Source organism: Eptesicus fuscus, chromosome 4, assembly GCF_027574615.1.
Source record: "Eptesicus fuscus isolate TK198812 chromosome 4, DD_ASM_mEF_20220401, whole genome shotgun sequence".
Taxonomy (NCBI): Eukaryota; Metazoa; Chordata; class Mammalia; order Chiroptera; family Vespertilionidae; genus Eptesicus; species Eptesicus fuscus.
In genome coordinates this window covers 67,374,451-67,662,808 of record NC_072476.1, presented here as the reverse complement: position 1 = coordinate 67,662,808, position 288,358 = coordinate 67,374,451, and the positions used below count along the sequence as shown (strand labels likewise).

Sequence of the window (288,358 nt, the reverse complement as noted above, 5' to 3'; positions counted from 1 at the left end):
CACAGACCAATGACCCTTGGAGCTCAGAGGATCAGTGTTGTAAAACATGGATACTTCCTGACAGCCTGCACATGGGCTCTGTTGTTCTGCAGGAAATCCGTATATATTGACTCAACATTTAAACTATATGCAGAGATAACATTCATAACAATTTAGGAGTGAGCTCACATTCTAAGGTATTGTAAATGAATATTTATCCTAACAGTCATTATATAGGTATATAGGAGTTGTGTGGCCACTAAACATTTTCTTTTCTGTTGAAATAAAATCCTAAAAGGAGAGAATAAAACTAAACTTTATTGGCACAATTGTTACTAATAAAAGGCAGCCATAGACATCTCTCTGAAAGACATTTGACTGAACATGTATAATTATCACTTATCCCACCACAAGGATAATACAGCAAAGCCGCAGCAGCAGCAGAGTTTATATTTGAACATCTCAGAGTACCCGTTTTTGTATTTTCCACTACTTCAGGATGGACAGTACCATATGGCTTCCACATAAGTGGACCTGTTACTAATAAACGAGGACTGATGTGTAATTACGTTTTCAGTGATTCATCTGTGAAACACCCTGGGTTATTTTACATGGAAGCATCTGGTTCACATGTGTACAGTGGTTATTCTGTGGTGATTGACAACTGTATTCCTCTAATAAAGTCCCAATTGCACAGATGTGAGCTCTTGCCTTCTTATACAGACAAAATCTGCATTTGAAAAATCCTTACCTCGATCCCATATATGAACATCTCAATTCCTACACATGCGCACACACACAACACTTTCACTATAATATAAGCATTTCATGCAGTGTATTTCAATTGTTGAACAGATGTATGTCGGCGTCTTTATCTCTTTTTATGTTTGTTTATACCATGACATCTGTTTTAGATTGTAAGCTCAAAGAGGGCAGTGACCATGTCAATTTAATATTATGCAGACAGTGTCCAGTGGAGCATAATTCACTTTCAAATGCTTGCTAAGTATTGTCAGTCAAGGTGGTGATGTTAATGACTTCAAGGAAAAATAGAGCTTATAATCTAACTTTAAGCACATTTTTCACTTTAAGAAACATTTGCTGTAAATGGCCCTGCTTTCAATTTCACACGTTATAATTACCCAGGGAACACATCAAGCTGTGTTGTTTTGAACAGAATTAGTTTTCTTTAAGTTAGAATAATTCTCTAATGATGTGTGGTGTGAGATCTCCAAGAGGCAGAGTTCAGGCCCTGGCCAGATATCTCCATTTGTTAGAGTGTCTTCCCATACACCACGGTTGTGGATTTGATCCCCTGTCAGGGCACATACAAGAATTAACCAATGAATGCATAATTAAATGAAACAACAAATCAATCTCTCTCTCTCTCTCTCTCTTCCCTCCCCCCCCCCAAATCAAGTTTTAAATAAAGAGGCAGAATTCAAGGCAAATTTCATGAGGGATGTAGCATTTTAGCTGAGCCTTCAAATGTAGGTAGGTTTGGGGCAGGTAATAATGAAGGGAAAGACATTTGAGGCAAAGGAGAAATGGGAAAGTAGCCATGCCTTGGCCATTTATAAATTGTGAGACCTCAGGTGAGTGAGTCATTCAGATATCTAAAGTTTTGGTTTCTCATCTGGAAAATAGAGACCGTAACAGGACATAGGATTATTGTGACAATTACATGAATAAGGAGCTTAACACAGTACTTGGAGTAAGGAGAACATTCAATAATGTTTCTATTGCTCTGAGTGATAGATTAGCAACTTTGAATAGACTTTCAACAGAATTTTGATTGAATTAAAAAAAAACCATATACTAAAATATCAACAGGTGAATGGACAGGATAATTTTTATTTTACTTTTTCTGTTGTTATAAAGTTTTTGAATTTTTTGTAATATGCATATACTACTTCATATACCAAAAAGCAAATGATTTTGTTATTCCTTGCATTCACTAGGATTGATATAGGATTTAGAATTTCTGTATTTGAAACCTAGTCTTCTTCTTAAGAAGCAAGTATGGAAATTCATTATTTCTTTTAACCAAATGTTTATCTTAAGTAGTAACTATTTCATCCTAAGGAACATTTCAACACCCAAAGTAAGTTAAGAAGAGGAGATAATAACAGAACATGTAGTTTCATAACTTTGGATGAAACCTAAAAGTTTAACTGTTCTCTTCTATTCTGAAAACACTAGAATTTTGGACCTAGAAGGGCCATTCCAATGTGGAAATAGCCTTTTAACCACACCCCACCTAAATGTTGGATGCAGTATTTTGGATTGGATTTATCTGGGCATCTAATAGGGTCTATCATTATTTTAATAAAATTCCCATGAATATAAATAAATATTCCCTTAATATTATCTTCTGATACAGCAATAAATTTCATTTTCTTTATGAAAAAAGTTGCTTAAGGAACAAAAACAATTATTATTAAGGGTAAGAATTACTTTTATTTATTTACTTTTAAGAATTTCTTTTTCTATAAGTCCTTTTCATTTATTGTTTTAATTTATCTTTTATTGTCTAAAGTATTACAGATTGACCCCCTCCAACCCAGACCTGCTCCCCTCCCTTCGCCACACCACTGTCTTGTGTCCTTGGGTTATGCATATATGCGTAGAAATCGGTTGGTTAATCACTTCCCACCCCATCCCACCCCCTCTCAATCTTTCCTCTGAGATTCATCAGTCACTTTTTAATTGTTAATAGCTAAGTGTCTCTTCAAGATTATGGGAACTTACCCTGAAAACATCAAGTAGGATTTGGGGTAGACTGATATTCAGCAAATCAAAAGGGGAGGCGATAGGAAGTCTACAACACAGATGATACTGATGACAAGTTTGCTGCTTTGTGAGCAGAGGTGAACACTAAGAATAAAGTCCACTAGCAAGGACTAAATTATTGGAAAAATCTGTAAATTGAAGTAGAAACAGTTCTCTTACTATAAAGCAAAAGATAGTAAAACTTTAAAAAGAAAAAAGGAGGGGAGGGAGAAGAAGCCTAATAAAGCAGAGTATTCATTTGTTAGGAAAATACATTATTATTTATTTATTTTCAGGCAAAAAAAAACAAAAATTACCAGTGGAAAAAATTCACCAAATATTTCCCTGAAGAGAAAAAAGTAGGTGTTTTTTAAGTGCTAGAAAAGTTAACTTGTGGTTATGCTAATTAAGGATCAAAACTAGATTCTGAATAGGACAGAATGAGTCCATACACCCATACATACAATTGGTGTGTTGTTGTTTTGAAGTTACATTTATTGGTCCATAATAAGTCTGAGCACTTGGTTAGGTTCAGTTTGTGTCTGGTGTACCAAAGTCACTCAAAGTGACCAGGATTTACAGGTCAGGACAGACTACAATAATCTACAGGTCCTGTGCAAAATGAAAACTTGTAACATTTTTGTTCAAAATCCTTAAGCCTTTCAAAATAGGGATAGCAGAACATTAAACCAGGGATAAGACCCTTCTAAGCGTGTGGCTCTGTGTGACTGACGGCATGGGTCACGTGCCCATGAAGTGGCCTTGTCTGTGGTTCTTTAACAGCCTTTTTCTTTGGAACTACCATAGTGAAACCAACACTCTGTCACTCTGTTTTGGTATCTCTAAGACCAGGGCTGCTAGAAGTATATATCAGCATATCAGCAGTTCAGTGTTATTTTTGCCTTGGATTATTTGTTTGCTCACCTTTGTATTCCAAGCATCCAGCACAGTCTCTGACCATGGGAAGCTCTTGATGAATAGTGGGTGGCATAGGGGTGGGGGGGAGTGATGGATAACAGTGGTTGCCAGCTGTCTTCCCCACTGGTGATTCTGATTCAGTTCGCATCTAAATAAGAAGACCTGTGTTGGTTCCTTTGAGCTGCAGCTTATATTGCACAGACCTTGCACATGTCTCCTCCAGCCACTGTGAGGGTTTCTTTTAGTGAAGGCCTTCCATATCCCTGGTTTTGCTCAGTGTTTTTCTCTATTCAGTTATACTGAAAGGTATTTAAACTGATAGATTAGAATGACAATTGAGCCCTTACCAAGTTAAGGCTGGAGTGGTAGGCAGAATGATGCCTCCTTCCCAAAGATGTCCACATCCTAATTCTTGGAAACTGAGACTATAGTAGATCCCATGGCAAAGGGAAGTTAAGGACGCAGATGGATTAAGGTTGCTAATCAGCTCACCTTAAAAGTAGGTAAATATCCTGGATATTCAGGTGGATCCAATGTATCACAAAGGCCCTTAAGTGGAAGAGAGAGGCAGAGAAAGATATGCGAGGAAGGAAGCAAGGTCGAAGTGATGATATGAGGAGTCCACCTGCCATTGCTGGCTCTGCAGATGGAGGAAGAGGCCTCTGGAAGCTGGAAAAAGCCAGTGAGATCTGGGTCACACTGCCAACCTCCAGGTCTGTAAGATAATGGATTTGTGTTGTTGTAAGCCACTCTATTACGATAATTTGTTACACCAGCAGCAAGAAACTAAACAGCTGCTTCCACACTGGTGAAACTATCACTCCAGGTCGCCACTTCCTTAGCAATCTCAAACCTCCATCACTGGATATTATTTTCTGGCCATCTTTTCCCTTCTTTTCTTGATAGCCAGAAGTAGAGTTCTGCCTTCTTTCTTTGTGTGTTCTTATTTTCCTTAATTGTACCACTAGGTTGTGTTTTTAGTGTTGGTTTTTTTTCCAGGCTAGTAAATATTATATTCATGGGAAAACATGCTGGCAGAGCAGGATGATGAACTTTTCAGAATTTATAAAAAGTCTGAAAATAAATATTTATTATTTATAAAAAATGATTAAGCTTCTATTTTGGTTGTGAGAAGAACTCTAAATTTACTCTGTTGACTTACCAGGGATATAAAAACTGTAGAAAAATTATCTCTATTCATTGAATGCAGTTTATTGAACACCTGTTATGTACTAGGTACTAAGAACAAAAGGGTCTAAATCTATTTAAGCTCCTCTTAACTTCAGAAGAAGATGGGAATCATAAATGGAGCACCAGGAATCTATTTCCTTCAGACTTGTCACTTCAGAGGGGTCCTTTTGTCTTATGCTAATTTTTTTTAAATTAAAAGGATCTCTGTGTTCTGGTTGTGCAGTGTCTACAGACTGCAAACAAAATTATACAGGGTTTTTCCAGGTCTGACTTTTTAATTGAAATACTTCAATTCTCTGATTTACTAAGGAGAGAAATCAACTCGAGACATTTATGGCCAGAGAAAAATGTTTAATGTGTTTTGAGTTGACATTAAAAACTTATGCATGTATTAATTATACTTTTATTCTGTATTGTATCATTTTATTCTCCTGTGGACTATATTTTTAAATATTCAATTGCATGTCACAATAATTGTGTCCCTCTTTATGGTTATTTTAACATTGGCACTCCCAGAGGGTAGCAGTTGTCATACTCTTAGAATTCCAGTGAAGGTGATGTTGTCTGAACTTGGCTTGCTCAAGATAAGACAGAACACGCCCCAGGTCTAGTGGCAGCCAACCATGGTTAATTAATTGTATGCAGTCATGATTTATTTTTATTAACCTGTGCAGCTAAGTATGGGTGCAGGCTTTTTGAAATACTCATAATCTCAAAAGCATCATCAATGTTTGGGGATTTTAAATTGGTTATTCTTTTAAATTAAAGAAGCTATTAGCAGGAGCTCTTTTGTAGTTTACATAATATTAGCAGCTAATATTAATAGTTTCCAAATGTTTTGTGAGAAGTTATAAGCATGTTCATGTTCAACACTTCGTTTAAGCTTTAGACTACCTCTGAGGCAGATATTATTATATCAGTTTTCCAGGAGAGAGAACATAAATCCAGTTAGGTTAAATGACTTGCCTAAGGTCACATAGCTATTAAGAAATAGACCGGGGTTCAAATCTATGTGTCCTGACTTCAAGCCCTTCTCTTTCAGCCACACCAAGCGGGGTGGCTCCTCTGCCTTTGAAGTTAGAAATATTACTCAGTATTGCTGGGTTGACTTGACCTAGTCTTAATTGCCCCCAAAGGCACATTAATTGTGAATATTAACATATTTTATTTAGGTTCCATGGAGGACCACTGACAAGGTTTATACAAGTGTATAAGCTGTTCCTAAGCTGCCCTTCTGATTGAGCTGTTTACCCTGCAGCTTGTTAAGTTTTTTTTAAACTGGTTTTTAAGACCAGTTAACAGTCAGTGACTATGCCTTTCATCCTAGGACTCAAAAAGAATATTTACATAAATAGAGAGGTCAGTTGATTGAGGTAGTAACTGCAGTACTGAAACTGAATAAAATGTAGTTACTAAATGAAGATATGTAGATTATAAGTGTAGATATGAAGATATGTGGATCAACAACTGCTAAAATGTGAAATCATTGTTAGCTATATACACACACTTATAATCAAATGACCACTAAAGGGAATTCCTGGGATTGGAACTTTCTACTATTGAGATTAAAACACATGTTAATAGGTAGAATTTAAGGGAGGCAAAGGGAAATGAAAATTGGGATAGAATAATGAAAGAAATTGCTTGAGAAACCATCCTGATCTTGGCATAAACATACTGAGAGAACAGAGCTTATTGTGTGTTTTTACCTTAATCATGAGTATTGTTGTTGTAGGACCTTGAATTTTTGTGACCCAGAATAGCAACAGATTAATTCTAAAACAGTTAAAGTAATTAAATTCCCTTCATCTTTCCTTATGTTCTAAAACCAATTCTGAAACAGGAATTAACTTTTATTTTACTTATGTATCTCTTAATTTTATTTTATTCTATGTGGAATATTTTAAAAATAAAATTATCATGATTTTCTTTTTCTCTAGGCTTGATCCTCCACTACCAGAGACTTTGAAAAAGGAGCTCAGCTCAACTGACAACATGTCGTTAGAGACTCTGAAAAACAGTAGTTCCGGAGACCTCTTTGATGAGATTTAACTGTCCCAGAAAAGTGCTTTGATGTTCACTAGACTATGTTTTCTATTCATTTCTTTAAACCGAAAAAAGTGAAATTTCAACTCAGCAGCAGCTATTACTTCATCTTACGATTTAATTACATACACACTGAGCTGAAACCATTGTGCAAAATGGATTACATGTGTATATGAAGATATGATTTGATGACAGTGGTACATTATTCTAAACTATTCATTCAGCATGCCTATAATTATATAAAATCTCACTTTTTGTTGCAAAGGACACATTTATCTTATTCAGTTCACACGTATTACATGTGGGAGCTGTCTAATATCCTGTCTAGGAAGATTTTGGAAATACGACAAATAAAATGTCTACAGGTTTGTGTGTTTTTTTAACTACTGTATTCAGAACAATTATGTTTGAACGTTTTAATTTGTGGAATGATGTATAAAACCTATTTTTAGTTTGTACACAAACTACCTTAAAATCTGATGATACAATTTCTGATGCATTGAATATTTCATATTCTTAATAAAATATGTTATTTAGCTTAACTTTTTCCTTTACTATACTAACAGGTCTTCATAAAGTGGTTACTGATACAAATGTACCCCTCTTTTTATTTTTTTAAAAAGCATGGAAATTATTGATAAAACATTAGTTTTACATGTATGGAACCTTCTTTGGTGACAAGGATCTTGTATTCACATTTCATATTCACCTCAATGACATCTGTAACAACTTTTTAAAAAATTCAGTTTCTACTTCCTAATCTCTCATTTCATCTTCCTTCTCTCCAGTTGGATTTCCATTTCCTCCATGCTACTTAAAGTTAAGAGTGACCCCCATGTTGATAAATCTAAAAATTGGGCCATTCTCATATTACTAATCCTTTCAGCAACATTTGATAGTCAAACACTTCTCCTCAGTAAACATTCTCTTCATTTGACTTTTGCAATAATATATGCTATTTGTGTTCCTTCTTCTTCCTGGCCACTCATTTTTTTTTAGGCTTCTTGGCTGAGTTTTTTTTTTTTTTTTTTGCCTAAAAATCTTTAGCCTTCTTGTTTTATTACTTACATTATCTCCCTAGGTTATCGGTGGTTTTAAATATCATTTATATGCTGATATTTCCAAAATTAGAGTATTAAACTATAGTCACATATATTTATACAGGGTGAGGCAAAAGTAGGTTTAAGGTTGTTTGTGTGGAAAATAATACAATAATGGGATTGCGTTTCTGAAGGTTTTTTTCAGCTTAAAATTTATAATTCTTGGCCCTGGCATCCGATAGTATGGCTCAGGCTTCATTAGGGAAATTCATGAAAGAAAAGTCACATCTCCAGAAGAGATATATTATGTAATATTAAAAGGTCAAGAAACTACTTTAGAAAAGTTTTTCTTTTTTTAATGGTCTATCAGTCAAACTTATAAAACACTCCATCCTATCTGGCCAGTGTTGCTCAGTGATTGAACGTCAACCTATGGACGTTCAGGGCCTTTGCCCAGGTTGCGGGCTTAATCCCCAATTGGGGGCGTGCAGGAGGCAGCCATTCAATGATTCTCTCTCATCATTGATGTTTCTATCCATCTTTCCCTCTCCCTCTCTCTGAACTCAATAAAAAACATATTTTAAAATAAAGTAAAATACTTGACCCTGTTGGAGCTGAGCAGCTCTTTGTTGATTCAGTTTGATTCAACAAATGTTTATAAAGGATCAGGTAGGCACAAAACACAGAACTGGGCCATGCAAAGAATTGAAGGATGAATCCATCCATTCACTAAATATTTGTTAAGCATTTGTGGCAGCCCCTGTTCTGGGCACTAGATGTGGCAGTGACTAATATGAGCGTTCTGTTGCCATGGAGCTTATGTTCTAGTAAATGAAATTTGCTCTCAAAGAGTGGAGTATTAGGAGTGGGCTTAGGCCCAAAATCACTGGGTAATGAACTGTAATATCAAGAAGTGGTAAGATAAGTGCATAAAGGGAATAATAAGTGGAAAGTTATGGGTGAGGACCCAACAGAAGATAAAAGATCCAATTAAAAGGCTAAGAGAACTTGGAGTAGGTTGAAGAGAGTGTGTTGGCCAGGGGTGTTTAGGAGTGTGATATTAATTTATGTAATAAGGACATGACAATAATTGAGCTCCACCGTTCTGAATGGCACTTCCTTGGGAAGTTATGGACTCCCAGAAAACTTCAGGTCATAGGCCTGTCTTGGACAGCTGGGAATGGACAGTAAGCCTAGTCAAGGGCCCCTGGGTAGATACTGCCCAGAAGAACCAGCTCACCCTCGTCCTTTTGTGTCTCATTCTTTCACTCAGCACTATTTGCAGAATTCATTTTTAATAAAATGAAGCTAACATCTAAGATCATGTAAGGCCTCATGAATTTACCTATAAATCAGGAAATAAAAAAATAGTTACTTTTTGTAAGAGTGATAGAACCACAAAAGAACTATTCATGCATCCATTTGTAGCTACAGTCTGAATTTAAAATTTTCACTGCTGATCTGACAGCTTCTAATATTTCCAAGTAGTTTAGTGGAAACCTGAATGATTTTCTCTGCATTTTAATAACTGGAAAAGGATATCTTGAAATTTACATGACAACAAGCATTTTGTGGTTGCTTCATAACTGACCACCCACCATCTCCTATTCTGACTCCCAACTCTGACCAACTCAAATTAAAACACTCTCCAGCCATCATTCTACTCATTTTTCCCTTTCAAATACCCACATGTCCTCCCTTTTACCAACCTTTGTCCTCATTTTCCGATTTTTCTCCCCTCTATTTGAATAATGTTCAACATGAAATTTATTGTTTACGTTGATTTTTCTTCCCTTATCCTAAACTTTGATCTCATAGTGCCACAGAGAACCATACTTTCTGAGTGAGGGTCTCTGTCCCTAAAGGCTCTTGGTTCTCTAGGAAAGGAGAGATTAGAGCTCTGCGCCCATCTTGATAGTAGCTATTCCTATTAAGTGCAGGAGCAATTTTGGTGGCCACTGTTTCAGTAAACAGAATATAGACTGGTCCTGAACCACCTACTTTTGATTTAGAGACAGTCTCCAACTTAATTACTATCTGGAAAACAACACAGCCAGTCAAATAAATTATAGGTAGATTAGACAATATTTATGGAACTTGCTCATACAAGACACTCCTAGGAATTGGTCTTGCTCTGCATTTCTCCAGCAGCCGAGCCTGAGCCAAGGGTTTGCATACAGTCAATTTATTTGGGAGTGTGACGCAGGCAGTGGGAGTGCTGGACAGAAACCATAAAAGGAAAGGAGGAAAAGCCAGTGTAGGGAGGCCTTATCAAGGCAGCCAGCCCTACGGATGGTGCATGCTCCACCCCACCAGGATCTTCTGAAAGATATCTTGAACCATACACCCCAGAGCGAAAGAGAAGCATTTATCCGTTCTATTAGCAGGACTGATGGGTGATTCTGAGTGGGCACATGGGCACCCATTTCCTGCAGAATGCTGCTCATAGGCACCTTTGGAGGAATTACTGTCGCTGTCCTCATTTGCACTGTCCTTGTGCCTCTTTCTGGAGGCTGTAGGTGCAACTGTTGTGTTGGAAGCAGAATGTACATTTCTTCCCTAAAGCTTCAGCACTTGGTGCAGAGGTACCAGCTCTGGTTCCCAACCTTGGGAAGACAGGGAGGGAGTGCAGGTCACTACACTGGTGCCATTCAATAGATGTTAATAATGTAAAGCATTGTGAAAGAGGGGCTTAAGCCCTGAATGGATACATTTGTGGACTAACCTTTATTCCTTGGGATTTTGATCCTAGGACAGTAAGAGTGATAGATTATTGCCCCCACCCCAAATATAAAGTGGCAGAAATATCACTTTTTTAAAAATCAAATATTTTTTTTGTATTTCAACAGAAAACTTGAGACAATATTTCTTACAGTCTTTGTAGTAGACACATATTTGCCACAATTTCTGCACAGATTTCAGTGGGCAAGTGCACGAGGAGGCATTTTTCCCACTTCACTGATGATCTTTGCAGTAACTGAACTTTATAAGAATATTTAAAAATCTTCATGAGTCGGTTCCAGTACACTAGATAATAATTGGTTTCTCTATCACTTCTCTTCATCTCCTTATGAGAGAGGCATGTGCCACCAGGCCTTCTGTGGACCTGGCTAAATCATAACATAGAGTCACTGACAATGTCTCAAATATTACTAGTAAAGCCAACTACCAGTGTCCCTGGGGCCCTGACGGGAGAGCCAGTATTCCTCCTCAGGATCACCCACCAGCCCTGCTAATGGAGTAACACAGCAGCCTCTCGCTATAAAGAAATGTAAGCTTTATATTTTATTCCATTTAATTAAAGAACAGCTGAAAATCCTGTCTTGCATTTTCAACACATGGTTCCAATTAGTGCAGCAGAACAGGACCCCAAACTTGATAAAAGCACTGGCGTGTACCTTTGGTGGCTGTACAATGTACTCTTTCATTTTACAAGGTGGCTGAAGTGCAGTTTTAAATATCTTTTTTAAATGTTAACAAAAACCCAGAGGTGAAAGCTTAGGAAAAGGTGAAGAGAGGCTAACACAGTATTTTTTCAAATTGCTGGCCACAGTCCTTTAGAACCCTTTATGCAGAAAGAGCCTTATTTGGTAAAATCTGCACTGGATATTTACAAATTTGTGTGCAAGAAGCATTATGGTTCATGAGACTTGCGCTCAGCGGCCATTAGATGGGAGATCCATCACCTCAGGAAATACCACTTATCCTATATAATGAAGTAATATGCAAATTGCCCACCATGCCCTCACAAGATGGCTGCCTACGACCAGGTCGGCAGGGGGGTTAGTGAGGGACGACCAAACGACTGAACAAGCAGGCTGCGTGGGGTGACCAGGCCAGCAGGGGGGTTAGTGAGGGGCAACCAGGCCAGCAAGGGGGGCAGTAGGGGGCAACCAGGCCAGCAGGGGGGGGGCATTTGGGGGCAACCAGGCTGGCAGGAGGGGCAGTAAGAGGCAACCAGGCTGACCAGGGGGAGGGCAGTGAGGAGTGACCAGGTTGGTGGGGAGGGTTCAATTGGGGGCAACTAGGCCGGCAGGGGGGGCAGTTGGTGGCGATTAGGCCAGCAGGGGGGGCAGTGAGGGGTGACTAGGCCAGCAGTTGGGGGCAACCAGGCTGGCAGAGGGGGGCAGTTGGGGGCAACCTGGCCAGCAGCAGGGAGCAGTTAGGAGCAACCAGGCTGGTAAGGAGGGAGTAGTTAGGGGCGATCAGGCCAGCACAGAGAGGCAGTGAAGGGCAATCAGGCCAGCGGGGGCAGTTAGGGGTGACCAGGCAGGCAGGCAGGCAGATGAGCGATTAGGAGCCAGTGGTCCAGGATTGTGAGAGGGATGTTCCAGATTGGAGAGGGTGCAGGCTGGGCTGAGGGACCCCCCGCCTCCATGCACGAATTTCGTGCACTGGGCCTCTAGTTGTTTATAAATGTGCTTCCTGTGACCAACCTGCTCAAAAGGCAATGGGATTCCCAGTCAAATAAAGGGTTATGAGGATGTGGAGAAAAGCAAACCCTTGTGCACTGTTGGTTGGAATGTAAATTTCTTCAGACATCATGTAAAATGGTGGAGGTTCTTCAAAACATTACAAATAAAACTACCATGTGATCCAGCAATCCTGCTTCTGAGTATATATCCAAAGGAAAAGAAATCACTATCTTGAAAAGATATTTGTATCCCCATGTTCAGATTAACTTAAAATATCTGAAGTAAAGACCTAAGCCTTCACCCTCTGTGACTATTGGGTTCTTCTCCCTCCATGTCCATCCTAGTCATTGTTTGTAATTTCAGCCCATCATCTGGCTCAGACCTTAGGTCTCTGCTCCTTCTGTGGGTCACTGCGCACTTCTTTATCTCTCTAGAAGGGGTTTCCTTAAGCTTCTGCTGCCCCATTATGCTGCTTCATCCCAAAGGGGGCATCAAGCCTTCTTTGACTTCCCATAGCACAGCAGAGACCAGACTGTTACTTTAAATAAGTTTCATCAAGCTCTCCATTGACCTCCATCTTGCTAAATTAGATGGTCATTCCACAGTCTTCTTATTCACACTGCAACCCTGATTGCATAAAAACCCGAAAGATTAGGAGTAATGAGAGGGAAATGTGCCACACTGACTAATTTCATTGACAGCAGGTAGACCTACAAGGAGTCAACAGTGTCGTGTGGCCATGTTGTCAGAACCAGCTTATCAACACATACCTCCCAGCACACACGTAAGCATAGCCCTCAATGCCCAAGCATCATGAGGCTCCAAGGGAAAAAGAAAATTATCTTCTCATCTAAAAGCCAGCTTCCTGGGCCATGGTTAATATCCCAGGATCTGCCTCTTCCCAGGTCAATTGTACTCATCCTTCAAGGGAAGTCCCACACCCTGCCTCAGTGTGAGCATTAACTAGACTTCAGCAGGCAAATGGTTCAATATCATGTATCAAGCTGAGGCTATTAAATTACTTATTACACCAAGTATGGGGCATCTGCTGTTCAGTGTAAGCTGTTCTAAGCCCAGAGAAGACCTTTTAGAAATTATCAGGCTCAGACATACCCAACTTTCCTGCAGTTTTCGGATTCTCTGATGCTAAGATCTTGGCATATGAGAAAAGAACACATAAACAAACACAAATGCTTATGTACACACACACACACACACACACACACACACACACACACACACACCCCACAGGTTTATATGCTCTGAGAGGGTCTCCCTTACAATAAACAATAATATGCTCATGTAAGGCAGCATAAATACGTATAAAGAAAAAGGAATGTTTCCTGCCTTGGACTGTGTGTCTACAGAGAAAGAGAACTCTGCTATATCATATCCAATGTATGTGTCAAAATGGAAGACCCATACACTGGATTTGCAGTGTCTGAATCAAGGTTATTATTTCTGCCCTCCAAATAGAGAATATGTACTTTATTTTTCAGAACTGAAAGGCATATTGGGTTGGTTTTCCCAGAATAAAAAAGCTGTCTGCTCTAGGTCTGGCTTCTTGGAATACAAAAAATTACTTGCAGCCTCAAAATGGAAGATTTCTCAGCTTCTGCCTTTAGTGTCCAAAAGTTTGCCATACAGTCTCATGCAGAAAACCGTATTGCATCTGATTTGCTGAGTGTGGTTTATGCACATTACTTCTCCATAATCTGGGTTTCCTTTATCTATTAGATAATAGTAATGCTTCAAATCCAAAAGGTTTTGTGCCATATTAATAAAATAAACTCTCAAATATTGTTTATGAATTGTGAAATGGTAGCTGTCTCTAGGATGAAGACTAATGTACTTCTAACTGTAGAACTGTCTTTAGGAAACAACATGAAGAGACTCACTATGAGTTTCCCAGAGTGACCTATAAGAAATTAAATCTGATTAGCTGCCCTTCAAATACACTCTGCAATGAGTCATAACCTTCTCATTAAAAAAAAGAAAAAATGTCTGCTATATGGGACTAGTCCATTATGGGGAGAAAATTATTTTTCTTCCTCTGTCCCACTTTATCTCTTCAGTGGCTCTCTACTATTGTAATTGTTTCTAGCCTTACTACTAGCAAAATATACCTGTTCATGGTTCTTGTTTTGGGACATCCTATATATTAAAGAGGGAATATGCAAATTGACCATCACTCGGCCACAAAGATAGCGGCGCCCACAGCTGAGGCTGAGTTCCTGTAATGAGCTTTAATGAGCAATCAGCAGGGACCTGAGTCTGTGCCCTCCCCCCCCCCGCCCCCATGGGGCTTGACAGGGGACCTCAGGCCATGCACCCCACCTGGCAGGGCTTGACGGGGGACCTCAGGCCACACCCTCTACCCCGGTGGGGCTTGACAAGGGTGGGACTGGCTGGGTCTGGATCTAGCCCAATGGGGGGGAGGGGGCGGGCCGGGTCTGGGTCTTGTGCGATTTTGAGGTGCACGTGGGTGGGCAGGGACTTGATTCTGGGTCCCGTGGTGCACCCCAGACTCTGACAGGAAGAAGATTTTCATATACATTTTACTAATTTTCTTTCATCTCTGACACTTCTATTATAGAGAAAGGGCAAATAGCAATATTGAAATATTTCCTCTAATTAATCCCCTTTTAATGTGCACAAATTTCGTGCACTGGGCCACTAGTTTTTTAATAACAAGATAGCTAATAATTGAGGCCAAAGACACATGCAAGTTAACTTGTTCTGTGTTACCCTTTGTCTTGTCAGGTGATCAGTTTAACAGGCCTTCATTGATCTAGCCCCAGAGTAACTGACATAAGATTATACACTTCATAGCCAACCAGTGGAGTTGTTATTTTTTAAAAAATATATTTTTATTGATTTCAGAGAGGAAGGAAGAGGGAGAGAGAGATAGAAACATCAATGATGAGAGAGAACCATTGATTGGCTGCCTCCTGCACACCCCCCACTGGGGATCGAGCCCACAACCATGGCATGTGCCCTTGACTGGAATTGAACCTGGGACCATTCGGTCAGCAGGCTGATGCTCCACCCACTGAGCAAAACCAGCTAGGGCAGGAGCTGTTCTTTTAGACAGTTGTCTGTGGCCCCAGAGTGCACAGTGCAGCAGTTCTGGGTTCCATGGATAGATCTCGGGCTGGCTCACAGGCTGCACAGAGACAACACAGCCAATGCAGGAGCTTCACTGCTTTTAAAACGTGGCTGTGAACCCTTATTTCCCTGAGCTCTACACCGAAACTCTCTTATATAAAACAACACGAGAAGAGTTGCTATGGTTGGGGTAGGATCCTGGAGTTCTGCCTCCTCATCCTTGGGGAACAAAATTTGCAAGCCATCGGTCTAGTGATTAAGAAACAGATTGAAGAGTCAAAGAGTTGAGTTCAAACCCCAGTTCTGGGTGACCTTTGGGAAATTCTTCCTCTCCCTGAACTTGAGTTTTGTAATTTCTAAAATGCAGCCAATAATCCCACATCACAGGTGGTTCTGAGGATTAAATGAGATCATGTAAAACAAGGTTTAACACGGTGCCTGGTGCGCAAGAAGAGCTGCATTATGGGTGTGAGATTATTAGTGTTAATATATTGCCAATGCCAGTTTAGCCAAAGCTGTTACACAGGAAAGGATGGGTGCAGTATGATGAAGAAGGCATGGTGACTAACTAAACACTCCCACGAGGGTAGCACTACAATTGCATTTTTTGTAAACTGAGTTAAATCACTCCCTGGTGTGGCTAACAATGACTAATAGAGCAGAAGGGAGTTGGCCACCCTTGTGAAGGGTTTGTTGAGAAGTGGACCGTGTCCACTTACAGAAATTCAGGTCACTGATGAGCTCCAATCCTGTAGCTCCTGCCATAGTTCTTAGAATAAGTTTACTCATTTACAGAAAAAATGTCACCTCTAAAGATATACTCAATGTAGTTTTCTAGGAACTCTCTAACAGACTGCCCGCAGTGAAATATACTTCATTAATAGTGTATTAGCCTTTGATGAGGCAGATTGTATTATTATATAAAGAAATAGTATGGAGAGAGACATAGGACATAGGACTTGATGATGATAATGGGAAAATAAACTGAAAAACTCATGTTGAAAACAAATAAAAAATGGCCCCCTTAGACTACAATATTTGAATTCTTTCATTTTTGTCCAGCAAACAGCACAGAGAAGTAAAAATATTTCAACTGGCGTTGTTAGAAATATACAGGCATTGCCCTGGCCAGTGTGGCTCAGTTGCTTGGAGTGTCGTCCCAAAGACTGCAAGGTCACAGGTTTGATTCCCATTCAGGGCACATGCTAGGTTTTGGGTTCGATCTCTGGTCAGGGTATGTGTGAGAAGCAAACGATCTCTCTTTCTCTCTCTCTCCCTCCCTCCAATTCTCTCTCTAAAATCAATTTTAAAAAATAAAGAACTATATTGGCATTAAGCAAATATCTAGTCATGTGAATGTCTTTTTAGAAATGACAGAAGAATAGTTCCTCATTTGTTAGGATCTTTTTTCTATATTACTCCAGGTTGAATTGCAAAAGCAATGATTTTGCAAGAAATGAGGCCTCCACTGCAAATGGTATGCACCACTAAAAAACAAAAGAAAATGTACAACCTGACAAAGCTAAGAGGAAAAGAACTACTATTTTCTTCCTTATATTTCATCTGTTTATGCTCATTTCAATTTGGTCTGATTTGCTGACCCCAAACCTGAGTAGGTATATTGCCAATATGTTGCCAGGATCCTGAGAAAGTACAAGTGCCCCCAGCTCAGGTTTTATCTATTTCAGGCTACCCCTACCTCCCCTAAACTCCTAAACCCTGTGACCACGGAGTCCCCTTTAAGCATATTGCTGAGAAGTTGGTGATGAAGTCATGTGATCTTTCACACTAAGTGTCTAATTCTTGTTGCAGATGCCCTGGCAGCCCAATTCTCAGAGCCATGGATCTTGAGCTGGGTCTTCTGTCTGACGTGGGACGTGTCTTCCTGCTCAGAAGAAAGGCAGATTCCGCCCCTAGAAGCCTGTCACTCCCACTCTGCACATCTTGTATTATGGGTCACTCACACATGCTCCCTGAGAAGGCTCCTGGAACGGAGAAATTGTCAGTATTTCTTCATTCCTTTACTTATCTCTGAGAGAGAAAAGGAGAGCCAGTACCTTTCAGAGGCCCACTGCCTGTCCACACATATCTCTGCTTTTGAAGAGCCTCAGCAAACTCCCACTGAATTTACAATCTCCCTCCACTTTTAGCTACATGTTGTTCTCTCTCGGGCACTGTTCACATTGGTGAGAGGCAGCACCGTATACTTCATCATGGATCTTGTAATTGACTCTTCCATCTCCCTCAGCAGGATTGTCCCCCCTCCTGGCTCTCAACCAATCACTAAATTTTGTTGGTTCTTTCTCTGTAATGGCCAGTTCCCTCTATCCTCACTAACACTACCGCCATTGCTGTCTAAATCAATATCACAGACTCCCAACAAATCTTTCTTCTTCTAACCTTGACCCATCCCAATCCTGTCTCCCACTTCAGTCATTTTAAGGTTCCATGTTCATCATTGGCTCCTCACTGCCTTCAATACGAGTCCAATTTTCTTAAATGTCTTACAAGGCCTGTCATGATATGATGCCTCCTCACTCCACTTGCCATTTTTATTCTTTTCTCCCCCTGAAACCCACTAAACTACTCCAGCTCTCCATGCTCTGGCTCTACTTCCAAGCCCTTGCAGCTACTCTTCCCTTTTCTTAGGTACTCTTTCTCACTTCCTCCATTCTCTGGCTAACTCCTATTCACCTTTCTAGTTTGGATTAAATGTCACTTTCTCAGGAATTTTCCCCTGACCTTCTACATCCTGATTAGGCTTTTCTTATAGGTCCTTTCTTAACACTGTATTTTCTCCATCGTAACATTCAACACACTCTATTGTCATTGCATATTGCTTCTCTGTCTCTCCCAGACTGTTATTCAGAGACAGGAACACAGCCTCCCTGTTTCACTGTTCCATTCTTTCTACCCAGAACCAGTCTTCCTCAATGAATACATAAAAGATTATAAGAAAATAGACTTAAGAAACTATTTAAAGAGAGGGAGTGTCAACATGTCAGATGCATCTGAGAGAGCACGTTAGCTGAGAACAAAAAAGTGACCATTGGGTCCATATGAAAGTGGTTTGTGACTGTGACAAGAGCAGGCTTTCAGCTGAGTTAGGGGACAGAAGCCAGAGTGGAGTTGGTTGAAACTGGCTAGGACATGAGTATATGTGGGCAGCAAATGTAGACAAGATTATTGGAAAGTTGTGCCCTGATAAAAGGAAGTCATAATAGATGCAGGAGGGAGAGGAGATGACAACAGGAACATATATACATGAAATATTGAAAGAACCGTTTGTAAGAAAGTCAGAACTGTCCTTAAGATCACACAAAGGCAAACCCCCCCCAAAAGGACAGTACAATTGGGCAAAGTCCACATTTTGAAGCACAAACTCATAAAATTTGCTAAGACAAACGAATTAAAATTCCAAAAAGCACTCAGAAAGTAAGTTTACAATGTTACTTAGCTATGCTTTGTACAGCAAGTAACTTTATTGGTGGATTTTGTTGGCTAGTTGGATAACAACATAAAGGGAAACAGCGAGACTGGGATGCAAGAAATCATTTTGCTTTCATTTTTTTTAAATTAAATACATATGTCACAAAGGTAGAAAGAGCCATGCAGCAAATGCTTAAGGAATAAATAATTGTTGGAGGCAATAGAAGAGCTGGTGGTGCATCTTGAGTTGAAAATGACTTTTCTCCCACTTGTGCAAGTTTCCATTCAAAGTGCTGTTCACGTTTTAGCCTGAAAAATGTTTCCACTGTGGGAAGTCATAACCAACTTGTTGAAGTTTATACAGAAAACATTTTCAGTAAACAAAGCAGAGTGCAGAGTTTCAGAAAGAAAGTGCTGAGGGTCGGGACGATAAAAGCAATGGAAGACCAGCAGATGTGCCCCAGGCCCAACGCATTGTCATCAATCATAAGCCTGTCCTGTTCCTTGGTTCCCAACCAGTAGGTCTTGGACCCCCCGGGGCAGCAGAATTTATTGGAAGGGTCTGTAAATCCATATGCACATTCAGTATGAATAGACTAAATAAATAATATGTCAAATGCACACACAGTACTCTTTTTTGAAATGTCTATAGATGAGGTGATGAATAAAATACAAATTCACTTGCTTCACTGAATTAATAGCAGCCTTTGATCGTAATGTATTTTCTCAATCTGTTGACCTCGAAAGTATAATGTATTGCATGACAGAGTCCTCTTACTCAAAAAAAAGTTGGGCTATTGCTATTGTTATTTGCTAGAAAACATGTATAAAGCCATTGGATGATGATTTAAACAGAAGGCAAAACATTTCCCTTAACATTTTAATAATTATGTGCATTAAAAATATCTGTTTTTTTTTTTAAACATTCACAATGTTTCAACAACAACAAAAAATGTGTTTAATTTACTCTTTGACACTAAAAATAATCAGCATGACACCCACTGTCAGATCTTGGAAAATGGGGCCAGTTCTCTAGGAGTCTGAGTAGGGTTTCTCTCCCTCCTTTGAACATTGATAGACTTCATGGGGTGGCAAAGTCAGGGTAGAAATCCAGCCTTCCTTCTGCTTGCTTTCTGCTTGCCATGCCCTGAGCCCAACAAGGCAGGAGGGGTGAGCTGCTTCCATTCAGATGTGGCTCCTGTTTCTAACTTGCCTGCCTCTAGGGGGCAACCTTTTGTGCTTTATTCCTGCAAAGGAGCCCAAACCTAGGTACTTAGTATGCTCCCTTAATTGAGAGTTGATTTGCTTTTGTGGTTATTTGCTTCAAATGTATTTCTCTTTTCTCGCCAATAAGAGAATAAGCTACTTGAAATATCTGCATCCATAGTTCATATTAAGTGTTGAACGGAATTGACTGTGGAGAAAAAGCAACATCTACCCTTATCTCAAGTTCTCTTTCTCATAGTCTAACTGAGCAATAGGAATGCTGATTTGAATTTCAGCATGTTTCCCAAAAATTCTTCACCAAAATATATCCCAAAGTGAGACAGCACTGAGATGGCACATTAACCCAGCGTCATTACTTTGAGTCCCCTAATAAAAAATTGATTTCTTTGTCAATATTCTTTCTGATCACACAAAGGAGAAAATCTTAATTTAGTGTTGGCATATATTTAACACCCCAACAGTGTCCCTTGACCTTCTTCCATTATTTTTTAACAGTGTCTAGTCCTCACATTCAGAGTCTTTAGAATAAGGTAATAATATTTACCTAAACTTTAAAGCATATTTTTTTTGTATTCATGGTATATATATTTTATAGCTACCATGTATATAAGGCAAATAATATACCCTTCATCCATTGACAATAGTGATATGATCTTTTAAAATAATAAAAAAAAAGTGAATCAGTTTAAAGGAAAATATTATACAGAGATTGATGGTTTCATAGTATAACAAAAATCATGTGCTATATTTAAGAATGAAGTTTGTGAGGTCCTGCCCTATCTTGAGACAAATAGATTACTGGGAGACTGAATATAAGCCTGTGAGCATGGAACTGTTTATCACCCAGAATCCTGAATAGGAGGGCCCAGAAGAGGTTAATTTGATGGCCAGAAGGAGATGAGCAGGCATGTGTGAGTCAGAGTTCTGACTTGACCCTTCCCACCACGTAGCATATGAAGTTGCCAATAGCATTGCCCCAGCATCTTAAATGAGAAGCAGAGTAAAAGCAATCTAAATGTTGTTATGTTTTAAACCTGGTAGTGTACCATTTTTTTCCCATGCCATGGTGCTCACAGGATCTATTAACATAAGGGGTTAAATATTATATTCTGAGTGGCTGGCAAGACAGTTCTCAAGCTGGTTACTTAGCTCAAGTCAGACGTCACAAGGGGGACTGGCTAGTCTTTGGGTGTAAAACTGGCTGTTCCTTTCTCTTTGTCTATGAGATCATTCTGGCTCGCCCTTTCCCTCCAGGATATGACTGCCAAAAAGAATTAGTCCCATACCTGCCTCATTCACGATGAACTCTGAAACAGAAGTGAATGTTTCTCGCTGGTACCCAGACACATTCCCCCAGATGACTGTAAATAGCACAAATGTCTGCCCATTGATGGGTAATTCCAGCAACACTTTTTTCCGGCCGAGTGGAGATAACGTCACAGCAGGATAAAGGGGATCTCCCAAGCCCAGGTCTCTTCTCTCCAGCCAGCCACTTAACCTCTTTTGGGAAGTCAGCTTCCTCCCAATGAGCCCTGCTCACAGGTACTTCTTATCTAAGCACCAGATAAGGCAGATACTGCCGAGAGGCAGTGCCACAGCCTAATCCACAGTGTAAAAGTGCTTCCCCGAAGCCCCTGGGGCCCCAGGATTTCTTAAATGACACAACTTCACATAATCCCCACCCATGTTGACGGCTTCAGCCAGACAGAAGCCCTTCCTTGTCCTGAAGCCCCGCCCTTTGGTGGTTGAGGGCTCCTTAGTCATGGACCTTGATATACTTGTTGGAAGACTGGACTTGCTTTTCTTTATATCTCTCTGTTGGTAGATATTATCTAAATAGAACATTTTCAACCTTTTCTTTTTGCATTTTGGGGTTTTGCTCGTATTTTTGCTTTGAGACTGGATTCTCAGATACCACAAACATTTTAAAAAATGCCACCTACTTCCCAGAGAAATAGTTTTTATAAAACGGAAGTGCCACCTGTTATCTACCAACATATGTTGCCTTTCGGCATCACCTGGAATATAGAGAAGACATACTCATATAGCTACTTGGGCTGAGAACAGAGCAAAATTTTATCTTGGAAATATATAAAAATGGTGCTGCTAACTTTTGGATGAGTTGGAATAGGTATTTGCTGAGCAGTGAGGAAGGCAGAGAGAAGAACAGATTCCATTTATCAGTGGCAAGATAGAAGTGGTATCTTGTATGGACAAATGTGTGTGCTTGAGCCAAATAGCACAGAACCCTACACCATACATTGTTGACTCCCGCGCAGACTGAAAAGCAAATTGACCTCCAAAAGTTAACCTACGTTTAAATAAAAGCACACAAAATAAGTTAGTCACACTAAATGCTTACATGTCTCCTCTATAACTAGGAACTAACTGGATTACAATTAAATCCCTCAGATATAAAGTAAAACATAGATTTAGTGCAGTTTTACAACTTTGTGACTATATAAAGTGATAAATGGTTATTTTTAAAAATAATTTGTGAATCTTACCTTCATTCTAAGGGTCCAAAAGATTGGGCTGTGACTGACAAGACTGATAAGAAACCAAGCAAGACTGATAAGAAACCATGCGTGTGGTAGATTGTGGTCAAGTGAAATAAAAGAAGTCCTGGGGACATTTGTTTTGCCTGATTTGGCCCAATCTGTGGACTACTTTGGCTCTTTATCCATGTCAATAGAAATCATTCTCAACAAAGATATACCTGGTACATTAGGCAAATTACAAATGGTGTCTTAATGTGTTTGATGTGGTTTTTCATTTTTCTTTCTCTGAAGCTTTGAAAACAATTTCTGGTGATTATTATAACTGAAGTCCACTTGCACCATGGATTTCCTTTATTTCTCTTTAACTGTGATTTGGGGCTGGATCTCCACAAAGGGAAGTAGCACTGGCACTAATCCTAACTTGGCAGAATTATTGGGTTCCACCCCAGCAGTCACCAAAACATTTGGGTTTAGTCAGAACACCAATTCGTCATTTCACAAAACTACATCTCTTCTCCATCCCACAAAAACCTGTTCATAGACCATAGGGAGAGTGAGAGATGTGAGCAGACTCACTGAATAACAGAGCCCGGCCCAGACCTCTTAGAAATCAAGAGAAATCTGAGACCCTTCCATTTTTTTCTCTTGGAATATAAAAAAAAAAGAAGACATGCTAGAACAGGTTAGCAAAAATTGTAACACGTTAAAAAACTTAAATCATGCTTTAAGCATAAAACTAAATGAAAATAACCTTTTTGGAAGGCGAGATCAAAGGGCCGAGTTCGAGGCCCTCTGTGAATATAAGGCCCTAGCTACCTGGCTTCCCTGAGGCACCTACTTCTCAGCCATCATATTTCCTGCTCAGCACTGGGTGGAAGTTTCAGGATCAGTTGCCTCACTTGAAAGATAAGAAAACTGAGGCCAAAGAGTGTAAATTATGTGCTTTAGAGCACAGGTGATGAAAACGCAATGCCCTCTCTGTGCAGGTAGGAAGCACAAGGAAGGTGCAGAGGAGGGTCTCTCGTGGGTGGGTGCAGTGGATAAGGTGATGAATTTTGAGAGCATTGTAGCAGGGAAAATAAATGTCAAGCAAAGCCATCATAAAACCCACTGAGTCATGGCCAGATGTGGCTAATCAAGACTCCAGACTGATGTTTCCACACAATTTCAGTGAGGGCTGCCATTATGAAGTGCGCCATAAGGTGAAATGGGAGGTTCCTTATTTTCAATACTCTTGTTTGGTGTTTAGTCCCCCAGCTGGTAATCTATGTGAGATCTCAGGGATCCCAGGGATCCCAGGTGGCAACTTTTTACAATGAATTTCTAATCTATGAAGCAGGACATTAGGAGTTGATTTTGACTCAGTCTTTGTTTGAGACACTCTCTGTTCTCTGAGTCATGCTTTAACAATTTGGATCTCAGAAATGATTTTTATTTATTTTGGAGCATTTTACTTTTCTAGAGAGCCAGCATAATTCCTTCCTTTGGATATCAGGAGCAGACACTGAAGAGTGGCTTTGTGTATTGTTCTCATGCTATTGGGATCCTGGGCTCCTTGGTGACTTGGCCAGCCATCTTGAATCAAATGTTAGGCCAGGACTATTGTCTCTGTCTCCTCATAGATCATTTTTAGCTGTTAGCACAACATAAATATGAGGTCTCCTAAGCCAAGAAAATTTGAAGTTTCACTGGATTCTAGTACAAAGATTGGATGCAATGATTAAAAAGAAGAATCAATCCCCTGTGTTTTGAGGGTGTCAGGATATGGACACTATAACACTGTCAGTGGAAATGCAGTTCGATTCCAGTGGCCAATGGGCGATCTGAGTCAAAAATCTCAAAATGCATAGATTTTTCTAACTCAAGATGGCAGACTGAATACAAATACATACATTGGCTTTCTATTTCTTCCAAGACCTCATTGAATTAAAAGTATAGAAATATAGAATAGGATACCTCCCACCCCCACGTCTGTATCTCTAAGAGTTCAGCTAGGAAAATGGAGTGAAATAGTTCAAATGGAAAGAACTCAATATAGGGAACTATTTTAGAATTTTTTTTAAAAAAATTGATTTGAGAGAGAGAAACATCGATTTTTTGTTCCTCTTATTTATGCTTTCATTGTATGTGCCCTGAGGGGGAATCAAACCTGCAACCTTGGCATATCAGCATGATGCACTAACCAACTGAGCTGGCCAGGGCTGGGGAGCTATTTTTGAAGATGTGGGAACACCTAAAAAGCCAGATACATCAGCAACCTCAGGGCTACTACAACCACTAAGGCTAGAGGGACCAAAGAAGGTATTCTTGCCTGAAGCCAGGAGCCAAGACCATATGACAGGAGCTGGGACCACAGCCAAAGGGGTTGTTTGGGGTCAGGAGGTGCTTCATGAGGTGGACGAAATGCAGCCACTTCTAGAGATGCTGCCCAAGGCAGAAAGAGAAGGGGGACACATCCTGCCTTCTCCCTCAATCCTCTCTCCAACATCCACCAGTGCTTCCACCAGCATGGGAAGCACTTCCCTTCCTAGATGGGAGCCACTTAGCACAGAAGTGTCCTTCTCAGGGGTCCCTTCCCTCTGAGAGATAGCAGAATAGGGAAGGGTGAGTCATGGCCAATCGCCAAGAGGCCCCTGCCTGGCACAGCAGGCAACAGCGAATGGGGATGTGTGTGTGTGTCACCAAAGGGTGAGATATTGAATACATTTCTGGAATACAGAAAGTGGACAGGAGCCTTTAGAAGAAAAGGGAGAGGAATCATCGTCAGCCTATGATAGACTGACAGGTCTGCAGAGAAAGAAATCGAATCTGCCCCGGGACTCCCAGAGATGCCTCAGGTGTAGTCAGTAGACACAGCAGTGGGAAGAGTGAAAGATGGAGCTAAAATCAGGGCGATTACTTAAAGGTCTGAATATGTTCAGATTTCTTCCAGTCAGCGCCCTATACACAGTGAGCGGGCAGCTGGAATGTTACCTCCAGGCAAAACATAGGATGACTCCTCTCTAAAGAAATGGAACAAACTGGGAAAAGATAACATTTCTAAATATGTCGGTGCCTCGGAAGGAAGCATTTTGCAGGCACTCATCCCGACAGCCGGCTCCCCCTCCATGGATCCTTAATCAGAGTTTACCAGTCAACACTGCTTAGCCTGTCCCAGGAAGAAATTCCAGAAGGGGAGTGAGCCACTAGGAAAACTGTTATTTACCCCAAAGCAGAGCCATCTACTCTGTTTCCCCAGGCCTCCTTAACAAAAGAGAGACTACATTAGAATGCCCAGAGGACTAGCAATGTAAAAAGAGCAATACCAAAGTCTAAAAAACAAACAAACAAACAAACAAAAAACCCAGAAAAATATCTTTGGAGGAGACTGAAATGATTTTAGGGAACAAAAAAGAACTTTTAAAAATACATGCTTATAAATATTCTCAGAAAGATTCAAAGAGATGTATATCTACAAATAAAGAAGCAGAACAACAGAACGAGAAAGGTCTTAGAGATGTAAAATGTAATTGCCAAAATAAGAAAGTTAGTGGACAAACTAGAAAAATTAAATCAAAGAAATCTTCCAAAATGTTAAACGAAGAGCAAATGATGGAACATGGAAGAAACTGAGAGGGCCTACACTGAACTAGTCCACGCCTCAGAAAGAGACAAAGAGGAGTCGGGATTATTCTATCAAATAGTGAAAAGACAGTCACTAGCGCCAGAGGAGGACAAGAATCTTCCGTTTGACATGTGTATCCAACCCAACGAATGGGGAAGACCCCCACCTGGCCCCATTTTGGTGAAACTTCAGAACAATATAATCACAAGGAGTCTAAAAGCTAAGAAGAAAAAAGTCACAAGTCACAAAGGAGACTCACACCGATATTTTTAAAGTTCTGAAGTAAGATTATCTTTTACCTGGAATTCTCTATAAATATATGTTCCGAGTTACGAGCACTAAGTGCATGTGTCACCTTCGTGTCACCTGTCGCGCTACCCGAGTGTGCTTCAGCAGAAAAGATAGGAGCCTGGGAGGCGGAAGCTGAGATGGGGATCCCATGCCGCAGAGGAGGACCCGGATGTCCCAGGGCAGCAGGCCTAGGAAACAGCCAGTTCTGAGGGGGATGGGACAGTACGCCCCAGGGGATAAGGCTTTAGACATAGCTAGGTACTGTACTAGAAAATCTGGATCAAAATAGGAAGCAAATGAAATGCTTATGGTTTTAAGGAATCCACGGGCCTTCATGCCAGGAACAGTATTGCTTGGGTGACCCAGACTCCCTTAGGAAGGCCCATGGAGAAGGCACGGTGTATATTTGTTTTTGCGTTCAAGCATAACACTGGCAAATCAATTTGTTGGTTTTCTCGTTTAAGAGACAACCTAAGGACATAACATGGTAGATTTATCTCTGGTTGCAGGAGAGAACAGAAACATTAACTACTTGGATTATTTACATGTCAAAGCAAAGCTAACAAAAGAGGGAACAAAAATTTTCTGAGAGGAAAGATGGAAAAAAAAATAGAGTACTAACTTCATTTTTAAAGGGGGGGTCACGTATTAAAAAAATGCTGCCAACATGTGAGAAAGAAACAGGAAGTTAGCTAGCTAAAGTTACTTCTAATTCTCTAAAGTTACCAAATAACCAAAAGGCAAAACTACCAACAACAACCTAACAAACACTGGGAAGAGAAGGTGGGAGGGACTGTGAAAACCAGCGAATTCCCTCTTTCTGCCTCAGGGGCCCTGTATATTGTCTGCAGCAGTTAAAGAGGTGGGTGGAAGAGCACTTGTTATCTGGAAAGCGTGGTCTGCGAACCAGGAGTGTTGGCATCACCTGTGAGAGGAGCCGCATCTCAGCCCCACCGCAGACCTCCCGGGATGGAAGAGGCGTTTCCACAAGATCCACCAGGGTTCCATATGCATGTTAACGTTTGAGTGGCGCTCTTTTTAAAAAGTGATTCTCAAATTTGACTATGCATTATTAAAAACCTGGGGAGCTTTAAAACTATCCTAATATATATAAAGAGCTGGGTGGTGTCATGACCGAATGGGTGACCGGTCACCATGAAGTGCATGGAGCACCTCTCGGTCCCCCCTCTCCCCCAGCCCCTGGCCACTCACCATGGGGGGGGGGGGGGTGCCTGGCGGCAGGGCGGGACTGGGGACTGTTGAGTGGTGGTGGCGGGCTGATTCACGGGGTGCTATGAGCTTAGCGGAGCAGTCACCCAGGTGGCAGTGAGTTTCACGGAGCAGTCGCGGGGTTGGGGTAGCCTCACGGAGCAGTGGGGGGTGGGGTGGGGTGGGGGAGTTTCACAGAGCATCCAGGCCAGCGGCGAGCTTCGTGGGGCAGCAGCAAGCTTCCTGGAGCAGTCGAGGGGCCTCTAGTTATGTAAAAAGGGACAAAGCCCCCAAGCCCCGCGTTAAGAGATTATGCTTTAAATGGTTTGGAATGGAGTGAAAAAATATATCTATGTATTTTTAAAATATGTTTTTATTGATTTCAGAGTGGAAGGGAGAGGGAGGGAGAGATAAAAACATCAATGATGAGAGAGAGAGAATCATTGATCTGTTGCCCCCTGCACGCCCCCCACCCCCCCACCCCCCACCGGGAATGGAGCCCACAACCCAGGCATGTACCCTGCCCGGGAATCAAACTGTGACCTCCTGGTTCATAGGCTGATGTTGATATTTTAGCTTTGTTATAACTCTCTTATCTTGACCTTGCCTGGGTACCCTGAGTCACAGACAGTAACCACTCCAGCTGGGCAAAAATCTATATTTTTTTAACAGCTTCTGACATAGTTCGAATGTGTAGTCATGGTTAAGAACTGGTGTTCTGAATAACTGTGGTAGGAGAGCAAGAGAAGGAAAACAGAAACAATTTCAAAAATTTGCTTCTGGACCTATCTGGGCAATGAGCTGAGGATGGGGAAGCATGAGAGGAAGACTGGCTCCAATCATAAGAAATCTTGTCATGTTTGATCTTCTCCATGTGTATTACTTTGAATTATAGGTTTGTTTTTCATGATACACTCTTGGACTCGGTAATTTTACTTCTAGGAACTTTCATAAGAAAATAATTCATCAACCATGTTCCAATATTTATGTTCATGGAAGTTCATTATAATGTTGTCCATAAAGTTAAGAACTGTAAGCAATATAAACGCCCGTTGAGTGAAACAGCACTCATGTCTGCACAGAACTATGCATGACAGCCAAGCGCCGAGTACACCCAATTGATGGATGAGTGGATCAACATAATGTGATACACACATACAATTGAATATTATTCAGCCTTATAAAGGACATCCCTTCACATGCTATATGACTCCACCTATATAAGGTATTTAAAATCGTCAAAGTCCCAGAACTAGAGAGTAGAATGGTAGTTACCAGGTCTGGCGGGAGAGCTGCTGCTTCGTGGGTGTAGCATTTCAGTTCTACAAGATGAAAGGTCCTGGAGATTTGTTTCAGAGCAACGTGAATAAACTTAACACTGCTGAACTGTACGCTTACAATGGCTAAGTGGGCACATTTTATGTCCTTTATATCACAAAAAAAAAATTATATATTTGAATGCCTATTCAAAGTCATAGGATAGTATGCAACCAAATGGTTCTACCAGCTAGCAAAACTGCAGCTGAGACCTCTTCTTACCTTTCTAGGTTCTCTGGTATGTAGAATAAGAACAAAATATTGCTATAATTATGAGGGGGAAAAAAGAACAAAGCTGTTCCCACTTTGAAAAATATAAAACAAAACTTCCTTTGGGGCTTACTAGGAATGAATGATTCATACATTGCAAACCCAGGTTTGCAAAGGAGCAATTACATTCTGCTGAGAAATTCAGGGCTTCACAGCCCTAGGAGATTGTGTGTAGTGCCTGGACCTTCGGGTATTTTGCATTTTCGATCTAGTCTTAGGAAGAAGAAGCAAATTCTAGGCAGCCCTTTTGCACATGAAGTAGAAACACTAGTTATCATGAGAGAATACATTTTGTTTCATAAATTTTTTTAGCTTCAAGGAACCTCGAAGCAGAGGTAGACATTGGGGAAAATGAGAGAAGGAGAGGAGGCTTGGGGTGGGGATTAATTGCTTTGGACAGATTGCCTGACCCAAGAGTATGTTGATATTTTAGCTTTGTTATAACTCTTTTATCTTGACCTTGCCTGGGTACCCTGAGTCACAGACAGTAACAAACAAGTGGGTCAGTGCATCACAGTTGTTTTATGACTATTTGTGTTTGCCCTTCTTGGCACTTGGTGCTGTGGTCTATTGCCACATATATTATGCTGAAAGTGGATCCTTAGCCACTTCTTTTTTTATTTTATTTTAAAAGACTGGCCAGATGAAGTGTTTATAAAAGTGCAAGAAAGAGTTAAACTAGATCTTCAAGATGATTAAAACCAAATGTTCAGAAAAAGGAGTTTTACTGTAAATGTCAAAATCTCTCTGTGGGAAAGCCTTTTTTGTTTTTTTACCAGATATTAAAAGTCCATCACTTAGCTAATGTACATTGTGATCAGCAAGTCCACGAGTTATACTTGTATGAGACTTCTTTTGTGGTGTTTAACCATCCTAATACGAATGGCTCCATACATCAACATTGAATGATTTTTTAATCTCACAAAAATTCAATGATATTATAGTAAACCTGGCAATCAGAAGTTATTTTTTAAAAAACAAACAAACATAAAAATCAACAAGGTATCATAGAATGAATACAACAGTTAGTTATACTTCCATCAAATAATTCAATTTATCTTACTTCACTCTAGTGATAGCATTGGGATTGTAGTCCATTTCATCTTATTGGGCCTCAATGTACAGTTGTGGTTTGTCATCATTTTTTTCTCACTTGGAGGTCTTCTCTATTTTTAAGGAATAACCGTGAAATATAACATTTCTAGTTTCTCTTTTTCCCTCTGTAATCCATTATTCAGTTTAGACTATACCTTCAATCTTATGAAGATAAGGAATATAGTTGCTAAAGATAAAATAATTTCAGTAATTCAGTAATAGTTTTTTTTTTACTCTAAGTGATCCAAGTTTTAATATACTTACATAATCCTTTATTATGTTGGTTGTTAATATTTTAGAGTCATGAAAAAGTAAGGAGAAGGTTGGAGAGATAAAAAGCAAATGAGAGAACAGTAGGAAAGAAAGGAGGGAAATACTAAGAAAGGAGGAAAGAATAGGAAGGAAAGGAGAGAGGGAGGGGGGAGAGAGAGAGGGAGGCAAACAATTACAGAGCTAATTTTTAAGACAAGTGCTTCTTCCAATATTGGCAATAGTCCAGACAAATCAATTGAATTTCTATCCCAAATCCAATCTGAACAGAAATTCAGATCTGTAGAATAAATATGAAACACATATTAAATAGCCTCAGGTTGTTTTATTGAATCTAAGAGGATGTTTTCCCTAAATCACAGAAGTAAAAATGTCGCTACAGTGTTTTCAAAACAACATTATAATTTTTAAATAATACCATGCAAAGGGAAAATAAATACATTTTCTTTGCCTTCAGGATAATGTTTTGAGTGGATTTGTGCTGACTTAGAAAACATTCTCTATATCTGAGTCTTTCAAAATTGTGCTAAGCTTGCAAGCCCATAGCAGATGAAGAATAAGAACTGTCTTAGGGCGTTTGTTGGTTTTTCTTTAGTTTATATGTAGCCAGCTGGTTTCTGACCTCTTTGTGCAAATATCCAGCTTTTCACATAATCAGATTCCATATTACCTTGTTATGTTATTATTCTGGGCAGACTTTGATCCCTTACTAACTTTTCCAAATCATATACGTAGGCTTAAATAACAATAAGAACATTGCTACTTGTCCACTAAATACTACTGCTGGTGTTGTTAAAAAGGATGTGTATATGTATATGTATATGTGTGCATATGTGTGTGTATACATATCTATATGTATATGTGTGTACTTATACACATACACATGAGATAATAATGCATAGATCCATAGAAGGGTTAGAAATATACTAAAAATAAAGGTATATTTGATTTGATACTAAATGATTGAATTTTCAAAAATGTTTGTATATCTCTAGTGAAATATGCATTTAAGTTTCTTCTTTTTGCAGTGTTATCAGTTGATATTTTTGTGCAACTGACATTTTAAAAGCAGGTGAATGGAAATGTAGGATTTAGATACCCTGTTACATATTATTTTTCTACATGGATAGATGAGAATAAAGGTTAAGCTGTATTCTTTAGTGATCTGAATGCCAGGGTAAAAAAGACACGATCTTGTAAATTACAAAAAAAATGGCTTATTTAGTGTCTGATCAAGATAAATGACACCAAGCAGCTGTAAAAAGAATTCCCACTAGCCACTGACCCATAAACAGTGGTGTCATTTTTCATTTTTAGAAATAGTATCAAAATCAGTTTAAAATAACACCCAAATTCTTTAGAGCTGTAATTAAATGTCCTAAATTCTGCTTAAAGGATATTATTTTAATTAATAATATTTTAAGTTACAATACATTAAAACATTCTCATATTGACAGAACTTTGATGTCTGTATAGGAATCATTTTTCTATGAGTCCTTATATCCACAACACCCAGAACAGTGCCTGGTATGCAGTAGGTGATCAATAAATATTGTTAAATGAATGAGTGAATGAATGAATGAAATATTAGTATATTAACTCATTTGGAGATTTGGATACTAAAAGTGATATCACACACACAAAAGACAAATAGTCTTATAGACACATAAAAGAAAGGAATATCTACTGACCAGTTTTTATGAGTCAGGCATTATGCTAAGTACTTCACATACATTCTCTTATATAATCAGCAAAATAGCCCTATAGAAAGTAGTGGTTAAGCTATCTCTCATGAGAAACTATGGCTTTGAATATAGTAATAATGAGGACAAAGTGCAGCAAAGTAAGTAAGAATTTATTGGCGGCAGCAAAAATATACTTAGGACAGTGAAACAATGAAGGGCATAGAAACTACAGAAGAGCCTAGGCTGGCTGCTCTGCCTCACTGGGAGATCAGAAAAAGGGGGCCTTGGGGACAGGGTCAGGGGGTTAGCCTGGGAGGAGCTGCCACTGCCCACTGCTCCCCTGGTTGCAGTGGGGCCCCTCTGAGTTTAGGGAATACATGCCTGTGAGGGCAGGAGACTGGAAAAGGAATGGCAGGGGGCTGCTCCCCTGAGGGAGAGTGAGAACTGGGTCCTTTGTGTTGAGGGTATTTATCTCTCTCTCACAGGTGGGGAGCTTAGGGGAGGGTCTCAATAGAATATTAATCAATTTTCCAGGTGTGCTATTTCAGGGTCCTGGTCTCCACTGATGGATTGGGCCAGGGCAGGGGGTCATTAGGCACTGCAGCTGGTCCTAAGGCAGCCACAGCATCACTTATCTGGTTTTACTGCCCTTCTGGGCCTGGCACTGAAATAAAACTGAGGCTTAGATGTTATCTTTAGGGAGGAAAATGTCCAGGATCTAAACCACGGGAACAAACAATATGCTAGGGGAGGAAAGGTTACTCTGGGGTGAGGTTCTTTTTTTCCCAGTTTTGTCCCTTGCTAGGCACCTAGAGCTGGTGACCTTCTGGTCCTGGCCCATCAATCATCCTTGGTCTGCTCGTGTCTGTCTAACTGCCTATACTAGTAACAGTTTGAGAACCTAATTTGCTTCCTTCTTCAACACAAGATTGTCTGGTGTTATCCAGCAGAATGACAAAAAGAGAGAGAATAGAGGATCCCAAAAGAGGTTCTTGGAGAGCAGTTACATTGCTTCTACCCACGTTTCATTGGTCAGAATGTCAAGAGGCTAGGAAATGTGTTTAGTGTTGGTCCCAGGTAGAGGAGGAAAGTCATGTGCATCTAAGGGCATTGGCCTCCTCTGCAACAAAAATCCTAACCAATTTCATCCACTGTATGTGGCAGGGCTTAGAGGCGTTAACTAATGTGAGAGATAATCTGAGAACCAGAGGAGGAAAGTCTTATTACAAATTAGCTTGTAGGACTCTGCAATGCACACCTATATTCTGGACAACCCTCTTTGTTATGTTCTCTTGCTTCCTCAGGGGATCAGCTGTGAAGCTGGCTTCTGGCCTTTAAGCTCTGGTGTTAATCCCTTAAACTCTATCAATGAAATGTCCCACCACAGCTTTTCATGGTTATACTTGAGAATGTATTTCTTTAATCTCTCAACATTGTTTTAGAAGAGTGTACTGTTATTAAATTTACACATATTTTTTAGTTTGATTTTATTACAAACTAGAGGCCCGATGCATGAAGATTCGTGCAAGAATGGGCCTTCCTTCCCCTGGCTGCCGGCACCGCCTTCGCTCCAGCCTGGAACCCCCTTTCTGCATCCGCTCTGGCCCGGAGCCGCCTTTCTGCCTTCCCATGCTGCCCAGATGCTCGGAGCTGCTGGGGCATCCTGACCCGCCCCCAGGCCGCTTGGTGCCTGTGTATGCAAATTAAACCACCATCTTCGTTGGGCTAATTTGCATACTCACTCTTGATTGGCTGGTGGGTGTCACAAAGGTATACAGTCAATTTGCATCTTTCTCTTTTATTAGTGTAGATAAAATCATGACTAACTTCTTAAAAAGGTATGTTTTATTACTAACCTTATAAAATACTGTGACATGAAAATATGGGATATCCTGAAATTATAATCTTCAATATTTATGTTACGTGATACAGGATATATCTAAACCCTCAGAAAAATGCACTTGAGCTAAGAAACCAGGTGTATGTTAGGAGAAGTAAATGGCTTATATGGATGGCTCACTCCACCAAAGAATTTAGCATTTCTTATTGAGTTTGCTTTGGAAGCAATCAACCTTGGTTTAGTAATAAAAGAAGAATTTAGCTGAGCTCTAGTGATTACAGTAGGAGTAAAGATCAAGCAACACCTTAGGCTCTAAGACAGACTTCTTGGGTTTTATTAGCTGTGTGTCCTTGGACAAGTCACTTAACATTTCTGTGCCTCAGTTCTTCTCCACTATAAAACAGAGATATATATATAGTACCTACCCTATAAGGTTGACAAAAGAATTAACTGAACTTAATTCTCATAAAAACCTTATGGTATGGCTACTATTATTTTGATACATGTAAACACACTTAGAATAATGCTTGGCACATATTAAGTAATTATTAATAAATATTAGCCACTATTATTATTATTCTGCCCTCCTTGCAATCAAAAAAGAATTTTTTTGCATTTTCAGATAAAAACTGGTTTTTGTTGTTGTTGTTTTGAGATAGTTGAAAAACATAGACTGTGGTTCAGAAAGAAATGCAATGAGGATTGATTGTCAATACATACAATAGTCAAAAGTCAGCAGGCTTGTGCCCTCTTTCTCAAACACAATTCATTCATGCATTCATTCATTCATGCATTCAATCAATGCTTATTGTATGCCTACTATGTGCCAGTATTGTAGTTCTGCTACTTATTAGCTCTGTGCATTAGGACAACTTTCTTTATCTCTCTGAGTTTGATTTTCTTTATCTGAGAAGTAGAATATCTACTTTCATCCTCGTTGTGGGAGTAAATTAAGTTATAAATATTGTGAAGCAATGGCACAGCGCTAGGGCTATAATAAGAATTTAATAGTTAAATATTATTCTTATAAAAATTAACATGAAAAGGTCTTTATCTTGATATATGGTTCTTTCATACAGTTTTTCAAACTGTAAATCTTAATTCATTAGTAAATGGTAAAATCAAATTTTAAAATAGAATCAACATTTTAAAAAACCCATATTAAAAAAAGAATAGACCACAATAGAATAGTATACACTAAATGAAGAGATTAAAATTTGTCCACTACAGATAAGAGTGCATCACAATTACTGAAACACTAATTTCACCTATATAAACACCTACACAGATATGGGTATTGATTGTGTGTAAACAGATTTCTTATGAAGGTTAAAATCACAAAAGTTTGAAAGCTTTTTTTTTTTATTTTGTTAGTCCTTACCTGAGGATATTTTTCCATTGATTTTTAGAGAGAGTGTAAGGGAAGGGAAGAGACAGAGAGAAACAAACACCGACGTGAGATACGTCTATCAGTTGCCTCCCACACGTGCCCTGACCAGGGCTGGGGATTGAGCCTGCAACCGAGGTACATGCCATTTACTGGAATCGAACCTCTCTATCCACTAAGTCAAACCAGCCAGGGCTAAAAGCCTTTTAATGAGTGCTGTATTGGCACCTTTCATTGCGCAGAAGTCAGAACATCGTGTTTGTTATGAATCTAGTTCAATGAAATATCTTTACCAGCATGTTGCAGAAAGAGCACATACAAGATTTTTTAATCAATCAAAACCAAGCTTGCTTGGCGGTTTGGTAGAAAGGGTTAAAGCCATTACCTAAAAATGAAATATCAGTATAATTGACAGGCTGCATTTTTCTCTCTACTTCTGCTCCCTGTCATTCTGTAAAATGAAAAGGTCATTTACGATGGAGATGAGTCATGTGGATGTACGGTACCTGTGAAACAGTCTGCATTGAACCTGCCTCCACACAGGTGAGGGGCAGCCCAGGACCCTCTGTAGTTTCTAGTGTATGTTCCGACGTAGACTAGAGGAAGAGAGCTGTCACCGACCGCCTGGAAAACTAGGGGAAGAATTGCCATCTTCTCAGGAGAGTCCTTTGCTCTAAAAGCCTTCAGTTTCAGATCTGTTTTTAGAGTTTCTCGGGCACATAGGCCTCCTGTCTCTTTTTCCAAATTAAGGGCACTCAGAGCTGCCACCCTGGGCACTAATGAATTCTCGGAGACTAATCTGCACAGGAATGAGAACTGGAATCTGTCACTCACTCTCCCAGGAGGTAACAGTTCACACGCCGTTACATCACCCTATTAAAATAACTTATTAGCTGTGTGCTTGTCTGCTACTGTTCATTAAGAAGGTGTGACCAAAGAGACATGGATTTGAACAAATGATGAAATTTAATTTGAATTGTTCTCCATTTTGTTTTATGGCAGAATGCACACATGCCTTAAATGAATGTAAGCATTTTATACAGATCATAGCTACTTTGGGGAAGTATCAACACAGTTATGACTTTTCACTAGTGAGATGAGAATCTGCATCCCCTTCAAAATGTGTGAGGAACTTGTATGTCCCATTCCCCACATTTTTGTTTCCGAGGAAATAATTGTTTTTGCAAGAGGCTTTCATTATAGGCATAATGTACAGGGTGGGTGAAAGGAAGTTTAGAGTTGTGAGTAGGCAAAACCATTTATTCTTGTATTATTATTTATTAATTATTGTGTTATTTTCCATATGAACAACTATAAACCCACTTTATCCCCACCCTGTATTATGCCATGAAACCATTAAGTCATTCTTATTAAATCGTGGTACATAAATTTCGATGGAGTAATAGGGAGTTGGGTGCAATTTTAATCACAAATCCTCCACATTATGTAAACATTGCTTGGCTGTTTTTGCCAGTATAATATCTCAGTAAGAGCACGGGCTTTCACCTTATGTGGAGGTTACATAAGTCCTAACTTTTCCTTTTGGCATTTGTGTGATCTTAAAGGAAAATATTTAGCCTTTTTATCCTCACTTACTTCATCTGTAGAATGAGAGGAAGCTATATCCACCTCATACTTGAGGTTGCTGAGAGGATTAAATATGCTTGCCCCATGGTAGGTACTCAATAATACCTATTATTTTTATCACAATCTCCATTGTTAGCCAGCCCTCTTCCAAGAAAAAAAAGTCAGGAGATTTTTTATTTTACCTTCCCCCTCTCCCCCCGTGGCTTTTGATGCAGCTGTCTGGGTTTTGATGCAGCTATAGAGTGTAGCTCAAAAAATACTGGCCAGCAACATAAACGCTTGAGTAAGCTCAGGGTCCAATCAGGCCTGCAGGCACATCCTCAGCAATCTTCCTCAAAGAAGAGCATTTCTTACGTGCAGAGCTAGGGCACTGCCCGTGATTAACTCTGTGATTGTGAGCAAGCTTCTTTAACTCTCCAAGGTTCCTGTTCTTCGTCTTTGGAAAGAGGCTAGTAATACCTCCTTCATTGTGCTGTTGTAAAGATTAAAGAAAATAAAATATGGTTAGTAAAATATAACCATATAAATAACCATATAACTACTCAATAAACTGCAATTGTCATGATTATCATTACTCATAATGCCACTGACCCCCATCTGTAAGGCCGAGCTCTGGATTACTTACAGTTGCACAGAGGCAGGCTGTATCCTCTGCACCCTCGCTTAGTCTCTCCCATGTCCTCAAAAGCCCACATTCCCAGGGTGGGGGCATGGGGGGGGTGAGGTGCCTGGAAGTTCACTGGTTATAGAACAGAGCTTTCAAACTAGACCGTGTCATACTTAAATAGAATCTGTAACTTTGGCCTCATTTGCTCAGCCTTCTAAGCAAACTATACCAAGGAGCCTATGTTTATGTCCTAGTTATTGTATTATTAGATCTTTAATTGGATTAAGTACTATTTTAACAACCTTTAAAATAACATTTGGATTCATAGTATTGGTGAACAACATAAACCACTTACAAAACTATGGATGATTCCCAAAATAGCAATCATCTGAGGACAGTTATTCTATCATAGGTTGAAGAAGAGATTCCAGATAATTATTTTATTTTTCGAAGTCAAGTTAAGTTTATGAACAACTGACAATTAAAATTACACCCAATTGCTATTTAAAACACACTGGATTCTTTCTTACGCTTTGGGCGTTACAGGAGCAGGGCCTGAGGAGTTTTACAGCCTCGGGGTACACGCAAAAATGAAGTCTTGAGCTTCCATCATTTTGCATTAAATATGTCTCTCCAGGTTTGTGTTTTCCACAAATCTTATCACTTATCTAAATGTTGTATACTTTGGTTAAAAGCAAATTCTTAATAACAATCTTGAAAAGACATTGATATCTCCACATCTATTTTTCTTGTCTACCCTGAAACAGCCTCAGTAGACAGCTCACTGCTTTGGAATAGAAGAAAAAAATAGTTACAGTAACATGATAATAATAGCAAATACTTCTATTTTATTTTCACATGCCTGTCATGTACTAAAACTTTTACACATATTAAATCATTTAATTCTCATGTCAATCCCACGAGGTAGGTGCTATTTTCCCCTCCATTTCACATTGCACGAAAGTGAGCTGCAGAGCAGTGAAGTAGCAAGATGAAAGTTGCAAAGGTAGGAAGTGGAAGAACCAAGACTCAAACATCAGGTTTCTACCTTAAAATACCATCAGATAAAATTGTTACATGGCCAAAGCTTTTTCTATTTATCAACATCAAACTTATGGCACATCAGTTGGTGATGTAGACCCTGTCTTGAAATACAGTACTGGAATATACTGTAATCCCTAAATAGGAAAAAAAAATTCCTTCTTTCCTATAACTTGGTTTCTCTCAAACTAAGCTGAATTTCTTTCCTGATTACATGGTCTGGGCCAACTGCATGACAAGTAGTAAGAGGAAATAATTTTTATAATCACATTTTAAATTCCTGATTCAAAATTGAGTGTCTTTTGAAGGTGAAGTGTTGACTGCTAGGAGACTAATTAAAACAATTTGTATGTGCCTTCTAGAAAAAGCTGGTTATGGAGCTAGTATGGGTGACCCTGAAAAAACATCCACCATGTGATTTAGGAGGTGACCCTAATTCCAGGAATAGATACTGACATGACTAAGCTAAGACCACAATCCCATCTTCCTTGCCAGAATTGTTTGAGGAATCAGTGCTTACCCCATCCAAACACAACATCCCCACGGCTGTCATTCGCTCAGGAATGCGTGACTTAAACTGGCCCAATAAGACTCAGTGGAGGCATCCCATGGTCGAAAGGTGCTACCTCCACTCCCACTGGATGAAGTTAACACCGTGGACAGCAGAGGAGAAAGGGGAAGGACCTGGGTATTTCATGACATTCTCGAGTTGCTGAAGCAGCCAGCCCTGAAAACTCCATTTTATCATAGTTTAAGCTAGTTTGAGTCTGGCTTTTGGTTAATTTGCAGCCCAAACACAGCTAGGAAACACATTTTCACCCCCTCAGAACCTGCCCTATAGTCCTCGTTTTAAAGGGGTAATTAAGATATGTGCATTTTGAATCACTGACAATTTGGTTCAGACACACTAATTGACCCAGATTCATAGCCACATTTATTAAGCACATAATATAACACATGTCATCCACAATGTAGGAGCTTTCATATAGATGATCTGTAAGTACCTTCTCAACAAGTTCAAGGAGAGGGATATCATTATCCACACTTTCTAGGTGAGTAAGTAAAAGTTCAGTGTGGTTAAGTAACTTATCTCATGTCACACTTGCTAGAAAATTCTTACTTGAGCTGAGGTCTTTGGACCCATTTCCAGTGCTGTTACCCTGGCACTTTGATTTGGGTGATTCAAGGCAAAAGGGATGGAGATGCATGAAGAACTCCACATCATTTCAGTTGGAGGCAATTTTCATTCAAGGGATAGACATTATTTACCACCTTAAACATGATATTCTATCACTTGTTTCTTCCTTTTGTATCTTATGGAACATCACCAAAATCATCATATTTTATATCATATTCTATAATTCTATGTGGTTTGAAGTAGAAATACCTATTCTGGCCCAACTAATATACTTCTCAAGTTTTTTCCAGTCACATCATAAAAGTATGTGTAGATATATATGGAAACATTTATAATATAATAATATAAATATATAGAGATACACTGCATATCTAAAGCATATTTAATTTATATTCAATTTTTTTTATTGTCTCACTAGAGGCCCGGTGCACGAAATTCATGCACTCAGGTGGGGGGAAAGGGGGCCCCTCAGCCCGGCCTGTGCCCTCTCACAGTCCAGGAGCCCCGCAATGGATCGCCCCACCCGTCACAGCCTGCAGGTCAGTGGCCTGAGCCTCCTTTTGCTGGACGATCATGGGGTGATGGCCGGGGCCCCGACCAATCACATCGCACCTGCCTTGGCTGGCCTGGCACCAGTGGGTGTCATAGCGTGGTTATCCAGATGGTTGTTCCGCTATTTGGCCGGTCAATTTGAATATTACACTTTTATTATTATAGATAAGTCCCCCTTCTTGGGTTTGCTAACTTAAAGCATTCTAATGTAGTTCTAAATGGGAAACATTCTTACATACTGAATTAGGTTTGGATAACATAGCAAATAAAGATGATTAGCATGCATGAGAGTGAAGTAATCTAATGCATGTACCATATTCTCAATCACACATGACAAGGTCTCTATAGAGCTCTATCTGTTGCTTCTAAAAGTCGGAAGTTCTCAGAGAGTGCTACAGCAAATTCTTTTGATCTTATAAAATAATTAGTCTAGAAAGGTTAAAAACTCAAATAACCAAAAATCTTTCCTCTGCCATCCAATGCGTTCTTCTGAGTTTTTTTCTTTTAAAACTAAGATAACTGGCATTTGTTGCATTTTCAGACCTTGGCAAGAAATTAATTTTTACCATCGCCAGTAACTGGTGTTCAAGCCCAACCATGCCATGCAAATTGTCCACAGATGCCATAAAACTAGAGCTGGATCATAGGGTTGGGCAAATGCAGAACTTAGGGAAGGAAGGGAAGTTTAGACTTTGATCAGTTAAGCTAGCAATGACGACTTCAAAGACCACAGTACCAAGTAAGAGGCAATACAAGGCTGCCCAGAGTGTGTTGGATGGATAGAAATTCCACTGGACATTGATAAATATTGTTAAAAAGTATTCCATGGATACAAGATGTGCAATTGTGTGAGCGTGTGTGTGTGCGCGGGGGGGGGGGGGGGGGGGGGGGGGACATCTTAGAGAAGCAATACTCTAGAAAGTACCCCTTGGGAAATGTTGGGTGTGACAGGGAAGAGCTTCATTTGAAATAGGTTATCTATATGAAAAGAGAATATGATGGGAGAAAACATTTTAACAATTATTGTTTGGAAGTATTACTTTGAACCATTACTTAAGTTGAAATAATTTAAGTTGCATAGCATATAACAAAATTTTTTCTAAATAATTTTATCTCCATTTCTTCTTTTTCCTGTCTGGGAAACTCTGGTAGAATAGTCAGGGCAGTTGGATTCTATTTCACAGTTAAAGAAAGTGATGCAGAGAGAAGATAACTTTAATGCACAGCATAGGCTAGGTCCGGGCAATGGAAAACTGAGGCCCACGGGCTAAATCTGGTCTGCACTTGTTTTTGTACAGTCTGGAAGCTAAGAAATTTGTTTTTAAAGTTTTGTTAAAATATAAAAGAACAGAGAAACTTGCCATCTGGACTTAAAAAGAATTATAATAATCCCTGGACTAGGTTATGCTGTGGTAACAATGCTCATGTCTCGGTGGTCCTATCCAGCCACGGTATACTTCCTGCTGACACTTCAAGCCCAAGCAGCTGTCAGGAGTCTCTGCTTATCCAGGCCACTCAGGGCCCAGACTGCCAGAGACTTCCTGTCACTATGTACTTTCATGGTCGCCACAGCAACGGAGAGGTAATGTGATGAGATAAACAGTGGCTCTCAAGATCTCTACCTGGGTGTGGAGCACCCCACTTCTGCTCACATTTCACTGGCCAGGCAGGTCAATGGCCTCATCTCACTTCAAAGAGGCAGGAAAAGGCTCTCCTACCTTGTATGTGGAAGAAGGAAATAAAATATTTTGTGAACAAAATAACAGTAATATAGGGTGCACCATACTTTCTTACACACATATGTGTATAGAAAGGGAGTTTAAGAATAAATAAATTAGAATCCTTATCCTGTGAAACTTTATTAACTTCCTCTCTCATGTATATGTTATCTACATGAAAAGAAAGAGAATATATTGAGACCATATACTGTATATTGAGAGAGAGAGAGAGAGAGAGAGAGAGAGAGAGAGAGAGAGAGAGAGAGAATTCCTATCCTATATTGAATTCCATATATATCAACATATAATACAGATCTATCTACCTACCTATCTATCTATGGACACACTTTAGCATGACAAGGAAACCTACAGTTAATTCTAAGGAAACTTATAAAGACAGGAGGGGTTGATGGTGATAGATCCAAAGTGTAAGACTCTTATAAACTGTTAGTTTCTGGATACTCGCTCAACCATGTACTTCTTCCTTACATTAAACTTTTTTTCTAAGTAAAAGCCTTATATAATTTTGAAATCCTGCTAGGTAGATTCTTATATGATCTCATGTTGGAAATAGTTGCTCTGTGTGATAAAGTCTATCCTCCCTCAACTGTCCCCTCCCCCCCTCACAGTTAAGAATAAGCTTCTTGCTTTTCCAGAGGCAATGTGAATTTTCAGTGTCCTTACTACATGCCTGCAGACTCAAGCTGAACTGTAACCTGAAATAATTCCACACCTGAGAGCACACTGCCCACCCCTTCTTGGCTCCTTGGCAAAGCAAGGACTCTGTGGATCATAAAGAATGGGAGGGGCCATTTTCTTCCTCTGCATGCAGGCTTCCTTCCTTCACTCAGAGATGCTTGGTGGGTTTGCTCTTCCTCTCTTTCCATCTTTGACCCTTTCTATTTACTTAGGAGATGCCAAATGAGGGACACACGAATTGTGTACGCTTGGCCGTTTCCCTCTGTGTATACTTTGTCACTGGAGACTGTTACTGCCAAAATGCTAAGGTTCAGAAACAACCAATTCCTGGTAAGGGGAAAAACACAAAAGGGACAGTTTCTTTTCAGAAGAGTAAATCACAATATTTAAAGAGAAGAGATCTTGTGGAAAAGCCGTCCGTGGAAAGCCCAAGCCTGTTTTTAGCCTGTGTTTGGGGAAAGTTTAACAGTGATGTGTGGGAAGTCAAACAAAAATGGAGAGCGGAGATTTTCTTTGCTTTAAACAACAACAACAAAAAAGGATGTTTGTTTAAGGAGAGTATTGTAGGGGCAGGAAGTGGGGAACAGCAGCTCCTGTGAAAGAAAGGAGACACCACGTGAAACAAATGCCAGTAGTTCAAAGGCCTTTTGTGCATGCAAGATAGTAAATGAACTACTAGTAAAGAGACACTCTTCCTTAAAAATATTTGCCCAGCCATAGAGGAAAGACAGTGAAATTGTAAGGCTGCCTTTGAATAATTAAATCCATCAGTCAAGGCTGGATTCTTGAGCATCGCTGATATCCATCTCAATCTTCTTTTGGGTTTTTCCATTTTCTCTCAAAACGTCTTTATATTTCCATTGAATTTCTTCTGGAATTAACCAGTACCACCGAGAAAGGTGATTAAAATGCTTTAAAAGGCCCCTAATTTTCATCTTGAAAGAGAAAATATAAATGCAAAGAGAGCGCCATAACTACCAGCTCAATTTCCAAGGTACCCGGGTGTCAGCAAGTTAGAGAACGAATCGAGCAGGTGTTTTGTCAGACAGCATGCAAGTGAGGGAGACATCCCAGAGACAATGGGGTCTTCCTTCTTTAAGGAGCACGAACGTCCGTCAGGAAAGCTACATTTTGGGTAAAGATTGTGTCTACTGGAATCATAAGAGATGGAAGAATCATTTTATATGGCTTTGTTGGCTCATGGATATAAACAGCTTAAAAATATTGTAACTACTTAACGGAAAAATAACCAGTAATACTTTTAGTATTTAATTATCCTCAAAGAGAATCAAGTTTAAGATTCTCACCTTTTTCACATAGGCTGCCTGATTCTCTGAGAAGTTATGATAATGGCAAAGGAACTTAGATAAAATCTTATCCCCACATATTTAAAACTTCCTTATTTGTGTAAATTCAAGTCAATATATGAATATAAAAGCATACCCCATATATGGAGTGACATTTAACTTATTTCAAAGAAAATATTTAAATACAGTGTCTCATTCAATTTCAGAAAATAAAAAGTTTTCAAGCTTTACATATTGCAAGCTTTATATATTTGTGAGTCACATTTAATCACTGAAGGGTTAATATTCTATGCATACTTAAATTAAAAATACACATCTCTAAGCCACATCATATGTGCCAGATGAGGCAAATATTTCACTTCTGTAGAAATAATTTATAATTTCAAAGTACTGTTTGAGCCTTCCATCAAGGAATTCTGTGATGTTTGTTCATTTGTCTAAGATATTGTTTTCAGACTTATGAATATTTATGAACCACAGGGTTCATTTGAGTATTGTAAGACATGAGAGGTAGTGCCTTCCAGATGTAAAGGGTGCTTTTAATTCTATTGCTTCTCCAGATACCCAGTGGCATCTTGACATGCTTGAATGAGCCATTCAAAATAGAGCTGCTATGTAATCGAAGTACCTGAAGTGCAAAGACAAGAGGAGAATTTAATGAAGCAGAAATTGTTGGTTCAGTGGGAGATACAGACCCCTTTTCTGTAGAAAAATTAAATAAAGCATAGTGGGGGCTTCTATTAATCAACCCCAATTGCCTTCTGTTTTACAGACAGGAAACCAATGAAATCAATTATTGTCCTTATTGTGAAATGTGTTACATGGACAGTAAATGTATTTGTGTGTGTGTGTGTGTGTGTGTGTGTGTTTATAAACAAGATTCTACCATGTATAAGACACTGTTTAGGACTGATGGGAACACTAAGATTGATCAAAATGGTCCCACTACCAGTAGGAAACAATAGCCCTTATTAGGTATCAACAAACTGGCTATTTTTAACAAAAAAGTATTATGCAGCTCTCCAGGATAGAAGCAGTGAAAAGCCCACCAGGAACTGGGATTTTGAGGAATGGCAACTAGAGTGGTTTAATGGAAAAAACACCAGGCAGTTATTTTGAGGATAATGCACTTTCTCCTGGTTTTGAACTATATTGAATTTCTCTAACTTATGGGTGTGTCCATGGAGAGACTGTGGGCATGAAAGTCAATGGCTTTGCCATTATGGGCGAAGCAGGAGGCAATGAGAGGAATAGCAACAGGCAAGTACGCACTCTCCCCATTTATAATTCTACTAGAGGCCTGGTGCACGAAATTTGTGCACGGGGGGTGGGGGGGTTGTCCCTCAGCCCAGCCTGCACTCTCTCCAATCTGGGACCCTTTGAGGGATGTCCCTCTCACAATTCAGGACTGCTGGCTCCCAACCGCTTGCTGGCCTGCCTTCCTGATTGCCCCTAACTGCTTCTGCCTGCCAGCCTGATCACCCCTAACCACTCCCCTGCCAGCCTGATTGATGCCTAACTGCTCTCCTGCCAGTCTGTTTGCCCCTAACTCCCCTCCCCTGCAGGCCTGGTCATCCCTAACTGCCCTCCCCTTCAGGCCTGGTCACCCCCAACTGCCCTCCCCTGCAAGCCTGGGTCCCCCCAACTGCCCTTCCCTGCAGGCCCGGTCACCCCCAACTTCCCTCCTCTGCCAGCCTGGTGACCCCTAACTGCCCTCCCCTGCAGGCTTGATCGCCCCCAACTGCCCTCCCCTGCTGGCCATCTTGTGGTGGCCATCTTGTGTCCACAAGGGGGCAGGATCTTTGACCACATGGGGGCAGCCATCTTGTATGTTGGAGTGATGGTCAATCTGCATATTATTCTTTTATTAGATAGGATAGAGGCCTGGTGCATGGGTGGAGGCCAGCTGGTTTGCCCTGAAGGGTGTCCCGGATGAGGGTGGGGGTTCCCTTGGGGCGTGGAGCAGCCTGGGTGAGGGGGCCTGTGGTAGTTTGCAGGCTGGCCACGCCCCCCGGTGACCCAAGCGCAGGCCCTGGTATCTGGGATTTATTTATCTTCTACAATTGAAACTTTGTAGCCTGGAGTGGAGCCAAGCCTTCTGCTCACCCTGTGGCGGCAGACATTTCTGTTGGGATTTATTTATCTTCTATAATTGAAACTTTCTAGCCTTAAGTGGAGGCTAAGGCAGGCCAGGGCTGCAGAAGCTTGGATTCCTCCATCGCTGGGGGCAACCCTAGCCTCCTGCTCTCTCCAGCTCCGTGGCTGCCGCCATTTTTGTTGGGATTTATTTATCTTCTATAATTGAAACTATGTAGCCTGGAGTGGAGCCCTGGGCTGGCCAAGGCAGGAGGAAAGCTTGGCTTCCTCCATCACTGGGGAAACCCAAGCCTCCCTCCTGCTCTCTCCGTGGTTGCAGCCATTTTGGTCGTGTTGATTTGCATACTTGCTCCTGATTGGCTGGTGGGCGTGGCTGGTGGGTGTAATGGAGTGATGGTTAATTTGCATATTACTCTTTTATTAGATAGGATAGGATCCTAGAAGCTCAGGAAATGGAAATGGCAACTGGCTGAGGACCAAGTTCAAAAAATTAGAATAACAAACAAATAGATCTAAGAATCCACCGATTATACACTATTCATTCATATATTCCTTATGTTGGAAAATATTTCCTGAATGCCTATATATGTAAGGCATTTGGATGCTGGGTATGAGGAAGGAGACACCTTGTACTTGGAGGCTCTTCAAGCATGGCCATAATTGTGTTTCTCTCTCTCTTTTTACTCTGTACTCTCCTGGCCCCAACCGTTTTTATCTATATACTTTAGATACTATACACTCTCTCTAAGCTCCAGACTTACAAATACAATTGCTTATTTGACACCTCCAATTAGATTTTGCAAAGGCACTGGTACTTAAGTTATCCAAGATTAAATTCATGATCTTCTGCTAAGAACTCATCCTTATGTAGTGTTTACCACTTTATCGGGTGTTATCATCCAGTCAGTTATGCAAGACAAATTCTGAAATTGATCCTTGATGTTTCCTTCTTCCTTACCTCCCCCAATTCAAATTTATCAAGTCCTGTCAATTTTACCTCTGAAATATCTCAAATGATAGTTTATTTCTCTCATTCTAGCTGACAACATTTTGGTACAGAGACTTTTCCTCTCACCAAGTCTATTTGGCAAAATCTACTGGCCAATCACTCTGCATGTCCGGTCCCTTCCAACTCTCCCCATATTGAAAATAGGGTGACATTTTCAAAATTCTATTCTCCTTAAGCCACTCTCCACCTGCCTTCCCCCAAAGTTCATTCCCCAAACCCCCACTTATTGCTTCCTGTTGCTCTTAGGATGAAGACGAGAGCACTTTAAACCATTTAAAACTCTGGATGGCCAGACCTCTGCATGCCATCAGCGCCCTTGAGTTCTTCCTCTCAGCTGCACTAGTCTTAAGTCCCTAAAGAAACCCTGGACACATGGCCTTTTTATAAGCTGTTCAGTTTGTCTGAACCAAACCTCTTCACTCACTTAGTTAACCCCATTCATCCTTTAGATTTTAGATTCAGGAAACCTTTTCTAACTATCTCAGTCTAGGTCAGGTTCTTGTGTTCTATTCTTTTATAGAACACACTAGGGGCCCGGTGCACAAAATTCGTACACGGGGGTTGGGTCCCTCAGTCCGACCTACACCCTCTCCAATCTGGGAGCCCTCAGGGGATGTCCTACTGATGGCTTAGGCCTGCTTCCTGTGGTTCTCTGTTCTCTGCAGACCTGCCTGCTTGACGCCATCGTAGGCCCTGGTGTCTGCTCTCCGTGGGGGCCTGCTTGCCCTTCACCACCGGGGCCAGGGGCAAGCAGGGTCCTGCTGTCTGCTCTCTGTGGGGGCCCTGCAGGGGACTTTTTGCCCCTCGCTGCCACAGCCAGGGGCAAGCAGGGCCCTGCTGTCTACTTGCTCACTGTGGGGGATGTTCCTACCCTGCCCCTGGCCGCTCAGCACCTGCGCACATAGGCCCGGAGTGGCCAGGGGTCATTCCAGGACCCCAGCTGCTCCGGGCCTATGCGCAGGCCTACAGGCTCAGAGCGGCCTGGCTCCCGAGGACCGGCCACTCGGCGCCTGCGTATGCAAATTAACCCACCTTCTTTGGTAGGTTAATTTGCATACTCACTCCTGATTGGCTGGTGGGTGTCACGAAGTGATGGTAAATTTGCATCTTTCTCTTTTATTAGTGTAGATCCTTTATAAGAAGAGCACTTTTCTCCTCCTCTTACTTCACATCATTTATTGTGATTATTGAAACAATGTCTATCTTCCAAGATGAGTGTAAGCACCACAAGGGCAAGGACTGGATTTAATTTTGCTCATTTTTCTATCTTAGCACAAATAGCACCTAGCATAGCACCTAGCTATTACTTTCGCTTTAAATATTTGTCTTTGAACATATTAAAAATGAGAAAAAAATGTGTTGTATATCCACTGTTTCTGACAGTCTGCATTCCTTTCTACGGGTCCAAATTTTCTTTCTGTCTAAAGAACTCCCTTTAGTTTTTCAGATAATAAATGATTTATTTGTCTGAAAACAGACTTTAATGTTACCTTTGTTTCTTAAAATACTTTTCTGTTCCCTTTTCTCCCCTTCTTCTGAGACTATAATTCTATACAGTATGTGTCAGACCTGTCGATATTATCCCACAGCTTAGAGAGATTCTGATGATTAGTTTTAGTTTTCTTCTCTCTCTCTCTCTCTCTCTCTCTCTCTCTCTCATTCATTTAGGACAGTTTCAATGGCTATCACTTCAAGTTTGCTGTTATTTTCTTGTGCAGCATCTAATCAGCTATTAATCCCATCCATGCTATTTCTTATTTCAGATACTTGAGTTTTCAGCTCTAGGAATGCTATATGGGTAATTTTTATATCTTTCTTTTCTCTCATCCTCGTGTCCATGTTTCCTCCACCTTGTTGGATTTGGGAGCATATTGATAATGGCTGTTCTAATATCCTTGTATAAGGGATAATTTCATCATCTCTGTTACATGTGTTTGTTTCCATAATTAATTCTCGTAGTTGTTGATCATAGTTATTGCTTCTTTTTATGGTTAGAAAATGTTTACTAGATAATAGATGGTATGAGTTTCACATTATTGTTTACTAGGTTTTATTGTTTTTCTTTGAAGAATATTTTTCTGGCATTCAGGTAAGATACTAGAAATGGGCTGAGCCCTTTTTAATTTGCTTTTAATCAAGTTTTTGTTCAGTCTGTCTGAACCAAACCTCTTCACTCACTTAGTTAACAAAACCCTTTCTCTTAAGGTTTTGTAGGGCGGGTGTAGAACAACCTTTAGTCTAGAGCAAATTTAGCCCCATGAATAAGGCAATACCCTTCAGAGGACTCTACTCGAGGCACTGTGTACTGTGATCTTTCTACTCTAACTGGTTAAAACAAGAAATATCCCCAGCCTTGTGAGAGCTCTGGCAATTGTTTAGCATGCTGCTTTCTAGTGGTTCCTTCCCTGGTTCTGATTATTTTCCTTTTATGGCTGTGGGGAGCAGTACTCAGCCCAAGACTCAAGGGGACCCCTTGAGACTTAGATATCTGAAGTGTGTTCTTGTTCTCTCTCTTCCTCTCCTGCTCCCTTTCCCTTTCTCTTCCTCTCTACATATTTTCCTCTGACACTCTGTCCCACGAATTCTAACTTCCTTGGCTTTCCTAAACCCTGGTCTCTATCTCCTCAACTCAGTGAAACAGATGTGCTTTGTACATTGCACATTGCTCTGTGCTATGGCCTATGAACTGCCTCCAGGCAATAGGCTATCCTCTTTGTGGCCCTTCTTTGGAATAATGGCCCTATAATTCCTGCTGTCCAATGTTATAAAATTATTGTTTCCTTTATTTTATCATGTTTTCTAGTTGTTTAAGATGAAAGGATGTATCTGGTCTTTGCTACCCCATCATGGCCAGAAGCAGAAGTCTATCATCCTCTTCTCAATTAAAACTACATGTGAAAATTTTAGTGAGTGGGCAGCTGCTAGGTGCAGAGAATGACTAGAGTTTCCTCTTTCAGCCATGCTTGGCTGGAACTTAGAGCTTGGTCCTGATCAATGGCTCAGAGCTATGCCTCCACCTCACCACCACATTCTAGACTCGACCTGTCCAAGGGTCCCATCACTGCAACACCATGCAGCAGCCACCTCTTCTTAGCTGCCTGACATGATGACCACATCCTACTTGCAGGTGCCCTGAAAGAACAACATGACTGCAGAACCCAAAAGGTGGACAAATTTGCCTCAGGATATCAACAAGGCCAACCCCAATGACAGGAAAGCGGGCTGATCACAATGCAGTGTGCATAGCACCTAGATGACATGTGGATCTCTTATTGCTAGAAGTGAAAAACTAGCTACACACAAAAATGACTTCTATTTGTTTGACTTCCTTGAGACTTATTATCTAAATAAGCAGGCAAAATCCATTTTAAAAATGGGTGATCATGTAAACACTGGTAAATGTGTGCCGGAGAGGGGTTCTGACATCCACCATCACAGTTCATATCTTGGACAAGCACTTCCTGGGAGACAGTGACAATGGGAGTGAAGCTCCAGGCTGGCTTCCCCACGGCCTCTGGGGACAACTTCCCTTGGTGCATAATGCAGAACATTTACATTTGTGTCACCTTCACAACTTCTATCAGCTTTACCAAAACGTGCACCTCTCCTTTCTTCCTGCATTTGCACCAGTCTTTTCAATAAAGTATTTTGGTACCAAAAGACAGAAGGCACTAACTTATTATGAAAAAAAACTAAACGAATTAGTGGCAAAGGTTTCATGTAGTTATTTATTGTTGGCAAAGGAGATTTTGATTTCCAGCCTGAGCTTTCATTTTTAATAAACTAAATAAAAGTTATTTCATTGAGTTTCATGACAATAAGACACTTTAGAAGTCAGTTTCAGGGACTCGATTTTTCTCTTTGGTATTTTAAATACATAAATTATAAGCTATGTTGAATGTTTTAGACTTCTGTTAAATACAAATGATTTTATCAAGAACATCTTCTTTGTGTGTTTTTAAAAATATATATTTTATTGATTTTAAAAAAATATATTTTATTGATTTTTTACAGAGAGGAAGGAAGAGGGATAGAGAGTTAGAAACATCGATGAGAGAGAAACATCTATCAGCTGCCTTCTGCACACCCCCTACTGGGGATGTGCCCGCAACCAAGGTACATGCCCCTTGACCGGAATCGAACCTAGGACCCTTCAGTCCGCAGGCCGACGCTCTATCCACTGAGCCAAACCGGTTTCGGCTATTTTATTGATTTTTTTACAGAGAGGAAGGGAGAGGCATAGAGAGTTAGAAACATCAATGAGAGAGAAACATTGATCAGCTGCCTCCTGCACACCCGCTACTGAGGATGGGCCCACAACCAAGGTACATGCCCTTGACCGGAATCGAACCTGGGACCTTTCAGTCCACAGGCCGAGACTCTATCCACTGAGCCAAACCAGTTAGGGCTGTGTTTTTTTTATTTGATCCTTTCAGACTTTATTTTGTTATCATAAATGTTTACCCTGCTAAATTCATTCACAAAATGATAATTTCCTTTCTAAGAATTATTAGATGGGCAAGAAGTCTTTGAGCCTAATAATAGTTCATTCTTAGAAACAAGAAGCAAATCTTTGCCAAGATGAAACATGCCCAAACACTGAAGGTTCAGGATCAGTTTGAAACAGAAACCACAAATTTTGATTGTATCTAAACTTGGCAGTGCTAGACTCACATGAACTGTTTCTAGTGTTATATGGAGGAAATATATAGGCACTGTCTAACAAAGGCTGACAGAAGACTAGTTTAAACTAGCAGAACATTCAGGAAAGGATTAAAAACACAGGTCTGTTGTAGTGAACATGAATCTGGAGCCCCTGAGTCTCATGTTCTGTCACTAACACACCTGGAGTAGGTTAACAGAAGGACAAATGTTTTTGGAGGTCAGGTAACTTTTCTGAGGTGAATGAATGGCATACAGCACTATGCCAAGTACACATTCCTCCTCAGAGAGAAAGCCCAAAACCAAGACGTGTGAGTCCCAAAGATAGAGTTTACACATGAAACAATTGCTTTCAGAATTCTCATTTTCTTAAGTTCTTCCATGTGGTTAACTGGGCCAACACCCCCTCACCTGGAGGTATCAGGAGTGAAAGCAAAAAGGTATTTGTCAAGTGTTTTCAAGTCACTAAAAAGACAGTGGAAGAATGCACTATAAAATAAATTATTATCACAGAGCTGGAAACTAGTTTTTCATTGTCAGTGGATCTCATGGAACACCGATATACTAGTCTCCCCTTCTCTGCAGGGGATACATGCCAAGACCCCCAGTGGATGCCTGAAACCACAAAAGTAACAAACCCTGTATATATTATGTTTTTCCTTTACATACATACATACATACCTATGATAAAGTTTAATTTATAAATTAGGCACAGAAGGAGATTAACAAAAATAACTACTAATAGAACAATTATAACAATATACTGTTACAGTGTGTCTCTCTCTCTCTCTCTCTCTCCCTCTCTCTCTTAACTGACCAGATAACCGAGATGGCTACTAAGTAACGAACGGGAAGGTAGCACATACAGCATGGAGACAAAGGGATGATTCACATCCTGGGTGGGACAAAGCGGGACAGCACTAGATTTCAGCATGCTACTCAGAACAGCACGCAACTTAAAACTTATGAATTGTTTATTTCTGGAATTTTCCATTTAATATTTTCAGACTGCAGAAAGCGAAGCCATAGATAAGGGGGAATATTGTATTGAGTTTGCTAGCATTTCACCGTGTTTCTTGAAGGGCCTCACAAATTCAAAAAACATAGACATGAAGAAAAGTATAAAACATAACGTAAATGATTACAGAGCGAAATACCATGGAACCATCACATAGGCCAAGAAATAGAACAATGCCGGCAACCCACAAGCCCTCCCCAAGGTCCATGGCATATTGAATTGTTTATTAAAACAATCCCATAATGGTTTTAGGACAAAAACATTGTAAATCATATCTTCAGAAATTTATGTCCCAGATAAGTGGCATATTCGAGGCTCATTTGAACAATTTTGACACATTTAAACCAACAATAAGCCAAGATTTATATTTGGTTTGAATGAAACATTTCAAGACAGGAGTTAGAGATAATGGCATACAGTCAGCATCCAACAGAGAACTCAGCTTTGCCCTAGTGGCTGCCTTGCGTCACAGCGATATTACACCATAAGGATCGGAGGCCCACATAGGGGCTTTCTCTGTGCTCCGAAAAGCCCATTTCCTGTCAGAATAAAAAGGCAAATAGTGTAAGGTCTGGAGGCAAAATCTGTGTAGGAGTGGATTAATAATAGCATTCACTTTCCAGAATAAAGGAAGAACTTGTCTTCCTCGCAGGCCATTTACTTTGTGTGTTTGCTTCCCCCTTTCCCAGGACCCAGTGCTTCCTCTCAATTAAAAACTATTCCTGGCAGCACAGACGCGGAGGTCACACACAGAGATTCTTCACAAACGGCTCCCAAGACAACTTCTTCTCACCAGCGCCACGTACCTACTGCAATGCCTCTTCTCGCCCTCCCCTTCACCAGATCTTCTTCAATGTGTTTTCAGATGAGCATGGATTTTCGAAATTTTGCAACCTGAATTTGTTCAACTTTTGATAAAGATAACACCATAGCTAGATGCAATTGTCAGGTGGGCAAACTCAATCTCGACATACCTTGATCAAGAAAAACAAAAAGAAAGAACGAATGAATTGAGCTCTACTTGCATGGGCTTGCCAGCAGCTTCCAGGTTGCTCAGATCTTTCAAGGATTTCTTGTTCCAGCAGAAAGCACATTAGATGCTTCCTGACTAGGGCACGACGGGCGTGCACTCCAGCTTCTTGTGTCCTTACTCAGTTACCTGATCAAGGGCCGCTCAGCTCCCCTGTCAAGGTTTTCTGTTCATTGCCTTGTCTGGTCCTCTGGCTTCCCTTGTGATTGACTCAAGGGGAACTCCTGGTCCCTGCCCGCGTGCCCCGGTTTTTGCTGTGAGCCGCAAAATGACTCCAAGTGGGTGCTGGGGCTCGCCTGGTACGGCACAGCTTCACTGTTACCTCTGGCGCTATGTGTTCTAATGTAATCAAAACCTGGCTCCTAAACCTGGCCTTTGCCTTTGTTTGAGTCCCTGGTCAGCTTCTGAACTCGCCTCCTCTCCCAGACACTTAACTTCACCTCACTTCTCTTAGAGCCTGCCCGGGCTATGTCACATGACATATGCTGCCCTAAGCACTGGACAGATGTGGCTGGTCACTATGTAATGCATTCTCTGTATTGCTGTAGCCTGTTAGATTATTTGTCTCTCCAACTATACCATAAGGGCTGATTTAAGACATGCTGTTTCTGCATCTTCAGCATCTAGCTTTGTGTCTAGGACTTAACCTGCATATAAGCACCTTTATCGATGAAAGCTTTTCACTTAGATCAGGATCACTCAAGTGACATGGAATCTAATCCTGGTCCTCTCACTGTCTAATAGTATAATCTGAGACAACTGATTTGATATCCTTGGTTCTCTGTATTTCATCCGCTAAACAAGGATGATCACTGGAATCATAGCTAACATTACTTTCAGGCTCAACTCTGCTTAATACCCAGAACCTTGATTATGAAATCTTCTGAAATGATAGTAATCAATTTTCACCCTAGAATAGTGATCTGGATTGTTCTCACCACTATTCACAACTGTGGTTTTTCAGAGAAAAGTGATTTTAAAAGCAAACGATCCATATTTATCTTTCTTACGCCCATCATGATGCTTAGCAGATAGATTCTCCAACGATGGGACTAATGTAGGAGATGAATCGCCACCTAGTGGACACGTTCCTGGGCAGTGCCTTCCCCACCAGAACAAGAGGGAGCTTTGTTCTCTGTGGCTGATGGATCCTACCCCTAGTTTCTCCTTTCTCCACCAGACATACATCTCAACCTTGTCATTGCTTTTGCTTTCCAGAAAATCTCAGAGCTATTCATTGTGGGAAGAGGAAATGTCTTTTTGACCATGTTTGATTTAATGTTTACCTATTTCTTTTCCACATTCACAGAGTGGCAGGCATTTTAAGAAAAGAAGATAAGGTCCAGAAGACTCAGACTGGGTCTCTTTAGTCTCTTATCAATTTGGTTTGAAAACAATCCTTGAGCATTCAGAGACGCCTTGGCTAGACAGACAGAAAAGGGATAGTAGAGTTCACACGTCTCCTAAGTAGAACTGTCCATAGAAACCAACCTTTCATCCAGTTCCTCACCACATGCTCAAAGTTTTACAATTTTCCTTGTTTAAAGGAAAACCATTGAGAGGCTAATATAGGGCTTTGGATTAATAGAGTTATTTCAGTGTGAAGTGAAATCTTTGCCTGGATGTTTTCACTGAACTTAATGGAATCTAACTGACCTCTACTTAAAATGAATGGAAGGATATGATTAAACTAGGTTTTCTTTCTCCACCAAAAAAAGGAAAAGAAAAAAAAAGAGAGAGAAAATCCATGAGTTCTGTTGATGGAGGCTTAAAGGAGCCTAAGAGAAAGTGGTCTTAGTTAATTGATGAGATATCAAGAGGATTGCTACAAACTTCAGCCCAGCTTTAGGTGCCTCGAAGGTACCTTATTATTTGAGCAGCTGAAACATTCATGACTCCTTCCAGCAGCCTCAGATTGACCAGATATTCATGTTGAGCAGCTCTGAGCTTTACTTCTCCAGTCTGCTCCACAAACATATTTTCTCTTTTCATTACTTTTCCTCTGCTACTAAGTGCCTGCAGCAAGCTCATGACAATTCTATTTCTGCAACTACCAATTCAGTGCAAGAGTTCTTTACTTTTCTAAAGACTTTGTTTAATTTCTCTTTCTCTGACATCTCTTAGTATGTCTCAAAAAATTTTGGAAATAACTCTTCTATTGATTCTAATATATATTCAAACTAAAGATCTCTCTCTCCCTCCCTCCTTTCTATCTCCTTGTCTTCCTTTCTACTTCCTTATCTTCCTTCCTTCTTTCCTCCCCTCTTTTCTCCCTCCCTCCCTCCCTTCTTTCCTTCCTTCCTTCCTTCCTTCCTTCCTTCCTTCCTTCCTTCCTTCCTTCCTTCCTTCTTTTCTTCCTTCTTTCCAAGAAAATCTTTCAACACAGTTCTAACTAAGGTGCTAATATGATCTCCGTGAGTTCCATAGACATTTCCCAGAGGCAATTCTGTAGAGCCTCCCTGCTAACTAAATCACTCAAAGGATTCTGTCAAGATTCCTAAGCCATGCTCTAGTACCTCTGTTCTTGTACAGACCACAGGCTTACTCTTCTTACCTATATTTTCTAGAAGCAGATATGTAGGTAAATTCCATCAGCCAAGGACTTGGTTGGGGGAAATAATTAATAACATACAAGCAAGAGCTAGCCTTCCACCCTCTGTTCCCGAAGGAAAATGTATTGTAGTACAAAAGCTGCTCTTGCTCCTATAATACATTCATAATCTTAACAAAATCTCTTCAGAGACCATGGATGAAGACTAATTTAAAAATGAATGTACTAATCAATAAGCACACAATAAATATCTTTCTAAATGTATTAGGCTATTTTAAGTATTGAGTAGAAAACATAAGTAAATATAAGTCACAGTTCTTGGATTTTTCAGAGCTTATAATATTATTTAAATGGCAAAACTAATATTTAAATATTCATGGAAAACAGATAAGCAAGCATGTAATAAATCACACTTAAATTTTTCATAGAAATAATGGCAGAATTAAGGCAATAATTTGATGTTAAACCCTTTATAGAATTAATCGTGAGTACTACAGTACATTGAATTTAGTGTAAATAGTACATCTGTATGGTATAAACATTTCTACCAGGTGTATCAAGAGCTCAAACAGTAAAACATGGCATAGTCTCTCTACTGGTGGACCCTCCCCAAAGAAAAATATGTCCACATCTTACAGAACCTATGAATGTGATCCTATTTGGGAAAAAAGGATCTTTGCATAGGTAATTAATTTAGGGATCTTAAAATGAGATTATCCTGGTAGACCTTAAATCCTATGACAAGTATCCTTAATGTAGAAATTAAAGGCATAGCCACATTGGATTAATGATAATTCAATAGTTTTTAAAAAGAGTGTGATGGCATCTGTAATGAGATGTCTGATAATGATGTGATTTAGAGATACTTACCTATGTGTATCTGCTTTGCTCTCACCTTGTTCTTCATTTAAAGTTCTGGGTACCACATAAAGGAATTAGGTAATAAGCTTTGGCTTATCTGTTTACCTTCAAACCAAAGTTTTTCTGGCTTCTTAAGGCAAACCTAATTAAAGAATTGTATTGTTTTTTTGTGTCTTAACAGAGTTGAGAATATATCAGAAATCTTTAAAATATTCAAATCAACCCTTTTGAGCATTTTGATCTACTATAGTGTTACTTCATCATTTGGAATCCCTAAAGCTATGCTTAGATTTGATAACTAAATCATTATTTAAATTTGATCCCAAATTGTGTATTATTAAAAGTGTTTGTATCTTAGTCATAAGACTAACTCTTTACTGGATATTATCTGTAATCAATTTTCATTTTAGGGAAAATCTAAGCTATAACTTTGAAGTAATGAGATTGATTCCTAAACAATAGCAGGTACATAGTAGGAACTCAATAAATTTTTTTTTTTCAATGAAAGAATTTATTCAGCTAAAAAGGAGTTTGGCTTCAGGCAGCCCTCCAATAAGATGTGCATATTGAAATAAATCCATTAAAGCTAAAGATAGCTACAGAAGGGCAGGGATCGCTGTAAAATAAGGCTGATCTTATTTCTTCATGCTGAAAAAACAGCCACAAATCCCGGAAGGGCTGGAAGAGTGCAGCTACCTGGAATTAAATGAGAGAAGGTTGGGACTGAAGTACCCTAGAGGGCACACATTCTACCTGCAGGGAGCAGCCATTACTCAGCTGGAGCCAATTGTCACCAAGCAGAAATTTGAGCCTAATTTGCCCTTCGTTTCATATTTTCAAGAGAAGCCAGAAATATAGATGAGAACACTTGCCATTTTAAAAGTTGGCAGTGAATTTACTTTTTACAAAAAAAAAAAAAAAAAAAATGCTCTGTGATGGCCAAACAAAACACATCTGCTGGCCAGATAGGCCTCCAGTCCTCCAGGCCTCCAGTCTGGGTCTCTACGTCTTAGCATCTTTTCCTTTCTCTACTTCTCTCCTATTTTCTTTTCTGTTTCATCTTTCTTTCTCTCTCTCCCTTCTTCCTCATGAATCACTAATTGTCTAGACACTAGTGTCTGGGATAAAAGTTGTGTGGGATAGAAAGGCTGGAGAACTGGTTGGCTTCTGAATGTCAGAAGAAGGCTTACCTTGAGCAATTCGGAAAACAGACTGGGAAGCAAGAAAATGGGCTTTGCATGCTGGGCGTTAGCCCATAATCTAATGAATATCTAATCATTTGGACATTGCTTAACTTATTTGTTTCTTAGTTCCTCCATCTATAAAATGGGGATAATTTCACTAATATCCACCACCCCACTGTGCAACCAAATGATATAATAGTTTTAAATGAACCTTAGCAATATAAAGGGGTACAGTTATTAATCATACAACAAGAATAATTGAGAGGCTTATTTGCACACTGCATGCATGTTATAATTCACAGAACACTAAATATGTACATAGCCAGAAGTCAAATACTCATAAATCAAACATACTGTAGTGAATTCTTTAAGGCACTATATAATTCAGCGCTAAATTTTGTGGTGGAGACTAAACGTGCTATAACATTTCAGAGGAGGAGATTGATGACAACTAGAATAGGAAGAGAAGGAGTCATAGAAGGAGTGAGGCTTACACTGGATTTTGAAGGCTGCAAAGGATACTCATGTTATTGGGTTGTTTCAGGTGTCGATACAAGTTTCATTTGTAATTAAATTTTTATGATTATGTCCTAAGTCAGTGGTTGGCAAACCGCGGCTCGTGAGCCACATGCGGCTCTTTGGCCCCTTGAGTGTGGCTCTTCCACAAAATACCATGTGCGGGCGCGCACGTACGGTGCGATTGAAACTTCGTGGCCCATGCGCAGAAGTCGGTTTTCGGCCTGAGCGAGTCTATTTTGAAGAAGTGGCGTTAGAACACTCAAGGGGCCAAAGGGCTGCATGTGGCTCGCGAGCCGCGGTTTGCCGACCACTGTCCTAAGTGGAGCACCAAACAGATTTAATTGGTTCCCAAACTTCATTTATTCATTCATCCAGCTGATACTTATTGACATCTACGCGTGATAAGTACCTTGGTAAGTGCTAGGGATACGATGTCCATAACCTCAGGGAACTTTCCATAAAGAAGTTATTAAAAGATCTGAAAAACCTTTAGTTAAACAATATGCATGTGTGTTTAACTGAAGGCTTTTCAAGTATTTTAATATCCTTGAGTCAGGAAATATAGAGAAAATAGTGTATTAAGAGTTCTTTTACAGATGATTAATTGGACCCATTGTTTAAATTTAGAGATACTGCATCTAAAAAGTTGTCCAGGGGTTTAAGAAAAAGTATTATTGTGCATATTATATTGAAACATAATCTTTACACTCTTTAAACATAGATTTACCTTATGTTTCCTGACTTGTCAGACACTGAGTATAATAATTGTAGCCAATTTTCGGATTACAAAGATATTTAAAGGTATCCATGAACTCATCTAGTCTCACTCATTTCAACTACATGGGCTCTTTTTAATAAAAAAATTCCAAGCATCTATTCATTTTTGAGGGATTAAATGAGGAAGCAATTAAATGAAATGTTTTTAGAGTAGAAAAGTAAGATAGGTTTAAGAAAAATAGTCCCCCAGGAAAAAGAAAAAATACAGGTATAAAACATAAGAAGCCTGAACTAGATTCTTAAGAAAAATTGCTTTCCAAAAAATAACTTTCAAAGCTTTCCAAAAGGCATCTAGATTTCCCGAAGATGAATTATGCATGATAACATTTAAGGTGATATTCAGCTGCTTTTATACATTCATCTTCATGCATTAACAAACATATTAATTAAGCTTAGATTACTAAACTATTTTCTAATATTTTACTGTTTCTTCAGTAACTTTAGCTACTTTCAAGCATAAGTAGTATGCTCTAGAAATTCCTTTAAGAAGCTATTGTGCTTGAAAGCAGAATGCAGGGATACAGTCACTTTTTGTCTCTGCTTTTTGCTATAGCTGTAAGCTCTTTGCTCTAGCTTTCTTCATATCAATGACTTATGTTTCCAGAATGTAACAATCCCCACTTAACAAATGCTAGTAGTAATGATGTTATGGCAAATACATCTAAAAAACCCAACAAATCAGACCAAACCCAAACAAGGACAATAACAAATAAAGCTCTGAGCCTGAAGATAGAGTGGGAGACTAGTAAGCAAATGAATGCTCATTAGAAGGAGAATAAACACTATTGTGTAGACTAAAAATAATATCCCAACTGCTGTTTCTGAGGGCTCAGAGAGTGCGCTAGGTGAGTAAACTTCTGGAGGGAAATGCGAAGTGTGCACACCTTTGCTACCTTGCTTCCAACATGTCCACCCCAGCTTTGTGCCAGCAGACCTCAGCTGGAACTACCCAAATAACCAGTAGTAGAGGACTAGATTAATAAGTCATTGTACACCCAGACAGAAACTTAAATTAAAAAAAAAATGTTCTGTGAAATAGGTATTTCATGAAAAATAAGTTATTTTATTTAGTATTGCTATATTGTTATAGTAATAGCATTAGTGTTCAGTGTTCTAATAATTTTACTCAGTAAACACTGAGTAAAACATACAGGAATACTTAGAAAAGTTACTATGCTAAAGTATGTTATGAATTTTCAAAGAAGGGTTAGTATTTAATGTTTATAGAATCAGGGAATTCTTTTTGTAAGACATAGTTAATGGAGTTAGCTCTCTGAGAAACAAATTTGGATTCTCTGCTTTCTACCATATAACCTCCCCTTTTAATTCTGTGTTCCTCAGTTATGAAATGATATTTTTTGAAGCTAAAAAATGATCATAAAACATTGCATGTGGTGTAGTATTTTTGTTATTTTATGCATTTGTAAGTGTATGAAAATATTAAAATATGTGTATATACACATTAATGGGAAAATATGTAAACAAAAATGCCTAGGAAGCTACATATCAAAATTTTTCAGTGGTTATCTCTGAAGAGTGGCATAACTAGTAATATTTTTTCATTATTATATTAATTTCCCTGTGAAGTATATGCATTGAAGCAAGAATTTCATATTTATAATGTTTTTTAAAGGATCATTTTCAAGAGGATAGTATATAAAGATTAGAAAGTTGGGAAGTATGGGCTTAAACCTGGGATGTAGAGCCTGGCAATAGAAGAGGCCCATAAGAAACAAGGCCAGGATTAAGGAAACTTGGGGGCATTAGGAGAGCAGGCATCTTTAGATGAGGATGTCAGAGGGGAAGCTGTATCTCTTACAGAAAATTTACAACCGTTTCACATTGGAACAGTAGTTCAGGTGTACCCTTTGGTGAACCGGACCTGGCTTGTATCATCCAGCACAGGGCCAAGTGTGTGTGCCTCTTGCCAAGTACACATCCAGTGACATTACATTAGTAACTTGAAATTGACCATGGAAATTGGGAAACTATAAATCAGGGATCCCACACCTCCAATCCAGAGATCCAAGAGTTAAACACCATCAGTACTGGCCATGCACCCCAAATAATGCTTTTTTATTTAAATCTGAGAGAGAGAGAGAGAGAGAGAGAGAGAGAGAGAGAGAGAGACATTATGTGAGACACACTGATTGGTTGCCTCCCACATGCACCCTGACCAAGGCAGGGAACAAACCAGAACCCAGGTACGTGCTCTTGATCGGGAATCAAATCTGCGAACCTTTGGTATCCGGGCTGATGCTCTAACTATTGAGTACACTGACCAGGCAAGAATGCTTTTCTTATTGTTATCCAATACATACCTCCCTCCAATGGTAATCCACATCTGCTTGCACTAGTTATAGTCTTTAAGGGAAATGATTAGGTTAACTTAGTGATTTCAAGTTGACAAAGCAGTTTTAAGAAAAAAAATTTGAGGCATCTTATATCTGCTGAATGTAGAGATATTTTTGATCCATCTCCACTCCTGCCAGCCAGCCAGCCAGCCAGCCAGCCAGCATTATAACCCTGGGACGTGAAAGAGTGAGGAGTTATTCAGCACAGACTAATCACCTTGTATATTTCAACCTGGAATACCTAAGGGAGCTAATAGGGTTTTGTTTTTGTTTTTGTTTTTTTCAGTTGGCTTCAATTCACAACCTGTGAATTGACTCTAATTTTATATTCAAGTTATTTCCATGACCAGAGCTATTCATGTTATTTCTAATTTGGTGTTAAAATTGGTTTTTAAACTACTAAAAAATAATCTGAAAACATTTTAAGAAAACAATTCGATTTACAATAGCACCAAAAAGAATAAAATACTTAGGAATTAATTTAACTGAGGAGATGAAGGACTTGGACATTGAAAAATCAAAGACATTACTGAAAATAAATTAAAGTAAGTAGATAAATGGGAAGACATTTTGTGTTTATGAAACCAGAAAAGTCGGCGTTCCTGCTGCCTGTCACTCCCAGAACCAATAAGGAGAGACAGGATTGAATCATTTTTTATTATATATATATATAACTTGATTTCAGAGACGAAGGAAGAGGGAGAGAGAGATAAAAACATCAATGATGAGAGACAATCATTGATCAGCTGTCTCCTGCATGCCCTCCACTGAGGATGGAGCCCACAACCCAGGCATGTGCCCTTGACTGGAATCAAACCCGGGACCCTTCAGTCCGCAGGCTCAAGCTCTATCCACTGAGCCAAACCAGCCAGAGCACGGATTGAATCTTTATGGCGCTTTATTCAGATGGCCTGCGGTCTGAGAAGAGGGAGGGTTATGCAACCTAAAAAGGACATCTGACATCTCATCTCAAGCCGACCCTTTTCATAAGGAGAAGAAAAGTGTAGGTAACGGGTTTGGAACTCAGGGAGAAGGCTAATCAGATAAAAGCTGCAGTCTGTAGATGTTTCTAGCATCCCTTCATCTGCTGACTGGTGATTCTTTATCTGCACCGGCGTTGTGGATGTTCTCTCCCTGGAGCTACCTTCGTCACCTGCAGTCCTCCTGGGGCACGAAAGTCAATTGCTTCCCGGCTGCTGAAGTCTGGGCTGGTCCAGTCATGCCTTCCAGCCCCTGGAACAAGAGCTTTCTTTATGCATTAATCACCAAGCCTGTTGGTAGCTATATATCTAAAACTAAAAAAGTTTAATTTCTTGAGTTCCCCATCAGACTTAATATTATTAAGATGTTGATTCTATCCAAAGCAAGCTACAGATTTAAGGCAATCCCTATCAAAATTCCAATGACATTTTTTACAGAAATGGAGACGCCTATGCTAAAATTGGTTGGAATCTCAAGGAATCCCAAATAGCCAACAACAACAACAACAAATCCTGAAAATGAAGAACAAAGCTGGAAGACTCATAATTTCTGATTTTAAAACTTACTACAGCCCAGCTGGCATGGCTCAGTGGTTGAGCGTCGACCTATGAACCAGAAGGTCACAGTTCGATTCCCAGTCAGTGCACATGCCCAGGTTGCAGGCTTGATCCCCAGTGTGGAGCGTGCAGGAGGCATCCGATCAATGATTCTCTCTCATCATTGATATTTCTAGCTCCTTTTCCCTCTCCCTTCCTCTCTGAAATCAATAAAAGCAAACAAACAAAACAAAAAAAACCTACAAAGCCACAGTAATCAAAACAGTACGGTACTGGCATAAAGCTAAACTTTTCAATTATCTGAGGTGTGTAGAATACTCAAAATCATAAGGACAGAAGGTAGAATGGTGGCAGCCAGGGGCTAGGACAGAGGAATGAGGAGTTATGGTTAATGCTTAAAGAATTTCAGTTTTGCAAGATGAAAAGAGTTCCAGAGATGGATGGTGGTTATGGTTGCACAATAATATGAATGTACTTAATACCACCAAATCATATTTAAAATGATAAATGTTATGATATGTGTATTTTACCACAATAAAAAAGTGGAAAAATACTAAATACTGATTTTCCAATAATTATAAAACATTGAGTTGATAGTTTTTAAAGTCTTTGGCCTACACAACTTAAGCCTTGTCTCCTTTTTCACTCTTCACTATTATTTTTGTTTTGCCTTACTTAGGGCTGTAGGCATCAAAAACTTTAATGTTTAAAGCTCTTGAGAAGTGGGCACATTTCTCTTCCGGTCTAGTACATAGTGAGGGTATTTCACTTCCCCAGTTTCATCCCCGTCTGAACCGGCATTGGAGGAATTTACTGTAAATGAGCACCTTGTAGTCGGACCTCCTCTTTGCCTTGGGACACTCCCCACCTGGGCGAGGCTCCCCCAGAGACTGCTCAAGCTTCTGGGACCCATTCACTTCCACTTCCCTCCTCCACCGCCTCCGATGTGTGTACATCGGTTGTTTCACCCCCAGGCTAGAATAATTTTTTTTTTTTCCTCTGAATTGGCTTTTGAAATGATGTAGAGGTGGATAACATAAAGGAAATGGGTATTTAAAATGTGCACTAATTAGAACACTCAGATCCCCTCTGACTTCCCAAGCACTGATAACCAGTGGCCCAGATAAGAATGTGTCAGGGGCTGACCTTCCTTTGGGGTTGTGGGAAGACTGCATTAAGCTTGCACAAAGCCAGGAAATACTCTCTTAACAAATGAAGCACCAGAAAAGATGCAAAGCATAAGGTGGTATCTCTTAATCAGCCAGCAGAGTTCCTAAGGCAAGCAGGTTCTCTAAAAATCCAATTTAATGAGAGAGTTGCTTGATGAACCTCACCAGAGGCAAAGTAGTGTAAAGTGAAAATTCCTTAGAAGTAGCTTTCGCAATTCAGCTTAGGTGTAATTGGGTTTCTAAGTTACCCAGACCGAATCAACAAGCATCTTCATTTGTTAAGTCCTTTCAATTGACTGGGTGCAGCACTACGCAACTCTCTACTCCACTGTCCTCTCTGGTGCTCATGTGCAAGTAGTATGAAATCAGCAAACTGGCCATGCAAAAGGGATGCATGTCCCTTGCTTCTCTTCTCCCCAAACCAATAGGTAAGAAATTGCATCTTCTGATGTTCAGTGTACTTTGTAATAGAGATCCAACATCCACATGTAACACAATATAAATAGTAGACTAATCATTTGGTGTCCATTGGAAACCGAACTATTAGAAGGCATGAAATATGACTGAGATTTCACTTAACAATCACAACTTTCTTGGTCTACTTGGCCAATTGAACTGTTCACACCATACGAATGAAGGAGTGCAAAACTTCACACTTGTGGCCAAGATGGGATAGAAGGGCCTAGATCTCTCCTCCTCCAGAAGCACTGGAAAACTGGACAAAATATATGACACAGTAGCTTTCAAGTGACTGGACATCGGGCAGGAAAGAATAGTGATACCTGATGGACAGGAAATAAACAAGGGAAGCCTTACTGTGGGTCCAGTTCACTGCCTTGAGAGCATTTCCAAGCCATGGGGCCAACTGCCCAGGCCACGGAGGACCTGACACTCAGGCACTGCCGGGGGTCGTATAAAACGCTCAGTGACTTTGGGAAACAATGCAGCAGTTTCTTAGAAAAGTTAAACATATACCTACCATCGGATCCAGCCATTCCACTCCTAGTTATTTACCCAAGAGAATGAAAACATATGTCCTTAGAAAGATCTGGATGCAACTATTCATAGCATCTTTATTTGTAATGGCTAAAACTCTGGAAACAACCCAAATGTCCATCAAGAGATGAGTGGATAAACACACTGTGATATAATACATACAATGGAATACGCCTCGGCAATAAAAAGGAATGATCTGTTGATACTCACAACAGCGTGGATAAATCTCCAAGAAAGGAGCCAGACAAAATAAAGTACATATTGACTCCATTTATGTAAAATTCTAGAAAATACACATTAATCCATAGCGACAGAAAGATTAGTGGTTGACTTGGGGTGGGGATGGAGGAAGGGCAGGATTACACAGTGACACAATGAATATTTTGGAGATAATAAATATGTTCATTGTTTTTACTATGGTAATGGTGTCATGGGTGTATACATACACCAAAAATTGTCAAAATATATTGTAAACTTTTAATATGTGAAGCTTATTGTATGTCACTTAAAATATTTTTTAAATGTACAAAATTATGGTAAAATAGCATAAAATGTTGAACTATACAGTTCAGTGACATAAAGTACATTCATATCATTATGCAACTATTGCCAGAATATTTTTCATCTTGCAACTCTGTACCCATCAATATATTTGTCAGTCATATCTCAATAAAACTGTAAAATAAAGGGGAGGGGGAGGGGAAAGGGGAGAGGAAGAGAAGGACCAGGACAAGAAGGAGGAGGAGAGAAAACCACTACAAAATGAGGATTTTCCCTCAGCTTTTTGAAAGGAGAATAGATTGCTGGTCATTTACAAGAGCTGCTCCCATTTGCTAGGGCCTAGGCCTTGGGCTAAGTCCCCCTTAGGTAAGTAGTGTTATAATCTCCCTAGTTTACAGATCAGTAGATTGAGGACTTCTTTTGGGGAAGAGAGTAGAATTAAATCACGTTTTCAGATTATTTAGCTAGTAAAGTGGTGAAGCCATGTTTCAAACCTAGGCAGTCTATTGCTATTTCAACCTTTATATGTCCATGGATAAATTTTTATTTAATCTTTATTGTTGAAAATATTACACAAGTCTCCTTTTCTCTCCCATTGACCCCTTCTAGTCCATATCTGCACCCTCCCCCCCCCCCCGCCCAACCAGGCCTTCACCACGCTATTGTCTGTGCCTGAGGGTTATGATATATTCATACAAGTTCTTTGGTTGATCTCTTCCCACCCACCCACCTATCCACTCACCTCCCCTTCCCTCTGAGATTCCACAGACTGCCCCATGCTTCTGTGTCTCTGGATCTATTTTGTTCATCAGTTTATCATGTTCTTTAGATTCCACATATGAGTGAGATCATGTGATACTTGTCTTTCTCTGACTGGCTTATTGTGCTTAGCATAATCATGAATGATTTTTTAATGATAGAATATGTGCACTAATGATTTTACTTCATTTTGAGAAGGAAACAAAAATATCTTTGAAATAGAAACTAGGTGTGTTCTTTCTCATCATTCGTTTTTATTTTTCACCAAGTAGTTTTTTAGGATATTTAGGTACCAAGCACTGTTCCAAAGTTTTGAGATACAAGCACAGGGGAAAACAAACAAACAAACAAACAAACAAACAAAGTAATGGTCCTTGCTTTTAAAGTCTCATGCAATTATGTAATCCACGAACTGTAGCATTGCTGGGATAAATGTAATAATGGAAGTACGTGTAATTTACGGTAGCTACCTCTTTTGAGAGGCAGCAGAGGAGGTGAGGTTGGGGTACATCAGGGAGGTCACTTTAGAAAAACTCCATGGAGTACCAAAGCTTAATCCAGGTCTTGAAATTTGGGTCACTTTTTTCGCCCAGATAACCAAAGGTGGGAGCAGGGAAAGAAGTTTACAGGTTATGAAACAACCTACCTGAAGGCAAGCAGGATGCTATAAAAGAGCAGATGTTTTCAAAGGTAGAAGCCACAGGGAAATTAACTTCTAAGTCAATTTATTATAAGAAAAATCATTGATTTGGAGATTTCTGGAACATGAAAAGTGTTCATTAGGAGTGCATTAGGCTATTGTAATTTCTAGAAGTAACAAAACATAAACCCCATCGTGCTTTGTGGACTAGAAGTAACAAAAATAGATGAACTTGAGGAGGTTAGCAGCGATATACATGTCAGGGCACAGTGTGTGTGACCTAGGGTTGCTAAGTGCCTGGTATCTCTAAGTGGTGTATCAGTAAAATGAAAATAATTGGGGTCTGGACTAAACTTCTCCTGGTAAGCTAAGTGTTACATGGCAACAAGACCACCTCAAATGAACTGATGTTTATTAAACATGCTTTATAAGCTTTACACTTCATGAAAATGTAATAAACTACTTTTCTAAATCCCACTTTCTCTTCATGTAAGAACATTTGAAATGCAAACATTTTAATGTTCATGTTTCCTATAAGGAGTCCTATTCTAATGAAATCACTGTCTTACTTTTGTTGGAAATTTTTCTCTATAATTTTTAGTACTGTATAAACAGAGATTTCTTAGCTATCTTTTAAAATAATCCCTGGTTTTATTTTTATAGATTATTGACCCAATTTGTAAACATTGCATTGGCTTTGGAGAAACCTCCAAAGACAGTTTTTTTTTTTTTTTCTTTTCTTAAAGGCCAGAATTTCCTGAAGATTCTGAAGCTTCAGATCATGTTTGTTTTGACTACCTCTGGGACTGATAGGAGTCTGAGAACATGGGCAAAGTTATTACAAAAAGTCCTACTGAGCCGATTTCAAGAACATTTCTATCTGTGAGGGCTCAAACCCAAGGCTGATGCTATCGAGTTGTGTTACTTTGAAGCATGGTTGGGTGGTGGTGGTGGGGAGGGGCGGGGGGAGAGGAAGGTAAAAAGAAGCTTTTAATTGAACAAGCAATGGAACAAAACAGCAATTGATTCTTCTGTGTTCATTAGTAAAACTGCATGAGGTATAAGACAAATTATCAAAATCAAAATAAAATGTCCCCAGAACAGTGTTTATCAGAACGTCCAGGATGGTAAGGATTTGCAGAGCACTTAACTAAGTCAGAGGCCACTTAAGTGTGATAAGTAGTTTTGCCACACACTCCCCCCCACCCCCCCGCACCCCCTTATTTTGTTTTTAAGAGAGTGGAGGCTGGGCAGTCCATGTTCTGTTCAGCTTCAGCTTAGTAAAGAGAGAGGGGGGAAAAGTGGCCCCTTCCCCAAATAGCAACAACACCCTGGGAAGTTACAGTGTATCTATTCTTTGGAAATTCAGAAGCAATCTTTTCCTTGAAGGGTGATTGATACTCAGCCTCAATAATTTTTTAAACATTCAATATCTGACTATTTAGTCAGGGACACTGGCTTCTTTTCCCTTTGATTGCCAAATAAAGAAATGACAACAGCCAACACAATTGCTGTCTGGTGTGAATGCATCAAAATGATACCCATTCTTTTCTTCAGATCGACAAAATATATTATTTTTTGGTATGCCACAGAAGTTTAGTAATCAGTTTATGTGTGCCATAAGAAAAAATGGTTGAAAATCGCTGTCCTAGAGTACATTATGCTTTGTACCAGATGGTATCTCAGGTCTGACAATAAGAAAAACATTCATCACACTAAATCCACACCGTTATGCTCTCATAAGACATATCTGAGCTTGCGTGCTGTAATCTGGCTCTCGTTCTCTGTGCCTCAGCCCCTTTCTCTCACCTCTTCCAAAACACGTGGCAATAGATGACTGTACAAGACTAATACGGTACAGTGTACAGGGAAGGAGCCGTGGGAATCGATCATATCCTGGTCAACAGTTGGTGGCTATTATTTCTATTATTTTCATTATGTTTATGCTTTCATAATCATATTGGGCGAAGGAAAGAGAAGTTTAAAACAAGCACCTTTGAGACTGTAGCATCTTTTGTATCTTTTGGATGAATGCTTCCTGGAAAGCAAAATGTTTTGATCTCCATAACAGAGAGATCATTTCATGATTAGATTTGTCTCCAAAATAGAAGTTAGAAATCAATGGCCCGCCTTGTGCATTTACTTTGTCAAATGAGAACATCCTTTAAAAAAACCTAATGGTGGTTGTCCTATTCAATTTAAAAACGACTGCTGGCTGCGAACTTTTTGAATGTAACTTTACCCAGCATTTTAACTTGAAATTGTTCCAAAATCATTATTTCAAGAGCGCCACAGCACTGCCCCATGTCAGCCACCAGCAGCCATGGGGGTCCAGCACCCCCAGGAGTCTTCACAGGCCACAGGGGGAGTCACGTCTAGCTCTCAGAGGGGGATGGAGGCCATCTCTGCCTTCCAAATGCAAAGCGAATTTTTAAGCAATAAGGGAGCAGTTTTAAGCAATAAGCCCTCTACTAATTACAACTTGTGGTATAGTAGATAGAGCAGTTTATGTTTATGGTAATACAGCACTAGTTATGGGTAGGACAACATCTGAATCAATAAAGAATACTTGCTGTTAAGACTATTCCATTTCCTATGGAACATACTTGCACAATGGGGAAAAAATGACTTTTCAAGGAAGGGAAAAACTGATGTGAATTAAACTATGAATCCCAGGGCGTTTTAAAAAAGAATCTGTTAGTTCTGTGGAGGTACAATTCAATTTTGCAATGGTTAGTATTATGCACGTGTGTTTTAGAACAACTAGCAGATAATAATAGAATGTTGTTATGGTTTACTTAAATACAAAATTTTGACACGATTTTTATTAAGGCTGCAGAGTTGATATGAGATATCCTCCTGATAAAAATGATACTTTGTACTTGTTTCCTTATTGAAAATTAATTATTTCAATTATCACTCAACTGCATCTCCCAGCAATTTTAAGTGCAGAAAATCAAATTGGACCCTTAAAATAAAATGAATTCCCAAATACCAAATGTTTTAAATAAACTAAATTTGAATCCTATATCTAATCTTTCTTTTATAAAAAAAGTCTCGCCATTGAGGTCAAAATTGGACCTCCCAAATGGAGTTACTGTATACCTATTTCCATCCTCAAACCACACATTTGATTCACAAATCAAGTAATTATGAGTACAAAGGGATCTTGGGAAGTGCAATCACTTCACTGGGACATGTAAGGAAAATATGGATGCTCAATTTCCATCTTAATGCATGCAAATGATAGACCCACACACAGGCTTCATAACTGCCCCTGTGCAGGGCCTGGCACTTGGCTATTGGATTTAAGGAGTAACTATATCCTGTTCCTTTGTATCCAATTCCCTTTTTCTTTAAATTTATTACTTTTAAGTAAGTAAATATTCCAGTATTAACATATTTTTACCTTTGCCTAAGAAGGTTGATGTGCTACTGTAGTTCATAGTATACTGAAACTGGCAAATTATCCGTTTTCCACTCTATAATCCTTATAGGGCTTTGGATCTAGGATATACTAAAGGTATGGCCAAACCTCCTTGAGAGTTCTTGTCCGCATCTAGGAAATGGGACTGTTTTCAGGGCTGCCATGTACAGTACAGAGGTTGTGCTGTACAAGGCAGAGGATGTGTGCACTGTAAAATGTGAAAGATGCTTGCATAATTGTACACAGCAACTCAATGGTATGGGTTACCCCCAAACTCCAATAAAGGTTCTGGGTCAGGCTCTGCTTTCATACCTCTTCTGGCCCCTGACTGTCCCTGGCCCTTCTGCATATGGCCCTACGTGGCATGCTGTGCATCTATTTCTAGGGATCTGTGAATCCCTAGATGATGATCATTTCCGTGTCTGCTGTCTTACCAAGCCTGATTAAAACAAATCCTGGGTATATTTTTAACATAGGGAGCAACTGGAAGTCTCTGCCAGAGGGCCTATTAATATTTTCCACATAGACTACACAGGGACAGTTCAAGGATTAAGTAAACTAGGGATTACTAATTTTGTGACTTCATAAACATTAACTTTGAAAATACTAATGTTCTACCCAAATGTAAAGACAGTTATGCAATCCGAGAGTAGACCTTTAATATGATAATTTCAAACCTTAATGTTCCTTGTGTCCTATAGTTGGAATTAACATCCCTCACCACAAACTTTTATTCTGATTTAGGAAACTGTAAAAGAAATGGCTGGGGTTGAGGTGTGGAAGGTGAAATCTGATCCCAATGGTTGGTGGATTTTCCAACTTTTAGATACTTGCCAGGGAGTCTTCCTTTCTTCATTTTGAGTGTTGGTGGGGAAGACAATGATCAAAATTTCTATCACAGATTATTGAAATTTTACTTGGGTCCCTTTAGGAAATAATTCCTAATGATTATCAAATTCCTGGCTGTTCCTCAGGTGTGAGTACTGTGAAATCTGCTCCCCACTTCTTTCCCCTCCAAAATGCAATAGTCTTGGCCACCATAGGTATTCTTTTCTATCTTATTTACAGCCTCATGTGGCAGTTTCACATTGTTCTTTTAGATTCAGAATGCATTGTCTCAAGATACCAAATTCTGTGGAGCCTACTGATGGAGGATGTGCAGGGTCAACAGAGCGGTTGTTCCAGACCCCTTAGGCAAATGCCACCACTGTTGCCACTGGGATGCTGGAGATGTGGATCCCTCCACCACAAGGGGAAAGTTGACTTTCTTGGCCCCTGTAACGGGGGCTCCAGTGGAGTCAGGGCTGCTGGCGGCATGTGGTGAGGTCAGATGGCTCAAGGGAGGGAGCTGGGCAGGAAGGGGGCTTCTTGCCTGTCTGCCACCTTTTGGTCTCAGTCTTCCTTGTTTCTTCAGAAATTCTCATGTACCAGTCCCCTTCATTTCTTGAACTCTTCCTGTCATTGCTTCTTCCCCTCCCTAAGCCTCTGGGAGAACACATTGGCCTCTTGAGGATTCATAAGGGTGTTTACTGATAGGAAATAAAAGAAGAAAAAGAAAAGGAAAGAGTAGATAGAGGGGATAAACTTTTGCTTGCTTGCCATCAGCCTTCCCTTTGAACATTTAAACGTGTGGGGACAATCTTAGGATCCTTCCGGTGGAATTCAGCCCCAAGACCATGTTTGTTTGGCCTATTTAATGTTTTAAGCGTTGGAAGCACTGAACCAACAGTCCCACCTCACCAGTGGCTGGAACTAAGTAGCAGTGGGCTCTCTTGCTTACCACACTCCTCACCATTCTCTATTGTTAATTCTTTGCCTGTGTCACTCTTTTATGGTATCCGCATGACCTTGGTAATGCAGTTGAATTTGCCACATTTTTTGAAGCAGAGGGTATGTTTTATTCCTATTTCTACCTCTATTCTCTATTGATATTCTCAGGACATAGAAAGAGGCATTCCATGTCTGTTCAACACATACTTTAGCACTTAGCCTGGACCAGGCATGGGCTAAGGAACCGCATGTATCATCACGGAGCTTCCACCGTGACCACAAGTCTGAAGTAAGATGACTTTGCATTAGATACATTTATAGCCTTTCTGTTCTTTAATTTCCATAAATGTAAGGTTCATTTATGATTCTCAGGACAAGAGTTTTCAAGCCTCATTTGGCTGGTTCTTCCTAGGAGTGGAGGTATATGTGAGGGAGCTAAACCAGATCTGTGTGGGAGAAGAGGCACTGAGATTCAGGCTGAGGATCCTGCTGAAGGGGCAGTCCTGGGTGCGGGGCTGGGAAGATGCCCTGGGAAGGGGGGAGGAGCCGCTGAACAGGTTCACACTCCTCCCTGATATGCTAGGATTTGCCACCTCATCTTCTCTCTAAGGTAGGAATCCTGTTGTAGTCAGTCCCACAATCCTAGTCAGCCTTGGTGGTGACTACAAGATTGGGAATTATGGCATACGTGATGATGCCCCACTTGTATTTTCTTCAGTTTCTTTCTATGGTGTCTATCAGTTCTCAGTGCATAGATCTTTCACTTTCTTGGTTAAATTTATCCCTAAGTATTGTATTGTTTCACTGCTACTGTAAATGGGATTGCCTTCTTTAGTTCTTTTTTAGATAGTTGTTATTGTATAGAAATGCAAATGATTTTTGTATATTGATTTTGTAGCCTGAACCAATACTCAATTTTTTTTGTCAAGTCTTTAGGATTTTCTTTGTATAAGATCATGTCATCAGCAAACAAAGACAATTTTTCTTTCTTTCTGATTTGAATGTCTTTTATTTCCTTTTTCTTCCCTAATTGCTCTGGCCAGGACTTCTAATATTATCAAGAGTGGGCACCTTTGTCTTGTTTCTGATCTTTGTGGGTAATCCTTCAACCTTTCACCATTGAGTATGATTTTTAGCTCTGGGCTTGTCATATATGGCCTTTTTATTGTGTTCAGAGTAGAATGGTGATTGCCAGGGGCTGAAGATGTGGGGGAAATAGGGAGATGTCGATCAAAGGGTACAAACTTTCAGTTATAAGGTGAGTGAGCTCCAGAGATCTAAGGTACAGCGTGGTGACTATGGTTAACAATACCGTATTATATACTTGAAAGCAGCTCTGAGAGTAGAGCTTTAATGTTCTCACCAAAACAACAACAAAAAGGTAATTGTGTGAGGCAAAGGATGTCGTAAACAACTTATATTGTGGTAAACATTTCACAATATATACATGTATTAAATTATCACGTTTACACTGTAAACTTACACAATGTCATATGTTAATTATATCTCAATAAAAATGGGGGGGGGGGATAGATATGGGAGGGAGGAGGCAGCTACCACCAAAGAGAAAAAAAAGACAAAAAGGCCTCAAAGGTGTCACAGAAACAGGGCATAGGAAGGGCCACTATACATTGACAACTGCAGTTTTGAGAGGAGTCAGTAAATTCAATACCATGTTTTAATCAATTTGTCTCAGCTTTATGATGACTAAGAATAATAACAATTTTCAGCACGTTCTTCTTTCCTCTTGTTTCCTCATGGGCACATCTGATCCTCGTGACCAGCAGACAGAGACCCTGGTGTCCTGGGAATGATCAGTGTCTCTGACCTTTCCTTGTTGGGATGAAATTTAATGCTCTCCTCCCACCATTCAACTTTGGTTTGATTTATCAATTCTGGAAGACTTCTGGAAACTTAAGGTGAACCCTGAGTACGTCATCTAAGCAAAACTTTTTTTTAAATATATTTTTTGTGTATTTTACAGAGAGAAAGGGAGAGGGATAGAGAGTTAGAAACACCGATGAGAGAGAAACATCGATCAGCTGCCTCCTGCACACCTCCTACTGGGAATGTGCCTGCAACCAAGGCACATGCCCCTGACCGGAATCGAACCTGGGACCTTTCAGTCGTCAGGCTGACGCTCTATCCACTGAGCCAAACCGGTCGGGGCTAAGCAAAAATTTTTATTAGGGGAAAATAAGAAACCCAATTTCATCATATACAACACGACTAGTGCTTGGGATTCAATGTTGGTAGGATATGTACGTGAAAGAGATTTCCCAGTAAAGAAAGATTTGTGGAGCGACCGTTCTCCCTAATCCATTTGTAGTCAGTGGCATGTTTGTAAAAGATGGTTGACTAGACCAGCCAATGGACTCATACACAAAATCCTTTTTCCCTCTAAGTTCATTAGTTGCTATGTAGATAAATCATAACCTTGGTTATTCTAATAAGTTAATTTTTCTATAGAGATTATAAACTCCTTTAGGACAGGAGTATTTTACCTATTGAATAATGCCTTAATGCCTAAGGTCTAAACAGGGCATGTAGAAGGTGCTCAATAAATATTGAATTGAACAAAGAAAATATAAATAAAATTGAGTGCAGTCTGTTTGTGGTATTTGTTGAGTCTTACATTCTTCTCTTCTCTTTTTCTTTGAGTTATAACAAATATTTGATCTCCTTTGAGTCATAGGGTTAAAATGTGATCACTCATATGTTGTGGCAAGAGCAGAAAGTCTCTAACATTCAACTAGTCCTGCAATTCCTTTTACTGATGAAATAAAAGGAATTGCAGCGCCTGCCTGCAGCGCCTGCCTGTTGGTTCTACGCCCTGTTTGGATACCTGTGTTAGAGCTCTCCAGACATGCTTCTCACTATTTAGAACTTCCTTGCTGCCTGTCTTGCCTTCCACTTTTGCTCCCCAGAGAAACTAATGATGCCGCCGTGGCCCTTTCTTGCAGCATCCATAGTGCTTTCATTAAGCTTTATGTCTCTGGGTCCCATTGTCCTCTGATTAAATAAATGGAGTCTGGTCCTCACTGAAAATAAACAGCAACTGCGAAAGTTTTGCCTCTTAAGAAAGTCTCTGCATTGTTCTGCCCTGTCACACAGATTCCAAGATCTCTGCCGCTTCCTTGTGTTCAGAAAACAGCTTCTTCATTTTGTCATGGTTCAGCAGCCAAATGATTTATAAAACATGACCTATATTGTTCAGGCGATGGGGAGGAGAAAAAAAAAGAGTTTGAGAAAGTGACTAAGAAGAGGAGTAAGGTTGATTCACTTTAGTGGGGCTGCTTTAGTTATGCCTTGATCTTTTTCTTTATAAAAATGATGGCATTTTTGATACTCTGCTCCAGGCAGCCTCCCAGGGGTGAGTGCAGATGTGCTGGGCCATTTGGCCGCCCTGTGGACAGAACCAGAGAGCCTCTTTCTCCCTAATGAAGTCATCTCCTCTCAGCAGCCCAGCCTTTTTCCCATCACTCCATGTTGGAACTTGGCTTTGGCTTGCATAGTTCTGCCGTGATGTAGATGGTCTTCCAGTTAAGTCCTGGAGAAATCTGCCCAACCATGAACAAGACATTTACAGCAGAGAAGGGGGGGGAAAAACTCTTTTATTGAAAGAAACATTTTACTGTAACATTTTGATTTGGGGGTTGGGGAGCAAAGGCTTGGTATCTGATTTCTGGGAAAGAAATCAATTTTTTTTGTGGCTTTCAAGGATATTTGCCTGTGTTTAATTTCTCTAAGTGATTTATATACTTCAGGCTAGAGTGTAATGAGATTGTCACCACACTTTGCCTCTTGAACGGTTTCTTTTAATTTTTAAAGAAGACAACAAAAACCTTACATTACTTCTGCACTTTCTCAAAAACCAAAGTGGATTTAAAATGTTGGATAGAATATCTGTCCCTAATATGTAAATTAAAAAAAAGTTTTTTTTTAAATGAAGCAATCTTAGAGGGTTGGCTTCCTCTTTCTAGGGTCTTTGGAGTTCATTAAAGGTGCATTTTTAAGCGGTCACGTTCTTTCACCACCCAGAGAGGATATTTGCTTGTACCTAGGACCAGCCAGATCAGGGACTTGAAATGTGAACTCTGCTGTCTGAATGTGGATGAGACTGAAACCTTGTCATCCCTAGTGCAACCACAGATAATACCATGTCTCAGAACACTTCACCTGATCAATAAAAAAGGAGAAGACTGACATGCGATCCCAGAGGCCCTCAGGTGGAGCTTTAGACTGGAGATAATGAAATTCCCTGGAGACAAACCTGCCAGCTACACCTCTCTTCTTCAAGTCCCTGGCTGGCTGCCACTGACCGCAGCCAAGTTCCTGAAGACAAGATCAAGGCAAGGAAGCAAGGCACATACTTTCTGGCTTCTGGTTTCTTGTCGCCACCAGCACCAGGAGTGAAGATCTTGCTTTATCTACACCTAGACTGTGGAGTTTACATAGGGAACGTCCCCAGTACAAGGACAGGATATAAAGGGGGTGCACAGGATATTTGGATTACTGTTTGATTCAGACTTGGGTGTAGTAGGCAACCACAGTTTTGGTTAAAAAAACTGAAAAAATATACTTTCCCATTCAAAAATGTCTGATGATTTTTCAGACATGGGGCAATCAGAAATAACTCTTCTCTTTTTCTCTTTAGTTGATAAAAGAGAAGATGGGAAGAAGGGAGGGAGGAAGAGGAGAGAGAGAGAGAGGGGAGAGAGAGAGAGAGAGAGAGAGAGAGAGCGAGCTCAAGGACAGTTACACAGAAATAATACAGCTGTAGTTTCTATCCTGAATGTACCTAGTATTCCTTCCTTTTTATTTTTTCACTATTATAGGTAGCTAGAGGTGAAAATATGCCTTAGAGAAAGAAATCAGATATTCAGATATTCAGGGGTGTCATTCCATTGCAGTTATAGAACAGCCTGAAGAAGTGTCTGGTTTCCTAAATAATAATGTAACAAGTCAGAGCAAGGGCAGGTAGCATAAAGCTTTTCAACAAGATCCATGTTCTGACTATTTAAGTCTGAGAAAATGTCTTTGCCCTGTAGAACTACTTGGTCAAGAGTTGTAATGTCTATGGAAGGACATTATGGAGAACCATAAACGTTGGAGGGCTATAGAAACACATTTGACAAGATAAAGGAAAGTATTTCAGGATGTAAGGAGTATCTGACCCATAATTTTTCATCATGTTCCATCATGTACAGATGACATTATTTATAATGAATGTTAAATATTAACATTTTCCTAAAAATGGATATAATCTGCTATTAGTTGCTGGTTTCTACTGTAGATCTCCTTTGTAGAAATGTTTTACTTAACTGTATTATGAAGGGAGAGCAGGGAGAGAATGAGCTTTTCAGGTCGACAGATCTACCACTTAGAAAGTGGCCTTGGGCAAAAAACGTAACTCTTTGGAACTCAACTAAGTTTACTCAAATTTAAGAATGAGAATGATGCATACTGTCCTCCCCTGCAGGCCTGGTCTCCCTAACTGTCCTCAGATTTAAGAATGAGAATGATGCATACCTTGAAGTGTTTCAGAGAAAGGTCTACACTGATTCTGGAATATAAATTTCAATAACAATCCTTTTATTTCATTTTTCTCCCTTTCTGAGTGAAGTCCTCTTGATTATAACATTGATATGAGGAGCACTGAAAAGATCACTGGACCAGGAGTCAGGATTTACATTCTGGTTCCCACTCTGCTGTTAAACATGTGACTTGAGGAAAGTCACGTTCTGGGCCTTGGTTTGCTTGTCTGTTAAATGTGAGGGTTGAAGTCCAATTCTGTGGTATGACTGTTATTCTAAATATTTAATGAAATAGAATTTCAATGTTAGGAATGGTAGTGTAATAACCATAAGAATAAATCATTCTGGAAACAAATTGATTTCTACACCCTATAATTAATAGTCCTGTCATTCACTGATAAAGAAATGAGACATGTCCATTTTGAAGATTGAAACCTACCACTTATTACTTAAAAACTGTAATGCAGGACTCACACAAATTGCAAAAGAAACTCATAAAAGAAATACCATAAATGTGCATGGACAAGTGTCTAGGTTACTACAAGTTTTAAACTATGAGCTTCAGCCAACCTACTCAAAGAATTGAGAGTGAAAAAGGATATTCTCCTTTAAACATCACTGTTGTGAGGTACCGTGTTTGATCTACATTTCTAAGTGGAGACCAGAGAGAATTATGAAGATCTTCCCTGTTTGTGCAGGAAGAAGTGTTTGCTATCCTTGCAGTAATCTCAGTGTTAACCTGGCGTGCACCTTGGACTTATTTTGTTCCCATTGTGTAGGGGCATGCTTGACTTCAAAGAAAAGGAAAATACAAAGCCCCTCTCTTTCTCAGGGGCAGAATCCTCTGTGTCAACTGGTTGACCCTCTGCTCTACAGGATCCTGTTGGAACTCCTTTGTAACACAACGCAGACCACTCTTCCCTGTGTTGGTGCGATTTACCTAGTTGGGTGGGCCTGGCTGAAAACAAAAATCACATCAATATGAATGATTATGGCTTCACTCCCAGATCACGAGGAAGGTGATTGATAGGATATATCCAAGGAGTCCCTGTCACTCAGAAAAATTGTTAAACACTCTACCTTGAGGGATACTTTGAAAGAGGGAGGGAGAGAAGAAGGAAGAACGCAGAATCTAGACTCAAGGTAGGTTTGTGTCAGAGGAAGAGGGTCTGTCTGAATCCCACACGAGAATTTCCTGTTCAGCCCCTGACGACCCAGGGTCTTTGCAGATTGCGCAATGCCGCCGGGTTCCCATTGGGCAGGTCCCGCGGAAGGCAGCGGGCACTTCTTCTGCTTTCCCTCCACGCTTCGGAAGGGATCTCCTTTCTGTGCGCCCGGCTGGCAGAAGCCGAGAGCCTGACACTCCCCTCAGGTGGGACAGGGAGGCTCGGCGGCCGCGTAAACCCGCTGCAGCCAAGTTCTTTGCTGATTTCCCAGAGTTTCCTTTGCTCCCAAGAGCTGACGGCACTCAATTGTCTAGCACTGGCCTGCCCCACCGGAGCCTGGGGGCTCCTTCCCCCTGGCCCAGAGCTGGCAGCGCGGGGGCGGGGAGGTGGGGGTGGGGACGGGGTGGGAGGGCAGTGGCTTCCCGGCGCACGGCGCGATGTTACTTAGTGAGTGGCTGGATGGGGAGCGCTGCTGTCCCCTAGCCGATTGGTACTTGTCAGGAAGAGACGCCGAGAGGTGGGAGTGCCTGGGGAGGGAGGCAGGCGGTCCCTACCGCGAGCGCGGGGACCTGCCTTTCCGCCCCTCCGCAGCTTTCCAAGCCCGGGCTCTCAGGAGTGGCTGGAGCGGCGGAGCGCTTCGGGAGCCTGTGAATGAACCCTCCTCCTCTCCCTCCTCCTCCTCCTCGCCGAGTCTCCTCCTCGGTGCTGACGGTACGGCGATAGGATGACGATGGGTGTCACAACCCGCATTTGAACTTGCAGGCGAGCTGCCCCAAGCCTTTCTGGGGAAGAACTCCAGGCGGGCGGGCGAACCAGCCGCGAACATTAAGTGCTGCCGTCAGGCGCTGGGACTGGGATCTGTGGCCAACCCCGCGACCTCCCGCATCTTCCGGCTCCGTCCCGCACCGTCCGCACCCTTCCCCAGGCCACCGCGCTTCCTATGTGACCCGCCCGGGCACGCCGAGCCCATTCGCGCAGCGCTGCGGTGAATTGTTGCCCACAAACTGCACTAAGCCGCCTTTCAAGGTAATCACGTTTCTTTTGTTCCCCTTAAAAAAAAAAAAAAAAAAAAAAAAACTTATGGAAAAAAAAAGCAAGCGTAGAAAAAAAAACAAATACATGGCAATGGGTAGAAGGCTGTAAGGAAGGCAAAGAGAACTAGATGTGGGGCGACGTTAAGAAAATGTATGCACTTTAAAAAATGCAGGTAACTTTCAGAAGGACGCCTGCAGAGAGGAGTGCAGAGGGACCAGGGTGCTGAGAAAGATGCAGACAAAAGAAGCCCGAGGTGGGGTGGGGGAAGAAGTACTAACGGATTTGGGGGAAGGGAGGGAAGAGAATTGTGGAGAACCCCGAGGAAAGTCGTTGGGTCTTAAGCTGGAGAGGGCAGAGGGGACCCTGGTATATCTTGATCTTTTTTTTTTTTTTTTATTAACCTGCTGAGGCAAAAGTTTGAATGGGGACTCCGAGACTTGCCCACATTCAAGTCCCCGAAGCCGCTGTGGTGCCGGCCACCTGGTTCCCGGTCAATCCCCTGCGTTCCTGGAAAGCTGCTCCCGGCAGCTCCTGACAGGGGGACCCCGCGCCCCAGCAGCCCGGGACCTGTGCGGACCTGATCACCCTCAGCCCGCAGGCAGCCTGGGGGAGGTCCGGCCGGGGGAGGTCCAGGGCCCTGGGGCCGCGTCTCCTTGGTAACGTGGGGGGCTGTCAAGGCTCTCCCCGGTGCCTCTGGGTTCTTTTGTCCTGCGCGCTGTGCGCAGCGACCGGCCGGGAAGGGGCAGGGGGTGGGGGTGGGGTTGCGGGAGCACCGCGGAGGTCTGCGAGGCGCCTGGGCGGGAAAAGCTCGCCCCGAACCAGCAGGGATGTGCAGGAATTTTATCTCACTCAGAGCGCAGCGGAGGCCACCGCTCCCGCCTCGACGCGCAAACCTGCGCTCCGAGCGCTCCACAGACAAAGGTGGCGCGGGGACTCGAATCTGGAGCCTCCTGGACCAGCCCTCTCGCCCGGGCGACGGCAGCCCTCCTTTCCCTTCCATCTCCCCACCCCCTCCCAGCTCTCGGCCCTAGTTGAGCAACTTTAACTGGCGGGTCCTGCGGCCGCGGAGAGCGAGCGCCGGGAGCCCCGCGGGACGCCCGCGGCTGAGCGTCCCACCGCCCTGCGGAGGCGTGGGCGCTGCTGGGCGGCAGCCCCGGTGCGTGCGGACCAGGGGGCATCCGGGCTGTCCCGGCTCGCTCTCTGTGTCACTGGGCGTGGAGTGGTCAAGCGTGTTAGGCAGAGGAGAACGAGGGAGAGAAATAGTGTCATAGCCTGAACTATTTGCTCTGGGATCCAGCTGCGCTGCAGCTAGTCCGGCTGGTCCCGGGAAGATGCTGCGGGAGGGAGGAGAAATGCACGCGGAGCCTGGGAGCCGTCCCGCCTTGCGCGCCCTCACAGGCAGCAAGACCGTCTCGCAGCTGTGTCCCTTGTCTCATCTTTGTCTCTCCCTCTGTCTCCATCTTCTCTGCCTCTCTTCCCCTCTCCCAGCCCCTGCTGCTCGGTCTCTCTCTCTCTCTCTCTCTCTCTCTCCTGCGTCCCCTCCCCCAAGGCTGACGAATGAATGGCTAGTGTGAAATCCCTGCCTCCCGGGTCCGCCGAGGCCGGCCCGAAGGGAGGAGCTGCGAGCGAGGGAGGTGGCGCGCTCCTTGGGATCTGCCCGGAGCGGCGCGCAAAGGACTTGCCGAACCCAGACGTCTAGGAATGGGGAGTGTTGTGGCGGGTGTGGGCGCCCCCTGATGGAGAAATCCAGCAAGGTGGAGGGGAAAAAAAGCGAGTTTCTCTTCTTCCTACCCACCCACCCACCCACCCAGTGAAACGAGCGGATGGAGGACCCTCTCTTCCCCATTCAGTCGCTAGTTTTCTACTTCAGAATCTGCGACATAAATCCAAGGGTTTGAAGGACGCGGGAAGGAGACCTTGACTCTGCGAGCCCCCAAGTGCCTTCTTCCGAGTCGGTTAGGTTGCGGGGCGAGCCTGTAGCTGAGCTCAAGATCCAGGGTTCGGGGGGATGGGGGCTGATGTTCCGTTTTGGCCGTCGCTTTAAGAACGGTAATACAGAATGCCTTGCTTTCGGAAATTTTACTAAGTCCCATGACCGTTGGAACCCAATGCTAGGGCCCTGCCCCAGGACATTGCAAAAGAAGGGTCTCTAATCCAAAGTCTAAAGCTCCTCCACTTCACGGAGGTTTGGAAGGAGGGAGCCAGAGGAAAAAAGAGAAAGGAAGGGGACAGCGGAGGGGAAGGGAGGAAGGCAGGACCGGAGATGGGGCAGAGGCACGCCAACAGCTGGGAGCGGACGGGCAGGGCTTCTAAGTTTTGGGCTGAATTTCAGGTCTCTTGTTAAAATAGTTTTTTTTTTTTGTTTTTTTTTTTAATCTCACGAGCGACAAGAAACGCGCGCGGGGTGGAAGCGCAGGGGAGGAACTTAGCCCCTGAGAGCGTCAGGGTTTGGGGTGGTCCCCGCCGGGCTCAGCCCACGCCGGGGGCGGGACCGCGACCCGCAACTCTTCGCCGCCGGGAGTTCACTATCCGCCGCCACGTGGGCTGGGGCTTCAGCTGCGGCCCGAGACGCGTGTGACTTCTCGGGCTCGGAGACAGCGGTTCTGCGAACCAGCCCCGCGTTCAGCCCGGAGGCCGGCGGGGCGCCTCCCAAGGCCCCGCCCACCCAGGCCAATGGGGCGGGGCTTCGCGGAGCGCGGGGGGCGGGGCCGGCTACGTGGTGGGAGCTCGGCGTCTGCGCCCCCAGCCCAGAGAGCTGGCTGCTCTGCTGTAGGCAACCCGGCTCCCATCCAGACGGCGCTGAACACTCTTATTGAAAGACTGGCTTGTGTTTTTTTTTTTTTCCTTGGTTCTTTGGAGCGGTAGGAGGAGTTTTTGCTTTGCGACTGGGAAGAAGCAAAGACCTCCTCCAAGCAGACTCTTTTGTATTTGGCAGAAAAATGAGACTCTCCTGCATGAAGTGCGTTGGGGTCGGTTTAAAGACCACTTTTTGTTGTTGCTACAAGGATAATCACGGTCCAGACTGTCAGGCAGCGTTCGTCTGGAATAACAAGCAATTGCCATTTTTGACAGAAGTTACAGAATTCCATGAACGCAGATACTTTGGGGCTGAGCGGGTGTAGGGGCGGTCTCTGAGCATCAGGGGCCTTAGCGTGGGCCCCCCTTCCGTAGAGGGAGCTGAGCGCATATTTATGAAATGACTGAACTAGTGACTTGAGGGAATGTGGCGCAGATGAGAAGACACTGCCACTTAGAGCTGTATTTTAATCGCTCCTATTTCTTTGCAGGGTTTTAATGGTCTCTCCAGTCTCACATGCTGACATCTAATTAACCCTCTTTCTCTTTTTGACTCCTAAAAGCCGTGACGTAGATTATTTTAAGTACTGCTTGGCAATGATGCCAAATCTATCCTGCAAATATTCATATAAAGTATATTGTGAGTTTAATATAAAAATAGCAAGGCACCCAGGGAAGCAACAATTAGTTTTCTGAGATAAGATCTGTTCCCAGTTTGGGCGATGTGTAACTGGGAATGTCAGCATACCAGGCAGAAGGCATCAGAGACTGACTTCTAGTTCTGAGCTCTTAAAGTAAAGAAAGGAATATTTTACAATTGCATATGCCTGTCTTGACTAATTAATGCTGCACAGGGTTCCAGTGGATTCCAAAGTGATTGAGCAATTACTTCCTCCAGCAGGAAGTCCACAGTCCTTAATCTTCTTTGTGGGTGGTGGGAAGAGGGATGAGAGTCAAGATAATCCTTAAGAATTTATGTAAAAATTCAAAGTTATTGTTTTTTTCTTGGTAGATTAAAAAGAAATAAAAAGCTATTTCTACATTGTATTTCTGGCTTTTAAAAAATGAAGTTTGAAAAGAATACTCCTAGATTTACATTTGTTTACAGATGTAGATTTCTTTTTCTTTATGCTTACAAACTGGAGGGGAATGCTTCTAATAATATCCTAAGATATCTATATCTGCATCCTTGTAAATTCTGTTTGGAAAAGACCCAAAGAGCTAAATTAAGGCTGAATATAATCGATATTAAAGACAGTCATCGTTTTCTCTTTCCTCACATTTTATGCTTAAGTACTTCATGGTTAATGATTGGTCACTAATTGAGCATCAGAGCCTTTGAGAACACAAAGATCAACCAAGGCTGTCTCCCAACAGTTGTAAAACTAAGCTCTCCTTTCCTAGTGGGGTTTAAACATGTTTGTTGACCTTCTTCATGGGCAAACATACCTAGACACTGTATTTAAAATGGGATTTTTACCCTGTGACTGAGCAGAACTTTTTAAGACACATGGTTCATTTGAGGGAAAGAATGAATGACTGTAGTAGGCTATTATTTCACCACCCACCTAGAGAAACCAGTTTGGACTCACAAACCCTCATTGTTGGGGGTTTCTAGCTCTGGTCTAAGAAAACATGCTGATTGTTGCATAGGTCTGTACTTTACCAGGAAACACAAGGCCCATACTCTTTCTGGTTTGGAATCAGAACAAGGGGATGTAGAGATTAATGACTTGGCTGAGCTCCACTTCAATGAGGGAATTTTTGCCAGTTTCCTCTGGTAGCCTAGACTTGGTAAATTACTTATATATATGCATATGTTCTCCAGGATATATATATATATATATATATATATATATATATATATATATTTACTTTGTTAAGTTCTTATCACTGAATATGCCAGAAGTGGTTATATTTCAGTGGTTAGTGAAAATTACCTTTGTTTAATATGTTTGTCAGTTATGTTTCCTGAAATTCCTCTGGACAGCTCTATAGCTCTATCATCTATAAAAGGTAATATATATATATATATATATATATATATACATAATATATATATATTACCTGATTCTTCTAAGAATTTTAAGAGGTCCTTATGTCTATAAAAATGAGATTACATCACTTATGATAAATACATATATAATATGTAAGTTGCAATCTTTTTATTATTAAATCACTGAGTTGATATTACCTGTGGTGTAGTGGAATGAGCAGTAGACTGAGAAAACCAGATTAAGACACAATTTCTAGACCTTTAGTGTCAGAATCGATTGAATGAATATACAGTTATAAACATTAAAATGATGAATACCTGTGGAAAGGCTTTTGCAAATGGAAAACTATACAAATAAGTGATGTTACTATAGTATGTATGTGGGATTCAGATTGATCTGATTCTATAACTTTAATAATGACAGTATTCCATAAATCGTGTATTTCCTACTAAATATATAAAATGAGTTAGAGAGAGGTATATTGTTTTAAGAACTGTCAAGTTTCATTGAACAGAAGACAGAGTCCAGAAATACACTGAAATGGACATGAAAATTAAGTGGAAAAGGATTATTCAGTAAATGGTCTGGGGACAATTGATCAGTTCACTCAAAGTCCAAGTCAATTTCTACCTCATTTCTTATCCTAAAATAAAGTTAAGATGGATCAAATATGAAACGTGCGGAATTACCTTTAAAGAAAAGAACCAGAGGAAATCATGGGATTTTTAAAATAATAAGTTAGGAGTAGATAAACCTGTTCTAAGCAAAAGATAAAACCCAGAAGCAATTCTAAAAAAAAATTGACAAGTCTGACTAAATAACAAATTATTTACACTAAAACAAATAGCACATTTGGAAACTATCTGTAACATAAAGGCAAATATGTATGGGCAATTGGAAGAAATAGAAATATGCATAAATGTTTTTTAATTATGAGAAGTTGCTCAGCTTCATTCATAATTAAAGAAATAGCAATTAAAACAACAATGACATGCTACACCATTTTTCATCAATCAGAGCAGTAAAAATAAAAAGTTTGATGGAAGTTTGTGTTGACCAGGTTGTGGGACAATGGGATCTCATATAGTACTGTGGCAATGTAAATAGGTTCATCTTTTTAGAAAATAATTTGGTAATAGCTATCAAATTTTGAAAAAAGAAGCATATAACCTTTGACCCAGCAATTCCTCTTCTAGATATTGTCATATAGATATTGGAACAAATGTCACCCAAGACAAATGGACAAGGATGCCCTTTGCAGTACCTTTTCTAATAACAAAAAGTTGGAAACACCTTAAAGGATCATCATGGAATTGGTGAAACAAAAGATGCTACATTTATCTAATGAAACACCATGTAGCTAAAAATAACAGAAAGACTATATTTGCTGACTTGGAGCATTCTCCAAGATACAGTGAATATTAAGTAAAGAAAGTAATATGCCAAATAGTGTATGTAAACAAACACCAAAGACTGCTCTCCTGGAGCTTATAGTATGGTGGGGAGAGAAAAGCAATTTCCAAATACATAACCTAAAATGTTGATAAAGGGCAATGATGAAACTTGAGCATAGGAAATGGAATAGAAAGTGCTGTATGTTTTCCATAGACTGATGAAAAAGTTCTCCAGGCAGAGAAGAGAGCAGCACTAAGGGGCAAGCAATGACATGAAAAAGCTTAGCCAAGTCCAGGTTCAGGAATCCAGTCACAGGGTAGTGATAAATTCACATGGCGACATTACTCCAGTGAAGTAAATTCATGCGCGTTCATGTTTAAACCATGAGCGATTTCTCTCTGTATTACAACAACTCCTCCTGCAAGAAAGCACTCAGGATCAATGTAATAGGCAGTGCTCATTACATCCACTTTGTGGCTGAAGTGTCCTAGACAGTTGGTTGTCTGAGGTAACTAATTCAAAGACTGGAAGACAAAACCACTATCTGTGTCCTCAAGTCACCCTTTGCTTGGTGGGGCTTCCCCAAGATCAAGGGAGAATATTAAAAGTCTGTTTGCTAGAACTTTGGCTCTCTCTTTCTCTGAAGCAGCCCATTCCTGGAGTGACCTTTTCTCTCTCTGCAGTCATTTCTCATGGATAGGAGTCTGGTTGACCTTGTCTCTTGTGTCTCCCAGGCAATTAAACAGCCACAGTCAGCTGTGTCTTGATTGTTCAAAGACTTTCTCCTCTTTTCATTGACTTTACTAGAGTAGAATGCTAAATATAGGCACTAGTTCTCCTATCTCCCAGGTCTTTCTATGTAGACAGACTCCTTATCACTAATAGATTATGCTTACAAGCCTGACAGGAAGAGCAGAGAAATAGAAATGGGGGTTTGAGTGGTGCTGAAAAAAAAAAAAAAAAAAAAAAAAGAGGCTTTATAAGTTTCTTAATTAGCAGGATCAAACACAGAAGGGAAATAGTGTGCCTTAACCTTTTGCACTCGGATGTCGAGTGTGACTCGACACGGTTAGCATTAGAATAAAGGAACCGAGAAAAAAGCAAGCGAGTGCAAAGGGTTAATAACCATGCTCTTGGACATAGACTTAAGAAAATTAGAGAAATGAATGAATGCCCATGGTATGAGGCAACTAAGTTCAGTAAACCACTCTGAGGTATTTACTAGAGATAATGACGACCCATTAGATCACGGGGTTGTAAATTTGGGTGCCTACAGGGAACAGGCATGTAGTAGAAATGGATGAGAAGCCAAATGGGGTCAGTGATAACCTTGAGCACACAGAGCCAAGGTGAGAGGCTGCTGATTGCTTAAAGCTAATGACTGGACAGCTGGAAGATGATCTGAATTTTCAAAAAAAAAGTCAGAGATGTGAGACTTAGTATGAAAACTCAAAGTTTTAAATGTTGGCAACTTATTTAAACATAATTTTACAAATGTAGTTAAAATGTGACCAATATATCTCTCCCTTATATTTTCCGTGCACTGGTTTCATTCCTTATCCTTGTCTTAAGGGCAATTTTAAGGCAAGTGGTGAGTATACTTGTTATATTAAGGTCTAGAGGCCTGTTGCACGAAGATTCATGTAAGAATGGGCCTTCCTTCCCCTGGCTGCTGGCACTGCCTTTGCTCCGGCCGGAGCCCCCTTTCTGCCTTAGCTCCGGCCCAGAGCCGCCTTTCCGCCTTCCCACACTGCCCAGAGGCCCAGAGAGGCTGGGGCGCTGTGGAACGCCTGCATCGTCACCATGCCCGTTCCCTGTAGGCACCACCATGGTGATGATGCAAGCATCCCGCCCCCCGCCGCTCAGCACCTGCATATGCAAATTAACCAGCCATCTTTGTTGGGTTAATTTGCATACCCACTCCTGATTGGCTGGTGGACGTCGTGAAGGTACGGTCAATTTTCATATTTCTCTTTTATTAGTGTAGATGAAGTATGGTACATGGAGTTAGACTTTGAGTATCTGTCTTGGAGTAGATTAGGATGCAGGAGATCCATTCCTGGGGCAGGATCACATCTCTACTCTGGGTTTGTTATGAGATCCAATAGTCTAGATATTGACAAACATCAGATATTATTGTGTCATGGTAAATACTCAACTATTAATTAGCCTACTTGCCCATATTCATAAGGGAATGTTGGCAGTTTGCTACTTAAAAGTGTGTTTCTGAATAGAATATGGAAGCATTAGTTATGCATTTGGTTGGTGTGTGAATCTCCTTCAGGGGTCTACTCTAAACCTGGCACTGTGGAAATATTGTGGGGATTAGTAAGTTGAATATGGTACTAGCTCTACCTGCCAGAGCTAGGTTTACAGAGGAGATAAAACATGTCTACAAGTGCTGATTCAAAGCCCATAGGACAATTTATTGTAAGCATAGAATTGCACACATCTCCTATAGTAGTAACCCAGGTTATAATAATCAAATCTAAGAGCTAAAGATACTTTTCTTATTACTATTATTAATATGAAACCAGGGAAAGAACACCTGTAGAAAGATTGAATGAGTAATTTCAATAATATTGAATACTGAGTACACCAAGTATCACTGAGCTATATGTCATATGCATTATTTTATCAATTCTTACAATCACTCTAATAATTACTACTTTTTAAAAAATGTATTTTTATTTATTTCAGAGAGGAAGGGAGAGGCAGAGAGAGATAGCAACATCAATGATAAGAATCATTGATTGGCTGCTTCCTGTGAGCCCCCTACTGTTATTGAGCCCATAACCCACGCATGTGCCCTTCAGGGGAATTGAACCTGGGACCCTTCCGTCACTCTATCCACTGAACCAAATGGCTAGGGCAATTAAGTACCACTTTTGACTATTAGCTGTTGAAAATGAAAGAATTAGTAACTTACCTAAAATTTCAGAGTATAAGTAGAGGATTCACAACTTGAATTCAGGGCTACTTGACTGTGGAGTCCAGATTTTTAATAATATGCTTATAAACATTTCCAGAGGAGGGGGAAAATAGAAAAAAAACTAAGAAGAATTTTTCTTTAAGGATGATAGGATATTATTGTTTACTAGGGGCCCGGTGCACGAAATTCGTGCACTGGGGTTGGGGGTCCCTCAGCCCAACCTGCCCCCTCTCACATACTGGGTGCCCTCAGGGGATGTCCTACTGATGGCTTAGGCCCACTCCCCACGCTCCTTTGTGGGAGGCAACCAGGCTGATCAGGGGAAGGCACCAGCCCCATCACCCAGCTGCTGCAGCCACTGCCAGTCACCACAGCCACCAAGGTGTTTTCATCAACACGGTCTCCAGTCCCTTCACCAAGAAAAAATGACAACTTTCTTTAGGCATTTTCAAGATGTGTCTTTCATAGGATATGCATTTTTTTTTTTTAGTCCTCACCTGAGGGTATGTTCCCATTGATTTTTAGAGAGTGTGGAAGAGAGAGGGAAAGACAGAGAGAAACATCAATGTGAGAGGGACACTTTGATTGGTTGCCTCCTGTATGAGCCCTGACCATGGGCGCCAGGCTGGGGGGCATGCAGGGACCCCTGGGCCGCACGCAGCGGTGGCCGCCAGGGGTCTCCACACACCCCAGAGGCCAGCAGCCAGCCCCCCATTGTGTGCGCCAGGCTGGGAGCGTGGACCCAAACTGCCTCTTGGTGCTGGAGCATTCCCAAGCGGCTGGGGGCACTATGGTGACACAGGATGTTCCCGCCCTGCCCCCAGCCCCTTGGTGCCTGCACCCTTAGGCTCCAAGTGGCCAGGGGGCATTCTGGGACCCTGCTGCTCAAGATCTAAGCACGGGCCTACAGGCTCTGAGCGGCCTGGGTCCGGAGGATGTTTATGGGACCCAGGCCGAGTTCTAGGGCCCCTGCCGCTCAGGACCTAAGCGCAGGCCTACAGGCTCTGAGTGGCTTGGGTCTGGAGGATGTTTCCCAGACCTCAGACCTCTGCAAGTGTTTGGGGGTGGGAACATTCCCGCCCACCAAGGCTCCCAGTGGCCAGGGGGCATTCTGGGCCCCTGCCACTCAGGACCTAAGTGCGGGCCTACAGGCTCTGAGCAGCCTGGATCCGGAGGATGTTTACGGGACCCAGGCTGCTCAGCGTCCGCATATGCAAATTAACCACCATCTTGTTCGCTCTGATTGGCTGTGGGCGTAGCGGAGGTGTGATCAATTTGCATGTTTGTCTATTATTAGGTTAGATAAGTACATTTATAGAAAGTTTTTTTTATTTGGATTCAGTTAATATTCATAGAATGCATTTTCTTTGATAGCATTTTATGATATAATTTAAAATTGCATTTTTATGGAAACTTTTAACTATAGCGTGTGTGAAATTGATATCTTTATTTTTACCTGAAATATTGTAATGACATTGAGATATAAATGTATACTTTCTGTTTGCTATGGTATCTTACAATAACTCCAGAAATAAATAAATTAAATTTCCCAGTTAGTTTTAAACACTGTTTATTAGCACATCCCAGCAATTATATGCTAAATTGTAAATTTAATTGTCTAGGTTACTTTAAGATTATCAACTGTTCATTGTGAGTTGTCAAATGGCCTATAGATGAAAAATACACATGTAATGTATTAGGTTAAAAAATGCTCTTTAGGAAATATCTGGAATCTTATAATTTTATTTTCACACTTATTTCAAGATATATAAAATAAATCAATCAAATGGAGAATAACATCCAGGAAAAATAAATAGCTGGCATAAATTATGAGATTGAAACTGAGCTCAAATTGGACTTGGATTCTTATAGCATTTGCTTGTTTTCAATCTAGGTTTCCTAAATAATACAGATTTTAGATATTTTGTAAGGAAAGTGTTAGGAAATTATTTAGGACACCAACTCAAATATGTGTCAGTAGGATGCCTTCAGTTACAAGTAACAAAATTCCCTGGTTCTACCGGGTTTAAATAAGAAAGGAATTAATTATCTCAGATAAAAGAAAGTTCAAAGGAATGGCTCACTCTAGGCTTAAGCTCTGTTTCTCCTGAGTCTTTCTGAGCTTCATGCCCTGAGGCTATCTTACACATCATGGATGAAAGATGGCTACAACAGCTTGAGAAGAATTACCCTATCATGACAATGTGCAGTGAAGAAAAGCAACCATCTTTTCTTTTTGTTCTCTTAAAATGAATATACCTTTCCCAGGAGCACCTGCTCGAATCCCTGCAGAGATCTCCTCACATTTCATTGGCCAAAATTGTATTATACTTATTTCAAAACTGATCACTGGTGACAGGAATTGGATTTCCTTAGGACAGTCAGGATCACCCCTTGGCTGGGGTTTGACCCAGGGTCCTCTAAAATTTATGTCTGTGTAAAGGAGGGTAGATACTAGAATGAAAGCAGATTATTGTTGGAAAGGAGAAAGGGGAATGGCTACTTGTAGCTGACTGACACGGCCTCCTATAGAATAGTTCTAAATGTGGCTGAGAATGGAATGACTGTGGAGATCAAATAATCTTCGAAATTCTTCAGAGATTGGCTCTTCGATTTCTAGATGGTCGCCAACACTAGTACTTACCCTCCTCATAATTACAGCTTCTTAGAAATTTGAGCTGGAAGGGACCATTTGAGTCTGTTTGTTAAAACGACTTCCCCAAAGTCACACAGTAAATTAATGACAAAGCAAGGGTAGGTTTCTTGACTTAGAACAGGGTGTTTTCTTTCATTCTTTACCCCTCACACTTTAAAATTATTAGAATGGCTTTAAAAGTCCTGGCAAGCTCTGCTCTCTCTCTCTCTCTCTCTCTCTCTCTCTCTCTCTCTCTCTCTCTCTCTCTTTGTAATTAACAGTTCCTCATAATACATTTATTTTGTTTGTTTAGGTTCCTAGAAACTAAATTGAGTCTATTCTTTAAAAAACCTGCTGAAGTCTTTATTCTGATTTGATATCATGTGCATGAACCACCAGGCTTCTTCTCACCTCACATTTGATGCAAACCCTCTTCTTTCAACATCTCTCCCTATTGCTTCCCTATCTTCTCTCACTCCATCTATGACCAATTTCCTGTTTCTAAACAGACTTTGTGGTCAACCCTCTCTCTTGTGCCAGTTCCTAGCCATTAGTAATGAAGGCTGTGGTCCTTACTGTTCTTCCTACAGCCTACCCAGTGTGGTTGTCCCACACATTCATATTCTTATGTCCCCAAATCGGGTTCTGGGATTATTTTGGTAACTACTGCATTGGGAGAGAGTCAAACTAATCATTAAAGTGTTGGGACAGCTTCTCCTATTATACTTTCTCTCCTGTTTTTGCAATCCAAGGGGAGCGGCTTCTTGTACTCTTATTACATATAGTGTACAAATAGCATGTGATTTATGGCCCACCATAAGCCTGAATGCTTATGACTTACTTTGTATTTGTCTTCATTTTCAGGACAAGATGTTGATTAATATAAAGAGCATCTTATGGATGTGCTCTACCTTAATAGCAACCCATGCACTACGTAAAGGTGAGTGTTTGGTAACAATTTCCTTATTGCTAAGCAAAATAAAAATTTGAGTATTGGGGCATGAAATGGCAATATGGAATCACTAGAATAAAGGATGAATTTTTAAAGTCTATTTAGTGCTGAAAATGTTTAGTTCACATATTATTAGGCTGAAAACTGGTTTTCAATCAATCATTCAATCAATCAATCAGTCAAAACAAAACAATGAACAAGATGTCAAAAGAAACAGGTGGGCTTTCAGTAACTTCCCAGATGACTTCCAGACTGTGCAAAAAGACTCCTACAGCCATCCTTTGGTATCCACAGGAGATTGGTTTCAGGACCCTCCACAGATACCAAAATCTGAGAATGTTCAATTCCCTTATATGTAACTAGAGGCCCAGTGAACGAAAATTCATGCACTCAGGGGGGGTCCTTCAGCCCAGCCTGCACCCTCTTGCAGTCTGGGACCCCTCGGGGCATGTCTGACTGCCAGCTTAGGCCTGCTCCCCGGGGGGATCGGGCCTAAGCTGGCAGTCAGACATCCCTCTGGCAGCCCAGGAGCCCTTGGGGGATGTCCGACTAAAGGCTTAGCGGGCCTAAGCCATTAGTCGGACATCCTTAGTGCTGCTGGGGAGGTGGGAGAGGCTCCCGCCACTGCCTCTAGCTTGCCAGCTATGAGCCGGCTTCTGGCTGAGCAGCGCTCCCCCTGTGGAAGTGCACTGACCACCAGGGGGCAGTTCCTGCGTTGAGCGTGTGCCTCCTGGTGGTCAGTGTGCGTCATAGTGACCGGTCATTCTGGTCGGTACTCTGCTAAGGTCAATTTGCATATTATCCTTTTATTACATAGGATGGCATAGTATTTGCATATAACCTATATACATCCTCCCATATACTTTAAATCATGTATAGATTATTTACAATGCCTAATATAATATAATGTTAATGCTATGTAAATAGTTATACTGTATGGTTTAGGGAATAATGACAAGGAAATAAGTCTGTACATGTTCAGTACAGAGGCAACCATCTAAATTTAACCACATCAGCAACAATATAAGATTAAAAAAATTTTCAGTTGGTTGAGTCTGTGGATGCAGAACCTACAGTTACAGAGGGCCAACTATATATGTCATTGCACAACTTTTCCATCTTCTTCAATATTACTCAAAGACTTTCCTACTTAAAAAAATAAAATAAAATAAAAAAAAAAAAAGAAAGACTATCAAACTCTCAGGAGACTAGATTTTGAGAAAGGCCAAGAAAATAAAGAGAAGACTGAGAGCCAAGTATTTGCCCTACCTCCCTTTCTTCTCTCTCTCTCTCTCTCTCTCTCTCTCCCCCCCCCCTCCCTCCCTCCCTCCCTCTGTAACTGGATAAGTTTACATGCACTGTTTTTCTTAGCTTTAAATTACTTATCCACCAAATGAATGTTTTATAATTCCAAATTTGTGGACTATGGTCCATGAAGAATGATACTGCCTTGAACTTCAGTGATCTACTCCTGTCTAGTGTACCTCTCCAGAGTCAACTTCCACTTTTTTCTCAACTCATTCTACACTTCAGACTCTCTGAACTAATTTATAATTCCATCAGACTTTCATATTACATGTTTTTTCACATGTATTTTTTTTTCTGTTTGATAGTCCATTCTCTTGTTCTCTACAGTTTTACTCCAACTTATCAAGATTCAAAGTTTAAGTATCACTCCATCCACCCATCCACCTATTTATTCACCCATCCACCCCATCCATTCATATATATCTACCACTGTGTTATACACTTTACTCCAAAAATAAGTTTTTTTGTTTTTTTTTTTTTTTTGTAAATCTATTATCATAATTAAGAGATGCAATTAGTTGGGGCTAATTTCAGAAGAATTTAATTTTTAAAAAATATATATTTTTATTGATTTCAGAGAGGAAGGGAGAGGAAGTGAGAGATAGAAACATCAATGATGAGAGACAATAATTGATTGGCTGCCTCCTGCTCGCCCCCAACTGGTAACTGAGCCTGCAACCCAGGCATATGCCCTTGACCGGAATAGAACCTGCGACCCTTCAGTCCGTAGGCTGACGCTCTGTCCACTGAGCCAAGCTGGCTAGGGCAAGAATTTAATTTTTTATATGAGAGGCAAAAGTTGAAAACATAAAATCTGCATAAAACAGATTTACCAAGTTCATATTTAGGCACACAGCAGTACCTAGTTGTGAGTCAACACAAGTACTTACATCTTGAGTTTTTTTCTGTTTATTCTTAGGCCTTCAAAAAGCCAATAACTAACATTAAGGAACATTGTGCGTACTGGTTATTGACTTTATTTTAATATACAAAGAGCTCTTTGCTTTAACAGTACCCATTATATTGATTATCTAGCACTGATCTAGTTATTTGAATATTCTTCTAATATTAATAAATGGAGTCATGCATAGTCATGAGTAAGTAAATGAACAAGAGAATAATGTTTATCACCTGAGAAAGAGATAAATTCCCATACTCTCAATCTGACATGTTTTTGGCCAAGGTCTCTGTGTTTCTATGTGTGTTTGATCAAATGATGTAGATGGAATTCACATCAGCCTTCTTCTGCAAATTTACTAACAGAGAATGAAAGGTAATTGATTATTCATTATTTATTTATTTCTCTCTTACTGTATGCATTTAGATCACTAACCATCTGGTGGGAGCAGTGAACATTTTTTTTTAGCATTCAGTTTTATTACTTGGATTGTCAGAATTTCAGACTAGCTCTTGCAGGTAGCAATTTTATTTTTTAAACAGGAATAGTCTATAAACATTATCCTCTGAACTACTTAATTTCTTTCTTAAAATATTTAGAGTTAGTGAACTTAGTTATTGCGACCCAGTACATTAAGACCCAAGATTTCATACACAAAAGAGGTGACCACACAGCTTTTTGTTAATCCTGGATTCTATATGGAATATATATTTATATCTAACCAAAGCTTTTCATTTTCTTGTACCTATAAACATGCAGGACAATACATAGCCCTTGGGGAGTTTGCCTTTTGACATCATTTTCTTCCAATATGTCTTTTCATTACAGCAGAGTTATTAAGAAATGCTCTAAGTTTCTGAAACCTCCTGATTGGGTAGATGGGGCTGAATCTCATATCTGCCGCTACACATCTAAAACTGTGGAAAGAACTATCATTTAGTAATAAATATTAAGAAACTGGAAGTCATTTACCCTAGAATCATTTTTAAGGAGGTGACAAAGAATCTTATAATTTATACCATCATTGAGGTTGATGATAAAGTTGTTTATTCTCCATTATAAAAAGCAATACTTTATTTCTGGTGAAGTCAATCATATAAATAATTGTTCGGGAAGGAAGATAAGATTTTCTAGAACATATGATAAATGTCAATTAGGAGATTCTTAGGTCATAGAATTCTCACCCCTTCCCTTCTCAGGACCCCTATTCTTGGCAAAAAAATAAAAAAAAATTGTGTAGTCATTATCTCCCTAATGGGTTCTGAATTAGAGGTCTATGCACCAGGTAGTAGTTTCTCTCTGGGAGTCTTCTGTGGACTTTATACACTTATTTTAAAGATCATGGAATTGCTAACAGTTTTCAGTTCTGAAAGCAATTTAAAAAACAGGATGGATTAAAAATAGGCTAGGTACAGACTCTGGAAAGGAAACACAACTAATTCAGGGAGAGGGGAAGAACCCAATAGATGCCAAAGCTGAAAGATTCCGTGATTAGGTGTAAGGAGACCTGTCTTCTGGCCCAGGTGTGTCACCAGCCAGCTGGGATCTCCAGTGTCACTTCCTCTTAGTGGAGCATCCTTAGTGAAGGCTTGGACCGTTTTCACTCAGGATGAGCTTTAAGTAAGAGAATTTATTTTGTAAGTCAAGGAGGCCATAAAAATAGAATTATTCCATTGCTATTAGATTCTAAAATATTAATAGTGTTTTTAACATTTTAATGATTAACTTAGTTCAGCTAATTGTACACTTCATTTAATGTTTATTTAATCTTGAGTGCCTTAAATCCTGTTTTGAACAAGCTTAATATAATTTGATAAAGTGATAAAGAAATTTATGACAGCAATGATTATTATAAATTTGGAATGGTTACTGGTTTCTATCATCAATACAGTAAATATAAAACTGTATTAGTTATTTTATATTTAATTGTATCACATGAAGGATTTTATAGGCCAGTCCTTCTGAAGTTAAATTTCAATCTCTAGCAATAGGGAGTATTTTTTTCTTAAAGATCATAATATCTCCACATCTTTCTGAAATTTTCAAAATGACTTATCCCCAACTGAATCCACAGGGCTATACTGACAGCTATATCATTTCTGATGCATGTCCATATTCACATGTATGTTACCAACACCTTTGACCATTAACATACTGCTAGATATACATCATTTGTTTAATTAAAAAATCATTATTTCACTCCACCTAGAGGCTACTGTTGTTCATCATATTTTCATTTAGTGTAAGTTGCTTGTATATTAACGATAATTTCTATTGTTATTACCAAAATATTGTCTAGCCAATTAGTAGACACTGGAAGATGGGGCTGGGTGGGGAGGGAGTGAAAGAAAATTTCTGTTGCATGTAATAGTGTTAAATTATAGCCAATGCCTTCTTTCTCATTAAAAGTTTAAGGGCTTAAACAGAAAGACATTGTGCTGATTAATACTTTAGGACGGTTATGTGAACAGCTGCCAACTTTCCCCCAGGATATAATCTAGAGGTAATGTTTCACTGCAAAGTGATTGCAGCTGGATTTGTCATTATGATGAAAGCCTTTGGTTCAAACCCTGAACCAAAAAGGGTCTCTCCAAGTGTTAGACTTCCCTCTGCTCCAGTCTACAGAAGTACTTTTTTAATTTTCACTTCCTCTTTGAGTTTTATTTTCATTTCCTTTAAGGTAATGTGGCAGTTATCTTAACAAACATTTTTCATCTTCTGACCTGTGACATAAATTTACCTTTTAACTGCTCTTTCTAACATTGTTTTAGTCCTTTAAACCTGCATGGCTCATTCTAGTCTTATTTTGGCCTTGATTGCTTGCTCTCCTATAATTGCCTTATAGTATCACTTATTTGTTCATGTTAAACACCGAATTGCAAATAATTTAAAATTAATGTCATATTTTTGGTGGATAAAATGAGCATTATTTATCCCTATCTTTGTTATGAACATTATTGAAATTATATACTATTCTCTGTGTAGAAAATCATTCTCATTATTTCATCCTAGAGGCCTGGTGCACAAAATTCATGCACTCAGGGGGGGTCCCTCAGCCCAACCTGCGCCCTCTCTCAGTCCAGGAGCCCTCAGGGAATGTCCGACTGATGGCTTAGGCCTGCTCCTTGTGGAGAGTGGGCCTAAGCTGGCAGTTGGATGTCCTTAGCGCTACTGCGGAGGCAGGAGAGGCTCCTGCCACCGCCACTGCGCTTGCCAGCTGTGAGCTTGGCTCAGAGCTTCTGGCTGAGTGGCGCTCCTACTGTGGGAGCACACTGACCACCAGGGGGCAGCTCTTGCATTGAGCATCTGCCCCCTGGTGGTCAGTGCACATCATTGCAACTGGTTGTTCTACTGTTCAGTAAATTTGCATATTAGCCTTTTATGCCTGCGGGATCGGCCAAAACTGACTCTCCGACGTCCCCCGAGGGGTCCCAGATTGCAAGAGGGTGCAGGCCAGGCCAAGGGACCCCATTGGAGCCCGGGAGGGATGCGGGAGGTTTGCCAGCTGGGGAGGGACTGTGGGACTGTGGAAGGGCTCCAGGGCATATCCGGCCCATCTTGCTCAGTTCTGATCATCCAGACCCCAGCAGCAAGCTAACCTACCAGTCAGAGCATCTGCCCCTTGGTGGTCAGTGCATGACATAACGAGCGGTTGAGCGGCCTTAGCATATCATTAGCATATTACGCTTTGATTGGTTGAGAGGATGACCAGACAAATGGACACTTAGCATATTAGGCTTTTATTATATAGGATATGGATAAGAGTTTCTTATCCACTCACATATTAAATAGACTCAGTTTGCACTTTTTTAGGAATGTTAATTTGGTATTTTCTCTTTCTTGTAGTCAAAGTGGAAAAAAGCCCACCTGTGAAGGGCTCCCTCTCTGGAAAAGTCAACCTACCTTGTCATTTCTCAACCATGCCTACCTTACCACCCAGTTATAACACCAGCGAATTTCTCCGAATCAAATGGTCTAAGATTGAATTGGACAAGAGTGGAAAGGACTTAAAGGAGACTACTGTTCTTGTGGCTCAAGATGGGAATATCAAGATTGGCCAGGGCTACAAGGGGAGAGTGTCTGTGCCTACACATCCCGAGGACGTGGGTGATGCCTCCCTCACCATGGTCAAACTGCTTGCCAGTGACGCGGGCCTCTACCGCTGCGATGTCATGTACGGGATTGAAGACACACAGGAGGCGGTGCCATTGACCGTGGACGGTAAGGCTTTTGGAATCTATAAGAAGGTAGTAAAACATGATACCTGGTTCAGAAGTGTTGTGAAACAGTAACTCAAACGTAACTATTGTTTGGGGTTTGGACAAGTGGGAAAACCATCAGTCATCCCAACAGTCCATGTCTTTCACCAAAAATAAACTGTTATTTATTGGGGGTAGGGGAGCCAGGAAGGTGACATTTTCCACAGCAACTGCAATGATTCTATGTAGTCTGTAAATAATGTAAAATGATTGTATTCTGGAAATAATGAATATGAAGACATAGTATATAGTTCAAGATCATTACTTTGTTTTTGAGACCTATCAATGATAGCTTTCTAAGACTGTAAAGGCTAATCTATTTTGTTTTAATTTTTACATGTGTGTGTATGCACATATACATATACACATATGCATATACACATATACATGTATATACACACAAGATAAAACCCCCTTTCCTTCTTTTTTCCTCACGCTCCTAACATGATTTAAAATCTTTGAGTTTACTTGTAAGAAATATAAATTCTATCTTAATTTACATTGAAGATAGAAGGCACTTAATAAGTACCATGGTACATATCACAATGCCTTAAAAAAGCCAGGGCTCAATAAATATTTGAATTGGATCAAAACAAGAACTCAGTGAATTTTTTTAAGGTTAATACACTAGTTATCCATTAAGTCCTGCAGTGAAACATTTGGGTTTTAGCCTTCTTTCAGTAGTGGTTTATATGTCATTTGAATTTAAGTTAGGAGACAAGGCAAAGAAAAATTGTTTTAATTGGGTACACTCATAATGCCATAGCTCTTAGAAGAAGAATATTTTGGCAAGTTACTAAGCAAAATTCTCATACCCAGACATGATGGAACATATTTTTCTTCCAACCCTCCATTTCCCTATATTTACCTTTTAGAAATATATACAAAGGGCTTTATTAAAACTCTTTCTTGTATAGCCAAAAGGAAATACTTTAAATTTCAGATGCAACAAGTTAATTTTCTGGACATCCTTTTACAATCAGATTCTATAGCTCTCTCCCATAAATCTATTTTTATGTTAACCCGGCATAGACTAAATACCATGGGCTCTTCCATCTTTTAAGCTTTTTATCATTTATTTTAGTTAGCATAGAATTGTTTTGTTCTATTACTGTTTCTCTAGATAGATGGGTAATAGTGTAAGATGCATGCTATATATAAATTTATATAATAATATATATAAATATAAACATATTAAATATACATATATTGAAAATCCACAAAGGAGTTTAACAACACGATTTTCATCTTAAAGAATTAGCAATGGATTTTCCCCTTGCCCTTCTGAAACAATGAACATCCTCTGCTTAATCTCCTTAGCCCCATGAGATCTTCAAATTATCCCAACAATTTCAGATACTTGTACCGGCTGATATTCCCTGCCTTGGTCATGCAGTCCTGTTGTGCCCCCTTATTGCCAATCGTCAGTGCACACGGAAGATTTTTAATTAGCAAGAAGACTATTTGAAGCTTCAGTCAACATAAGACTAATCTAAAACTGTTCAAATTCTTGCTTAAGTCTTAGGGATTATTATAAACTATGTCTCATACTTACCCAATACCACCATATATACTTGTTGGCAATTTCAGAGTAGTTCTATAAAGGTACAAATTTTCTGAAAGGCATTTGATGACTTTTTTTATTTTACACTATTAGAAATGAAAAAATAAATGTTAGATGTCAGTGCATCTATGCAGGTCTTTTTTGTGTTGATCCTGATCAGATGTGCTTATCTATGACATGGCTAGTCTGTTGCCCCATAGTTATTTTATTGGCACATGCCTCAGAGAGAGAATCTAAGGATGGGCATATGGGAGGTTCTTATAAATAGAAGTCAGACTGGGAACGACAGACTCTTGTCAACCCCAGAAACTACTAGGAATAAAAGGAGAGAGGAAGATAGTTCAGAAACCAAAGTCATTCTGCGATGACTCAATAAAATCTCATCCATGAGACCCAGCTGCCCCAATTTCTATTTTCCAGTGACTTCTCAGGCAAATTAGCTTGAGTCACTTTGCAGACTTATAGAAATAAATCACCATATTTACTCCAGTTAAAAATGGAGATGCTCACATGGCTAGCATGGCTCAGTGGTTAAGCATCGGCCTATGAATCAGGAGGTCAAGTTCGATTCCCGGTCAGGGCACATGATCAGGTTGTGGGCTCGACCCCCAGTGTGGGCATGCAGGAGGCAGCCGATCAATGATTCTCTCTCATCATTGATGTTTCTCTCTCTCTCCCTCTCCATTCCTCTCTAAAAATCAATGAAACATATTTTTAAAAAATGGAGATGCTCTTGCTGAAGTGGGAGGAGAGGACCCACAGCTCTACCCCCTGCTGTTCTTTCCTCAGCCCTCTTCCCTCAGCAAGAACTACTAGTTTATGCAGCTCCTAAACTACAACAAAATGGAATTTGAGGCAAGTACCAGGATTCCTGACTTCTACCCATGGAATTGGGAGAACTTTATTTCAGGACTTCTTTGGGATAAAAGTCCTACATTTTTTTTTTTTTTTTTTGTAATAGGGGAGACCCTAAATTATACTTGTCAGTTAGGGGACATGATACACATTTGAATAGTACTTAGTAGCCTATCCAACATTTTTAAATCCTTTACCTACGTTGACTGTCATATCAGTCAAATAACATAAACAATATTAATTACGCTTTAAGTGGAGGAAAGTGAGGCTCAGTATATGATTAGAGACTTGTATATGATCAAGGAACTAATTAGGAGTTAAAACAAGACTTCTCACTTATACATAGTGTCATGGAAGTAAATATCTCATGTTTTATGTCTAGGGTGTTTATGAAGTGATGTTATCGAATGTTCCATGTGTGTGGTTTTTTTTTGTTTGTTTTTTTGAGTTGGCCCTGGGAAAAGTCATGAATTAGAAGCTGGTCTTGTGACCCCCTTAGTTCTTTGTATCTCTTGCAATACCTACTCCCTTTAGTTGTCCAGTGTTCCCATGATAGCCTAAATACTACATGCATTAAGACAACTCTGCACCTGTTGGGATTTAGTGGCTTAAATCTTAGATTGTTCATGAGTGAACAGAGAATTTGTGGCTAGGAAACTTTCTAATGGAGCAAAGTGGGACACCTAGATGAATGGCATTTCTGGGGCTCCTCATATCACCACAATTTTGCATAATGCTATGTAAAGTAAAAATAAAGAATTATCATGATGTTATTACCATGTTAGCAATTAATCTGATATACTACTCCAGTGAGAAACTTCGCTCATTGTTGTGGGAGATTTGAACATGCTAGTAATTGTTTGCTGCTATCTTTGCAGGGGTTGTGTTTCACTACAGGGCGGCAACCAGCAGGTACACTCTGAATTTTGAGAATGCACAGCAGGCTTGTTTGGATATTGGGGCAGTCATAGCAAGTCCAGAGCAGCTCAATGCTGCCTATGAAGATGGATTTGAGCAGTGTGATGCAGGCTGGCTGTCTGATCAGACCGTTAGGTAAGATGTCTGGGGGGGGCCACAGTTTTTAATTCATCAATTTGAGAGTGAGAATAAAGTACTAATTATTAGTACTTTCTTTCTCCAGGTATCCCATCCGGACTCCTCGAGAAGGCTGTTATGGAGATATGATGGGGAAGGAAGGTGTCAGGACCTATGGATTCCGTTCTCCTCATGAAACTTATGACGTGTATTGCTACGTGGACCATCTGGATGGTAAGATGTTTACATTTCTCTAGTGTCATTTGAACTAAGAAAATTGAGGAAAGACAGGGAGCATGTTGGAATAAAATAAGTCTTCACGCTTGTTTAAATTCCAAACAGCAACATTTAGTTTAAATGACCATATGATTCTGTGGTGAAATAAGCTTAAAGTGGAAAGAGAAGGAGGAGTGTGTAAATGCTTAGGCAGGTTAGAAATGTCTTTAGTTAATAGCAGGTTTTCCTTCAGTCATGCTGCTGTTGGACTATTTCCAATACACTTTTGGAGTATTAAGAATAGAAAGCTGTAAGGGTGGTACCTATTTTTGTGAGAACTTCAGGTAAAATCCTGTGATGACAAACCATTGTGAACCCAAGTGCTGATAAACACCCGAAAGCACAACTAAATAACCTTAGCTAGCCCAGGAGGGTGGTCATGTTACACTTCTGTTTATTTTGCTACACAGATATTCAGAGCAATCATTCATTCATTTGGCCAATCAACATATTAAAAAAGCTACCTACTTTGTGATAGGTATTCTACTAGTTGTTAGGGATGTGAAACCAGGTAAGTTATAAGCATTGCTTTAAAGATGCTTAGAGTCTGACTGATTTTAGATCATCATATCTCACTTAGCATGAGTTAGAGCTCCCTAAAGACAAGGGCAAGTTCAATAGTGGCAACATAACCTTAGGGATGCAATGAAGTTTTATTATTAAACTTATGGGATACAAGTTTCTGTGACTTTAGAAATGGAGTTTTCATTTATATCAACAGCTATCTTAGTAGCCCAAATATATAAATAGAAGTATTGAATTGAGTTATACATTTAATTTGGCTGGGTACACATGAAAAGAATGATCTCTTTATTCTTATCTGTAAAATTAGGAGATTGGACTAGACAATTGACATAGTCTCTTCCAAAATTATAATTCTACTAGAGGCCCAGTACAAGAAATTCATGCATGGGTCGGGGGAGTCCCCTTAGCCTAGCCTGCAACCTCTTCAATCCGAGACCCCTTTCACAATCCTGGACTGCTGGCTCCTAATCACTCACCTGCCTGCCTGGTCACCCCTAACTGCCCCCATCTGCTGACCTGGTGGCCCTCAACTGCCCCCCTCCCGCCCCCGCTGGCCTGGTCACCCCCAACTGCCCCCCTGCTGGCCTGGTCATCCCTCACGGCCCCACTGCTGGCCTGGTCACCCTACGCAGCCTGCCATTCAGTCATTTGGTCATCCCTCACTAACCCCCTTGCCGTCCTGGTCGCCCCATGCAGCCTGCTGTTCAGTCATTTGATCATCCCTCACTAACCCCCCTGCCGGCCTGGTCACCCCATGCAGCCTGCTGTTCAGTCGTTTGGTCGTCTCTCACTAACCCCCCTGCTGGCCTGGTCGTAGGCAGCCATCTTGTGAGGATGTAAGGGTTAATTTGCATATTACCTCTTTATTATATAGGATGATTTTATGAATTGAATAAACAAACTCAGAAACTGAGAGCTAGAAAAGAAGCAGCTTATATTTTCCTGATGCCCTGACTAATTTTGAATCAGAGGGGCTGCCTACAAGAAGGCTTTTGAAGTGTGTTTCCCTAGCATCTTAACATTGTAACTCTCATTTTAGACTGGTAAATGTATTTTCTAAACCAGAACTTCAGATACTAAAAATTCCCTTTTTGTATAGCGACAAAGGGGAAAAAATACATGTAAAGTCCAAACTATGACATAACATAGTTTTTTTTCTTCTTTTACTTTAAGTTTCATTTAATAGGAGGGAGTTGGTAGGAGAATCTAGTTCTAGGAAATGAATTTGGCTATTGCTATTTCAGTAAGATGGAAATTTGTATCCAAATTCGGTAACGTGGAATTTTTAAATCACTGTTGTTTTAATTTAGAACAGTATCTATCAGAGTGATAATTATAAAAATTTCTGGAATGCTGGTAAAACTAGAACTGAATCAAAGGTAGTTTTGAAAAAGTAGACGTAAGTTCTAATTACCTAAAACAGCTTTACCAAACATCATTGAAATGGTGGCTTTCAGGTACAAATCCATGGCCTGCGCCAAACATGAATAATCATCACAAGCCTGGCTAACCTGGCTCAGTGACTGAGCTTTGACCTATGAACCCGGAGGTCACAGTTCCATTCCAGGTTGGGGTACATGCCCAAGTTGCAGGCTCAATCCCCAGCGGGGGGCGTGCAGGAGGCAGCCAATTCATGATTCTCTCCCATTGATGTTTTTATCTCTCTCTCTTTCTCCCTTCCTCTCTGAAATAAATAAAAAAATATGTAAAAAAATTATCACAAGCCAGCCTCCTTGATGGAGAAACAGGCTTATGTACTCACAGTGCTACCGGATGAATCGCCTAAGGGCTCCTCTGTGTGTCTGTTCTTCAGTCTTATCCTGATGGAACAACCGAAACCCCACTCTCTAAGGCTACAGACTCCTTACATTTTTTTCGAGACCAGAGGACTTTCTGTTTCTCCAGGAGTCCTAGGAATTCCATGCCCTCTACAAATACACTGCAGTACTTTTGACAGGACCACTGGGGATCCTTAGCCACCCTGAACCATTGAGAGCTAGCTTCCCCACTGTCAGCTCAGATATTGCAACTAGTGTGTGACGAGAACTGGGCTCTGTGGGAAGAGTAGCTCTGAGAGTGTGCATATACACTGCAAACAGAAGGATTTACTAGTTTACAGGAGTTCTTTTCCACCTCCATAAACAGCGCTTCGAAGGCAACTGTTATTCGTAAAAGTAGTCTATGCCTGAATATAACCCAACTGTATTTTATACAGTTTCTTGGGACAGATGTTGCACATAGTTGATGACTGAAAATTTATATGTGCAATATAGCATACATTTAGTGTGGGTATTTATATCAAAGCAACAGAATTTGAACCTTTTTGGTTTAGCCCACAAAAGTTGGAAGAGAAAGATAAAAGAATCAGTATAATTACTAATTCAAGCACTGACTGAAGGTTGTACCAGCAGAGTGACAAAGTTTTTATTTGTTCTGTAGAAGGAACGCAACAAAGTTGGGAGATATTCAGTATGTTTACAATGACATGGTGCTGGAAATGTTTTCATCCTTGTTCTCTGTCCCTCAGAATAATTCGCAAATTTTGGGTCACTGGGCTTTTCTCTCTTAACTTGAAATTGGACTGGTGGGGAGGGGAGGAGTGGGGAGGTTAATGAGTGACTTTTGTGACTGATGGTGTAAGAAGAAGATCACAAGATGAGTCTTATAAGGCCTCTTTCCTTCCTATCCTGAAGTGTGTGTCTTCCCTCTGGAGTAAAGACCACTGGCTAAATTGTGAACTGATAAACATTCTTGTGGAAAATTAACAATATAAAATTATATCTGGTATTTCAGTGCCACATTGATAAAAGATTATTTGAAGTAAGCCAAAATTCTTCCTAAGATATATTAATTGCTATATTCATGGGTAGTATAATTCCCACGTATATTATATTGTATTTTTACAGCCAGGTGTGAGTGAGAGAGGTGGTGAGGGCAGTAAGGATGAGAGATATCGATGTACTCAGAATGTGTGACATGGAACATGGACACAGTTATGAACAAGGCACAGTTATTTCAAATTAGAAGCTATATTATTCTAGATGGTCTAATGAAAAATCCAGTGAAGTATAAAATGAAATCTAGTTCAAAAAGAAAATTAATTTTGTTTTAATGTAGTTACTTATCATTGAAGATATTTAGTTGACAGGATGTCAACCTTCTGGTCTTTTTCTTATTTCTTGTTTCATAATACCATATTCATCCTGACATGTATTTCTTTATAAAAGAGAAATTTGAATCGGGTTCTTACTCTAAGGTGGTGATTATAACAGAGTTATGCATATGAATACAATATCCTTTACAGACGCTGTGCTTGCTCCTTCCCGCACCTCTGCTTTGGTCCTCAGAGAACACACGCCCCTGGGCTTCCCAACGTTCTGCTTGTCCCTGTGCCTGTAACACTGGTTCCAAGAGCCCATCTTTGGCCCTCCCAGCTCACACGGAGAATTCCTGGCTCTGAACTCCCACTTTTCTTAGACCGAGTTCATATATTTTTGGTCTTTAATTATCCCCTAATTGCTTCATAGTCATCAGATACAAAAGATTACCTACTAGTTTTATTTCTGCAAAACTCTGTAAACTCCTGGCCAGAAATGTCCTCTATAACTTTCAACCACAATGAAGGACCTATTCCAGTAATAGATACATAATAATTACTCAAGAAATACTTGGTGGTAATTGCGGTATTTCCCCAAACTGTCTTTTTTGAGAATGCCTCCACCACCCTGCCATTTTTTTAATATCTCGAAAAAATGCCAAGCTTTGTTCACCAACTTTACTAAGGATTTTTTTTTCACTTTTATTGTATCACCATGATACTAATTTTTCTCTTTAAATATCTCCTCTCACTCTTTTCTGTGATGTCTCAGAAAGAATTCCTTCCCAGAGATACTCTTTCCTCCTTTCCAGCCTCTCACAATAATTTCCCTTTCTTGTGCTGTCCTCTCTGGGATTGGTTCCTTTGTACCTATTCACAAATTACGGGTTGATTTTTCTACTTCTCCATCGTGTCAAAATCCCGGATAGCCCTGTCTCCTCTATGACTTGTCTAATGCTTCCATCTCATCCACGTGTCTGACTTAGAATCAAATATAACCTTTTTGTTTTGTTATTGTATGAGCTCGTGTAGATGTGAAAAGCAAAACTTGAGGTAAAGGCCTGAATGTCATTGAATGGGTCTCAGAGCAGGGCTTAGTTCTGGCCTTTTTGGAACCTTTAATTGGACTAAAATTAGATATCAAGTCTGGAAATTATGTGATTTCCTGCCTGTAGATTCTCAGATTGACTTTTGATTTTAATAGAATTTATAGCATGCAATCTACAGAATATTGCACTGATTGGGAGTTGTTTAAGAATAAGTAATACTGGGCTTATTGCGTTAAAGAGCCCTAAGTTAGCTAGAAGAGCTTCCTGCACACCGTGGGTCAGCAGATGATTCAAATATTGGTTCTGGATGACAGAACCTCTCCACGTTGATTGGGGTTGGTATTAGAAGATGCTGAAAAATTCTTAGCTACTCTCTGTAGAACTCACAGAATCATAGATCACAGCTATGGCTATGCTTCTTAAATAGGCTTTGGAGACTAACATAACTTGTTAGGCTTTGAAACTGAACCGGGCGTTGTTTCTGTTAAGTGTTTGGTCTAGCAAAGAGCCACTGATGAAGGCAAGCAGGCATGGCACCCTAAAGCACCTCTGGTAAATGACATCTCCATTCAGTACAGCTACTTCAATAGATTGGCTGTGAGGTAGCCATAGGTAGAGTAAGGAAGGAAACTACTTATTATATGGCTGCTTGTCAGGCATTCTTTAAAAACCCCCTTCTTTTTGAAAATAAGGAAACTGAGGCACCAGAGAGGTTATGTGATTGGATGTGCCCCTTTTTACTGTTCCACTGCAGTAAACTCTCAGGGCCACCAAAGATTCCCCGGCAGAGCAACAGGCAGTCTTACAAACCAGAGAAATGCAGAGTGCTCCCCCGCTCCCCCAAATCTCTGACTAATCAGATGGAACTATGCGAATTCTTTTTTGAGTAATAATTGCCTTACTGATTCGACTACAATAATTGGAATTGCTGGGTTAAATGTAACTCTCTTTGTAACTTTTTGAGGAACTGCTGGACTGTTGTCCAATGTGGCTACACCACTGTAATTGTTCACCAGCAGTATTTTGGGGTTCTGCTTGTTTCATGTTCTTGCCAACACTTGTTTTTATCTGACTTTTAAAAAAAAATCATAGACATCCTAATGGTATGCAATAATATCTGATTGTGGTTTCGATTCATATTTCCTTGTTTGCCAATGATTTGAGCAAGTTTTTATGTGCTCTTTGGCTATTTATATATTTTCTCAGAGAAATGTCTTTTTGGAACATTTGCCCATTTTTAATTGGGTTATTTGCTCTTTTGTTATTGAGTTTTAAGAGTTCTTTATATACTACAGATTCAAGTGCCTTTTCAGATACTGTATATTATTTACAAATATTTTTTCCCATTCTGTGAGTTGTATTTTTGCTTTCTCAATTGGCCCTTTGAAACACAAAAAATTCCAATTTGGATGAAATCCAGTTTATAAAATATTTCTTTGTTTGTGCTTTTGGTGTCATATCTACGAAAATATTGTCAAATCCCCAGTCATGAAGACTTACTTCTGTATTTTCTTCTAAAGTTTCATGACATTTAAGTTTTACTTTTATTTTAATCTATTTTGAGTTAATTTTAATACATGGTGTGAGGTAAGAATCCAAATTCATTTGTTTGCATGTATATGTCCACGTATCCCAGCACCATTTGTTGAAAAGATTCTTTATTTCCCATTTAATGGCCACCCCCTTGAAAATCAACTGATCATAGATATATGGTTTTATTTCTGAACTCTCCATTCCATTCCATTGATCTCTATGTCAGTACCACATTGTCTTGATTACTATTGCTTTGTAGTACATTTTGAAATTGAAAAATGTGAGACCACCAATTGTGTTCTTTTCTTTTAAAAACTATTTTAGCTATTCCTGGTCCCTTGAGTTCCCATATTAATTTTAGGATCAGCTTGTCGATTTCTACAAAGAAGCCAGCTGCGATTCTAATAGAAATTGCATTGAGTTTCTAGGTCCCTTTGAGATTTATTGCCATCTCACCAATATTAATTCTTTAGATGCATGAACATGAGATGTTTTTCTATTTTAATTAGATCTTCTTTCATTTATTTCAATGATGTTTTTAGCTTTCAGAGTATAAGTTTTGTAGTATTTTTATTAAATTTAGTCCTAAAAATTTTAGCTTTTTGATGCAAATGTAAATGAGTTTTCCTTTATTTCTTTTTCTGTTTGTTTGTTGCAAGTGTAAGAATACAATTGATTTTTATATATTGACTAGAGGCCCGGTGCACAAAATTCGTGCACTTGTTGGGGGGTTCCTCAGCCTGGCCTGTGCCTTCTCTCAGTCTGGGAGCCCTGGGGGGATGTCCTACTGATGGCGTAGTGAGCCTAAGCTGCCAGTTGGACATCCTTAGCATTGCCACAGAGGCTGTGTTCGCCAGCCATGAGCCCTGCTTCTGGCTGAGCAGTGCTTCCCCTGTGGGAGCACACTGACCACCAGGGGGCATCACCTGCATTGAGTGTCTGCCCCCTGGTGGTCAGCACGCATCATAGTGACCAGTCATTGCACCATTTGGTCATTTGCATATTAGCCTTTTATTATGTAGGATATTGTATCTGGTATCTTGTAACCTTGCTGAATTTATTAGTTCTAATAGTTCTTTAATGGAATCCTTAGAATTTTCTATAATAGTTTTTTCCCTCCATTTTATAATGTTACATTTAAAAAAGTATAAATGCTTGACATAAACTCCTTGAAGCATATGACAGTCATTTGCTTTAAGGTTTTGATGTCAAGTTCTCCTGGAGCTCTGAATTCAAAGAGCTTCTTTGGAAATACAGTGGCTATTTACCTCTCAACTGTGAAACTTTAAAAAAACACATACACACACACACACACACACACACAAAAAAAAAAAAACTAGGCTGATCCTCCTGTGTTGTCCTGCAGCCATACTGTGCCTGTCAGACCAAATAACACGTTCAATCTCTTATATATTTTGAAGACTCAGACACCCAGACATTTTTTAGAACTTCTTTCTCACTTTAGTTAAACTCTTACTGCTCTGTCAATGGAAAAGAATGAGATAACATCCTGAAAACCATACAAATACAGGGATGTTTAAATTTTAGTGGGGCTTTCCTGTGCCTTTCAGCCCTTCAAATGGACACACCTGAGCTCTTGTGTAGCAGCACATTGACAAATACATGAATTCCTTTCCCCCATGCATGCTATCTGATGCAGACAATGTTAACTGGCTATCAAGGTTGACTAATGACAATTCTCCAATAATTAATTAGAGGTTACAAATTTCAGAGCCCAAAGTCTACTCTTTAAGCCACATTATGCTTTTACTTTAGCCTAAGGCAAAGGAGAAGTTGGAAAGGTGCTGGCCTGGCTGCCCAGTCTCATTGCCCCTCTAATCAGAAACATCACCAGCCCAACACTAGAAACGGAGGGAACCTGGAGGTTTCCTTGTGACTGTTAACAGAAGGTTGGTGTTCTCTGTGAAAGTGAGATCAAATCTGAGGGGGATTGACATGCTCTTGAATCATCTACAAATATTGACCCTTGGAAAGTTACATAGCGTGTGTGTTAGGTGTTCACCAAACATGTACAGCGGATGGGTTTTATGATCTAGAGGATAATGAGCATTAGCGTTCATTGCTTTGATCTGTGTATGTTGACTCAGGCAAAAACGAGACAGAGAGAGAGAAAGAGGAAGAAAAGGAAAGGAAACCTCCTTTGAAAAAACTTAAAAGTCCAGAACTTCAAAGCAAATAATAATTATGTTGAATTGTTTTTATCATCATGGTACTTGCCATATACTGTAAGTGATTTTACTGCATGGCATTTAGAAGCTCATTACATGTGACTACTTGCAGCTCACCCCATATGCACTTTTGCACACATTTATTACTTATATACCCTTTTGATCCAAATAGCAAGGAAATGTACAAACCTTGAACTTCCTTATATTGGAGAAAAAAAATCAGGGATTTCTGTTCTCAGATGGACAAAGGGACTCATGATTAGTTTATAAGAACTAATTTTCAGACCAGATAGTTCAGGCAAGAAGGCTTATGAGCCCAGATAAACAGAAGAAGCATAAACATTTATCACACTACCCAGCAAATACATCCAGCTGGAAAACCGTGGTGAGGTCTCAGCTTGGACTGCCATAGAAAGCAGCCTATCAGCTTCAGTCTAGGAAAGAATTGAGTATTAACTGTGATCTGCTGATGCCAACTTCCCTTTTCACCTTAGTGACCACAAGGAATTGTCAGCAGGAGAGAGCGCCTATCCCATCTTTGCTATAGCCTGGCTTGTTACTCTTTCTGCGTTACTCCTGGGTATAAACTCATACTTTTGAACAGTGTGTCATTTTTTATGTTTTGATTTGTTTTTTATCACTGCTTGCCCTTTCAGTATGTGTAATTTATGAGTTAGCCAGGAAACAGCTTTTCATTTAGCAATCAGAAGTGTTGAAAAAGAATATGCATGGTCAAATTTCGAGGGGGTCTTAGAGCAGTTACTTGTCAAATTAAAGTGTGTCTTTTTTTCTCAATAATTCTGATGATGTTAATTCCTATGATTAAGATGAACTGAGTTTGTGGGAGTCAACAGATATTAATGTCTCACCAGCAATGTCTTCCAGTTTCTTCCAGGATATCCCTGGGAAGTTGAAATAACGGGAGTAATTCAGAGTCACAGTATTTTATTGGAAAATTTGGAAAAGTATGGGTTAAGAACACTGCATATATGTTTTATATGAAATATGCAAATTAGTCTGTGTGTGAAAGCTTCTGTTCTACATTATATTTTATGTATATTAATGTGAATGCATATGTTTACACCTGGATGAATTCTTACTTATAAAAGCTATTTTGTGTATTTTTTTTCTGACATTTTATTTGCTCTCTGAATCCAGAGAAAAATGAAATATTGTCTCATAGGTAGATAACATTTAGGGACATGTTCCAAATCTGTACTCTAGTTACAGATTTCATAAAAGTGTCCTGTAGGTGTAGCTGCTTTGACGAGGGCACTTCAGGAACTTAATGGTGGGTTCAACTTATGAAAGTGTTGCTTGCCTTCCAGAAAGGCAATTATCTAGTAAGTCCAAAATGACATGAAATAGTTTAGTTACAAGTATTCAGGTGTAGACACAGAACACAGCCTTGTCCTGTGCTAATAAAGTAGGATTTTCTCTCACAGAAAGTCCTCCCTTCTCGCTCTGCAGGTGGTACTGGGATAAAAACTCAGAGGGAGTATTTATTGCCTACATCAGAGGCAAAAAGGTGCCTTTAAGATACCCTCAGGGTAGGAACTTACACAACATGGCCAATTAAGTCATGTTGGAGAGAAACTAAGCAAAGGTGGTGAGTTGCTTTGCTTGCTTCTCAGATGTTTGCTTTCTCTTTCTCTTATTCATTCGTTTCTGAATTGGCTTTGCCTCTGGACCTTAGATTTTTATTTCTTGGTGCATCCTCTTGTGCTCATTCATTTTTGGACCAAGACTGGAGTTACTTTATTGTTACGGACCCAGACTTAATATCTGTCTAATTTCATTCCACTGTGCTGTAGTTTAAAACATATCATTTGAGCTGTATATAATTCCTGACTATAAACCTAAGCACTGAAAGCAGATCAATACAATTTTTGAAAAATCTTAATATTTTGACTGTATAAAAGCAGTCAGTATTAGCCCACAACCTGCATTTTTCTGTGGGATTTGGTATGGAAAGATGTGCCAATGGTTTATTATAGAGGAGAAAGTCTAATGCTTTTATTGGCTGTATCTTGTTTTAATTTTTGCAAAAAGATCTTCTTTTTAGGAAATGAGCTTCTTCTGTGTTTGGCTTTAAAACTGTCTTAGAGGCTTCATCACCACTCTGCCCCAGTGCCCCGCCCCCATCGCCTGCTTTGCTCACTTGCAGTCTTTGAAGCAACCCTGGGAGGCAATGGACTTAACATGCCCTTTGCTTTGTACTCTCGTTAGTTTTTTGGCTCCTGCTTTGATTCTGTGTGGTTACCTGATCCACTTACTCTGCTCCTATCTTGAGCAGGTTGACAAATAGGCAACCAGAAACTTAATACTAAGTTATAGTTATGGATCAGTTGAGGTTCCTCTTCATGGAAACACATATGTCTCTAGAGCAATGTTTTTAAACTCCTCCATGAGACAGATCATGGACTATTGAGTAGTATTCTGTGAAAAAAGAATTATCTGGTCAAATGGCATGGGTCTCCCAATAAATACTGTAACATTAAATGCTCTGAGAAGTTTTGCAGATATGAAACCTGTCAAATGACTTGTATTTTTTTCTAAATGCAATTGTGCATGGAAACGCTTCTCTTTGGAATACGTAGCCACATCTCAAAGCTCACCAGTTTTCTGTGAAAGATATTTTTGGAAGTTATGTTCTTAGAATTTAAACTGTAAGTTAACAATATTCCCAATCCACATCTTCAGCAACAAGTTTTTAATAGATTAATTATGATTTAAACAGTAGGTCATCTACATTTGTATTATGTTAGATAAAAATCATGCAACGTCAAAGGGTTATCTAATTAAATTCAGGCATCTAATGAATAAACACACACACAAAAAACTTGACAGAAAGTTATAGATGCCTTAGAAATCCAGAACTCTTAGTAATATAAATTAGTCCAGTTACTGTTATCTGTGCATTACCCATTGATTTACTTGTGTGTGTGTGTGTGTGTGTGTGTGTGTGTGTGTGTGTGTGTGTGGTTTGTGTTTTAGAATGAAACTGATCCCAGGAGAGTCTGGCATGTTTTAGAAAAGTACAAAATGTCCTGGCCTTAATAGTTTGGACACTTGACTTATCACTTTGAATATAGATTCAGTATTAATCATAAGAGTATCAAGTTATAGCAAGATAATTCTATAATGTGGATGCCTCACTATATCATTGGTTTTTTGAAGTGGGCGAGGTAATGTTCATGTTAAGCAATTATGATTTAGACATCTCAGATATTTATTTTTTGGAGTTGAGTTAAAGGAAATGTTTCTTTTTCTTATTATTTTGAAATAAAACAACAAATTTGGCATATATTAATTCTCACCTTAAAGTAAATTCAATGTCAGTTAAATCTTCCTCTTTTTTTTTTGTCTGAGATACATGAAACCCAATAGTGATGTATATTTCAATATATATTTTTAAAATTTCATTTTTCATGTTTGAACAATTTCTACATATAAATAAAAAGAAAAACAGGTGGCCTTAGGGAATAACAGAATTTAATCAAATAAATACAATTTTTATTTTATGGGTATTGGATAGGTAGATGGAAATTGTATCCTCCAAAAAATGAATTATATAATTACTATTTTGACATAAAGTCAGATTTAACAAGAGTTTCTATAGTTTCATTAAGTAGATTTTTATGATTTAATAATAATAAGAGAATTCTCTTTTTAACCTGCCATCACCTTCTGAAACCTTTCTTTCCTTTCACACCCCAAACATGGTTGCTGTTTGAGACAGGGAAACCAGTTACCCGTGAGATCATGCCGTCATTCTTCTTCATTAGCCCTTTGGTCTGGCCGCATTTGGAGAAGTTGATTTCCCCTAACAGATCGACTAACATAGCTGTTGGGAGAAGCAGTTTTACTCAATTAATTATATTTCGTGGCCCTGCTGTGGTTGGCTGATCATTCCTGTTACCTAAGAGGAACAGTAGTTTTACCTCAGAGTAGAAGCACCTCGCACTGCAGGAAACTAAGGCAACACAAATGATACGCCAGCTGTAATAACAAAGCCAGGCGTTCCACCTCGGAGGGAAGCGGGTTGGCACGCTGCCCTCTTTCACACTTGCATTCCTTTCAGGCTTACTGCAAGTGTAACGGAGTGCAGGAGGCTGCTCAGGGCAGCTCAGACCAGCCTCTCGTCTGCCTTTTCCCCCCTGTAGCTTTGAGCCAAACCCATAGGTGAGATCAATCACCTGTCCAGACAGCAGCTCCCCACAGCCCTGCCGCAGGATTAGCCTTAGTTAATGTGCTGCTTGGGAAGGAGGGGAGAAAAAGAGCACCTTGTTCCTTAACAAGAACTTGAAATGGCACTTATTTAACAAATGTGACGGAACGCATACTCTGTAACTGGCATTGTGACCCTTATGCTTTTAAAACCTACTAGGGAGAGTGACATTGAAGGAAGGCAGGGGGAACTTATGTTCTTATAGTGTATTTTTATTTATTGATTGATAAAATATATTTTTATTGATTTCAGAGAGGAAGGGAGAGGGAGAGAGAGGTAGAAACATCAATGATGAGAGAGAATCATTGGTTGGCTGCCTCCTGCATGCTCTCCCGTCCCCCCTTTCCCCCCCCCCCCCCCGCCCCCAGCCTACAACCCCGGCATATGCCCTGACCAGGAATTGAACTGTGACCTTCTGGTTCATAGGTCGATGCTCAAACACTGAGACAGCAGGCTGGGCTAGTGTATTTCTGGATTTGAGATGACTATCTTTTGCTAGACTAGATCATTAAGGACAAACCTATTCACCTCCCACCTTACTTTTTTCAGTCAGCTAAAAGTCATTTTTCTTTCTCTTCTTCAAATAGCTCTTATTTGGATTTGACCAAATTTCATCAGTAGCAATTTTAGATTTATAGTGAGAAAAGCTGATATGTGTGATTTGGCTATTTTTCCTATGACTGATTTTTCTTGTTTTACAAAGCTGTCAGTGAGAGAGCGACAGCTCTATTCATTTTAAACAACTGCTTGTTACATCTAAGTTCTGTCAGGTGAAGATCCAAATTGTGAGAGCTCTGAAGTCCCAGTTGTGTAATATCTCATGGACTCAGCACGCGGCCTCAGTGAGATGGAAACAGGACCCACAGCTGGGACAATGATGGGCTATCAATATTTTAGCTCCTTCTCCCTTTCATTTTATGTTGTCCCTCCTGCCTGCTGTATTTGCTTAGGTATTCTCTAATTCTGCCTCTGTCTTTTAAAAGGCCACTTGTGTTCAAGTCTGGAAAGCATCGTTTAATTTGCATTGACTTAATTTCAGCCAATTGTTTTGTTAGTTTACCCAAGGAAAATTCCAGTATAACAAACTGGCATTTCCAGAGTATTTTATTAACGCACGTTAAATGATAATGAATATATTTCCCATTAATTGGGCCTGGTGATGAGCAAAGTAAATGTTCAGTCTTTCGTTGTTAGTCAATAAGCAAATATAAGAGTCTCTCAAACCTCGTTAGAGCCCCTGCTAAGCTAGAACATGTGGGGTCTTTGTGAGAACTGGAGAAAGGAGTCCTCTGGGCAGACAGAGTCCCCCTTCCTCCTGGGGGGCCTTTGGTGCCTTTGGTTGGCTGAGTGGAAGCTGATGGCCCCCATTCACTCTTGGTCCTGACCATGTGCAGGCCATGACCCGCATGCCAATCCCAGCAGCCCTGTGCCTGGGACAGGAGGGCAGGCCAGGGCACTCCACTCTGCTCCTGTCCCTTCCTGACTTCACACCCTGGAGGTTTTCTTATTTTGTTATTTGATTTGATGGGAGTTAATCCACTTTGATGGTAGTGGTACATGAGAAGGTGGGTCAGAGAATTACTATTTGATTTTAGGATAAACGAAGTGAAACAGCCTCAGTGACAGTTCAATACAGCTTTCCCCTCCCAGCGTGCAGCGTTAGTAAGTACATCACTGGCTCTTTCCTTAAAGGGGAAACTCGTTTCCTAGACAACAATCCAAAGGTTCACTTGGAAAGGTTTGTTCATCTTAATGATCATTACATTGTTATCAAATAACTCCTTCTACATACCCATAGGCCATAGAAGCAGTCATTGGATACGAAAGTTTACATATGAAACTTTTCCGGTATGTGCTATTTCTTATCATGCGTGAATAGTAACAAAATTAAGTAACCGTTATGTCTGCTGCTTTAAAGTGTCAGAAGCTGGTACCGTGCCATAGAAAGTATTACATGCTTCCCTTCCCCTCCCCCCCTCCTGCCGTCACCTTAAACCAGTGGTCGGCAAACCACGGCTCACGAGCCACATGCGGCTCTTTGGCCCCTTGAGTGTGGCTCTTCCACAAAATACCACGGCCTGGGTGAGTCTATTTTGAAGAAGTGGCGTTAGAAGAAGTTTAAGTTTAAAAAACTTGGCTCTCAAAAGAAATTTCAATCGTTGTACTGTTGATATTTGGCTCTGTTGACTAATGAGTTTGCCGACCACTGGTCTAAACTGTAAAGGAATGAATAATAAAACTTAGGGCTTTTTCTCCTCTTCTCATTTCAGGTGATGTGTTCCACATCACTGCTCCCAATAAATTCTCCTATAAGGAGGCCGAGGAAGAGTGTGAAAACCAGGATGCCCGGCTGGCGACAGTGGGGGAGCTCCACGCGGCTTGGAGGAATGGCTTTGACCAGTGCGATTACGGGTGGCTGATGGATGCCAGCGTTCGCCACCCTGTGACTGTGGCCAAGGCCCAGTGTGGAGGTGGTTTACTTGGGGTGAGAACCCTGTATCGTTTTGAGAACCAGACAGGCTTCCCTTCCCCTGATAGCAGATTTGATGCCTACTGCTTTAAACGTAAGTGTTTGATACCTTTTTAAAAGTTACAGATTTTAAAAACATACTTCGAAGGCATGCATTGATGTTCACCTAGCGATTGGGATGGATCCCATATCTTGCAGTGTGTGCACGAAATGGAAACAGTACAGTAACTTTCAAAAGCATGCAAATGGAACAGCAGTGATAGGGTTACAACAGCGGGAAGTTAGACAAATGGTTTTTTAAAGGGGATGAAGAAATGTCAAGTTAAGGTCTCAATGGTGCCCCATTGCACCACAGAACACATATATGAGTCATTATTTTGTATTAATTTCAGTCCTTAAATGCAATTAGATAGTTGGTGCTGTAATGCTGAGGCCAACTGTGGCTGAGTTGAGACCTTGAGTCTGTTTATTTTGTCTTTGTTTGGTATGTCTTTCTTTGAAATGGTGGAGAACTGAAATTTCAGTAATTGCAGGTGAGTACTTGGAACTGACATAGATAATCATAGCATTCAATTAATATCTATAAATGAACCATGCTATAAATTAAAATCTTCTTTTATCCCATTTTGTTTCAAGTAAGGGAAATGTATCTTATAATAATTCTCTAGAATCATATTGACATACAATATATGGTTTTTGCTATCTTCATTAGGTTTGCTACATAAATTGGTGTTAAATAACAGTTTTCAACATTCATGATATATTTATTTAAAAATTTCAAGTGACCTTAAATGATTTTATCAATAATAGTTTCATGATATAATATCATACTTGTAGAATGTTTAATTAAACAAGGAAGTAATCCAGAGTCTGGTAATATTTACTGTCAGGTCTACTGGTATATTGTGACAGCTAAACAAAGATCTCCCAAAATTTTGGGTGACCTTGAGTTATGCTTAAGTTAGAGCCATGTTATATTGAAATATAGTGAAAAGTTTTTACCAAGCTTCTAATACATCTTGTTATAGCAATATGTAACTGAAATGAGTAGAAAATAGCTAATGTAATTGGTTTCTAAAGTGAAATACACAGGCATTCTTCATCAACCAAAAAGATATAGCTGGGATCTGAGTAGTCAGCAGAATAGATATTAGTACAATTGAAAGGTGTGATTTCACACATTGTTGCCTCCCACTATGAGGCCTCTGCTTGGATCTCCTCCCAAGAACTCAACTTTCTGAGTGTTAAAGCCACATGTTGTGTATTAGCACAATACAAATGGGCAATGAAAAGCCATTGAAAATACTAGCTTTGGTTTCTAAATCCTGAAATGACAGAAAAGTCTTTCTTGCTAATTTTTGGGAAAACAAAGAACGATGACAAAACCTATGTAGAAAGATAAACATTATTTTAAGTCACATTCTCATAACAGTGATTTTCAAGTAGTTCAGGCTCAATGATCAGTTTTACATTGTGACTGATATGATTAAGGAACAAAATTGGATTGGTGTGTGTTGGGACGAAGGGGTTAGAGAGGTTAAATTAGGGAAAGAGTAGAATTCTTCAACTTCACTATATTCCTTGATTATATATATTTCTTGTGGCACTAGAAAACTTTTAAACATTTTTTTTCGCCCAGAAGGTAAAATTTAAACCAAAGCCTGTCTGTACCCATGAAGAATCCATCCTGATGTGTTTTAAATTATTTGTTTAAATGAGGAATTCACACGAATGTATGAAACAACAAGCTACTTGGATTCAAATAGAAACACCACCTACTAAAACTCTACATGAAAATCTTTTAAAAATTGGAAAGTTTAGGTCTATTGTTTTCTCTCTAATTCAATTGAATATATATAACTTGGAAATATATAACTTGCAAATATTGCAAATATAATGGTTCAAATTTTGGGTTTTGTCCCACCTAAGCTAAAGGCTAGATTCTTCTTTATTTCTTCCCTACCTTTAAGACCCTATCATATTCAAAATTTATTCAGTGCATAAAAAGCTTGAAATGTTGTCATGACATAAAAACCTTTCTTAAAGCACATGAAATGCCAACAGCTTCCCCAAATAGCTAATTTATTTTTCAAAAATTCTTTTAATATGCACAGTATAGCAAAAGTAGCTTTACAGTTGTGAGCACTTAAAACAAAGTTATTCTTGTATTATTATTTATTAATTATTGTATTATTTTCCATATGAACAGCTGTAAACCTACTTTTTCCCCACCCTGTATATAGATGTGTATACACACACACACACACACACACACACACACACACACATATTAATTTGAAACATAATTGAGTAGTGACTAAATTCTGTAGGGTAAATTTTGTAGGCGTTGTGGCTCTAGTGACAGTTCCAAAAGTGATTTCAGAGATGTACAGTTGGTTGGTAAAGTAGAGGAATGTAGAAATATCACCATATTTTTTTTTGTTTGCTTTTACCAAATGTAGGAAGTGTTTTTATAACTATTTCCTGGTGAATGAACAGTACCCAATCTTACTTTGCTATAATTTCCTTTTCCTTTAAAAATCATTGAATAGAACATTAATAATGGCTGGTGATAAATATAATTAGAATCTATTCTTGTCAAACAAATTTTAAATACAAGTAAATTTATGTTGGAAAAATAACGTTTTCCTTTGTTTTCCCCTGTAATAATTAAACTAAACTGTGCACTTTTGATTTTTCTCTGACCTCAGAGTTAAGTGAGTTCTGTGAAAGTTAGACGGTTATACAGGGCTTTGAAAGCTCACCCAATACATCCCCAAACTTAAGTGAATCAAAAGCATTCAAGACTCATGATAATCTCTCATTTGATGTTATTAATGCTCTCTAGACAGGTAGTAGAACATGTTTCCTAGAAAACCCAATCTAATATCTTATTACCGTCACCCAGATAGTTTTTCTCATTATATAAATCCATTGGATTAGAATTGGAGCCCATTTTTCCTTTTTAAGTTGGAGACCAAAATCTAAATAACAGCTGTTTCTCTTATTGAACACAGTTGTTCAGTTGTCCCTCAATGTCTTCCTTAACTGAAATAATTTCCTTGTTTTGAAATTTCAATGTCTGAGCCTTTAATCATCTATCTGATCTTGCTTTGAGCCCTCCTTTTTCTTTATATCCCTCTGTTTGATTAAGTATGGAACTTAAAATAGTGGCCTAAAGAAGGCTAAATAAGTACCCACCACTTCATATGCTATTTCTTCCATATTTGTTTACTTTTATTTTTATAAATCCTCACCCAAGGATATTTTTTTCATTGACCTTTTTAGAGAGAACGAAGGGGGAGGGAGGAGTGGGAGAGAGAGAGAAAAACAGCGATGTGAGAGAGACATAGATTGGTCGCCTCCCACATGTGCACGGACTGGGGACCTGGGATTGAGCCTGCAACCCAGGTATGTGCTCTTGGCCAGGTATCAAACCTGTAACCCTTTGGCCCACTGGCCGACACTCCAGCCAGGGCCATATTTATTTTCTTTTGAATTTGGCCTGCCCTTCTAACCTTTGGTCAGTTTATTTTTTGTGTGACCTAGATCATAATCTGAGTATAGGCACCAAAACGTATTCTTCCCTTATTGATATTTTTTAAATGTTTTCTGTTTGTTGAATTTGAATATGTTAGCATTCACTTACTTATAAAGCTTTCAAAAAAGTTTTGCATTTTAATCTCATTGTTTCCACCTTTACTTTCCCCCCAACTATTACGTAGAATCAACTTACTGAGAATCCACTTTATTTGTGATTCCAATGTTTACAGTTATTTATGTATAAAACATTTAATCTAGAAGAACTAATTTGAAGTTAGTCTTTTCCTTATAATGTAGGCTAATGGGTATGAGTTAAATTGACTATCACACTGGTAATAGGGTTCTTATATTTTATTAGAAATATCTGCCAGATGTCTCCCAACAGAAGCATGGAGAAGAGAGTCCATAGAACATAAAATGCCATTAGGACAGTGATGTGAAACGTCTGTGTGGTAGACAGCTGCAAGGTTGGAAAGGAGCTTTTGTGGGAAAAGAAGCATGCTGATTTCTGTTGGCTCCCTCGGCAATGAAGCTGAGGGGACGCTGGTAGTTTTCCAAAACGTAAACGTCTCCATATGAGTGCTTCTGGAATGACACTGAAAGAGTAGCCTAGAGTTGTGTTCTCACCTTCATAATAATCACCATTATACAGTGACACTTACGACCCTCTTCAAAGATATTTGTATTTTTTAAAAAAAGATTTTTTTCGGGGTGGGGCAAGTGTTTGAAGCAAATGGCCCAGAAGAGGAGCTATGCTGAGTTATGATGGGAATCGGCTGTTACATTGATGAAAAATCTACCCAACCCCAAAAAGGAAGTTTGAGGTTTCCATTCCAAGTAGTATAATTAATTAATTATAAGCAGACCTTTTAACAGGGCTCTACAATTATTGAAAACTTTTTTTTTTTTTAATCACATAAATCCTGGCTTTGTAGGGGGGATTCTCTCAGACTCACTTCACTGTGTTCCAGGACTAAATGAAGCCAACACCAAATGATATTGTAATAAGTGACAATGACATAGTTAGTTTTTTAAACGAGTCCTTCATTTTCAAACACTGCAAAAGTGTTTTCGTAGCATTGTGGAAGTTGCTAGCACAGACCTTGGGCTGGAACCTAAGGAGACCTGATTCACAGGCTCTGTTTGGCCCTAATGCAGTTATCACCTCTTGTTAAATTAATTTCATCAGCCATGAAATGCTCAGAGGGAAAAAGCTAAATTACCTTTTTTGTTGTTAATAATATGATTAATTTTTTTCTAATATGCAGTGTAGTAAGTGTTTATATTATGTTTCCATGGTTACCTTTCTTTGAATGTACATTTTATTATTTTCCCAAAGAATGCGGTTATAAGACAAAAATGATATTTGGCAGTTAAATGAGGTAACAGTGATGGAATTTCAGGGGCTATAGAGAATTGAATCAAAAGAAAAACAGTCAACTACGCTTTGGCTCCTTAAGTTGCTCATGTCAATCAAAATAGATTAAAGCTTCTTCCAATAAATGAATGTAGAAAGAGCTTTTCTTTAAAAATAAGTAAAGGAGAAAAAGGATATTTCATACATTTTGAAGAGTTCAATTCTGTTTTTAAAGTTAGTTTTGTTTTACTATAGAAGGATAACTAGTGACAGACTTTAAAGATTGTTTAAATGCACTGTAATATAGTCACCAAGTTTTAATTATAAAGTTGATTAATCTGGGCTATTATAGCTGAAGTCTGATTTACAACAAAATGACATCATTTTATCATTAAATTTTTAAAATAGAATTTATTTTTAGAGCAGTTTTAGGTTCACAGCATATACCCCCTGCCCCCACAGGCACCGCCTCCCCCGTTATTAGCATTCCCCTTACATTTGTTACAGTTGCAGACCCACATGTCACATCATAATCACTCACAGTCTATAGGTTACATCAAAGTTCACTTTCTGTGCTGTACATTTTATAGTTTGGACAAATATATAATGACATGTATTTACCATTCTAGTATTAGAGCAGTTTCACTGATCTAATATCATTACATTTTGACAGACTAGATGGAGCCCAAAGATATACAATTTCATTTTCCAAGGACTCCTGTTTTGGGATTAAGAGTAAGACACAAGATATTATAAATACTACAGATATTACAACTCTTATCAAGGGCAACAGGCATTACCCATACAACTAGTTTTAAGTTGTACAAGATATAGCAAACCAATGACTAAGGTTTCCTGAGAACAGTTCCTTCTGAGTCTAGTGGCAACTAATTTTTGACTTTTGAAAGTCTGAATTTGAAAAAACAAACAGCACACAAATAACCCAGAATTTAATCTTTCGTTTTTTAAAAAATGTATTTTGTCAATTTCAGAGAAGAAGGGAGAGGAAGAGAGAGATAGAAATATCAATGATGAGAGAGCATCATTGATTGGCTGCCTCCTGCATGCCCCCTAATGGGGATAGAGTCCACAACCCAGGCATGTGACCTTGACCGGAATTGAACCTGCAGGCCAACACCCTATCCACTGAGCCATACCTGCTAAGGCAACTCAGAATCTTTCTGTATTAAGCTGCTTTCCCTCTATGTTGAGAAGGAATCTTGTCTCCAACACTGTCGCTGTTACACACAATTTAAATGTCTTTAAGCAGGCCAAACCGTTCTCTGTAAATCTGGATGCCTTCTAATGTAGCGTTTTCTGATGACATGTTACTTTTTATTGCCTGAGCCTATTCTTTCTGATGCTCAGAGTTGTTTCCAGTGATTTGTAATTACAGAACTAAAATATATCATGTGGGTACTTTACTTCCTGTTCTACATTTGTGTTTCATGCTAAAGTAACCCTGGAACCAAGACCTTTAAGAGTTACAAGCACATTGTGTAGAACATTAGAACAAAATGTAGAAATACAACAAATGCCAAGTAACCTCTGCCAAAAACATTTTATTGTTTATTAGAACGAGGCTCCGCTAGAGTTGAAAGGAGGAGGAAGACAAATGTCCAACACCTGGAATCAAGTGAAGAGTGGTTTTAAAAAGTTTAATATCCTGTTTTTATGAAACCCCTCCGCATTATGGACAATGTAATAGTTTATGTGTAACTTGGGGACATTTGATGTGGCTTTTGGTTGTTTTGCAATCTGAGGCACTCCCTCTCCCCTGAGTCACTGCAGCCTGAGAAGGAGAGAGAAACCTAGAGGCAGGGTACAGAAGCTTCCAGAAGAATAACATTAAGTTCTCCAACTAGGCTTCAAGTTGCTGATGTAGTTTCTGATAAATCATCTATCTACTATTTCCAAACTCTGCATTCATGTATTTTTTTTGGACATCTCCATATTTTAAAAGTAGATAATACTCATTTTCCTTAACCAAGAACCATTCATACCTATGGGTAAAAGCAGCGATAAACCCTTACACTATAAAACAAGTGATCAATTGGTGACTATTAAATGTTCAGTTGCCTTTTGGGTTAATTTAAGTATAGTTTTTAGATTCCCCTCCATCACAAAACACATTTGGGTCACCCCAAAATACACAGCAGCATTTAACAAACACTGGACGTGCAACTTTTTATTAGTGCCTTGTCTAATCAACTCTTTGAAATTATTTTCTAGCCAAACAGAATATATCAGAGACTACAACCATCGATCTGAATATCCTTACAGAAACTGCATCACACAGTTTATCCAAAGAACTGCAAATGGTACCTGACAGAACTACACCAATCACCCCTTTAACCACTGACTTACCTGTCATTACAACAAAGTCCCCTGCTGTGGGAAACATAGCCAATTTTGAACAGAAATCCACAGCTCAGTCTCCAGTGGTCACACACAGATTAGCCACTGATTCACCCACACCTCCTGGGAGTACCATATCTGAAATTAAGGAAGCAGTGCCCCAAAGTACAACCGTCACTTCCCGTCATGCTACTGATTCATGGAATGGTGTCATGGAATACATGCCAACACAAGAATCAGTTACACAAATTGAACAAATAGAAGTGGGTCCCTTGGTAACTGCTATGGAAATCTCAAAGCACATTCCTTCCACAGAATTCTCTGTAACTGAAACACCTTTTGTATCTACAACAATGACCCTGGAATCCAAAACTGAAAAGAAAAGAGTAAGCACTACTTCTGAATTAGTGACCACAACCCGCTATTTCACCTTGGGAGAAGCTGGTGATGGTGGTGAAGACAGATCATCTACAGTTAGATCTGACCAGAGCACCTTGGTCTTCAGCCAAATACCTGAAGTCATTACAGTGTCAAAGACTTCAGAAGACACCACCCCCAGTCAACTAATACCCGCATTGAGAACGGATACTTCTACCAATGATGAAATACAGGAAAAGGTCACCATCGACCCATTTATAGGAAAAATGGAGGAAGAAGACTTCTCTGGAATGAAGTTCTCTACAGCTTCCTCAGAGTCTTTGGTGGAAATGACCAAATCCTTTGATTCACCAGCACTGACAACAGCAAAGCTAAGCGTTGTGCCAACAGCGGCAAGAGATGTGGAGGAAGACTTTACAAGAACTCCAGTTGGATTAGAAACAGATGACTATCAAGACACTCCAAAGTATGATGAGGGTATTACAACAGTGCATTCAACCCACAGCACTTCAAGTGTGGAGGTAGTCACTGTATCAAAATGGTCATGGGATGAAGATAATATAACCGCAGAGCCGTCAGAGTCCACAGAACATGCACGTTCTCCAAAATTGCCCCCGGCCTTACTCACCACTACAGGAGTGAGTGGAAAGGATGAAGAAATCCCAGGTTTCACTCAGGATGGAGGAGATGAGTTTACTCTTATCCCAGATAGTACTCAAATGCCATTAGAGAAGTTTACTGAAGAAGACTCAACAGACCATGGGAAATTCACAATTAGATTTCAACCAACTACATCAACTGGCATTACAGAAAAGTCAACTTTGAGGGATTCTACAGCTGAAGAAAGAGTTCCCCCTGTCACAAGCATGGAAGATCGAGCTGCTCATGCAACTGTAGAAGGAAGTGCTTTGGATACAGCAGAAGATATGGATGTCTCTGAGCCTGTATCTACTGTCCCTCAATTTGCACCCACTTCAGATATGGAAGGATCAACATTCGTTAATTATAGTAGCACCCAGGAGTCTACTTATGTAAGCACTTCCCATACTATTCCTCTTTCTGTAATTCCCAAGACAGAATGGGGAGTGTTGGTACCTTCTGTTCCATCAGAAGGTGAAGTTCTAGGTGAACCCTCTCAAGACATCCATGCCATTGATCAGACTCACCTGGAAGCAACAATTTCTCCTGAAACTATAAGAACAACAACAGAAATGGCACTGAGAACAACTCAGGAAGAATTTCCCTGGAAAGATCAGACTCCAGAAAAACCAGTTCCTGCCCTCGGTTCTACAGCTGGCACAGCCAAGGAGGCAACACTGCCTTTGGATGAACACGACAGTGATGGGTCAGCATATACTGTTTCTGAAGACAGATGGGTGACGAGTTCTGAGAGAGTCCCAATTTTAGAAACAACTCCAATTGGAAAAGTTGAGCACACTCTGTCTTATCTACCCGGTGCTGACACTGAGCACAAAGCAAAAACAGATGAAGTGGTAAGGCTAACACCAAGCATGGGGCCAACAGTATTTTTAAGTCCGGGGGCTGAACAAAAATATGAAACAGAAGGTACTAGTCCAAGGGGAGTTATATCGCCTTTAAGCACCAGTGTTACCCAGCTTATAGAAGAAGCCACTACTGAGGAAAGAGAGAAAACATCCTTAGATTATATTGAGTTAGGTTCAGGATTATTCGAAAAGCCCAAAGCCACAGAACTCCCAGAATTTTCAACAATTGAAGCCACAGTTCCAAGTGAGATGACTACCGCCTTCAGTTCAGTAGACAGACTTCACACCACTTCAGCAATCAAGCCCTCTTCAGCACCCACTGAGAAACCTCCCCTCATGGACAGAGAACCTGGCGAAGAGACAACCAGTGACATGGTAATCATTGCAGAATCAACATCACGTGTTCCTCCCACTACCCTTGAGGATAAGGAAATGGAAACCGATATCGATAGAGAGTATTTCACAACTTCAAGTCCTCCGTCTGTCACACAGCCAACAAGACCACCCACTGTGGAAGGCAAAGAGGCCTTCCGTCCTCAGGCACTTTCCACTCCAGAACCCCCGACGGGGACAAAATTCCACCCTGACATAAATATTTATATTATTGAGGTCAGAGAAAACAAGACAGGTAAGTCTTTGCTTTTTAGACATACCAGTCAAGGCAATCAGCATTTTATCTTGAAAATTTCTTTTGGAAAAAAAGTCAACATACCAAATGCTGCCATTAGAAGATAACTGGAGTGTGAAAAAGTTCTGTGTTTTAGCTTCACATATTTGTACAAGCATTGGAAGAATATGTTAAAGAATTTGGAAGAATGTTAGATACAGTTTTATTTTAAAGGTTATAAGAAGCCCTGCTTTGTCATCTAATATAACCAAATCATTCCGTTACATCACTTCAGAACATGCAGAACAAAGTGTGTTAATTTCAGTGTCTTTCCATGCATTACTACTCAATGTAGTACTAGACTGTGTTAACATTCCATTGGTCTTTAACTATTAACCTTCAGTACTTACATTGTGGACAGCTAAAAACCCTTTTCACATTCCTAGGGCTGACAAAAAGACATCTAAAGGTTTGCTATGGTTTTTCTTTATTATATGACTTGAGGGGTGAGTAAAAGTCTGCTGCTTAACTGTTATTTTATGCAAGTTCCAAATGTTTTTAAGTTGTTGTCCTTGGGTATTTTAATGAGGCTTTAAATATTTAGAACAAATACAATCTGGCTCAGTTCTAGGAATTGCTATAACTCATTGTATCAAATATCATTTCAGAAGATGGCTATGGCAGCATTATCTCTGTTTCCTAAAACCAGGTTATCATGTTATTATTTTATGATTTAATTGTTTCATCTGTAGGAATGCCTTATATTTTGCTTATTTATTTCTCTGGGGAAATGTTTAAAAGCTGTTTTTTTAAAAATATTGATTAATACTTGCAATTTTCATTATCAAACATACCGTGCTCCTTTCTAAAAACCACACCATCTTTTAATTTTGGTAAGCTGATTTTAGACTACACAGTTCAATAGATCAAGTTTGTTTGTCTCTTTCTAAGTTAGGAGTCAAGATCCTTGATTTTAGTTAAGTTGCTATATTCTAGTGTTAATATGTGAATGAAATGAATAACTACTCGTTTTTGCTTGACATGGCTCTGGGAAGTCAGACTAGAAGAATGTGGTGTGTTCTCTCTTACTGTTGAGATAGTCCCCTCAGGGTGTTATTTTTCTTAAGAGTGATTCTATCTTCATTAGAGTTCTCAGGAGGGCACTTTTTGGGAACAAACAGGTAACTCTGTTGTCACATCAGCTCTGTAGATGGAGATTTTACAGTTCTACTGTCTTCACAGCTCTGCTGTCCAGAATTTTCTCAGAGTGCAAGCCCTTGCCGGGACAGTAAATAGAAGAGAAGGGAATACATTCCCAGAGTATTGAAGTTAATCTTCACTTTCTAATACAGTTGAAAGAGGCCAGGATTGGAGCATTATTTTCCTACTGACAATGCTATTTCTTGGAGGTCATAGCTTATTTCCTACATTCCTTTCCTGCCTCTGGGAACTAGTTGGAGAGAGAAGATGAGTTGCCAAGTAGAGGGAATGAGGATTGCTGTTAGTAAGCTTGGAAAACTGAAAAGAAGGTATGAATAGGAAGTGAAGAGAAATGAAAAGGAGCTACTGCCAACACTTAGTGAATGACTGACTACACAGCAGTTTTTCCCAATTTATATTTCTTTTTTGTTAGTGTAGATATTAAGTTGAATCAAATAATCTAGAAAACAGTAAAGAATGTTCTACATTTAAAAAAGTCTTCTAAATGGGAAACTGTGTTAAAGTTAGAGTGATCAAATTACAAAAATGGAAAAGTGAAACCCCACCTCCCTGGAAGAATTGGCAGTTGCAGAAAAAAAAAAATCTAAGTCTATAAACAGTTACTTGAAATGGAGGGTCTAGTAACCTCACCAGCAGCCATTTATACAAAGGTGCATATTTATATTTGACTAGTGGACTTAATTTAGCTGGGTCTGGGAGACATGACTCGGTGTTCCTTTTCTTTCTTCCACTTTTAAGGCATGGGACCAAGATTTGTCTTAAAATTAATTTTTGTTCAGCACTGAGAACAAGTGGTCAGAAAACTCTGGGGAAAGAGATTACTTGGTTATCTTAATCAGGACAGGATTTCAGGGTCAGCGCGGATGGGTGGGTGCGTGGGGTGAGCCTGTATCTACCTAGTTTCCTCCCTCCTTCTCTCTCTCTCTCTCTCCCTCTCCCTCCTCTCCCCCCCTTTATTATTTTTGTATAGTTTATATATGCCATTCTCTTTATGACTAAGAGCATTATTTATTGCCTTATTAAGACAATGAGGTTAGCTCAAATACAACTGCTTACTTTTATTTGTTTCCTATGAGAAACTTAATTTTTCAAGCATTTTGAACTTTGGCAAGGGAAAGCCCTAAAGCAGATGTTAAATTAATGAGTTCTAAGGCAGGTGTACATTAACAAAGAAAAAATACATATGTGCCTAAAAAAGCAACCTTTTTATGTATCAAGGCACATTTTTCCAGACTGGAAAATCCTTGGTATATGTATGAACTTGTATAAATCTATTCACAAACATAGACTCAACCTCTAAGTATACTGTATATCCAAGTAAGCAAAAATACCACCCATGCTACACTCAACCAAGACATTCATAATTTTTTCTGCACTCAGCAAATCTTATAAATCTTTATATTTTTTTTACTACTATGAAACAAAACATGCTACTCAGGACATGTTTATGTTATATTTGTTCAAATGGATCTTAATAGCAACTTAGGGTGCTGTTGCCAGAGGGCAGCTAGAGTTAGCAGTTAAAAAATCTGAAGGAACTTTTCAGCTCATAAAAGTTTTATGAGCTGAAAAATGCTATGGGGTGTATTTAACAGTGGTTTGGGGGATACTGAAAACATGACTCCTGTCTATTTCAGGAGTAATTTGCACACCTGCATTTTGAAAAATTATTAAAAGGTTTTCTTTGTGAACATGTATGAAGTTTACAGGGTTTAATGGTGTAGGAAGAGTTCCTTCAATTCTGGGCTTTTATTCTATTTTATTTTTTAAAGAATGCTTTTTTTTTCTAAATCATTTGAAATGTCACAAGTTGGTGTAACAGAACTGTGAATGTTTTTTAAAACAATGATATACTGGTATCTTTAAATCAAAAATACCTTGGAAATATGCAAACATTATTATGCAAATGCTCACAGTTATAGCCTTAAAATAGGTGGTTTATTAGTGTTTTTTTTTTTTTTTTAACAAGTTCATATAAACTACATACTATTTGTCAGGCCAGCTTGATGTTATTTGTCTCGTCAGATTTTTTTTTTTTTTTGCTCATTTTATCATTTATATCATTCTAAATCTGAGTGTGAGGCAAGTGTAAAGTCAGTACTAAACTCAAATGATATAGATATCAAAATATATAAAATTATTAATGTCATGATATTAAAAATCAATGAGATATTAAGTAAGATAATTTGCCACTAAATTAGAACTTACTTTGCTCAGTTTCCCTATTGAAAATTATGCTTACATATTGCTTACATCGTTCAGAGGTGACTCCCATGAGAATGCTGCTGCAAGCACCGTGCCTGGCACAAGAGAACCATGGAGCACAAATTAGCCCCCTCTCAGCTTTAGGAATTACTTTATGCTGAACTTCTAAATATAGGAAAATTTAGACTGTCTTGTACTAAATAGGTACAAAGCGAGTTAAAACTCAATATGCTTTATTCCTCGGGGAGCCAACTGTAATTATACGGCAGTATCTGCTTGACTGCAGGAGCTTGTTAGCATTTTAATCCTCTATGGACAGTGTCTGTGTGGGTGATGCCAGGAGGGTGCAGATCAGAAGCAGCTGTAGCCCTTATTATAATATAGTATTTAAATATTGTTTTGATTCTATAGGACCGACACATACAATTCATTGGCTTTTTCAAGTGTGAAAAATGGGCTTGTGATTTTAATAACTACCAATTCCATATTTTTTTACAGAGAAAAAGCTATTTCTGAATTCTTTATGAATTTTTGCAGGTACTGGGCCTAGCCTCTCCTTGCATATTCATAGAACACATGGGCATTCCCTGCTGTCTTTTTGTTGTTGTCAAGGAAACCCTCTAGTTCTCTACACAGGGATTACATTCTTCTTTCTTAATAGCTCTTAGATCATTCATTTGTGCAATGAATAAAAAATGTATTCACAGGCCCAGACAGTGTTCAGCACTTTTTTGGAGGGGGGTGGGTTGGTGGGACAGACGTGCATGGTGAGAGGAGCAATAGGGATAAAAGAAATGCTCTCTGAGGTTTCATTTTAATAAGGTAAAGCTGAAAATTTTATGTTTTTAAAAAAGTGATTATTTTTGTCAGTTTACACCTCAATGAGACTGGTTTGTCAAGTACAAAAAGAAGAATTGGTTATTCAGTGCTTTTATGGGTGGAATGATGATAAGAATGACCCTCGTTGGGGGCAGTAGGGATGGCGATGTGTTTTGGTGAAAACTGTTGTACATTTTTTCATTTATATTGAAGTACTTCGAATTTTTTTTTTTTACAACATAATTGAAGTGATAGAAAAATGTAAAACATTCATCCTAAGGCGTCATGTAGACAACTGGAAATCTACTCTATTGCATTAAAAATGGTGTTCCTTAGAGAGATTTGCCAGTGTTTAGACCTTTGAGTATGAATTCGGAGGGAAACATCTAGCTATTGACAAGAAGACTATATTTATTCTTCAAAAGAGTAATTTTATTCTTGAGAAGAAAATAAATTATGAAGAACCTTCTAAATACTTGCTAGAATTTAAAGTATGAGATTTTAAACTGGAAAGAATCACTGGAGGGAGAGGGAAAGTTTAATTATGTTTCAGCATCTATTTCTATGAACATTTGACATATTGTGTCATGGTATTATACCCAGACTTGCTTGTGCACACGTATAATCGGTATACACCACCTCAACTGGCTTCTAGTGTCCTCATTGTTTGGCTTTGTACCACAGTATTCCCAGTATCTCACAGGACAATGTTGTTGCTTTGACCATATGATGCATATACTAAGTTTCTGAAAGTTGATTTTTCTAAATTGAGAACAGGAAAAGGAAATGTACTAATGTATAATTCTGTGTAGTTTAATGGAATATAGTATAATTATCATATTTCAGTATTTTCCTTACTCTGCTCTTTAGGGGAGTCATTTTACTACCTGAAGATAAAACATTCTCTGCCTATCTCTTCATACCCACCCTCAAGGAAATATTTTAGAGGGTTATTGAAATAGTCATTCAATCAAGCTACTATGTGGCTAGGGGAAAGAAAATAATACAATCTATAGATTAGTTGAGAAGGCAACTTGAAATAATTAGTAGGCAAAAGAGTATGTAATGAAGGAAACTTGCTTGCTTTAGTAAAAGGAAAAATAGAGGTAATATGAACTAAGTAATATAAAAAGCATCTTTAGCTGGCAGTCTCAGAATTGGTCTCCCAGGAAACTGAACATTTGTCCCCTCACTAGGCAACCACACAGTTTACCTGGGAGGCCCCAGAGCTGCAGCAGCCAGGCACCCGCATCTAACCAACCAGGATGCAGGGAATCACCCAGTGCATCAATATTACCCACACTGCTTTTCAACCCTGGCTGTCTCTCAAGATCACCAGGGAGCCTCCAAATAAAAATACCCTCCACCTGACCTCCCATCAGACAACTTGAATCTGAATTTCTAGTGGTGGGGCTCAGGCATTGTTATTTTTCTTAATTTTGCTTCATTTTAAAATTAATATCTGTATTTCTTAATGTGCCCCAAGAGATTTTGATGCACAGTGAGGGTTCAAAACCATTGATAAACTGAAGGCTTTCTACCTACAGGCAATGGCTGAAATACAAAAATTCCCGGGGAGGGGGCTGCTTTAAGACTCTGCCAGTTTAAAATGTACTTGACCAATTTTAAGGAGGAAAAAAATTATGTCTGAACGAAATGGTGGTCTTTGAGCATATTTTGGGAAGTGTAGCTTTTGTCACAAATGTTAAATGAATCTTGGCATCTGTAAGTGAGGAATATATGAAACATATTTCATATATCATTGACATATGTTTTTAAAGTTTCAGGATTAACTGTAATTGAGTCAAAGTAATATTGAAGGGTGGAGAATATATCTCGAATTACCCAGAACTGCATACCTCACTTGGCTGTATCCACGTTACCTTCTCTCTATCAACATGGAAATTAAAAGGAACTATGTATGCTTTGGCGTAAGGATTCTTTTGACTATATTGATGTATATAGTATACAAGTATATATTTTAATTTGAGGAAAACAGGGATTATCACCCTGATATAAACCTATATAGAATGCTGGACTTGGAAAGAAAATGAATGATTAAAAAGTATTGAGACTGTGCCTGCACCTTTAGATTACCTGAATTTTTATAACTCGGAGTTTTTAGTGTATGAATTATCTGTATGGTTCTTTAGTTATAGTTTCGAATTGGGGCTGTTACTGCAGCCAAAGAAAAACCATTTCTTCAGGCTAAAATGTAAATCTTTTAAAGGGAGCATCAAACAAGTAGAATGAAAATTTTCATTCTTGATGATAAATAACTGTGTAGACATTCTTCCAACAAAGTTCCCCAAAGAGGGGCTAAGTGGCCAGAGTCTGAGGAACATTACATGTTTAAAGGATCCTTTCACTTTAATTATGGAATATAGAAGTTAGTAAGGGAGGTGAGATAAAAATATAAACACTAGAGGATTTTTTTTTTAAATTCTTTATTGTTGAAAGTTTTACATATGTCTCCTTTTCCCCCATTGACAATGAGGGGATTTATATATAAGAAACAATATATCAGAGTCCTTTGGCATACAGATAAAAAACAGCACCAATTTGGGCTAAGGAGTTTTAGAGAAGATATGTTGGAGAAGGGAGGGCTTCAGCTGGATCTTTCATACTAGTAAATGCATGGGAGACGTCCACAGGAGGGTTTAGAAAGCTTTCCAAGTTGGGGGCAGGGGGCTCTTCTTGAGTGGAAGTCTGAGACGGGAACGAGGATGTTGAGATAAGGGCGTGGAGCTGCTGGGCTCCAGGGCAGAGAAGCAGAGAATAACAGAGAACGGAGGAAGAGGATAAATGTGGGAGTTAATGGAGATGTTTGAACACTATTTTGAAGAAGTCAGATGGCAGGTGACCAGAAACTACTAACTTTTGAAGAAAGAAGTGGCATAATTAAAAAATAAAATGGTGTTTGGTGAAGTTTAACTTAGTAGCCATAAATTGGGAGGCTTAGAAAAGAAGTATATACTGGTATACATGATGGGACAAAAGTAGATGTACAGTTGTTCCAATAGAAAATATAATAAGTAAAAAGTAAAAATACAATAATAACCTCGGTGTTTTTTGTACTCACAACTATAAACCTACTTTGCCCCCCCCGCCCGTATTTATTTATAAGAGGCAGTTATTTTATATTAGTCAAAGTTTTTATTTAAATTATAAATCCATGAATCTGACCAAAGCATTTTTCTGGTGTTAGGATATCTGGTAATTATCTATCATTCATCTATCTATCTATCTATCTATCTATCTATCTATCTATCTATCATCTATCATCTATCATCAACTGTAACCAGCTTTGACAATGCTAGATAACTAAAGTGAAAAAGAGATGAAAAGTACTGCCCATGGTTGATTATTTTTTATTTGTTCTGCTTTTAAGGAAACATTTAAAAACCAAATAATGTGGCTCACTTCCCTTTCATGTAGCTCTTCATCCTGTTGTTCAGAAATGCTTGAAGTTCCCAAAATTACTTGATTATGCTCTCCAGCAAAGCCCTTACTATTTAATTGGGAGTTAAGAAGTGGCTTGGGCCTTTCCTATAAGCCCAAGCTCACACTCAGAGATATCTCCTTAAGCACACTTAGACCAGATGGCTGTATCCAAACACATTCTTTCCGCTTGAGGGAACAGCATTATTAGAGAATTATCTGAAGTTGGGAAAAGAGAGGATTCCTATTTATCATCCCCATATGTTTGCCTCGAAAGAGTAAGGTCATCAGAAATGCTTATATTGCTCATACTTATATTTCACCCTTTCTGGGTGTAATTCCTGATAAGTTGAGAAATATTGAGCTGCTCACTCAGCAAGAAGGGGGCTGTCAGTGTAAGATAACATGCTTAGGTGGCACACCAAGCGTACCTCGGCTAGCAGAGGTAATAGAGAGAGATGGGTCACATAATCCATTATTGATCTCCCAACCTTTAGTTCAGTCTCTCTCACTGCTAGGGAGATTGAGTATTGCTATAGTACCACATGATTTCCAATCATTATGGTGATTAAAGGTGCAAAAATATATGATAAAATTTTGTGAGGGTATTTAATATCTTGATTACTAATGTCAAAATTTTTTATATCCCGAGTTGGCACCATTTTTAGTGTCTCAAATTTTGAAAAGGTTGAGGAAAGGATGTCTGAGATAATATGGTTGAAATTCACATTAGGTGGTTTTCTTTGCTTCATACGGAGCCAGTTTGTTTTTATTTTAATTAAGAACATCTCAAAGGTGAATGAAATAGAAGCATTTGTTTCAGACTGGTGTTTGGATCTATAGGTATGTATCCAAACTTATTAAAGAGCTTCAAGCTTTTTCTATTTAAATGCTATGAGTATTTCTCACACACTGCAGTATGGCTGGCTGTTGTATTTTTAAAATAAGGAAACAAAATCTTTTTTGTTGCTCATTAAAATAAAATCAATTTTAATAAAGAAATGTGATAATAATATATTTCTGCTGAGTAGATTGCTATATGCTTACATTTAATTGAAAGCTCTTAAACTTAAATTGTAAAATCCCCTGAAGAGAACATGAACTTTAGCCAGCTGCCTATGCATCTTAGCAACTATTATTTTGTGTCTGCTAACAGAATGACTGGGAGACTTGTGCTATGTCTACAAAACTCTACCATGAAGTACTTCAAAATACTTGCTGAATAATTTGAGGTCAGCTAGCAATAAAGCTTTGTGTGAAAGGGCACTAAAAAAATCTATTAACCGTGGTACCAGTATATTCAAGTCAAGCTGTTAAAATACACTCATATAAACATAGAAAAGATTATACATACACTGTGTAGAGTTCTGTGGTTTAACTCTTGAAATCCAAATAAAAGTTATATTACTCTTAGAATAAAATTCTAAAATACAGCAGTCTTTTATAAGAACTTGTTCACCCAAGAGGTGAGAACGTTAATTACTCTGTTAGGGTGCACTGTTAGTATAACGGAGAGCAGATCACAATTTTCAATGATATACCTGCTTTTACAATATCACAGGTCCTCTCCCCCTCCTGCCACACCCTACAAAGAAACTTTGCTAGTTTGCAATAATTATAGCTCTTGCAGCTTTTGGATAATGTGTGTGGTGGGTGGGAAGTGTAGTGATAAGACAGGGGGATGAAGAAGTAATTTCAGCAGCTGAATAAACAAAGGAGAGTAAATAGGAGTAGGGGATAGACGTAAGGCGGCAATGACAGGGGACTAGTGGCAGAAAGAATTCACCTGTCTCCACTAGACAGATTTCATAATTTTAAAAATTTAAAAGTATGAGAACAAATTGGCTGTACTGAGATAATAAAATATAAATTGACCTGTAGAGAATCTGTTGGCAGAAAAAAATTAACTTCAAAGCCCTAGGCAATCAACAGTTCCCGTACCCTCAAACCGATATTAAGAAATCCAATGGAACCATTTGGAAGTTGACAAAATGTACTTAAACCATGAATACTTGTTGCTTAATTGTGATAATATTCCTTTAAGAAAAAGGACACAAAATAATTTCAGCTCTAATTTTACCTCTTTTATTTAAGAATTTCTAAATGGAACATTTTTTGTAACTTATCAAGTGAGCACTTTTTAAAATAAATCTTTTCCCTTCAATCACTATTATGATGTGCTGATAGTTCTTTAGTCATTGCCAACTTCGAGGTAGAGTGAGAAGAATAAGATAAAAGAGCTTAAATGATTCAGTGTTTTCTACTATTGTAAAGGCAAGTGAGATCTGATACTTTGGAGGCAGATGGAAATAGAAATTACAATTTAAATGTAATGTTTGGAGCATTTGCAATATGTATACTCAAACGTTCCCTTTTAAAATAGGGTGAAAAGAGTTTAGTAAGGTCCTTTCTCTAACCTACTGGCAAGAGCATTTGTTCACGAGAGAGCAAAGAGGGCGAAGAGAGTTGGAAGATATCTTGGAAGTCTTAGGTCTCTATAAAGTTGGTAGGCAAGTGTCTGCTATACCGTCTGGTAGATAAGAGGTACTCAGTAAATTTTGTGCAATCAATTGGCTCCTGAAGAGAGAATACAGTTGGGTGGCATGCATGGTTTTGGTAGTGAATTAAAATTGTGTGCAAAACCAGTATGAAGCTGAGTGTGTTTATGAAGAATATACAATGTTTATATCACTGTGATTGAAATATTGTGATGTTTATTTAGATTAGGAAATGGAATATAATGCACCTAACAATTGAGTCTTTGGTGAAATATTCTGATATGATGGTTTAACGTGCTAGGGGAAATCTTTATAGTTTTAGGAATAATCAGATATGTTAGGATTCATGATCCAAGTGGAAAATGGACTCAAGGAATGTTATACTTTGTTCATTGGAGCTAAAAGTAGAGAATGTAAAGTGAATGCCAGGGTCTTTATTTAATTGAATTAATAAGAGTTGATAGCCAATCAAATTATTATGTAAGTTGTTTATTTTCAATTAGAGTTTTTCTAGAAAAACGCCTTTTTTTAAGTTATTCATTTTTTGGTAAAACGTTTAGGCAAACATCATAATGTGTCAGTTTCTTTGACAAGTTGACATTTGACATACTGGCAACCTTAGTATTTTCTCTCTGCTTTACTCTACTCTACTTATTTTTAGAGCTACCAACATCATAGTTGATGGAACCTCCTCTATAATTATTCAAGACGTTCATGGTATATGTTTATATGATTTGTTTTCTTAAATATTATTTTTAAATGTAAGGAATTTATTTAGAAACCCATACAAATTCTATAATAACAATAAGTTTTCCTATTCCTGGCCCAAGAGTTTACAAATAAACAATATTGAACAGTTATTTTTTTATTGATCCTTGCATTTGGCTGGAGTAGCTTGGCTGGTTAGTTTTATCTCCTTTATTGATAAAAAGGTACAGAATGTGGTGGGGATTCTTGACACAGATCCATGTTTCTTATTTAAAATTCTTTCTGTATTCAAATGAAAGTTACTGTGTGAATTTAGTGCCTGTGGTGTGATACTTAATTCGAATTCTAGCTTTATTTATACCTAAATAAAGGTATAAACATGAAGACAGGGTTGAAGGTATAAACATGAAGACAGGGTTGAAGGTATAAACATGAAGACAGGGTTGAAGGTATAAATATGAAGACAGGCATGTTTTTGAGGCTCCAGTTAAATCTATAAAGTACAAAATAGTGTAATTCAACTATGTTCAAATAGTATTAGCAGTGAGAGACTACTCAATTTGATGATTAGATAAAATTATTGATGTAATATTTCAAGAGATTATTCTTACAAAAGGCATTTAAAATGTATTCTCTCTCACACGTGTGCCTATTTCTCTCTCATTCCGTTTTTCATAGTGAAAAGGTAGGCTTTACTACAAGTCATTTAAAGTTATTTCAAGTTATTGCCTGAAAATTTTATTGTGTCCTCTTTTAAAACATATACATATGAGGCACTATGAGATCACTGTAACATTAGTGACGCAGTATTGAATGATCTTACTCAGTTGATTATGCTTTTTGGAAAAAGATAAGGCATTTAGTCATTTTCTTATTTGGCAGTGAAGAGTAGTTGCAACACCTATGGCAGAAATCATCTGTATTCCTTTTATATTTTTATAATATACTAGCATTATGCATAGACTTCACTTCTCCTATGGATGAAATATTTTTTCATTTATTTGAATATCCATAAGCCTTCATTTATATAGTGGAAAGGCTGGATATATGGTGTGGAATGGGATTGAGATATAAGAAATGAACTGTAATATGTGACAGTTAATGAGGAAGGATGTGTAATTGGGGTAAGAGTAAGCCAAACCTACACAACAGTATTTTATGGAGATCATACAGTGAAGATGGGATACAGAGAAGTTTTCTTTTTTGTTTTTATTGGAGTGAAAGGGATAAATGTAAATATAGTAGATGTCTTCTAGCTACATAAAGGTCTTGTGCTTTTTTTTTTTTTTACAAACCATAGTTAAAAACAGAAGAAATTTTGTAGAGTTTTTATTGATAGTTCATATATGTCTGTGTTTATGTTGATGTATAAAGAATACAAGCAGTATTGGTTCCCTCTCGATTGGGCTTTTCTTTTCTGACTGTCAGTAAATGCTAGATGTTGATCTTTCATATGTAGAAGGGAGCAGCGTCTTACAACAGGAACGATCTCCTTACCGATGGGGACAGGTGTGGCTCCGTCATAATTTTTTCCCCTGTAAGCTTCTCAGGTTCAGCCTGAGCATTTGTGGCATGGATCAGGGCGAGGCTGAAAATAATTTTGCAACAGTATTTCTGGGGGTTGGAAGTGAGACTGTGCAATACTCCTTGCTTTACTCTGTCTTCTTCATGGGTCAATGCACCCATGGGCACCTTTGCAAGTGGTGCTAGGAGTAGGGCAGCTGTAGGGACAGGGCCCTTTCCCAGGACAACTGAATTCCACTCTAATGAGAGTGAGGGCCCAGAATTTCCTCCTTCCTGGTGCTCAGACAAGGACCTTTGCTGGTGTATTTCTGGAGGCAGAAAAGTCAACCAGGCTGAGTAGTTTGTACCCTATGGCAATTTGTGATCTAGGAAATGTTCTAAGGACATTTGTTATTTGTTGTGGAGCGAACGCAAGTAAATGACCACTGGAGCCCACGCCAAATTAAAATTTAGGGAGCTTTTATTAGCCGGCCGGCCGGCCCGCCGGCCAGCGACTGCTCTGCCTTTCTCCATGCAGGGAGTCCAGAGAGCAGCAGCGACCCTTTGTGCAGGACCACTTTTAAACCCATTAAGCACATCCTGTTTTTGCAGAGCAAGCAACCCAAGACAAAACAGTTTTTCCTAAGCAACGTCAGGATCATGCCATTGACGACCATGTTATCCACAGGGTCATCCTGTTCTTCAGAAAGCTGACAGTGTTCTATGAAAGAAGGCCTATGTGCTGGGAAGGGGCCATGAGACCGTATCTCAAGGCCTGGCCTGGTGTCAGCACTGACAATTCTATCTGGGGCATAGTCCACGGCCTCTCTGGAAGCATGCTCAAAAATTTCCACTCTCCAACATTATTAAAATATGCTAGTTCAAATGTTTAGATGTGACCCTTAAACTTCTTTTGGAGGAAATGTTTTAAAAAGAACTATAATAGACCCATTATCTGTCATGTCATGAAGGATAAAGGTGTAAAAGTGTGGAGGGCTCTTCCTCTCTCGTGCTTTCAGGAACTATCTGTGTGCATGCACACGGCGCCCCATCCCAGGCTTCCTGCCCTTGTGTCTGGGAGGTGGCCTGCAGCTTAGGCAGCTAAGTCTAGTTTCACTTGCTTTGAGAGGGGTGGTCATTGCACTGTGAAAGGGCTAGAAAGAAACATCGCCTCTAATTTTCTAAAAGGTCTTCTTTAGGACAAATCATGACAAGAAGCCAGAAGCAATCTCCTCTCATTTCCTCATTGAGTAAGGGTGTCTGTGCATTCCTTTACATGAAGGACAATAATCAATTACTTTTTCTGTATGATTTGGTGAAATTTTTCATTTTTTTTTTCAGTTCACATAAAGATGAATTTCCAATGTCACGATTACAATGTATATATGTGCTTTCTTGTCTCATTTTACGACGCTGCATTGTTAAATGTGTTAAAGAGTTTTCATACCCTGTTTCTATCATCTTAAGTTGGATTTATTTTTCCCATTGTTAATGCAAAACAGCGAATCTGAAGACTGACAATTATGTGTAGAAGGGTGATTGTACTTAATGTTAAAAGATTTGAATCCTCCCTTGTGTGTGAGTGAGCCTTGCTATCAGTTTCTTCTGTCATACGCTGCCAACTGTTCTATTTAAGTATTGTGAAAACTCTTTGTTTTTTTCAGGTCGAATGAGTGATTTGAGTGTAATTGGTCATCCAATAGATTCAGAATCTAAAGAAGATGAACCTTGTAGTGAAGAAACAGATTCAGAACACGATCTAATTGCTGCCATTTTACCTGAGTTAATTGACATAGATATATACCACAGCGAGGAAGACGAGGAGGAAGACGAAGACTGTGCAAATGCTACTGACGTCACGACCACCCCATCAGTGCAGTACATAAATGGGAAACACCTAGTCACCACTGTGCCCAAGGACCCAGAGGCGGCAGAAGCTAGGCGTGGCCAGTTTGAAAGTGTTGCACCTTCTCAGAATTTTTCAGACAGCAGTGAGAGTGACACCCCTGAGTTTCCCATGTCTGAAAGGGAATCATCTACTGCTGTGCAAACAAGTGAATCTAAAGAAACAACAGAATCGTTTGAAATGACATGGAAGTCTGAGACTTACCCTGAAACACCAGAACATTTTTCAAGTGGTGAGCCTGATATTTTCCCCACAGTCCCATCACACAAGGGCCAAGCCACAGCGGGATCAGAATCAGTCTCAGATAAAGGGCCTGAGCCTGAGCGTGATAGTCTGGTGCTTGAACATACTGAACCTGTACCCCTCTCTTCTGAAGAGTCTTCAGGAGATGCTGACATCTACCAAGAATCCCCAGAAATGATCTTTTCAAGGACCACGGAAGTAACACTTGGTGAAAAGGCAGAAAAAAGTACTTCTATCACCTATATTCCAAGTACAGTTCCAAGTTCTGTGTCAGCAAATATGTTGGAGGAAGTATCAGTCACATTAACAGGAAAACCCAGGCCTGCTGACCCATTGGCCACTGTGGAAAACTGGGTAGGAATAACCCCTGGACAAATTGTAGAGCTCTCTGGGAATCCTTCACTTCTGATTCCAGAAGGCTCTGGGGAAGAAGAAGATAAAGATCAAATGTTCACCGTGGTAACCCATTCACCACAGAGAAATACTACCGGTACACTGGTTACTTTAGACACTGGCAAAACAATGACCACAGACAAACTTTTTGATGTCCCTGCAACTGCCGTTTACTTGGTTTCTGAACAACCTCCTACAGAAGTAGTGCCCACAAAATTTGTAGAGGAAACAGACACGTTTGAGTGGGCTTTTAGTACGTCTCTTGAGGGAACGCAAAGGGAAGGTGAGGAGGAGGGAACTACAGCTTCTACAGTTCAGCTACATATGCCTACACAGAGATCAGACCAGTTAGTTTTATCCTCTGCATTAGAAAATGCAAATGAAGCTACATCTAGTGATTCGGCATCTGCTACTAGGAACAGTGTTATGTCCTTAACAACACCCACACAGTCTGAAAGGGAAATGACAAGTTCTAATCCTTTCTTTCCAGAAACAGATGTTTTAGACAATCTGGGGACACAGACCACCAAGACCAGCAGTAGCAGTCAACCTGGGGTTCAGGAAGGGCAGGCCACTGTGCCAGGTAGCCCCGTCTCTCTCTCTATGGAGCAGGGCTCAAGAGAAGCTGCCACTGACCCAGCAACCACAACTGTTCCTTCATTTTCATTAAAAGTAGAGCCTGAGATTCAAATTAAAAAGGAAATAGCTAGTACTGTGTCTCCCCGTGTGGAAACTATATTCCCTTCTGAGCCACCAGGACTAGATTTGAGTAATGTAATGGACAGAGAGGTTACTGAAGTTATAAGCCAAACATCCAAGGAAAGCCTTACATCAGAGGTTTCAGTAGAACCAAATCATGGGACAGAAATAAAGGGCTTCTCTACAGATTTTCCTTTGGAGGAAGACTTCAGTGGTGACTTCAGAGAATACTCGACGGTTTCTAAAATCGTAACAAAAGAAGAAACAGTAATGATGGAAGGCTCTGGGGATGCAGCATTTACAGATACCCAGATTTCACCATCGTTAACCCCTACTTCAGGCCACATCAGTCACACAGCTGACTCAGAAGGACCTGGTGGCACCTTTGTCAGCACTTCAGCCTTCCCTTGGGAAGAGTTCACAGCCTCAGGCGAGGGCTCAGGTGAGCAAGTGGTCTCAGTCAGCAGCTCTGCTGACCAAGTGTTTCCCAGTGCGGTGGGAAATGTTTTTGGTACAGAATCTCCATTTATTGACCAAGTATTGGGAGAAGAAGGTACTATTCAAGAAGCTGATAAGAGAGCCACCAGTTTACCAAGAGCAGAAGCTGAAGGTACTGAAGCTCTAACAGAAAAGGGGGATGTGAAGGTTGATGGCACAGTTTCAATGGACTTTTCCCAGATGATAGAGCCAACCAAACTGTGGTCCAGGCAAGGAGTTAATACTGTAGGACAAGAAATTGAAATCAAAACAACATCAGAGGAAAAGATTCCAGAACAAAAATCTTTTGAATCCCCCCAAAGCTCTGTTGCACCAGAACAAACAATTTTTTATGAAACTGGATTTCAAACCACAGATTACTCTATACCAGCAACAAAGAAAACGTATGATGCTGATGAGGAAATGGAAAAGGAAGGCATTTCCGTAGTTGACATGTCTACTCCAGATCCAGGAGCAAAGGGTTTGGAACCCTACACCACTCTCCCTGAAGTTACTGAAAAATCCCATTTTTTCTTGGCTACTACCTCAGTGACTGAATCTATACTAGCTGGAAGTATAGTTAGAGATTCATCAATCAAAGAGGAAGAAAACATAAAATCCTTCCCCAAAGCTATGGAGCCAATAATTAAAGAGTTAGATACCAATTTATTCTCTGGCCTGGGATCAGGAGAAGAAGTTTTGCCTACCACAGTGTCAGTGAATTTTACTGAAATGGAACAAATCATTAGCACATTATATCCCAAGGCTTCTCAAGTGGACAGCTTAGGAACTAGCATCTCAAGTGATACCACTGAAGACTATGAGGGAATGGAAAATGTGGCAAATGAAGTTGGACCACTCATTTCTAAAACAGACAACATCTCTGAATATAGTGAGACAGCATCCAGCACAACTTTACTAGAAATTTTAAGAGACACCAGAACGGAAGGACCATCTTTAGCAACTCTCACCTTCTCTACAGACACTGAACAGCCTCAAAATCAGACTCAGAGTTGGGAAGAAGAAATTCAGAGTAGTCAACCACAACCTACCACTGAGCAAATCTCTAACAAGAATTCTTCAGTAGCAGAAACTAGAGAAACAGCAACCTCTTCTACTGACTTTCTGGCTAGAACTTCTGGTATTGGAATGGCCAGAGGATCTGTTACACCCACAACAAAACCATCTGACTTGTTTCATGAATATTCCGGAGAAGGATCTGGGGAACTGGATATAGTTGATTTAGTCCACACTTCTGGAACCACTCAGGCAACCAGAAAAGGAAGCACCACATTTGTTCCTAATAGGCCCCTGGAGAAACATCCTGAGGATCCAAGTGCTAAAACCATTACTGTTGACGGGTTCCCAACAGGCTCAATGGTGCCACCTCTTCATCTAGAGCAGAACGAAAGCTCCCCAGATCCAACTATCACAGTGTCCAACACAGTGTCATATAAGAGGTCCACTGAGGGTGCAGATACTTTCCCCCACCATTTGGGGGGATTTGAGGATTCCACCTTAAAACCTGACAGAAAAAAAGCCACTGAAAATATTATTATAGATCTGGACAAAGAGGACAAGGATTTGTTATTGACAATTACAGAGAGTACCATACTTGAAATTCTACCTGAGCTCACATCAGATAAAAATACTATCATAGATATTGATCACACTAAACCCATGTATGAAGACATCCTTGGAATGCAAACGGACATAGACCCAGAGACACCGTCAGGACCACAGGTCAGTAATGAAGACAGCACTCAAATTCAAGAGAAGCACGAGGCAGCTGCCAACCTGTCCTTAACTGTGGAACCCTTTGAAGGTTCTGGTGACGCTCTGCTGGCTGGCTACACTCAGGCAGCACATAACGAATCCGTGACTTCTGAAGACAGAAGCCAGTTCAATCACATGGGCTTTATCTTCACAACTGGGATCCCCATCCCAAGCACAGAAACAGAATTAGATATTTTTCTTCCCACAGAAACATCCTTGCCCATTCCTAGTAAGTCTGCCACAGTTGGCCCAAATATCGAAGAACCAAAAACTGAAGCTAAAGCCCTGGAAGACATCTTTGAATCAAGCACTTTGTCTGATGGTCAAGCTATTGCAGACCAAAGTGAAGTAATATCAACATTGGGTCATTTGGAAAGGACACAGGAAGAGTATGAAGAGAAGAAATATGTTGGTCCTTCTTTTCAGCCAGAATTGTCTTCAGGAGCTGGGGAGGCACTAATAGAGTCTACACCCCATGTAAGTATTGGTACTGTCCACCTCACGGCTCAGAGTTTAACAGAAGCACCTCATGTGGTGGAAGGATCGAATCCCCCAGATTACACGGATACAACATCACCGGTGTTGGCCTTTGTGAAGCTGTCCCCTCAGACATCATCTCCATTCACTGTGCCCTTAGGCAGTGGAGCGTCTGAACACACAGAGAGCCCCCAGCCGAGTGCTCTGCCTGGTGTAGATCCTGGCACATCTCAAACGTCCCCCAGAAGGTTGGCAAATATTGAGGTGACTTTCCAACCATCAAGTGAAGAGTACATTCACATAACTGGGCCTCCATTCTCACCTCCTGACACAGAGTCAGAATCTTCAGAAGACGAAACTAAACCTAACTTTTTAGAACAAATGGAAGCTTTCCCCACAGAACTAATTGCTGAAGAAGGATCTGAGATTCTCCAAGATTCCCCAAACAAAACCAATGTTCAACTTTCAGGAGAAACAACCAAAGTATTTCCTAGTATGAGAACCTCTGAGGCTGAAGCCATTGTCACGGCTGCAGGTGAAATTAAGTCAGAAGGTGCTACACTGGGGCCACACCCTACTTCTGCTTCTGCAACCGCTGGGACTGGGGCAGATGTGGTGCCTCCGCCCAGCCCACAGACTTCTGAGAAGCCCACGGTTCCTTCTCAGGAAATAAACTCTGAAACACAGACAGCTTTGACCGGAGGGCAGGATTCCACAGTGGCAGCATGGGGACAGCAAGTGTCAACAAGAATTCTTGATTCCAACAATCAGGCAACAGTGCGCACGGCAGAGTTAAAGATTTCGCTTCCAACACCACCACTTTACCTTCTGGAAACTTCTAATGAAACCGGCTTCCTGATTGACATGAATGAAGAGTCAGTGGAAGGCACAGCAGTCTATTTACCAGGTAAGGTCACGGCACGGATAAATCTGTTTCCAAACGTGGAAACAGTCCCTTGGTCCTAACATATGTATATCTATATAATTTTTATTGTGATGTTAAATCAGGGGAGATTTCCATATTGTTCACATAACAGTAGATCAGCACACAGTATTGAGTCCATAATGAGGGGCGAAGGAAGCAAGAATAGATCATTTTCGAGCTCTATAGACGTTCCTTTTATTTTCCTGGGTTTTAGAAACAATGTATAATCGCACCGTGGAAAAATTTCACATTAGTGGTGTAAAAATTCATTGTCGTTTTACTCACAAGTATTGTTTTGTCATGTGTACCATAGTCACACATCTTAGTTTTAAACACAGAAACAAAATATATTCTTAAAAATCTCTTACTGATAAGTGCTATTATGATAATATCAAAATTTGTCAGGTCTTTAAAATTTGACAGTAGTAAATAGCTCTAATAAACATTTCACATAGTTCGTGCAATATCAGTTATCCATTTATACTTTTATTCAATTTTCTTGCCTCAGGTAGCCCACACAATGCTTCTAACTCAGTGGGTATTCATTTAGTGTTTATTCGAGCTCCGTCAGTCAAGAAAGGATTTCTGTTTTTTTTTTTTTTTAATGAATGAACAGAAAGCATGAATTTTATACTAGGTCATATAGACTGTCTAATTTGATCTTCATGAAAAGGCTATACAGCATGTACAGCTCTCCCCATTTTTAAGAGAGGTTCTTTAATTTGCCAAGGGTTGCACAGCCACACACATTATGGAAAAGTGGGATTTGAACTGAGATCAGCCCCACTCAAAGTCCATGGTCTTTCCACTGCTCTTAGCTGGTTTCTTATTATTATAGCACAAAAGTGGATAATTGATAGTTAATGATATGTAAACCAGAAACCTTAGACTATTCATTTTGTAGAACTTATTTTCATTTTACTCTAGCCTAATAATGTTGAGAAGTCTGCTGCAATGGTGTTTTCTGGGACATCATTTAAATAACATTTTCAATGGAATCCAAAAGTAACCATTACCACCTAGCCACTACCTACAAAAAGAAAAAAAATATATCAGTACTTTAAGGGCTATGTTGGTTCAAAATAAGTTTTATTTTAATGACTATACTTTACAGCATGGTTACACTTAGAATTCTTCTTCTGAACATTTCAATATTATCTTTTGTGCCACTTCAGTTTGTTGTGCTTCAGATAGAGTAAAATAGTCATAACATGCACCTTTTTATAAATGACTTGAACTGTTTTGTGAATAAAATTGATCAAAGGTGGCTGATGCATTTTTGTTGTCATTCTATGTTTAATCGTTAAATGATCAGCAAGTAATCTGGCCAACATTTATCCCTTTGTAATTTAGTTTCAATATACTTCAGGTTGGTGAAAATATGATATAAGAGTCATTGGTAATGTTGAGAGAGAATTAAGTTTGACAAATGAATAAGAGATGTGTACCAGTTATCCAGTCCACAATGTTTACCTAGAATTAGATGTTGCGTCTTCATTGCAAAACAGATCGTCACATTAGGTTAATTCAGTAACTGGACACTCATATTGCATTGCCTGGTCTATCTGTTGCAGATTTAACTTTCAGAGATTAATTCGAACTGTGTACAGAAGAATAAAAATCATAAACATAATTGTTTTTCCTAATTTAAGCTACTTTGTGTTTATAGAAAGACCCACTTTCTTGCCAAGCCCTTGTCCCATACTCTCAGCGTGGTATCTGGTGTCTGTGGAGGGAACATTAATAGTGCATCACATTTATATGGCACATCACAGTTTCACCAAGCGCCTTCTCCTGTCATGTTGATTTTGCACTGAGGGCAGTGTGTAGATGTGCTGTTGACTGTAGCCTCGTCATCTATGCAGAGTACTTTGAAAGGCAGAAGGCTAAAATGGCTAGGGAGCTTTTAAATATTTTTAGGACTAGATGAGAAAGAATCTTAGAAGAATTGGGGTAGTTTTTGAAGTTGGTGTAAGCATCTGAATTTACCTAATGTTGAACCCACACATGCAAATATGAATTTGTCAAGTCTTTCTAGTAGTCTAGAATTTACTTAACACTCAGAAAGTTTGTTTGACTTTCCTATATGAAAGAGACTCAGTTATCTTCTACTACTAGCAGTACCTTCTTTGTCTTAATGTTCCTTAAGTTCATGTTCCATAAGTAGATGGTCTTCTTTTCATGTGTAATTATTTCAGGGTTTTGGGTCTTAAGATTCTTGAACATAAGATGTAGCTCATATGTAACCTATTTATCACAATTATTTTGTAAAACTTTAAACCGTTATTTGGATTCTTGAACATTTTGAAACAGGCAACTCTAGAAGAATACTCAAACTCTAATAAATATAAGCTATTAATATAAAGACAATTATCCAAGAATTGTTACAGAATAATATATGTGCTTCAAAAAGTGTAAAAGTATTCGCATTTGCCATTTAAAAACATATTTTAAACTGTTTCTCCTCATAAATTTGTGGCTCTGGTCTTTATATTTATCGGCTAGGAGTGTTGATTTTATTTGTGTTTTAATGAGAAAAATTTTAATAAAAATTGGGGGTTTCGTGTTAGGTGAGGTTTTTGTGTTTGGGTTTGTTTTTATACAGTAGAGTTTAATCCATGTGTTGCTTTTCTTCAAGTATAGTCTAAAGGAGTACATTTGGAACGTGTTTTTGGAAAAAGCATGTTAATGTAGCAGAAGAGACTTCAGTGCACACTTTCGAAGAAAAACAGTTTCTGAGCATTAAGTGGTAAAAGGCAATAATAATTCAAATGATGGTAACAAGCCAATCTGCTAAAAAGAATGCATGTTCTGTGTATCCAGCCATTTCACATGAACTAACCTCGTGTAAAAGAATACATTTCCATTCACTGTGCACATACGTGTAATCATTTTTGACTAAAATCAATTGCCATTATCATGCCAACTAAATCTGCAGTAGAATATATTAGTTGCCAGATACTGTGCAAAAAATATTGTTGAAAAGAATGATGATTGAATCCTAGAAATGAATAGATCAAATTTGTAATAATTAGTTATGCCAAGAAACACTCCAGAGAGTAAAGTTAATATTAATTTTTGTGTGTAGTATCTATAAATTGCTACAGTAAAGCTTATATATCATGGTAGCAATAAGTGGCATTTTATGCTAAAATACATTGAAAGTTAGAGATGGGCCTAATTGCTTTTCTTATTTTCCTGAACACGATAGGACTTGATCGTTGCAAAACGAACCCGTGCCTCAATGGAGGCACCTGCTATGCTACTGAAACTTCCTATGTGTGTACCTGTGTGCCGGGATTCACTGGGGACCAGTGTGAACTTGGTAAGATGTCCTTGCCTGAAAGGGTGTAGTGCTTTTACAAAAGACATATTGTGGGATATTTATATTGCTTGAATAAATCAGAGGATTTCAGAGAAATCCATGTGTAGATGAATTATATGTTCAATGAAGTTAAAGTCATAGAGAGACTTAAGCAGATTCTGGGAAATGGGGTCAGATGGTGACTGAATTTTGTTAATATACCCAAGACTCAGTGAAGCTTACTCAGGTCAGCTATGTCTTTTTGTGGATTTTACAGATAGGCTTTCTACAAATGTAAAGTTGCATAAATATTAACATTTTTTTTTTAGTCTATCCCCCAAATCTGAATATCAATAAATAATCAATTTAAATACAGCAAATTCTTCCAAAGCTAAAATGAGGGAGGTTAGCTGTAACATTCTGAGATAACTTGCTCCTCTGCTGTGAAAGGGGAGAAAGCCTTCCCTGGCTGTCCCCAGCGGCCAGCCTCACCCGCCTTCACCTCCAGGAGGTATGGATCGCAGGCCCCCTCCTCTCTTTCTAGTTCCAAAGGATATAACTGTGTTCTTACCGAATCAGTTCCTTTTCATTCTTATTTAGATTTCCTTTTCTTAAAACAAAAGACTCCATTAAAAAATATTTTTATTGATTTCAGAGAGGAAGGGGGAGAGAGAGAGATAGAAACATCAATGATGAGAAAGAATCATTGATCAGCTGCCTCCTGCAGGGACTGAGCTGGCAACCCAGGCATGTGCCCTTGACCGGAATCGAACCTGGGACCCTTCAGTCCCCAGGCCGATGCTCTATCCTCTGAGCCAAACCAGCTAGGGCAAGACTCCATTTTAAATTTGGCTCATTGTAGACGTTATCTCTGATGAAAGAAATGATGGAATATAATATCGGTCAGGTGCTTCTTTTAGAGGTACCAGGATGCTTTTCTCTTAATGATTGAGTAAAGAAGGCTCACAGAAATATTGGGATAAAATCTCCAACATTCATATTGAAAGAGTGCTTGTCTTAGAATAATAGCTCAGCAGTTGTACCTCATACTCTAGTTGAGTGATTTTGAAACTTTAGTGTGCATCAGAGTCACCTGGAGGGCCGGGTAAATACAGATGGTTGTTACCCCAACCCTAGTATCTGATTCAGTAGATCTGGGGTGTGCCTGGGGGTGTGTATTTCTACCATTCTCAGGTGATGCTGCTGTCGCTGGTCCCGGGACCATACTCTGAAGACAACTGCCCTGGGCAGCTGGGATCTATGGGATGTTTGAAAGCCAAGGAGTTAAATTATGACTGTGTCCAAAGAAGGCGACCATCGCAGAGTGAAGGATATATTGGATAGGGAAGGGCCCAGGGCTTGGGAGGCCTGCCAGGTATTTTCAGTATTTCAGGAGTGAGGAAATTGGAGCATGAACCAGGATTGGGAGTGGGTAGGCTAGATTAAAACTTGATCCATTTTAGGGCTCATGTGACTCATCTAAAAGAAATGGACACAATGATCCTCCTCTAAATTGTTGAAATTTTCTTAGAGTTTCCAGATATTTAGCAAATAAAAATATAAGAAGGTCAGTTAAATTTTAATCTTAGATTAAAAAAAGAATAATATCAAAGTATGTCTTAAATATAAAATGGGGCATACTTATACTAAAAAAACTTTTTCTTTTAAATCTGAAATTCAAATTTAACTGGCTATCTTGTATTTTATCTAGCAACCTCACAGTAGCTAGAATCCTTTGATCGTTTTTGAAAGTTCTTTTGTGGCCTTTTATGATTTTATTTCAGATTTTGATGAATGTCACTCTAACCCCTGTCGCAATGGAGCCACGTGTGTTGACGGCTTCAATACGTTCAGGTGCCTCTGTCTTCCCAGCTATGTTGGTGCACTTTGTGAGCAAGGTAAGAGCTATTGCAACATTTGTAGGATGAACTTTATTGATACTTCACTTCTAATGTTACTTCTAGATAGTCTTTTGTCAGAATGACTTGGATATTTTTAGTCATTTGGCCATACTACATATTCTTTCCTGCGGAAGAAATTCACAGGTTTCCTAAATACATTAGGTTTCCTTACGTGTCCATAGTTCACAACACCTGAACAATAGTGTTGACTTGATCATTTTTATTTCACTGATACGATGCAATTGCAGACAGGCACACTGATCAAATTTAAAACCATCTAGCCAACAAAAGGAACATTGCTGTATGTATTCTTCCAAAGGACAAATTAGGAATAGACCTTAATCCATGTTCATGGTTTGTTCCAAGTAGTATTGAATTCAATGTTAGTTGCCTTTATTTTCTCCCCCTATGCACTTGAGACTCAAGGGACTTATTTTTCATAGTCAATCATCTCTGGAGAATGAGTTTATATAGTTGTTAGAACACATTGACTTGGACTTGGCAAACGCTACGTAAAAGATATTGTGAATCTGCTCAACAGGGAATTTTCCTACTGAAGAAGCATTTACTTTTTCTGAATGAAAGAAAGGCCTATGTTCATGATGGCTTAAGTCTCCTGATCCCTGTAATTTGCGTTTTATGGCCCACCTGAGAGTACATGTTAGGTGGTTAATAGTAACATTTCTTAGTCCATGCATCAGAAACAGATCGCATGCTCAGCACACTAAGCTTTGGAACGCCAGTTTCCTCTACTTAAAGCCATACAGTGATTTGGCTTAGACAAAAGTGCGTAGTGCCAAACTTCCATTCCACCAGACAAAATGAAAATGCATTAAACACTCAGATACATTGGTATAGCCCTACAGTTTACTTTTCTGCGTTAATCCAGACATCACCACAATTAAAAACGGAACTAAAAGGAGCCTGTATTAAACTGCCAATCAAAGGGGATAGTAATGGCTGAGTTTTTAGATTTTTTTTTCCTTTTCTCTTCTTTGCAAAGGAGGAATCTATTTATTTTAGAATTTTAAAAGGTAACTATGCCAGTTGACCAAGCAATTTCTCACTGTTTCCCTTCTTAGATGAAAACAGTGAGAAAAATGCTATTTGTTAAAGAAAACAAAGGGTAATATACTTGAGTTATTAAATTTTGTTTACGTGATTCTTGCTCCATTTATCCCAAATACAAGGAGCAATTCAAAAAATCATTTGTTCAACGGGTGTTTATGGCGCACCCACTGTTTTCAAGGCACTGTTCTGGGCACTGGAGATAGAGCTCTGAACAGCACAAACACAGCGTTGATCTTGGCGACTCAGCATAATTCTTGTCAGAGAATAAAAAGATATACTACTTGTGGGATACTTTATAGTTTATCAAATGCTTCCAGGTACATCATTTCATTTAGTTGACACAGTATTTCTATGAGTAATTCGGTTAGAAATTGAGGCTCAGAGAGAAACAAGTGTGTCTTGTGTTCAAGGTCACACAGCTCGTACATGCGAGTGGGGAACATGAAGCTAAGCTGCCTCTGAAAGCCTAGGTTTTTCTCAATATCTTTCCCCTTCTAAAGTGACTCTCACAGGTAAGCGTTTTATTTAAGTCTGTACGTGATGTGGTAACACATCCTTGAGAGGGACCTTGGGGCCAGTTACCTTTTCCATCTCTTTAAAGGAATATCAGAAAGAAAAGGTTTGGGGTTTTCTCTCATTTCCGGTGCCATCTAACTTTCAGGTGCATTCTCTGCTTTCTTACAGCGAGTTAAACTTTCATCCACACCATGAGCAACATTCATCCCGGTCTGTTTACCAAACGCAGCTGTGCTCCTGTGATTTATTGGCAGGACTCTGAAGGAGTTTTTCTGCTCTTTTCAGGTTGCCTAAGAGCAAATGTTTTCTTCATTCACAGCAGCATTGTTGTCTAAACAGTTTTCTGTCCAAATTCAGTGATGACTGTGTTGTTGTTTCTTCAGCTGACCTTTTTCTGTTCTCTCATTAGTAATATCCCAAATACCAGTAACTCTGGAATCAGGGCTGCAACTTGGTGGAATGATAACAGATTTGAGGCCTGGAAGGGGGTCTTAGAACCGTGGAGAGACAGTTCTGTGCACATAGGTGGCCCCCCGCTCAAGTCAGGGACATAGCTTGCCAGTGAGAAGTGCCCAAGTGTTGACGACTTCCTAAGACTTGACAGCTATATGTCAGAGCTGTTGAAAACGTTGCCTGCATATCATAAGGCGAATCGATTTTTGTGTGTGAGATTTTGTTTGAATGATAGTTTCATGTTCCGTGACCATGAGCAGGAGTTGTCATACCCTCCCCCAACCCAACCCCAACATGCACAGGCACAACAAAAATCTGGGACTTTGTAATGCAACCTATGCATTATAGGAGTTTTAAAACATAAGAAGTATTTTCATGTCAGATGAATTTTAAGACTGTATCATCCAAAAGAGTTGCCTTTTAAGAAATGAAATGTGTGTTACATTATTTTCAGGTAAGATGGGATAAACAAACAGACTGCTTCTGATACCTGCTTTCAGAAGAGTATGGTCATGTATTTTTTGGGGGGTTAAAGGAAATATAGTAGTAATCTATTTTAGTGATAAAAGATAAAACCAGACGAAAATCACTTGGGTTAATAGAAGATAAGAAAGAGCATATAGAAGAATTTTTTTGTGATGCATTATTCACAATAAATAAATAAATTAGGGATCCTCCAGAATTTTAAACTGTGTGTCTTAAAAATAAACTATGCTATTATAATATCACATTATTGACTTTGGCAGTAAGAATGTTCTAAAAATTTTTCCAGTTCTCCTCCCATGTAAACTAACCCCCTCATATATGAAGATCGGTTTCTTCCCCACCTCTCATAGCTCAGCTCTGAGTTCTTCCATGAGAATTCCCCAAAAAGAAAATTACTGCATCCAAGTAACAAAATATGCTTCATTCTTGGGTACTGAGTGCTACTTTTATTCCAAGTGAGCTAGCTGTGTCCTGTGTCCTTTCCCATGAGGTTTGGTGGTCTCCATACAGCACTTTAATAAAACGCAAAGCTTCCAGTGCACATGATTTAAATCAATTAGTCAGCTGGCTGTAACTAAACAACAGGCCGGTTAGACTAAACTGAACTAAAGACTGTTCTCGGAGATCAGTTGCATCTGTCGTATGATTATGGCCTAAGTCACTGAAGCCAGGGAAAAATAAATGTAATCTCTCAGGCCACAGGCTTTCCCACAATTGTGGAAAGAGGAGTAAATGGAGTGACAGCCGGGAGGCAATCTGACTTTCAATTTGGCCACCAAGTCTGGTACATAAAACAAGCATTTATTTCATGGAGTAGGGTTTTGTTTTCTTCATAGATCAGTAAAGTGAGGGGAGGAATGGATGGTCATTAGGTAATCTAGAAAGGTTTCTTGGTGCTTAAAATGCTACGACCTTTACAGTTTTGTTAGCTTTTGCATGTAACTAAATATGTTTGTGAGACTTGCTTTGTAGAAATAAAAAGTTATTTCAATTAATTATGATTAAATACAGAATTTAACCTCATTTGCCAGTGGGTGAGTCTGAGGGAAGATACCACTGAAAATGCAGTGCTATGAGTAAAGCTGCTTTCCTATGAAAACACATCAAAACTGGCAATCTAGAAAGAATAGCTGACACTCACTGCCAGTGTATAACTTAGATATATTGGAAAAATATTTTCATCCTACCAGAATACTGGTTATAGTCTGCTTGTTGTGAAAGAGGAAAAAAATATATATATATAGCTTAGTGGAATACTGGGAATGAAGTTAAATAACTCAGGTTTTATAATTCTTAATAAACTTAAAATCCGGATGCATCAGTTATCTCTCTGGGAAGTGGGAAAGGACTGCGCCTACTTCCAGACATTTGAAGTCCTCATGCAAGCATCCAGAATCCTGTTAGCCAAATTCTTATCCCTAAATGATGCTCTTTAGAAAAGTTGCATTGGTAAGGAATTAGCCCCAACTGCTTCACCAGTAAGTTAGTAGACACTGCAGCCTAAGAGGTTTGGCTGGCCTCTCTCTCTCGTCCAGTCTTCTCTCCTGCTAATGCTGGCTCTGAGAGAGGACATTGCAGTTAGATGCTGGCTTTTCAGTCCAAAGATGCACAGTAAGTTCTCACTTAACGTCCTCCATAGGTTCTGAGACTTTAAGTGAAATGATGTCTTTATTTCAGGTTAGTGTGTCAGGCCTGTGTCTAACCACAGGCTGACTTATAAACAACAGTTAAGTTCCTACAGCATCCCATCTATGTTATAACAAAATGAAGTTGAACAGAACAACAAGATCTTATTCGAGGACCTGCAGTACAGCCATCCACTTGGCAGGAATCATTTGGCCTCTCTTTATCATAATGTTTTTGTCATCATGCCAGATTTTATGGATCCGTTACTGCAGGGATGTTGCATTGATATTGCCTTGGGTCTTCAGTTAGCACTTGGATCAGTAGCCAATTTTAGATGACGTAGATGTGTTTAAGAAGCCTCTGCCTTATTTCTTCCCAGACACCGAGACATGTGACTACGGCTGGCACAAATTCCAAGGGCAGTGTTACAAGTACTTCGCCCATCGACGCACGTGGGATGCAGCCGAACGGGAATGCCGTCTGCAGGGCGCCCATCTCACCAGCATTCTGTCTCACGAAGAACAAATGTTTGTGAATCGTATGTACCAAATATACACTGGTTTCCTGAAGCTTCATTCATTCTCACCACTTCCTTAGCTTTCTCTCCCATCTAACTAAAAAGACCAAGTAGCTTTCTCAGTTGTAATTGCACTTATTAAATCCTTCATCTATGAATTACTTAAAATCATGTATCTGGGATGAGTCCCCCATTTGGGGGAATATTAAACTATAACATAGGAAGGCATTTCTTGGTTGGCCTGCAATAAGAGGTGAAACAGCATGCTATTTGATCAGTTTTTTACTTACAAAAATGGCTGCATCTATGGTTCAATCTAATTCTTCTGATGGTTACCTTCCTAGACTCTATTTAGAACACATGCATAGGTTGTCTAAAGTTAAAGAGAAAATTGCTTTCAGTTATTTTTGTCCCAGTAATTCAAACTGAATTGCTAGTAGAACCATATTCTTATCCCCTGTGCAGAATTAGTTCTCATCCAAGACTCTATTATTTTAGACCATAGCAAGTGGACTTCATATTAAGAACATGAATATACAGAGACAATGCTAATGAAACTTACTACCAAAGCTGTTTACTTACTCTTTAAACTATAGCAAAGAGGAGGGCAGCTAGCTTTCATGTAACAAATATGTAGATTTTTTTTGCTCATGAGACATTATTTGATGCTTAGTTAAATATGTTCTCATGATGCCTCCTATCTTTTAGAAATATGATTGCTAATTTACAATCTAGATAGAGGTTCACCTAACTTTTTTGCATGGTATGCTTGCCAGTGACTCATCTTATGGTGAAAGCCATTAATTTTGAGGAAATTTTGCAGGACTGTCTGGTCTAGATATTCACTGTCTAAACTGCTTTGAGAAGAAACATGTGGCTTTCAGAGTGAGGCTAGCTTGGGTAAGATCTGTCATGTTTTATTGGGTCACTGAATTTTTGCCAATGGTGTAACTTAAAAAATATATGTATATATTGATTTCAGAGAGGAAGGGAGAGGGATAGAAAGATAGAAGCATCAATGATGAGAGAGAAACATCATCGATTGTCTGCCTCCTGCACACCCCCTAATGGGGATCCACCCCAAAACCCAGACATGCACCCTGACCAGGAATCGAACTGTGGTTCATAGGCCAGTGCTCAACCACTGGGCACCAATGACATAACTTAATAAAAAAAAAATAAATCAAAAGTTTCTATTATGAGTAAGGATGAAGAAAACCATTCAAATAACTGTAAACTGCCTGAAAAATAATGTCTATGTCTGTTATTTTAATGTTTCACAATGTTTGTAGCTTTTTAGTTTAAAGCACATTGGGCAGAAGGACAAAAGATAGAATATGAAATTTTTTTATGAATAACTAAACAAAAATCCAGCCAGAAAAGAGGATGCATGATTCATTCTGAAAATATGTTTTATGTTTCATCCATATATTGGGAAGGTGATAAAAATATCCACGTTATTTCCCATCTTTCAGGCGTGGGCCATGACTACCAGTGGATAGGCCTCAATGACAAGATGTTTGAGCATGACTTCCGCTGGACTGATGGCAGCACACTGGTAAGCTGCTGATGAAAATGATTCCTAGGAACCTGGTACTGTGTGCTGACTGCATTGTGTGGAGGGCACCTTAAACTGAAGGCCAGTTCAGTGACTTGCTCAGGGTCACTCAGTGAAATAGAGGGGCGTTAGAGTAGAGTTCCATGAGAATCGATCCAACCACCAGTCCTCCAAGCACTGTGGCTCTCTTGATAAGAGGACTGGCTCACCTTTCCATTGAGCTGGGAAGCCACATAATCCGAATTGCCTCAAGTCCGTCTTTCAGATAGTGATGTTGGCTTTGCATGGCTTCAAAATAAAAAGGGAAAGAACAACTGTAAAATGAAATGCCTTTAAAAGATACCTTTCTCTATTAAATAATTGCACTGGAAATCTGCTATAGGGCATGACTCATTTTTATCCAAGCAAAATGCCCTATTTTTTTCATCTTAAAAAAGATTTTTGAATGATGATCTTATGAATTTCCTTCCATTCAAACTCTGCTGACTAATTCTATGCTTTTTAGCTTTCTCTACGTCATAAAGAAAGGAGTGGTTTGGTTATACTGGCCACAGTCTTGAGTAGGCTGGAATAAGGTTCTTAAGTTAGGACTGGCAAAGCTGCTTTTTAGAAATAGTTCCAGTGTGGTTAGCTACACTAGTGGTTCTGGGCCCTGGCTGTTAGAATCATCAGGAGAGTGCAATTCAACAACCAGTGCCTGGGCCTCAGCTCAAAGTCGTTACAGCAGAACCTCTGATTCTAAAGTGCAGACAAAGTTGGGACCCACTGGGCTAGACAGTAAATGTAAATTTAATTCTAATTTAGATAAAAAAAGAAAAATTGAAAATAGTTGTTAAGCTCTTTCTTGGGTGTGAATCACTCAGCTGCTTATAGTTCATTCATTACCTGCCATTCATCTATATCTAAAGAGCTTGGCAAAATGTAAAGTTCATCTTAGAACAAATGCCAGAGTAATCTCTGTTTTTGGAAGTTGTACTCTGTTCAGGAAAGCTTCTTGGTGCCCTTGTGGATATACTCCTTAGTTCATCTGTGTCAATCTCTGTACTAAGCACTTTGCATTTGTTTTTGCCCCACAATAACCTCTAAGGGAGGCATTAGGTGTTTGACAGGTAAAGACAGGGAAAGTCAGTAGGCTGAGACATTTGCCCATAGTCACATTGCTAGTAAGTGGTGAAACCAGTATTTGAACTCAGACCTGTCTCCAAAGCCACAGACCTTTAGCAATCTTGCAATAAAGCTTGCCCTCTGTTTGTTATGATTCCTTATGTTTAATCAGCACTGTTTGTCATTCAAGTTCATAAGTAGGTTCTTTGGCAGGATTCAGAAATAATAGGGAAAGTAGATTATTCATAAAACATATTCCCAGTAAGATATATGAACCACACTTCTTGGGTCAATTAGTCTTGTCTTCTTCTAATTGTCCTTGCTCAATGGTGTATCTGCAGTTTTTGCATTTGTATGTTTTCTTTTTGTTGTACCTAAGGGGATCAATTTGATCAATTAGATTATTAGCAGTTGGTATGACATAAGTCCTTATATATTAATTTTAATGGAAGAGAGTCTTGTTTTTATTCATTTATAAGTGAATATAAAAATTAAGATGACATTTTCTGTGTATTATAATAGCTAAAACTTTTCATAATTCTCTTAATGCAGATGATATAGTATAGGCATTTAATGTGTTTTCTCTTGCTGGATGCATACTGCTTTCTTTGGGATAAACTGGGTTTATAGGATACCCACCAATGGGTCTTCCTCTCACAAACTTTCCTTTATAAGTAGCCCAGTGAAAAGTGCCGGTAACTGTGAGCTCCCAACTATATTACAGAAGCCAGAATGCCAAGGACGCAGGTGGCCATTCAGGTTGGTACTTCCTTGTGCCCTGCAGAGCAGACCACATGGTCTCCCTGTATGTGCTGGCCCTAAGCCTAGAAGAGCTGCAGCTGGCTGGGTGAAGTGTATGTAAAGCCTGTCATTTGTAACATACATGCTCACCTGATTGGGCCAAGTCCCTGACCATGTGCAATCTCTCGTTGGTTACATAGAATTGATTTGTATGTCTGCATTCTTACCATTTTTGCATGTTACTCGGTGTTTATTCTGGTCTCTCCATTAGCAGTTCAGTTCTTCAAAGAAGTGTTGCTCTTGCTTGATTTTTATTTCTCATGGTGTCCATGATAAGGTCCTAGAAGTTCTGTGAGCTTGGTTAATGAGACTGAATATTGACATAGCTGGCAGGCATGTAAGACCTGTAAAATATCTTAGGGAATTTATCTTCCCTGTCAGGTGCCAGTCCCGTGCGCTTGGCTCATCAGATGCCATTATTCCACTTAGCCAAAGCAAGCCAACTTAACCATTTTTTTTTTCTGTGTCCATTAATTTTCAGTGGAATGTGAAATGATCATTTTCATAGTCAGACAGTCCTAAACTTGGTAAATAAGCAATCATTGCACTTTGTTGAAAAATATTGATCTTTCCCGGGAATTTCCAGAGGAAGATAACCTACCATTGATAACTGTACATTGTAAGCAGGAACCTTACTCTTAATTAATTCACATTTTTTAATTGAAAGCTAAGGGTGATGGAGAGCACACCAAATGAGGGCCTTGGCTTGAAGAAGGCAGGAAATGAATTACACAGACAAGCAAAGTTTATCAAAGAAATGACACAGTAACTCCAGAAAAAACTCTGACTGGCCCTCGGTTTCCTCTTAATTCATTCTTTGTATGAAATAAAAGTGTGGTAAGGAGTGTCCCTTAACTTTGAACATTTTGGAACAGAAAAGACCATCTGCCCAACCCCATCTGACTGATCTCTGGCCCACTTTCTGCTTTTGAAACCACTCTTGCCTCCATCCCTTCCTTTCTGAGACAGGCTAGGTGTCTCTCACCCTCGTTTATAGTTCTTTCTACAGCCACCATCCCCTTAACAGGTTCCATATGTGCACAGGCCTCTGAATAAAATAGTTCTCCTTTGTTTCGCTGTTTACTCCAAGTGTCTTGCTTTTGAAAATACCCTTAATAGTAAACTCTTCACCGGAGAAAGCAGTATCTGCTTACCCTTGGAAATGGTGTTAACTTGACTGTGTGTAATTTTAAAGACTTTGTTTATGTTTTAGAGTGACTGCTCCCCCTCCCCTCCCCCATTTTTTGTTTGAAAGATTTATTATTGCTTATCCTTCTTGGGAGGTAGAGCAGTATTAAAACAAAAAGAACCTTTGATATTTACCGTATATTATCTTTGGTTACTCAGTCTAATATTCAGTAAAAACAAGTTTATATTAGGTCTCAATTTCAATAATTTCTTCTCTTAAAATAATTAAACTTTGCTTCCAGTCAACATGCAGCATAATTATATCATATTTAACATGCTTTACAGCTAGACTAATTCAATTTACACGCTCAGACTGATTTAACAATGTTATTTGTCTAAGTTACCTAAATTGCCTGTCTTCTTCAGATCCTGGTCAATTCACTACACATTATTGCCTCTATAATAGGATGTTGATATAATTAACAAAATGCAAAACTCTTGCTTTTTTTATATTTTAAACATCTTTTTAAAAATTATTTATTTGATGTGTTTTCCCAATAAATTTCACAAAAGAATGCTCATGAATAAAATTGGTTACAGGCTTCCCCTTGTGATTTCTATTGAGGTTATTTTCTCTTAACACATTTACATTTTCACTTTGTAACTGGGGTTTCTACTAAGTTATTTCTACCAGCAGTCATTTCTACTACCAGTTATTCTTTAACTTGACTATTGATCTCTAACAGTGACATGCCCCAAGTGCTTTGTTGGAAACCTTGACAAATAACCTCAATAATGAATTACTTTACTTGTCACCCAAGTAATGTCTTCAAAGACACTAATTAAACCATCCAAGTTAAATACACATGAAAGCTGGCAAAGTTAAACAAATATTTCTTATCTAGCTTCTATACTATTATCTGACTTTTAAGTTCTAGCCTTAACTAATTGTTAAATGAATGACTAGTCTGAAGTGTTTCCCCCCAGATCTGTTTTGCAGTGCCTGCGACCTTCCTTTCTCCTTGCTCTAAACTCTTGTTACTCCCTTCTTAAAATTCTTCAGTCTTCCTATTGCCTTCTGTAAATGTTCTAATGATAAGCATGGCATACCAAGTCCATGCACTCCATCTGCCACTTCCGAAGCAAACCCATCTCAAAGAATAAGCCAGCACTCCTCATCTCTGCAGGTCTTTGCACACACTTGCCCTATTGCTTAGAATGTTCATGCCCCTTGTTAAATTTTATTTAATAAGCATTTAAATACCTTGCTTAGCTAAAGGTCTTCTTCCAGGAAGCCTTCCAAGCTGGGTGTGACTAAATGCTCATCTTTTGCGTTCTTGCAGTTCCTTATGCCTCTTCCCATCCTGCCACAGACCCCTGTGGTGTAAATTTCCTGACACCGCGCTTTCTGAGGCAGAGATTAACTTTCATCTCTATTGGTTCAACACCTAGCAGAGTTGTTGACAAAAATAGAGACCTAATAAATGTTTTTTGAATGGTAATCAATATCCATAAATTGTTCAACCAACTCACTGTTATCTTTTGAATCCTGAAATGACCAATTAAGTCTTTTGGCTGAATCTCTTTGTGGCAATTCTTGCTTATCTAAATTAACTATTTTATTTAAATTTGTTCCAATATGAAAAACATTAAAACATAATAGGTAAGATTTCAAAATAGGGCAACAAGAAAACAATGTTCCTCACAAACAGAAAGTTATAGCCAAGCATAATGTGTCTTACAAAAGTTGTTAACGCAAAGGAAATAGGTGTTCCCACCGGAAATGATAGCAGTTGTGTCCATGGTTGCCCCAAGAATACATTTACAACAAGCTTTGGAAAGGAAAGTTGGAAAGCAAACATTTCCACCGCTGCCCCTCTGCAGGTTTGACCGAGGATGAATTGTTGCCTAAGGTTGGACAGAGCTTCCTTTATTCATCCACTGTCTGTGACTGTCCTTTTAAGCACAGACGTCAGGAAACACTATGGAAGCATTTTTACCTTCTAGCAAATTCATTTTTACAGCTTTCTTTGAACTATAGACTACAGTGTGTCCATGGACGGCACAATCAGGGAGATATTGGGAACAGTTGGGTGCCCTAATCACCCTACTTACCTCTTTAAAATCAACCCATGGACGGCAGAGATTTAAAGCTGTTACCATCCTGCTCCCCGCTACTTCTGACCCCCAGGAATGAGGCATTCAGGAGGGCAATTCCTTCCTCTCAGCCCTTCACTGAGTTCCCCAGCACCTTCAAAGCTAACCCGACACCACGGGAGACCCGATGCTTCAGTGGATCAGACACAGCGACTTGAAAGGAAAATGTCACCTTCAATAGCATTGTCCAGAGGTTCAGGATTGAATAGAACTGACAGCCCAGTTAGTTCCCTGTTTAAAATGCTGAGGAGCTTTAGGAACGTTTGATTTGTTTGGTTAAAAAAACCCACCGAATCCTGAATTTATTCTTCGACACTTTCTGCATCTCTTGCACATTTTCCCTTCAGTCATCTCACTTGGTTTGCACTTAAGCTGACCCCTGCAAGGCTGCTGGCTTGAGGGCTTTCTAGGAAATAGTCACGACTTCCTCCTCCTCACTCTCCCTGTCCGTGCAGGCCCCCTCTCCTCTGCACGTGTCTGAATCTCCTGTATTAGTAATCTTGAACAAGTTGCTAATTCACAGATCCATCAATGTCTAGCCAACTCATCTTGTCCCTTGATACTTAGGATATAGATTACAAAATGCTAATTGATAGCCTTTGCTACTTAAAAAAAATTCCTACTTTAAAATATTTCTAGAACATAACTGCATTTTTATTTCATTTAATAAGCATGGTCCAACATTGGCAAGCTGGCACACCTATGATTTGGGGCACCTACTCGCCCTACTGGATGGAGTTGATGTGTAAGAATAGCCAGATTGGTTGTGGGTTTGACTTTAAATCGAGTGCCTTTTCTTCTTTCATAAATAAACACATCAGTCTGTCAAGCAAAGTATTGTGAGAAAAACCAGCTTTGAAAAAGGTAGAAACAATAAAGAAATAGCCCTTAACCCAGGAAGAGACACTTAAAAGGGGCAGAGAAAAGGAGTAACAAATTGCAGGCTATAAACCATTGCTCTTTTTTACAGGAATGGATCATCATTATCCTTTATAAACACAAAGGCTTTGGCCTCCTCCCTCTCCCAGATGTCTTGGACATTGAAAAGAGAATCAGGAGAATTAACTAATTCCTGGTGTTTTCTAAGTTTGTTTGTAGGTTTCTGCTTGTTTGAAAGGATTACACATGCTTTAGCAGAACAATAATGCAAAACAAAACCCTCAAACCCAAAACTTAAGTTTTTCTCTTGCCACCTGAAAATCTGAGAAGACTTTCTAGGAAGTATTTGCAGATGGATGTGTGTCAGCTGTGGTGTGGGTTTTAGCTCCAAATGCCACTTCTCTGTGAACAAGTCATTCTGCATATCGACGTTAATTTAATTATGTCAAACCTCACAGGCTTCATTATATTAACCGAAAAGCCAAGGAAAACGTATGCCGTTTCCTCAGCCTTTAACACATTCCTCATTAGTAGAACTCTCCGTCTCTTTTCTGCAGAAGACCACCGAGCTCTTAATGACAATTTTTCATTGTGTTGCAGCTCAGTTTGGTTTGAAACCAAGCACTGGTCCTTCTGATTCTACACGGGAAATAAGAGGCGCGATAGAGTAGTTCTGGAACACAAAACCTTCACCTCCACCTTGCCTTTCCTTGAGTGCAGATCGCTAGTGACGGGGCAAACACTGGAAGAACAACCTTTACCCATCCCTAGAACATCATTTCCTAACTGAGAAGATTATAAGTAAATGATCAATGCATTGTCGTTCCTTCTCAGAGATGCTCTTCCAGCATGCTCCCTTAAACTTTGAATTCCCATACAGGCATCAGAATTTCATGGCTAATAAGGCTAAGGCAATGAATCACCATCCAAAAGGCAAAAGAAGAATGTTGAATGAGCTTTGGCAGTTGCAGTTGCATTTGGATCACTTAGCACTTCCTGACCGAAGACCTGTGCAAACAAGCCTGGGGCAAAGGGGCCACTGGCACCCACTCATTCAATGGTGGGGATTGAATGAATGCAAGTGGCTCGGAGGGGCTCTGCCTGGGGCCCTGTCTCCGAGGGGTCTCACGGTGGGAGGAACTCACATCCTTTGGAAAATGCTGGTGATAATTACCGCCTTTGTAGGCCAGTGAGCTCACGCTATTACACAAGATTAGTGCTGTCTGTACTCAAGAGCTGGCAGATATAATGGGCACACTGCCACGTTAACAACTATCAGGAGACCCCAAGTTCGTTTTTCTTCCCTTCAGCATATTCATGTTTGCAAGATCTGTCTCTAGGCTGCCAACCTAGGGCAGTGACACCAAAACAAATGTGTCTTTCTCCTTTGAAACAAAGCTGCTCTTTTCCTTTCGGTTGTCCAACTAAAAGACAACAGCAAAATCATAACCTCCCTTAAAACATAAATAAATAAGGACCCAGACCAGAGTAACCTTAAGCAACTACCAGGATCAGTAGAGGGTCTATCGCTACCTTGCAGGGAGGTCATTTGCCCCAAACAAAGTTAAATAAAACAAAGTTTAATGTACCCTCCACAGACGGCAAACAAACGTCTATTGTGTCCCACAGCCATCTAGGAGGGGGAGAAAGGGCATTTTAAAGTTCCCAAATGTTTTGATTTCTGTAATAAGTACTCCCCCGAGCTTTCTTTCAGATAAACGTTTGACCTGTGTTCTGAAAGGCTGGGGGGAACCCAGCGTGGTCATTCTGAGTCCCTTATTTAGGGAAGAGGTGGGTCCTTATCAGCGTGCGTTTCAAACGAGTAAGCTGGCCTCTTGGCAAAGTATTTTTTCTTTGGAGTTTGCTTTTATACTTTGGTGGTTATCTGCTTCTTCCTGGCATGGACTGCGTTGGGATGTCATTTGTAGCGGTGGGAGCACAGGTGATAGGAGTTTGCACACAAGAGAAGCCAGCTTTCAGTACAGGTGTCATGTTTTTACAGCTACTCCAGATAAGTTTGTACCTAAAGCCAAAGGAAATGTGAATCGCACTGCCGACATTCATTGGTGTGCAGAGGCGTTCATGGCCTGCCCTGTTCTAAGGATCTTATTTAGGCGGATGCTATAGATTTGGCTTTGCTTCTAATACGATTTCACCATTGATGTACACCATGGATACTTTAAAAAGGCCAAATGCAGAAAAATAAGCTGTTGTAGATGAATATTTTAGTCAAATAGAAAATCCTGATTCTGGCTACAATGGCCTGGAACAGAATGGAATGCAATCAGGTTGGCAAATAGGATCTGGCTGAGGCCCCTCTTCCAGCAAAGTGTTTCCTTCAGGCTTTCCCTCACAAAACTGAGAGGACATATCGCAGATGATCCTTTAATCTTTCTTTGCCCCATGGAGAAAATGAACATGATTTCTGGGGCTGTATTCTAAATTCTGTTTTGTTAACAGTGAGTGGGTAATGCACAATAGATTGATGGATGGCTATCTCCACCTAGTGGCCATATTGTATTTTGCGTTTCAAAACTTCACATTCCCAGACCGCCAACTAAATCTATACAGGAATAATAGTCTCTTGTGGATTAAGTTCTGAGAGCTTTGAGTTTAAAAATTCTAGCACAAATTGCTTGATATTGTGAACTTGAAAGTTAAATGTAAAAAAGATGATTTTTCAAGTGCAGATGAAGCAAACACAGGGAGTCACGTGCTTAGTAAAATCCTAGCAACTGAGGCAAATATTAGCACTAGTCTTTCCAGTATCTTTACTTTATACACAATAATAAACCAGTGGAAAGTTTTCCTTGGCTAGTTACCTTGGTATGTGAACCTAGAGTACTATTTTGGTTTTCTTATGAAAATGTTTTACAATGAATTAAATTAGTAGTGTTTGTGGGGAGGCAGAGTAGGTGAAAATCGTGACTGGATAGTTCATGAAAAACAAAACAAAACACACCCAAATTCTTACTTGATGCTTTAGTAAATTCTCCCCCAAATTACAATAATATATTATGTCATAGAATAGCTTCCCTGAGCAAATGTCAAGAATGTTGTTTTCAGTGGCATGTGTGTGATTAATTGTTCAAATGTGCTTGACAATATTCATAATAGTTCTAAAATATAGTCTTTAATTGGCCATCAAAGGTTATATAAATTATAGTGAATATTAAAGAATAAAAGGTACTACACAGGGTGTGTGTGTGTGAGTGTGTGTGTGTGTGTGTGTGTGTGAGAGAGAGAGAGAGAGCAAGAGAGAATGGTAAACCTTAAGTTTATGACACACAAAAAGATGACCTTTAATTTTATCTAGTATCTGTGAAAACTCTTTTTTCCTTTTAGTAGAGGAAAAGAAACCAAGAGATTCTTAACAGAATGTCTCTTTAGAAGAACTAGTTAGTGCCCACTGATTATTCCTTACTAGAGGCCTGGTGCACAAAATTCATGCACTGGGGGGGGGGGGAAGTGATCCCTCAGCCTGGCCTGCACCCTCTCACAGTCCAGGACCCCTCGGGGGATGTAGCAGTGTGCCAAGTGGCAGGAGGCCAGGGAGGAGCCTGAATTGGGTCTGGGCACTTCTTGCACTCATCCTGGCCCACTGTGCCTGCTGCCGAAGAGTCGGGAGAGGCTCCCGCCATGGCAGCTGCGCTCACCAGCCGTGAGCCCAGCTTCTGTCTGAGCGGCACTCAACCTGTGGGAGTGCACTGACCACCAGGGGGAAGCTCCTGCATTGAGCATCTGCTCCCTGGTGGTCAGTGCACATCATAGCAACCAGTCGTTCCAGTCATTCCACCATAACAGTCACTAAGGCTTTTATTATATAGGCTAGAGACCCAGTGCACAAATTCATCCACCTGTGGGGTCCCTCAGTCTGGCCTGCGGGAACAGGCCGAAACTGGCTCTCCAACATCCCCTAAGAGGGTGCAGGCCAGGCTAAGGGACCCCACTGGTGTACAATCGGGGCCAGGGAGGGATGCGGGAGATTGGCCAGCTGGGGAGGGACAGCAGGAGGGCTCCAGGGCATGTCTAACACATCTCGCTCAGTCCCGATCATCCAGACCCCAGCAGCAAACTAACCTACCAGTCGGAGCATCTGCTTCCTGGTGGTCAGTGCATGTCATAGCAACAGGTTGACAGGTCGACTGTCTGCCCCCTGATGGTCAGTGCATGCCATAATGAGCAGTTAAGTGACCTTTAGCATATTATTAGCATATTATGCTTTGATTGGTTGGACGGCCAACCAGTCAACAGGACACATAGTGTATTAGGCTTTTATTATATAGAATAGTTATTTGATCAAGTTAAGAAATGATAAAAATTACAATGAAAAGGACGAAATGGGTCAAATATTATGAAGAAGGACTAATTAAGTTTGGATAGCAAACTTCTCAACTTTAAGATGCTGATAAAAGGAATTTAAAGATAAGACTATTTAATGTTCTGGGAATTCTTTCTCTGGTAGAGGTTGAAGCATGACCTTGTATCTTCATGGTTTTGATTTTTGAATTGATATTCTTTTTCAAAGACTTTAAATTTTTTTTAATCTTTATTGTTGAAAGTATTACAGATGTCACCCTCCCTCCCCACACCCTCATTGATCCCTTCACCCAACTCAGTCTCAACTCCAGGCCTTCCTCCCATTATTCTCTGTCCATAGGCTATGCATACATACATATAATTTCTTTGGTTAATCTTTTTCCACTTCCCCACCCTGGTCCTCTGAAGTACATTTGTCTGTTGCATGCTTCAATATCTCTGGATCTTTTCTGTTCATCAGGTTTTTTTGTTTGTTTGTTTTTTGTTTTTTCTTGGTTCATTAGATTCCACATATAAGTGAGATCATGTGTTACTTGTCTTTCTCTGACTGGCTTATTTCGCTTACCATAATACTTTGCAAAGACTTTTAAAAAAAATCTTTATGTGGAAAAGTGAGCACTGTTTTGGGATGTTGCATGGATGGATAAGAATAAGCCATTCTGTGCTTCAAGAACCTTCCTTGCTCCAACCTTTCATTTTCACCACCCAGCTGTTTACATATTTCCTCATAAATCAATTTGCTTATATCTGTATCATCTAAAGGAGCAGCTGGGATGTGACTGTCACAGCAGTAACTGACTGATACTGGGCAGTCGTGTTTCCTTTAACTGAAAGCAGAGCTCAAAACTGAACCCAAACAAACTCCTTTTTGTTTGTTTGTTTGTTTAAAGCAAAGCAAATAAAAACTCCTGGTTTATTTCTAAGTCTTGAATGTTTCTGAAATAATGCTTTCTTAACTGTATGAAAAGGCAGTTGTCTATTGCTGCATAAGGAAAAGGTCAATTAGTTACATTACATTTTATCATCAGTTTGTGATGTTCATACTCCTAATGCTAGTTATCTGTGGAGAGTTTGGGGCCATTGATCATGGCCTTGGGATGTGTATTTTTAAAGATAAAAGATGTCTGGTATCTCTGCATCACAGCTGGGACTCCTAGACACGATATAACCTGAGATTCCCCTTGAAAGGATATAAACCTGTCTGACTTTAGTAGATTGCCCATAACTTTCAAAAGCAGAGACCCCACCCCTACACACACTTTTCCTGTAGTATGTTTATTGAATCAAGTTGGAGACTTGTGAAGAGCTAGGAAGGAGAGAATAGCTATTTTGCTATTCTGCTTGAGAAAAATTAATAAATTCCCCGTGAGATCCGTGGAACTAGCCACTCTCTGAGAGTGAAGAATGTGGCCGGCAGGGAAGTGCTGTGCGCTCCCGTAGACCTGCACAGTAACTCTTCCCTCTTATATCAGTGGAAGACAGAATTACATTTTTTACAACAAAATATGGATTATTTGGAGTAACCTAAGCATTTTTAAAATTTAATAGATTTTGATGAATAGCTTCAGTCTACTCTGTTTTTCTCAGTATTAGGAATGGTTCAAAATGGGTTTTCTAGTTTATGGAGACAATTTTCATGTGAGAAAACTGTACTTAGATGTTCGATTTTGGCTAGTTTTTTTTATAGTCATTTTATGTGTTTGGCAGCTGACTTACTTGAATCCAATGGGGACTGGGGCGCGGAGAGAAAACAATAACTGAGACGTTACTAAATACAATTTGCAATGATTGTCTCTTTTGCCACTTTTTTTTAGAGGTAGAAAATGGCAGTCATTTAATTGGAACTCTAAAGAAAAGTAACTTTATCACCACATATTGCCTCTTAATAAGATGCTAGTTTGTCACAGAACATGTAGAACATGTTCCATCTTATCTGGCTTTTCTCTAATCAACTATTCGAGTTTCAAGCCACAGTTTTCTCTGCCATCAGAAGAAAGTGGCGATGGAAAGTAATTTAGGGTCCTCTTTCTGGTGTTGTATTGATCTAATCCTGGTCTCTGGGATAGATGGCACGAGTTCGGGGTTCGGGGTAGGGAACATGAGTCTCTGAGACACAGATAAACAGGGGGAAAGTCTGATCAGCATTTATTTTTTTCAACGAAGGTAAAATGAATTCTCCCCAAATCATGCTAGTTTTCTGGAATAATTCTTAGTTTTCCCATCCAGCCTAGAGGAGAGTTGATCCAGGCTAAATCACCCAGGATGTACGCTTATAATCCCAAGTGAAGGCGGAAAACATCCATATGGGAGTGGTGAATTTTTCTCTGCTCATTCCAAGGATCTTTATTTCTATGTGCATGAAGCCCTGTGTGTGTAAAAGAGGCTCTATTACATTCTTCTAACTCTGAACTGCTTTCCTGAGGAGAGATCACTCCCTCACATTTAACTGTTGTGAAAACACACACACACACATACACACACACACACACACACATTCACATACATACACACACACACATTATTAAACCTAAAGTCAAAGATTTATTTTTTTTTGGTGCTCTTTCTCCCTGCAAGTGACGTTAAATAAGGCTGTAAAGCATTTATGAGGGAACAAAGAAAGTTGTTCAGAAAACTGGAGTTCCCTTTGCTAACTCGGTTTGGCAATAACATGGAGCAGAATCAAAGCATCCCAGCCAAAATAAATCCGCACAATGGAGCTATCAGATATGAGGTAATAGTGTGACATGCTTGTGGGTATCAGACATTCTTGTAAAAACCACAGACCTAAAATTTGGTCCTGCACCATTAAGCCACAGCTCTGCCAAGCAACAACACAGAACACACGTTTTAAATCACTGTTGCAAGCCAAATGTAATTCCCACCAAAAACAATTAAATCTTTTACCAGAGGTCTGAGTCTGGGCAGCGTGCACCCTGAGAATCTGAATCTCATTTCAGTGTGAAAATGAGATGGTTGTTGTTCAGATCAGGAGGAAATGTCAGCTGCAAAACGCAGGGCAGCTAATGACTGTAACGTGAAGGGATGCTTGTTGAGGTTAGAGTGAAAAAGGGTTAGCTAAGAAAACTGTCAGTCCTTCCTGATAGCTGCAGAGATCCTTTTACAACGCTCATTTTTAATGATTAGAAAAATAATTCATGCTCACTCTAGGGACGTTGGAAAGTATGTAAGGACACAAAAAATAAAATATAATTTCGATCTCAGATCACCCAGATATAAACTTTATAACATCTTATGGCATTTCCTTTTGGCCTTTTACACACACACATGCGCACACACACACACAGCTGCATCAGAGGGTATGTGTAAAATTGGGATCATGGTGTGTTTTTAGAGTTTTGCTTTTGAATTTTAACTTAACACTTTAGTATATCCATTCCCTTTATATATTCTTCAAGGATAGGATATTTAATGGTTATACAATATTCCATTTGTCTGGCCATACCCCAATTTATTGAGTGTGTTCACTCTACAGGTTGGTTCCCATTTACTGGTAGTATAAATAGTATTTTAGGTAAAGTGTTGTTCAGCTAAAATTACTTTAGGATGGAATTTTAGAAGTGGAATTATGGGGTCCAAGGGTAAGAAGTCTTTGAGGCCCCTCATATGGATTTCCAGCTGTTTTCCAGAGAAGTTATTTACTTCCACCAGTTGTATCTATGATTGCCTGTCTTGCCCATTATTAGTCAGCAGCAAGCAACACCTTCGATTCAGGGTAGGCGTAGATAGGGGAGAATGCAACACACTCTATGGTTCATTATTTATAAGTGTCAGATTATTTATTAAACAACACCATTATGTGTCCAGCATAGTTCTTGGCACCGAGAGTATAGTATTAAATAAAAGAACCCTAAATTCCTGTCCTCAATGAGCTTATAATCTACTAGTGAGAAAAAATAAGATAAATGAGTAAATCATGTGGGATGTTAGACGATAAGTGTTATGAAGAAAAGTAAAGCAAGAAAGGGAGATGGGCAGTGTGCGTAGGTAGGGAAAGGGAAGGGGAAGCATTGTACAGATGCTATTGGGATTTTGTACATTTTCCACCTCTGAGGACATTCTCTAGTTGCTTGTAAGAGGCTCATTAAAAGTAAGCTAGAAAGTATTGAGCTCCAAAATCTAAATTAAATATTTAAGATGGTCTGGAATCTTCGATCATAAAAGGTATTAAACATAGATTTCTGTTATTTTTAAGACATTTCGACTTTTTTGTTTATTATTTTTATCCTACCTTAATTAATCTGTTTAAAGACAAATTAGTTATACATCAGCAACAGACTGAATATGACTTTTGTATCTCTTCATTTTGCTCCTTGTCTATTATTTATTAAAGGAGAGTAGGGGGAAGAAGGGTTGTTGGGTGGAGGGTGAAAGATAATAAGGGAAGGGAAGTCCGCAAAGAAAAGGAAAATAAGTAAATCATTAGAAACCCAGTTCAGAGCAAAGGTCTGTTCCTGGTGCAAGGGAGACCTGCCAGTCAGAGTACTCTGGTGAATTTGGCCTGAGCTTTCTACCCAGGGCCATCTGGGAGAGTAACTCAGGGTTTGATGAAGTCTACTAGAGTTGATATAAATCCATCTAATTTCTGGATTTTGGTTTCCGCCAGAGAAATAAAAACAACCTTCATTCTGTGTTTTGGCAAAACCGAAAAATAACAAAACAATATATTAAACATCCCTTGGTTATTTGCTATTTTATCACTTTTCAAAGACTCTTTTAAAAATCAATCAATCAAGCCAAAATTTCTGGTCTCCTATCTTAATTTTGGCATGACTCAGGAGGACTTTAAAGCAAAGCTAAGCAAAGAGATGGGAGGAAAAGTAGATCTCTTAATCTTGAGGTTTTCAAAGTTTAGTCTTCTTACTAATTCTTTTATCAAAGATTTAGCTTTATAGCATATTTGAAAGTTTTAAAAACCACACCTTTTTTTCTGAGAAGAAATAGGAAGTATAGGTATTCTCTAGTACATTTATGCATTTTTAAAACACATAAACATAGCCATGGTGCTGCTGGGAGTAATAGCAGCACCATTTTTTTTGCATGCTCTGAATTGAGAACAATCGCCTTAATTCTTAGGTACAGTTCTTTCTTCTCTGACTTTTAACTTTCTCAAATAATATCTCTTAACTGATTGTTTCAGATCACAGACTTATTTCACGTAAATTTCATTCCAAGAAAGGCTAACAGATCTGTAGTCCTAGAAAAGATAGTCATGTGAGCCACTGTTACATAAAGCTACTTCTACCATAGGAAGGAAGTTTGCCGACAGTCTTGTCAGCTTTAGATTTGTGTTAAACCACAGTAGGCAAAGCATAGTGGGAAAGTGATACTTAAGTTGAGTGAGAAAGACATTGAACAAACAAAATTGTCCCATTCCACATTCTAGTTAGGAGACTCAGGACTAGCAAAGTGAACTCTTGTTTTTAGTCCAATAATATTTTCATCTCATCAATGCTTGTTATTTTTGGATAGGGATAGGGGCTGTGTTTTTCATATAATTATTGGTTGATATGGAGGCAGTATTTTAAAGTAACAAAGAATTGAACATATACCAAAGAGTCCTAGGTGCTTAATATCTGTAAGGTTGAAATTACTCCCAATCCTGTTAGATCTTTGAAAGAGATAATGCATAACAAGTATCTAGAAGAGGGATTCATTCATCACAGGTGCTGAATAAATGGCATTTATTATGATGATCAAGGCAAAATATATTTCCATTTATATATCATTGCTCAGAATGGGGAATCGATAGATACCATCTAAAGATAGAGATATAAAGGTATCAGTAGAAAAACATCAAATCAATAACATTCTTTTCAATTAGTTTCTGAACATACATTATACAAAAAACCCCAAATATATTTATAGCAAGATATATTTATTTTTTGAAAATATATTTTTGTATTGATTTCAGAGAGGAAGGGAGAGGGAGAGAGAGATGGAAACATCAATGATGAGAGAAAATTATTGATTGGCTGCTTCCTGCACACCCCACACGGGGGGTCAGATCGAGCCCACAATCTGATCGGGCAATCAAACTAAGACCTCCTGGTTCATAGGTCGATGCTTAACCACTGAGCCACTCCGGCCAGGCATATAGCAAGATACATTTTTAAATGCTTATCTTGTCAACATGTATACATGTGATAAATGTTTCCTATTAAGAGAAAACATGATAAATGTTTCCTATTAAGAGAAAAACAACTTTCAGATTAGATCATAAAGCAAAACTCAACTGTATGGTGCACACAAGGTCACATCTAAAACAGAGTAACTCAGAAAGTTTGAATATTAAATGATGTGTACAGGTATAGCAGGTAAATACATAAAATATATACATCAAATGTCTCAATTTTTAACCAAATAAATGAATTTGGATAAAATAGTCATTTTAAAAAAGACAAAGAAAGGTACTTTATAGTGGTAACATAGAAAAGAGAGAATACAAATTTGACTGTACTATAATCACAATCATATAAATTCTATGTGCACATAAAGATAGAGGGAAATGATGGATCGGAGGGATGAGATTATGATCTTTTTATTTGTTCCACTTTCATTAATGCTGCGATAATTAACAACAATAATAACATGATTAAATTATTAAATTGATCACTGATTGTATATTTAGAAATGTAGAATAAAATTCCTCAGCTATATCTCATTGCCAAAAGAAAAATACATAATTGTTGAAGAGAGACATTGAGATACATACATATATTATCCATTCAAGTATAAAAGTCTTTTTCTTTACCACCAAAATCATTTTAGCTAGATGGCTAAATTGAAACTGTTTAGTCCATTCTAATTTGATTGTGATTCAATGCCACTGTCAGGCTTGTAATATACTACTATCAAGTAGTCATTTTCTCCCTCCACTTTTGCAGCAATATGAGAACTGGAGGCCCAACCAGCCAGACAGCTTCTTTTCTGCTGGCGAAGATTGTGTTGTCATCATTTGGCATGAGAACGGCGAATGGAATGATGTTCCCTGCAATTACCATCTCACCTATACTTGCAAGAAAGGAACAGGTAATCATTATCTCATTAATAATGTCTACTTAATCCACATTTTCATTATCAGGTTAACTCAGGAAGACTAAGCTTCCTTCTTTAAGATACGAACTGGATATGTCATGTGCATCATCTCTTGTTGCTCTGGAATATTTCATTCTTGCCAGGCAATTGAAAAGTTTGTTTTCTGTAATGTTGACACCATAGATTTCAGGTGCTGAAGATAACAATGTAGTATTTATGCAGAAAAATTACCTCCAAGTATCTTTAAAAACACCAACACACAAAAATCAGCCAGCACAGGGGTTGAAGACCTGTTTATTTTGATGAAGAAAGCATTAAAAAATTGGTTGTCAACATTTCAAAATTGGGAGATGTCATAAAATATTATAGATTTTTTTTTTTTTACTTAAAGGAAAAGAACAACTGGTACCCATTTGACCCTTTAGAATTTGTCCATAGTTTGAAGCATTGGAGCTGAAAACCTCTGCTCTCAGCAGTGGGGGCCGTGGTCCTCAGTTCATTGCAGTCCTTACTCAGTCCTCCCTGTTTTTAAATGCCTGGTCTCTGTAGACTTTGAGTTTTTTACCCATTTCCTTAGAAGCTTGTTGTATGCTTATAAACCATGAAATAGTTGAATGTCCTCAAGATGCAATCAAGTAAAAACAGTTGTAATATAAGTCCCATCATGAGGAGAATTGCTTAGTTGACATTAAACAGATAAAGTTAAGAATGCTGATTTTTAAAAAATATGTTGTGTTTATCACTGACCAGTATGTTTGAATTTCTAAGGCATTCTGTATAGACTTCTTCCTTAAACAAATAGGAATTCCATAAACATTTTTAACCTGTTTGCAATGGTGTTAAAGCACGAATATTTAGTCTCTAGAGCTAGACCTCAAGTAAGAGTTCAAATTACAAATGCAAAATATAAAATCCATTTGATTTTTTAAAATATAAAAAAATAAAACTACAAATTCAGCCTGTGTAAATATTTTAGAAAACTTCAAAAATGAGAAATGCTATTAGAACAAAGAGAACATGAAGATACACAAAGCTCAGATAAACTCAACTGTTATTTGTGATTACTTTGCTCTTCTCTGATCTAAAGTAGAATTTATTGTGAATATCCTTTCTACATGAGCCGCTTTCCTGACTTTGTGCATTACCTCAGCACGTCTGCAATGAGACTTGTGAAAATAGCAAATCAAGTGTCTGTTTTCCCTGCTTGTAATGTAAGAAGTCTTTAATGAACTGTTTGTCTTTATCCAAATGTCATGTTTGCATTCTCAGATCTCCAAATGGCCCTTGGAGTCATGCTTTTCATTTTATGATGCTAACATTCTGATATTTGCTATGTTAATTTTTCCTGTAGCAAGGTTTCCCAACACCAGCACTATTGACATTTTGGGTCCAATAATTCTTAGTTGTGAGGGGCTGTTCTGGGCATTGCAGAATGTTGGGCATCTTCTCTGCTTTCTACGCCCTGAAGGTCAGTAGCATTCTCTCCACTGCACGCCCCTCTCCTCTGCTTTGTGATAACTAAAAATGCCTCCAGAAATTGCAACCGTCCCTGTGGAGGGAGAGGAAGAAAACGACTCCAGGTTAGAACCACTGTCATATAAACTAAAAAGGATTCACAAAACCAGCATCACCATTTACATTTCCCAATGGGGAAAGAGATTCATCAAATGTTGGCTCTACCTCATTAAAGGAGAAAACAAACAAAACAAAATGATCTTTGTATTTTATCTCCCTATTGTCTGGTTTTTATTTATGTGGATTTAATTCTTTGTTAATTACTACTCTGGGGAATTATGTGAATTTTATAAATGTCTATAGACTTTTATAAAAACATACTCATTTCTCCTTTCAGATAATTTAGGCATCTTAAAACATACATACCAAAATAGTTCTAGTTTCAATTAAATACCCGTAAAGGAGGATTATAATATATGCACAAGGCATATGTATATTTAAAAGAACACTTCAGCCCTAGCCAGTTTGGCTCAGTGGATAGAGCGTCATCCTGCAGACTCAAGGTTCCCAAGTTTGATTCCGGTCAAGGGCATGTACCTTGGTTGCAGGCACATCCCCAGTAGGGGGTGTGCTGGAGGCAGCTGAATCGATGTTTCTCTCTCATCGATGTTTCTAACTCTCTATCCCTCTCCCTTCCTCTCTGTAAAAAGTCAATAAAATATATATAAAAAAATAAAAGAACACTTCAGTCAATACTATCCACAGCTCTCTGGAGATCCTGTAGCATCTTCCAGTCCCATCTGTTTACTTCCCAATTCCAACCATCAATGATGACTTAGTTCCTTATTTTTCTTTTTGGCATTACGACATATGTTTGTATGTGTAAACAACACATTATTTAGTTTTCTAAATTTTTAAAATTTATATAAGTGAAATCATACTGTATGTATTTTGCGCCTTGCTTTTTTTTGGTTCAGTATTGTTTGTGATATTTATCCATGTTGATGCATGTAGCTGTATTTCTTCATTTTTGCTGCTGTATGGTATTTCATTGTATGACTATATAACATTGTATTTATCATTTCTCCTGTCAGTGGACATTTGGGCTATAGTAAGTATTTTTTGCTATTGTAAGCAATGTTTCTGTGGACATTTTTGAACTTGTTCCTGGTAGACTTTTTGTGAGTTTTTATAGGGTATTTTTCCAGGAGTGAAGTGCTGAGTCATAGGATATATGTACCATAAAATTTACTAGAAAACAGCCAAATTATTTTCCAAAGTGGTTGTACCAGTTTGCACTCCCACCAGCAAAGTGTGAAGGTCCTGTTACTCCACATCTTCGCCAACATTTGGTATTTTTGGACTTTGAAATTTTTGCCAGTCTGGTGGGTATAAAATGTTATTTCTTGTGATTTAATTTGCATTTTCTTGGATACTTTTCCTTAATATTGTTTCATACACTTATAGGTCATTCACAGATTTTCTTCTGTAAAGTATCTGTTCATGTCTTTTACTTATTTTTTAAAATTGGTTGCTTCTCTTTTATAAATTGATTTGTAGGAGTTATTTTTATATTCTGATTATGAACACCTTGACAATTAGATATTTTGAAAATACCTTCTCCCAGTTTGTAGCTTGTGTTTACTCTTACCCTATGCTATTTTTTGATGAACAAAATTCTTCAATTCATTACATTTTCCTTTATGGTTTAAACCATTTTTCATCTCAAGAAATCTTTACTACCCTAAAATCACAAATATATTCTATGTTGTTTTCTAAATGTTTTATAGTTTTGTGTTTTATATTTATATATTTAAGCCATCTAGAATTGATTTTCCTTGTATTCTCCGAGGTAAGGAACCAAGTAAACTTTTTCCATAAAAGTACCCAATTGTCCAAATGCAAAAGCTACTTTTCTTTACTGCTTTGCCATGTTGCTTCTGTCAAATATCATGCATATATGTGTGGATCTACTTCTGGTCTATCTGCTGTCCTTGCCAGTACCATACTCACTGAACTATTTTAGCTTTCATATAAGTATTCATATATAACTAGTTTTTGAAGAAATCTCTACATTACTTTCCCCATAATTATAAAGATAACTTCTAATTTGTCAAAATAGCACCGAATTAAGTATAATGAACTATCTAGTTCATAACTTTTAACCTTCTATGTCAGTTTGGTCTCATTCTATCTGATAGTATCTGGACCTTGGTATAGGGTTTTCATAGTATAACAAAAGAAGTGCAGGTATCCAGATTGAGTTATCACTGAACCACATACACAGTGTAGTTTATTAATTGAAAACAATATGTTATTATAGAAATCTCTGCTTTAGGAATTTGTGAAGATAAAATACATGTATAAATATTTCTAATTTCTTAGTTATATATAGTATGATTTTATAATCTATTTTTAGGTTATGTCTATTTGAGTGACAAGTCTTATGTGAGTGAAAAGAGATGCTTGGATTGTGTTTCATTAAAGACAACTTTTTTTGCTAATTACAAATGTTAATTTTTAAAGCATGTCATTTAGAACAAGTACACCAATGTTGAATAAAACTTTAAGTTCAAATTCAGTTGAATCAATTTGCCCAGCTTCTTGAATTTCTAGATTGTAAGGTTTCTTTTAGTTTTGTTTCTTTTTTATTATTTGCTATTGCTAAGTTTGTTGACATTTAGAATTTTTATTGTAAATTATAAATTATAAATTTTCCAAAATTTAATCTTCATTACCCTTCTCAATAATTTAAATTTTAAGATAATTACAAAACCGAGCATGAATATTAAGTCCTGACTTTCCCTTTGTCTCATAGAGAAGTCAAAAAAGAGTAAATAGAACCAGAGATATTTTATTGATACTTAAGAGTCCATATTTGGCCATGTTTTACCCATATTTTGAAACTATGATGTTATTTTAGAGTTTAAGTATTTTCAGGGAAGTGACAGTAATAGTTCATTGTCACAAATTCATCCTTGCTCCAAGTGAAGATGGGGAGTAAATAAGAACTTTGGGATAGTGATGAAGACAATACCACCTGGCCACATGAAACTGGTACTTTTTAATTTGGAATTTTTCCAGAAAAGTGACCATTTAGCCGTATGGTTCTTTAATAAAATGCAATCCAAGATAACATAATCTGGGATTCAAATGGGGCCCAGAGCCTCAATATTTACTTTTTTTCTTGAATATTTTCAATTTGTGAATTCTAAGTGATTGTTTTTTATGATGGTGCTAGATTGGTTTTATAAGGAGCAAAAGAGATAAAAAGAGACTCCTACTGATAGAAATATTTAGATTCATTGGAAATAACTTGATTTACTTTTCTTTAGTTGCTTGCGGCCAGCCCCCTGTTGTAGAAAATGCCAAGACCTTTGGAAAGATGAAACCTCGTTATGAGATCAACTCCCTGATTAGATACCACTGCAAAGATGGTTTCATTCAACGCCACCTTCCAACTATTCGTTGCCTAGGGAATGGAAGATGGGCTATGCCTAAAATTACCTGCATGAACCGTAAGTGGTACTTTAGAAGGAATGGACAACCGTGCTATAACAGCTACTAGACACCTTCATTTTACAGCTGCGGTACTGGTAGTTTAGGGTATGGAGCAAGTAATATTGTTGTGTTTTCTTTCTTTCTTTCTTTTCCTTCCATGTAGCATCTGCATACCAAAGGACTTATTCTAAGAAATACTTAAAAAATTCCTCCTCATCAAAGGACAATTCAATAAATACATCAAAACATGATCACCGTTGGAGCCGGAGGTGGCAGGAGTCCAGGCGCTGATCCCTATAATGGCGAACATGTGTTTTCATCATTTCAGCCAAAGTCCTAACTTCCTGTGCCTTTCCTATCACCTCGAGAAGTATTATCCGGTGGTCTGGATTTATGGACCACCGTCCAGTCAGTTGGGGTTGCTGCGCTCCCAAAACATCTTAAATGAAAGCATTGGCATTCAAAAAGAAAGCAAATGATATGAAAGAGAACAAGGGCAGAGAGAAACCATTTACAGCCTATCTGATGTCTTCAGTTTTCTGTTTGCCTCCAGTGCAGACCATTTTATAATGTATACCAGCCTACTGTACTATTTAAAAAGCTCCATTTCAGCACCAATGGCAATGTAAATAAGATGATTTAATGTTGATTTTAATCCTGTATATAAAATAAGAAGTCACACTGAGTTCTGGCATATTTAATGATGATTATGGAGCCTCCAAGGTCTTTAATCATTGGTTTGGCTGCTTTGGGTAGTTTGTTTAGGCTGGAAATGGTTTCACATGCCCTTTGACTGTCAGCAAGACTGAGGACGGCTTTTCCTGGACAACTAACAAACACAAAGTCTTGTAGGCCACACTGCACCATCTCAGCCTTAGCTGCAGTTGGCTTCACGTGCTGCTGAAGCCTGGCTAACGGGACCTGATGGGATGAGGGACCGCGATGTGGAACTCTTCTTTGCTGCATTCCTTTTCCTTCACTTACAAGAAAGGCCTGAATGGAGGACTTTTCTCTGACCAGGAGCATTTTTAGGGGTCGAAGTGCTAATTATTAACTCAACCAGGTCTACTTTTTAGTGACTTTCATAACACTAACTTGCAAGGTTCCAGATCAACACATTTCAAATGGATATAGACCCAGGGCTCTGGAGGGTGGGGAATTGTTAAAACAACACACGTTCAAAGAAAGAAATTTTGTATATATAACCATTTTAATCTTTTATAAAGTTTTGAATGTTCATGTATGAATGCTGCAGCTGTGAAGCATACATAAATAAATGAAGTAAGCCATACTGATTTAATTTATTGGATGTTATTTTCCCCCAAACCTGAAAATTGACATAGTGTGCTAGTTATTTTTTCAGTGTTAGCCTTTGTACTTCTTTCACACAGTTTGGAACCATATAATCTTAGGTACTTTGTCCCTGATTCAATAATGTGATGGATAGAATGCATCAAGTGTTTATCATGAAAAGAGTGGAAAAGTGTATAGCTTTCAGCAAATGGTGTTTGCCAATTCTAAGCAAGGAGCATATATATATATAGAAATAGTTAGGTGTATGTGTTAAAATGTCTTCCTATCACTTCCCACTCGTTTTCTCCCCTTTATTTGAATAAACTGGCTGCCGAAGATGACTTTGAACTATTATCCACTTAATTTAATGCTTAAATAAAAATCTGTAATGAAAAGAAGGCATTTAGGAGTCTTTCCCTAATTTCAGTTAGAATGATCTTGAGAAAAGTAGACAACCTATGAAATGCAAATAGCAAAAGAACAGCCCCGACATTGATTCTTTTCATGAAACCTTCTTTGGCTGAGAAGGAACCACAGTGGCTACAATCATTCACAGTGTCTTTGAGCAAGTTCCCTGGTTGTTGCATTAACTGTAGTCCACCGCCGAGTGTTCCAGAGCACAGAGCAACAGTGTGTGGACCCATTAGGTTTTACTTTTCCCTCTTTTATTACAATGCACATAATACTTCCTGTATTTATATTATACCATGTATAGTGTAAAATGTGAATGATTGTGTGTGTTTTTTTTTGTGAATGAAAATCTAAAAACTTTGTAACTTTTTATACCTGCTTTTGTTTCACCAAAGAAACCTAAAGTCCTTCTTTTACTATACTGTGACTGGTCTGTTTATTTACAACTTTAAATCCTGATGTGCACCAACATTTTTACATTCTGGTTCCATCACGAGTACAAGCTGCTCACATGAAATGATTTTGTGGCTGACAGAGAGATGATTATACATGTCACTGACATCATGATTCCAATACTGTTTACATCTACACACCTATGCATTAACTTCAAGTATGAAAGAAATGTGCAGTAGGAGAAGTGATAGCTTAGATTTATCACATGCTTCCCACGAACCACGTTGAGTGTTTTTTTTTGTGCATGTTCTCCCAATAAGCCTGTGGGAGAGGTGCCGTTACTCTGATTGATGAGGGATCAAGTGTAGAGAACTCAAGTCATTTTCCAAAGTTACATAATTACTTTGAAGTGGATGCAGGTAATCTTCAGAGACTGAATGACATTCTCAAGAAAAATATGAAATATACTGTTCCCAACTACACATTTACGAGGTAAATGGACTGGTTAGAAGATAATATCTAAATAATGATCAGAAGATGTCAAGTTCCTGTCCATCCATTCCTTCATTTTTCATTCATTTACCATTTATTATGTATTTACTATGTGTCAGGTACTGTACTAGGCCCTGGAGACTTGGCAGGGAATGAGTTCGGTCTCTGCCTACATACATTTTTATACTGGGTACAACCTGTGGGATTTATTTTACAGCCAATTCTACCCAATATCTTTATTGATAACTTGGAAGAACAAATCTATTATATGCTTCGCAGTGGTACAGAAGATATAAAGACAAAGGTGAGTTGAAACTTATATCAAGGGTTCGTTCTGGGAACGTCAAAGGTGTGTGGAGAGTGGGGCAGGAATAGATCCAGAAAATAAGAGATTCTTTTCCTTGCTGAGCTTTTCCTTTTCATGTGCAATCTGTCATATCTTTTACAAAGAATTTGAAACAGAAATTACCCAAAAGAATATATAAGAATTTGCATGTTGATAATTTCATCAAGCAAATACTTACTGCTCTAGGTGCACATAATACAGACTGTGAGATGTTCCATCACCCAGAATACTGGACAGAGTGAGAAGTTTAAGGAGACCTGCACTACTCAATGTCAGCTAGAGGTGGCTTTCTATTCATGTCTAAAAGCAAGGTTGCCTATGAGTGGGGGGGAGAATGTGCCCCTACATAGGTGGCTATTTAAGAAGAGGTGACCTTTCAGGGCAACTGAAATGGAAAAGAGGTAAGAGAGATTGTATAGGGAAGGCACATCATTTTAATGTGATAACAAGTGGACCTTTGTCAATCTTAACTGAATTTTCAATACTGTGCAGGAAGTAGGAACTGGATTAGCCTTGAGCTAAAAGCCCAGAAGTCATAAAACATGTAAAATAAAGTTATGGACAGAAAAAAATGTAATAGGTCGCACAGAATTGCAGAGTTGATTTTGGGCATCACCTGTGCATGAATACCTGCCAAGGAAAGAATCCACAGGAGAAAATGTATCTTAGATGAAGGCAAGAAAATGTTATCACGTAGCTAAAGACTCAATGATAACTTTAACATCTTTTAATGTGTTTCTCTTTATCTTTCCTAATATTAAAAATGCAGTGAAGTAAAAGGCCCACAGTGATGCTTTTGTGCTCATATGTGTGCATCCTCTTTTTATTGTGCTGCAATTGCCATTTGCTAAACAAACCAGAATTCACCCAATAAGTCTTTTCTAAAACAAGCCTAAATTGAAAGTTTATCAAGTTCTTTGAATGAGTCATTCAAGATGTTATAATCTTTTCCCATTATTACTCATTTCTGTATGCTTGAATCCCAGCTGGACAAGAGAGAGCAAATGCCAAACAAGAACAAAAATGTTTTTTGTTGAAGTGTTTACAGAATAAGCAAATGATGGCTTTAAATTGGAATTTAACTCAGACTTCCATCTAATCTTCCCTGTTGAAGATTAAAAGTGCTGCCTTAAGGCAGTAATTCTTAAATGATTTTTTAAAGTGTTTGCTCTAGAATAAAATTTCCATTATTTTTAAGTTGTCAACCAAAAATGTTTTCATTATAAAGTTAGACAATTGTAAAGGATGTCATTTTGGGGCATATTTTAAATATTGTCATTCTAAAATAAACATGTAATATCACTCTTATAAATACACTCAGTGGAATCTAAATACCATAATGATTTGAATACTACTATCATCCATTAAAAATTGCTTCCCTTTATGAGCCCATGTACCCCTTGGTTTGGAGACCACTGCTTTAAGATACACAGTCCTTAAAGTACGCTCAGATTTTTAGTGTCTTATCCATCTGTATTTATAAGCATGTGTCCTATCAGTTGGTGGTGATTGCTTTCCAAACTTAGAATGGGCCTCTGGTTTTACATGTCAGAAAAGCTTTTCTACAGGGAAATAAAACAGCATGATTAAAATGTTTTGTTTCTTACTGGATAGTCCTGAAACAAAGTTTGAAATGCAAGAATCAAGACAAATTTAAGAATTGAGAAATAGAAGTAAAAAAGATATATTGTAAATTCCCAGCAACAGTCAGCCAGGAAAAAGAACTTCAGATTCAGTGGGGAGCCCTGAGAGAGGTGTAGGTGGGATAATCCTTGGGAGAGAATTGATCTCTAAATAACGCCAGTTCCTAAATCCAATCACCCTCTCCCATTAGCCAGATTGAACTCACTGTTAAGGTATTATATGTGTACATATCTTACCATTGCCACCCCCCACCCCACTCCCATATATGCCCTCACCCCCCAGAGTTTTGCATCCGTTGGTTATGCTTATATGCATGCATACAAGTCCTTTGATTGATCTCTTATCTCCCCCACCTCTCCCTAACTTTCCCCCTGTAATTTGACAGACTGAACTCACTGTTCATTCAGTAATACATATTGAGTACTTACCATGTGGCAGGCACTCTGCTAGATATTGAGGATCCTGTTATAAACAAGATAGGCCAAGTTCCTGTCCTCAATGGCTCTTACAGTCTAATGGGAAAGATTAGCAATGGCACTAAAACAGGAAAAGAGCTGATTTCTCAAAATGTTGTTGCTAAAGCCTTCATTATTGGCTATCTCTTTGTTCTGCTCTCCATCTTTACCTGATCCCTTCATAACCATGGCCTTAAACACTTTCCACCTTATGGTAACTTCCATATCTCTTTCTTTTGTGCGATGGGTATATATTCAGTTGTTGGATTTCACAGGTACATTGAACTCTGTATGTTCCAAATTGAATGATTATCTAAACCTCTTCCTAACCATCTACACATTTAAAAAAATCTAGGAGTCTAAAAGTCATTCTGGACTTCTAATTTAATGCCAATATTCAATCAACCACCAAATTCTATTAATTATACTTCCAAGATTCTCACAGCCATCATCTTCTCTCTATTCCACTCTCTTTAATATCTGGTATATTATTAACATAGTATTAATATTTCTAGGTGCATCTAGAAATATAACCTTTTGAACTAATATGCAAAAGAGCCTGCCATTCTCCAGGTCAGAATTTATCAGAACCTATTGCTGACAAAATAAAATTTAATTCTGTATGCATAGCACAATGCTTTGGGGGCAGGGGATGATCACCTATTCTAGGCATTATGCACTTAAGAAGAATGGAGTAATTGATTCAATAATCTTAAATAAATCAGCCATTAAATTTAAGTTTTAGTTTTTCTCTCAGAATTAGATCAGTTTGGCTTCCTGTTCAGTCTCTGATCAAATGTCAGGCTCCCCTCATACAAGGCAGAAATGGAAGGCCAGCAATGCTATTGAGTGGGACATTTGCCTCTCCAGATACTCTCTCCACTCTTCTCCTCCTGCCTGTGCCTGTGGGCTGACTGTGTAGATTGCTCCTATTGAGTTCAGCCATGGGGATCAAGCAAGGCAGGAGATCAGAGGAAGAGACGAGTGATGGTGGCGTGTGTCCCCTTGGCTCCCTTGCAATCCTGTGGGATTGCCATGTGTTGCTCCTATCCCTACAGCAACATCATTAGCTCCAAGCAGGCCCCCATCCCCCCATAGACCTCTCTGCCTCCTGGTTCCACCATGGCTGTCTCACCTTGACCCTTCAGATCTGGGGTAGTAAGAGCTCTCCACTGTTATTGGCCCAGGGGTGCTGCACTATAAATTGTGATTTCCCCAAGCTGCCTACCTTTGTTAACAGTCCCTTTATTATACTCTCTTCAATTTATCCAATTTGATTGCATTACCTGTTTCCTGCTGGATTCCAAATTGACAAAGTGTTTATGGAAGCCTTTTATAGGGACATTTTGGGATCAACTCAGTTCATACCAATCATAGGAAGGGCAAGCTACATTACAGGCTGGAAGTTCCACATTGGTTCCCTTGGGTTTCTTCCGTAGCATCCTATTGTGTGTTTTATGAGGTCATGTCTTTAGCTCCTTCCTTACAGCCACTAAACACTAAACAGGTGATTATTGCAGCCTCAGCTTTGCATAAACATAGCCATACTGCAGACTGGTTGGTCCGGAGGCTGTGTTCTCTGGCTTACATTTCCAAAATAAAATGTGATACTCCTCAGCTCGAGATCACAGTCAAGTCCAGTTTTCAATACTGTTTCATAATTAGGAGCAAAGAGTTGGAGTCAAGTTATACATGTGCATAACACGTTTCTCTGGGACCAAACCCCATTAGTTTTGAAGCTTTATGGCTATAGGTGGGGAAAGTGGGAAGTGAGGGAAGGGAGATTGATATTTGAAAGCAGCCAGCCTGTTTCGTTTCTCTAGATAGAGGTGTGCCTTTATCTTTCAGGGAAGATTTCCCCACTTTGTGTATGGAGAAGCTGTTCCAGGGAATCTTTAACTTATACAAGTTTAAGATCAAGATCCTACTTTGTTTGGAAGGAATTTGAAAAAGAAGGAGCTAAGCTGTTCTTCATTACGAAGTAGATGTTATTCTCTTCTCTTAAAAATACTGTATTTTTAGAGTAAACTTTTACTTTAAAAATATTCTATTTATTTTTTCTGGGGTCTTGATTCCAAGGAATGGAAAATATTGGCAGAAGGGTCTTCCTCTGTTGAGGAGAGAAGCTGGCTTCAGCAACATGATGGCAGATGTGCGGAAATTGAGAGAAACCTCTAGGAGAGATCTGTGGAGGAGCCTACAGAGTCTTGTAGAGGCCAAGAAAGTGTACAGTTTTAAGTGCTGCTTGGCTGTGCTTTATGATTCCTCATGTCTTCAGGATCGTTTATTAAGACTTAACTGAGATTTTCAGAATTAAGAGGTGGGCCATGCCCTCCTTGGGGAGGGGTGGAGAGGTAGAGAGATCAGCAGTAGTCTTAGCAAGCCAAGTACAGATAGTGTGATGTGATCATACCTGGTACCATAAGGCTGGCTGGGGACAGAGTGACATTCAAGGTAGATTTATGGAATAGGGCCATGTGCCAGGAATGTTTGGGGAAAGGAGTCTGCAGAAATTTTCATATATATTTTTTGTCAAGTAACAAGTGGTCTTGGGAATATTGTTTCAGCCCTTAAGGGAAGTGCAATTTCTTAAAACTAAATTTGAGAATATCTGTCTTACATAGGCTTTGTTGTAAGTAATATCTTCCATGCTTAACATATGGTAATACTTTTGACTTTTAATTTTGAGTCTCTTCTTAAAATATGAAGTAAATTAACAGATACTTTCATTTTGTATAAGGATATGCATGACAAAAATAGTATTTGGGGAATTTAAAAATGAATATCATAAGCAAGAAAAAAAAGTAACCCAGCAAAATAAATGGAAGAAAATTAGCCAAGTAATTCCAGAAGAATGACAGTAATGCAATAATACCATGGTTTTGGAAAAGGATTTAGGAAAGGAAGAAGACTTTCTGGGATTTTAGAAGCTGTGCTAATCTATTTAGAGCCAGGCATGTCATTAAAAAGCAGGCATCGGAATTTGGTGATGCTCTGATTATAAAAGGAGGAAAGAAGAAAAATATTAATTATAACATTTTTACATACAGAGTTAGGGAAAACAGAAATACTACAAAGCATTCATGCTAAAAAAGAGAAGACAGTTTACCTGAAAAAACAAGAAATATGTGAAGCTCACTAGCAATAATGTTTGCTTGAGAGTTTCTGATTGTATAGAGATGAAAAGATAGAATAGTTTTTCATTAAATGAGGGTTTGGAAACACAACAATAATGGTCTGGTCCATCCACAAAGGAGAAGGTTCAGGAGAGAGACTGGACCAAAGAATGAGAGATGCTGAAATAACTGAGAATGAATGGGCCACTGTGCTAAGGCTGGGAAATATGCTTCCAGGCTGAAACAGCCTGGGCAGGTAATGTCTACTGAATCATTACCTGAATCACAAGTGCATTAGACACCACGGAAACACATTTAGGTATCGGTTAGTTTATGTCATGGCTCTTTTGTTGTTTTTGTTACTACTTCACCAAAGTGATGCCTGTTCATTGTAATTGTGTTGAAAAATACAGAAAGCACAAGTAGGAAAGCAAATGTTCAAGAGAATATCGTCTTGAGATCACTATTTTTAATGCACGTGGTCACAGAGAGCTCAGTAACTATGTGTAGAAGGCACAGTTTATCATGTGCCAGTCAAGCTCATACGTGGATTGCCCTCTGTTTCTTTTCACAAGAATGTAAGCTCTGTGAGCACAGGGACTCCCCTATTTTTATTATCGCCATGTTCCCAACACCTGCAATAGCACCCGGCATGCAGCAGGCACTTGATAAATAATTGCTCATTGAATGACTCAATCACCTGCCTTATTATTCACGTTGATTTTATTGGCATTCCTATATACTGCTGGAGAAACAGATGCACAAGATTACAATGAAATCTTCGTGCATACACTAGGATGTACACCCAGCAAGTCTGACTTTGCACTTGTTAATGTATTTGGTTGGTACTCCTTAGCTAGAGAGAGAGCCTGTTGAAATGGAGGTCAGCGGGATGAGGTTAATAACACCATACTGAAACTAACCTCCTTGCCACAGGTGTGATCAAGTACCTGTTATGTTATATTCATTGAGCAGTTCTATTAACCAGCAGTATCAGAAGCAGAGGACAAAAAAAAGGGGGGGGCATTTTTCCCTGTCTCACTACTCTGCTCCAGAAATATGCCATCCACAGTTGTCTGTCACCTATGTCAGTGGCTGAATGGCTTAGCAGATGAGAATTATACTGACGACTGGGATCTCTAGAACATCAGACAAGAGAATGTTTAGAAAAATACAATTGCAATTTACATCTACCTGAGCCTGCAGAGTCAGAGTGAATGTCAGCGTCATTTCATGCTGGATGTCAGTATATTGTGACTTCCACTCTCGCCTATTTAAGCAAAGTAGATATTTTCCATCAGAACAGAATTGGAAAATATGTAGCAAATTTTCATGCAGCCATTTAACTTGGTCCGGATATCAAGAAATTATTGTGTGAATTTAGCAAATACAGCCCTCATTACAGCGTTCATAGCAGTCACTGGTATGCTTTTATCGTGTGTCCTGAGAGTGTTTATGCAAGTGTGTGAATATGTGAATTTTTGAAGTAAATGTAGAGATTAAATATCCACCATTTTGCTTTTAAAGAAAGTATAGCAGAAACAAATATGGAAATAATGTGCTCCAAGTTTTCACAACCTTTGATATCTAGAGTTAGGCAACTAATGTAAAAGCACCAACTTTCTCGTTTTTGCACTAATTTTTTCATTCATTGCTAAACTCATTTTTTCATTCACTCCACAAATAGTTTTTTTAAAAATACATTTTATTGATTTTTCACAGAGAGGAAGGGAGAGGGATAGAGAGTTAGAAACATCGATGAGAGAGACTCATTGATCAGCTGCCTTCTGCACACCTCCCACTGGGGATGTGCCCACAACCCAGGTACATGCCCTTGACCGGAATCGAACCTGGGACCTTTCAGTCTGCAGGCTGACGCTCTATCCACTGAGCCAAACCGGTTAGGGCCACAAATAGTTTTTGAGCAGGAACTATAGCCCAGGAACTAGTCCACTTAATTTATTGGATTCATTTAAGACGTTATTACATAGTTACCACAATGAGACAAGACTCTGGTGGTTTTTAGTTGTTGCTCCTGAAACATGAAAAGTTTTCAGCTGTCCACACACCATTCGAGAATATCCTACACCTGAAAATACTATACATTCATTTTTATTTTTATTTTTGCCTCAGGATGAATGACATTTCATAGTAAAGCAAGCTTTGTTGGAAACGAGAAATAACGTGTAAGTTCAGAATGGAAGTAAATGTTTGGGGTAGAAAGGAAGATTTGTGTTCAAGCAACAAGTAGTTTGCAATGATTTTGTGGTACAAAAATCTTGAAAACATTGCCTCAAATATTTCTTTTAAACGCACGTCTTCTGCCATCTGGTATGCAGATTTACAGTCTACTGACATGGTGCTGCAGTTCCTGCTCTCCCGCCTTCCAGCTTCTTGCCTGGGAGTGGGGAACTGGCTACCTCTGCTCCAGGTGGACAGTGCACTGCGCGGGGGCGGGGAGTGATGCCAGATCACAGGCAACAGGGCGGATTGCATGTGGTGAAAAGCAGATCTGCCTGAACCAGGACTCGTAGGACCAGGCCCCAGCATCTCCATCTACTGTCTAAGGGGCTTCTTGAGACTCGGTCCCTGTGAGACTCAGTTTGCTCACATAATGCAGCTGGCTCCCAACAGGACCTAAGTGGTGTTTAGGCTGTGGTAGGTCTGATGCAGCATGAAGAAAGGATTCTCAGGAATCATGTTTCATGAACACATTCCTATGGGTTTTCGTTTAGCTAACACTAAGGGATGGCTTTCCTGGTTTGTTTTTATGGTGAGGAAGTGAGAGGACAGGGACGGGGACATACCCCGCCTACTCTGTCACTTGAGGCAGAAGCTGAAGGGACTCTTTTCATTAGAGACTCCGAAACCAAGGCGATGCAGTGCTGTGTTTTAGGGCAAAGGGACAGCATGAGACCCGTAGTTAAGGGGAGAGGCAGGGCAAGTAGGGTGGCTCTGGCACGCTGAGGGCTGCAGGGAACATATCGCAGCAGGAGTGGGAATGTCGAGACACCCGGAAAGAAGCAGAGGCTACTTGGGAGCTAAGGACGCTGTGAGCTCTAAAGAGGCCAGAGTCAGACTAATTTAGGAATTTCAGCGATTGTGATGTTCTCTGAGGTGGTTCCAGTGAAAAGGGCAGTAGCTGAAGCCAAATGTGGTTAGCAGTGGTAGAGCCCTTCTTACAGTGAAAGCTCATCTCAAACACAGGTGCATAAAGTGGATAAAAGTGGGGCTCTCTGTGTTGAAGTGGGGAGAACCAGGAGCTGCCTGCTCAGCTCACCAGGCATCTGCATTTTTGCAGCCCCTCCAAGTACTTCCAATTTGCAGCCAAGATTGAGAACCACTGTCCTAGCGCAGTGCTTCGAAACTTCAATGTACCTGCCAGTCCCCTGGGGATTTTTGTTAAACTGCAGATTTGGCTTCAGGAGGTCTGGGGTGGGTCTGAGGTTCTGCGTGTCTGACAAGCACCCAGGCGATGCTGATGTTGCTGCAGGTAAAACACATTATGAATAGCGAGATCCTGGAGCGGTGGGTCTCACACTGCAGTGGGCATCCAAATCTGCCAGAGTGCTTACTAATTAACACAGACAGTGTGCCCTGCTCCCAGTTTCGGATTCGGTAGGTCTTGGGTGGGGCCTCGGAATGTGCATTCTAATAACTTTGCAGGCTTTACAGCTCTGGACATGATCATGTATGGTGGTGGCTCTCAAACCTGGCCACATCTGGCAAACCTACAAAGCATTCTCAGGCTAGGCACCTCCATCCCTCCCCTCTACCCCACTCCCCGTTCCCCACTCTCAATGCCTCATAGGTCAGATGAGGACGTCAGGTTTTATTCTAAATATAATACTATGTACTAGTTATATCTGCTTTTAGAAATGACTCAAAAGAGTTTTAAAGCAGATCACTGATGAAATCCTGACAACTGAACAAGACTCCTTTATATGGATAATGAATAATCTGTATGCGACAGACACTGTTTTTATTATCTTTTATTACAAATGAGGGAGACTTAGAAAGGTTAACCAGACAACTCTTTAATTCCTGCAGAGAAATATATTAAAAGGTACACGAATAGGTTAATTTTGAAATCTATTCATGCCTAACTGGCTATATAGTTTTATTCCCACTTTCTATTAACTTTGGTTGGTTCCATTATAGGTTATGTGGCAGAAGCTAATTACTGGGAGCCTATAATTTGAAGTGACAGGTAATTGAAACTCGGGTTCTCTATGAATATCTGTGTAATGCATAATACATTATTAAACACTAATTATTTAAAACGCAAATGAAGCCAATTGTAGTCAGCTCCAGCAGTTGGTAGTTAATAATAAAACTGAAACTACTGATAATTAAAATCGGTCCAAAAAATCTCATTTCAAGTTGGCATGCAGAAATTATTTTTTGTCATTTGGTATTAATTGTGACATGCTAATATGTCTATTTTTTTTTTTTTGGCTCATCTACATTCACCTCATGTATTCAGCATGAAAAGCAGAACAAAGCTCTAAACCCAAGAAAGAAAGAAAATGATCTATCTCACATTCGTATTAATATTTAATTTTCTTTACTGAATTAATACTCTGAGATTGCAAACACAAACCTCAATGGAAATGGTGACTCTTTTAAAAGAATATGAAATGTATTTTAGTTTCAAATGGAATGTTATCTTATAAAATTTTATCACTTGTTGTTTTTTTAATGGGAAAGAAGTCTCATTAGAACAATGGGATTCATATCACCAAAAGTTTATATATACACCCTATAGTAGATATAATGAATATGTAACATAAATAATATAGGTTATATGATAAATATGCACTGATATAATATAAATTATCTATCTCTATCTCTATAATTTCCTTTCTGGTTTTTGCTTCTAAATTGTTCATCTGATGCCTTGGATCCTGTAGTAGCATCCCTTATAATGATACTTCTTGTACAAGAGCAGAAAAAATGTGCAGATTTCTAAAAGCATGGTCTAAGTAATAGCTGTTGGTAAACATAGCTCTGTGAGTTGCAGAAAAGACTCCAGAGATCTGCAGCGTGCATTTTCCCAGTACAGGCATGTCATACTGCTATGAAAATAACAGCTTTTACACCTTTCTCAGCTTCTGTTTTGCAACTTGGGGCATTGGCAACAAAATTCAGTTCTAGCCCATTAATATCCTTGTAGGGGCTTGAAAACCCTAACCTCCAGTATTTTGTTTTCAACAAAAGCTACACATCATGTTGGATAAATCAAAAGATAGCCAGTGTGACTGAGGTGAAAAATTGGCAATTCCTGTGGGTTCTACAGCAAGGATATAATGGTTAAGAACTTAGAGCTCTAAAGCTAGACTCATGAGGCCAAATCCAGGTCTCACCTCTTAATAGTTTGTAATATTTAAATACTTAACTATTCTGTGTTTTAGTTTCCTCATCTGTAAAATGGGCATACTACTTATAATGCCTACCTTGTATGGTTGCTGTGTTATCAAACAAGCCATTGCATGAATGTACTTAGCACAGTATTGGCAATTATCTATACTAATAAAAGGGTAATATGCTAATTAGACCGGGTCATCCAGACATCTCCGGTTGTCTGGTCCTCCTTCCAGACAAAGCCATGGTGGCGGGACCGAGGCAGAGGCAGTTAGGGGTGATCAAGCCGGTAGGGGTGGTCAGGCCAGCAGGGGAGGGTGGTTAGGGGCGATCAGGCTGACAGGGGAGGGCGGTTAGGGGTGATCAGGCCAGCAGGCAGAGGCAGTTAGGGGCGATCAGGCAGGCAGGCAGAGGCAGTTAGGGGCAATCAGGCTGGCAGGCATAGGGGTTAGGGGCGATCAGGCAGGCAGGCAGGCAGGCAGGCAGTTGAGTGGTTAGGAGCCAGCGGTCCTAGATTGTGAGGGGGGTGTCCGACTGCCAGTTTAGGCTCGATCCCGCAGGGCCTAAACCAACAGTCGGACATCCCCCAAGGAGTTCCAGATTGGAGAGGGTGCAGGCTGGGCTGAGGGAAACCCCCCAACCCCGCATGCATGAATTTCATGCACCAGGCCTCTAGTTTTAATATAAATATGAACATGTATCCTGAAATCAATTGCTTCTTACCACATCTAGAGCTGCCATTCTGGTCCCCCATCACTTCTTGCTCTGCTCCTAAAACTGCCTTCCATTTAGTCTTTATGTACACATCTGTAACCCAATACAATACATTCTCCACACTGAAGTTCAGGTGAATTATTTGTTATGAAAATTTAGTCATGTCATTCACCTGCTCAAAACTTTCCAATATTTAAAGTAAATCCCCTTGAAATAAAATACTAAGCTTTTCCCATAGCCCTCAAGGCCCTCCATGATCCAGCCCTTATCTGCCATTCTGGACTCATTGTCTACCAAACAATGCTTTTCTACTTTGATCTTATTCTTCTGTCATGGCCTTTGTATGCAATGTTTTCTGCATTGGAAAAGTTCTTTTTCTAGATCTGTACACCTCAATTTTCAGATCTCTCACTCAAACATCCTCCTAAAAATGACTTTCATGATTATCACATTAAAACAGGCACATACTTTGTCTTCTGTCCTTCTTTATATTTTACTTTTACAGTCTTTATCAGCTGAAATTATATTACTTATCTTATGGTTTAATTGTTTATTGCTTGTCTCCCTTACTAGCCCTGAGTGCCTATAACTGTAACATACTAGGACTCAATACATATTTGCTGAATAAGTGGATGCTTTTCCACATTTTAAAAAATGAAAGAAGAATGATTGAAGTTTGTGAATTGTTTCTACTTTCCAGCTATACAGATGGGAAGGCATCTTTTTGCTTCATTTGTTTCTCCTCTTTCAGGGATTTCTGTCTAGTGCTGCCTGCTGCTCAATATCTAAAATCCATAGTTTTATATATTTTATGGTTGTTGTTTTTTTCTGGGAAGGGTGATTGCTTAAAACAAAAGAGTAAATTTCCATTTTTCTATCTTGGTGGAACTAAGCAATTCCACATTCATGATTTTTATGACCCAGAATGGTTGTTTGTATGTTGTATGGATTTTTACAGAAGAGTATCTCACATAAAGGCAATTCATACAAATTATTGTGTCCTTTCTCCATTCCTATGTCAGGTCCTTAATAGCTAAATCAACATGACACCATCCTGGCAAACTATGCATAACATTGGAAGTTGTGTGAATACAAATTTGAAGGGTCTATAATTTCCTTTGTCTTTTCCTAGCTCTCAACTCTGTTATTTCTGATCTGATTGATTGAAAAACTGGGACAGGTCTCAGAATAGATTACTTCTGGGAGACTCAAAGTCCAAGAAGTAAGTGAACCCTACATGGTGCTTTGAACAAATCTTGTTTATTTTTCACTAAACCAGGTAAGTTGTTTCAAATCTGAAAGCCAGGAAAGGGAACACACTGAGTTAATATCGGCAAGAATTTAATTGTTCTAAGAGTCAACATAAGTTTTTGTTGTGAGAGTCCTACAGTTCTGCCAGAACTGTATTTAAATACTGAAACTGAGTAGATGTGGACATTTACACTTGGAAATTTGGAATATGATCAAAACAATAAGAAATATTTTCTATAGAAAATCAGGCTTCTATTACATTGATTTCTAGGCAGAATATTTCAATTTAAATATCCTGGGATTGCTTTTCCACACACTGAGAAGTGGATAATTAGATATGAATTAATCTGCTAGCATCTATGCTTTCTATTTTCACTTAGAACAAAACAATTTTTCTCCATCAGTTAAAAGGCTAAAAATGGATGCTTTTATTAGAGCATAGAAAAAATTTTTTTGTTATTTAATCCTTTGTGTAATGAAAGGGAAATAGAGGAGAAAAACTTTGAAAAAGGCTTTGCTGTTGGTAATTGTTATGATTGTGGTGCCAATTTCTGCATTCAGACCTGGTCTGGAGCCAGGAAGTTGTGTATGGATACTCTTAATGTATTTTTATTATACTTATAGAAATAAGGCATAAAGAACCTAATTATACCCTAGAAGGAAGGGAAAAAAACAATTTTGACTGAACAACCAGCTCTAATACAAATGGGGAATATCAACTAGTGATTTTTTTTAATAACTTGAGATTTAGATATAAATAGAATATCTAAACTTATTGTTCCACACTACTCCTAGTGGCCTGACATCAGTCTCTAGCTTTTAGGTGCTAACTTGGAATACAAGCTTAGAAGACTGGACTTGTGAAAATCTCATTCACCAGAAATCTCTGGGAGACCCTAGCTATTCATTGGGTAGGGAAGGGAGGGGGAATTATGACATGGAAGACCAATTGTGACAGGCTGTAGTTTGCTTACCCTTATGATAGAACATAGAGAATATATTAGCTTGGGAGCTGGGACTGTAAGTATGTGAGGAGGGTGCATCAAAGCACAGGAGAAAGAGCAATCGTTAATCTCTGACATCAGACAGACCTGACCTTAAGCTCAGCTCTCCCAGGGCACACAGCAAGTGTTATGAAATGAATGTTTGTGTCTCCCCTCCAAAAAAACCCATATGTTGAAGTCTTACTTCCAAAAGTGATGGTACCTGGAAGGTTTAACGAGGTCATCATTGTGAAACCCTGTATGGGATTAGTGTCCTTATAAGAAGAGGAAGAGAGACCAGAGCTTTCTTTCTCTCCACCATATGAGGACACAGCGAGAAGGCAGCCATCTAGCTGCAAACCAGGAAAAGGATCCTCAGTAGGAACTGATCTTAGACTTCCCAGCCACCAAGACTATGGGAAAGAAATGTCTGTGTTTCAAGCCACCCAGTTTATGGCATTTTGTTATAGTAGCTCAAGCGGACTAAGACAGCAGGTATTCAAAAACACAAGAAACTGTTTTCCAGATATCAGACTTTGAGCAAAAAACATCATTTCAGGATATAATGATGACTTCAGAAACAGGGAGAAAATGTTGTAGCACAGATTATTATCTCTTCAAATATTGCTTCTCTCCCATTTCCCCCTCCCCTCCTTCAGGTACTCCAATTATACCATTTATGCCTTTTGACTGTGCCTTACATGTCTCTTACTTTCTACTTTATTTCATTATATATTGATTTTTTACAGAGAGGAAGGGAGAGGGATAGAGAGCTAGAAACATCGATGAGAGAGAAACATCGACCAGCTGCCTCCTGCACACCCCCTACCGGGGATGTGCCCGCAACCCAGGTACATGCCCTTGACCGGAATCGAACCTGGGACCTTTCAGTCCGCAGGCCAACGCTCTATCCATTGAGCCAAACCGGTTTCGGCTATTTCCCCTATTTCTATTTCTGTTCTCCAGTTCACCAATCCAGTCTTATAAGTGTATTCAGTTTGCTATAAAACCCATCCAATGATTTCTTAATTTCAAATATTGTGTTTTTTTCTTTCTAAAATGTTCATTTGATTTTTATAGATTCCAATTCTTGCTTATTTCATATTTTCTACTATTCAATGAACTTTCCCCCCACCCTAATATCTGAATCACCCATGGATCTTTCCCCCCCCCCCCCACTCTTGTTTTTTAGTAAGCCTAGTGCATTCTATGCATTAGCATGCTTCATAAGTTTGGATAGTGTGGATTAAAAAAACAACAACTGTAGAGGCTCTGTTGATTTCTTTCAGAAAGAGCTAGTCTTCTTTGTTTATTTAATTTTTTTGGCAGGCAGATAGATCCTGCTGAGGTGTGAATTTAGGCTTTGTTAGGGAGAGACTATTAATTTGTTTTACCTTATTTGACCTTCTTGTGCAGATCTTACTCCTTTCGGGTTTCCTCTGTTCCTAGGACATGCCCATCTGAGATTTTGACTACAATTTTGTGATGTTTACTAGCACACCTCCTCTTCGGTAGGGATTAAACTCTAACCTCTGTCTCAGGGCTGCATGCTGCTGAAATCTGTGATGAGCTTTTAGCTTTCCAGCTGCTGTTTTCATCTGGGTTTGTGGAGTTTCACCTGACTCATGTGCAGCTTAGGCATTGTCCAACAACGTGTGGGGAATATGTACGTCACTTTCTGGGCTCCTTTCCTGAATTTCTCTCACACTTCAAAATTTGCATCAATCACACTCCGCTTTGGCTCTGTTTCCCCGTGTTTGAACATGGAAACCTACCTTAGAGAAAAAGCCAGGGGTGGGTAATGTGGAGCACATTGTGTATGATTTCTCCTCACAGGGGTTACAGCATCTGTGTTGTTGGTTCTCTAGGGTCGAGCAGTGGTTTTGTATATTTTTGTGTGACATATTTTATAATATTTTATAGATGTACATTTAGTTTTTGTAATAGTTTCAGTCATAGCATTAGCCAATATGATACTCTGCCACGCCAGAACTGTCTCCCTTTTCTCTTCAACTTGTGATATAATAAAAGGCTAATATGCAAATTGACTGAATGGCAGAATGACTGGTTGTTATGACACGCACTGACCACCAGGGGGCAGATGCCCGATGCAGGAGCTGCCTCCTGGTGGTCAGTGCGCTCCCACAAGGGAATGCTGCTCAGCCAGAAGCTGGGCTCACAGCTTGTGAGTGCAGCGGCAGTGGCGGGAATCTCTCCCACCTCTGCAGCAGTGCTAAGGATGTCCAACTGCCGGGAAGCAGGCCTAAGTCAGCAGTTGGACATCCCCCGAGGGCTCCCAGACTGTGAGAGCTCACAAGCCAGGCTGAGGGACACCCCCCGCCCCCCCATGCTCCAGTGTACAAATTTTGTGCACTGGGCTTCTAGTACTGTAATATAATTTCCATCCTACTACTCCATTGAAAACACTTTTGCTAGGGTCACCAGGAACTTCCATGGTGGTACTTCCATGGATCCTTTTCAGCCTTATCCTACTTTATCTCTTAGCCACATTTGACACAGTTGACTACTTTCTGTCTTTGGCTTTCATACCCTACGCTCTTGGTATTCCTTCTATCTCTGTGATCAAGATTTTTCTCAGTAATTTTTGTTGACTTAATTCTCCTTTTCTCAAACTTTAATATTGGAGTTCCTCAGCTCCTCTCATGGGAGATCTAGGTGCTCTTCCCTCCTCACTCAACAACCCCTACACAGGAGATCTCATTCAAACTAATGGTTGCCACAATAAGCTGGAAACTTTCATATTTGTATTGCCAGTCTAGGCCAGGAGGGAAGGAAGCAGCACTAGGTGGCCGGATAGTGTTTTCAGATCACAGAATCTTGTGATAACTCTTAAACCACACTGGGGGGAGTGGGGGCAGGAGGGGCAGAGTCATCTACTCCTTCACTCAGGGCTGGTAGGATCCTTAAATATCAGTGCTAGAAAGGATCATAGGCAACATCCCAGCCCCTGTGGAGATGAGGAAATCAAGACCATGAGAGGCTAATTGCCTTGCTCAAGGACCCACATCACCTTAGCATTTGAGCAGGACCAGCCATCCTGATACCAGTGCTCTTAACCCTGCAAATGTCACCTCTTCCACACCAAACCCATGTGTGTAGGTGGTATGCATCCCAGACTGTTGACAGCCAAATGGCACCAGGTGTTAGACAGGTGCAGTCAGACCAGACCCCAGCCCAGCAACCTCAGTACTTGAGTTCTGGCTAGGAAAGAATTCAGAGCTAATACTCAAACTATAAGAGAAAGTTTATTTGGAAAGTCACAGAGGTAGAAGTGAGCCATAGAAGAAACAGGCTCAGGAAACAAGTGACAGAGGCAAGAGAAGGGCCCTTGGAGCTTAGGAGAAAGAGATAAGCAAGGAAAGTGTGTCTGGGCAAAGGGGATGGGAAAAGGCTGGGCCTGCTCCAAAGAGAGAGCCTTCCGAAAAGGGGATGGTGGGAAGTGAGAGGGGAGGGGAAGAGAGAGAGAGAGAGATAGAGATAGAGAAGAGAGAGAGAGAGAGAGAGAGAGAGAGAGAGAACACCATGCTGGGTCCTCCATCCCTTCTAAGGGATTTTAGGGGAGGATCTCAATAGAGCAGCGGTCCACGGACCACTGGTGGTCTGTGAGGTCCGAAAGGTTGGCGACCGCTGCAATAGAGTACTCATCAGCTTTCCAGTTGTGTCCTTTCAGGGTCATGGTCTCCACTGATTGGTCAGCACCAGGGAAGGGGGTCATTAGTCAATGCAGCTGGGCCTTAAGGCTGACCTGGCATCCCTTGTCTGGTTTTGCTGCCTGGAGCTGAAACAAACTGGAGGCGTAGATGCAATTGCTAAGGGGTTAATGCTTAAGGGAGTTTTCCTGAAAGGGCAAGAGTGGGAATCTCATGAGGCCACTCTTTGGCCCCTTTTCCTCCTTCAAGGGGGTCTACCACACAAATAGCAACTTGCCGGGGAAGGAAAGGTCAGGGGGTGTGCGAACACCAGCGATCAGAAAGGTCAAGGGGTCTAAACTACATGGCCAGGGATATGCGAGGGGAGGAAAGGTCAACCTGGGGGTGAGGCTGTGTTCTCCCAGTTCTGCCTATTGCCGGCCACCGGGGTTTTCCTCCCTGGTGCCCTCTGTTCCTGGCCCATTGTCCTGGCTCTGCTCATGTCTGCCTAACTGCCTCCCACAAGACCACAGATTCAGGTGTGCAGCGGGTTGCATTGCGTCCCTTCAAAAAGATATGTTCAAGTCCTAATCCCTGGTAACAGTGAATATGAATTTATTTGGAAATAAGATCTTTTCTTATGGAATCAAGTAAAGATGAGGTCCTGTCGGATTAGGGTGGGTCCGAAGTCAGTGACGGATGGATGTCCTTATAAGAAGAGAGGACTCAAAGGGACAGAGAGAAGGAGGCCATGCAGAGGCAGAGGGAGGCAGAGGCTGCAGTGAGGCAGGGGCCAAGGATGCAGGCAACCTCCAGAGACTAGGAGGAGGCAAGGAAGGAGTTTCTCCTCGGGTTTTTGGAGGGAGCATAGCCTGGCTGCCGCCTTCATTTTGTACTTCTAGCCTCCGGAACTGAGAGAATAAATTTCTGTTGTTTCAAGCCACCCGTTTTGTGATTATTCATTGTGGCAACCCTGGGAAACGAATACAAGGCTGTGCTAAGTATAATTTGATGGTTCTGTAATTGAAAATGACATTTATTTTGTGCCTCAGTTCTTCAAGGGGGTGAAGACTGACAAACGCAGGTAATTTAGCCTCCTCCCCCCGCCCCAGGGCTGTGTCAGCTACAAGGTGAGCACATCTCTCCAGCCCAGTTTCTGTGCCCAGGCTTCTGCAGCTCTGATGACTCTAGCAGCTTCCAGCCTCCACAGGGCACGAGGGTCTGAGACAGGCCTCTTATACTCATGTGCCCCTAGTGACGTGTTCTGGGCATTTCCACACTGAGCGTATCATCGCCGTGATGGCTCTGCAAGGGGAGAGGGCTTTAGGGCCTCTTTTCTCAAGACCTGCGTCTCTTGTTTCATCTTTATCCCACCTCTGCAATCACGAGACATTAGACCCATTTCCCTCCACCTCAGTTCCTGGCACTCTTCCTATAGTCTTTATCGATGCCCTGATCCTCTAACTTCCCAACTCAGACTTTTGGGATACAAATCCCAAATATTTTCTGGCTCATTCAGCTTTCTGTTTTGCCACATCCCTCCCCTGAGGCAATGAACCCAGAATATATACTGGGGGAGGGAGTCAAAACAAAGAATATCAGTTAGTTTATTAACACTACGATCTAGATAAATGTGATAAGAGAGAAAAATGTACCCCTGAAGCCAAAGAGACGAGGCATCAGGTGCCAACAATGCCACTTCCTAGCTCTAAGTAGGGCGAGTTTTATTTAGCCTCCCTGAGCCTTTGCACTCTCACTGACCAAAATAGGAAGTGAAAATCCTACCTTCTAGAGTTGTTGTGAGGATTAAATTTAGTGAGATAACATATGCAATGTTGTAGTTTCTCCATTTAGCAAAGCACAAAGAGGATAGTGACTAGCCAAGTCAACATGGTTGCAGAAAGATTTAAGACTGACTCCGTTTCCCAGTTCTTTCCCAAGGAACCAGCCTCCGTGAAGACACCAGCTATTTTGCCTGAAGCTTCATTCTGAAGGTGGCCTCCCACCGCTCTGCAAGATGGTGCAATGGAGGATGGCTGGCTCCTTAATTGTCTTTCTCATGCTGAGGAACAGCCTGAGGATGAGAAGCAGGTTTTCAGTACAGTAGTTCTCTATCGTCATTATTTTTACACTTTGCTGCACTTTGGCTTCTGTGTTTTGCTGAATCCAGATAAATTCTCTACAAACAGACAAACATGTTATATTTTAATCGACTTGGTTCTTAAACTGGAGCACTGCTGAACTCTTCTGGAAGTTAGGAGAGCTGTAGTGTGTTTTCAGGGCAGATTTTCCTTCTCTAAGAGGTTGTCATTCAGAGGCAGAGCCACTAGGTGTCACAAATGGGGACGTGTTCTGCTCTGTTCCCTGTGGTTTCTCTTGCAGGGACAGATGAAGATGGACTCTAAATCCTTCTTTTAAAAAACAACACACTTTTGTTTTAAAAGGCTTAATATTTTTATCATATATCTATATATCTATATCTATATCTATATCTATATCTATATCTATATCTATCTATATATATTTTTAATTGATTTCAGAGAGGAAGGTAGAAGAGGAAGAGAGAGATAGAAACATCAATGATGAGAGTGAATCCTTGATCAGCTGCCTCCTGCATGCCCCCTACTGGGGATCGAGCCCGAAACCTGAGCATGTGCCCTGACCCAGAATCGAACCATGACCTCCTGGTTCATAGGTTGATGCTCAACCACTGAGCCATGCTGGCTGGGCAAGGCTTAATATTTTTAGAGCAGTTTTAGATTTATAACAAAATTAAGAGGGAGGTAGTTTCCCATTTACCCCTTGCCCCAACACATAAATAATGTCTCCTATTTTCAACATCACTCACCAGGATGGTATATTTTTCCAAAGGATGAATCTACACTGGCACATCATTGTCATCCAAAAAGTTCATAGTTTATCTTAGGATTCGCTCTTATACATTCTGGCACCCTGATCTCAGACTGCCAGCCTCCAGAGAGAAATTTTTGTTGTTTATAAGCTGCCCAGTCTGTAATATTTTGTTACAGCAGCCTGAACAGACCCAATTATACAGAGTATTCTCACTGCCCTAAAAATCCTCTGTGCTCTGCCTATTCATCTCTCCTCCCCTTCCCTCACTTTTAGCAATCCCTCATCTTTTTATTATAGTCAAATATATATTGTTCTTTCTTCTCCTGGTATCCCCATTATGTGTATGTTATACCTTTTGCAGTTGTCCAACTGTCCTTGGATATTCTGCTTTCTCTCTTCCTTCCTTCCTTCCTTCCTTTCTTTTTTGGGGGGTCTTTGTTATCCTTGCTTTTCAGTTTTTGAGGATTCAGTGGGTATGTCCTCTAGCTCAAAGATTCTTCCCTCAGCCATGTCCATTCTGCCAATAAGCCCCTGAAAGGCATTCTTCATTTCTGCTACAGTGCTTTTTATCTGTGGCATTCCTATCCGGCTCTTTCTCGGGATTTCCGTGTGTTTGCTTACATTGCCCATCTGTTCTTGCATGACGTCTACATTATCTATCTGAGTCTGTAGCATATGAATCATAGCTATTTTAAATGTCCAGTCTGATAATTCCAACATCCCTGCCATGTCTAGTTTTAATGCTTGCTCTGTCTGTTCACATTGTGGTTTTGCCTTTTGGGATGCCTTGTCATTTTTAATTAATAGCCAGACATGCTGTGCCAGGTCCAAGGGACTGCTGTAAAGAGGCTTTAATCATGTGATAGTGAGGTGTGGGGGAGGGGAAGTATTCTTAACGTTTTATGATTAGATCTTAGTCTTTTAGTGAGTCTGTGACTCCTGACTGTGAACTTCAGTGTTTTCTCCTCCTCTTGATGGGGCAGGATGGCGAGAGTGGGCTGGAGTTGGTGTTTCCCTTCCTAGGGTCAGTTATACTCTGATAAAATCCCAGCAGATTAGCCTCTCGTTAACTAGATCCCCCTGAGGGCAGGCCTTGTTAAGATCAAGGTGCTCTGGCATATTTCAAAGTGGTGCCTTTCCCCTGCCCCTCTGGGAAGGGGGACGTTTCCTTTGATATTTACTGCGAGAGTCAAACTCCTAGAAATAAATATCACAATATTGCACTCCCCCACCCCAGCTCCCTGACTCAGTTCCTTGGATATTTTAACGCAGCCTTATTCACACTGAGCCTCTAGCAATAGTCAGTTACTGTTCAGGTGTTCCTAACTCCGCACTGGTTCCCAAGACTCCTTTTATTCATCTGTCTGTTTCTCCAATCTTGGGAGCAGCAGTTTGTCCCGTGATATCTTTCCTCTTATGGATCCAAAAATGTTGTTGATTATTCAGTCTGTTTAGCTTTTCGCTTATCATTAGGAGAACATGGTGACTTCCAAACCACTTACATGTGGAACTGTTATCATGGGGTGTCCTCTGCATCCCTACCTGTTGCTGGTGGAAGTGGGCTTCTTGGGGTGCCCCGGGGACAAGAATCTCCTGAGGCCTTCACAGGAGGGTGAGGTACTGTGTAAAGATTTATTGGTGATGTAACATTAAGGCAGTCTCCTTCCAAGGTACTGTCTCCCTCTGTCCCTCCATGGAAAAATCCCCATTTTGTCTTTAGCAGAGCTAGAATCAAAGCCACTGCCCGGAGTTTCTACTCCATACCAAAATCCACTACAGTCCAGCATCTGGCTAGCTTAGTTCATGTTCCTAGCTTAGTTCATGTGGACTAGGACTACATGGCAGGCTAGTGTGTTCATGGAGCAAACCAGTGCAAGGAAGCAGGAGCAAAGCAAGAAGGACAAGAGAGGGAGAACTCTTTGTCTGGGAATTTTAACTGGGAGTTTGAGCAATGAATCCTTCAGATTTTGTGCACTTGCATTGGCTCCACCCCTCTAGCCAATTATTTTCCCCAGGTTACACTGACAGGAACACACCTTCCCTACATCATCCCAATTTCACTACATGTGTCCATCGTCCCCCTTGTTGGGCCCCCTCCCACAGTGATTTGCAGGGAATGGACCAGTGGTTCCTAGGGAGTATAAAGTTCAGCTTCCTAGTGAAGCTGCCTCCGATCCCTTTCCTATCATCCTAATATATAAAAACCCAGGGTCCATAACGCCCGACTGAAGGCTTGACCGAACACCAGAAGTCAGTTCTGCAGTCAGTGTGACCCAGCACTGACTGCCGAGGGGGCTGCAGATCAGGCCCAGAGAGAGGCCTGAATTGAGAGGCAGGGTCTGATCCGCACCCTCCATGGCAGCTGTTGATCAGCCATTGCCTCTCTTTTTCTCTCCGGGCTTCGAGAGCAGCCGCACCTCTGTTTCTCTGAGGGCCTCCACAGGGGCTGCTGATCAGCCCCGCCTCTCTGATCAGGCTTGGAGATAGGCCCAGAGATGCTGACTGGCATGGAAACTGACCAATCAGAACCAAATCTGGGTCAACTGTGAGGAGCCAATGGCTGCCTAGGAGGTGGAGCTTTTGATGCTGACTGGCATAGAAACCGACCAATTAGAACCAAATTGGCCAGCAGGGGAAGGAAGTTGGGGGTGAGGTCAGGCTTGCAGGGGAGGGCAGGGCAGTTGGGGGTGAGATCAGGCCTGCAGGGGAGGGCAGGGCAGTTGGGGGCAACCAGGCCAGCAGGGGAGGGCAGTTGGGGGTGAGATCAGGCCAGCAGGGGAGGGCCATTGGGGGTGAGATCAGGCCAGCAGGGGAGGGCAGTTAGGGGTGATCAGGCAAGCAGAGGCAGTTGGGGGCAAGATCAGGCTGGCATGGGAGAACAGTTGGGGACGAGATCAGGCCGGCAGGGCAGGGCAGTTAGGGGCAATCAGGCAGGCAGGCAGAGTCAGTTAGGGGTGATCAGGCAGGCAGGCAGGTGAGCAGTTAGGAGCCAGTGGTCCCAGATTACTGCTGGTCCCTAAACCAGCAGTTGGACATCCCTCAAGGGGTCCCCAATTGGAGAGGGTACAGGCTGGGCTGAGGGAATCCCCCTCTGTGCACAAATTTCGTGCACTAGGCCACTGGTTAATATTGATAAACTAGCTAGTTACCAGGGTAACAGAACAGAAACTGAGGTTCCTCTAATCCTTCTTTAGCTGGAGTGACTGTGTGGGATCTCTTATCACGTCCCGCGTGGTTCAGGATTCCTGTTCAGAGTCCGGTTTCTGGAGAAGGCCGCAAACAAATGAAAAGAGACTGGAAAAGAGTTAATTTGGGAAAATGGGGGGCCAGGCGGGAGTCCACCTCTAGGGGGAGGACTACCACTGCTCTGGCCTTTGCTATCCCTTTGATTGAGGTTATGAGATACACCAGTATCCTTTAGGCAGGAAATTCCAATAATAGACAATCAGCAAGAATTTACATATGATTAACAGGTGAAAGTTGCTTTAACTACCAATGTCTTAACTAAACAATGGTAGTTGAGACATTGGTAGCTCCGACCATTCAGAGCGGTTAAGGTTGACCAGCCTTTCGGATTCCCTTTTCACATTTCTCTATTAGTGACAATGTTCGGTTTCCGGCATCACTGCCCCATTGCAGGCTTGTAATATCTGTGGTTCATCCTTTTAGCAAGGGCCCAGGAAAGTTACACATCTTTTCCACCCTTGTTTAAATGAGTTCTCCAAGATAGAAGTCATAAGAAGCCTCCACTATAATGCTGGCAATGCAGGATAAGGGGGTGGGGTGGGAGGATGATTTCATGTTATTGAGGTAAAAATCTGTGGCATTTCTCCCCTGGGAAGGGAAGATGATCTATATTATTTTGATTTGTGGTTTCCACACTAATCTGTGTGTAACAGTGATAATATGTGTCAGGGTTTGGAGCACCCCCCCCCACCCCCCTTAAGGAGGGCCTGGGCCTTTAAAAATTGTTTTTGTTTTATGTTGATATTAAAATATCCTGTATTTTATGAAATAACAATAGTAGGTAGAAGTTTTTATTTTAATATTCTTATTGGCAAAATTAAAAGGCAGTTTTATCTTTGTGTTCTAATTTGGCAAAATTTTCTGGCCTTTCAAATCCCTCATTCTGGAAACCCCTACGCTTGATATTCCTCAATGCCAAAACTCAGAGCCCAAGATGCCTCCTAGTAAAGATCATTATCCTCCTCACCTCCAGTTCCCAGCCCCTGCCATTGGAGAGGCATCAAAGGAAGTGGAGGAAAGCACCCTCTAGATAAAAAACAACAACAACAAAAAAACAAAAATGGGATTAGAAATTGGGTAATGAATAGCATTAAAGGTCTGCCTAGGGAAACAATTTTCCTAAAGTACCAGTTTTGCCAGCACATTATTGATATATATTAAGTTTGAGTCTCTGGGAATGCCTTATAAAATATACTCCTATATTGTATAGCGTTCCCAGTGGAATCTAACCTGTCCAACGTTCTACTGACAAACAGTCCAGTGAAATAAAAGCAGAAAGGTGAACTCTGCCTAAAATAACTAAACCTGCCAAGTGGACACAAGATTCTCCCTTCCTATCATAGTCTATTTGACCCAATCATCTGTATACAATCTGTTGCAACCTGATGTTTGAGTAGTGTCCATGAGAATTAAAGAGTGGTGCATGAATATGCTGGAGCTAAATGTGACCAAATGAGTGTATATAGCAACAGCCTCCAAATAGAGAATTTGCTGGTCTTACTGGGAACAAATGCTGCAGAAAGCAAGAATATGGTTAAATGAAGAGAACTGACTCTTTTCAGCAGAAGGTGGAAAAGGACTGGTACAAGCTACAGCTAGATGTACTCCAGAATAAACAGTACTTCATGATAATCACCCACTTGATGCCTACAGGCTTGAAAAGAACTGGGTGGAAGGCAGTACTCTTCAAGCCTACAGACTTCTGAAGGCATTCTATTAGCATGGGCAGTCACAGTGGTGGTGCTTGGATTCTTTGGGTACCAAATACAACAAGTGTCCAAAACAGTGCAGCCTCCACAAGACCAGGAGGTATATGTGATTGACATGAAAACACACCACTCAGATGCCCCTGCGAGGAAGGCCTGCTAGGGGTGGTGAGAAGCTAGACTACAGATATTGTTCTCTTGAAGGCGTTCCTATGCTGTAGATGTTGTTGCCTGACTTAAGTGCATATTCTTCCTGGGGTGGCCCATATTCACTGACTGGTATATAAAGGCTCAGTCATTTCAGCACAATATGGGACAACTTGGAAAGGCCATTATCTCCAGAACTCCCCACAAGATCAAATAAAGTTGTTTAATAAGCCTGCAAAAAAAGCTCGACTTCTCCTTCTGCTAATTCTCCTTCTTGGGAAACTAAGTTGTGTCTGTATGAAAAGACAACAGGGAAAGACATGAGCTCATGAGTCACATTCAGGGTTCTCCTCCCCTCTTGGAGCAAAACTGGTATTCCCAAGAATGGGAAGGCAGAGAGAGCAAAATTATTGACTTATTGTATTGAAGAATAGCAGTGCTACCTCTTAGCTGATTATGGCTGGAGATAATCCTATATAATAAAAGCCTAATATGCTATGTGTCCGGTCATCCATTCAACCAATCAAAGTGTAATATGCTAATGATATACTAAGGCAGTGGTCAGCAAACTACGGCTCTCGAGCCACATGCGGCTCTTTGGCCCCTTGAGTGTGGCTCTTCCACAAAATACCACGTGCGGGTGCGCACATACAGTGCGATTGAAACTTTGTGGCCCATGCGTAGAAGTCGGTTTTCGGCTCTCAAAAGAAATTTCAATCGTTGTACTGTTGATAATTTGCTCTGTTGACTAATGAGTTTGCTGACCACTGTACTAAGGCTTTTCAACTGCTCCCTATGATGTTCACTGACCACCGGGGGCAGATGCTCAGACTGGTAGGTTAGCCTGCTGCTGGGGTCCGGCCTATCAGGACTGAGTGAGACAGGCCAGACATGCCCTAGAGCCTTCCTGAGGTCCTCCCCACCCCCTGGCAGGCTGGCTGGACCCCAGCATGCACGAATTCATGCACTGGGCCTCTAGTCTATATATATAAAAAGCCAGCAACCAGAATGCTGGAACAATTGGAATGACCGGATTGTGGCCGGCCAACCAGCCTGATCGGGGTTGGGGCCAGCCAGCCAATCTCCTTCAGCCCCACCCTCCAGCTGGCCCCTCCCCGATCGGCCACCACCCACCCTGATCAGGGACGGGGCTGGCCGGCCAACCTCCTGCATCCCCTCCCTCCCACCAGCCTGGCCCTGATTAGCCCCCATTGGGGCAGGCCAGCCAGACCCCACTCATGCACAAATTTGTGCACTGGGCCTCTAGTACTGATTATAAAGGTAAATTAATAGTAGCATCCCACACAGAACAATGTGCTCAAAAATCCAGTAGGGAGTTAATATTTTATGATATTCTAATTCTAGATAACCAAGTAAAATCTTAGTTTTTTATCAAAATTCAGTTGAAATGTCATTGGCCCTGTTTTTCTTTCTGTAGCTTCCTCAGAAAAAGTCAATCTCTCCTTTCCTTTTGTGAATCAGTAGATACCAAGGGGACAGGAGGTGGGGGAGAGGAGAGAGCAATTTGCCCTGGAGGAAGTGCAGTTATTCAGATTGAGTTTGCAATAATTTTGTGGTACATAAGGACCTTCTTCTTGAAAACATTGCCTCAAATATTTCTTTTAAACACGTCTTCTGCCATCTTGTATGTAGATTTACAGTCTACTGACATGGTGCTGAAGTTCCTGCTCTCCCGCCTTCCAATGACATTTAAGGCCAGTAGAAGCAAACAACAAATATCACAGAACCAAAGCGACTCCTATAAGGGAGCTCTTAGGCCCTTTCTTCTCCCTGCCAGCTGAACAGTGGTGTGCCCCTCAGCCCCTCTGCAGGTTTTTTTTTTTCCTTTTTCTTTTTTAAAAATATATTTGCATTTATTTCAGAGAGCATGGGAGAGGAAGAGAGAGATAGAAACATCAATGGTGAGAGAGAATCATTCGTCAGCTGCCTCCTGCAGGCCCCACACTGGGGATTGAGCCCACAACCTGGGCATGTGCTCTGATTGGGAATGGAACTGTGACCTCCTGCCTGGTTCATAGGTTGATGCTCAACGACTGAGCCATGCCGGTCAGACTGCTTTTTCTTTTCAGGAGAGTTCTTCCAGTGTCCGATGACAGCTGCTGGGCAGTGCTGTAGATTGGAGGTTTCCCAAAGTCACCTGGGGCAGGAAGGAGAGTGGGCCCGAGCTTCATTGGGTGCGCAGCCTACCAGGCTGTGACGGGTGCCAGGAGGTGCTGATTCATCCAGGGTGGCATGCGTATCCCACTGTCACAGAGGTTCTGTGTAGTTGGCTTTCTTGATTCAAAATCAGGAGAATTATAAAAAGTCTAGCCAAGAGAAGAAAAAGGAAAGAGGCCAGAGAGAGGATGGCAAGGACTGACAAAGGAGGTTTTTCAGGTAGTTGGTGGAAGGAAGGACCAGAGCAGCTGCAGGATGGTAAGGAGGTGGGTGGGAGGAAATGGGAGCTTAAGAAGCATTACTCAAATAAAGAATCTACGTTACTTTGAAATGTCTTTTGGTTGCTGGACTGTTTTCATTGTCTGGCCTGCCATAGTGCTAGAAAATTCATTTTACACTCCAGACTTCATGTCTCAGTTTAACCAGCTAACAAGTTAGTTCAGGCTGCAATGCATTCCAGGTCCATGTGTGCTGGGAGAAGAAATCCTTTCACCTCTGCGTTCATCAGCTGTTTGACTCTGAGAAAGTTAACCTTTGCTTATCCTCCATTTTCCCCCCAGCACCTGCCTCATGGAGTAGTTGTGGGGATTAAGGGAAATTGTGTATAAGGATCAATGTTTGGCACAGTGGGAGTGCTAAATGAACGATAACGCCCTGTTATTGTTTAGGTTGTTAAGTGGTGAAAATCAAGCAGAATCTTTGGAAGTCTCCAGGAAGAAATTTTGTGTCCTGGCAGGCTATATGGGACCAAAAAGAAACCCTGGGGCTTGCTGAATTACAGTGACTCTGATCAAAGCATTCTACTCTTTGCAGTGGTTCCTGTAGTCTGGAGACACAGCATATTTTTATTTCTAACTGCTAGCATGTCGTATCCCCTCTAAGTAGTGGTTTCTTCTATTAAGCCTTTCATATAATTTTAACATTTTTCTGTATCTCATTTGCTGTGTTTGTTGGTTTTTCTTTTTTCTTCCATATTTCATCATGTTTGCTTGCTCCTACTCAATCCTACTTCTATTGACAAGTTTTAAGGATTGCAAAGCTCCTCCAAGTTTGGAATTAAATGGTGAAAATAATTTAATTTTTTAAATTATTCAAGCCATTACCTTCTTTTCTTCCAGTTCCCTACCCTACACATTAGACATTTTCCCCAAGAACAACTTGCTCCTAAAGATCTCAGCTCTTTTACCTTCTGAGGTGAAAAGGATAGAGGCCTTTAATCAGTTGCATCATTTTGTCTCCTAAAGAAACAGCAACAATGGCAACAAAAACCATGCTGCCTCAACAGCTAGTTGTAATGATAAGCCAGATACAGCTTAAAATAAAAGTCAAACAAACGCTGGGGCAAAGCTCTTTGAGCCAGACACTGTCTGTGTTTCCCATTGTTTTCCTTCACTTCCCCTAAAACTGTAGTCTTTATTGGATTACAGGGTTTTTTCCTCGCACACCATTTTCGAAAGCTCAGTGTCCTTAATCTACAGTCTGAGGATACTAGCCCAAAATCTCTCTACTGGAATTCAGGGATGCATTTCAAGGGCAAAAGACCCTTAAAGCTATCTTGAATGAGTGTGTGTGTGTGTGTGTGTGTGTGTGTGTGTGTGTGTGCAATTATGTTCATGTGTACAAGCAGACCCTTTTTCTTTTTTAAAATACATTTTTATTGTTGATAGTATTACAGATATTTCCCATTCCCTCTCCCTTTTCTTGAGAGAAGGATAATATCTATTAGTAAAATTCCAAAGACCACTCCAAAATAAGTCATAATTTGTGTGGGACTTTAATGGTTCATTCAACCACTTAATTCCATTTATTTTCTATTTTCCTCCTGCCTCTCTCATTGCACTTGCATATTCTTTATATACTAATAGATATATACAGGCACTTTGGGCCTCAAAGCAGAAATATTTTTTTATTCATTATCACTTGAGAGAATTAGCTCTCTGCTAGGGCCTACATAATAGACATCAAGTAAAATTATGTTTCCCAATAAAGTGGATGCATGGAAACACAAAAGATAATTAGGCATGGTCCCTGCTGTCCTATAGTTTATAACATAACAGGGAGGCAGACCTGTTTGTAGAAAGCACTCAGAACAACAACCATCACAGCAGTGTATAGTCATGTGTATGGGGAATTATGTGGAGGATGGATGAGGAGTTTCTATATCTGTCCAGGAGAGTTAAGACAGATATGCCAAAATAAGTGATATTCAAGTGTATCTTAAAAGGCCTTGGGGAATTTCTGTAGGAAGAACAGAGGGGAATGAGCATTTTTGACTAAAATGTTAGTTTGGGTGTAATTGGGGCCTGAAGTGAACGGGTAGGTGTGGTGGACCTGTTACTGGTAGGGGACATTGGAGTCAGGTGAATGATCCCAGGTAAGTGACTTGGGATTTCAGGTCAAATCCTCTGTGTGTGTGTGTGTGTGTGTGTGTGTGTGTGTGTGTGTGTGTGTGTGTCTTTAGGTAGATGTCTACCTGGAGAAAATGTCCTTTGGGGAGAAGTCTGCTCAGTTGTGAGCTGCCAGGGTGTGAGAGGTGGGGAGGCAGAGGATGAGCAGCTAGAGACCATTGGGAATGGAGGAGCCTGGCATCAGTGCCCTAGAAATGCAGGCTGAGGTCTGAGATGGAGATGGAGGGACACTTCCCGGAAACATAAAAGAGGACCTGAATCAGCCAGAGGGGGAAGAAGACGACACCGCTCTATATCCAGTTCAGTCCTATGAGCACTTTAAAAGGCATCAGTAAACGTAGACTCTGACACACTTCTCAGTTTGCTTATTTAAACTGGGAGCTTTCAGCTTATTTTATGAAGAATAAAATGTGAAGGGCATTGCGCAGAGTGCACGTGGTTTAGGTCATGTAATTATGTTCCAAATGAAACCCTTTTGTTCCCAGGTAAAGGTCAAATGTACAATGGCTGTTTTTGAAAAGGTGACTCTCCCATAATTCCTTTGCAGTTGAATAAATAGTATGTTCCCGGATACTTTCCTCTGAGCATGTCTTTCGTGCCTTGGCAAATAGGCACTAAACACATAACTGATGGCAGAGCCTATAGATCAAAGAATGCAAGACTAAACATTGTAAAGTTGTTTGTAAGTTGCGTCTCTCTGAGGAAAAACCCAGACATTTGTATCCTTTGCCTAGGGCTGCTTACCAAATGGGCTTTTAATTTACTATACCTATCAGACCCTGAGGTCAATGTTGTAAGTATCTGAGAGTTGGCTTGTGAAGAAGGTAAATTTGGCTGTTATCACGGTTAACAACATCATGTTTGATTCATTGTTTTAGTTTGCAGAACTTAAATATTTTGAGGGAGGTGCTTAGATAACTACACTGGAGTTAAATTTAGTGGGAAGAGTAACTACGGGAAGATTTTTGCTCTGAAAATGGCTTTTATTTAAACTCTTTTCCATGATACAATATAAAATGTATAGGCTGGTGTTTCCTTTGTTTTGTTTTTGTTTTTCCCCACAAGGTAATATCTTCTAGCAATCTCTCTCGATGACACAGACCTTGTTTCTTCCATTGCTACCCCCGATGGTTTTCTTTGATCGAGTTGCTGATATTTATTTATGTTGAAGTCAAGGATCCCCAGGGTCTTGCAGGTGGGAGGACACACAGTAACGTTTCACAGGCTATAGTCACCGGGCGTGTTAGAAGGGAGAGGAGGTTTTGAAGAAGCACTCGCCTGTAAGTGGCCCTCCTCTTACCAGGGCCTGCAGCAGTCTGGGGGCTGTGACTAGCGGGGCCTCAGAGAGAAACCCCCTGCAGGAGTCCTCCTGGCCGTTCCCAAAGGGAGCATTTGCAGGTGGGAATTAGCAGACCAGACCGGGAACCTCTCAGGGTCTGGCCCTGCAGGGGTCCGGAATACTGAATATAGACTTTTTTCCAAAAAAAAGCCAAGCTTCACTAATAATGGCTGAAAGGTATTATGCCCAACCCAAAGATGTCATACATTCGGTGCTGGCCCATTTGGGACACCGAAGAGGAGAAGCCGATAATATAGATCACAAGGTCAGGCCAGAAGCAGAGCAGACCCTTCTTCTGAGCCTCTCTCCTTGAGGATCAGGAATATCTTCAATGTCCAGAGATCTGAACCTCAGTTAGGTAGATCTATCTGTGGGCTGTAGACTTTTGTTTGGGGGAGTGGAGTGAAGAAATGATTGTAACCATTGGCAGTGGAATTTCTGCTAAAAAGAAAAGTGTTCTTATTAGGGAAATCATTTGTGTAATAGATTGTGGTGAAATAGGACAGCTTGGGGGCAGTAAAATAAAGAGATGGTGGAGTGGTGGTGGTCTAGGAAGACATAGGGATTTGGGGGAAAGAGTCAAAAGACGAAGAGACAGAGGCATGGCATGACTGAACACTACAGATGCCAAAAGGTATTTAACAACAGGCTTTCCTAATGTTCGCTTTTAAGCTTCATGTGGCACACTACACATATCCTTCTTGCTCACAAAGACAGTTAATGCAGTCGGCTGGGGACCCCAAGGCTTCGTTCAACTCCAAGACAGCCCTTTCTCTGCCCACCAGAGCTGTATGCATATATAAGAATAAAAATGTGTGTCTGACATCTGTTCTTAACCCCTGTAGGTATAGATTGAAGACAAGCCTGGGGCCTTTAAAGAATTAAAGAATATTTAGAAGTGGTTTATAATAGTGCTTTTCTATTTTTTATTTTCATTTTTTAGTTATCCACTTGAAATCCTGTCTGGACTATTTACCCAAAAAAGTAATTTTACATGGCGGTTTAAAGTATCTTTACCTTACTTTTTATACAGCAAGTTATGATCATTATTTCAAAAGCAGTTTATTAGTTCAACCTAACATCTCATCATAGACCATTAACTTTGGATGCTGGCACTCAACCTTGATTTCTAAAATATTTTGGAAAATATCCTCTGCATATACATTGCTCCTTGAAAACACTTTGTCCTGAAGCTTTGCCAGTCAGCAACGGAATTCTTTCCAATGTTTTCTCTCGTTGAAGTATGAAATCCCAACTTAATTTTATCTAGGGACAACTTATGTTGAAACACAGTTATTTTAAATTGTGGAAAAACCTAGCCACATAAAATTATAGGATATTATATACTCCAAAACAGTACCACCTTCTCCTAACGAAACTTAGTGTCAGCAATGCCATTGCCCTGCTCGTCAGAGGAGCCCCACGTAGCTGTCAGTGCTAGTTCTAAAGGACCAGTTACGCAATTGCTGTGTAGCATTCAATGCCTAACCCCTTTTCTTATAAAGATGGTGGGAATCTAATAAATAAAAATTATCCAAGTAGTCCTGTTTTTAAATGCAATGAAATCACTATATCTTGGTACATCAGTTTTTTTCTTTAATTATCTCTTCTTTCTTAGACTAATCTTGAGTTACTTGAACATTTTTGTTTTGTATCTCTGACTGCCTGTTCATCTTAATCCCACTTCTCCAGCATTCTGCTCAGCACCAGTCCTCTATTATCATGAGGTTATTGCCAATACTTAAAGTATAGAATTTACCTTGAAATGGCTGGAAGTTTCCCTGCTCTCAATACTTAAAAAAATGCATATATGTGCTTATAGGGAAATGGTTTACTTAAAATAATTATATCGTTAAGGTAATTAATTGTTCTATGAAGCTATTTGTAGATTTTTGTTTGACCAGAATGCGTAAAAAAGCTGTCAGAGCTTAGTGTTTTATTGACATGCATCAGAATCTTAGAAACTACTCATTTGACCTATAAGGTGGATTAAATAAACTCTGTGGAAGTTACGAACATTGTCTTTTGGACATTGTATTCTGGTGAACAGTGATGGTGCGGACATGCTACTTTGATGTTAATGCAGCATTGGTCCAGCGTTCCTCCCAGCAGGAATGTTGACACCGGCTGGCTGCTTCTGAGTGCTCTGCAGGGCTGCAGTGAAAACATTTATAAAGTAGAATTTTTAAATTTTTGGCTCAAGGCATGGTCAGGATTATCTACAAATAACTTTTAACTTTTATACCACAGGGCTGTCATGGCTAAAACAAGACCTCGGAGTTGCTGATGATTAGATGAGTTGAATGTATAGCTTCACGGGATCTATTCTGTGGTTGGGAGAGAGGGAGGCATGAGAATTTGGAAAGGGAGACTTTGTAACAGTTTGGATGATGCTCAGTGTCCCAGTCCCCACAGGGCTTCCTTTTTTGTAGATGAAGCTGGTCCTGCCTGGAAACCTGAAGCAACCTCACCTGAGATAGTTGTGCTGCAAAGGTGACTCTCCTCAGAATCTGCCCTTTCTATCTCATTTCTCAACCTATAACGACAGTTAGCTCCCAGCATGATGCAGAGGGAGAAGTACAAAGTGTGACTGGAGTGGAAAGAGCAGACAAAAAAGATTTGCAAGACTTTGATAACTTATTTAATAAAATACCAAGGAATAAGCATGGGAATCAATACTAAATAAAGGTCAGGGAGAAAAGAACCCTATTTTAGGAGGTACTTATTCTCCCAGCTGCCCGGCGTGTTGGCTGCTGAAAACTCACATCTGAGTCCCTCAGTAAAAATTGATCTCTGCTGAATGGACTTCTTGGAGCAGCCCACATCCAAGGACTGGTCTGTTCAGGGACACAAAGACCCTGTCTCTTCCCTTAAGTCAGGATAATCTTAAATATCCATCCTTGCCAGGAACTAATTCCAGCATGTCATAACTGCAAGAGTTTCACCAAAATGTTGGTGAAGCTTGGGAAGCTCAACAAGGGTTGAGTCAAATTTAATTACCTGTTGGAATGGCTAAATGGCACTTTCCCCAAACCTGAATAGGATTGTCTGCTGCCAGACAGCTCAGGGCATATTATTGCCTCCTGTTGGCCAAACACCTGAACAGCTATAGGCTATTCCCCAAACTGACAATGCTTCTGTACCCTACCCTTTGAAGTGTATTATCTCCACCTTGCCTTAGGACAAATTGTGTTAATTAATAGCACGGAGCCCTTAGACAAGGGTTAGTCTTAAGTTCCTTTAGCTGAAGCACCTCTGACCCCCAATGCCTTTCAAAATTATCTTTCATCTTTGGGCTCCTTCTTGAATCTATGCATCAGCCCCTTTCTCCAGATTGCTGAACCCTTTGTAAGGCTGGGACAAGAACCCCAGCACATCCTAGTTCTGCATGCCTGAAGCCTCTGTTGCAATAGCTTTGCCATTCAGCTTCTCCCTCTGCTCAATTCTACTTCTCTTGCTCCCTTACAAGTGTTATTTCTGAGCGCACTAAAACTTCCTTCATCCAGTCTACATCTCAGAGTAGATCTGTCAGCAAGAGGAGATCTAAGACAGTCGCTGCCAGGATGATCCACAGAAGCCAACTCTAAAGTGGGATATTGGAGCTGGAGCCTGTGCTGTGACTGGCAGCGAGGACCCTATTCCTGCTCATAGAGAGTGGGGAGAGCTCCTGGCTATCAGGAAGTGTCCCTGGAAGCATATGCAGCAACCCTTACCTTCTGTAGCTGTAAGGCAGAAAAAGCTGAGGCGTGGTGGCCTCACAGGGCATCAGTTCTGTACTGACTCAAGCCCACCCAGCTCCTTTGTGTAAACAGGGACAACGTGTAGAGACTTCCTGGTTATCTTCATTTGCTCTTCTGTCCACATGACAATCCCCATTGTCTCCCTCTAACCTACTGGGAAGCAGTAACCCTTCTCTGCAATGCATGAATCTGACTCAGTTTCCAGGTAGGCCAGTTTTGTTGAAGAGCTGAGTATCTTAGATTTCTTTCTTAGGCTCTGCATAGATGACTTGTGTCTCAGGAGCACTTGGAGGGAGGAAGCCCTCAGGGTGTGACTAAACACATTTAGTATTTGGGAGGAAAGATGCAAACTGATACTTTAAAATACTATCGTGCTGCATTATGAGCCTCCATATGTTTGTTGTGAGTGAGATGGCAGAAAATACTTTGAGAATTGCTGAAATACACAACATTGTCTGACTAGGTCAACCAGGAGCCATTTCAGTCAACTCTGGAAGTTGGTTGCTTTTACTAGTAAAATTTGTGGGCTTTCACAAGTTCCATTAGGACAAGTCACATGCATTCCCACTCATTTATTTAGCAAACAGAGAAGCGCCAGTGGATGAGGAAATTCATCTTATAACCCAATTTCTTCTCATATTTACCAAGACTGCTTGTATTAAATCACCTAAAAACCTTGAACAGCATCAATAGCATTTTCCTATTACATAGTTTTCCTTTTATTAAAGGCTACACGAGGAGGAGAAACACAATTATTTTAAGATAAAATGTTAGATTAGGTGGAACTCTGCATATTTGCCAGCCATCTGGTTCACAAACTCCCCCGGGATCCTGAACATATTGCAACTAAAAAGAATTTGAACTTGAATGACTTTTAAATTGGGACATAAAATGTGGCAACCCAGACAATGCACAGATACTTAACAAGGACTAATGAATAGATCTATTTTGAACCATTTCCTCCATGAACTAAAAAGAATGCAAACACTTGTTAGTAATTGAATTAAAAACTCTTTCCCTAAAATTATACCAAACCTGTAAAGTATGTTTTAAATTAACCCAAAAAGTCTTCTGCTCTGAGTGACCTTTCTCCTTTGCCAGTTGGCAGGGAAACACATTATCAGTAGTTGAGTTCTTATATAAAGGAAACTGCTATAAAGGAAAGTCAAGGTGTTTTATAGATAAGTCTGCAGACTAAAAAAGTAATAAACATCACTTTTATCTTAGAATTATTTTCATTTTTCACATCAGACTCACCCCTTCAACTATCCCCCCTCAATCAAGCTGCACCTTTACTGAGACCTACAGTGAGCAGCCTATGAAAGTGCATGCTGCTAGGACTATGTAGGAAGTGGAGAACTGTAAACAGACAGTATTGGATCTCAAGAAACTTTAGTGTTCTATATCAGAGGTGCCACATATCAGAACACAGATGACCAAGTCTTAGGTCATAACACAGCTGACTTTCAGTTTATAATAATTTTTCTGGCAAACACTAATTTTATATTTTTTAAAAATGATTAATAAGAACCCTGTCCCTAAGGTTTGCTTCCCCATTAACTACCCAAACTGCATTTGCCTCACTCCACCAAGGGTCTGCAGTCTATACCAACACAGGCCCAGTCAACAGGTGTCCCAGGATTATTATTATTTTGTTGTTGTTAATCCTCATCAGAGGATATTTTCTCCATTGATTATTAGAGAGAGTGGAAGGGAGGGGCAGGGAGAGAGAGAGAGAGAGAGAGAGAGAGAGAGAGAGAGAGAAGAGAGAGAGAGAGAAACATTGGTGTGAGAGAGCCACATAGATTGGTTGCCTCCTGTACGTACCCTGACCAGGGCTCACTGCAACCACGATATGAGCCCTTGACCAGAATCAAACTTGGGACCCTTCACTCCACAGGGCAACACTCTATCCATTTAGCCAAACTGGCTAGGGCCCAGGATTATTTATTTAAAGACTAGAGGCCTGGTGCATGAAAATTCTTGCACTGGAGGGGGGTCCCTCAGCTGGGCCTGCCCCCTCTCACAGTCCAAGAGCCCTCAGGGGTGGGAGGTGACACAGTGATCAGGGGAAGGTGATATCCCCATCACACCTCTGCTGCTGTCACTGCTGGCAGCGTAAGCCTAGACCGGTCTGGTTAGCTGAGCCTCGGGTGGCCTTGGGTGGCTGGACAGCTGCCATCCAAGGCTTGCCTGTGCCTCGTGCTGGCCCTGGGCAGCTTGGGGGGGCTGAGGGGACTGGGGGACTCTGGAGGAAGGTGCGTGGAGCAGCCAGACCCACCTGGGGGGGGGGCAGGCCATGCCGCGCACCTGCTGCCCCGGCGGGGCTGAGGGGACTGGGCGCTGCCATCTTGTGGCTGTGGGCACTGACATCTTTGAAGGTGTGACAGTCAATTAGCATATTCCCTCCTTATTGGCTGTGGGTACCGCCATCATTATGAGGGCATGACTGTCAATTAGCATATTCCCTCTTTATTAGATAGGATATCGCAAACCTTTCATGGATGTGTACAATTTTGAGACTTTTGACTCTAATTTTGAACCCTAGAAAGAGGATCTTCAATTAATGGAAAAAAGCTTCACTTGCCACATAAAGATTTGCTAAGCCAGGAAAACATATCTCTAGTTCAAACATCACCAGTCTTATATTTTAAGAAACTTTAACTGTTCAGCCCATGTAGAAAATTTCCAAAGGAATATGTATGACACATTTTACATTGTGTTTGGTTTTACAACTCAATAAATGTTTTATAAAAATATTTATTTGTGAATAATTTTGGTAATTTTTTAAAAAAAACATGACCAAGGACAGAATCATTGTGTCTATTAGAAATATGGGTACAACTTTTATTGCTGGGCAAGAACTCTTTGCCTTATATTGATCATCATAAGATTGAGGAATAATAACTTGCTCTGTACAGAGCATGGCATATAGTAGACTAAAGGATAATCATTATAAGCTTCCAGGCTCGGGCCTTGGATAAAATTATTTAATATATTGTGCTTGCAAAGGAAATCACAAATGATGATGCTGATTGAGGATGAATATGGTATTTATTGAACAGTAACTAGTGTCAGGCACTATACTTATTAATTCATTTAATCAACAAATAATCTTAACTGATGGGATAAGTTTTGCGATGAGTTTCTCTCCTAATCTCAGGCACTCATAAAGGGACTGCAGCAGATAAGATATCAGCATTGGGTAAATTCCTGAAGAAGGTGAGCCTTGACTGAGCCCCAGACAGGTGCCTGGTTTAGGGAGGTACACTCCCACCTAGCTCTGGGGGACATTACGGCAGGTGCTTGGTTATGGCCACCTTATAGAAGATGTAACAAAGACCCACTGGGGAGTATTACAGTTTCTTTCCTTTCCCTTCGACTCTGATCATCCACCATGTAATTCAAAACTCAGGCATTTCTCACTAAAGTCACTATTTGAAGCGTGTGTAGTTACAACAATTAGAAGGGACTAATCATTGGCAGCAAGTAGCCAGAAGAGTGAGGAATGTTAAGTGCTTGAAAGGTGAGATAATCCAGTACAGTTAAAAAATCATTTTATCCAAAATGCCCATGGCATTACTTGAGAAAAACTAGAAGTGATTCAGGTCCTTACCAAGGGTTTATAAGGTGGCTTTACAGTGGCAGAACTGGAACAGAGTATGATACAGTGGGGACGAATTTATAGAATCAAACCTGAAATAGTTTTTTGGTTTTTTTTTGGAGGGAAATTTTTAGCCTCCAATGAGAATCCTATATAATAAAAGGCTAATATGCAAATCAAAAGAACGGCAGAACGACCAGTCGCTATGATGCACACTGACCACCAGGGGGCAGATGCTCAATGCAGAAGCTGCCCCCTAGATGGTGGATGGTCAGTGTGCTCCCACAGAGGGACCGCCGCTCAGTTAGAATCTGGGCTCATCGCTGCAGGCAGGTGGTAAGGAGCGAGGGGTCCCAGACTGTGAAAGCCCAGACTGCGAGAGGGATGTCTGACTGCTGGCTTAGGACTGATCCCCGGGAGCAGGCCAGGCTGAGGGACCCCACCAATGCACGAATCTCGTGCACCAGGCCTCTAGTGTATTAATATTGTGGCACATTAAATTGTTAAGTAATTTTTGTATAATATATCTTTGCTGTGGAAACTTTAGAAATAGAAAAAGGATAACCCCCATGAACATGTTAGTACATTGCCTTTCAGGATATAATAGGCATATTGATGGCTCACAGATAGTTGAGAGCATAAAGACAATACACATTATTTGCTGGCATTTTTGATTATTTGCATAGAAGGAAATAACTTTCATAGCCTCAGATCAATACTGTATGTTTGTAAATTTAATTTTTTAAAGGCTTCTCTATGTGAAAAGTCACTTAATATTTACATTTCAAATGGGAATAAACTTTAATTATGTTTTCAGTGTTACACTTATCCTTGCATTATTTCCAACAATATTGGAAAGACTTTATTTATATTACATGTCACAATGAACTTGTGAAGCAAGGCTTAGCGAATAAGATGAGGCATTTCTGCAGCCCAACTGCCACAGAGATAGGTTTCCTCCATGGACTCTCTAGTATTAGGCACAGTGTCTAGACACCGCTATGCTGTACTGGTTGTGTATCTAAGTTTCCAAAGTTCATCCTGAGCAGTGCTCTCCCACCAATCCTCCATAACCCAATGCTGAACTTCCCACCTCTGACCTCTTAGTATGGAGCAAGTTCCCAATGAATTTGTCATATATCAGCAGTTTTCTGTATCTTTTTGGTGTCAACTAACTGCTATATTGTAAGTACACCCTTCTGATTAATGTTTATTCTGTTTAATCCAGTTAGGTAATTAGTTAACTTTTTGCCTTTCCCTTTGGAATTCAGAATTTTTCTTCCCAGTGGAGGGGATACAAAATAGAATTTTATCCTTTTTTTTTTTTTGCAAAGATGTGCTCTGACAGGAGGCCTCCATATCTTTAGCTGCTAGTCTTTCCTTCGTGTCGCCTAAAGCTAGGAAATGAAGGGGCAGGTCCTGTTCCCTCTGCCAATGCCAGGCCATTGACCTCTGTGCCCCCTGCAGAAGCCTCAGAATTAAAGAAGCTGGAGGACAGTAAAGAACATTTCTAGCTAATTTATTATTGAATTGTATTGTTTGTGTTTTTCACTTGCATCAGGGTGAGTTGCCACAGACTCAAATTGCTACACCAGACCTATAAGCCAATTAGGAAATTATTATACTTTTATTATGACACTAGAGGCCCAGTGCATGAAATTCGTGCATGGGGGTGTGTGTTCCTCAGCCCAGCCTGCACCCTCTCCAATCTGGGATATCCCTCTCACAATCCAGACTGCTGGCTCCCAACCGCTCACCTACCTGCCTGCCTGATTGCCCCTAACCACTTCGGCCTACCAGCCTCTTCACCCCCCTAACCACTCCCCTGCCAGCCTGATCGATGCCTAACTGCTCCCCTGCCTGCCCAATTGCCCCTAACTTCCCTCTCCTGCTGGCCTGGTCACCCACAACTGCCTTCCCCTGCAGGCCTGGTTGCCCCCAACTGCCTTCCTCTGCAGGCCTGATTGCCCCTAACTGCCCTCCCCTGCTGGCCTGATTGCCCACAACTGCCCGCCCCTGCCAGCCATCTTGTGGTGGCCATCTTTGACCACATGGGGGCAGCCATCTTGTGTGTTGGAGTGGTGGTTAATTTGCATATTACCTCTTTATTATATAGGATAGTTTATACGTTTTACATTTTTTAGAGTTAATTAATTAAATAATTAATTTAGCAAATATTTAGTTAAAATCTATATTCTTGATCTAATTTTTATTAAAAACTATGACTTATTCACATACTTCATGGAAAATACAATACTATTAAACAAAATTAACCTTTATTTTTCCCCTTGGTATTTGGATTATGAATGATTTTCATTTTCTTTTTGTTTTTACCTGTATTTTCCAGTATTTTTACTATAAATATGTGTTACTATATAATAAGAAAATGTTATTAATTTTTAAACTACATCCATAGCACTATGCTAACCTTTGAAGTGAGAGTGGAGAATTATTAAATTAATATTAGTAGTCTGTGCTTTTGTAAACTTATAATTTAGCTTAATAACCAAAAGTATATGCAAATGAAAATTTTAATTATATATTAAAGAAATACATAGTAACAAAATGAACAATAATGATATTTCAAGGTAGTATTTAATGATGAGTTATAATGAACTTCAAATGATCTCATTTAATTATGAGAAAAAAAGGTATAATGTTGTACTCTGATCCCTGTTTTTAGATGAGGAACCTGAGGCTTCTTTGTCTATTTGACCTGTGAGTCTATGTATAAACTATAATTTAATAAGAACTAATACTTACAGAGTGTTTACTCTGTACCAGGAGCTGTTCCATCATTTCCTATGAGGTTAAATGTGATGCACTGGTTAAGATGGTGACTTCTTCAACCATCTCTTGATTTGTATCTTTAGTTTGCTACTTACAAAAAGCTATGTGACCTTGAGGAAATCATTTAAACTTTCTGGGCCTTTGTTTCCTCATTTAAAAAATATAGATAATAATATCTATATTACAGGGTTAAGTGAATTAAATAAATTATATATGTAAAATATTTAGTACAGTGTGGTATATTGTGTTAACTATTACCAAAATACTATATTAATTCATTCAAATTTTATAACCCAATGAGGCAGGCATTAATCAGATATCACTATCTCTACAGTTAGATGGGGAAACCAAGGTCAAGAAATACATGATTTCGCCAAAGACAGTACGTGGCAAAGCTGGATTTGAACCTCAGCACTCTGACTCTGTGCTCTTAACCACTGTATTAAATGCTGTCTTCAGATCATAAAACAGACAATGTCTTTTATATGATGAGTGAATTAGTGATAAGTAGTAGGGAATGCATGTTTCCGTATGTATGTACCATAAAATAAATATGCTTTTGGAAAGCAGATGTATTTACATATTTTAATGTGTATACTTAGAGTTTTAAAAAGTTGTCTCTAGCACCTGGTGAACTGATTTCATCAAACCATATATCCTTACTCAGGACAAAGGTAGATTCTTTCTTCTCTCTTATCCCTCTTCCCTCTCCTAACTCTCTTCTTCCCTGTCTCCTGCACCCACAATCCACTTTTTCTATTTCACCAGCATTATGTTGGCTTTTTTTCTGAAGGCCCCATGTTTGTAATGTAGAGCTCACAGTGAGAATAGTTCTCTTATTTCTGAGATATAACTGAAAACTCAGAAGACATTGACTTTAATGTGGAATTTGATTCTTCCCCCCAAAATACTTTACACATTTATAGTTATAGCCCTTGGATATTAGTACTTTAGAGGAGAAAGAGTTTGATCAGGAATATGTATGAATAGTTTAGTCATCTTTGCAGAAGTGACAATAATAGGGCAGGTAGGCAGATAAGTAGCTTATTAGGTACACATTTGCTAATGGAAACTATAGACAGAAGAAAATAGTACATCAAATGGATGAAATATTTGTTTGAAGACTATTCTAAGTTCAATCAAATTTAAGCCAATTATACTATTTTAAAGAGTATGTTTAATTGTGAACACTTAGTAACAATATAATTCTATATCAATTGAATAGCTTTAATTTTTCCTTCTAAATTTATTAAGATCAGTGATTCCCAATCTTGGCTGCATATTAGAATTAACTGAGGTTGAGGGGAGGTTTAAAAATTCCTTATGTCTTGGTTGCACTTTTTACTCTTTTTAAAATATTTTTTTTATATATATGAGATAGAAACTTCAATGATGAGAGAGAATCATTGATTAGCTGCCTCCTGCACACCCCCTACTGGGGATCAAGCCTGCAAACAGGGCATGTGCTCTTGACCAGAATCAAACCTGGGACCCTTTAGTCCTCAGGTCAATGCTCCATCCACTGAGCCAAACCAGTTAGGGCTTGGTTGCACTTTTAAAAATAACCTTTTGGCCTTAGTGTTTTTCAAATTTCCCCAAGTGGATATTATATATTGTATATTGAACTTAAATACTGTCTTTTTAAAATTTTTTTCTTTATTGATTAAGTATTACTTATTTGTCCTTATCCCCCCATTGCCCCCCCCCCCCACACTTATGCCCTCACCCCCCTGGTGTCTGTGTCCATTGGTTAGGCTTATATGCATGCATACAAGTCCTTTGGTTGATCTCTCCCCCTTACCCCCACCCTCCTCTACCTTCCCTCTGAGGTTTGAAGGTCTGATCAATGTTTCTCTGTCTCTGGATCTGTTTTTGTTCATCAGTTTATGTTGTTCATTATATTCCACAAATGAGTGGGATCATGTGATATTTATCTTTCTCTGACTGGCTTATTTTGTTTAGCATAATGCTCTCCAGTTCCATCCATGCTATTTCAAATGGTAAGAATTCCTTCTTTTTACTGCAGCATAGTATTCCATTGTGTAGATATACAACAGTTTTTTAATCCACTCATCTACTGATGGGTACTTAGGCTGTTTCCAAATCTTAGCTATGATAAATTGTGCTGCTATGAATATAGGGGTGCATATATCCTTTCTGATTGATGTTTCTAGTTTCTTGGGATAAATTTCTAGAAGTGGGATCACTGGGTGAAATGGGAGTTCCATTTTTAGTTTTTTGAGGAAACTCCATACTGTTCTCCACGGTGGCTGCACCAGTCTGCATTCCCACCAGCAGTGCACGAGGGTTCCTTTTTCCTGCATTCTCGCATTATTTCTATTAGAACATTAGAATTCTCTTTTCAGTCACTTGAAATTTGTCTCTCATCACAGGAGTATCTTCCCATGGAGTAAGGATGGTCCATTTGGCAAAAGTTGAGCACAGAAATAACCCCAAAGGACTTTATCTTTTCCCTAGGCTCACAGCAATCATTACACACAAATATGTTTATCAGAATAATAAATGATTGGTTCTGTAGCTTTGTTTTAATTCACATGCAAGATTCTGAGCATCTTCAAAGAAAGTCCTTTCAAAGACTCTAAAACCTCAAACTCACTTTTCCTGCTCTCTACATATATATAGTATACTAGTAGCCTGGTGCATGAATTTGTGCACATTGAAAGGAAATTAATTAGAAGAAATATTTTAATATCGCTATTCGCCCTTTCTCTATAATAGAAGTGTCAACCAAATTCACGATCGACGATGACAGATGGAAAAACACACGTGCGATTGGCACCAGCAAGAGCTTTATAAGTATCACACATGCGCAAGTCAACTTAGCCTTTTATAGATATAGAATAAACTTGCTTAATTAGACCTGCTTTCTGATTTAGCTAAACTTTTTCCACTCCAGTGAAGCACCCCAACTTCTCTTTCAGGTAATTGTCAGCAACACAGCAGTAAATATCAACACGAAGCAGATTAATATTGTAGATCTCGCAGGGAGAACAAAGGGTAAAATATTTAACTGCAGCAGTGTTTGACTATATTCTGCGCAGTGAGAAAACTGAAGTCATTTGCAAGGTCCATTTCTTCTTTTTAGTCAAGTCAAGTGTCTAAGCTTTCTAAGTCTCCATTTTCCAGCTAATGAAAAGAAAATAGGATTCCATTGAGTCTCCTATCTACCTACTCCAGGACTTCTGTGAGGATCAAGTGAGATGAGGCACGGGAAAATGCTTCACAGACATTTGGTTACAGTGTAAAATGTTTCCACCTGGTATAAAGCAAGTCATGCTCCTGGGCTGAAGAAACTCCAAGGAGGCTAGTTGCTAGGGAGAGGAAGCTGGGCATTGCTACGTGACATTAGTACTCAGATTCTTAGCATATTAGCCTTTTTTATATATAGACTAGAAGCCCGATGCACAAAATTCATACAAGGGGCTCGGCCTTCGCAGCCCTGGCTGCCTCAGGCAGCCCTCACAGCCTCGGCCAGCCCTTGCAGCACCAGCTTTGTCCGGAAGGATGTCCTGTCTAATTAGCATATTCCACTTTTATTATTAGAGATGAGTTTTAGAAGGCAGAGTTTACATTGATGAAAATCAATGAGAGAAACATAAAAACAAAACAAAATATATTTCCAACAGGATGAAGAACTGGCAAATGAGCCCTTCCTTAGAAAGAAAAATATTGGAATAAAATATTCTTAGAATTCTATCATCATCTTACATTTTTTGACAAAGCCAATAGTTTCATTGTTAGGTAATGGAGAATTTGTGCTTTCTCTCCGTCTGGGGAGGACTCCCCTAATAAACAGAGCTCAAGCTGCAGTCAGGTACCAACTGAATGAAAGAGCCGCCTCTTATTAGCTGAGGCTGGTGATGCTGTGAACAGCCCCAATGGTCAGAGATAAGCTAAGAAGGAAATTGGTTGATTTCAAGAAAGCCCTGGAGTCACCCTTTGGGCTGACCCAAGTTGTTTCAAATGATGAGTCGCTATGAAGGTGACAGGATTTTATTGGCCTGAAAAAAATATAGAGAAAATAAGTAAGTTTTGTTTGCTTCTCTAAGGACAAAGAAAATGTGTGTAGTGAATTTCCTCACTAAGACTGGGGACATAGTCTGCTGTCAGTGTCCTGATATATCTATCACCAAATGAGAAGCAAAGACTACAGAGGCATTTAAAGTTGTGCCTCTAAAATAATCCTAAATGGGCAGTCCAAGAAATCAAGACAGGAAAGGGAATGTGCTTTTCCTACACTTTCAGTGTTAGTTTCTCCTTAGTTCATCCACGTCTCCCTCATAGTCTCCAATAATCTTTAGCTTTTATTATTCTCCTAGCACAGTGGTCAGCAAACTCATTAGTCAACAGAGCCAAATATCAACAGTACAATGATTGAAATTTCTTTTGAGAGCCAAATTTTTTAAACTTAAACTTCTTCTAACACCACCTCTTCAAAATAGACTCGCCCAGGCCTGTGGTATTTTGTGGAAGAGCCACACTCAAGGGGCCAAAGAGCCGCACGTGGCTAGCGAGCCACAGTTTGCCGACCACTGTCCTAGCATATCTGATTCTCCTGGACAGGGTCCTTTTTACTCAAGAATAGTCTTAGTATTAAGCTTTGTCACTTGGTTGGGAACTAATGACATCACATCTGAACAGTTTAACTTGTTTTTATTTAAGCATGATGAAACTCAATAGGACTCTTCAGTATTAGTACCCAGTGGGTTTTGTATATGACCAGGTTTTAGCAATACATGAAATTTGCTGGCAAAGTAAAAATTATATACTTCATCTGCGTGAGAATTTAAACACTAAAAGAAGATGCTTTAATTTCATGTTATCCTTGAACTTTCTTCTCCAAGATTTTTCAATGTATTCCAAATTAGAATGGGAAAAAATGTAAGTGCACTTTTTGTTTTAATATCAATGACTCAAAATGTTTAGGGTGTGTTTGTGTTCAAGTGTTTACAATTTGAACTCAAATGTATTAGAAAAAAATGGGTAGATGGCTTTTTAAAAATAATGTATTTATAGAGTTTGACACAAAGAATAATAGCTAAGGTTATACAACTCAGAAGAATAAAAAGATACTGCATTAACACAAAATTGTCTTTTAATGTTTGTTTACCAGTTCATTGTATCTTACAGAAAATGAAAACATTATTTTTGTAATACAGATTGGTTCTGTTCCTCCGATTTGTACTCAGTAGGTATTAAATGCCTTTAAATACTGATTTTCTTTAATCAGGTGCCTTACTGACTTTTTGTATTTTTTATTTCTCCTGTTGTACATCATTGCTGCTCTGGCAGTAGTGAGCTGTGATACAGTTAACTTCTCAACAAAACTGTCAGTTATCCATTGATCATTCTTGATGCTGAGAACTGATAGTAATTCCCTTTTAATCCTCCCCTCCTAGTGTTCAGCTACTCCATGAGACCACCATATTCTTTGGAGCACTGAATCCAGAAACCCAGTATGGCTGCCAGCAACCAAATTGGAATCTCCTTTGAGTCTACTTTTAATTGCCAAAATAATAAGCGACTATATTATTGCTTAAAATAAAACTTTAACAGGTACCGGCCCCCTTCCTATGCAAAAAAGTTTAAATTTACAAATACCATATTTGACTAAAAATTACTGTGCTAAAATATGGCAGCAGTCATTAAAAGATGGCTTCCAGTGTTAATGTGATTAACTTGCTTCCATTCCTATTGTCTTTTTATATGAATCCTTTCTTATTGTTTGGTTTTCAAATGTAGGTCTCCCAGTGAAACTTGCAGATCAACTCTGTTGCTTATATGGGCTACAAGTGTTAATTATGGACAAAATGATCAAAACAAGATTTCCTAACCCTGAGTCCCATCTTATTTCTCTGATACTCTTGGAACCCAAGTCTGAGGAGCAATTTCTGAATTAGCCAATGTTATACTGACTTTCTGTTCAGAAAGGTATTAGGATAACCTTTCTTTTTTCCAATATTCTCAGTGATATACTTTGGGGAATGAAGTATGAAAATAGATATTTGGTGGAAAAATGGAAAATGATAACATTAAAAAAACAAACCAAAAACTATTCAAGTAGAAGTCCAAAAGGGTAAGGAGATCCTCATCCTTTAGGGGAAATCAGAAGATAAAAATTCTGCCCGGCAGTATTTATTTTTTAAAGAATTTTTTTACAAGCTTAGAAAAATGGTGTGCCATCAGTTTAGATTTTAATCAGCTAAAAGTCAGTCCAGAGTTTTTGATCAGCACCAGTTCCTATACTAGTAAGTATTCAAAAGTTAAGAAATGGTAACTACTATGCTTAACATTATAAAGGTAGAGCTTTGCAGCAATTAACTGAACATTATATATCTTCTTCAATATAAATTTGTTCTTAATTGCATTTCCAATAAAAATCTCATAACATGGGTAATAATCATTCAAGTATGGGCTTCTACCAATGAGCTCACCCCCATAGTTGAGGTGATAGAATCACTCTTTTGGAGATAGTCCCATCTTTAAATAACATATTCATCTTATTCTAGACCATTCAGATATTTTTAATTTAAAAGTTCAAGTTCTATTTGTATCAGCAATGTTTGAGTTAAACCTCACAATCTCTTTGGATTTATATTTGTAATTTTTGCACAATTTGCATATCCAACCTAATGTAAAAATGTGCATGCATACATTGTCATCTTTTAATATTAAAGCATCTGAAAATTTCCAGCTATGCTTTTGATAAAATAAGTGATCTACTTTATTTACAACATTTTGTCTAGGTAATGTAAGTATAGTTATGGATATATTGACTTCCAATTGTTCTGTATCTTCCACACATGTGACTCTACATTTAGAGAGTAAATTTATTAGAATTATTACAGAGCTTTATATGCAACCACAATCAATTCAGGAAACAGATTTATTTACTGATGTTCAAGGGAAGAAAAATCTACATAAAAACATTCATGAAAGCACACCAGCTATGTCATACTTGGATTATGATACTAAATCCCATTTATTAGAACTCATTGTGAAACAATGGGAAACCATAAAATGTAATTTGAATACAAATATTGGTCCCTGTGGGGTCTCAACAGTCATAAAAATATAGGAAAACAGAGCTTTATTTAAGATTGGAGCTGCTAAGCAAAAGTTGTTTTTCTGAAGCTGGTCTTACCTTTTCCCTTGCAGCCCTGATGATTTTAGTGTAAACTCTATGATGACAGCTTCAGTGTTTCATTTACACCTAATGATGACCAGCAAGGAAAGTGCTATCATGCACCACATTGTCTTATGGAGGAAGGTTTAGAACTACTTGGTTGATTTTTGTTCCCCCCAACCACAGGCACCAGTTGGGCTTTCTAATGTACATACAAATAACAAAAATAAGAATTTTGAAAGTTGGGTCCTTATTTCTTGGTTAGGAAAGTGTGCAGTTATTCATTCCTTTTTTGATTTAAATGTTTTAATGTAATGTAAATAAGAAGGAAATATTAAATAGTTTAAAGTTATTTTTATAGGACAATAATATTTCATAGGCTAACATAAAATCAAGCTGCTAAATTTTACAATTTTTCTGTCCAGCAGTTTATCTATATAACTGCCCTGAGTAGATGCTAAATGCTGCTTAGCCAACGACCCTTAGAATTTAAATATAACTCAGTAAAGCTACTCAAAAGATAACACAATTCTTCTTAGGCATGTGTAATTTTAATTAGAAGAAGGTAGAGTCTCTCATTGGTTAAATATTATCTGCTTATTTAAATTTCACACTTCATATAAATGGGGTTATTAAGGAATTTTAACTGTGCTTTTTACTATGCATTGGAGTCCACGTGAATTTTTCTCTCTCTCTCTTTTTTTTTTTTTTTTGGTCAAAAAGGCAGGATGTTTGAAGAGTAAAATATCCTATTGTAGACTTGCAATAGGAACTTTTAGAAAAGTGCAGATTATTCCCTTGTGAGACTGAGTTTTGTGCGACCTCTCAGAATCTCAGTTTATGTCAAGAAGCCTTATGTCAAATCTGCTGCTCTAACTTGTTTCTTGTGCATTTCAAAATCATACAAATGAGTAAAATTTGTGCTTGGGAAAGCTGCTGCTCCGGGTAACTTCGCTTTCCTTCACCTAATCCTAGTAATCCTCAAATTATCGCATGCCCCTCTCACGAAAGGAGGCTTCCTTGGAATGATACAGCCTAAAGGGTTTGGCTCAAAAGCCTCCTTATGTAGGACTTCCCTTAAAATTATATTAATTTATAATATATATTGAATGATAGCTTTACAAAAACAAGTTAATGAATTGATCTTTATGAAAATGACTCTTTACAGTAAGTAAAAAAAGGGTTATCACAGTTTTGGTAACTTGCATGAGTTCATACGGAAAAAAAAACAAAAAAAACAAACACCTTTCACATGTTCTTAATGACTCTAAGCCCGACGTGCTCTCGGGCACGCTCAGTTGTATGCTCTGAAGCAGTAGACACCGTAGAGCTTATGCTTTTTATCGGGGAAGCCCACGAACCGCACCGCGGCCTCGGTAGGACTGCAGCGCCTCCGCGGCCGAGAGATGGGGTAGCGGACACTGCCGTCCTCCAACCAGCCCGCGTCGCAGCGGTCATAGCCCAGCAGCTTCCAGGCAGCGAATATCTGGCCCACTTTGGCGATCCGAGCACCGTCGTTGAGACAAGCTTGCACCGCTTCCTCGTAGGTCAGCTTGGTGGGGTGGATCAGGTAGTAAAAGCGGCCTGCGGAGAGGAGCAGAGAGGTCAGTGGGCCCGTGTGCCCCTGAGCCACGCAGAGCGGGCGGGAGCCCCAAGCAGGCGGGGTTCCCAGTGAAGTGGGGCATGGAGCAATGTCTGTGGAGGTTTTGGAACCTAGGATCCTCAGTCAAATGTGCCCCTGATTCGCTCTCCATTAAATTGGCTGATTTCCTTTGCCCCCTTAATCCATGTTCAGACATGCCCTTTTATAGCTTTAAAAAAAGAAAAGGGAAACGACAGATGCAGTTTCTGTTCGCTAATTAGTGACTAAAAGGCCCTTCTGTGGCGCTAGGGAAGACAGAAGTCCATGCTAAAAGCAAGGGCTATTGAAATTCTGGCTGTGGCGGGACTGAACCCCAGCACAAGTTTCTGGAGAGGCAAAATTTGAATGTGAAAGGATCAAAAAACATTCCTGACATAAAAGTCTATTTAAAAAAAAAAAAAATCAAAGCCCTCAAGTCCTTTTCATTACAGGTATCAATAAGACATTCTTCTTCTTCAAAGAGTACAGTATGAAAATGCAAAAAACCCAAAATATACAGGAAGTCACTTGCCATAAATAATGCTGGCTCAGAATGTGGGCCTAGTCTGTTCACTCCCTAGCAGAGGATGAATTTATTTATTTTTTTCAACTTCATTCTGTGGGAGCCTGATACCTAAGTGTTTTTTTAATTCACAAGAAAGAGCAAGTTAGTCTCACCCACTTATTGAATAGTGTTAATTACTGAGATTCCTTCAATATGTATAAAATACATAAAATATGACATCAACTGACGGAAGTGACATATGCCAATTGAAGATTTTCTCAGACTTCATTTCCGGTAGAATATAATCGCTCTCTTATCTGATTATACATTGTAATGTTATATCTCCCTACCCCTCATTAAATATAGATTATTGACGTGTAAATGAATGCTTGCCAATTCTTTCTAGACTAAGATGATGTGGTTCTGAGAAAGAGTGGAGGCCACTGGAACATTAGCTACTAGCGTTAGTTCTATCATCTACACCAGAGGTAGGCAAACTACAACAGGAGTCAAATGAGGTTTCATTAGAACATAACCACTCCCCTCCTATGGCTGCTTTTGAGTTACTATACACAAAGCTACATTGATTGAGTAGTTGAAAAAGAGGCCAGATGGCCCACAAAACAAAAAAATATTTCCTATCTGGCCCCATACAGAAAGTTTGTTGATCCCTGGTTCCTTGCAATTTTTTTCCAAAGCATGTTACCACGGAACTTACATACCAATGAAGGGGTCGGAGTTTACTTCGTGGGTGTGTGGCCTGTGCAGTGGCACATGGCCTCATGATTGGCTTACTGCCTGGCTGTCACCATCTTAAAATTCTCAATAATTTTTGATCAAGGAACCAACATTTTCACCCCCACATTATGTGGCTGTGTCTAGATGGAGCAAGGTAAGGCTGGGAGTGGTACTGAATACAAGGAGTCAGTCATCAACACGGAGGCAACCTGGATTTCTTTTCTTCTGCTTTCACCGGCAATGTTATTTCTACTTATTCCTTTTGCAAAGTTCTCTTCACCCTGAGCTGTGTTGATCATTTATGAATATGCTGACATTGTGATTTAGTGGAGGAGAACATGACACAGAAGCCACCCCTACTTCCACTTGGAGTGCTGTATCCTAGGGAGGGCGCATGGTAGCAGCAGCATCCTTGCAAGAAGAAACAGACCCCAGACAACATCATAGCTTAAATTAGCCTATATAATAAGAGAGGAATACGCTAATTATCCATTACCCCATGAGGCGTAATGACTGACTGCCTAACGACCGGATCACAGACGGATCCGCAGGAGGGTGGGGCAGCGAACTATAAGCGGGTGGCAGAGAGCTACAGGAGGGGGCAGGGCAGCAAGCTGGGGGGGAGGGAGGGGGCAGGGCAGCAGTTGGAGAGCTACAGGAGGGCTGCAGCGACCTACTGGCGCACGGATTCGTGTGCAGGGCTACTAGTTTCATAATAACAATCAGACACAATAAAACCTAAGAATAGTGGAAGTCTACACTTTTGCTTGACTTCTGTGGATTAAAAAAAAAATTAGGACATCAAAGAACTTCTTATATCTTTTCAAACTGGAGGAATACTTCAAAGCTTTTATCTTTTTAAGTAGATAAGATTGAAAGTCAAGTGTAACATCCTAGTACCTATTAGTCTATGGTATAGGGAAGAAGGCAGTACAGTTAATATTTTTTTACCATTGAAGTTGGATGTAAAGCAGAACACATCATATCTGCTTTTCTCTTTATCCCAAAACCCGTAGTTCCTGACACCAGGCACGGTGTTCTGGCCTCCGCAGGGCTCCCTGGGCTTGGTGATGGGATATTGCACTGAGCCATCGCTGAGCCAGCCAGCGTTGCACCAGTCCAGCCCACCCCGCCAGGCATCATACAGCTGGTCGAAGGAGGCAATCACAGCATCCTGGTTCAGACAAGCCTGCTGTGCTTCATGAAAATTGAGATTATAGCGCCCCAGTCGTGGAAAGTAAGGGAATACCACACCTGTCCAAAGGAGAAAGCATGGAGTTATTAGTGGAACCAGAGTAACAGGTAGAGGCAAATCACACTTCACTGGAAAAAGAACAAAACACAACACACATGATAGACTCTCCATCAGAGGAAGTAGTCGTTTTTGGACACTTACAATGGTTTCTCATGGTCCCTCTCCCCTTCTAACAGCCTCTCAGCTCTGAGCATGTCCCAGTGTGCTTATTTGGTTTGATAACTTCAGTGATTTATCTCTTTTGCTAAGAGTTCAACTCAAGCCTTGAAATTCTCCTTTCTCAAATTATTCACCTGCAGATTATATTTTCCAAATAGCTCTCCTTGAGAATTTACCATCTGCTACTGGTTACTGCGTACCTAAAAGTGTATTCCTGAGCTTCCTTTGTCTTGGAAAAAAACAACAATATTGAATGCTAAGCATGGTAGGTGATGTAGACATAGTGCTGAAAGAGAAAGTATTTATCAAAATTCACAATGTTTTTTTCTTAGTAATTATTCTTATATAATTACTACTTGATTTAATATTGTATTTTAAATGCAAAAACAAACATCAGTTACTCAAATGTAGATATATAATTTGTTTTACACTTGCTCCTAAAAACTTGCAGATAAGTAACTTTCACTTAGAAGGCTTCTGATTTGGAGACACCCAAAAGTGAAATCCTTTGCATATCTAACAAAAATCTAATTAAACAGTCTTATTTCATCTTAATGAAGCAGCTCTTTACTAGGAAAAACACCTCCACAAAAAGCATCATAGCTCTCTTATGTGTTTCAATTTTTACTATAGCCCTTCATTACCCCCTTCCCGACCCCGTCCTATACAAGATAGGTACAGAATAGACATCTGTTGATTCAGTTAATGCCAAAGAATTAAGTTAAATATTTGAAAGGGCAAAACCCTTAGCAAATGTAAATGGTGTGATTTGGCACTTGGCTTTGCCTGGGAAGATACAATGGTTTTCCAAAAGTATATATTTTTTTCAGTCAAATAATCATGAGAGGTGATTGAGCTGTCTTACAACTTGCTGCACAATTACTTTAAAAGACAAGGATTACACACCAAAGCAAAGTTGTACCCTTTGCTGGACTTTAAGAAGGACCACTGCATCAAAATGTCTCCCTCATAGTTGCTAAAAGACAATTCATTTAGTGTGATTGTTCAAGTCCTTGCCTTGGCTTTTTAGCATATAATTAGAAATAATTAATATTTTATCACGTGGAATATAAAACATTGTCCCACTGACAGTAACCCGGTGAATTATATCACATGAGCTATTTTTTTATGAGACTGCAGACCCTACTGAAGATGAATGTGCAATTCACCGAGAGTGTAACCAGCACAGAGGAAATGTTTTCTTTTATAAGTCGTCCTGGAAGACTCTACAGACATTTCAAGAGCCTGGATCAAGTCGCGTCCGCCGAAGGGTTCTGCGGGGCACGTTTGTCCCTCTGGGGCAGTCCAGCTGGCACTGAACACTGCAGGCAAAGACCCAGGAAGGCTTCCTGATCTCATCCTGCCTCCTCAGGTTCTTGGCTGAGGGATCTGTAAGCTGAACCAGAGCCAAAGTGAAGGAGGAAAAGACTCTCTGGGTTGCCACTGCCCCCCGCAGTGATGATGGAAGGGAAGGCTGGAGGTGGCTCTACCTAGGAAGAGCCATGCCCAGGCATCTGGTAAGAACCTAATTAGCACCCGAAAGGAAGGGCCACAGTGCTCCCTGTCCCCTTGTGCCTTACAGCTTCTTTCCTCAGCAACCCCGGCAAGGCTGCTATAAAAACACTTATCTTATCCAGTAGAGACTTCTTTAGCAGCTGAACATCAAGTGAGAGAAAATCTCCAAGTCTCTCAATGTGGAGAGAGGAAAAAATTATATGGTTTGAATTCCATTGCTCATATGGCTCAAGATGGTAACAGTGGGGAATGTAGAGCATTTTAATTTAAAATAATTAAAAAAACCATGACAATATTTTGGGTTTAAATTTACGGTAGTATATTTAGTGGATTTTCATGGGTGTTAGGAAAAAATTTTTCTTTAGTAATTAGTCCTTGATTAATCACTGAATGTTACTGAAATAATATTGATTCAGTTCCAAATCCAGTGTAACATATTTTTATTTGAGTTTCTTTCAAATTTAACATAATTTCAAGCAAGCATTTCTTAAAGTAAAAATGAAACTCTATCTTAAAATTTTACTATTTTTCAATTGTAAGAATAAATGATCAACTTATTGTTTTATTAACTTAAAAGATATTGTACATTATAGTTAATGTTTAATGGTGCTGGAAAGAACACATTTCTAGTACATCAAAGTTACTGTCTATGTTTTACTCAGCCAACACTTTAAAAGCTTCAGTGTATTATACACATTTAGTGCATACATTTAAATACTCAGATGTTTCTTACAAGCCATGGCATTTCTGAAACTACATGTTTGTTAGTATTTATTTATTTATTTATTTATTTTACTTCCAGCTTGTTAAGATTTCAACATCTAAGACTATGATTACAGAAACCATCTTGACTCTGGGAAGATGTGCAATTCCTACAGCTGAATTATGGAGCAAATGGTGATTGTTTTTATCCAGCACTTATAAAAAGTTAAACTTTCATGGGTATGAAGAAGGGTGTATACTTATTTTACAAGTATAATTATTTTATACTTATATGTCAAGATATAACGAAAAGCTCTTTACTTTTCCATAGAGGTCTGGTATGCATCACTACAAAGGGGATTAATAAGAATGATACATCACATGGAAATGAGTAATATCAAATGATGTGAGTAGTTTCATCAGTCCAAATGTTTTGAACACACATTCTTTAAGATTTATAATTGAATAGTTCAATTCATCCTAGTTGTTTGCAAATATTGTTAGACATGTGAAAGGTTTTCATACCGTGGTACATGTAGAAACTAAAGTAAATTTCAATAACTCCATAAAGTAAATGTATTTAGTAATAAAAAGGCAGAGACCAGGAAGCATAGTTTTTACCTTCCTCTATGTCTCTCATAGTGCTTAGTAGTGCTGTGTACATATGTAAAATTATTTTTCTATTTCTGAAAGTCCTCAGATTATAGTTTTGTGTATTTGGGCTCAATTTCAACAATGTTCATGGATATTAATTTGAATTAATAAAAACTGAAAGCACAAGGTGGCATTTGATCAGGAGCCAAGAACTACAGATAAGAGAGATGATTAGGTCATAAAAATGCACTTTACTGCATCATGTAATTTATTAGATAAGTAAAGCTAATAATTCTCCATACATGTGATGGAGTCCTTAGATCTTCAGTGATGGGCTAGTGGACCAAACACATACTTTCCCAAAGGCACAAATCCTTCCTAGGATGCGAAAGGAGCTTCTAACAAGCACACACTTATAGTTTATGTGCATACAGAAAGAAGTTATTCTATCAATGCAGCCAAAATTTATCCTCCAGTGGAAAGAAACTCTGGAATTCATGAATATAAGAAGTTTTGAGATACGTGAGAAACCAGTGAGCCTCCCTACTGGTGGGGCATTTAGAGTGTGTGTGGACTTTGGGCAGAGGGGACACAGGATGAGGACAAGGACACTTTTTATATATATATTTAGCTTTATATATATTTTTGTTTTTGAATCTACTGAATGTATTATATGTATAACATTTTACCTTATTGTTAAGTTTTCACAGTTACTTTACAGAATACAATTGCATGTACTTCAGTTAGTAAATGTCCTTCACAAAACTGGTCATTATTTTGAAACTAAGATAATTTTATAAGTATAATAAAAAAGTATCAAATTGGAATTTCTTAATAATTATGTAATGAGATTTAAATTTTGAATAGCATAAGGCAGTTTCTGAATATTATTAATTCAGTTATACCGCACATTTCTCCTACGTGCAAATGGCTTCGATTTTGCACATAACCACTGTGTGTACATTTCAAATATGGAAGTTGGAATCATAGACAGACAATAAAATGCAAAAGATTGAAAAATACTCTATGAATGGGCTTTTGGTTTCTCACATCATCATTATGGTAACCAGAGGTCATGAAAAACAAAGAGTAATGATTCATTATAATTTTTAGTTTGACATGATTTATAGATACTTACCTTGTAAATCTAATGATACCACAGCAGTATCATCTTCTAATCCTTCAATCACCTCACACTTATATTTCCCATAATCCTCCAGGGTGAGGTCTGTGATCACCAGGGAAGCATCGTTATCACTGCCTCCTTTCAGAAACACTCTCCCCTGGTAGCCTCCGTAGGCTTTCTTGTGGTATCCCATAGAAACAAAAACGTCCACTTCCTTGAGGTAATCTGAAGTGAGCTTGGTCCACTTAATGCGGATTTTGTGGGTTCCTGAGCCAAATGCCGTAGGGTCTCGAAAAAATTTACATGGCAGGGTAACATTGCCACCTCTATGTGAGAACACCTTGGCTTGTTCTGCTTCCACAAGTAGATGGGGGCCATTTTCGGCTGTAATTGAAAAAAGAAAGAAAAGAACAATTAATATGCTTTCAGACACTTTTATGAAATGAAACATGCTACCGATACAGGGTATCTGATGAACAGCGACATTGGGTGATAAGCTTCTTTGCATTGTTGAACAGCAGTCTCTCTGAACCACCTAGAAAGGTACCTCTGATACTTAGAGGGCATAAAGTAGCTATGTCTTTCAAACCATTGCAAAAAGGAAAAAATGTGCACTATAATCACTAAGAAATATTGGGTATAAAGCTCCAGAGTCATCTGAAGTTTGGTGATTTCATAATAAATTTTATTTTTTTACACTTAAATATAAAAATGTAGAAACAAGATGAAGAGAAATGACAAAGTACCATGGCCATTTCATCAATATAAACCAAAAATTTTGTAGGCAAACTTTTCTCTTCATAGCTGAGCTATCTAATACAATAAATCTGTATTGTATTTATGGAAAAAGTATAAAACAACATGATTAACTTTTATTATACTTCTGGCCAAAGAACTTAGAATAGCCTCACGTATGGCCTCTATTCAAATATAGACCCGTGATTAAAATGCCATTCTGGAGCATTTTAAGCAGCGTGTACATATTTTATTTTCACTAAAGGTATTTTTAGCAAAGGCTTTATAAAACCTCCAGATTTTGAATTATATTCCTCAAAACTTGAATGTTAAAAGTGTATCCAAAGTTATACTTATTTTCCGATTAACCAAATAATTACTTCTTTATTCCCTTAAATCTCCTTCTACTCCCTCTCTGTTTCCTGCTATTTCTTACTTAACAGTTATCTTATCACATCCACCTTTCATTTCCTTGCCCTTTTGCTTTCCTCATCCCTCCTCCAAGGACTTCATTGCCTTCCAGAGAGTACTGCAGAGTTCTAAGCTTGCCAAGTCAGCAGGCCTGCGGTTCTCCAGAGAGCCGGCTGTTATTTTCAGATCTTGGCTTTCTCTGGGGTTTCCCCTGGTTAGCTCATTGTGCTTCTGACCTTGACAAGGTCTCTTGAGGATGTGCAAGATTTGAAAATGAGAAAGTGATATAAGAACTCCTGGAAACACAAAGCTTCTCATCTATACACAGCTTTCAAAGGCTGCCAAAACTGCCTTTCATGTAGTCCTTCCTGCCTTAGGCAGGTAGGTACTGAGTAACTTTTGGCCATGAATCATTTAAGATACACAAGATACCATGAAGAGTAGCCACTCATCTCCGGGCAGATCTCAAAATGTATTCAATGGCATACATAGGATTCATATTTTAAAATATAAAAGTGTACAAAAATAGATACTATGGTTTTATTTTTTATCATATAGCAAACAGAATTACGTAATATTGAAAAATAAACATAATTTCATGTATAAGCCAGCCCCAATCCTCAGAAACTGAAAAGCCATCAATAATCTACTTTGAATAGATTAAAAAAAGAAGAGAGAGGACAATTACTTAATTAAAATAAATCAGATCATTAAGCATTTCCTTTAGATTCTATTTTTTATCTTCTTATTTTAGGACCACAGAATTATACGAGATGAAAGGTAAATCTATCCCACTCTATCCTACATATAATTTTCCCCCTACAATAGCCCCAATGACTGCATCCAAGTTCCACCTGAATCTCTCTAAAGTCTTCTTTCTGGGAGGAGGAAAAAAAGCTGTTGACTAAGTTTGCTTAGTTATGTCTGAGGGCCACAGGGAGCATCTCCCCAGACCCTTGGGAGGACACTTGGGAGTTGGGCCTTCTCCTGCAGGGACTTGAGTTTAGACATGACACACAGCTACAAGAGGTTGCCATTTCCACCTTGGTGGGTGTGGCTCAATTGATTGAACATCATCCTGTGCCCTGAGAGGTCACTGGTTCAATTCTGGATCAGAGCACATGCCTGGGTTGCGGGCTATATCCTCAGTAGGGGGAGTGCAGGAGAAAGCAGATTGATGTTTCTCTCATCAATGTTTTCTCTCTCTCCCTCTCCCTTCCTCAATAAAAATATATTTTTAAAAAGAGGTTGTAGTTTCATGATTCTTCTAAGCTTTGTAAAGTCAAAACTAATGCCCAAATGCGCTGGAATAGGGGTATTACAGTAGTTAGGCACAGGGCTTTAATGTGATAAAGACCTTGTTCTAGCTTCATCTCCTTAATTTACTGGGTGTGTAGCGTTGAGCACGTTCTGCAACCTCTAAATCCCAATTTTATTGTGTGTGAATTAGGGGTAGTAATATCTACTATGTAGTAGACACATAAAGCACTTAAAATAATGGCTGACCCAAAGTGTCCACTCACTGCTAACTTCCTACTGCATATCTTTCCCACAATATTTCTCAAATATGACACTGCCTGATACTGGGAAAATTTTGGCATATATTAACCTATATTGTAATTTACTTATACATTTTTGATCCATGTGGAGTAAAAAATATACAAAATACCACCTGCATTATACAGGAAACTTGGAAATTATTGTGTGGTTTAGCATAATCATAAGGTGTTCCAGAATGAATACAAGATCTGAGTGTTTTATAAATTAAAGAGTTAAAGCAAAGATCAAACTCTCGTGCAAAGGACTGAGACTTCTAATTTTTTTCTGTGGTTAACTGTAAATCATCTTGTAGTATTTTAGAAGTATAAGCTTCTGATTTTTTTTAGGCACTGTTTATTTTACTCCAGCATTGTGAGTAGATGGTGACTTTGTGCTATAATACTGAGAACTGAGCAGACACCAACAATCCACTGGCTTTCCACAAAACAATGTTTCTAAGCAGCCAGAGTGTACAAATTTCTACCATTTTTATTTTTATCTTTTGGGGGGCTAGGTGTTGAGGTAATAGATGCCAGAAATCTCTGACTGAAATTCAAAGAACCCCAAGAAAGATGTGTAAACTGTAACATATTGAGTAACTGAGAGCCATGTTCATTAACCTAAACTCCTGACTTCACCTGTTGAGAATATCATATTTTGTTAGTTTGTTTGTTCTTAGATGATCCACAATGCAAATTATAGTGCATTGAAAGTGGATGGGGAGTGGCCTGTTGCAGAACAGGTGAGATGCAGGCATGAGCACTGGCCAGAGTCAGGAGCTCTGGGTTCCATTGCAGGCTCTACCAGGATTTAGCTATTTGAGTGACAGATCTATGTCATAGGACATTGAGTTTAAGATTCTTATCAGGCTTGCTATGGCAAGCTGTCGTGATAGTGATCAGCCAGGAAACACATTAAGCTGGAGAGGAAGAGGGAAAGCACAAAGAGCAGAAAGGGGACTGAGTGCTGATGACAAACTTTGCGCTGTCTTGCCTAGAGGAAGTCTTGAATCTGATCATTGGATGCAAAATCCTGGACCACTTAAATTTATGTTTAAATCAAAACTGTTTGATCAACATGCAGTTGCAAAGCAAATATAATGTAAAAGATAAAATTAAACCTTGATAATCAGAATGAGTATTGCTTGTTTTCCTTTTAAAAATATACTAGAGGCCCGGTGCACAAAATTCATGCACGGAGGGGGGTTGTCCTTCAGCCCAGCCTGTACCCTCTCCAATCCAGGACTGCTGGCTCTCAACTGCTTGCCTGCCTGTCTTCCTGATTGCCCCTAACCGCTTCTGCCTGCCAGCCTGATCACCCCCTAACCACTCTGCATGCCTGCTTGATCACCCCTAACTACCTCTGCCTTGGCCCCCACCACCACGGCTTAGTCCAGAAGGATGTCCAGAATGATGTCCGAAGGTTGTTCGGCTGTCTGGTCTAATTAGCATATTATGCTTTTATTATTATAGATATGTAATAAATATAATAAAACTAAGAAGCTTACATGTGCTTATTTGGGGGGTTTCAATTTTCCTTAAGTTCAATTTATAAGTTACATAAGTTTCCTATTTCTATTAGTGAGTTTCAATGACACTGACTTGAAAGTTTTGATGCCCTTCAAAGACCACAGTTGTCTCCAGGGAAAACAGCAGGACCTCGTTATTATTTTACAAATTCTGTGAAATCCAGAGGACGCCGTTCAGTTTCACCAAATTATAAAAGCAGTGGCATGACCAAAGGACTTATCTTTGTATTGCTTTTTAATTTAGGTGAAGTCTTTCAAATAGAAAATAAAAAAACACAAGTAGCTGCAGAAAAACAATTTAGAAATATGGTATGGGCTATTTATTATTATCAGTTTTATTAAAAAATTTATCTCTCTTTTTTTGTTTTTGGCCATTCCTTGCCAAAAAATACAAAGGTAACAGAAAGAGGAGAAGGTGCTACAGATCAAAGTTTTCTTTTCAAAATAAATTATGGATTTGGAAATAACCCATCTTGGTTGGTTACTTTCTCACTGGTGTATAGATGAAGTAGCCTACAGATTTTGGACTTACTATACCAATAAAATGTAAAAAGGAAAAACAAAATATTGGGGAATATAATATGGCTGAATAAGGTACTAAACTAGGACATTAAAAATACCCCCTCTACCACCATCTTCTGATTTTTTTTATTGTGGAAAAATATACATAGCATTTTAAAGTGTACATTTCAATGGCATTAGTTACTTTCACCATGTTGTGCAACTACCCCCACTACCTATTTCCAAAATTTTTCATCACACCAAACAGAAAGCTAATTCCTCCCTGATATTCCAAACTGGGAGGCGGAGACTCAACTGCCAGCTTCATAATGAGTCATTTGAAAAAACTGCACAGGTTTTAAAAACAGTTCCTTATTTTCGTGACATCTGTTATCACTGTGGTGGGTTTGGATGTGTAAGACTAGCACTTTGGAAGCTGTTACTTTCATTAGGGTAGCCAAAGCTGCCCGAGGATAGGCAGCCAGAATGGATTTGTATCCTAACTGCTGTGCTTGCCACGTCTACTGAAAACAATCCCTCTGCCTCCTTCTCCACGCCTTGTTCACATTGTTCCTCTCACAGCAACCGAATGCCTGGCACGCGCTAGTGTCTGTGACCGAAATTGACCAGTGTGCCTAGAGCCTGTGCTTCGTTGTAGCATTAGACATGGACACCTACTATTGCTTTATGCAATTACTAGTAGCTAGCTCTCAAAAATTAAATATAGGTGTTAAATACAATATTTAAGCAGAATGACTAATTTAGACATTGGTCTCTCATTGTACCTTACACATTACAATTGAGTAGGTAACTACATAAGAAGACAAAATGGAATATCTTACTCATTAAACTTAAACGGTTTATAAATATTTTGTTTACCTCAGATTGGAATGAATCTAATTTTTCCTGAAGTTGCTCACCTGGAGTGAGAAGCTCCTATCATTTCGCTATAATTATGATGTGTCTGGTCAGCTTTGCATTGGAAATTTTTATAAGAGTCCTCTTTCTGGTCCTAGCTCTGCCCAACCCCTACCTCCATCCAGCCTTTACTGTCCTTTGGTGTGTGTGTCTTTTTGTTTTTGCTTTTCTAAAAAAATATATTTTTATGGATTTCAAAGAGGAATGGAGAGGGAAAGAGAGATAGAAACATTAACAATGAGAGAGAATCATTGGCCACCTCCTACATGCCCCCAACTGGGGATCGAGCCCCCAGCCTGGGCATGTGCCCTGACCAGGAATCTAGCCATGACCTCCTGGTTCATAGGTTGACACTCAACCACTGAGCTACCTGGCTGGGCTTTACTGTCCTTTTGGAGAGCTGATTACTTTTAATTTGTCACAGACAGAGCTTTAGTTTCTTCCCCAGCTGTTCCTGAATGCAAAGGACTCTGAGGCGCTCTGGGCCCCAGTGCTTCAGGAAGGGCTGACTGAAGGGGGCAGGAGAGGAGCTCTAATGAGGATCCAATTTGCCCTCTGCCCTCAACTACTTGACTTGAGTTTGATACCTTCTTGGATTTGTCCTTAGCTTATCTTTGCTTTCATCGGAAGTTCAAACTCTGCCCTAAGAATATGTGGTGCTCCCACCATTTGTGTGTGTGTGTGTGTGTGTGTGTGTGTGTGTATGTATGTATATATATATATATATATATATATATATATCTGCATAAACTCTATCTGAAATGATTTACCAGAAACTAATAACCTCGGTAGCCTATAGAAAAATGAGGTAAATCTCTCCTTGGAGCAAGCATGTCAAACTCAAAGGCTAACACGGGCCAAATAAACGAGGCATGCGGCCCATGGGCCATGAATTTGACATGCTTGCCTCAGAGGAATCTTGGGAGAGTTTCACAGTGTATACTTGCACATTTTTGAAATTGTGAGCCATGTGAATGTATCACCTATGCACAAACTAAATGAAAATGGTATGAAAAGAAATTAAATAGTTGAGGGAATTTAACAAACAAACAAATCTTATCTGAGTATCTCTAGAAAAGATACTTAAGAAGCTGGTGACAAAATTGCTATATATTGTCATTATTGAAGGAGTATATATTTGCAGAAGACCTATTGATCTGTTAATACAATGCTATCTTTAAATATGTCTTTAAAACATTAAAAATTTATCTCATATTCCTTGTTCCTTAAAGATGCTATTGCCAAACGTCCTTGCTGTTGTCTAGTTTTGAACTATAAAGGAAAAGCCCAATGCTGAAAATGGGATAAGTGAAGTTTGCTCTTTGCTGGAAAGTACTCACTGCTGTTTTTCACCATCTGTGACCTTGCCTTTGGTCTCACAGTAAGAATTTACTTCTCTCCTCCACCCCACCCCCTACCCCTACCTTCTCTCTAACCATGGTAGAGTCTTTGTGCCCTGCTGTTTCCCTTCAGTCTACAGCTGAACCAAATTGCCTAGAATTGTGTTTTTACAACTTCTTTAAGTGGCATACATCCTTTTGGTCAAGACCTTCATCATATGACCTGATGTGCCATGAAGCATCCTCTTAGGTATTGACCATATCCATCTTCCTTCCTTGCATTAAGCTAAATTGTTTCTCTAATGGGAAATTACCCAACAACAAGATATAGTATTGTTTTGGATGATGGTGACTACAAATGTATACCATGTTATTATTATATCCAAGTTTCAGAGTAAAAAATAAGGATGAATGCTATCACTATTTTAGAGCCTAGAGGTTGATCTATGGCAATATTTTAAAAAATTCAAGAACAGTGAAACTTTTTCTCCCCAAAGGATATTTTAGACAATATAAATGTGACAAAAGGTGAGTTTCTCTACTTGAAATGTGCATCAAGAGTTCCCCATCCCACCCCCAATAGCTCTTAGGGGTCAATTGAACACAGTTTAATAACAATCACTGTGCTGAGATACAAACTTGAAACTCTGTTAATATCCTGAAAAAAATTTTTTTTCTTAATTCTCTTTTTGTACCAGAAGTAGAATAAGTGAGTTTAGCTCTGTTCTCCTGATTAAGTTCTATGTGAGTTTTTATCTTTTCACATTCATTATTATTTCATCTGTTTTTTAACAGCAAGTGCTTATTGGTTAAGTAAATACTCTATGCCCCTTACACTATGTCACTTAACCAGTCTGTGCCTCAGTTTCCTCATCAGCAAAATAGAGTTAAGTCACCTTCTTCCCAGGATCCCAGTAAGAGTTAAATGAGGTCATATGTTGAGCACTTCCTCCTGCCTGGCGTACCGTGAGTGCCCAGAAAAGCTGGCTCTGACTAACAGAGTCACTGAGTGTCCAAAGTGTGGCAGGTGTGCAAGAGCTTCTACCTCCACATGGCCTTCTTTACCTGTGCTCTTTCAGAGACACTTCCTAGAAGCTACGGGTTCTGAGAAGCCACATCTTATCAACGCTTGATGATTCCCTAAATACATTGGTTCTCACCAGGCCAAGAGTGCATTTCAGGACCACCAACTAAGAAGCCGTTAGAAGAAATCTATCTGAATCTATATAATCCAACTTCTTCCTGCCGCCTCTTGAGTTTCCTTGGGGGTTCCAGACAGTCATTATTGGGAGATAGGGGTGGAATGTGTTTACACAGCTGCCACCCCACCCCTGCCTCATTCCTCTAACTCCTCTGAAGAATCACCATGGTGACCTGTAGGAAAAATTTCTCCCAGGTCCAAGACCAAGATCTTTTTAAATTTTTATTTAATTTTTATTTTCATTTTTTAAAAATATATTTCTTTATTGATTTCAGAGAGGAAGGGAGAAGGAAAGAGAGATAGAAACATCAATGATGAGAGAGAATCATTGATCGGCTCCCTCCTGCACGCCCCCTACTGGGGATGGAGCCCGCAACCCAGGCAGGTGCCCTTGGCTGGAATCGAACCCGGGACTCTTCAGTCCGCAGGCTGATGCTCTATTCACTGAGCCAAGCCAGCTAGGGCAAGATCTTTTATTAGTAGTGATTTGATTTCTTTTGGAACATAATTATACTAATTGAATGGAATAAAATGGGGGCCAATTTACCCACTTCTTTACTTAAAAGATTCTAAGAACAGAGAGATGGAGGCTGTGTGGCTCCTGTGCGAGAGGAGCACAAGAGCTGGCCTGCCTGAGCTTGAATCTCAGCTTCTCTGCATAATAACCGTATACCTGCGGCAAGTGACTGAATCTGTCTCAAGTTCAGTGAAGGTAGTAGCCACCTTTATCCAGTGTTGCGGGGAGGACTGAAAGGATGACTCAGGTAATGCACTTTCCATTGTGCATCACACTGTAATGTAAGTATATTAATATTATTGCCACGGCTATGTCCATCACAACTTGTCCCAGAATTAGAGATAATCTTAGTGTTTTTGTCAACTCAGAGTTGTTTGTTTTGGTTAATAATTTTCAGAATTTACATTGATTCGTGTTATCAAAGGTTTATGGATAAAGAAATAGATTTAATTCTTATTATTTTAAACTTAGAATAAGCAAATTGGGTTAGCATGGCTATAAATAGATTAAGGAATGCATTACAAGAAAATAAATTGGAAAATGAAATTTGAACATTTCACTAACATGGTGGATGACAGTCTTAATATAAACATACTTAGCAGGATTTTAACTATACTGGAGGCTAGTTTCCAAAGGTATGGGGAAACCAAAACATTAGCATGAGTCATTCTTCTTCATTAAGTTGTAATTAACCACACAGCCCTTAATTATTGGAAATGTCTTCATGTGGTAGAAGGGTGGATCTCAAATCTACTTGTCTCCACTCAGACCACTTCCACTTTGTGGTGAAGTATAAGGTCAAGCTATCTGTAATTTGCAGAAAGGACACTGTTGGTTTGATACACTGATATAGTTAATGTCTTCATTTAGTATAAAATATATCAAAATAATACTGTCACAGAGTCAATCCTGGAGGCAAAGGGATCTTGTGATTCTTTATTTAATAAGCAATCATGAATTGATGGCATTCAATGTGCCGAGTATTAAATTTAGTGCTCAAATAAAATGAAAGGTTAGTCAAACACAAATGTCCAGTTGGGCAAGGCTGAGGGAGTGGAGAGAGCACCACAGTCCTGAGGACAGCAGGGAGTGGGAAGGACATGCCCATTCTAATGCATGAACTGGCTCCCACTGATGTTGTCCAATGGGAATGCAGGCTGAAAGATAGCGCATCTTTGAATTTTTCAGCAGACAAAAGAAGTATAGGTTTTAATGTTTAAAAAAATCCCCTATTTTAAAAGTATGCGACTAACTTAGACTTTGGAAAAAAATTATATGAGGAAAAATGGCCACACATCAGTGATGAGGATTTTGACTTGGAGAACATTTGCATCTGGGAATGTATGCACCCTCCTTTTGCTCACCTGTTGCTGCTGCGGGTCTCCAGATCTCAGACTAGGGTCATCTCCTGGTCTCTATCTGCATTTCCTTCTTCCCCAGGTGATCTCGTCTAGTCCCATGGCTACAAATACCACTTTTGTGCTAACGATCCCAAACTTTCTAGTAGTACATTTTTCCTGAACATAAAACCTAGTAAATCCAACTGCCTGCTGGTCATAAATTGCATGTCCAATAGATAACTTGAGTCCCCCCTCCTTTGCTCAAATCTGTTCTCCCAATCTTTCTCAATTTAGTTTATGCCCAGCAGCAACTTACCGAAATTGTATATCAATCTATAGTCATTTCATTCCTTGATTTTTCTATTTATAACCATTGTGTATGTGTATATAGGTATAACTATATGTGTACCTATCTAGTATAGCAGCTATATAGTTGAAGAAAGATATTACCATGTTTGACTTATATCCATAATTTAAAGATACTGCTTTTTTTGAATGCTTCTGTTTAAGGTAATAGCATATAATGTTATCTTCTCTCTATAGAATTTCATAATTTCCTTATAGCAGTTATCATAGTCAATAGTTTTAAATCCACAGAAATGTCTGTCTCTCACTAGACTATAAGCTCAAAGAAGACAAAGCCATATGTTCTGTTCATCATTTCATCCCCAATGGCCATGTATAAAAGGTGCTTGCTCTAGACTGAATGTTTGTTCCCCTCCCCCCACCACTAGCAAACTCATTTGTTGAAACCTGATCCCCAATGTGAAGACATTTGAAGGTGGGGCCTTTGGGAGATGGTTAGTTCATGAGGGTGGAGCCCTTGGACATAGGATTAGTACCCTTATAGAAGAGACCTGGGAGAGATCCCTTGTCCCCCTCAGTGATTTGAGGACACAGAGAAAAAAATGACAATATATGAACTAGGGAGCCAGCTCTCACCAGATACTGAATCTGCCAGCACCATATTTTGTGGAGTTCCCAACCTCCAAAACTGGGAGAAATAAATGTGTGTTGTTTATTAGCCACCCAGTATATGGTATTTTGCTATAACAGCATGAATAAGTGTATGTGTGCAGTATGTATTTTTACATATGCACATAATTGCCTACATATACATTTTTCTTCTGGACTCCTTTATTATATTTGTATGGTGATATTCTTAGTCTGACCAAATGATAAGCCTGTATTCAATGTAGTAGGTTCTTCTGACATTTTTGGTTTCATGTCCTATAGTAAAAGAGATTTTAGAATTAGTTATCTAATACGATGTTGCTAACTCTTATGAGTTCATGATGAAATTCTGATACTGTATAGCTAATATTTTCTAGGTAGAATTATTAACACTGTATATATTTATCTAAATGCCATTTGGAAAATATACTTGATACTTGTGAATTTTGCATTTGTGGCTGCAAATAGCATACTCTGTCTTAATTTAACTTTTCATAATAGACTCATAGAATCCAAATGAGTTTTAAGTGGAAGAGAGAAAATTAAGCCGGAGTAGCCCTTATCTACTTCTCCCATTAAACTCTGGCTCAGTGGATGGCTTGTGATTGTACATTGTTAAATTCATTCCAGTTCTTTTGATCCACTCTGCACCACCAGATCCCGACTCTGCAGATATTACATAAGGAACAAGATAGCATTGCAGTGACCAAGTATAAAATGACTGCTTTTCAAAGCTGCATGCACACATTAGAAAGATTGCTGCGTCCTGCCTCTGATGGACCCTCATGGAGCGTAAGATGCTGTGTGCAGTGTGGGAGCCATGCATACGACCAATTGCCCAATCTCATAATCCTCTTCTTCATCTGCTGCCTCTCATTCTATGAACTGAAACTACTTCCCTGACATTTGGAAAGACTGATTAGGACTTAATTAGGAATAATACCTGGATCTTGGTACTGGATTTATTCAATAAACATGTACTGACCACCTACTATGTGCCAGGTACTGATTTAGGTGACTTGGATACATTAGACATCTCTGTCCTTGTGAAGCTGAACTTGAGATGGACACAAATTATTATGTAAAATAGTTAAAGTCATTAGCCAATGCTACAGAGAAAAGAAAAAAATGTGAGAGAGATTGGGGTCCATAAGAGAAGGAGAGTGCAATAGTCAGGGAAAATTCATTGAGAAGGTGAGAAATGAGCCCATACTTGAAGAGGGGAAAGGATTAGCCAAGTTCCTCATTAGCCATGCTACCTGGGACAAGAAATATAAAATCTCCTGGTCTTGATTTCTTTATTTGTACAATGGGATATTGATCTAGATATCATATATTGAAGTCATCTTAAGTCCTTAAATTCTCTAACTATGGTTTAGCTTTTATCAGCATTATAATGAAAGCAGTCATCTAGTTAATGTTCATTAAGCCTACACAATATGTCATTGCATTGCTAAATGCCATGGATGCCACAGGATTTAAGAAATGCTTATTATGATAATATTAATTTGGATGTATTCCATTACACTCATCCATTTATTCAACAAACATATACATATTAAGTGCCTACTATGTGCCAGGCACAACTACACAATTGTTGTGTTAAAAATCTGACCATCTGATGGGGAAAGGGAGCTATTTTAACTAACCCATGCTAAGCAGGGACAGAGGAGTTATTTAAGACACACAGGATAAAGGAGCCAACCCCCTGGATGGGGAATGTCCACTTCTGCCAAGGATTCTAGATATACATTATTTTTCTACCCAGAGAGATAAACTTCTGACAATGCTTCCCGTAAAAACTATTACTGTTTTATCTTTTGAGAAAGTGACAGTACATTTTACTTATTAAATAGAGGGCAACAATTTTACTCTTGTTATTTTAAAACTATTTTTAAAATTATGAAAGAACAACATTCAGCTTATCTGCGTTCACCTAGTAAGTCTATTAAAGGAAAGTTACTTAAGTTTGAAAAGCTTCTGTGTTTACAAGGAAAGTAAAAGGACCAGATAATATTTAATGCTATTGGGGGAAATTTTAATTTGTGAAACTAAAGAGGACAAAGAAGGCAACTTATAAAACGTTTACTTCATTAGAACTAAGATTCTGTTAGCAAATAAGTTTGAAAAGCCTGAGTTTCTCCACCAACCTTTGTGCCTCCTTTTCCATGTCAGTGAGGAAGTAACAAACATGATGATGATAATAACCATCATCTATTGAGAGTTTATTGTGTGCCAGGCTCAGTAGTAAGCACTTATCCAAATATTATCCAAATATTACCTAATTTAATTCTTACAAAGCCCTACGGAATACATGGTGATTATGCCCAATTTTATAGATGAGGGGAAAGAAACTTGAAGAAATTAATTGTCCCATATCTAAAGTCAGCAAGTGGCATTGGGGGGAAAACTCTCAAACTTGTCAGAAGACTGCATTTGACCACCAGAGGAAGGAAGCATTGGCTCTCTGACCTGAATATGGTCCAGCAGTTTTGCATTCACTATTTTGCTTTTTACATTGTTTCATGGGCAAATGGTCATATGATTTCTCTGGTGTCTATGTAAATGTCTCCTTAAAAACAGTGTTTAAAAACGTATATTCTTTATCTTTGAATGTCTACTGGTAATTAAAAGTATACAGAAGGAGTTTTTGGACCTCATCCAAGTATTTATTTAAAAGACACTTTTGTGTGATTTGGTACTCCATATAAAATTCTTCCTGATGGTCTCAGGTTTCAAAGGAGTTAGAAGTTGTTTGACTAGGCATATCAGGAAGCGAGGGGTGTAATGCATTAGTTGAAAGTGTTGTAGAGACAGTATTAGCAGCAGCTATCTCTTCCTGTAGCTATATTTTAAGAAATTACTCTCTTCTACATTGGGAACTACATTAGCAGACTCCATGGACAAGTAAAGTTTGCTTTCTTGTGTCACCAAACAGCTTCAATAAAAAAGTTAAAAGGCATGAATGAGTATATGTGCATTTTTATCCAAGGCTGTGTCTTTCTTCGTGGGAAACTGGGAGAGTTTCCTTTTTCATAACCAGACACATGCTTTTCATCAGAAACACTGCACAGGGCTCTATACTTGCATTTTCTTTCCTGGTAATTCCACTTTTTAAAAAAGAAAAAGCCAGATTAAATATTTTTGTTCCCATGTATCTATAGACTCTCCCGTAACAAATTTGGAAGGAAGCCTTCAAAAAATAATTAGGTAACTCTTATGCCTGAGACTCAAGAACGTACTATCAAAGTGTTGAACATCTTCATCAAAGCAGCTTAGGAGAATTTGGGAATAATGTGCATATTGCCCTGGTGTCATTTGGGCCTGGGAATACAAACATGGAAATTTAATGAAAATTGGGAGATAGAAAAGGTGTTTTTGCAGTAATGCGAATTCTGAACAATTTCCTATCACTGAGAGGAGCCCATTCTGTTTATCAGTTCAATTCAGGAATTTGAAAGCCAGATTTACTAACTTAGTCATCTGACTACAAAAGTCTTATAAAATTTTATGAGGGTTTAAGCTCCTTTAAATTCCTTTTGGGCCATGTTTGACAAATAAAAGTTTAAATATGAGAAACTACTATAGTTTGACAAATAAGAGTTTAAATATGAGAAACTAGTATTTCAAGTAGGGAATGCAGATTATCTGCTGTAATGATTCTCTCGTGTGCTATCCATTTTATTTTTTTGCATTGTAAATGACAACCGAAATTATGTCAGGACACTTGGAGGTATTTCTCTGGAGGACTGAAGATATGAATGTTCAACCTAAATGCTATCATAAAGGAAAAAGAAAACTCTTTTATTGATGAAAAATAACAAGAACAGGTATTTGGAGCAATTTTAACATAAATTAAGATGTATGGACATAGCATCATAATCCTGATTCAAATTACATTTCAGTATAGGTTTCTACAAGCAAAACATAGGCTGTCTAGTTTTATTACTTGAAAGTTGTGAGTAACTTTCTAAGAATATGAATTTACAATGAAAATGAACTATCAAGTTATTTTTTTTAAATGGGTAGTGTATGCAATAATCTGGATAATTCTGATACCTCGTGTCAGAAATTCCTTTGCACTAAATTCCAGCAGAGCATATGGGATGGAAGGGCTGGGGCCACAGAAGTTTTCCTCACTGACAAAACTCAAGTCTAATTTAAAGGCTCCCCAGGAGTAATTTTTAAAATGTTGATACACTCCCAAAATAATATTTTCATACTCTGGGTGCACTTTAGACTAAATGGTTTGTACATAGTTCATAATATAACAGATATCTGTCTAATAATAACTTGTAACCACAGCTAAAGTTAATTTTACATCAACTTTAAACCTGCTATTGTTAATCATGACTCAGTATTAACCTTTTGGCTGAACTGAATTCTGTGACTAGATGTTAAGAAGATGTTGTTCCTCATCAGAAATCTCTCTGTGTAAATATAGCGTCTGGGAAACAGCTTTGATTCCTCTACTGTATACATTAGAAAACAGCTGAGTCAGCAGCTTGCATAGTAAGATTTATGATTATATAATTCCTTTTCACAGTCCAGTGAAAAACATAAAGCTTTTGGAAGCAAAAAGAACTGAAAGAGCTATGTCTAAAACAGCAAGCTATTGTCAAATTCAGAACTCTATTTGTGTAGTCATAATATGTACAGGAAAATACTTCTAGCCAGACTTACACTATCATTTGACCTTCACAACTCATACTTTGCAGCAATGGATGCAATTTTCTGAGACTACACTTTTGACCTTGAAGATATAACTTGATGTTTTATGTCTCTTAGCAAACTTATAATGCTTCTGGTCCCCAAACTGAGTTCATCTAAAATTAATGTCATCATATGTTTAAACTGTTAAATCCTGTCATTCTTCTTTTAATTATTCAGCATACAAGGGCAAAGAGAGAAGCAGCATCTCCTTTAGAACTATCTTTTCCTTATTGCATAAGTCTCTTAGCTTTCTGAGTGCAGGATGTCCCTCATCTGAAGCTGGGACTGAGGAAATAGCTGCATTGTACTGCAGCCCCAAATCTTGCTACAGCTCTAAGGCTGAGGATTCAGCTGAGCTGAACAGAAACATGCAGAGGCAATATACTGGTCAATCGGAGCTAAATATTCACCGAAGGAGATTATAATGGGGTGAGTTACTTTCTCCTGAAGCTTAGCTTGTCTGACTTTCATTTTCATATTGTTTTTCCTAATGCTTACTCTAGCAGCATGACCTTACATCGTAAGTTTTACTTCCTATTTCTCTCCCCACACCCCCATCCCTTTTGCCTTGCACTGAAATAAACTTTATGTCCTCTGTTCTACTTACAAGAAAGATAGCAACTGTACTAAAAAGCCTGGAACAATTACATCAATTCCCTGTAGCTGGACATTCATAAGCCATCCCAATTTAATTGTCCCCAATTCTTAACTCCACTGTAATGCTCTCGCATTCAAAAGCCAGGGAGCATGTTCACCAATTAGCAGAAAGGAAAAGAAAAAGTCAGTGCAGCAGAACTAATGAAGAAACACAAACCCAGCATCTCAACTCTAAGTAACTTGAAATTCGTTTGACGTTCGTAAGAGAACCTGTGTTTTCTTACCTTGGATGTGAATAACTCTGCCATGATCTAGAGTGTAGTTGTCTGAAGGATGATCAGCCCAGCAGATGGAAATCAGCACCAGAAGGAGTAGGCTCTTCATCTTTACAGCCCCACGAATCTTCTTCACTGTGAGAGCATCACACACAAATGCTTGTGAGATTTGGAGCCTTTGGAGTGTTGCACTGCACAACTTATTGCCGCCTTATCATCACAGAATGGGTCTGTAAAAATGTTTAACCCGATCTGTTCAGAAAGTTTCTGTAGCTGTCTTTGGGAGCTGAAGACTGCAGCTTTGAACAATTTCAGTTTCCCTCATGTAGCCAGAGTCCAAATAGTGTTTAACTCTATCTTTGCAGAATTGTAAAATTTAAGACAGTGTAGTTTTGATAATAGAGTGCTATAGCAAGTTACAGAGATATGTGGTAAGGATATAACAGACTTTAAAAAAAGCTGTTTAAACCTCTGAATTGGAAGTACACGTTAATAAAACAATTTTATACATATCTGGATATTTATCACTGAATGTTAAACCAGGGTAAATAGAGAATATTTACATGAAACTAGACATCATTCATTTTCCATGTGGCTTCCTAAGCAGGTTAGATCTGCTTGTTCTAAATGGAAAAGAGGACCAAAAAAAAAAAAAAAAAAAAAAAAAAAAAAAAAAAAAAAAAGAAGAAGCCTGATTAAGCAGAAGCAGCACTTTTGTTACAGATTCAGTTACCACCTTAAACACTGCTTGGGTCTAGGGTGACTAGATGAAAATTGTGGACAAACTAGGTTAGAGTTGTGCGTGCTACCACTGCAGTCATCCTGATTGATTTTTCATTCATTTCTGCCTAAAATGCTGACGCACCATCTTCGAGTGCCAGGTAGGGTCTCTGCAGTCAGCAGAGCCACAGCTGCAGGGAAGGTCCCTGCCAGGCAATTAGGCAAATGAAGAGCTGAAACAGACAGCGGGGAGCAGCTCTGGTCCTGAGTGAGAGGCAGAGCCGTCACCTGGCTGTCCTCTATTGCAAGACTGATGGATACAAGAGGACACAATCCACCCCCCAAACTTTGTCATGGGAAGGACCAAAAAAGTCATTCCAAGTGATACAAACCTTATGACCTTTGCAGTTTCTGCAGGGCAAAAAAGTCAGTGTAGCTGCTCTGTTTTAGTGTGGTAGCAGAGGCAAATATTAACAAGGGCTTTCTTTTTCTCTCGTGCACACAGCAGCCTTCACAATGCCTGGCTATTTTTAAATCTGAAATTGCACAGTACTGGCTTCTGCCACTAATTTGTTTTTTCCAGGAAAGTCTGACTCCCTGGAATTATTAAAGAGCCCTGAGCCTGTTCCTTGAGGTCCTTGCAGGCCAGCCTCTGCTCCAGAGCCCAAGGCACTGTCCGCAAAGTTCCCGAGTCTCTCTTGGGACCACAACCTCTCTGCTGTCTCCCCTCTAAAAATTGGCATTGTTGTGATGCTTAGGGCTTCAGTTTTTCATGTTTGCCTTAACCCTTTTCTTTTTCCTCACTGTGCTGCAGAAAGAAGATTGTGGGCAAGCAAACTGAGAAACTTACTTTTCCAGGAAACGAAGTGTCACCTTTAAAATTCTACCTGATTTACTCATATTGTCAGAAGTTCACTACTGGCTTGTGCCTCTGAGGATTTTTTTTTTGGAAATTATTATTTTTGACGCTACTGACTTTTGTCCATGGAATACGATTAATAAATATTATCTGTTTTCAGACCAGAACATGCTTTGGGTGAACAAATATAATAAAGGTGACTCTTTTGGAATTGGAATGTAATTGGGACAATTATATACACAAACATAAAATAATGAGCAAACCAGCACAAATTTATATATCTCCTTTAATTCCATACCAAAGTATTAAAAAGTATACCACTAAGTGCTCATTTCATTGAGTTAAGGTATTAACTGTCCAAGGGTCTAATTAAATATGCAAGCATGGAAGTATCCTAATATATAAAAACCCTGGGTCCATCATGACCGGAGGCTGGACCAACCGGAAATCAGTCCTGCAGTCAGTGCTGGGTTGCCGTGGTGACTGCTGAGGGGGCTGTGAATCAGGCCCGGAGAAAGGCCTGAAGAGAGAAGCAGGGTCTGATCCGTAGTCTGTGTGGCAGCTGTTGATCAGCACTTGCCTCTCTCTTTCTCTTTGGGCCGTGCCTCCATTTCTCTCCAGGCCTCTACCGGGGCTGCTGATCAGCCCTGCCTTTCTGATCAGGCCCCATGGATAGACCCAGAGATGCTGACTGGCATAGAAACTGACCAATCAGAACCAAATCTGGGTGAAGTGTGAGGAGCCAATGGCTGCCTAGGAGATGGAGCTTTTGACACTGACTGGCATAGAAACCCACCAATCAGAACCAAATCTGGGTCAACTGTGAGGAGACAATGGCTGCCTAGGAGGCAGAGCTTTTGATGCTGACTGGCATAGAAACCGACCAATCAGAACCAAATGGGCCGGCAGAGAAGAGCAGTTGGGGTGAGATCAGGCCCGCAGGGGAGGGCCATTGAGGGTGAGATCAGGCCAGCAAGGAAGGGCAGTTGGGGGCAACCAGGCCAGCAGGGGAGGGCAGTTGGGGGCGAGATCAGGCTGGCAAGGGAGGGCAGTTAGGCGTGATCAGGCAGGCAGAGGCAGTTGGGGGCAAGATCAGGCTGGCAGGGGAGAGCAGGTGGGGGTGAGATCAGGCTGGCAGGCGAGAGCAGTTAGGGGCGATCAGGCAGGCAGTCAGAGGCAATTAGGGGCCATCAAACAGGCAGGTAGAGAGGTTAGGGGCAATCAGGCAGGCAGGCAGAGGGGTTAAGGGTGATCAGGCAGGCAGGCAGGTGAGCGGTTAGGAGTCAGCGGTCCCAGATTGCAAGAGGGATGTCCGATTGGAGAGGGTGCAGGCTGGGCTGAGGGAACCCTTCCTCCATGCATGAATTTCGTGCACGGGGCCACTAGTAAATAATAATAGTATCTACTTTTAACTGAATATCTACTATTTGCCAAGTGCAATCTATGCTAAGCATTGTGCATACAATGGCTCATGCAATCTGTGTAATACCATGAGACAGATATTTTCATTTTCCCTGACACACTTTCTTGCTGAAGGTCATACATTTAGTAAGCAGCGTTTATATTTGCTTTCAAGCAAAAGCAATACCCACATTGTGTTGTGCTGATTTTCAAAAAAAAAAAAAAAGAAACTTGTTATTTGTTTTATTGCCATTTTAAATTTAGGCTCTTTAACTTGAACCTACTATGATTTTAAAATATTGACTTGTGTTATAGAGAATACAAGCTTTTTTTTTTAGACTTACGTGTAAGAAGTCAGATGGCACTTTGCTTAGCATGATTGTGCCCTGCCTTGCTTATGTCACCACCTTGGTGCCATGAGCACTTCCTTGGTGGCTCATTGTGTGCACACACATGTGCATTCACACACACACACACACCATCCTCGATTTTAAAAAGCTGAGGATATTGCACATCTTCAGTGATCTGTGATTAGAATAGAGGCATATATCAGCGAACACTACCAAGTACCCCACTGCCATTAATACACGCGAGGTAGGAAAGAGTGTAAATTATCTTTGCCATCCTGGCAGCATAACAACTGTCTCACCAAAAGATAGGAAACTAGAAAAATTAAACTTTAAGAACACAATCTTCAGCCCTGGCTGGTGTGGTTTCAGTTGGTTGGGCATCATCCTGTGCACCATAAAGGTTGCCAGTCTGATTCCAGGTCAGGGCACATGCCCGGATTGCAGGCTAGATTGAAGTTTTGCTCTCACAATGATGTCTCTCTCTCTCTCTCTCTCTCTCTCTCTCTCTCTCTCTCTCTCCCCTCCTTTCCTCTCTCTCTAAAAATCAATAAAAATATATTTTAAAAAATTGCCAAAGAGAATTTAAAAGGGGGCAATTTAAAGGACTAGAAAATTTGAAATCTCATATATATATGTTTTCAAGTTATTTTATTCTACATTGCTTATGTGGTATGTGCTAAGATTTCACACAGAACAAAAAATAAGGTTACTAGTTTACTTTTAAAAGAGATTATACAAACAACGGGTGGCTAAATATGAGGCTTTGCATCTATTATTTAACATTATTGTGTTAGATAATGGATAAATAAGCCTAAGCGAAAGGCATGCATACTTTTTCCTGTGCCCGGAGAGCTAATGTTGCATATTTCCTTACATGCTAGGCACTGTCCTTGAAGTCTCACACATTCAACTGTTATTTCTTAGAACAACCCAGTTGAAGTAATTATATTAGCACACACCTTTCAAGGTTCTAGAAACTTTAGAGCAGTAAAGTCCCCAGCATGGAAAGCGAGGAGCTTGGAGTCTGGGCAGTGTTCCCCAGAGCCTGCACTCTGCACCCCCTTTGTCTTGTGTACCCTGAGGAATGTCACCAGCTTTCATGGCCAGCTCTCATGTGTTTTTCAAAGCTTCACTCACACAAGCTCTAATGCCCCCCTCATCCCTCTTCACCAGCTGTGGGTGTGTAGCACTGATCACAACCCTGTTTGCACAAGACACCAGTGAGTTTAAGTCCCACGGCTTTCCTCACTGCACGCCTGGCACCCAGCACTGTCCTGTGGGCCAAGAGGAAGGATGAATGGGAGGACCAGTTACAAGAACTAAAGGAGCCAAAACTGAGGGAGATTTTACTCCATTTAAAGATTACACGTTTTATTATATGGAGGATCAAGAAGAGCTACTTTTTCCTCCATAAAGGGTATAATGACATAAACCTGTTTCAATTTAATGCTTGAAATTTAGTTTTAAAAATTATTAGAATTAATGTAAAGTTTTCTGGAAATTGAAGGAGCAAAGAAACCACAAAATCTTAAACAGAAGAATCTTATTTGACAGAATTATTTTAAAATAGATGGGATCTTCTCCTCCTTGATATATTTTAAGTCTGATCTACTTACAGGCAGAAGAGGGTCTATGACCAGTTTTTCCTAAAAGCTGGTCAGTGGTGCAGTGAAATGGACAAAACAATGACAAAAAACTGCAAAATGTACTTTTCCATTGGGTTAAATTAACTCAATTTTAAAAAAGTGTTCTTTTTTTTCCCTAAAGTTACTTTTCTTGCTGTTAGAAAGGCCTTTATTTCATAGAATTATAAATTTTAGACTTTTCAAATTATAGATTATTTTATCCTTTTTTCTTTAATGGCAACCTTATGTTGAGTCATTGATTGCTTTGTTGCTGTTGGTTAGCTCTGTTTTCTGTTTTAACTCTACAGGTATGTACAATCCAGAAGTCAGGCCACTGACCCAAATGATGGCCAAAGGCCTCAGACTAATGATGCATTTGAATTGCCCAGTGTGTGCAGGACAACTGGATCTTGACGTAAGCCCCAGGATATACTCACACAATGGCGAAGAATGCAGACCTGCTTGGACTATACCCAATGCTCAAGAGAGAAGCTACGATTGAAAAAAAAAAAAATCTTTGTTCAACTATACAACAATAGGTCTGCTCAGGGAGTCGGTCTATATAAACTTCAAGTGAAGGTAGCACTCTCCCTGTCATCTTGCATTGTTCTATCGAAGTGCAAACTACTGAAGCAACTAAAGAGCACTTATGATGCCCTGAAGATGTCCAGCCATAGTCGTCATGGTGACCTCCTAATCTGGCCCGGTCAGTCTATTGCTTCCCTGCCCTGAGCATGATCCTTTGGCTACCTGAGAAGCTGGAAAAAGTCCTAGATCAGGAAGAAGAAAACACAAGTTCTACTCTGGGTCTTGTATCCATTACATCAGGTCTCAATGTTGTCACCCAAGAAATAGTAATAATAAATTCTCCCCCGGGTGAAAAGTATTTTCAAAAAAGTATAAAAACTAAATAAACTATTGTTCTCGAGCTGGCATGACCCACCTCAAACCTGACTAATTTTTGTGAATAAACATAAGGAAAATAGCAACCTAAAGATAACTTCATCTTAGAGGCAGGTGAGTTCTAAAAGTGTAGGAGTGAGTGTAGGTGTCAAAGCAAAGTATGGGTCCTGGAGCAGAAGAAATGCCAGGAAACTTGTTAAAAAAGCAAATTATTAGACCATACCCACGATCTCTTGAATCAGAAAGTAGGGGTGGGGCCTATTGATCAGTATTTCACAAGCCCCACCTTCCCTTAGACGATTCTGACAGACTCAAATTTGAGAACCACTGGTCAAAGCCTTTAGGAATGGTGGTGGAGCCCTAGCCAGTTTGGCTCAGTGGATAGAGCATGGGCCTGCAGACCAAAGGGTCCTGGGTTCAATTCTGGTCAAGGGCAAGTACCTCAGTTGCAGGCTCCTCTGTCTTTCCCTTTCTCTTCTATTCTCTCTAAAAATCAATGGAAAAATATCCTCGGGTGAGGTTTAAAAAAAATAAAAGAATGGTGGTGGACAGAGACTTGACTTGGGGTGGTGAGCACCCAATACAGTATACAGATGCTGTGTTGTAGAATTGTGCACCTGAAACCTGTATAATTTTGTTGACCAGTGACATCCAAAAAAAATTTAATAAAAAGAAAAAAATTTTACCAGGTGTTTTTCATCTGCAATGGAGCTTTGGAAAGTCCATAAATCCCTGGAAATAATGTTTGCCTATGTTGATTTTCCTTCCCTAATTTTCCTTATTTTTTCTACAGTGCACATGTGTTTATTTTTTAAACTGTTACATTAAAACACTGGAAATAAATGCACAAAACATGCTAATTATTTTATTAAAATATCAGACAGATGGATACTTTCCTCTTATTTTATAAACTTTTCATAATATTGCTATGTTTATAAAACTAAAAATGCAGAAAACTAGGCAATTCAATTTGTAACAATTTCCATCCAAAAATGGCTAACGATTGGAAAAATATATTTGGCATTAAAAAAGGTTATTTGCCATGATTTATATTCCCTAAGTTTGGTATGACCGTCACATTACTGAAACAGTCTTAGACACTTTCTGAGTCTCTCTGGACTTTTGACAATTCAGCATGTCTCATGTTGAGGTTCCCTCAATGCTTCAGTTCTGTGTCCATTGCTGCTCTCTAAAAACAGTGTGGTGGAAAGCGGATAGGGATGGAGTGAAAAAGAGAAGAATTTATAGAAGAGATATTAAGAGAGGTAAATAAAGAGGAAGAAAAGGCCACTCAAAAATAAGAAGGGCAATAAAAAAGTAGCAAAGGAATAGTAAAGGGAATATTTGGCACACTGTCTCTGAGTTTGAGGAAATAAAAATGCCACAAGAAAATGAGTACTGTATTATAATTCCCAGAACCAAGAATGTCCTAAGATGGCTTCTCTAAGAAAGATTACATTCTCTAAGATTTGTAATATAGCCTACAATTACCACTTAAGTACACATTAGCCACTTGTATAGAAACTGCTTAGGTCATTTCAAAATGACCACTTTTTTTAGTATCACTTTATTGTAGATATTTCTACTATTTATATGGTTTCTTTCCTACTTTAAAGTCTCAGAAGTCTCAACAAGTCATAGATTTGTGCCATGGAGGTAAAACTTAAGAGGTTAAATCTAGGATCCTCATGATTCTCAGAATAAACTGCATTTTTAAATGTATGAGTAATTTCTTTCTCTCTTCCTCCTCTGCATTTTATAATTAGCCCATTTTCTTTTCACCCCCCCTCCTCAAATTTTCCATCCTTTAATTTTTTCTCTTGTTTTTCTTTTATATTTCTATTTCTCCATTCATTGACTATAAATCTGACTCATTCACTCTTCATTTTTTTTCTCTTCTCTCTTCCCTATGTATTGTTATATTTATTACATTATTTGATATTTGACATGATCACATGATTCATCATCTGAACCAGGGCACAGAGTGAACAGGAGAATATTTATAACTAGATGGGAAAATAGTAACATGTAAATTGAGGCTGTCCCAGGGAGGTGAGGAGCTATGCAGTGGGTATAATGGAGGAAAGGAAGAATTCAGTTTTATTTCTTGATCTGCCACTTTCTAGTTGTAGACTGTGAAAGAAGCTACCCAACTGCTTCAAGTTCAAGTTTTTCATCCATCAACTGGAATATTTGATGACAAACGTCAAAGCCTTACACATATTAGTTCTTCTTTTTATTTTATTTATTTATTTTTTATTATTTTATTGGAGATATCAGGCCCTCCCTTCTATTCCTATTGAGTTTTAGGACTGTACTCTTCAGCAAAACTTTCCTGGATTTTAAAAAGGATAATAACAATAATGTTTGTTTAAGTAGCATTTCTATTCACTTTGCTCCTGGCTGGTTATTCATCACCAGCTCTCTCTTAGAGAATATTGATACAGTTTAGGACAAACTCTGCAACCCTTCACTTAATCAAAGCACATTTAAGGGCTCCTTAGTGGTGGTGTTTGAATATCGAGGGTGTAGGGGGAAAACAGTGCATATACTAGTACATACTAAGTGCAGGACTTATTTAGACTGTTTTTTTTTTTTTTTGTTTTTGGGTAATTAATAGTCTGGCACTACTGAACAAATAAACAAATGAAACACATATAGCAGGATTCTGACATTCGTAGGTTATAAAGTACATGAAAATCTATCCTAAAGGTGATGCTTAAGAGTTGTAAACATTTCATTCAACATTTATTTGCACACAATACCTTCAGTTGGAATTGTATTCTCCAACCCAGTTCACACTGAGGTAGGAAATGAAATTTATAGATAGAATAAGTATAGTATTGCATATTTATTTTTCATTATTTGACTCATTTTCCCACTATTAAGAGAGTTGGCAGAGTAAATATGCCTCTTCAATCTTGTGGTATGTCTTCTTCAATTAGGAATCTCTTCAAATGGGATAATAGTAGTAGACAGGTAGTTGTCAAAATCCACTCATATGACAGGAAAGAAAGAATATAAGTTGTAACTATAGTAAAAATCAACTTTCTTGTCATGGTGTGTTCTTAGTGCCTTTTGCATGTGTAGCCATATCATACGGGTGAGATGGGGTGTATACACAGAAACACCAATTTGTTGTGACATAGCTACTTAAAAGCGTTTCCCCCCTATGCATTTATATGGGCAGTCACTAAGATTCTTTTCAGGTCATGCTGAAGAAATTCTAGATTTGCTCTCAATATATTCCAATATTCTAGTTATAACTCTAGCAGATAATTAATTCACAATCTGTTAGAGAAAAAATATGGTATAACAGCTGGACAAGGAGACATGGTCTCAAAGCCCTAGAGTGTAGTAGAAGTTGGTGCAGTAGTTTCGGTACGTTTCTGTGAGTTCTGTCTGTGTACTATCTGTAGGTGTTCTCACTATCTACTCAAATGTTTTCCAGCTATATGAGATTTCTAAGTTTCCAGGGTCAGGAGGGAACCTGTCTCTTAAAATTAATAATCTGGTTCTTAAACAGATAGTTGTTAGTGGAGTAAGTCAAGAAATACATGTTAAGCAATACATTTTTATAATAATGGTGATAGTAAAGGAAAATAAACATCTTTCCTTCTATTTATCTTTGAGGAACTTATCCTACTTCTAATGACTTAAAGTCATAATTTTACTATAGAACATTAAACATTAGACTATAATCAATGTAAATATTACATTGCTCTATTCTTTTAAAAATATATTTTATTAATTTTTTACAGAGAGGAAGAGAGAGAAATAGAGAGTTAGAAACATTGATCAGCTGCCTCTTTCACACCCCCTATTGGGGATGTGCTCACAACCAAAGTACATGCCCTTGATCGGAATCGAACCTGGGACCCTTCAGTCCGCAGGCCGACGCTCTATCCACTGAGCCAAACCGGTCAGGGCTAAAATTTTAGCATTTCTAATAAAGTTCAAAATTTCAACAGCTGTCAGTTAAACGTTATATTCATACTGAATCTAAAAATGCAACTACAAATCGTCTTACAAGACACTTTGGTGGCAATGCAAATGTGACAATAACAAGTTTTCTACATATGCAAATACATCTCTAAGCTCGCCACTGCACCCCACATGCAATTCTAAAGTAGTCGACAAATAAGAATCAGGCAACTCACATATACTTTAAACGGTGATCATACTCTGAGAAGGTGTAGAAAGATTTTAAATATTTGTCAATCTGATTTTTTACTAAATGCAAAGAAGGATTTTATGATCGGTGATTTACTGAGGTATCTGATTGTATTAAGTCATGATAAAAACTAAAATAAATCCATTAGTGATCTATAGCAGCAGAAACCTCTCCTCTCAGCTTGATGCAGTCCCCACCCCTCTTGGCTGTCACTTATAAGATATCTTCCAAGACCCTGAAGCAGGTTTACCATTGGTCCACATCCTACCTCAAAGCATGATCTCATCAGAATTCAGTTCATTGGCTTATGAGGAACAAAGCCTGTTCCAGCCCCAGTGTCTACACAGCACAAAAAGGGAGACCACAATATTCTCCAATTAACTTGGCAAACATTGACAGTTAAGCTCATTAAGTCGAGCTTCCAAATTGGTTTTGTGATGCAAGACACAAACCCAGAATTTATTTTAATAGGCTTTTACGTTATAGTAATCTTTGAGATTGTTTTTTTTTTAATCTTTTAAAACTTAATAATCTCATTTACATCTTCTTTAGCTGAGGAATTTGTTCATTCTGCAAACTAAGGTCATTGGACCCACCTTCTTTACAGGCACTGAAGCTCAGCCAGTCAGTTAGAACTGACTCAGAACTAAATAATCATTTATGAGTATAATACACAAAAATATGGGCTATATTTTCACAAGAAAAAGTAGGGACAGTAGGTGTCCCTAAATCTCGAAGGTTTCTCAATGTCCTTAATACCATAAAGTTACCATCCCACCCTTCCCAAAGACTCTCTCTTTCAACCTGGCTCCAAATTCCCAGCATTAGAGTTACCAATACAAAGTTCCTCAAGGTCTTTTTTATTTCAAACTTGACCATGGTTTTGTAAAATATTATGGAGAGCCTCAAGTCCATGCTTGTGAGAGTGACAGAGCTCCTGGGTGGGTTCTGTCAATGTCAAGAGAGAAGAAGCAACCATAAAATCAAAGTTTCTCTCTCCCATGATTTCCATAAAAAGAAACGGTCGTTCCATGAACAATTATATTAAAGACCCCAATTCTCATCAATGCCAGGCAAATGACAGTTGAAGGTTATTTGTGTACTAATGATCATTGAATAAACTCTTCCACCTGTTAACCTTAGCAGATACATAGATGGATTTATATATAGGTGTTGAAATGGCATCCCGAGAATATAGGACCTAGAAAGCAAGGGAAATGGTAGCATTGTACAACTCTTTAAAAAAGGAACTGCTATTCAAAGGTTGTAGAAAAACCTCACATACACTACACACACCACTGTCAGTCATCACCCTCAGATTCAGGTAATAGCTGCATACCCCAAAATAATGTTTAATGCACACAATACAGCAAATACTGAGAGAACTATGAAAGACATAAATGTCACAGAAACAATGTCAATGGCTGGTTCAGAGACTGGCTTCTAAAAATGGATGCTTTTGTAGGCAATTGTTTAAAAGGTGAAAGCTCCAACCAATGAGAAGCAAGCAGAAGAGAACATGAAAGAGGAGGAGGAGAAGCAGGAGTGGAACAGGGAACTGAGGGAGCGGGGGTGGGGAAGGAAGAGAGTAGAAAAAGAAGACAGACAAGGAGGGCAAGGGGGAGGGGTGGAGGAAGAAAATGCAGCATCTGGGAAGAGGAGAAGCAGTGTCCCTTAGTGCTAATGGACCCCTAAAAAGTCAGCCAGCAGCACAACCACTGGAAATGAGAGAAATGGCCTGAAAGTCAGATATCACAAGAGAGAAAAATAACAGCCAGAGAGGCTAAGTGAACAATCTGAACAGATTCAGGGAGGGAAAACCTAGCTTTACATATCTCAGGGGCTCCTAAATTATGTACTGTGCCAAAGGAAGCCACAATCCAAGTAATTATCCACTGGCACCACTTTATGCCAGGCACATGGAAAAAGGCTCAGATCCCAAAGTAGTCTCCCTTTAGGAGGCCGCGAAGCAGTAGAACAGAGCAGGATGCCAAGTGCACAGAGGCATACGCAGGATGCTTCTGTAGAAAGAGAAGGATCTCTCCACTAGGCAAAGGGAATGGCACCCCCTGGAGTTGTGCAGAGCAGTCGCCTTGGCAGGCACCTCACCCAGCCTGAGAGGGGGCAGGAATGGTTTTGCAAAGAAGATGATTGCTCAGCTGGATCTGCAAGACGAGAGCTAGATAGAGAGGAGGGGTCAGATACTGCTGTCTACTAAAGTAGCACCTGCTGGGGAAATGAGCTTTGAGAAGGCTTGGGCTGCTTGTATGACTGCACGCAGCTCAGTGGGATTGGAGAGGAGGGTAATCAGAGGGACTGGCTGGAGATCAGGCTGGTGCTGGCAGTCAATCTAGACAAAATGCCACATCCACCACACGTTACCCACCTTATCTTTACATATCTCATAGTAATACCCTAAAATTACATCTGTGTTAGAGCAGCGCATGACAAAGAGGATTGTCCTAATCATATCATCTATATGCTGCTTACAAAGGAAGATGAATGCAAAACTTATCTAATAAACAAATCATCACAATTAATACAAATGTAGAAAAAAATCACATAATTTTCAAATGAACGATGAAGCACCTGAAAGTGTTACAAAAGTTGAAACTGCCTGAGGACCAAAACCATATTTGATTAGTTGTTATAGTCTGGCATCTAGTGCGTTTCCAGTGAGTGTTCAGTGAATGACAAAAGAGACTGGCATTTCTGTGTTCCAAAACACAGCTGATGGCAGGGTGAACGAGAGTTAACTTCAGTTTGTGTTGATCGCTGTGACCCTTTCTGGCCTACCTCAGCCTCAACCTGTCATGGGCAATCTTGCAAGTTTGCTGCTCATTTGAAAAGTATAATATACTCTGACATAAAAGGACCACTGTTGGCCAAAAGCAGACGATTTCTATACCTTTCTACAAGTATTTCCATATATGTTCTTGAAGTTCATTTGTAGGGGAACATACAGTATAAGTAAGAGCTTTTAAGGCATTTACATGGACTCTCCTTGGTAACTGTCCAACTCCTCTACCTCCACCACTAATGCCCAGCCCACTTTATTGATAGAATACTGTCACGCTGATGGATAACAAGCACAGTGCTAGCCATTGAAGGCTTAGTGAGAGTGGGATTGATGTTCATCAGCATTTCCTATTTCGCTTCTTCTGGTACTCTGGAGAGGGTTTGAAATGGTGCTACCACCAATGGCAGACTCAAAACCAATATAGTCAAATAGGGGGGAAAGGAAAGAACAAGACTCCAGGCCATATTGCCTATCTCATTTCCTCCTACTTCCTAATTTAAAATTTGCTTAAGGATCATGCCCTTTGATCCACGCCTTGCAGGATTATTTGCCCGCTATCTTAGGAAAAGGTATGACAGGTACTAGTGGCTGTTATTAGTGGTAAAACAGTGGAAGGGACAAAAAGACCAGAGTCACATATAATCAATCACCTTAGCGAGACTTTCCGAACTCTGCTTGTCCTTTTCTGCCAAGCTTATGGAAATCTCTCTCGGCTTGTGTGAGAGAAAAATATACTGTAGTGAAATCCACACACTTTATCTGAATTGCTCATAGTAATAGCAGCAATGAAGTAAAAAGGCTCAATGTCATTGGATTTTAGATAGTAATTTATAGCAATGAGTACATTCACAGGCATCCATGTCACCTCTCCATTCTGCTAGTGCTGACTGAAAATGCAATGCATCAAATCCAATGAAACACACGCATATGTCCTATCTCTCACCCCACGTCTGCCATTGGAGACACAGTTCAGCAAGTGAGCTTAGGAAAGCTTCCTGAGTCTACTGCTGGGCCAAAGGGTCAGAGAAGTAAAGGGTTGGAGAAGATAGTAAAGCAGGTGGGATGCAAAGTGACACAAAACAAAAGAAGGTCATTTAAATTATGAGTAGTTCAGGACAGGGTAAGTTTATTTTCTCCACATCTGGAAGGGTGTGTTGTGTTGTTATTTTTTTCATTCCTGAATTTCAAGGGAAGACTTTCATTCTGTAAAAATGCCATTGATAAAAAAAAAAAATTTTTAAAGGCTTATGTTGGCTGTTTTAAAGTTAAAGTAGATAAGGTGACAGGTATTTTGGCATATATATTATTGATTTCAGAGAGGAAGGGAGAGGGAGAGAGAGATATAAACATCAATAATGAGAGAGAATCATTGATCAGCTGCCTCCTGCATGCCCCACACTGGGGGTCGAGCCCACAACTGGGCATGTGCCTGACTGGGAATCAAACCATAACCTCCTGGTTCATAGGTTGACACTCAACCACTGAGCCACACCAGCCAGGCTATTTTGGCATATAAACCAAAGAGGAAATGTACTTAAAATAATATAAAATATAACATATAAAAAAAGGGCAACTGGTTGTTTAAAAAAAAAAACAGGAAAAGAGGAAAAGACAATTTCATTGAACCATTAACTTCAGTGATCTGATCTAGTCAAAATCAATTTTTAAAAACTGCACAATTGGCAAATATTCTGTCTGTATGTGGTAAATGGCCCAAGGATGCATCTGCTTGCTGTTTCTCTCATTGAGGAGAAAAGCATGGCCCTCAGTTAGAAACCACTTGAGCACAATTTGCGTTTTTACTAATAGTTTATGAAGGTCCTTGAAAAATAGCCATTATAGCCAAATTTCTGTTTAGCCATGTGCATAGGCAGAATAGCTACTTACTGACATTTTATTTAAAGCATTTATTCAACAATATTTTAAAGGCAAGTATATAAAATGCAACCCATATCCCCAAATATCTCTCACCATTATGGAATGACCAGGAATGACCTCTTCTAATCCCATTGGATGGCATCGGTATCATCCTAATGTGATTAGACATTTAACTTCCCCAATTAAGTACAACTGCTTTGGTCAGAGCAATGCCCACATTGTATATTATCAGTCCTCGAATCTCCAGCACGTAGGCTGGAAGAACGTCCTCATGGCTATTTTGTAAGTTATTTCTGTCAATGTTAATGTTTGGAACATCTTATTCTTGAATTCACATAATGAAAAAAAGGAGAAAAACATCAGGAGATTGACTAATTTTTTGTGTTAGAATATCTAGTCTCAAATGCATTTATATATAACATTGTAATTACTGCTCTTCAACTGAAACGTTTAAAGGCTCCTTTTACCCCCTTGGTTTCCTTCAGGTGCAAATATTGGGTAGATAAAAATTCTAGGTCACAAGATAAGCCAGATGGGACCAAGTAAATTTGCTCTATTCTCCCTTCCTTCCTTCCTTTGTTTTCAATCTTTTTCTTTCTCTCTTTAGAACACGTTGATGTCTGGGATATTCTAGCTACTGACAGATCTACCTTTCTAGGCTCTCCCACCTCAGACCCACTGTCCTGACCCAAGTGTTAGCTCTTTTCTGATCCTCTTCCCTTGAAAACAACACTTCCTTTCTTTTTTCTTTTTATTTTTCTTTTAGTTTGTTAATAATCTCTTGCTTCTCTAATAATGCTTCTGATTCAAAGGTTTATCTTCCAGAGTGAACAATTTAGGCAACAGGAGAAATATTTTGTCCAAGAAGTCATCCCCGTCACCACTGAATCACACCATCCTCCTTGGCTGTCTGTTCTGAAACACAACCTGTATTTATCTCTATGCAGCAGCGTGGTTCCTGTCATTCTCTATTTGGTTCTCTGCACAAGTTGAACTTTTGGTGCCCACAATGGATCTGGCATGAGCTCACTGGCACAGTCCCCACTTTAAGAACTCCTTATTCCCAATTGTAAAATCGAGTGGCTTCAAAATACTAGCATAATTGGCAAATCAAATTCTCTCCAATAATTAAATGCACATGGAAAGCAAATGGTTTTTGACCTCCTTTGTGGGCACCCACAATTTTGGATAATTTCCTGGAATAGTATTTGCCAAATGCAGCTTTCAGCATTTTTTTTTACTTTAAATTTTGGATAATGGGTATTTGAGGAAAGCTTATTAGGTGGGAATTATTAATATAGACTGGGGAGACAATAACACTAAAAAAAATGGTGCATTCGGGGCAATGGTGAACAGAGCAGGAAACATCTTTCTCCTTAAGCACAGTGAAGCATAGCTACTAATTCCACGAGTAAAGCCACAAGCCAAGAAAACGAAACTGAAGGCCCTGACAGTATTCATTTGCCAACTAATGCCCATTTGGTCAAGAGCTGATGAAATCCCCAGCACCATGGGGAATTTTACTCAATGTTCTGCATTCAGGCTTAAGTACGATTCTTTGTACAGACATTGTATTTACACAGCCAAAAGTGCCATTTAGAATGAGCCTGCCTGGAGGATTTGCAGTCTACAATGAGCACACAGTCTGTCTTATTTAAATTTGCTCAGTGCACTAGCCAGTCATCCCAATTATTAGACCCCTATTTGTAGAAGATTTTCTTTTTTGTCACAGACTTGACTATCCTTTCTATTTGGGGTGGTTGGATGGGGAGGGTTTGGGGTCACTGGATTTAGCCAAGGTCAAAATTAAACATTCTGAACACCTAAATGGTGACTGTTTTCACTGTCAAACTGTTCCTTAGACACAGGCAGTGTAGTAATGAAAGTCCCAGTTATGGGTGTCTGTGTAGTAAAGATTACAAATACTGTCAGCCTGTCCTATGTTTCTCGGGAGGGCACAGCTGCTTAAATGGATATTTAAAGGTCAGTGCATGCTCTCACAACTGAAATACACTTTTCTTTTTAACTGACCAACCAAAAAGAGGGAAAAGGAAAAAGGAGTGTTTGGAAGAAAATGGCAGGCCCACAAAAGCAACTTCAACTACTTTAGTATTTTGCCAGAGGCAAACTGTAATGGGAGGGTAATATCAAGAGAACACACAGGGGTGATTTCAGAGCTGAAAGAATCAAATGTGTGAAGTAAGGCCAAAAATGGCCAATTTTCTCAGAAATAAAAGACATTTTTATGTATTATATATTCCCAGATCCTTTAAATTTATCGTACACTGACTTTAATACAGAATGTAGCATGTGTGTATGCACATCTATTTACATATAAAAAGAAGCAAACCAAGTAGTTTACACACACAATTAGTTAAACTTGGCTAATTCTAAGCCCAATTACATACACATATTTTTTAAATAAAAATGTCTCTGACTGGATTTATGTAGAAATTTTCCCTCTTAAAAGTCAGAGATAGGAAATTTTATATGAATAAACAAAAACACTAAATTGCTATTCATTCTTTCTTAGCTTCAAAGTTAAAAAACTAATGTTATTTTACATTTACAGTATTATTAGTTCACTACTTTCTTCAAAGAAGTATTTTTTAAAAGACCACCCAGAAGTTTCAACTAATTGAGGAAGTAATCTTTACCTTATTTAAAAAGAAAGGCTGCATGGGACACATTCCTGGCATCAGTTCTCTGTCCTATCTGTTTGGGCTGGATATAATGGAAAAGACAATTTTAAATTATGGAAATGCCTTGGTCTTCTCTGTTTGCTCATAAAACACCCAAAGCAAGAAAATAGTTAGAAATCTCTGATACCTTTTTCAGAGACATTGTTTCATAATTTGAGGTTTAGAAATGCCAGGGAAAAAAATGAGCCACCCAAGGAGATCATACAAGCCAAAGTCACAGATGTAGAAACAGGTTTTAGGAGTGTGATGAGTTTCTGAGTTTGGAGAAAGCGTAAGATGTTATTCAAAGTGGAGCATTCAGGCCATGGAATTCTCATTAGCTGCTTGGTCATGGAAGAAAAATCTGTAATGGGGACTAAAAGGTTTTATAAAAAAAATATTTGAGGAGTACATTGGAACCTAGAATAAGGAAAATGTGGGGTAATTTATATTTAGAGCCAACTAAATGCTATTCTAATAGGTACCATTGTAACATTTTAGGGTTAATTGGTAAAGGTTTTATATAGTCACATGTCTTTCTTTTCAAAACAGGTCTTGCATTTTCTTTTCCTAAATTATTATATTTGTGAGCCTATGATTTTATCCTTAGGGGGAAATATCCTATATAATAAAGAGGTAATATGCAAATTGACCATCAATCTAACACACAAGATGGCCACCCCCATGTGGTCAAAGATGGCTGCCTTCATGTGGACACAAGATGGCCACCACAAGATGACCAGCAGGGGAGGTCAGTTGTGGGCGATCAGACCTACAGGGGAGAGCAGTTAGGGGTGACCGGACCAGCAGAGGAGGGGAGTTGGGGGGGACCAGGCCTGCAGGGTAGGGCAGTTGGGGGTGACCAGGCTGGCAAGGGAGGGTAGTTAGAGGGTGACCAGACCTGCAGAGGAGGGCAGTTGGGGATGACCAGGCCAGGAGTGGAGGGCAGTTAGGGGCAATCAGGTCAGCAGTGGAGCAGTTAGACATCGATCAGGCTGGCAGGGGTGTGGTTAGGGGGTGATCAGGCTAGCAGACAGAAGCAGTTAGGGGCAATCAGGCAGGCAGGCAGGCAAGCGGTTGGGAGCCAGCAGTCCTGGATTGTGAGAGGGATGTCCGACTGCCCGTTTAGGCCCGATCCCCCTCGGGCCTAAACGGGCAGTCGGACATCCCTTGAGGGGTCCCAGATTGGAGAGGGTGCAGGCTGGGCTGAGGGACACACACAAACACACCCGTGCACAAATTTTGTGCACCGGGTCTCTAGTCTCATATAATCTGGATATTGGTAAAGAAGTTGAAAACTATTTATGTAGTTACGTATTAGCTATTAGGCATGTTAACATGATTAATTACCAAATAAATATTTTAATAGTACACTGCTTATTTTATTTAAAAAGTCACATATTTTATAGTCCATAAATGAGTGCAATCATGTGATATTTATCTTTCTCTGACTGGCTTATTTCACTTAGCATAATGCTCTCTAGTTCCATCTATGCTGTTGCAAATGGTAAGAATTCCTGCTTTTGTACCACAGTGTAATATAATGAACAACATAAACTGATGAAAAAAACAGATCCAGAGACAGAGAAGCATTGATCAGACCATCAAATCTCAGAGGGAAGATAGGGGAGGGTGGGGGTAAGGGGGAGAGATCAACCAAAGGACTTGTATGCATGCATATAAGCCTAACCAATGGACACAGACACCAGGGTGGTGAGGGCAAGAGTGTGGGGGGGAAATGGGGGGGGGCAATAGAGGGATAAGGACACACATGTAATACCTTAATCAATAAAGAAAAAATAAATAAAAGTCATATTTTTAATGTCACAATTTTTATAGGTATGTGTGTACTATTTTAGAGAAACTAGAAAAGTAAAAAGAAGCAAAATGTGAAAATAAAACTATCTACAACTTCAGCTTCCAATGAAGATGGAATAAGAGGGGTTGGATTTACCCTCCTGCCTAAAACAACTAAAAGAAATGGACAAAATATAGACAGAAACAGCACTCACGATACTGGACATTAGGCAGAGAAAAACAATAACCTCTGATTAACGGGAAACAAATGAACTGTATGATTATCCCAGCTTATTGCCTAAAGAACGTTTGCGGTGCAGGAAGGTGAAATGTATGCAGAGCCCATTGGACAGCTTGAGTTGAGGGGATGGAGCCCAGAGTTCTGGAAATCTAGGGAAGCTAGAGATCATAGAGGTCATAGAATAATGGAGAGGAAGGGAGGGGCAGGGAGGGAGGGAGGGAGGGGGAAGAGTGGCATAAAGAGAAAACTCGGGAGATTTATAGTATCTGTCCCTGGAATATTCAATTGAGGACTGGTTAGTGCATGTGGGTGAGGAATCTGTCCAAGTCCAGGGAATAATCATCCCAAAAGATTAGTATTCATACAGTACTGGCAATGGTACTTGTTTCCAGCGGCCAAAATAGAAAACCTCATAATTCAAGTTGCATTAGTTGAGAGTCCTAACAAGCATCTTTACTCAACAGTGGGAGAAAATTAACACTAAACTAATGCCACTCTGGTACCACCTAACAAAGCTTAAAAGAATGATCTGAAAGACTCAAACTGTTTCTAAGTACCCTAATCACATCACCAAACAAATATAATAATATTTGAAGGAATAAAAAAATAGTCAGCACTAAATAAGGCAAACTTCAAATTTTATGGCACCCAATAAAAAGCTACCAGGCATGAAAAGAAACAGAAAAATACCCCCAAAAAATAATGAAGGGAAAAAGCAATCAATGGACTGACTCAGAAATGATACTGATGATAGAATCAGTGATAGATATAGTAGATAAAATAATTCAAATGTTATTATAACTGTATTCCAAATGTTCAAGAAGCTATAATAATTATTGAACATGTTAAATAGAGGCGTGGAAAAGACATTTCCAAGAGACCCATAGAAAACATTTAGAGATAAAAACAACATTCAAGATGAAAAATTTACTGAATGAAATTAATGGCAAGTTAGACAATACAGAAGAAAAGATTAATGAAATGGATGTTAAAATAGAAGCTATCTAAAATAAAGCACAGGGAAAATAGACTGAAAAACAAAAAGAAAATAGCATAACTACAGTTTAAGTGTCCAAATAAATATGTAATTAGAGGTTTGAAAGTAGAGGAGGGGGGTTAGAAAAAAATTGAACTAATAAAAACTGAAAATTTTCAAATTTGATGAAAACTGTAAATCCACAGATCCAAGAATCTCTACAAAACTCAAGTACCAGAAACATGAAAAAAATTAAAGCATTAATTAAAAATTAAAATTTATATTTCATAAAACCAGTGGCAAAGAGAAAAACTGAATAAATGAGGCCAAAGGAAAAAAAAATGCACCCTGTGTGCAGAATAAAGGTAAGGATCAAGGCAGATTGCCTGTCTGAGACAAAAGTGGAGCAAGATCTTTAAAGTTCTGTCAACCTGGCATTCCAGGTACTACAGATGTCCTATCTCTGAATGACCCTCTTCCTCCCATCAGTTTGAGGGGACAGTTACTGAACTATAGCAAATCTACTACCATTCAGAATTTAGAAGCATTATCATTATCCAGGAGTCTCAGATTGTTCACCTCTAATTCTTAGTATGAATATTGTCATGCTGGTTCAGGCAATATATGATGAGGGTGGGGTAGGATGGAGTGCATTTTTTCCAAGGATACACAGGAATGCAAGTTAAGATCTCACTTTGCTTTACAAGTGAGTTGGCATTTTCCTTTAATGTTTATATCTCAAACTCATCAAACTATTTCATTTTACCTTTGAGCAAATAATGCATTATCATTAATAATAACTATCAAACTAAGCTAGGTTTCAATTTTTGATATGACTTGTTTGAGAATGCAGATATTTAATGATGGTACAATGCTCCTCTCATTCTGCTGCCTGAAGATTAATTTGAAATAGTAACAATACATCCATATATATAAAGAGCCAGGGGCCGTCACAACTGGATGGACGACCAAACAGGCAGGCTGCGTGGGGCAGCCAGGCCGGCAGGGCAGGCAGTGAGGGATGACCAAAACAACCAAACAACCAGTCACCATGAGTTGCATGGAGCACCTCTCGGGCCCTCCCCCTTGGCCTACAGGCTCCAATCACAAGGCTGGCTGCCGGAGGGTGGGCCTCGACGGGCGTGAGGCTGCAAAGGGCTGAGGTGCAGGCAGTTGCGGGCAACTGTGAAGGTCCCAGGCTCAGGCAGCCGCAGGTGGCTGTGAAGGGCCCAGGCTCAGGCAGCCGCAGGTGGCTGTGAAGGGCTCAGGCTCAGGCAGCCGCAGGTGGCTGTGAAGGGCCCAGGCTCAGGTAGCCATGGGTGGCTGCGAAGGGCCAAGGCGCAGCTGCAAAGGGCCCAAGCTCAGGCCGGCAGTGGCAGCAGCAGTAGTGGGGTAATGGGGGTGGCGCCTTCCCCTGATCTGCCAGGTCTCCTCCGCAGAGGGAGGGCAGACTGTGGCTAAGGCCCGAGGCTGAGGCAGAGGCGGTTAGGGGCTATCAGGCCAGCAGGGGGGCAAGTTAGGGTCTGATCAAGCTGGCAGGGGGGCAAGGTAGGGGCAATCAGGCCGGCAGGCAGGCGAGCTGTTAGGAGCCAGCGGTCCCGGATTGCAAGAGGGATGTCCGATCGGGCCTAAACCGGCAGTCGGACATCCCTCGAGGGGTACCAGATTGGAGAGGGTGCAGGCTGGGCTGAGGGGACCCCCACCCCTGTGCATGAATTTTGTGCACCAGGCCTCTAGTAATGAAATAAAGTCACAGTAAGAGTGCAGATAATCTATGCTTTCTGTTTTCGAAATAAAGGTTTTCAACTCTGCATTGACATTTATTTTCCATTTCTCTGCTGTACCAGCTATTTGTTTAATGAAAAGAGACTTTTCTAGTGACAAAGACATTATCTTATTCCTTTCTATAATTCTCTGAGCATAATCAATTCAAGAGGTTTGCTTTCAAGTCATGTTATAAATTAGTTTTTCCCCTTTTAGTCTTAGAATTTCAAGACTCAAAACCTGTACTTGGGTGATAAAGCTAATACTAAGAGTAATTGCAATGTGGCTCAGGAGCTAGAAGAAATAAAATGATCGGCAGAGTGGAAATCTGTGTGCCTGAAATAATAAAATTTTATAGAACAAAACATAATGTTTTGCATTTAGAAATAAATTGCCCAGATATGAACCAGGGAAGATATTAAAGTTATTCAATGTAGCTTCACAGGGCAAAACTAGAAAAATGAATGCAAGTTAAGGAAGCTGATTTTGCTCAATGAGAGGAAGAACTTTCTGGTAAGTCCTGAAAAGTGACTTGCCCGTGAAATACATAGCGCTTTCTGCCACTGCAGGTGTTGAAGCAGATCGACAAACATCTGTCAATTGTATTACACAAGGGATTCCGCTAGTGGGTGGAAAGTTGGAACAGATTAGTTCTTTGAACTCGGATTCCAAGCCTAACCTTTGAGGTCAGAACTCTGAAGGACATGAAATGGATAAAATAATTGGCTAACAAGGAGGCTACAAATTAGGGAAAGAAAGACATTTCAACAGTTACAGTAAAAATATATATAGAAAAGAATGTTAACTGAAGTAATGGTACATACAGAATATTAAAAGAGAATTGAGAAATAAGTGACTAATTCCAGGCAGCAGTACAATGTAAGGTTGCCTGGAGGAAATGTTATATTGATAATGCTAGTGTGAGCCCTATTTTGGGTGGGAAGGATAAAAGGTAAGGGAGTCCTGTCCAAGAGAAGAGCTTAGCAAAGAATTAGAGGAGTTGAACTTCTTGAGTGTTTGGGAAGAGAAGATAGATATTCTGGAAATGATTAGAATCTTTGTGATAACTTTGCTTTTACTCCCAAGGCCTGCCTTCCAGTGCATTAAATGTAATAGTTATAATATTATAAAATATCCTGCATAGATCATACACTTCTCAGTCATCATATTAATTTCCTCTTTGTAATTTAAAATAACATCAGATAGTGATACAGTTACAAAGTTCAGAAGCATTTCCCTTTCCAAAGGAAAAAAAAAAAGAAATAAAAATGTAAGCCATATATCTAGTTTGAATCTGCTCACAAGATCCATTGGGTCCCTGCTTCAGTTCAAATAACTAACTGTAAAATGCATGTGGCACCTTATGTTTTAACATTATATATATATGGAGTTCCATCTTTGAACTATTCTTTTAAAAGTGTTTTTTTTTTTCTGAGTAATTGGTATTTGCACTTGCTCCAGTTCTTGAAATACGAGGCATTAAAACAAATAATCACATTAGTGATAAAGAGGGCTATAAACCTCCCAGACGGCTTCCGTAATTTTTCCTCGGTAGCAATAGGTTGGGTACAGCACCTAAACACGAGTTGTAGGAATGGGCTGCCACTAACATATACCTCCATCCGTCTTCTCCGGGCCACCAGGTGCACCTACACCCCGCTGTGCAGGAAGACTTCGCTCTTTCAGAGACAGCAGAGCACGCAGATAATATCTACCCAGAATGCAGTCAAGCCAACCCGCTGCTTTTTGGCATTTGCTAAAGTGGAAAGAAGCAATATTTCCCAATGGCTAATTTTGCTACTTGTTAGATGATCTGAAGTCCTTTGTTGCTGGAAGCTTTTAAGAGTCTGAAACGTCAGCAGTTTCTCTATGCCATGCCTGAGCATGCGTTTTTTACTTTTTATTTTTGATTACTTATTATTTATCCTATTGGGGCTGTTGTGCTTCAGTCACAAGCTATTATTTCTAAGAGATTGTTTCTGTCCCGTTCGCTATTTCTCCTTCTGGGATGCCAATGTCTACATCCCACATAATATGTTTACTTCTTCCCTCCACCTCTCACCCAGTAATTTTCTTCTTTTTCTCTCTCAGATTTCAGTCTGGTTATTTTTTTTCAGACCTATTTTCCAGTTTCTAACCATCTACTCAATGTGCCTAAACTTTTTGAGAAACTCATGCATGGACTATTCAATTCTAGCTATTACGTTTCTCAGTTCTAGAATTTCCATTTGAATCCTTTTCTTGTCATTTCCAGTTCTTTGGTAAAAATTCTCTTACCATCTAATTTCTTAAACATATGACTCATACAAAATCTGCATCTGCTAACTCTAATATTTATATCTCATATCGGACTGTTTCTATTTTTTGTCTTGATATTTTGGTTATTTGATCCTGTTAGCTGGTATGCTGGGTTATTTTAGATGAGGAGAGGTGAGATTGGAAAAGTTAGCTAGACTCGATCACTGATTATATTAAATACTTTGCACTTAATGTTCACTGCGAGGAAAGGCATTGAAGGGCTTAAGTAGGCAAATATTTACAGATTTACGCTTTAGAAAGACTGCTCTAACTTCAGTGGGGCGCAGGGCGGGCGGGGGTTGGGGGGTGCGTGAGAAAGCGACATGACTGGAGACACAGACCAATGGGCAAGATTTCCTACAATTCAGGCAAAGAGGATGGTAACAAAGAATAAGTTTATACTGATGGAGATAGAAAAAGGTGTGTATAGTCAAGAGATATTTATGAGATAGAATAAAAACATGATGATTCCCATGTTTTTATTTTTGGAAAAGGAGTCGAGAGGAAATGGAGCCAAATATAGGAGAAAGAAAAGTTGTTCATTTGGGACCTATGGAGTGTGAGATGCTTATGAGACATCCTAGTCATAAGATGCTTGAGGTTTGGACACTGAGGAGAAAATTCTGGACAGATGCAGTGACCTGGGAGTCACGGGCACAGAGGTGACGCTGGTGTGATGCAGGGAAGCAGATGCAGAATAGGTAGGCAGAGTGAGGGCAAGGCGCCCTGGGCTATTAGAATGCAGGCTGCCAAGGAGCAGGTAGGCTTCTCCTTAGACGCCTGAAATGGAGACGGAGCTTGAGTCCTCAAAGAAGTCCATTGAAAGCCAGGAGAGTGCCATGTCACAGAAGCCAAGGGGTTTGGGAGGGGCGGGTGACAGAGAGGGTCAATGGGAAAAAGACAGAGGGGACATCTGTAATACTATCAACCATAAAGATAAATAAATTTTCAAAGAAGAAGCCAAGAGGTTGTTGTGAAGGGAACTTGGCCACCAACATTAAATCCCAAGAAGAAAACATTGAAAACAAGTCCCTGGTGAGTCTCCTGAGGAGCCTTTCAGTGGAGCAGGTGAGGGAAAGAGCGCATTGCGGTGAGTTCAGGGGTGGAGGGGCTCACGGCGTAGAGAGTGAGCAGAGGTAATTCTTGAAGTGTGGCTCTGGTAGGAGTAAGATTGGTAGATATAATGTATGTGAGAGTAGGGAAATTCACATATTTTAAGACAAAAAGATTTGACCATGATTAAATGCCAAGAGGAAGAAATAGCCAGAGTGGGAAAGATGAAAATACAAGAGGGAAAGAGGCTCGTTGATAGTGGATGTTTTTGAGATGATGAAGGATAAGGGACCTAGAGCTCAGGGGGCAAGGTCCACCTTAGACTCTAGAGGTAAAGGAGATTGGTTTTTTCCTCCTAATAGAAGGGTAAAAAGGACATGTGGGGCTGCGAGAGATCAGGGACTAGTTCGGGTGGCAGGACAGTGAGAAGGTAGTTCTTTATAGCTGGCTTCTATTTTCAAGATAAATTAGGGAGACGTGGACATCTGCTACAGAGAGATCAAGAAGCAAAACACTTTTAAGAAATGTGGTAGAACAGCCACACAGCATTAAGGACCAGCTGAAGTCAGATACAAGAAGGTGTATGGTGCTTCTATTCTCCAGGGTGATACAAGTTTTTCCTAGTAGTTTACAGCAGTTTGGATCAAATGCAGAGAAAGTGAATAGTTCGATTTTCCCTGAAAAGGAATTTTTGACTGGCCGATCCCTCTGCAGACAACAGGACAAGGACATTGAGAATGTCGGCCAGTATGATGGACGACGGAGAAGAAAGTGAAGACAAAAGGGAGAAAATAGGTAAAAGGAATATAGGAAGTCTGGGATGGAGGCTCCCACTCAGTTAGATGAACCAGTAGTCTGTAACTCCAAATTTTCTAGTTTGGTGATTAGAATTACTTCTATATAATGAGACCAGTTTGCTTGAGCTAGTATTGGCTTATACCTATTTAGCTGAAATAATTAGTAAAGCATATCATCTACTTCCAAAAGTGTTCTGGTTTGTATAATAAATTATATGGTATTGGTATCCATTTAGAGATTACATGATGTGGTAGAAGAAAGATAATGAGTTCCATTTTGTACATATTGAGTTACAGTTTATTGGAAATTCAAGCTGAAAGGTCAAGTGAACTGAACACACATGCAGATGCAAACTAAATTCATCCATAAAACAGAAATTAATATAGTACTAAATTACACAATTTAGTAACTATCTCAAGAATGATATACTGATTTGCAGATAATATATTAAACTCCTAGAAATAATTGCATTAAATACTTGAGAGTTCTTCTTTGGTATTACAACATATTAAAATTTTGGTTAAAATCAAAAAAATGTTAAACACTTGAAGGATAATTTTAGAATTAACCAAATTATCAATCTGGTAACATGTGAATTTACTGAGTTAAGTTGCCATTCCTCAAAACATCACAAGGTGGCAGCACATTTACAATATAACATATTAACAAGGGAAAAGATCCCTTTTAGATAGTCTGCAGTTAGAATATTTGAGAATTTATATCCATTGTACATTATATATATTTTTAAATGTGTGCTCTTTCATTTAAAATTGTTTTGTCATTATTGCCAACTTGAAAAGGTGAACATGTAAGAGTTTAATTTTTTAACATGCACATTATTTAAAAAATATTTTAGACTAAAATATGATCACTAATGTACCTTTCTGGCATTCTTAAGATAGCTATTACAATATAGGGTATAAAACACCATAGTTATAAATATTTTATAAATTTGCATATGGTTGGTATATTGTAGTTATATAATTTTATTTTATTTCTTTAATACATTTATCTCACTAATGAAAGTAAATTCAGTAACTTCATTTGTTGACATTTTGAAGGAGAGTTTAGAAGTCTCATGGGGGAATTCTTTTTTTTGCCATATTCTAGTTATAGTAGCTTCAACTGGATAGACAGGGTTATCAAATTTAGTCATTGCAAAATACAGGGCACCCAGTTAAATATGAACTTAAGATAACAAATAATTTCTTTAGCATATGTATATAACATTCAATATTTGACACATGCTTGTACTAAAACTTATTCAATTATTGGTTGTATTTTATATGGCCAACCTAGTGGGGTGGTAGGGGCGGTGGAAAGGAAAAGTTAGGGGGAAAAAAGCACATTTTTGAGAAACCAGAAAAATTTAGGATTTTGGTTTTCAAATCTAATCTAAGATTTAGAGGTCTTCAGGATCAAGGAACCAGGAAAATAATTAAAAATGGACTTTAACTCAGTTGCATTCTGTGGCAAACTCATTTATATGCTAAACTAAACAACATGGGCTAAGGTTAATCACGTACTCTGGTGAATTACCACTTACACCACACATTGATTACTGATTTTTAAACAACAAGAAAAAAATGCACCAACATATATTTAAAGCTATCTCAGTATTGGGCAAAATTGAATAAATAACTACAATTCAGACATGTTGGGGTCTTACTTAGGTTGAGGGTTATCATTATGAAAATCTTTCATTAGAGCATCAAGGCTGGGAAATGACATTTTAATTTCATTTAATTCAACCAACATGTCTGATACCTTCTATCTGCAGAGGACTAAGACTGTGCAATATAAGAATTAATAAAACATTGATGTTATCCAGCTCAGTGCACATTTAGAGTTGATAATATAAAGGTTAAAATAATGCCAAATACATGACAAATGCATTCTTACCAATTTTTCCCCAAAGTTTCAGTTCTTGGTCCACCATCTGCCATAGTTCTTCCCTGAGATGATTTTCTTCCCTCTTGAAACTGAGGGTCCTTATGACTTTGATTAAATTTAGTTTTAAATCCTAGCTGTAGAAATCATATCTATATATATATACTCCTCAGAGACCTAGCCTTTCCCCAGATAATCAGCAACTCCCGAAGCAGAAGACGGTAGCCAGACCTGAGTAATGGTCATAGAGTCCAAGCCTCTGGTAGACAAAAGACAACCTCTGTGTGTGTGTGTGTGTGTGTGTGTGTGTGTGTGTGTGTGTGTGTGTTTTCTATGCACTTGCTGATTTATTCTTTTTTTTATTATTATTGTCTAAAGTTTTACATATGTCTTTTTCTCCAATTGACCCCCCCCCAGCCATTCCCAACCCGGACAAGCCCCCACCGCCCCAGTGTCTAAGTCCATTGGTTATGCTAATATGCATGCATACAAGTCCTCTGGCTGCTCTCTAACCCCTCTCCCCTACCATTTGTGCCTGGGTCTATTCTTGTTCATCAAATTATGTTGATCATTATATCCCATGTATGAGTGAGATCATGTGATATTTATCTTTCCCTGACTGGCTTATTTCGATTAACATAATGCTCTCCAGTTCCATCCCTGCTGTTGCAAGTGGTAAAAGTTCCATTTTTTTATAGCAGCGTAGTATTCCTTTGTGTAGATGTACCACAGTTTTCTAATCCACTCATCTGCTGATGGGCACTTAGGCTGTTTTCAAATCTTAGCTATGGTAAATTGTGCTGCTATGAACATAGGGGTACCTATATCCTTCCTGATTGGTGTTTCTGGTTTCTTGGGACAACCTCTTGATCTAAGTGGTGTTTCAGTTCCTGAGCCCTAAGGTGGAGCAATCCCCTGGCTACTTTCCCATGAGATCAGACAGGGATGCTAGGGGAAAATCTTCAGACCTGTCCTCAAGACCTGAAGAAGTGATTTATTATCCTCCCCTCCCCTCCAACCAGCCAGCTCTCAGCATGACCGTGAACCCCCAACCCACGATTTGTTGTAATTTTGCCCTGTGTCATGTGTAACCTGCACGCCATTGGGGAGTTTCAGCTTTGGGCATTAGCTTCCTGTTCTCCTGGGTGGTGCCATTCATGATAAAATAGCCAATCTTTTCCCACTGCAATGCTCAGTGTCTAGTGTTTGGCTCTGTCAGCACTGGGTGGGCAAATTCTTTCTGTTCTGAAACACAAATGGCAACTAGGGAGGGACTCAGCCCTGAGCGGGCTTTCTGCTCCCTGTCAGAAACCCCCTGGACTGGTTGTTTCGGGGCTGGACCTGCAGGGCTCGCCACTGACTGGGCGTGCCTGACCTTCAGTGCTTTCGTTTCGCTGTGAGAGAAATTGGGTACTTGGTTTAGATGTTTACTGGTGAGGAACCTCAAGGTGGGTGATCTCAGGGACACACCCCTATTTCCTTTGGGGATCACCCTAATGGCTGTATTAGGGAAAGGACGCTGAGATGTTACAATGAGCAACTAGGATTGACTCCTGGAACTATCTGTTATTTGTGGAGTCTGTGTCGCATCACATGAGTTGGGGGGCCACCTCTGGCCACTTTTCCACATGTCAGCAGATCTTGAAGGAGTGGGCAGCAGAAGCTTGACCCAGCCATGGAATTTTATTTTTAACTTGAAACCAATTTTGAGTTTGGTTTAAAGCAGGCAAATTAAATCTGAAAGTAGTGTGTGTGTGTGTGTGTGTGTGTGTGTGTGTGTGTGGCGGGGGTAGATATAGGAATGTGAGTGAGTGAGATATGTTGCTTGTCCATATTATTTGTTTTACTGTATGCAAAGCTTTGGTCATCTGAACAAAATAATAAATTATTCCATCTGCTGGAAATATACTTTGGATCCAATTGTTCCTCTAAGTTTTGAATTGTACCTGGGCTACAAAGCTAGTGATTAAAATTAAAGCTATGAGATCTCTGTTTATGTTTATTTGTATGTTTATGTATATTTATGTATGTATGTTGTAGATACAGCATATTTCTACTGCTGAATGGTTTTGCGTATTTCTAATATTAAATTGGCTTAAGCAAATGGTTATATGGTAATTCTTAAAAATAGAATAAACTAGCCCAAATGCTTTTCAGAATCACATGATTTGGGAAAATATTTTATATTAAAGCTGGTTCTGAGTTTGGTTTGGTTTGGTTAGGTAATATAGGCACATCTTTAAAATCGCCAGCATTAAATAATACTTTTATTCTACCTGAGTTTATTAGTCAAATAAGCACATGTTATCTGTGCTGTAAACTTTGTCAGCTAGAAAAATAATTTGGTACGGTACATTTTTCATAAGTATCTAAACTTAATTGTTA

General features: G+C 39.6%; 3 protein-coding genes and 1 long non-coding RNA gene across 5 annotated transcripts in view; 2 read left to right on the top strand and 2 right to left on the bottom strand.

Moving 5' to 3' along the window:
- XRCC4 (X-ray repair cross complementing 4) overlaps nucleotides 1-7,442 on the top strand; it is a 197,022-nt gene extending 189,580 nt beyond the window's left edge. Inside the window, exon 8 of the mRNA XM_008162002.3 lies at nucleotides 6,801-7,442. Within this exon, the coding sequence (XP_008160224.2) occupies nucleotides 6,801-6,912 (112 nt within the window). The 3' untranslated portion in view covers nucleotides 6,913-7,442. The remainder of the gene's footprint in view (nucleotides 1-6,800) is intronic.
- Nucleotides 7,443-80,465: 73,023 nt separating this feature from the next.
- VCAN (versican) lies at nucleotides 80,466-183,831 on the top strand. 2 transcript variants are annotated; one of them, XM_028139745.2, is made up of 15 exons: nucleotides 80,466-80,834; nucleotides 93,463-93,538; nucleotides 99,603-99,977; nucleotides 103,313-103,487; nucleotides 103,576-103,703; nucleotides 118,640-118,933; nucleotides 125,972-128,608; nucleotides 142,647-147,860; nucleotides 151,090-151,203; nucleotides 152,967-153,080; nucleotides 157,615-157,773; nucleotides 159,228-159,310; nucleotides 176,605-176,749; nucleotides 181,546-181,728; nucleotides 181,875-183,831. In XM_028139745.2, exons 2-15 carry the CDS (start codon nucleotides 93,469-93,471, stop codon nucleotides 182,000-182,002), a joined length of 9,819 nt encoding a protein of 3,272 aa, XP_027995546.2. In that variant the 5' UTR covers nucleotides 80,466-80,834; nucleotides 93,463-93,468; the 3' UTR covers nucleotides 182,003-183,831. The 2 variants fall into 2 exon arrangements, with proteins under 2 accessions (XP_027995546.2, XP_054571074.1); XM_054715099.1 differs by lacking the exons at nucleotides 125,972-128,608; nucleotides 142,647-147,860.
- LOC129148858 (uncharacterized) lies at nucleotides 125,287-126,173 on the bottom strand. The gene is made up of 2 exons (XR_008555853.1): nucleotides 126,107-126,173; nucleotides 125,287-125,365 (listed from the first exon to the last, which is right to left on the bottom strand). It is a non-coding gene; the product is annotated as an uncharacterized LOC129148858 (long non-coding RNA).
- A 50,411-nt stretch (nucleotides 183,832-234,242) lies between the features above and the next one.
- On the bottom strand, nucleotides 234,243-257,874 carry HAPLN1 (hyaluronan and proteoglycan link protein 1). Its single transcript, XM_054714294.1, has 4 exons — nucleotides 257,775-257,874; nucleotides 241,209-241,580; nucleotides 236,797-237,099; nucleotides 234,243-234,565 (listed from the first exon to the last, which is right to left on the bottom strand). The coding sequence occupies exons 1-4, from the start codon at nucleotides 257,872-257,874 to the stop codon at nucleotides 234,276-234,278; spliced, it is 1,065 nt and encodes a 354-aa protein (XP_054570269.1). The 3' UTR covers nucleotides 234,243-234,275.
- Nucleotides 257,875-288,358: the final 30,484 nt, after the last annotated feature.

Excerpts from the sequence above, each read along its gene's own strand:
- VCAN (XM_028139745.2), top strand. The coding sequence starts at position 93,469 with ATGTTGATTAATATAAAGAGCATCTTATGGATGTGCTCTACCTTAATA. Across the intron at positions 103,488-103,575 it reads CTGTCTGATCAGACCGTTAG|GTATCCCATCCGGACTCCTC; the intron begins GTAAGATGTCTG and ends TTCTTTCTCCAG. Across the intron at positions 151,204-152,966 it reads TGGGGACCAGTGTGAACTTG|ATTTTGATGAATGTCACTCT; the intron begins GTAAGATGTCCT and ends ATTTTATTTCAG.
- HAPLN1 (XM_054714294.1), bottom strand. The coding sequence starts at position 257,874 with ATGAAGAGCCTACTCCTTCTGGTGCTGATTTCCATCTGCTGGGCTGAT. Across the intron at positions 237,100-241,208 it reads GGTATCATTAGATTTACAAG|GTGTGGTATTCCCTTACTTT; the intron begins GTAAGTATCTAT and ends TCCTTTGGACAG. Across the intron at positions 234,566-236,796 it reads CTTTACATCCAACTTCAATG|GCCGCTTTTACTACCTGATC; the intron begins GTAAAAAAATAT and ends TCCTCTCCGCAG.